General features: G+C 38.9%; 3 protein-coding genes and 1 long non-coding RNA gene across 8 annotated transcripts; 2 read left to right on the top strand and 2 right to left on the bottom strand.

Moving 5' to 3' along the window:
- Positions 1–33,451: 33,451 nt before the first annotated feature.
- olig4 (oligodendrocyte transcription factor 4) lies at positions 33,452–34,860 on the bottom strand. Its single transcript, XM_039739947.1, has one exon. It carries the CDS (start codon positions 34,698–34,700, stop codon positions 33,978–33,980), a length of 723 nt encoding a protein of 240 aa, XP_039595881.1. The 5' UTR covers positions 34,701–34,860; the 3' UTR covers positions 33,452–33,977.
- A 15,803-nt stretch (positions 34,861–50,663) lies between these two features.
- Positions 50,664–96,151, top strand: LOC120517072. Its single transcript, XR_005630985.1, has 3 exons — positions 50,664–50,695; positions 80,329–80,370; positions 96,122–96,151. It is a non-coding gene; the product is annotated as an uncharacterized LOC120517072 (long non-coding RNA).
- Positions 96,152–99,796: 3,645 nt separating this feature from the next.
- On the top strand, positions 99,797–208,123 carry LOC120517501 (tumor necrosis factor alpha-induced protein 3-like). 5 transcript variants are annotated; one of them, XM_039739867.1, is made up of 9 exons: positions 99,797–99,865; positions 178,076–178,389; positions 178,625–178,812; positions 187,765–187,906; positions 188,614–188,781; positions 193,609–193,774; positions 194,811–195,676; positions 201,124–201,335; positions 206,053–208,123. In XM_039739867.1, exons 2-9 carry the CDS (start codon positions 178,086–178,088, stop codon positions 206,302–206,304), a joined length of 2,298 nt encoding a protein of 765 aa, XP_039595801.1. In that variant the 5' UTR covers positions 99,797–99,865; positions 178,076–178,085; the 3' UTR covers positions 206,305–208,123. The 5 variants fall into 5 exon arrangements, with proteins under 5 accessions (XP_039595801.1, XP_039595802.1, XP_039595799.1 ...); XM_039739868.1 differs by lacking the exon at positions 99,797–99,865 and adding an exon at positions 136,404–136,459; XM_039739865.1 differs by lacking the exon at positions 99,797–99,865 and adding an exon at positions 139,395–139,477.
- LOC120517194 lies at positions 161,469–163,203 on the bottom strand. The gene is made up of 3 exons (XM_039739364.1): positions 162,670–163,203; positions 162,136–162,418; positions 161,469–161,900 (listed from the first exon to the last, which is right to left on the bottom strand). The coding sequence occupies exons 1-3, from the start codon at positions 163,158–163,160 to the stop codon at positions 161,469–161,471; spliced, it is 1,206 nt and encodes a 401-aa protein (XP_039595298.1). The 5' UTR covers positions 163,161–163,203.
- Positions 208,124–258,820: the final 50,697 nt, after the last annotated feature.

Here is a 258,820-nt window from a genome sequence, read left to right on the forward strand (position 1 = left end):
GAGGACACATAATGGCCAAAGTTTGACATCATTGTACATGAAGTTATCGTTGGACGTGTATTTAAATGTATTCATTAATTGATGCCTACCTTTTCTGTTGTGTTCTTGTTTAATCTATATCATACAAGTTGGTATTTACATAAGAACAAAAGAAATATGACAAGAGGAGACCGTTCAGTTCTTCAAGCTGTTCAAGCAGTTCAGCTAATAGCTACATGGTGCCAATTTCTCATCCAAGTTTATCTTAAAGGTGGTCAAAGATGTGTGCTTCAGCTGCATGTCTCGAAAGTTTGTACCAGATTGCTAGAGCATTTTATGCAGAAGTGCTTCCTGGCTTCAGTCTTAAATCACGTGTCCTCAAGTACATGATTCACGCTTAAGTTGAAAGAATTCTGCATGATCTACTTTACCAGTGCCTTTGAGGATTTTGAAGACTTGGATTAGATCATCACAGAGTCTCCTTTGCTTGAGATTAAACAGGTTTAATTCTCTGAATCTGTCTGAGTACAGTATGATGTGGTATGTCCTTAAGTCCTGGGGTGCACTTGGTTGCTCTCCTCCATGTAGCTTCAAGTGTTGCTATGTCTTTTTTGTAGCGTGGTGACCAGAACTTCATACAATACCAGATGCGGTCCCACTAGTGCATTATACGGTCTGAGCATAACATCCCTTGATATATTTTCAAGTTTTTATGATATGACCTCACATTTAATTTGCCTTTTTAATAAGTTATGCACATTGTTTAGATGATGAAAATGTGTCAGCATAATTCCCTAAATCCTTCTCAGAGGTTACTTCCAGTAGGAAATTCAAAGCTATTTTGCATTTATAACTGATGTTCCTTTTTCACACATGTAACACTTTGCATTTTCTACATTAAAGTGCATTTTTCCAAGTTTTCGCCTAGTTTTGAACCTTGTCCAGATTGTTTTAAACTCTTTTTGCTGCCTCCTCAGTGTCTGCCATTCCTTCAATTTTAGTTCATCAGCCAATTACATAAGTTTACTAACTATATCAGAATCAGTGTCATTAATATAAATCCGGAAAATAATGGTCCAAGGACAGGCCCCTGAGGGACTCCAGTGATGACTTCACTCCATGTGAAGCATTCTCCTCTTAGCTATACTCTGTCTGCTACCAGTTTTTATCTATTTTTTATTATGTTGGTATTTCATTTTTTTTCACTTGTTCATATGTTCCTTGTAATTCTATTTTTCTTTAACTTTTTGTAAAACACCTTGAGCTTCGTGTTTAGGTTGAAAATGTGCTATAGAAATAAAAGTTGTTTATACCTACATTATGGGGTTTAACACCCACATGTCACCCCACTGTTGCGAAAGTGAGATAGATTTTTAGTGTTAACCACAGCTACCAAGGTTACTTTTATGGCAGTTCAGAAGCATAAGGCTGGGTCATGACTAATCATTTACTTTGCATTGCCTAAAGGAATACACTACCCAAAAATATATTTTATATACTGTATTACTTACCCCATATAGCTTGTAGTGGTGGCTGAGAAATTTTTTTAATCTCATGTTTTCATTTAGAAATTGCGTGTTGAAAATTCAAACTCAATTTGACACAAGTTACTGGAGAATATTTAAAAATTTTTCCATGGATGTTTTTCACAGGGGCGGCACAGTGTTGCAGTGGTAGCGCTGCTGCCTCGCAGTTAGGAGACCTGGGTTCACTTCCTGGGTCCTCCCTACTTGGAGTCTGCATGTTCTCCCCGTGTCTGCGTGAGTTTCCTCCAGGTGCTCCGATTTCCTCCCACAGTCCAATGACATGCTGGTTAGGTGCATTGGCGATTCTAAAATTGTACCTAGTGTTTGCCCTGCGGTGGGCTGGTGCCGTGCCCGGGGTTTGTTTCCTGCCTTGCATCCTGTGTTGGCTAGGATTGGCTCCAGCAGACCCCCATGACCCTGTAGTTAGGATATAGCGGGTTGGATAATGGATGGATGGATGGATGTTTTTCACATTGTTTACTGCTGTCCAGAACTGGTCACTACAGGGTCTCATTAAGTATGAATCATTAAAATGTAATCTCTCCTTAAAACACAAGATTAATATTTTAAAAAATCACACTTTGTTTCTGGAATATTTTACAAAATGCACATGTTTTAGGATGTCAAAGCAAGATGGAAGTATTTAGGGAAAGAGTACATGGACATTGTAACTGTAATACAGCACTCCTAATTATTGTGCCACCCTGAAATTAAAAACTCAATTTAACAAATATTTAACCCCCAAACAGAGCTGGGCAATCCATTAGGCAACAAACATGCCTAACTAGAGCAAGAGGCATCATTTATGAAAGTCAAGGGAAGTGCACTCCGAACAGTAAGGGTTGCCATTTATATGACTCCAGTGGTGCACACTCTGTACCCTTCCGTTATGGCCGCATAAAGGACAGTGAAGTGTGCTGTTTTGGTAGCACACTCTGGACACTGAGGAGGATACACCCTCCTCCCAACCCTCGCCCCCATCCTCAAAGTCTAAAAATAGTTAAAGTGGTCTGTGGACAGAGAGGAGTGCCATTTTGGTAACTCAAGGGGTGCACATTCTGAACACCAAGGTGGGGCATCCCTAAGTAGTCTAAAAATAGTAGTGGGTAATGTTTATGTAACTCAAGTGGGGTGCACAGCAGAATTTTCCACCTATCCCTACATTGTCCATTTTCCACATGACTGCATGGGATTTTCTTGCTATTTCCCAATCACACTTATGTTAGAGCAGTTGGCATCTCTAAATTGGCTCTGTATGTGGATGTGGATGAGTGTACTGGGACAGCTTGAACATAATTCTGGCAGTTCTGCAGGTTTGAGCTGTCAAGTGGGCTTCAACAAGGATGGTTGGATGGACGAATGATGGCATAGTAGTTAGCATTGCTAACTCACCTGTCCAGGTATGTGGGTTTAATTTGGAACCTGCTCTTGTATATGTGGAGTTTGTACATTGTTTCTCAGTTTTGATGGTTTTTCTTTAAATTCTGCAGTTTCCTGCCACATCCTTAAGCATGTCAATTATTATTATTTTATTTTATTACTATATGATAGATACTGTATGCATGTATTAATGTGTGCCCATAAATGACTATTCTGTTCCAGGATTTATTCTTGCCTTACTTGCTGTGGTGCTGAGGTGTCACCCGTTGCATGGCTGCACTCGGGTCCTAATCTGGGTCCTACGTTGGTTTGTCGTGTGTTGGGTGCGGCAATGCACTGTATCAGAGCGTGCTCCTAACATCTCTCTCTCTCTCTTAATTGATACTGCTAGGATACTGTCTTGATCCCAGCAAAACCTATGAAGCACACTGCAAAAAAATGAAATCTAAATAAGCCATTAAATCTTATTTTCCTTATTCTAAGACTTGCAACTTATCAAGAAATTCGTATTCAACATTATTTAACTTATTTGAAGAAATCTTTTCAAATAAATTTTGCTTACCCCATTGGCCGATTTTTTTCTTAAAAATAAAGCAAACAACTCCTGTTTAATGGCAATATAGTGTAATTGATGGAAAAAGTTTATGTTGTAAAGTTAAGTAAGTCATTATCTTCCCACTAACCGCACAGAAAAAGAAATTCACATCCTCAGTCAGTTCAAATTTATACTCGGCTATTTCTCTTTCATTCAGGTCCAGAGTGTACAAGATGGTATTGTGGATGGTACAGGCCTCTATGCATTTTGTTCTCCTGTCCTTAATCTTTTAGACCTAATGTGCTGAGGTTTATTTTCTAAAACTAGTCATAATCTAGCAACCCGACATTTGCAGTCCACTTACTAGGTCTTATTCCTTTGACCAACAAATGAGAAGATCTTAAGGACAATACTGTATATCTTATTAAAAGCACACCATTATCTACAGTATATATAGGCAAAACATTTTTATTCCCTCAGGACAAATCACAAATAATGGTGGGCATACTTATATGTTGTGACTTCTATTGTACTTCCAAGGTTATGTGGAGTTTCCACAAGGAATAGCTATGGAATTTAACTTAAACAAATTTATTACCCAGCAGTACAGTAGCAGTGGTTGAAGCTGCTGGCTCAAAGCTCCAGAGTCATTGGTTTGCATTTTAGCCCTTGGTTTGAATTTTAGCTTCTTACATCTAACTGATTTTTCCAGGCAATCTGAATATCCTTCAACAAAGGCATTATGTATAAGGGATAATTTTGGCCCTGTATAAGTAAATATGGGTGAGCTGGTGAGTAGGTTCCACAGTGACCTGCTGTCTCATCCATGGTGAGTTAATACCTGGGGCAGAGGGAAGCCAGAATAGGCTCCAGCTCCCCACAGCCCTGGATTGGGTTTGATAATGAAAGGTTCAGGAACGAGATGCACATCCAATTCATGGTGTATTTGTGTGTTGTGCTTAGTGTCGCCAGGAAAATTTTAAGCCCTATGTTACCTTGCATTGGAGTAAGCAGTTTTGATAGTATGTATAGGAATGGATGGATGTAAGTACAATTCTGCACATTTTGCATCAGATCCATAGTATATCTTCCATGCAGTTTTGAGACAGATCACTAGTTTAAAAATTTTATTAATTACCAGTAACACAAACATGTATACATAATTCAAAAGGTGTTATCAATTCTGTGTTTTAAAAAATGAAATGTATCCCAGGCAAGAAATAAGCATTGTAAGAAAACTGATGTGGCAAACATAGTCTCAGTTAAATTATGAGTTACATTGTTTAAAATTGAATATTATAATTAATTTTAGGCATTGCACTGTCCTAATATTTTTGCCTGTGTTTTGGCAGGCTGCTAGAGAGACAGGGTCTCAATAGAGGATTATGGAGTGAAGGGGAGAAAGAAGCAGCACTCAGTATTTATGTTTGTACAAGATGGTTAAGGGATGCATGACAAGAGAATAGCTGTGGGAATCATTGGTGGAATTTTGGAGTAACAATGTGTATAAGTTTAATGTGAAAATTATTGTTTCAATATATCTCTTCCTTAATGTAAGTTACAATAATAGTAATGTCATGTTTTTCTCTAACCCACCTAATCCAGACCAGGGTTGCAGGAGCCTATCCCAGCTAGCACAGGGCACAAAGCAGGAACAAACCTTGGACAGGGTGCTAGTCCATCACAGGGCAAACACACATACACTGAATACACATTAGGGCCAATTTAGCATTGTCAGTTCACCTAACCTGTATGTCTTTGGACAGTGGACTGAAACCCACACTGACACTGTTGGAACATGCAAAGTTCACACATGGAGGACCTGGGACGCAAACCCCGGTCTTCTGTGAGACACCGGTGCTACCATTGTGCCACTCTGCCATAATAATAAGTTGTCAAGAACTTTTCAAGTGCTTAGAAACCACATTTAAAAAGCTGTACTGAACAATTCTTGAATGTCCAATAAAGAGTCGCGACATTAGTAGGTGTTCCTACTGAGAACTACCTAGGTCTGCCCCGGTACATATAGTGTTTTAGAGAGTGAGCCTCACGATTTTTTTTTTCCTTTGACTTCAGTTGTAGTACAAAACAGAAAATGACACCCTTTTCTTACCAAGGACATACTGTGAATTTGCATAGACCTTAAGTATTAACAGTGAACTTTTCGAACAGGTGAATGCAATATCATGTACTCACTTTTCCATGTAAGTTAATGAAGTAGTATTTAAAATATATGTTTATCTTTAAACCATTAAAATGAAGACTCCTAACTGTATGGTTACTGCGCAAAGCATAGAATAGATGTGAGCTCATCCATCAAAATCAGATATTTTTTTTTAAGGGTACACATACTGTAAATGAATTAGCCAGTATCATATTAACAAAGGCACTAATGTGTAATTAATAAGGCAAGTTTGTTTTCATTTTTGTTATTCACCAGCATAAACTCTCTGAAGTGTGACACCATTCACTTACTAGTGCAACAAAGCTTTGAAACAAAGTTGATGTTTTTGTAGCAGACAGACATTTGCAACACACAAAAATATAAAATGTTCCTTCATAGTCTCTTAAGCAGAGGATATTACAGATTTGAGAGGCAGGAGCACTTGTAGTAGACTTCCATAACTGGAAGAAAAAAACATTAAGCGGAAAAATGTGGAAAAAGGGCTGTCTTACCAATATCATAGCTCCTCTAGGCCTTCCTACACAGGTGGGTGACTTCAATGTATGGGAAGGGGGTGGCTTGTACACTTGCCCACCTAAGTAACTGCCTTACTACTCATTTCCCCCCTTGTCTCTTTTTCTCTCCCTCTTATTCTCCTTGGCCTCTGTCACCCCCACACCAGTCCAGTCTTCATCAACCATCTGTTCTCAACTCCAGACTCAATTAAACCCCTTCCCAGGGTAATTTTGCTTTCTGGCATCAATGATAGCCTTGCTTCTGCTTCAAGGACACATGGCTACACCTCATTGTACCAGATTTCCAGTGTTCCTGAATCAAGACATTAGTTACCCTTAAAGAACAAGGTCTCCCTGTTGTCTGCTCCAATAAAGGAGCAGTATGGTCCCATACGTTCATCTCTTCGACTGCAAACACTCTAACAACCATGAGGTAATGTAACCTCTTGTGATCCTTTGTTGGCATCACACTTTCTTTTAGAAGAGAATCTGCAGTATTGCTGTTGCCTTAGTATTCTGAGAAAGCATTTATATATTTCACTAATGCTTGTACAGGAGCATCTTGTTATTCACCTTTTGGGACACTGCTGCTACTATAGTGTCTCTCCTTTGGACCTAATCGTGCCCTATGTCAACACAGTGGTACCTTTGCCCCTAGAAACCTCTGTCCAGCTGGGGTCTGCAGTCATTTGATTTCTCTGGTAGTTGTTGGGGAACTAAAAAGTCCTAAAGCTCTACAGATCAATACACACAATTAATCAGGGCAACATTTTTTTCTGAGTAGCTGTCAAAGTTGAACATAACAGTTAAGGATTTAAAAAGAGAAGTACCTATGCTGATGTCCTTGTTAGTGATTCTGTCTCAATATTGGATCAAAATGTTTAAATATTTTTTGACAGATGAAGTCAGATGTGCCTAAGTTTAAGAATGAATGTTCAGATTTCCTGTGCTGTGTTTGTGCTTAGCTGTGTTCCACCTTGGTAACAAATTAATGAATGAATGACATTGGCCAGAGTGTAGCTAATCCTCATCTCAAAACCACAGTGTTTCCTCTTGGTTTAATACCTCAGATTTCTTAGAACTGAAGTGTGACAGTACCTTTAAGTTTGGAAAATCCATTAAATAAATAATAAAAAAGCATTCTGAAAAGAGCAGTCACTGAACCAAACTACAAATGTCAAAGTGAAACTTACAACATTTCAGTGGTGGCTTTCCCCAAGCTCTACAGAGTCTTGTGATTCTAAAATAAATAACTCCTTATGTAGTGGCAAAAGTATCTGTAAGTAATGCACCATCTGTCCATTGATCCATTTTCTGAAACTCTCTTTTTCATTGCAGTTTTAAATGCTGGCACAACTTACACTGGGATGTGTAGGAGTAAGGTAGCGATCAAAACCGTATTGGTGCCAGTCTATTACACATACCCACACTCCCAAACTCATCTTGAAAATGAATACTTAGATTTAAGAATGTAAGCAGGTACAAAAACGTCCCCCTTAATAAAAGGATAATGTGTCAGTGTGTCTGTTTGTGTGTCTGTCTGGTTACTATGTCTCTGTCATTTCAAAATATGGCGCATCGTAAACATATTTACTAATAAAATGCATTGCATTTATTATTCCAGTAGATGGCACATCACAAACATTAAAATTCATTTTACGAATCCCATGCCAAATGTCATATAACGGAGTTGTATGCATTGCATGGTGCACTGCACGGTCTTAGATGGGGTAGCACAGCTAGTCCACCATAATAAAATGTTGTTTCTGTCTGCAATTGCTTTGTCCTCGGTATGACATTAATCTACATCCTTGGGGTTGGTGGCAGGATTGGCACTCCAGCCACTGTGAAAAACCTCATACTCTTCCAGTGTTGTGCTGAGGTGTCGCCCGCTGCGCTCGTGTCCCAATCCAGGTTATTCGTTGTGTGGTAGGTGTGGCAATGCGCTGTATCAGTGCATGCTCCCAACTTCTCTCTCTCTCTCTCTCTCTCTCTCTCCCTCTCTCTCTCCTGTGTGTCCATTCAGTTGCTATGTTGCTATCATTCCAAAAGATGGCATATCACAAACATTTTTAGGAAAAAAAAATACACTGCGTTTGTCATTACAACAAACATTAATACTGCCTTTACAAATCCTATACTAAATGACAGATAACAGAGACATAAATATTGCATGGTTCACTGCAAACATTAACACTGAGATGCTGATTTCTTAAATTTCAACTAGTCCTAGATGGGTAGTACAGCTAGTAATACTTTAAGTGCCTAAAAATATGAGTTTCAAAATATTCCATCCATTTTCTTAACCCACTTATTCTTGTTCAAGGTCATGAAGAGGTAGAACCTAAGTTGCAAATGAAAATACAAAACATGGCATATTTTAGTTAGATCAGTGGTTAGTACTGCTGCCTCACAGTTCTAGTTCCAATTTCTCACCTACCATTTAATTCATGCATGTTAGTTTAGTCAGCTGTTCTAATTTGTCCTGTATTGTTAACTGACTGTGTATGTGAGCGTTTCCTGTGATCGACTCGTATCCTATTCTGGTTTCTGCTTTGCGTTCATTGCTCTCTGAATAAATTCTGGTCTACTAATGAGACTTTATTGGAAAAAACTGGTTCAGTTAGTGGTTAGGTGGATGATAAAATGCACATCCTTTATAGACTGTCAGAAAGTTGAATGGTGAAGTGATTGATCTCTGGGTATTGTAAACAAAACAAAGATTGTCTGGTCTTAGATTTAAACTTGGCTTGGATTTAATCTCCGAACTTTGGAGCTATAATTTACCAGCACTAGATACAGTGCCTTAGTGTCATTATTACTTCATGTAATTTATAATTAAGAATTCATTATTTACATTTATATAGCACCTTTCTCACTGCTCAAAGTGCTTTACACAGGGAATGGGGAGCCACTTTAAACACCACTAATGTGCATCATCCACCTGGATAATGCGACGGCAGCCAATTTGAGCTACTTTGCTCACCACAGTTTAGCCATTAGGAGGTTAATTTATGTATTTTTTAAGATTAAGATTTATGAAACCAAAATAAAAGTTATATGCAGTATGTTAAGTTTAATTCAGAAATCCATGCGTCTTATATTTTTTAACACCAGTGGCCACGTACGCTTTGCTTTTGCATGAATTCACATTTACAGCATGTTGAGAGTCACTCTCATGTTCTTTGAGACCCACTTCTATTCTCAGGCTTTAACATTTATCCAATTTACATTGTTTATTATTTATCTACACTGTCATCTCACCATGCAGGCTTATTAGAACTCCAAAGTTAAGATAATGTGAACAAGTCCTTCCATCTCCCAGCTTATCCTAGTTTAAAGAGTTAGCCCCCATTTGGTGGAAAGATTTTTTTAGCTTTTTTAGATAACGTGCTTCTGGATCTCCTAATTGAACTCTGTTTGGTTACTAATGATGTGCATTATATTACTAGCAGCAGTTGCCTAAATCTTCTTATTGCTATGGAATGAAACTTTCAGTGGGAACGTGAGAAATCTAAGAGTGACCCCATGCTACCTCTTAGATAGATAGATAGATAGATAGATAGATAGATAGATAGATAGATAGATAGATAGATAGATAGATAGATAGATAGATAGATAGATAGATAGATAGATTTTAGATCCTCTCTTTCTGGAGTACGCATTAGCTATCATATCATATTGAAAGAATATTCCTTGATGTAACTGGATAAGTGAGCCACAGTATGTGGAGGTGTGTGGCCACTGTCACAGATATTTAAAGCTTTTCATTTTAATGAAATCACATTGTTTGTGAGTTGCTTTAGGAGAACAATATTCCTTATTTTATATTAGCTCTTTTATTTACAACATAATTATGACACTGCCAGGCTGACATCGTTGTAGCTAAGGTGAAATTTCATGATTAACTCATTAATCATGGTACCAGTGAATGATGTCATTTTGCATGTTGATTTGAACATGCAGGTAAGAATTTCACTGCACTCTGTCCACATGACTATAATAACTTATAAACCCCAGACCCTGTCGTAACTGGAGTCAAGTAGATGGAAGACAAAACTCACTATGACCGAATTGGTCAATCTACTGCCATCTAGAGGATTACTTAAAACTAACTGTTAGAAAGGGAAAGGAAATTGTGGCCATAGAATAGAAGGGAATGGAGAAAAGGCTCTTGGGTAAGGTTGTCACAGGAACACAAAGAAGAATTTGGTTTGGAGTGAGGTTGTGAGGTTGCAGTAGTGTTTTATATTGCATATCTTTACTTTTTACTATTTTTGTTCAGTTGAAATGTTACACTTTCTATCTGCATGTTTTGCTCACCATCTGCTTTTGCAGTTCACCAAATGCCTTATAACATTTCTACAAACGTTTCACCAGGTCGTCTTGCCAGACACAAACATTCTTACCATCCAAATTGAATCATACTTCCATGTCCCTCCTCTTCAGCTTACTGGTTTCTGCCCTTCTGGCAGAGCCAGTGTGATTGTGATCTTAACTGTGCTGCTAGATTTTTAAATTTTGTTTTATTTAATTATAATATGTACATTTCTTTGTAAACAGTACATAAAATAAATGTAATTTATTTAACCTTAAATATCTATCTGCTTATTTTTCCATTCTTTATTTATTGTATGTACCTATCCATCCCTTCATCCATTAAACCATTGATTTCTCATTATAGGTTTGTGGGTAGTTGGAGACTATTCAGTGAACATCACATCACATCACAAATCACACTCATCTACACACACCTACTCTCCATTTAGTATTAGAAATTAAAGTGATTCTTATAATACAAATTTTTATAATTATTTGAAGCAGTAAGCTCTGTTTACTCTGAAAAAAGTTTCCTTGAGCAATTTTTATAAGCCTCTAGAAAGTTAATTATCACAGGGTGCTTCACAATGATTGCTGGCTATAATTCATGTTCTGTCCTTGCCAAACAAAGCTCATTATTAGACTATCTCTCTTATTTTTGATGTTTCACCAGAAAATTGCTACTTACTGTTGGGAGCATGCACTGATACAGCATGTTGCCACACCCTTACAGGTGACACCACAATACCTACTTACTGTCACCGACAAGAAATGTCTTCATCAGGCTGGAGAACCAACTCCTAAACTTTTAATTCACCAAAGAAGTTGTAGAATCCCTCATTGAACCCTGAATCAACATGAATGTGCACTGGCACTCAATTAGAGAGAACCTTATTGATATACAGTTTGTTCTCTGCTGGATGTCATTAAACATGAGCAAACACAATTGAATATAGACCTGCCTCTGCAGTCCACACTATCTCATCATGATTTCGAGACAACCTCAAGCTGTAAACAGGTTGCCGATCTTAAAAATGAAACTAGTTGATACAGAATGAGATGGCTCTCTGATATAACTTAAGGATTATGAGGTGCCAAGGCTGTGCCAGAAGTATAGTTGAGTGTCTTTTCTGCCCAAATGTGGTCCAAGTGGTTTCTGAGTCTTTCAGACTTTTCGCTAGATTATAAGGCCTCAGTATGGATGCTGGTATTGCAAATTCTTCCAGTTCTTGACCTCTTATTATTTCATTTTCTGACTGCCAACTTGTTTTGAACGAGGCATGTATGACTGATAATATCCATTTCAAAGGGCTCTTGGGTCCATTTTTTCTTGTCTTCAGTCCCATTACAGAGCATCACAGGAAGACCATGGACCCAGTGATTCAAAAAAATCTGTGTTCCTGGCCTTCAGCGATAATTTCTGTATCCTACTAAAGTGAAAATAATTTTCAGGTCAGTGCACTTATTTAATCCACCTTTAATGCACTGGCTGCATTACAACTGATATATATATATATATATATATATATATATATATATATATATATATATATATATATATATATATATATATATATATATATATATATACAGTGGTGTGAAAAACTATTTGCCCCCTTCCTGATTTCTTATTCTTTTGCATGTTTGTCACACAAAATGTTTCTGATCATCAAACACATTTAACCATTAGTCAAATATAACACAAGTAAACACAAAATGCAGTTTTTAAATGATGGTTTTTATTATTTAGGGAGAAACAAATCCAAACCTACATGGCCCTGTGTGAAAAAGCAATTGCCCCCTGAACCTAATAACTGGTTGGGCCACCCTTAGCAGCAATAACTGCAATCAAGCGTTTGCGATAACTTGCAATGAGTCTTTTACAGCGCTCTGGAGGAATTTTGGCCCACTCATCTTTGCAGAATTGTTGTAATTCAGCTTTATCCGAGGGTTTTCTAGCATGAACCGCCTTTTTAAGGTCATTCCATAGCATCTCAATTGGATTCAGGTCAGGACTTTGACTAGGCCACTCCAAAGTCTTCATTTGGTTTTTCTTCAGCCATTCAGAGGTGGATTTGCTGGTGTGTTTTGGGTCATTGTCCTGTTGCAGCACCCAAGATCGCTTCAGCTTGAGTTGACGAACAGATGGCCGGACATTCTCCTTCAGGATTTTTTGGTAGACAGTAGAATTCATGGTTCCATCTATCACAGCAAGCCTTCCAGGTCCTGAAGCAGCAAAACAACCCCAGACCATCACACTACCACCACCATATTTTACTGTTGCTATGATGTTCTTTTTCTGAAATGCTGTGTTCCTTTTACGCCAGATGTAACGGACATTTGCCTTCCAAAAAGTTCAACTTTTGTCTCATCAGTCCACAAGGTATTTTCCCAAAAGTCTTGGCAATCATTGAGATGTTTCTTAGCAAAATTGAGACGAGCCCTGATGTTCTTTTTGCTTAACAGTGGTTTGCGTCTTGGAAATCTGCCATGCAGGCCGTTTTTGCCCAGTCTCTTTCTTATGGTGGAGTCATGAACGCTGACCTTAATTGAGGCAAGTGAGGCCTGCAGTTCTTTAGACGTTGTCCTGGGGTCTTTGTGACCTCTCGGATGAGTCGTCTCTGCGCTCTTGGGGTAATTTTGGTCGGCCGGCCACTCCTGGGAAGGTTCACCACTGTTCCATGTTTTTGCCATTTGTGGATAATGGCTCTCACTGTGGTTCGCTGGAGTCCCAAAGCTTTAGAAATGGCTTTATAACCTTTACCAGACTGATAGATCTCAATTACTTCTGTTCTCATTTGTTCCTGAATTTCTTTGGATCTTGGCATGATGTCTAGCTTTTGAGGTGCTTTTGGTCTACTTCTCTGTGTCAGGCAGCTCCTATTGAAGTGATTTCTTGATTGAAACAGGTGTGGCAGTAACCAGGCCTGGGGGTGGCTACGGAAATTGAACTCAGGTGTGATACACCACAGTTAGGTTATTTTTAACAAGGGGCAATTACTTTTCACACAGGGCCAATTAGGTTTGGATTTTTTTTCTCCCTAAATAATAAAAGCCATCATTTAAAAACTGCATTTTGTGTTTATTTGTGTTATATTTGACTAATGGCTAAATGTGTTTGATGATCAGAAACATTTTGTGTGACAAACATGCAAAAGAATAAGAAATCAGGAAGGGGGCAAATAGTTTTTCACACCACTGTATATATATATATATATATATATATATATATATATATATATATATATATATAACTCACTTCCCTCATCTTAAATTGCTTTCTAAGGTGCTTTTATTCAGTATATTATTAAACAAGTTAATATTCAGGGTCAGACTGAGGCTGAACTAAACATTAGTTTCCCTCATTATTTACTTGCTGTCTAGGATATGCTTTTCAGTTGTACCTTTTATATCCTTTATAAGGTGTCACATATTTTGCTGTTTTGCTCCATTTATGTGCATGTGTGTTCAGCTGGGGACCTTTGCATTGTTTGCATTGTCTCCTAGTTTGATGAGTTCTGAGGGCTGAGAAACTGGAATGCTACGGCATGTACAGCATCACTCTGGGTTTCCAGATGCTGCATTTAATTCTCTTCGTCCAGAGAAGGGAGTCAGCTGCTGGGGCTGATCTAAGGGTTGGTTTTTCAGTAGACATAAAGGTTGGGCATTACTCAAGGCATATTTGGGATGGTTGCTGAGCTGACAGGGGTTTGGGCCTTTATAATTTGACGATCGTTGACTGCCATCCAATAGTATGCCAACTTTTTGGTTTTCAACCTGTTTTTCTTTTTTTAAATGATTATATAATTTCATGGAATGTCAGAGACTGGGGCTCAACTCAACAGTGCTCATGCATAGACCTAGACCTAGACCTCTTTCATCATCATCAATGTGTTGACATGTCTTTAATTCAGGAGTCACATCTACTAGCTACTGATGTCCAACATAGCAATAATAAACATTACTGGGTTGCAACTTCTGCATCTGCTTTAGCTAAAATCTACACCATTCTTAGTCTAGTATGGCGTATCCTACAAATTAAGGACTTACAATCATGTGGTGACAATTTGAAAAGATGTATTACTTGCAGGCAGAGCTAAGAGGTTATACATTACTGTTCATTTTTGCTTATGACTATACTTCATATCACATCTCCTTTTGTCTTGACCTTACATTTTATTTGCTTAATTTCAGTGACCTTCTCGTTGGTATTGATGCCAACACTGTAATTAATGCATTTTTATATTGAACCCCATCATTTATTGGCAAGCACATCTCTCATTTTATATGTTCTTTATGTAAAATTACTGTTAATCCTAATTTAATCGATTCTTTTCATTTTCTGTTCCCTTTATCTAGAGAATTTTCATATTTCTGTTCTAATTACAAATTGCAATCTTATATTGATTATACTTATAGTCAAATATACAGTATATTGATTATATGCCATTTTACCTTTTCTCTCTTAATTATAGATGCCTCATATGTTAAAACTGTTTAATCTGACCAAAGATTTAGCCATTTGCAGTTACTCCTGTCATTTCTTACATCCCACACTCCAAGGTAGAAATGTAATACTTCCCTGGTAAATTTTTGTCTTTCGGTCTTGGTTTCATTGACAAATGCTGATGTAATCTGGCAGGCAATTAGTCTTTTTTATTTGGAGCCGTACTATCATTTTATTCCTGCATTCACCTTACTGTAAACTCCAAGGAATAAAGGCGTCTAAATCTCAACTCTCTTCCCTGGAAAATACATTTCATATTATGTTCAATGAAGCTCATGAACTTTTAATGGCCAATACTAGAACAGAGCTTAATAGTCTTTTATTTCATAGAGCCGATTTTTTAATTTACTGTACTCACTGTTATTTATATGGCGTTAAGCCAAGCAGGCTACATGTGTTTGAAATCAAAAGAATTCCTGTATGTTTTACATCCATACTAAATTTGTCTCACTTTCAAATGATCATCAACAATCAGTAATGAATTTTTAGATTTCTAAACTAAATTATTTATTAACTCCTCCAGCACTTCACGCTTTAATATCAAATCATACTCTCCTAACCTTCTCTTTCCACGTCTCAGAGAGAAAGAAGCATTCCTTATAGATGCTCCCATTTATTTGGTTGAACTCCTGGACATTTTGAACTTTATTTGCACTGGAAAGACTCTGAGGTTGATCGGCTCACTCCTGAGCTAATTTCTTCATTTTGAAAACAATTATTTATTCCCCACTTTGTCAGGACTGATGAAGCCTCCTCATCTGGCAATCTACTTTCAGGGATTAATACTTTACTTTATCAGTTTTAAATTAAGGACCCAACTCTGTGCCAGAGGTTTCAGGCCCCACTCTCTTATGAACAGAAAGTCAAAACTATTACAAAACACAGCCTAGACCTATCGTTTGTAGAACGTCATTAATAAATTATATCTTCCTGATTAATCTGGCCTGATACATTTGCAGTTAGTCTCTTATAACGTGCACATATTAGTGAGATCATTGATTGTACCACTTCCCTTTCAAGCCCTGTTACTCTGCTTTAACTTGATGCAGAGATGTAATTTCTGATGACAAACGATGGATCAAATGGACTTTGGCATTGGTTTTGTAAATTCATTAAGATTCAACCCCACAGCAGTGCTTCTGCCCCAGTTCAAATATTTTAGGTTCCTTAAGCCTAAATAGTAGATGTGCAACTCAGGACTGCCCCTTGTCTCCCTTACTTTTTAATTTATCTCTTGAACCCCTTGATATTGTCATCTGAAATTCCCAGTTTGTAATGCCTATTAAAGTTTGAAATTTCAGTTATATAATATTCTTATTTGTAGCCTATGCCCTTCTCTAATTAGTCAGTGCCCTTCCTGACATTCTCCATAAGTTAGATTGTTCAGGTATTTTGAAGATGTGCCTGGTTGCAAAATCAACTGGCCTAAATCTTGTCTTCTGCACATTAATAACCTGTACTGCCAAGTTTCCCTCCCCTCTTTTATCCCTGTATCTGATAGTTTCAGATATTTATGTGTAGATGTTTCTGCTTCAGTCTTCACCCTTGTAACTTCTGTTTTTCACAAACTGACAGACAGACGGACCTACCAGAGAAGTGATAGCTTCCTTCCCCAAGCATATAAGGTGATCTATTATTTTCAACCGAGCAATACAATGCAACTGTATTTGCTCAGACCCAACAGACCAGGATAAACAACCGCAGGAGCTTAGACAAGATATTATCAGACAAGGTTATACCCCCAAAACAACAGACACTCAAATAAAAAGCTGCTGCCATACCCAGACACAACATTTTAGATATAAAAACAAGGACAAGTATCGCATTCCCCTTGTTGTCACCTATAACCCACACCTTGAAGCACTTTGAAATATTATAAAAGAACTTCAGCCAATGCTAAACCAATGACAAAATGCTGAAAAATGTATTTCTAGAACCTCCTCTCCTGGCATACAGATGACTGCCAAACCTGCAGCAACTAATTGTCCAAAGCTCCCTAAGTGAACCAACAGAAAATGGCACATCTCCCTGCCTACAGAAAAGATGTAAAACGCGTGCTCACATTTATAATACAGACCGTGTAGTTATACCATACTGCCAGCTCGAACATCATATAAAGGGATCATTTTTCTGCAGATCATCTAATGTGGTCTACCTAATTCTCTGTATGAAATGTCCTGACACTGCACTCTGTGTGGGAGAAACTGGACACACACTCCGCCAAAGAATGAATTTACACAGATTCCACATTAAACATGGCAACACAGGTGTTCCTGTAGCAGACCACTTCAACAGCCATGGACAATGTGAGAGTGACTTTAAAGTTACAGTGCTTATGGGCAACTTCAGAACACAGCAAGAGAGAAAAGGATGGGAAATTAATCTCATGCTTAGTACATGGTTTAAATAGAGACAAGTTTTATGGCCAGAGATGATTATTGTTTGCATCTCTCGGACTGACATAAACAACCTGTCTACAGACCCACATTGTGTTGAAAAACTCATCAGAAACATCAAAAGACTTTGCTGGACAGTTATCTTATCCAAAGATCTTGACTATGTATTGTTCTCCTCTCTTGCTAAATGAATCTTAGCCTGGATAGGTCTATTAATTTAATACATTTAAGATGTCTCACTTAAAGGTTTTCCAATGTTGTATCTGTCCTAGTGTCTATATAAGCACAGGGAACTCCAGTTTCTGTATTATATCTTGCCTGAAGAAGGGGCCTGAATTGCCTTGAAAGCCTGCATATTGTAATCTTTTTTGTTAGCCATTTTGCTTGACTTCTCGATAAATTCAAAGAACAAAAATGAAAAGAACAAGTGCTCCTCTACCACTTTTCCATCTATCTTGAATTCACTTTGTACCATAGACATTTCCTCTCTCTTCCCAAACTCATCTTCCTCCCTCTCATGGGATAATATATTTCTTGATATGAGATGTTGCTCCAGAAACTCCAACCTCCAGCTCACCTAGATCAGAATTCTGCATTGAATTTACCCTTCACTCTGCCAGTGCAATCTGACAGGCTTCACACATAATGATTTCTGTTCTTTTGAGAACCAAGGAATATTCTTCTTCATGTTTTGGCACTGTCCTCCTCTTTCTTCTTTTTGTTATCACATTTTTCATTTGTTATCTTCTTTTCTTTTTAAAATTTTGTTCTGTTTTTGAGCCAATAAAAAAAAAAAAGATTACAAAAAAATCTTGACTGACACTGGTATAAAGCATACATTGTCATGGAATTGTTTGTACTACATAAACATTTAATTTCTATGTATGTTTAACGTATTCTTTTCAGTTTATCATATTTAAACTGAGCACAGGAACACAATGAATATCACTGTAAGTCAGTTAAAAGAAATGTAACCCCCCTTCAAAATAAACGGGGCCAGTTTGGGGGTTTGCACATTGGCTCCATCATGAAGCAGCCAGGCATGATTCTTTTATAAAAGCTTCTTGGGAGCTTGATTGACCTCAGCTGTCTGTTTCTCATTATCATGTGAAAAAAAATAAACGTGCTGTGTTTAAGGCAAAGGTCACAGCACCATCTTTGTGAGGTGCCCACTTTGCTAATTGAAGCCCCCTTCAACTCATAAACGATTCTTGTGTGTGTATGTTTTGCAATATGGCTGTTTTATTTTGCAGCAATCCTCCTAATTAGTCCTTCATCTCTCTAAAGGCTCTGACCAATATTCCTGAATGTCTGACAGCTTACAACAGCCACTTCATTTGCATTTCACCTTTCAATATGTCCATCTGTTTTCTTGTCAGTCCAGACGGCTACAGTTATGCGTTGTGTATGAAGTGGTCTCAACGGTATACTGAGAAAGGTGTTTCCTTTCTTGTTAAGAAAGAAAAAAGAAAAACTTTACTCTAAGTAGAATTAGTCATTAGAAATCAGAAGTAAGAGGCTCTGGCTATTTGTACATTACCAAATTAAAGAAATTAAGTGTTTATACAGTCTCTTGAACAATGAATAGAAAGGTCAGGCAAACAGATTTTAGGAGGTCTCAAGATCTAGTGATCTGCTATTTGAATCACTAAGGTGCATTCCTATTTAGCAGTGCCAGTGCTTCGGTTTATATTCACTTAACTGTAGTGGATTAGGCTGGTATTTACATTTGTATGTGTTTATTATTTATTGAAACTTTTATATTTATTAAGGTATATACAGGTATAATTATGTGCTTATTTATGGCTAATTACCACATCACGAAGCATGATGGCGCTAATGTGTGATGTTTTAGGAGACACTAGTAAGTATGAAAGCCTAATAACATACAGTCAGAATTATGAAATTGTAACTATTATAAATACAGTATTACATTTTTGATGAGAGTAAGCATTTTAGTTCAATATATCTCAACTATCCATTTTCACCAATTGCTTTTCAACATATCCTCAAGCTGACATATGAGTGTCCCCAAAACATTAAAATCTACTACACCTCTTGTAGTTTATTATGTAATAATAGTTCTCTGTGTGAAGAAATATTTTACACAATTTAACAGTTTCACCAATTTCTACCTGTGGCCCCAGGTTCTTGTTGTAGAACTCCTTTTAAAATGACCAATGACATTTACCCTAGTATTTCCTTTTATGATCTGTCATAATGTTTGTTTAAACTCCACCTTTTCTTATAGACCGTATTCTTCAGCCCTGGAATCAATGTAGTTCTTCTCTGGAACGCCACATATACATATAGTTATATATCCCCTTTTCAATAAATTTCTAATTAATTTAATTGTTGTCTTCTTATATAATACGCTACTGTGGCTGTCCGTTTGTCTGTCCAGGATTTTAAATCACCTGTAGCTCGCAAACCATTTGACCTATTGACCAGAAATTTGTACACATACTGTATGCTATGTGATGTCTACTATCTGCTTTCAGGGTGAGGATTGACCTCCAAGGTTATTCCTCTTTTTATTTTATTGTAGAATCAACTCTCAGCAGCAGCCAGCAGGGTGGCCTTGCAGCGCATGCATATGGGTGCCGTTCTCATCCCTTCCACCTTTGCCGAAATTTCCCCTACCTCTTCATACCTTAAATCATTCTTGAGGCAGATTGAAGACTTAAGTGCCAGCTTAAGTGAATAATTAAGGAAAACGTACTAAGTAATTGCAACACAAACACTGACTTAATCGGTTTTAACACAGAAAGAAGAGAAGCAGGCCGATATAGGGTGGAGAAAAGAAGAGCTGTTCAGGAAGAAGCCAGCGCATCAATCTCTGAGCAAACGAATCCTAAACGTACAGAGAAAGAGTCTGAAAACTAGGAATGCTCAAGTCGAGTGTATTCGCTGCACGTTATTGTGTAGTGTGCCATTACTAGTTCTAAGATAATTACTGTTTTGGGTGTTTTTTTTTTTTAAATGCAAGCCACATATTGGTGCTAATACATATTTTAGGTAGTGGTTATTCATGAATTAGTCTACAACAATATTTGAAGGAGCACCCAAATATGCAGTCACTGCTATAAAGTATTATTGATTTTGAAAATATAATTACCATTTCAGACATTACATTGTAAGACATATTTTAGGGCAAATAAATAATATTTTAGCAAGCATTAGTGAATTAATATGTTAATACTAAAAGTTTAATTATATTCACTGTTTTAATGTGTTAACCTTTTCTGATATTTAATATAAACATATTTTGGTGCTAATACTAATACTGTATTTAAGTCAGCAGCAGGGCACAAATTAGTTCATAATAAGTTTAGAATAAAATCCCAGTTAGGCAATGTTATAAAATGTTGTCTGTTTTGGACATTATAAGATATACTTTGGTGCTGACACATGATGTTTTCACCAGCTACTGTATATTACCATGTAAATGCATAATAAGAGCCAACTTATTTTATCACTATTCTAAAGTTTTTTTTTTGAATGTCTACCTTAGAAATATTTAATGACTAGCAAAATACCCGCGCTTTGCAGCGGCGAAGTACTGCATTAAAATTTTTATTAAGAAGAAAATTAAACCTTTTTAAACTAAGGGAAAATATGCCAATAATTATTTGGTAAGGATCTCTTTGTATACCACATTGTGAGTTCGGCCCTCTGGTTGTAACATGACCAAGCTGTGCGCCATGTGAACAGTAATCTTGTCTCAAATCTCACAGCTTCGATTGCTGCTGTCATAATCGGTTTGAGTTTCATGGTTTGTTTCAATTACAACAGTATTTGCAGGACTTGTGTTGAAGTGACATTCGACATCTGTCAAGCGTTGTAAGCATACAACCGGTTTCATCAATAAAATCACATCCAGCTTTTGAGAGTTTAAACATTCATAAACATCAAAGTGTCCACTACTGAAATCGTCACCTGTGAATCTAAGATGTTTAAGAGGCATTGGCGGTTGTCGAAAGGTGTAAAATATTTGGCCATTTCGGTACACTTGAAAGTGACAACCGAACAATTCAGCGGCAGCCATCAACTCTCATGCAGAACCATAGGTGAAGGGCTTAAGCATTTCACTCTTATAGTGCTCCTGTGTAGTATAATTATCTCCTGTACTGTCATCAGTCCACACCTTGAACCTGTCCCAGTCATTCAATACTTAAGACACAATGTTCCCTTGCATATCAAGAGTGAGCCTGATATGGCCGTGCAATATGTAACAAAGAGAATGGAAAAGGCAGATGCCATCTCTGGGCATGGAAACCACTCGGTAAGTGATAGTTCTTTGATCGATAGTGATCATCTCGACAGACATGGTAAAGGGGTTGGAACGATAAAGGAAATGGGTACCTGAGCAATGTAAAGTAAGTCTAAAATACTTACACAATAACTATAATTGTAATAAACAATAAAACAGTGGAGAAGCCGTGGATTAAACAAAAAGGCTGTAGTTATCAGTAGGGAGACGTGAATCCCGTGGCGAAGCAAGGAAGGGAATGTAGAGACTGGAGCAATGGGCGGCCTTATATAGGCAGGCAGCCAACAACGTGGGAGACGTTGGGATGGGGGACCCAACGCCACCTCACACGGTGACCAAGGTGCAGGCTATAGACGTATATATGTACGTAAGTAGGATTCAGTTAGCGTTGGAAAACCGTGCACCAAATTTCTTGAAGATGGGCCCATAAGTAACAAAGACTGTTGAAAAGTTCAATATGGCGGCCAACAGTGGCATCATACCACCGAAACAAGTACGTAAATTGGTTTCGGTTAGTTCAGGGAAGCCGCCTACCAAATTTCGAGAAGATGGGGGCATAAATAAGAAAGTTCAACATGGCGGACGTTGTTGACCGTTATGACCATTATGTGTAGAATTTCGAAATGAAACCTGCTTAACTTTTGTAAGTAAACTGTAAGAAATGGGCCTGCCAAATTTCAGCCTTCTACCTACACGGGAAGTTTGAAAATTGGTGACGTTGGAAAGTTCAATATGGCAGCCGACAGTGGCGTCATACCATCAAAATAAGTAAGTACATCGGTTTTGGTTAGTGCAGGGAAGCCGCCTACCAAATTTCGTGAAGATGGGGTCAGCCTTCTACCTACACGGGAAGTTTGAAAATTGGTGACGTTGGAAAGTTCAATATGGCAGCCGACAGTGGCATCATACCATCAAAATAAGTAAGTACATCAGTTTCGGTTAGTGCAGGGAAGCCGCCTACCAAATTTCGTGAAGATGGGGCCATAAATAAGAAAGTTCCACATGGCGGACGTTGTCGATCGTTATGACCATTATGTGTAGAATTTCGAAATGAAACCTGCTTAACTATTGTAAGTAAGCTGTACGGAATAAGCCTGCCAAATTTCAGCCTTCTACCTACACGGGAAGTTGGAGAATTAGTGGTGAGTGAGTGAGCGAGCCAGTCAGTCAGTCAGTCAGTCAGTCAGTGAGGGCTTTGCCTTTTATTATTATAGATGATAAAAGGTGAAACCTAATTATTATTTTCATGTTACATAGAGTATTTAAGTAATGTTTTTGTTAACTGCAGTTTACTTATAATGCAGAATGTGCTGATGCTTCAGCACCTTATGCAATACTTTTCCACAGATTGTGTGCTCAGGCGGCTTGCAGGGGTGTTCTTATACATTGAACATGAATCAGTGTCCCTCTGTGTTTAAACTGAGTGTTACAGCCTGCACTTTCCAATTAAACTAGCAGACCCAGTGTGCTGATGTGTGTGTCTGCTTTTCTGGAAACAGAGAGACATCAATTGGGTTAATTGATGTTATTACGATGTAAAAATATGGGGTCTCTGAATTTTTAATAAAATGTATTTGTACTGCAGAGTGTAGGTGTAGCTGCATCATTTACAAGTTTTCAAAAATTGAGCATCAATGAAGTTGGCAACATAAGTTAAATGTATAACGAATGAAAATCCACAGTCTAATAAGGTTTGTTTTAAAAGATGAACAAAGAAGTAATAATTCAGGAGAAAAGTAATACACATAAAAATAAAGGAAGGAGATACACTATTATAAATTTAATGAAAAAGATAATGTATAATAAAAAGTTGTAATAAACAAAAAAATAAAAAGTGGATTTTTAAAGATTTTTTATAGTTAGCCATGGGTCTCACAAGTAGAGTTTCATATATTGCAAAAGTCACATAGATAATAAGGAGGCCACACTAATAATTATAGTAATCAAAAGAAAGCCAATAAAAATTGTCATTTTATAATGAACTAAGAGTTACACGTAAAGTGAAGTGAAGCTTGTAAGTAAATCAAAATAATAACAATAACAAAAATATACTTTAATATATGTAAATAAAATGAAAAAGCAAGAGGCCAAGGAAAGAGTATACTAAATATTTATATAGTGCAGTAAACATATATATTTTGTCAAACACCTGCACTTCACGAACGTTTTCCGGGCTCCAGGTAGGTAGGCTGTACCACACTAAGTAGAGAGAGGGAGCTGTTTCAAATGCCATCTCCCTTTCTGGAAATGACCTAAGCTCACCAGCCAGACAGTGGGTGACCGACTTCCTGCTTTCACGGTGAAGCCCCGCCCATTTCATTACACCAATATAAAACAGAGAACCTGACTTGGAGGAGGATGGAGCAACTCATCCAAACCTCAACTTCATTCTGCATCAGCTGATGCCAACATGTTCAGCACCAATGGGTGCTTTTTGTTTTCCATTTTTTTCTACAATCAGTAATTAGATGGGGATTACTGGCTGGTACCCTAATGGTATATCTTCTTACAATGTACAACGTACATATACAATATACTAGAATTAATGTAAAGAAAGTAACAATAAAATAGATAGTACAGATGCAATAAAGCCATGAATAAAAAAAAACAAATATTGCAAATATAAGCTTGCAAATATCCACTGAATCAAAATCAGTACAGAAAATAGTATTATATATTCACAAAATAAAAAAGGTAAAAAGCAGCAAAAGCTTTCTTCTCCATGTCAATACAATCAGAGCTTCCAGATGTGAAGCTTAAGTTATGTTAAATGCTAATAAGTTATGTTGTGTTTCTGTAGTATGTACTGTAAATATTATTAAACTTACAGTGATAAGGTTCTGATTATGAGTTACATTATTACGCTATGTTACATCACATTATGGTTTGAAACTCTTTACCCTCCATGCCTTGCCAACTCCCTAGGTAGGACAAACACAAAACAGGTTTCTACTCAAATTGATAACTCAGGGCTCCAGGTGGGCTCTAAAATAAGTGAGAATATTCCTTTTACATGTTAGCTTATAGGGGGTTAAGGTATCTTCCATGAACTATATGCCCTATATAAAGCCAAACATGCTAAATAATTAGGGAAATACTTTACTTAGTTTACAGTAAAATAACATGAACATACTTATTATTATATATTTTAATGTCTGCTACCATGTAACTTTACAGCCTGTAAAAAAATAAGATAACATTATGTGTTATTAAAGCAATGATATTTTTGAAGGCTTTTAGAATCCAGGCATGCATGCTGTTACTAAAGCTTTTTTTCTCTTTGCATGTCATTTCATATTTAACAAGCCTGTCAAAACGAAGCAATCTTGTTAACTTCTCAACCCATTGCTGCTAATGTTATGGTTGTGAAATCTAATAATGGCCTTAAACAAAAGGCAAATTATACATATCAGGCCATAGCAAGCATGGACAAAATAAAGTAATTCATAAATAAATCAAAAGCAAAAGGGGGCTGGGTGGGAGAGTAGCCAGGCCGTACAATGCAGGCACCCAAAATAGGTTTACACCATCTGCTTCCAATCGGAATTTAGCAGCTTTGCATAAGTCAATGTCACAAATTATCCAGAGGGAGATTTTTCTCTAATCCTCACAATGTGCTCAGCTTCCCGTCCACTCCACCTGGGCACACTGGTCTACAATGTCAGGGGACGCTGGGACCAGGTGACATCAGAACCTTTGTTCCCCCGATACAGGCAGCTTTTCAAGATTTGCAGCTGCCTCTGCTAATGCATTGCTTACCGTTAACAACTAACTTGAGAAAAGAACAAAGAGGTTGTCTTTAGAATGTCAATACAGCTTCATAAATTAGACCCAACTGCCTTTGTGTCCCAAAGTGTCAGGTCCTTTGGTCAGACAGTGCTTGTTACTATGATGAAATGGATATTGAATAGTCCCCCTATTGTCCTTGACACGAGCCCCACATTGGCCTATTGTAGGATGATGATGCGATTGTCTGGCTGTTTTAGCAGAAGCTGGTTTCTGTGGGCTTTGTGGGATAGATTTAACATAGCAGAAGGAAATTTTGATTTAAACAACATGTTTGGTAATTTATTACAGCAATGTATACTCAAGCATGGAAAATTTAAAGTATGCATGCAACACTATGTAAAACAAAAGCCTTCTCTCATACTGTACACAGGGTTTACTTAAACTTTTATAGAGGCTAGTTTTAACTTAGAAAAAGACTTCTTTGCAATCTTAAACAGCTGCCAGCTAACTGAATGGGTTAAATTTGAACACCTAACTCTAATGACTTGTGTTGGAGATTTAAAAATAAACTTTATGTTTCAGCTGTTCTTTCTTGTATATTATTTTAATGGATTGATATGGAGTAGAACAGTTTTATCATTAGATGTCAAACAGTGGTTAGATTTGGTCTACTTTCAATTTTGGCATTCAAAGTTAGATAGTTATCATTCACACACACATATACACTTACACAAACAATTACTGTTGTTTAATTTAGATGTTTATTATCTCTGGTTTTGCTGCAGAAGTATGTTGGAATATTGAAAAGCAGTGCTTACATACTGTAGGTGGAGGAGCATGAATAGTATACAGGAAGCTTATTTCTCAATAAATGAAATGCAATTTATTAAAAAACAGTTTTCCATATAAATGTTTTCTCACACACAATAACATACATTTTAATGGACGTTATTAAAAACCTAAATGATAATAGGAAGAAGTTTACAGTTGATGTACATTTCTTAATCCATTTTTTAGATTCACAGGCAGCATTGAGTGTAAGAAAGTGGCATTTCTGGACACATTCACACACATACACACAGACTGGTGAATTTGTGAGAAGAAATGTGAATGCCCATACAAAAGCTCACATGGACACTGGGGAAACATGCAAACTCCACACATACAGTGACTGTCTTTGTATTTTGATCCAGCCTTGTGTAGATTAGAGGCAGCAGTGCTAACCAATACCAAAATTACATTTTTTGAAAGGTATGTTTTTTTTATGATTCTTATTATTGCAGAAAACTTTGCAAATATGTGTAAATTAGCTGTGCAACCCATCTAAGACAGGCTGAAATCTAAATGATCAATCTCAGTGGTAACGTTTTCAGTGCACAGGGTTAGTCACTTATGGTATGTTTAGAAATGTTCATATACTGTTGTGTTCAAATTTAGTGTTATTTTTGACAGTTATTGTACTTTTTATTCTATTGACACAGAGAACAAAATACTGTTAATTAAAACACAAAATGTCCATCCATTTAATAAGTCCACAAATTTCATTACAGAGATTTGGTAGATATGTTATTATGTTGATTATTATTGCAGAAGACTTTGAAAATGTGTGCATATGAGCTGTGCTACATGTCAAAGAGAGGCTGAAATCTTAGTAATCAATGTAGTCCTCAGCCGTAACATTTGCACTGCGCCATCTATTGCAGGAATGGTCGCTCACGGTCCTGGTGGGCTGCAGTGGCTACAGGTTTTCATTCCAACCATATTCCTAATTAGAAGACTGCTGATAATGCAGCTTGGTATGAACTATGTTGCTGGTTAGTATTTTCATTCATACCACACAAATTTTAACTACATTGTAGAATTTCCTTTTCTGAGAACATTATCCATGCATTTTGTGGACTGGAACAGATTTGCATTTCACAGTCCTTTTCTTTTTTCTCTTCTTTATTTTTAAAAATTTTATTAACCCAGATTCCTCATGATGTACATTCACCATTATAAACAGAACGCTGTTAGCTAGAGAGCTGATGGCTCCTTTATCATTTACACCTTGTTATTAGGGCGGTGCAGTGGTAGCACTGATGCCTTGCAGTAAGGAGACCTGGGTTCACTTCCCAGGTCCTCCCTGCTTGGAATTTGTATGTTCTCCCCATGTCTGCATGTGTTTCCTACATCAGTTCAAAGACATGCAGGTTAGATGCATTGGTGATAGTAAATTGGCCCTGGTATATGGTTAATGTGTGTGTGTGTGTGTGTTCACCCTGCAATAGACTGGCACCCTGTCCAGGGGATCATTCCTGCCTTGCACTCTATGCCACTTGGGAAAGACTCTGGCATCCCCAATATTCAGTAATAAGTGGGTTGACCTCATGTGGAAATAAAATACATTACATTTGTCATTATAAAAGATGGCTGCAATACAAACATTTGTAGTAATGGATTTTATTACTGCAAATGTTTGTGATACACCATCTGTTGGAATGTCAAATGAAATGGATATGTCTCTATTAATGCGATTTGGCATGGCATTTGTAAAAACAGTGTTAATTTTTGAGATGCACCATCTATTGGAATGAAAAATACAAGGCATTTCTATTAATACAAATGTTTGTGATCTTTTGCCATCTGTTGGAATGACAGAGACAAAGCTACCGGCCATACACACAGATAGAGGGACACACAGACACTTGTCCTTTTGTTAAGTTTGAGTGTTCAGATTGGTAAACTCTAGTACATACACATCTTTTTGAAATGAACCAAATTACACACTGTGTTCCATCATACAGTCGTAAATGATGAACTAAGCTCAATTTATTCCATTTATTCATATCAATAGTAAGCACTGCATATTCAGTGAGTATTTTTAACTCAGTGATGCTGCAATTTCCAGTTTATTGACAGAATTTTCCCTCAGATTCTTAAACTATGAGCCAAGTTTTTTTCTGCTACCTTCACAAGTTATATTATTCCACTGTTTGTTTTATCAAAAGTGAACTGTACTTTTTAAATGCCTAAAATGGAGCTGTTAAAGTGATTAGCTTCTTAACTCGACTGTGCCCAGGGAGCTCAAAGATTATGAGCAAAAGCAGGTCATATAAGTGACAACCTGTTTCATGATTTTGTTTTTTTTTAATTTAACTGAAAATAGCCACAAATGTGTCAAAATTAGATGGTATTTTTAAACTGGGTTTGTAACACAAGATCTTTGAACTTATGAAAACTCATCTCAGGATGTTGTAATTTTTTCTGCTGATGCGTTTGTATAAACTGTTTGTGGAAACAATATGTTAAATTCTGTTTATTTAACCATTCAGTTGCAGAATCCCTTTATTAATCATTGTGTCATCTGCTTTGCGCTCCAGCTGGTAGTAAATGGATGTGAGTTATCAGCTTGTTCTGTGCTTGTAAGTCTACCAAGACACAACCCTCAACTGTCTGCTGTAAACTGATTTATCCGCTGTTATGCTTTTTAGTGATTATCATGCAAACTAGACAAAATCCAAATGTCTCCCCTCTCAGCAACTACTTTTTTTTATTATGCATTTAGTATAAACACAATTATTAGTTGAAAGTGCAACCAAATAGAATGCAAGAGTAACAATAATTTTACCTAAACCATTATTCATTTTAATTTAAATAGCATTGGTTATAGAGTCTTAGTAAGGATGAAAATGGTCGTAATTGCATTCGTCTTGATTTTGGCCTTTAATCCTGTGGCATACTGTATTTTTATATGTGTTAATATAAAATGTTCATAAACTATTTAAATTTAGTTTAATGGAATTGAGTGCATTTTTGTGATTTTTATACAAAACTCAAAATACCATTAATTTACACACACAAAACATCCTTCCATTTTCTAAGCCCACAAATTTCATTACAGATCTGTGGAGATCCTGAGCCTATTGTGGTATCAAGGACATAAGGTAGGAACCTGACCTGAATGAAACAGTCTGTTATTGTTCACACCAAGCAAAAAATATGCACTTACTCATTTAGTGCAAATTTGGAATCATCGTTTATCCAAAAAAACAAGTATTAATTGTTTTAGGAAAAAAATAAGAATTATCCAGGGGAAAAAGCAACTCAACACAAGGACTCAGTTGGATTTTGAATATAAATGGTTGAAGCTTTTGAAGTAGGAGCACTACATACCAGCCAGCTTATTTAAAGGACAACGGGCAGTGTGCGTGTGTCTGTACATCTGTGTGCCTGTGCTTGGTAGGGTTAGAAAATAAATTGTAGAAGAAGGGTAATAAAAAACAAAAAATGATAGTAAAATGCTAAATAACGATTCTAAAATAAGAAAATGTGTTTAATCGGTCTATTCTGTTGTTCAATGTTATACGCCGGCTACAGCAGCGTGGTAGCAACTTTCTTCTATCTGCTTGGGCCACATGAACGAGGTTTATAGTTGTAATGCTAATGGCTGATAACTTCACATGGTGGGGAATGAAGATGTGAAAGTAACGAAAAATCAATAATCACATCAGGAAGCGAAAACCCAGATAAGTCTAGCCTAGAGTCACTTATCCTGGTCAATTCAGTAGCGACTCTGCCACATTTTTCCAGCAAAGTATTTTGACCAGTCAGTTTGACGAGCAGCACTAAAGTGAAAATTGGCAGCTCTATCAAAAGAAGAAAAGGTTGTTGCAAGGGAAAAGGGTGGGGCACATATTATTATATCAGAGCAAATGGGCAACTCATATATCAAATAAAAAACATGAAGTTTAGGTAGACTACCTAGATTTCAACCTGCCTTAGATGGGTAGCATGGCTAGTATACTGTACAGGTATATGCATATGTACACATACTGTATGTACTCTATATGTTTATATATGTGTATTTGTATACTGCATTCATATTTTCTTTGTGAGGTATCACATTCCCACTGACATATACTGCCTATAAATAAGTAAAATTTATTAAACAAAGAACAGAATGGTTATGCAATAAAGTGGTTGTGATAGCACGGCTGCCTTATACTGTAGTTCTAGAATCCTGACTAGGGCAATGCCAGAATGGATTTTTCAAGTTCTCCTCATGCCTGTATGGTTTTTCTTCCAGGTAGTTTGGTATTCTTTCCAATACCCAATAACTTGCATTTTAGGTTAGGTGTCATGTCTAAACTGTCCTAGTATAAATTGACTAGGCGCAAAAATATAATAACATAATACTAGAAATACACAGAATTGGATGTGAAAACACACACACATATACATATATATATATATATATTGTGAACTCTGGCCCGGACACACACAGACGGACATCTTAAATTCACCACACACTGTTTATTTACAATATTTCCTCTTGGCTCGCCAGGCCACACAGTCCTTTGTGCCTTCCTTTCCTCTTGGCCGCCTCCAGTCCTCACTCCAGCTCCGTCCTCTTCCACCTGGCTTCCACGGCTGACTGGAGGGAGGCGGCCCCTTTTATAGGAACCCGGATGGGCTCCAGCTGCTTCCCGGCAATCTCCGCGGACACACCCCGTGTGGCGGAAGTGCCGGCTGCGCATTCGAAACCGTCCGGGTGTCCCCTGTCGTCTTCCCCGGCACTTCCTGGTGTGGCGGAAGTGCCAGGCTCCCGGGATAATAAGGCACTGGGGCGCCGCCTGGCGGTGGCCACGGGCCCCTACAGGGCTGGGCTTCCAAGCCCTCTACCCGAGGCCTCCAGTATAACCAGGACGGACGCCCCCTTTCGGTCTGGAGGAGGCAAAAGCCCTCCTCTGGTCCTCCTGGGCGTCCCGGCCGGGGACCACACAGGATATACCGGCATCGGGGCGGCGCCTGGCAGTGGTCACGGGTCCCTACAGGGCTGGGCTTCCAAGCCCTTTACCCGAGGCCCCCAACATAACCAGGACAGACGCCCCCTCACGGTCTGGAGGAGGCACAAGCCCTCCTCTCGTCCTCCTGGCGAGCCCGGCCGGGGACCACAATATATATATATATTTCAAGCCTAAAAGTGCAACAATTTTATGTGACACTTTTATGTCATGCTTTAAATCAGGATTATTTTAAAACCTACATATATATGTTTGGTATCATTCTTTTCAGCATTTATTGAACTTTAATGTGAGGTTATGAGATTTTCAGATTTTTATTCCGTTTTTAAATTATAAACTAAAATATCAAGAAAGTCGTGTTTTTTTATTTCAATAAATCATTATTTCAATAATTAATTTTAATAATTTAATTCAATAAATTACATTATTTTAGATTGAGTAAACTTTCTTTCACAGGAACAAACTATTTAAAAAAAAATCACTATTCATAACACCAATGTTTGTATTTAGGTGATTTAGTTAGCTGAAGGTCAAGTTACGATGACCCATTGCATACCACTTTAGTTTTCATGTGATTCTTCCTGTTATATAAATGTCATTTTTTATAAAAAGTTTTTTAATCTATAAAAATGTCAGTTTAAATGAATGGATCGTTTATTTCTTTTCTTATAAATAATCATTGTGAACGTCAGCTTAACGAGAAAACTCCAATCGGTAAGAAAGTAAATATTTTATTCTCATTTCATGATTTTTATTCCATTAAATAATAATTATTCTTTTACATATTTATAGAATTTTGTGATATTGACTCCAATAAATAAAAATTTTCTTTTCTACATTTGCAGATTTTACTAATATTTTGGCCGCAACTGGGGGTTGGGTGCCAAAGACGCTGGGGTCTTGGCCCCCCTTGTATGTGTATATATATATATATATATATATATATATATATATATATATATTATATATATAATATATATATATATATATATATATATATATATATATATACAGATAAGATAAGGGATTTGAATTGTCCAGTGTAAATAGTGGACTAGTAGTAGTTAACCTATTGGTCCTAACATGTTTTGGGTGACTACCCTCCATTTATTCATGGTTTGAGGTTAACATATAAAAATAGCTGATACTTATATAAACACAGAGAATATACAAAATATTTGAACCTAATATATATCACTGAGCCAATATGTAAAATAAACATCGCAACCATTAAAGGAACAAAAGACATTGTCGGTATAGAGGACATTGCCAACTTTATGATGCACTTATCAAGTAGTTCCACCTATAAAGAGACTGTAAAATACATGAAGAATGTGGTAAACATTAGTGCTTGACTAAAAAATAACATTCACTCTAATACTATTTAAAGGAATTGTCAACAGAAATGTGAAGATTAATATTGATGCACAACATTATAATGCCCTTGTAATAAAGTATCTATCTATCTATCTATCTATCTATCTATCTATCTATCTATCTATCTATCTATCTATCTATCTATCTATCTATCTATCTATCTTAAGCAGTCTGAACTACTTAGAGTCTGTAAATATATAAACAATGTGGAAGACACCTGCTCCCTTCAGTTCTGAACTGGACTAACATTTTAGAAAGTGGTCTAATCGGTCTAAAAACTGAAACAATGCTAATAGGAAAAGTTTTTCTTTTCCCTCATTTTTTCTTTGTCCTAAACCAGTAATAAAGGCCTCCTAAAGAAGTCCTAATGTGCTAATGCCCTCATCTCTTTTGAAAATACACCCTAAAGAATTTTTTTTCAGTCTGTTCAAATAATTGGAAAGTTTTGTGTCATTTTTATGTTTTTTTTTTTGTTTTTTATTAGTAGAAAAATAATAGCAAAATGTTTTCTGTTTGATAAAAAAAATATTAAATTGGGGAAGAAAACAGTTACAGAAAGGGTTTACAAAGGCACCAAAGTATAATCATTTAGATAGCAGAATTTTGAAAACAAATACTTAATAAAAACCTTTTTCTTTTATGTTGTTTTATAAAAATGGCTACTGATACTCACAATATGAGATTTGATATTGCATTTGTATGAACAGGTGAGGTGGCCTAGTGGCTAAGACATTCAATGTTAAACTGTATTCAATCTGACAGTGCAAAATAAAAATAAGACAATTTATATATGATATTATTTTACTAATGCTGCGCACTTTAAAGTTCTACAAAAGGATGCTATAGAAGAGCTTTTTAGATTGTTTAAAGTATGAACCATATACAATATCTGGATTTTAGTGATATTAAGAGAAAAGGCAAGAAATCTCATTTAATACAAATGTAAAATGTTTATTATAAAGAAATAATAAGTAAAGTTAATGTTATATAATATAGATGCACAGATAAAAAGGGAAAGCCCATCATGTAGTACTCATTACTCCATAGAACAACCATTTAATGTGTGTATAACACAAAGGCAATAAATACATAAAGAAATAATGTATAATATAATCTCCTGTATTGAACTGGCAGAAAGAAAGGATACAATAAATGTACCAACTGGACCACTCGGGTCATAGTCTTTTAGTCACCGTTATATGACTGATGAGTCATTTTGTTCAGAACTAAAAAGTAACAAATTATAAAACCAGCTTGTACAAAATGACTCAATCCTGAGGAAAAAAATCTGTAAAATTCTACTTTTCTTAAAAATAATTCTCTTAAAATATACACAAAGCAGCCACAATTGCAGGGTTAGGCTAACAGAAGATTTTGTACATTTACTGCTGTTGTCATTACAAATGTCACAACACAGCCCCACACAGCCTTCTGGTAAGTGTCACATTTTTTAGTCTTTTGTCCATATACAGTGTCTGTGAGTTTTGTCTCTATTTGTTAACAGATAAGCAAGATATGCTGGTGCCTGATGCTGATAATGGTTGGCACAGTGCACATGGACAGGGCATCCCTGGAAAGTGTCTATAGGAGCCATTTATGTGAAGAGTGGGATTCACGTCTTTTAGCAGTCCTTGGATAGGTGGCCGGAAACTCACAAACCCAGAAGATGGTGGTGATTGGGGAGAATTTGAAGTAGGTGATGTAGCAGTACCCATTAAAGAGTGGAGAGATGGAGTCAAATGGTGCATGGCAACTTGAGCTGGTGCTGGTCCAAGTGAAGCACATCTAGAAAGATGATTTGGGTGCCCAGCCCCATATACATCACTTACCAGCTTCTTCATTTCTTCCAAAGAGTTTGACAGCATTAAGATATAGTTTCGAGCTAAAAGCAGGGTAGAGATTTTGGAAAGCTTCCTCACTGAGGGACCTTGTGCGTAGGGCATGACCTCCCGGAGTCCATCCATCGCCTGGTTCAAGTCATGCATGCGCTTCCTTTCCCTGCTGTTCACTTTCAGTCGAAGATCATGTAAATCATCTTCGGTGAGTTCTCGCTTGGACTTAGCTTTTTCATTTTTTCCTTGCCGGTCCCCATTTTGAAGTGTCTGTTTCTGCTTGTAAGTTTCAAACATCTTTTTGGAAAAGAATCTTGTAGCTCCTTCCACAAGTTCTGGTGAAGATGCCCGGCTTGAGGTGGAACCGGCGTCTGAATCCATTCTTGGAACAACTGCCTTGTTTGATTGTTTTTTTTTTTCCACAAAAGTAAAATTAGTTAAGATAGAAACAGTTGCACATGTGTTTAAATTTGATTAGCTGCTCTATGAATTGCATATAAAGCACAACTGTCTGCTGAACTGGTCATTCAGTGCAGCTCTGTACAGCTTCACAGAGTATACTGACAGGCCCTTTTAGAGCTGGCTAATTTATACAGACCCTGTCACAATGGGACAATGGGCTGCATAATGAGGTTGAAAGAATGACATCCAATCACCAAAGGGGAAGCACTTTTACTGAGCCATTTATCCACTCAGAGGTTTTATCCTCTATTCACTTCCATCAACCTTTTCAGCACTTTAAGTGCAGTATATTTATATTATTAGTGATTAAGCCAAAATCAACCAACACTTTTAGTTAATAAAAAAACTTGTTTCTGTAATATCTATCCAAACTTTATGAGATCACAGGGAGTTCTTGCAGCATCTAGCAAAAAATAGCAATGAACTCTTGATGAAACAGCCTTTGTAGTAAATTAATTATAGCAAGACTTATAATGGGTGGTGTAGTGGTTAGCACTGCTGCCTCCCAGATCATGCATTCTGAGTTTGAATCCTTATACCCAATCACTGTCTATGTAGTGCCTGCAGGTTCTCCCAGTGTTTGCATGTGTTGCATACTCTGCTTTTCCTCTTACAATACCAAGGATATGCTGGTTAGGGTAACTAATGGCTCTAAACGAGCCCCAAATTAGGGGTGTGTGCCCCACAATGGACTAGGGGGTCCTGGTTGCTTCCTGCCATACACGCAGTGCTGCCATTGAAACCTTTAACTGGATTAAGTGAGTCTGAGAATGTACATATGTGTATGTCTATATTTTTATTGATTCGGAAAACGTTTTTCTTTCCAGTGGCTTTAGAACTATGGTAAGGCTTTGCAAAGTGGAGAAAATACTACTTGGCTGTAGGTGGTATGGTAGCGCAATGTTTGGTGCTCTTGCATTAGATACTTGGAACCTAAGATTTAAATTTAGCTTACACATTTTCTTGAAGTCTGAGCTTTCCTTATAATATTCCACTTTTGTTTTTACAGCCCAAAAATATGCAGGTTAGGTTGATTGATGACTCCTGTAATGGAATAATAAGGTCCAGAAAATGGATCAGTTTGGTGGCTGTGTTGTTTGGCCCAGTAGTTAACTCTGTCTTTTTTCATGTGTTAAGAGGACTGAGTTTCAAGTGAAGCATTAGTACATATCTGTGTGGAATTTATATATTATCTTTGTATTTTTGCAGTTTTTATGATTACCTCCCATACCTCAAAAACATGCAGGTTAATTTGATTGGAGACTCTAAACTGGCCCATATCTTGCCTCAAGCCTTACTGTTTCTTAGAATAAGAAAGATTGTGAAGATGGATAGATCAGTGAATGATCATGTTATTAGTTCTGATCTCAGTTCATTTGTAGGTATTTATTTTAGCTATAAGGATTTTTTTTTATTTGATCAGTGAATATTAATCATATTTCCTTGGGATGCTCCGGTTTCCTCCCACAGTCCAAAGACATGCAGGTTAGCTGAACTGGCAATCTGAAATTGGCCATAGTGTGTGCTTGGTGTGTGTGTGTGCTTGGTGTGTGTGTGTGTGTGTGTGTGTGTGTGTGCCCTTCAATGGACTAGCACCTCGTCCAGTGTTTGTTCCCTGTCTTGCACTCCCTACTAGCTGTGATAGGCTCCAGCACACCTCCACGACTATGTTCAGGACAAAGCAGGTTGGACAATGAATGAATGTACTTAAAGTTCCAAAAAGGTGAATAGCGGAGAAATAAAAACACCTTAATCAACCAGTTAAAGAGTTATGGGGAGCAAGGACATATTCTGTCTTTACAATGTCCTTGGGATTTAGAATATCTTATATAAAAAACCTATAATTATTATTATTATTATACTTATTAAAATTGTTATTATTTATTATATCAGGAACAAAACAGGCGCAAACTCTAGATTGGAGTTTTCTCCTGATAATATGCCTCAGTCATTTAACCTCTCTGGTTCAGTTGAGGGTCACAGGTGAAGAACATTACAACAATTGTGACATCAACAGGTCATTCAGCCCATCCAGTTTCTCCATCCCATTCACCTAGATTGTCCAAAATTAAATTAAGTCTTTATCAGAATGCCTTTAAAGCCCTACTGTCCACCACACTACTTGGTAATTTGTTTCATGAGTCTATGGTTCTTTGCATTAAGCAAAATGTTCCCCACTTTTGTACAAAGTCTGAATTTAAGTTTCCAACCATGTCCCCATATTCTTATTGGATAATTTAATTTAAATTAGAAGCTGGGATTTGCTGTACTAATTTCTTTCATAATTTTAAATGTTTCACTCATGTCACCTCTCAATCTCCATTTACTTAAACTGAAAAGGTTCAACTCCTTCTGTCTCTCCTCATAGCTCATACCTCTTAGTTACAGAATCAGCCTATTCATACTTACCAGTACTTTCTCTAGCACTTCTATGTCTTTTTTTTTTTGCACTTTGGAGACCAAAACTGGACACACTGCTATAGATGAGGCCACACTAGTGTGTCATATAGCTTAACCATAACCTTGCTTGGCTTGTACTCCACACACCTTCTACTAGTCTTCTTGATCCATTCTGTACACTGTATGGATTTAGATAGTGATGAGTCCACTGTAACTCCCAGATCCTTCTCAAAAGTGTTACTTTCAAGTTTCAAATCTCCCAATGTGTATTCATATTTAACATTTCTATTTTCTATACCCAATACCTTTCATTTACTTACTTACATTAAATTTAATTTGCCACAAATCTGCCCCAGTCTGTATGATGTCCAAGTCCCTCTGTAATAATTTAGCTGATAATACATTATCTGTTCTTCGACCTAGTTTGGTATCGTCTGCAGACTTAACCAGATAGCTGATTATATCTAGATTGCTGATTATGTTACAGTATATCTAGCAGTAGTGACTCCCTGAGGCACACCGCTTGTAACCTCACCTAATTCTGTGACGGTTTCCTTCACAATAAATCTTTGCTTCCGGTATTTGAGCCATTTCTGTACCCACCTACAGACCATGCCCTGAATTCCTGCTTGTTTAGTTTGGTCACCACTTATAGCCTGTGGTACCTTATCAACAGGCTTCTAAAAATCAAGGTAAATAATATCATATGCACCTCTCTCATTATGCACTTTTGTTGCTTGCTTCCTCATAGAATTCCAGCATATTGGTGAAACATGACCGTCCCCTGCATGAACCCATGCTGTTTATTTGCTCTTATTACTCTTCTAAACATGCACTGCTGGATCATTTCCTTAATAATTGCTTCCTTTAATGTTTCACATACTGACCTATAGTTACTTCTATTGTCCATTTACACTTTCTTTACAAGAAAATAATATTTGCTAGCCTGTCCTGCCAGCAGTGGACAAGGGGTACCAGTCCACTGCACAGCTCACTCACGGGCACACCCTCAAATAAGGGCAGTACAACTTATCCTGCAGTTCTTTGGCATGTGGGGAAAAACTGGAGCACCAGAAAAAACATCCCCAAGACATGAGGTGTAGGCGAAAACTTCACCTAGAGGCACTAGTACTAAACACTGCACCACTGTGCCACTTCCTTATGCTGTGTTTTCATAGTTGCTGACTTAAAGCTGCTTCTTTTGTGTGTAGCTTATGAGCTTTCAAATAAAGCAATTAGCATTTGGAGACTGCAAAAAAGTAAAAATTGAAAATAAGTTCATAATATGACACTAAAACCTGGAAAAAATTGTGAAATTTACAATAATTGGCAGTTAATACAATCATGTTTTTCTGGACCTTTATTCTGTCTCAGTCAACTGTTTTCCTCATTCTCACTATATCCTTGGGTTATTGTGACTAACCTTACTTTGCATAGACTTTATGTCATGTTTATGATACTTTGATCACTTTAACGATGTTAGTTTTGTTTAAATGTCTTTTAATTATGATGCTGGATTCTAAATATGTTGTGATATAGCACAACTTACAAACAAGGTGATGGCTAATGTTTGATTTTCCTAACATTTTTTTGCCTCAGATTTGTCAGCTCTTTCTTTACTTTAAAATATCTATTAACAATATAAAAAGTTGCACTCTTTTTGTTAATGGTTTTTCCTGGTGACACCTACTAATTTCTTTTGTGAATTGTATTGCATATGTTCTTCTTAGGTTATCACCCGCAATGACTGAAAACATATATTTACAACAGAGTTAACAATTACACTAATTAGATTACCTGCAAGTTTTAAACTGAGTGAAAAAAATAAAGCTATGACCCACGAGTAGGGCTGCCCACACTTCATCTAAAATGTGATGCATAAAGAAAAGTACGCTGTCTATCTAGGCTGCAAGGGATGCTGAGTTTTAACAAGCTAATGGGCGTATTAACTGTTATGAGTCAGTACTTGAATGAGTTAAATGCACCCATTGCATTTTGGGGGGCATCCCACGAAAGAATTAGCCTGGAATTTCCTAAGTGAAACACATACACACATACACATGTGTGTGTTCAGTTCAAATAATTTTGTCATCTTGTGTCATAATACAAATGTCAGATGTGTGGTGGAGCATGTTTTGGACACTTACCTTATACCAAAGTGTGGGATGCCTCAGGTCACTTCTGGAATGCTTGTGTGATTCACTACTGGGTAAAAGAAAGTTTCCATTTCAACTAACATTCATGATTATGTATGCATAAGTATGATTTGGCAGCTATATGGAACAATGACATTTTAGGTAGATACAGGTGTATTAAATGTTAAAAAATGAGTTACCTCATATTTTATATTTACCATTAAGAAATACCTTAAATCTCTCTTAACTAACCCTATTTATAACCTTAGAGCTTTAAAAACAAATAACAAAGGATGATAATAAATAAAGTATAATCATAATTTAAATATTTGATATTTTTTATTAACCTTTTTTTTAAACTTTCATTTGAAATATTATTCATCCATCTACTCATCTTTCCTTTTCCTGAATCTTTATCTGTTACAGGGTCAGAGCAGAGTTGGGAACTGTCTCAACAGCACCAGTCACAAGGTAGAAATCAACCCTTGGTGGGTCTAAAGGCCATGAGAGGGCAAACTCCTGAGCACACACTTACACTTGTGGCAGTCTTATAAATGTGTGATTTTTTAATGCATACATTTCATGTTTGGGTCAGCATATCAGTTTTGTCTTACGCCTAGTTTTCTTGGAATAGGCACCAGCTCCTCTCTTGCCCTTTAATCTCGATAAGTGGGTTAAGAAATTGATATTTGTCAGTTATGGTTATATCATTTATTTTAAGTGGAATTTTTATTTCCTGCGGTGGGTTGGCACCCTGCCCAGGATTGGTCCCTGCCTTGTGCCCTGTGTTGGCTGGGATTGGCTCCAGCGGACCCCCGTGACCCTGTATTCGGATTCAGCAGGTTAGAAAATGAATGGATGGATTTTTATTTCAGTTAATTATCCCAGTACTTACTCAGTAAGTATCCCAGTATCCACAGTAACTGTGACACACTAATTAGCACGACTAGCTCACAGTTCCAAGGTTCAAATATCAGTCTCTATCTGTGTGAAGTTTACATGTTCTCTTTGTGCTGACATGGGTAACTACATTTTCACTCTACATTTCAATGTTGTACATTTTAAGTTATAAATGTATTTATTTATTATATACTTCTCCGAGGGGAACTTGTCTTTTCACATTTAAATTCCAATTTAGACCCATATGAGGGAGTGTGTGGCATCAATGGATGTGCCCGGTGCTTCCAAGAATTAATATGTCAAGGAGTCTAGAGACTAACCAAAAATCCACAGTTTACCTAGCCTGCTTAATACACTTCAAGGACATGGGAACTAGAGCCTATCTCATCAACAACAGGTGCAAGGCAGCCACCCACCCTGAACAGATTGCTGTCCTTTGTAGGACACACTCCTGTAAGTGTTCACAATCACTCATACTATTACTGTAATTCATAATTGTGTCAGTTTGTTCACCCTGCAGTAGATTGGCTTCCTGTCCAGGAAATGTTCCTGCTTTGTGCCCATTGCTTGCTAGGTTAGGCTCCAGCATCCCTGCAACCCTGGTCAAGAGAAGCACGTTTGAAAATGAATCAATGGATAGACAGATGGATGAAGGGATGGATGATTAAAATAGAATGGCACAGCAGTGTATTGGTTACCACTTTTCACACACAAATCCAGGAGTCTGAGTGATGCTTCTGGCCCAGTCAACGTCTGTGTGAAGATATATGTGTAAAGGACAGGCTCAATTATGGGACACACGTTGGACCCCATCTATCTATCTATCTATCTATCTATCTATCTATCTATCTATCTATCTATCTATCTATCTATCTATATTATCCCATTGTTGTGTTTCTCACTGACACAGTGCTGTGTGTGTGGGGATTGTACATCGTCCCAGGGTATGTGTAGGTTTTACTTTTCTGTCTGGTTTTTCAGACGTATGGTAGTTAATTGGTACTTTAAATTTGTCCTGATATGATTCTTTCTTAGTGTGTGTATGTGTGTCATGCGATGGAATGTGCTCTATAGCAGGTCAACAATAGACAAAAAACTCCTTAGATATACTGAGGTTAATAGAAAGCACTTTCTACTGCCAGCATCAGGCCACATTTTCTTTTCACAAATAAAGTACATCACAGACAAAACTTACCCAATACTGAGCCATAATTGCTAAGAAAGTACTTCTGAGAGTTAGAAGAACTTTACATTTTATTTTGTGTTTGGCAGATAGAAGCATGTACTGTAGGAGCATTGCAACAAATCTCTTAAAGTAAGCCAGAGCGACTTTTTACTTTCTTGCTGTACTAAAGGTATTGATTTACAGAGCTTTAATGTATTCAGCCCCTTAAGCTACTCATTAACATCACTATAATGCACTATGTCAAAGTGCACTGGCTCTTGCTAACATAGCGTTTAAGTTAAGCTCTGATGTTAACTGCTATTATCATGCAGAAATTTGCAGTCATGGTGGCAAGCTTATATCGTTAAAGACAACACAGGCCTTGAAATGGAAAGTAAAGGCATTGCCTGGGAATATTAAAATTGCAGTTGGCATGAATATTCTTGGTTAGTCATTTAAAGTTTACTGAACATTTTTAAAGAAGTTGCTATGTATTTATCTGTAAGAGGCATTGCATATTAAAGTAGGACAATACACTGCTAACATCATTTATTTAAGATGATCTTAGCACCATTAAAAACATAATTTATTATCCAAATAATATATACTGTTTCCTGTCACCTGTTACTTTGGATTACACTCACTGGGCTGCAAGTTGAATCCTGTTTGTGTGTACATGCCTGACACTCCATCCAGAACTGGTTTTCGCCTTGTGTCCAGTGCTGCGAGGAGACGTTCCAGCTGTCTGTGACCTTCAGGTGGGTCAATCAATGTATGCACTGTTTATGGTCTAAAAAAAGAGGAACAAAGGGGCATAGTTATTTAGAAATTTCTTTTTTTTCTGTCTGCTTTCTCTCACTTCAGTTAGTCAAGAATTCAATTTCTATTTGTGTAGCTTCATTATACTTTAATTCTGTAATTGTACAACACCATGAGGTGGCATAGAAAGGCACACTATAAAATTAAATATTGCTTTACGATTGTTGCCTTTGACTGCCACCCAAACCACAATGAACCAGACTCTTATGGCTCCTCATGCAGATGGTAGGACCACTGGTAGATGGTCCCAGGGTTCTCGTTCAAGCTGTGCCCCATGTATATAGGCCTGACCACCAGGTGGTGGTTGCCAGCCTCCAAGCTGGCTCCAAGTGGGGCCCCCGGTTTTCCTTTACTGGCCAAGGTTACTGGGTTCTTGAAAATTCTTCTCATAAAGATAGTGTGATCCGCATGTAGTCTAATTGCTCACTTTGAACCAATTTGCCTTGGGTGATTCTACCAGGAGCAGTTACCCCAGCCAACATACCTCCTAGAGTCGCTGGGACACACAAACCCCTCCACCATGATAAGGTAATGATAAGCCTTAGAGATACAGTGAGGAACATAGACAGGTGCTCAAAGTAGAGGCGATGATCCCCTACATCAAATGGAGCAAATTGAAAATGTTTGGGCATCTGATTAGGATGCCTCCTTGCAGAGGTATTTTAGGCATATGACATTGAGGTAGACCAATGACGAGGTGGAGAGATTGTATCTCCCAGTTGGCTGGAAATTGCCTTGGTATCCCACCAGAAGAGTTGAAGACTGTGCTTAGACTGTTGCCCCTGTGACCTGGACCTGGATAAGCAGTAGGAAATGGATGAATGGATGGATAGATGGAGGCTTGCTGGGTTGCATGATGATGCTGGGGTTTCTGCTTATACCTGACAGTTTCACAGTAAATGGTTTGAATACTGGTTAAAACATTGTCTGCATGGAGTTTGCTTTTATTATCTTTGTGCATGGCTTTTATCCTCCGTCCAAAGGAATTCTATATTATATTCACTCCCTCCGTATGAGTAAGTGTGCATGCGTTTGTGTGTTTAAATGTGTTCTGAGATGGACTAGCCCTGAGTATAGAATTGGGTACTGCAGTGTGCCTGACCATCCCTTAATAAAGTTTAGCTGCCTTTGGATATGAAATGAATTGACTGTCACCTAGCTTTGTCACTTAGCTTTAAGTAATCAATCTTTGATATATGTTACTGTTCTATAGTATTGTTTAATGCATAACATAGTGAATTCATAATCAGATGTTCGTTTAAGAGACCTGCTGCCTTCCAGTAGGCCTTTGCTCACATACTACATACATACATATATACACACAACTCTACATGCAACATACATACATGCATATACAGTGCATCCGGAAAGTATTCACAGCGCATTACTTTTTCCACATTTTGTTATGTTACAGCTTTATTCCAAAATAGATTCAATTCATTTTTTTTCCTCAGAATTCTACACACAACACCCCATAATGACAACATGAGAAAAAGGTTACTTGAGGTTTTTGCAAATTTATTAAAAATTTAAAAAACGGAGAAGTCACATAATTATAACTATTAAGAAGGCATTCACTGATCCCTGTGACCCTGTTAGAGAACATGTGAGTGGATGGAGTTAAGTATTTTTGGAAACATTTCCAAAACAAAAAAAAAATGCAAATAATTATTTTAATTAAATATTAAACAGTATGTACATTAAAAAAAATGGTTTCCCGCTTCCTTAAAAAATGATGTTTCAACCTCTACTTCATGTTGACCATTTTTATTATGTTCATGCTGTTCAAGAAATTACCCATATGCTTTTCTCAATAAACTGGAATTAATCATCTTGTTAACAAAGGCAACAGCCAAAAACATGATCCATTCTTCCATTAGCAGGCCAGCTTAAGTCAGTTCAGAGTCAGGAGGCTGCATTCTGTCCAGGCAGTAAGTGACACCAGGCAGATGGCAAACCTGGATGGGACATTATTTTCAGGAAGGCACACTTAACTAAATGTCACATTAGGCATCTTTTCCAGTGATTTTCAGCCATAGCCTTCATTTACTATATCTTAGCCAGTTAGAGGTAGTCGGTGGCGCACTCCACTGAGGGCTATCGTCTAATGTGATATACCCAATGCCTGAGACTAATTAATCTGCAACTGGCTAGGATTAAATCAAACAGATTTATATGCAGGAGAGCTGACAACTAAATGAACCAACCAATGCTCATCTGAAAGTTCAATGCATAGACTGTAACAATGAAGTAAGGAACACGCATGTTTTTTGAACCTCACAAATAGAAGAGAACATCATCTGTCTGCTTTCTTATGTTTTATGTAATTAAAAATAATGAACAAAGAATAAAAAGGCAGACACTGAGGGTGAATGCATCAAAGCTATTACAGTAAGTCTTTACACTACAACACCTATACAGTACACATCATAAGAAAATGGAAAAAAGAAATGAAGGGCAGAGATTGAGTTTGAAATAATTATAACTATTGTTGAACTCATAGCAGTTATTAACCCTTCATACAGCACCTGCACTGTCAGACAGCACACTATTAGCAGTCAGAATAAGGGGGCGAGCACAACTGTCCTGGAGGGTTGGTGCTCAGTCGATAAAGTGACATGGGCTGTGATTTTCAGTCATGTAATCTGACACAATACGATTGCAATCAGCAGATCTAACATACTCCATGACAAAAAGCTGTGTAATGTGACATCAGCTTTAGGTACGTAACCACGCTCTGACAGGCCCAATCTAAAGTTGCTGATTACCTTAGTACTCACATCTTTACATGGCAGGAAAACTGGACTACTCAGACATTCAGAGAGCATGTAAACTTCATACAGTCAACCACTGAGAGTGATTTACTACTAGGACTCTTTAAGAACTCTTCAGTATAATATTTATTCTTATTCTCCATAGATTTTCAATTTTAACGTTCCAAAGAATTTATGTAAGGCATAGGGGGACTGGATTTGGAATGAATATGATGCAGAATATACATCCTGAAGTAATAATAACAGATGCTACATGGCTGAGAAACAATGAATAAAAAGGAATTTGTACCAAAAGTACAGTAATTCATAATACTTAGTTTACAAATAATGGCCATCTTCCAGAAATGTTCTACTTTATAGTGGTACGACACAGCTAAATGCTCTCTTACTGGAAGTAAATCCAATTACCATAATGCTGGGTGCCTTCTGTCAGTAACAGTAACATCCAGTGATTCATTCCACTTCCTTTTTGATATTTCCTTTTTTATTTCTTATTTTGTCTACATTTATGTTTCTTATGTTTTTTCTAGTTATGAAACCTTTTTTCAAATTTGGCTTTTTAGCTGGTAATTGCAATTCTGAACAATGTAAAGCCTGTGGTCTCCACCACCAAGATGCTGGGCAGAGGATGTTATGCAGAGGTATGCAAATTCTGGGGTTGTTGGACTGAAGACTTACAAAGTAATACTTCAGCATCTGAAGATGACCTTCTTTTCACTTGACTACTCTGTCTTGTAGCCCTGCAACAGATATATTCAGATGCCAATTGTATTCTTTGAAATATATAAGCTGTTCAAGAAGACACTCCATAGCAGAAAATCTTCCAAAATATTCTGTCTAAACCTCAGGCTGCTTTTATTCATTTAGAATAATGGATGATCACTTGGACTCAAATGCTCTTTATACAGACACTTGGGTAGCACTTTAGTTTAGGTACTATAAAAATGCATCTATAACTCCTTTACTCTTATGTAACAAGACTTTAACACAGGCTATTTTTGGTGGTAATGACGCTTAATGATGCATCAGTAAAATGGTTTTTCATCACTGTGCCATGTGGCATTTGATATGGTAATAAAAATATTTATGACTATGAAGGATGCATGGGTCATATATTGAAGTATGCATTATCAAGAGAAATACATCTCAATTATTAAATTGCTTATTTTAAAGTGAAGTTATTTTAGTAGGCCACAATACACAGATAAATAACCACTTTACTGACATTTTGTAATTGTCATCAAAACAGAAAGATGTCTTTGGTAAGGTCTTGTTACATAAGAGTAAATGAGTAATGCATGAGTTTTTGCAGTACCTAAACTAAAATGCTATTGAAACTCGGGTAGGATATCCTATCATAACATGTTTTAAAAAGTGTAATTTGAAGTAACCATAAAGTGTAAGATTGTTTAAAGAACTGGTTATTGACTTTCAATGTGCCAAAGAGCCTCTGTGTTTGGTCACCAGTGATGTGGAGGTAATACACTGCCATATGTACTTAAGGGTCCACATTAATGACAGGTTGGACTGATCTCAGAACACAAAGGAACTTTATAAGAAAGGGCAAAGTAGACTCTTTTTTCATAGGGAACTGTATTCCCTTAATGTGGGAAGTGACATTGTTCATATCTTCTATAACTGTGAGAGGGTCATTGCGATCTTCTATGGTGTGGTGTGCTGGGCTGATAACATCACTTCAAGAGAGACCCACTGAATCAACAAGCTAATCAAAGGGACAAGCTCAGTTGTGGGGCACACTCTGAACCCCCTGGAGGTCGTAGTGAAGGAGAGAACTAAAACAGAACTGAGTGCCATTATAAACAATGCTGCACATCCCCTCTCTAATACACTAACACTGAGGACGTTCAGCCAATGAGGCACTCAGCAAAAGTGTGTGAAGAAACACTACTGGGGTATCTGTATGGTTCCTGAATTAACAACACATTTTAAAAACCAGATTTTAATCATTCAGAATCATCTTTTAAGACACCAATTTAATACTAATCTGAGTACATTTGAAGTATTTTCAATTTTTTAAAATTATTATTTTCTCTCTACAGTTGGTTTAGATTGCAAGGACTTCTATGATGTAATGGTTACTTGTGTAGGTTTGATATCTGCCTTGGACTTTGCTTCTGGAAAAGGCTTCTGCCCTCTGTGACCCTGAATTGGATTAGGTGGGATCGATAGCAGAAGAATGATGCTTGTCTGGTCTGAGGTAGGTGTACCTCTTCATTTAACGTAACAACAACATTGATTTCTACAAAGAATGTAGCTCAAAGTGCTTTAACAGATGTCAAAGAAGAGGTTACATACAATGTAAAAATAATGCATAAATAGAATACAAAAAATAATACACACTAACATAAGATAGATAGGCAATTAAGAGAAATAGAGTCCTTAAATATAGAAATTTTTTAAGTCTCTAAATGATGGTCCAGTGATAAGGTTAGTTGGCCAAGGTGGACAGAAAAAAAGCTCGAATTACACTAGAGAAAAAAAAAAAAATCTGCAGGGGTTCCAGCCCCCACAGGACATTCTGCCTAACATAAATGTGCTTAAGCAGTTCTCTAATATTTTTTTGTTACGGCTAAATGTAAGAGAATTCAACATAGTCGGTCTCATGGCAGGTTGGGGTATCTGCTTTCATTCAAACATTCATACATCATTGGTGGCTGCCCAGGACTTTGATCAGGTGGTGGTGGAGCAGAATGTCACCACAGAAGATCCAGGAAAGAAAACAGAAAAAAGTAAATCTTAATAAAGATTGTAGGTAGTTTGCTGCTTCTTGTATCAATTATTCAGATATTTGACAGTCATCTGAATGCACCTAAAGAACAAAGACAAATAAAAAAAATTAAATAAAGATAATCTAGATTTAAATCCCATTCATCATTTTCCCAAACCTAAAGTACTGTACATGTTCTGGTAAAGCATGTTGAAGAGTCAAACCCTGTGTTTAAAGAATCAGGCACAAGACAGGAATCCAAGCAGACAGAAAGCCAGTCCATCACTGGGCCATCTCACACACATACACACACATCAACAATCATAGGGACTGAACTTACAATCATCACTTTACTTAGCCTGTACATTTTTAAGATGTGGAAGGAAAACTACAGTGCTTAGAAAAAAATCCACTCAGACACAAAAGGGATGTGCAAATACGACACAGACAGTGACACAGTGTGGACTATGGACACTGGACTATTTCCAAAAAACAGCAGTGTTAGTATTGTCTTACCCCTGCTCAATTTAGAACCAATTAACATGCGCATTATGAATTGTGGGATGTCTTCATTAAGGCGATGGTTGGAAATAAAGGAAAATTCATTAAAACCACAAACCAGTTTTGAATAATCCAACTAACAGTTAAAATAGAAATTCTATCCTTGCTGGGCAAAACTCTGAGAAATGTAAGGTATTAGGTAACCAAATGTTCCCCTCTAAATTGTAAACCTGATTTTCTTCTAAAATATCTATAGATGTAAATAACTAAAATAAAAATTTAAAAGTATCCATCCTTCTACTCCTTCATTTTCTAACCCCCTTTTGTAATTCATGGTCATAAGTAGACAGTCTCTATCTTGGCAAACATGGTACAAGGTGGGCTCGTGCAGGATGTATTTTTATTGCAGGGCACCCTTATACACACACTTACACCGGACCAGTTTAGAATCAGAAGTTAACCTTACACGACTGGACTGCCTGGAGAATAATCCAAATAAACATGAGCAGGCCATGTAAACTTGGTATTTGTGGTGCTGGGCAGGTCTGTAATCTCATGGCACTGGAACTGTGAGGCAGCACCACTAAACCACCCAGTGGGAATGCCCTTAACAGTAAATGTTGTACTAAGCTATAGATGTGAGAAAAAAATAGGGGGCCTAAAGGTACTATTAATTCATTAAGCATGCCAATTTTTTCCCTTTCTATAATGAAGAGCAGAAGATCACTTTGAAAGACTTTCATCAAGCTAGACTCACATATGAGAGATGAACTTCATTTGTAGGAATAAAAATGAGAAAACTTGTTCATTGCTTGATCTAGGCATTTAATGACCTCTTGGGCACAGCCATCTGCAGTGTGTCTGCTTGTGGAGAGAGTGATGACCTTGTTGAGATGTTTAGTTACCTTGGCAGTGACAGGGGTGTGTGGCGCTCCTGATATCTATTCAAAAGGACGAAGGTCCAAGTCTTTAGAGTCCTGGTGCTTCCTGTCTTGCTATAAGGCTCTGCGACATGGACGCTATCCAGTGACCTGAGACAAAGACTGGACTCCTTTGGTACTGTGTCTCTCCGGAAAATCCTTGGGTACCGTTGGTTTGAATTTGTGTTGAATGAGTGGTTGATCATGGAGTCTCGAATGAGACACATTACCTGCATTGTGAGGGAGTGTCAATTACGGCTCTATGGCCATGTGGTGCATTTCCCTTGAGGGTGTTCCAACTCGTAGGATCCTCATCGTTGGGGACCTGAATGGCTGGACCAGGCCAGCGGGTTGCCCACATAACACCAGGCTGCAGCAGATAGAGAGTCATTTCCGGAGGGTGGGACTGGACCGCGTATCTGCCTGGGGGGTTGCCAACTGGCATCCTGAGTTGTTTTGTTGTGTAATGGGTGCGGCAACACACTGAACCAGAGCATGCTCCCCAACTTGACTTGTCTTGACATTGAGAGGCATCATTTAAGAGAGTCCGCCCTGGCAGCCATGTACCCACAGCAGGATTGTGATTTAAATAGGATGCAGTTTCTTCACAGGAGACACACAAACACTAAAGTATACATCAGGAATATTTCAGAATGGCCAGCTAACCCAACAAGTGTCCGTCTTTAGCTAGTGAAGAATGCTGTGGCCATGCTTCTCACAGGCATACGAGAATATGATCACATCACCCCAATTTTACGTTCTCTTCACTTGTGTCCTGTTTACTACAGGACTAAGTTTAAAATGTTATTATTTGGTTTAAGTCTCTGAATCGTTTATCTCCCTATTGTCTTACTGACCACTTACAACCCTTATTCTCCCTCACTATCATTTAGATCCACTGAAGTTACTGGTTGTGCTGGATCCAGACTTAAGCTCTGATGTGCCTTTGCAGTAGCTGCCCCTAAGCTTTGGAATTGTCTTACACTTTTATATTAGGTCAGCATCAACTTTGGTCACTTTTAAATCTGGTCTTTTTGCCTTAACCTTTTAAACTTGCATAAGAGTAATGTTTGTTTTTTTATTTATTTATATGCATTAATGAAATCTGTACAGCACTTTGGTCAACTGCTGTTGTTTTAATTGTGCCCTATAAATAAAATTGACTTGACTTGACATATATAAAGAAGCCTTTATAGGACATGTAGACTTTCTTTCAGCCCTGAAGCACGGCCAAAGCAGTGTGAGCACCCTGACCTATCATGCTGTTAAGTTTGAAGTCCAGTTTGGAATTATCAGAGCATTTATGATGGGTTGGTAGCAGTTTTCCAGAAGGTACAAGATTATAGTAACTATTTCCTGTCTCTCCTTTCCAGGTCACAGTTTCCATAAGACACAAAGACTAACCTCTGGAAAGAATTCTTCATTTGCCGAACCATACAAGCACACCGTGCCTGATTAGAGGCAAAGCTACAGTATGCTCAGGAGGTCTCTTGGATTGTACTCTCAAAGAGACTGTGTCCTCTGAAGTGGCCATTAGCAGCTGATTTGCCTCAAGAGCACCACTTCATTAAGGTACAAAGCCTTCATACAAACTGCTCTTTCACAATGAGTCATGGGCGTTCTGATTGGTTTGCTCTTATCCCTGAGAGCAGTTGAAAGTTTCTGACCTTTGATCAGGTACAATTTGCTATTATTTATGAATAACAGAAAAAAATGTGTTTCTTTTTAAAAATAAAACAGTAGGAACATCGTTATTGTTTTCAACCAGTTAACATTTAAGATTTCACAAAAGAGTAAACTTTCTGTTCTTAATAATGCTGAATGTTCTCAGGATATTACCTTCATTAGAATAATCAAGGTCATTGTTTTGTTTAACACTACCAACTCAATGTATAGTCATGGAAAGCTGTAGGCTAGCAACTTTAGGTGCAAGGCAGACACAACTCAAGATGTCTCATTCACAATTTACATCCAGTTCATGTCCTTCAGACAAAACTGAACTTTTAGGCTTGTAAACTACTGACGACAGTTATTTCCTGAATGCACTTATTCCACTACATGTTCCCAGTGAATTGGAGCCTATACTGCCAAAACAGATGCAAGACAGGAAACAGCTTTGTATGGGTCACCAGTCCATTGTAGGGAACTTGCACTCATAAAGAATGGTCAGCTAACCCAACAAATAACCTGAAGAGAATGTCTTTGGAGCATTGGAGGAAGCTGGGATACCCATAAATAACTATGAAATCAGAATGAGAACATGCACTTTCACATGGTTGAACATTTAAACATCTCACATAGTGACCACAATGGGATTTATAGCAGTTTCATAGAAATGTATTGCTTTAATCTGCTGCTTCCATTCTTGGGACAGGCAATCCTGATTAATTGATTTGAGGCTATTTTGATGGACGGATGTCTCTTGTCTTGTATTTTGAACATTTGTATATGATTGTTTGTATTTTATGATAAAGGTAGGTTTTTATATACTTACTGGTGCAGTCAAACACAAATCCTGGAGGGCCGGAGTAGCTACAGACTGTAACTTTACATCTCATTATTGTTTTATTATTTGGTGGCTGGTTGCTAAAAAAGGAACATCTGTGGGTTCTGATTCTAAAAAAGCATGTCAATTAAAATTAATAAGTGTGTTCCATTTGCAGCCATAATTGGTTTCTAATTGGGAAGTAAGCCAAAATGAAAACCCACAGGAACTGTGAGTACATTTACATGAATACACAAAGCTGGAATAATGTGAGAAACCTGGTTAAGGCAGGAAAATGCACTATAACAAAGATTAAACTTCATAAATGGCTTCCATAAATTCAAAAACAAGCCTGTAGCCTGTTTCTTCTGAGATTGTTCTGCTGAACTTCAGCTCATCAATATAAATTTAGCGATTCCTGAAATACTGAGGCAGAATATTTCAATTAAAGGAACTAAGGAAGTACTACATGATCTGCATGAAGATCATGTCAATGAATCTGAAGGAGAGATAACAAAAACAGTGTGCAGAAAGATTCATCCAAACTATTAAGCACATCTTCTTATTTTCTGGCTGAATTTTCTTTCTTAGTTAAAATAAATACTCAATAAAAAGACTCCTCAAAATTACAACTGAAAATGATCACAGAGATAATTTGTAGAGTACCACAGACTAAGAGGAGATGACTCAAACTGAAGCTGGTCAATCTAACGTTCGCTTGTTTAAGTTCCTCTTGCTGTTATAATGCTAGCTCTCCATCAGCGTTAACAATGTACAGTCATAACTATTCCAGCAACTGACCCAGGTCATGTTTTCTTTGCAAATAAAATCTGTTTTGTGTCAAAATGTATGCCCACCTACAGTGTATTCATCCCCTTGGAAGTTTTCACATTTTATTGTTATGAAACATTGAATCACATTGGATTTAATTTGGCTTTTTGACACTGATCAACAGAAAAAGACTCATTAAAGTCAAAGTAAAAACAGAACTGTGAAAAGTGGTAACTGATCACTTAAACATACACCCTCTTTAATATGACACACCAAGATCATAATTGGTGCAGCCAATTAGTTATTAAAGTTGTATAATTTTGCGCATTTTGCATCTGCAGTCAAGGAACTTCCTTTGATTACAACTTAAATGCTCCTTATCTGAAGGTCCAACTTGTGTTGAGTCACAATGGTGGCTTATCCTACACAATCAAGACAAAAAGAAAACTTCAAGCAAGGGTGACTGAAAAGCACAAGTCCAGGGATGGAGGCAAGAAAATATCCAAGTAACTGAATATTTCTTGGGGTCCCCATAAATAAGGTATTAGGAGATGGAAAAAGTTATGTCACAGCTGCAAATCTGAACATAGGTGGCCATCCAGAAAAATGGCTGTAATTGTGAAAGAACAAGACAAATAAGGGAGGCCATTCAAGAAACCTATAAGAACTTTAAAGGAACTACACACTACAGAATCAGAATCACTTTTATTTGCCAGTACTAAATGTATAGAAATGTAGCTTGGGAGCTCAGGATTTGCTTATAACAGAAGACATCAAATGCAAATAGCATAAATTAAATAAACATGCTTTATAAACCATTGCACAATAGAAGCAAAGGTATGAGTGTATAGTGTGTATGCACCTGCAGAAATGTATATGTACATACTGTATACTGTACTCCCTCACACCTTCATACAGTATATGAGAGAACACATTTATAAGACAGAGGAAGACAGGTTAAATGACTAGTTTGCAAGGGCTATGGCTCTGGGAAAGAAATTGTTGAGGTGTCTTTTAGCTTTAATTCCAATTGACCTAATGTGTTCTCCCCATTGAAGGGTTTGCAAAAAGTGATGACCTGGTAGAGAAGAGTCCATGGTGACCTTGACATGGTTAGTGACTTTAATGCAGGGGTGCCCACACTGTTTTGGCTTGCGAGCTACTTTTAAAATGACCAGGTTGAAATAATCTATATACATTAAAAATTCTATGGCACAATAACAATTCATTTATGGTCACTACAGTATTTGGATTTACTAATCTTCATGTGGGAAAAGGCTGACTCGCATAAATAAGCAGAGCCAAATAATGCAGTCAAGGAGCTTTTGAATTCACCCGAGTGAAAAATGATGGCTGTCCGATTAACTGCGATTTTAGTTTCCTCTCCTTTCTCTTTCTCATATCACTTTTCGGAAGGAAGTCAGTTTCGTAGTTTTTATGAACAGTTCGAAAGTGCCTTTCCACATTTTTCTTCCTTGGAATAGCAATGATAAATTGACAGAGCAGACAAACGCACTTCGATTGTGACACTGTGAGAAAAAAAATCCTCTTCCAATTCCACATCCAACCCATACCCTCCCCAAACAATTTTTTTTAAATCCCTTCTTTAGTCGATATAAATTGGAAGGCTAACTAGATCACAGCCGGAGTTTTGCAGTAGCTCACGCGTTTGATCATGCGTGCGGGATGACCAATGGCTTAGAAGAAAAGAGATCTCAGACTGGCCGCCCTGTATGTCAATCAAGTGGCAAATGCCATAGGGAGGATATGTGATAGACTAACGTTTAAAAAAAATTTTGGAATGCAATGCAAAATACCTGCACTACCTTTGCGATCTACAGGTCGATCGCTCTCAACACATTGGGCACCCCTGCTCTAATACATACACTTTACACTTTACAGTTTACTTTACAGATGCTGAGTTTGGGGAGAGTGTGTATACTGGTGCTTTACCAGTTGCAACTTTATGGAAGTGTGGCAAAGAGAAAACCATTGTTAAAAAATTGCATGTGACATCTCTGTTTTTTGGCCATCAGACTAAATGTCATGTAGCTCTGCACATTATCAAAAACACACCCTCCCCACTCTAAATGAGGGTGGTTGCAGCATCATGGTATTGGGATGCTTCACTGCAGCAGGTCCTGGAAGGCTTGTGAGAGTAAAACAAATTCACCAAAATACGAAGAAAACCTGAAGGGAAACCTAATGCAGTCTGCAAGGAACCTGCACCTTCATAGATCTGTTTTTCAGTAAGTCAACAACCCAATCATAAAGCCAAAGCTATTTTTTTATATATTATATTAGTAATTAATTTAAATCTCTTTGACGAGATCTGTTGTCATTTTGACTTTAAAGAGTCTTTTGGTGTTGATTAATGTCAGGAAGGTCAAATTAAATCCACTGTGATTCAATATTTTATCACAATAAAATGTGAACATTTCCAAGGGGTGAAAACTTTTTATAGACACCATACACCACTTTAAGGCTGGGAGTGACACTGTGCTCACACTTGTGAAGAGTGTTCTATGAAGTCGCTCTAGGTTGTTGTGAATATACTGAAGTTATTTGCCCACTGGAAACATTTGCTCCTCTGTGAATGCGCTAGTTGATTTTAATCTCATGATTAACAACTCATGGATGGGGTCAATGAGCCTGACCATTCACAAGCCTGTGATGACAACCACTGCAGATTTCTAAAAAATATGATATTCATTTGAAAAAGGAGTGGAATGCTAAACATCTTTCAATGTAACCATCTATTGGATTAGACCAGTGAGCCGCTGACTCATCTTGTGTCTAAAGAAAGTCATTTAAAACTCTAGGTTGTCTGTCTTTTAGAAGAGGCAGCACTTTATTAGTCACTAAAATCTTATTTAATGTTGTACCTTTAACAGTGAATGTAATCACAAACTGTAAGAGGGTTGCAATTGAGGAAACATTTCAAGGAAAGCTGCTCTTGGCTCTTCATCTTGAATGAAGCAATCATGCATTATCAAACACTAAACCTTTAGTTTAAATAAATATACTGTAATATAATATGATATAAAATATAATTGTTGCATAGGTACGCTTGGGAGTCAACCAAAGGGACCAGGAAATGACAATTCCACGCCAGGCCAGGGGGTGATGGGGGGCACTGAACCTCTCTCTTTTCTCTCTGCAGACCAAACACAACGTATCCTTCCTGTCCCGGCCCAGAGGACATCACTTCCTGTCCTGGCCCCAAGGACATCACTTCCTGTGAACCAGCTATAAAAAACCCTCATCCTCCATACTTAAACTGTTCTGTTTTGGACTCTAACCTGTACACTTTAAATATGCTACTTTAAAGCCTTTTGCAGCCAGGGAAATTATACGGGTGGCTGCCCCAAACTTTCATTGTGTGTCTGGCTGTTTCTTTCGCAATAATATAATATAATATAATATCTATACTAATAAAAGGCAAAGCCCTCACTGACTGACTGACTCACTCACTCACTCACTCACCACTAATTCTCCGACTTCCCATGTAGGTAGAAGGCTGAAATTTGGCAGGCTCATTCCTTACAGCTTACATACAAAAGTTGGGCAGGTTTCATTTCGAAATTCTATGCGTAATGGTCATAACTGGAAGCTATTTTTCTCCATATACTGTAATGGAGTTGAGCTGGATGGCCGTGGGGGGGGCGGAGTTTCGTGTGATATCATCACACCTCCCATGTAATTACGTGAACTGACTATAAATGCAGTACGCAGAAAACCAGGAAGAGCTCAAAAAAGCGCTGAAGAAAACATGCATTATATAATTGAGAAGGCAGCAAAACAATAAGAAGCGAGCGACTGACATATACAACCATATTCATGAGTGCTGCTACTTCAGAACCAAAGCACAGTGTAAGCCTACAGTTTAAATTAAGTTCATAGACAGGCTGCCGCTGGCGTTTTTAATTTAGTGCCTGCCCATTTAAGACCGTCCGTCAGTGGCAATCCAATAGAAACACTGCCGCTAAATATTCATGGGTGAAGGAATGCAGAGGAAGATGAGATGGTCAGGGTGGTGTTTGGCACAAACTCAGCGAAACTGCGAGAGAAACTTTTAAGTGCCGGGTCTTAGCTAACATTACATACAGCCGTGGACATCACATGAGATGGCACCAGCACAGCTGGGAACCTTCAATGCATGAACACCAAGCGGCTCACGTGAACTGCAGTGCACAGACAAAAGCAACAGTTCCAAAGAGTGCTGAACAAAAACCGAATTACACAATTGAGAAGGCAGCAAAAAAATATGAAGCGTCTGATACATACAAGCATATTCATAAGTGCACCTACTGCGGAAATAAAGCACACGGTGGAAAAAGTCAATGTCCCTCTAAAGGAAGACAGTAAAAAAAAAGCTGTGCATGCAGTGTGTCACATCTCAGATAAAGAGGAAGACGAGCTGTTTATTGATGCAGTAAGAAACGAATCGATGAATGAAACCACTTATCTTTACAACGATTGACAAACACGGAATGTAACTTGAACACAACACATCGTACAAATACGAACCAGATTGAAAGAAATAATGATAATCAAATCCTTGATGACAGCAACACTCAATAACACTCACAAAACAATTACGGTATATTGACAATCATGTTACGTTATTTTTAAAATGTTCCCTTTTCTTTTTCATAACTTCTTTAACACACTACTTCTCCGCTGCGAAATGTGGATATATATATATATATATATAATAATCTCAAATAGAAAAGCCACACGCCGTGGTGCAATTGTAGAGGCTTCGCCTCTAGCACCGACATCCGAGGTTCGATTCCCGAGAGGGGATGCACTGAGTATGTACGTGCGCTTCCCGATTCATTTTACCCTCACATCTCCTTGGTTTGGGACGTATGAAAAAATATGAGGTTAGCGCAGAATCATGTTATGTTATTTTTAAAATGTTTCCTTTTCTTAGCACAAGCACAGCTGAGAAGCTTCGATGCATGTATTCCATAACGCGTTAAAAAAATAACGCATTTAATCACACTTTCAATTCCAAGCAAAGGGGAACTTTTGTCAATGCATGATTTCCTGGTACATCGATTACACTGATGCACACATCACAGCTACAAAAATGTTAGAGTCGGAATAAAGCGCGTTCCTACGACTGATCGGAAGAAAATTTCATTTCAAAAGTCTACCCGACGGAAGCCTTGATAAAAGCATGGTTTTGTGCACACTCAAAAGCAAGCAAAATTAGATGCATTACAGAAAGCGGAGTTTGTGGCTCTTACTGGGGATCATTGGACTTCCATGACCATTAGTAATTCTAATTACATCTAATTACAAAATGTTCAATGATCACACTGTTTTAGCCTAATGTACAAAATAATTTTGGCTAAGGTTACTCAGAGTTTAAAGATTAAGTTGGTCAAATTACCTTTTATGTTTCTGACTTATTTTTTTAAGAAGAAAAACTGCACTTTATGTTAAAATTTTGGTTATTATTATTTAAAGACAATACCATTCTGAAAATGTACTTAAAGTACTTAAACTACCACTTTATTTTTAAGTCTGCCCAATTTTAGCCAGGGGTGATATTTTTGTTTCTGTTTTGAATTGAAATGCAGTTTAAAAGCATTACTTCTTTAACACACTACTTCTCCGCTGCGAAGCGTGGGTATTTTGCTATATATATATATATATATATACTGCTCAAAAGAATTAAAGGAACGCTTTTTAATCAGAGTATAGCATAAAGTCAATGAAACTTATGGGATATTAATCTGGTCAGTTAAGTAGCAGAGGGGTTGTTAATCAGTTTCAGCTGCTGTGGTGTTAATGAAATTAACAACAGATGCACTAGAGGGCAACAATGAGATGACCCCAAAACAGGAATGGTTTAACAGGTGGAGGCCACTGACATTTTTCCCTCCTCATCTTTTCTGACTGTTTCTTCACTAGTTTTGCATTTGGCTACAGTCAGTGTCACTACTGGTAGCACGAGGTGATACCTGGACCCTACAGAGGTTGCACAGGTAGTCCAACTTCTCCAGGATGGCACATCAATACGTGTCATTGCCAGAAGGTTTGCTGTGTCTCCCTGCACAGTCTCAAGGGCATGGAGGAGATTCTAGGAGACAAGCAGTTACTCTATGAGAGCTGGAGAGGGCCATAGAAGGTCCATAACCCATCAGCAGGACCAGTATCTGCTCCTTTGGGCAAGGAGGAACAGGATGAGCACTGCCAGAGCCCTACAAAATGACCTCCAGCAGGCCACTGGTGTGAATGTCTCTGACCAAACAATCAGAAACAGACTTCATGAGGGTTGCCTGAGGGCCCAAATGTCTACTGCGCCCTGTGCTCACTGCACAGCACCGGCGAGCTCAATTGGCATTTGCCATAGAATACCAGAATTGGCAGGTCCACCACTGGCGTCCTGTGCTTTTCACAGATGAGAGCAGGTTCACCCTGAGTATATGTGAAAGACGTGAAGGGGTCAGGAGAAGCCGTGGAGAATATTATGCTGCCTGTAACATCGTTTAGCATGACTGGTTTGGTGGTGGGTCAGTGATGATCTTGGAGGCATATCCATGGAGCGACTCACAGACCTCTACAGGCGAGACAACGGCATCTTGACTGCCATTAGGTATCAGGATGAAATCCTTGGACCCATTGTCAGACCCTACGCTGGTGCAGTATTTCCTGGTTTCCTCCTAATGCACGACAATGCCCGGCCTCATGTGGCAAGAGTATGCAGGCAGTACCTGGAGGATGAAGGAATTGAAACAACTGAATGGCCTTCACGATCCCCTGACTTAAACCCAATAGAACATCTGTGGGACATTATGTTTCGTCCATTAGGCGCCGCCAGGTTGCTCCTCAGACTGTACAACAGCTCAGGGATGCCCTCATACAGATCTGGGAGGAAATGCCACAAGACACCATCCGTCGTCTCATTAGGAGCATGCCCCGACGTTGTCAAGCATTCATACAAGCTCATGGGGGCCACACAAGATACTGAAAAGCATTTTAAGTAGCAGAAATTAAGTATTTGAAAAAATGGACTAGCCTGCCACATCTTCATTTCACTCTGATTTTAGGGTGTCTACACAATTGAGCCCTCTGTAGGCAGAAAACTTTTATTTCATTAAAAGACTTGGCATCCTTTTGTTCCTAAGACACTGCCCTGTCGTTATTTGTATAGATATCCAACTTCATATTGAGATCTGAAGTATCTAATGTGTTTCTTTAAAGTGTTCCTTTAATTTTTGTGAGCAGTGTGTATATATATATATATATATATATGCCAGCAACACTCATGACAATGACAAAACAATTCCATTGTCAATCATGTTACGTTATTATTAAAATGTTTCCTTTTCTTTTTACTTCTCCGCTGTGAAGCGTGGGTATTTTGATATATATATATATATATATATATATATATATATATATATATATATAGATATATAGATATATAGATATAGATATATATATATATAGATATAGATATAGATATATATAGATAGATAGATATGATAACAACACTCATATCAATGACAAAATAATTACATTAACAATCATGTTACGTTATTTTTAAAATGTTTCCTTTTCTTTTTCATAACTTCTTTAACACACTACTTCTCCGCTGCGAAGCGTGGGTATTCTGCTTGTAATATAATATAAATAGCCCTTGGGGCCTTTTCAGCACTTCTAAAATGATATTCTCCTGTCACCTTCTCACTTGTTCCTGGCTACATTATTTAAAAGTAAGATGAACCTTTCAGACTTTTAAGTTTTGTGTTTTACCATATTCTGCTTTGTGTATATTGTTATGGAAGTAAAACATCTGTTGTATTTTTTTGTTTTTGTTACATGGAACTTTGTGTTTTAATTTAACTACATCATATTTACCACAGTATACAACACGTTGAGCTAACCAGTGGACTTAAATTAAACTGAATTGAATTAAGCTTGTGGACTATTCTTGTCCACTAAGTACTCGTCACAATGTCACAACTCTGAGTTAGCTATTGTTTTTATTGTTTGCCACTTTCACAAAACAGTAATGCCTTGGTTAACAAGTCCTCTTAGCATAAAACTCCTTTATAATGAATTTAGCATAAATTGCATTATGGCGCATATGCATGTTCAAGCAAACTGTTGGCTAGAGTGACATGGAAGTCATAGTGCAGTGTCCCTGCACTGAATAGTTGGTATCATGCACACTGTAGAATGTGAAGTTATCATACATGAGTGCTTAGGAATTTCACTCCTACTTTAGTTATTTTGTATTATTTTCTAAAGTAATATAATTGGAATTTCATCAAAATGCATTAAACTGCTGATTATAAAAATGTTAGAAGCTGGATTATAGACATGTTACGTAGAAGAATCATTGGAACTTGGCTGACTATAAAAGGAGCGGCTGCAGTGCATGGAAGAAGAGGCACACTTGCACACTTACATGCAGGAGTTTAGAAGGTGCTTATTCTATAAAATTCATCGGCCTGGGAGTATGGCTACCGACAGTCCTCCTTAAAGATCCTGGAATGCTTTGGCTCGCAGAGTTGGGTAATGTGAGGCTGCCAGTGTTGCCTCTGAAACCAAAGTGAGTGATGTGAGGTTCATCAGTGTGCAGGCAGGGGATAATGCAGATCACAGCACTTGGAGCCATGTGAAAGGAGCAATTAAATATTGGAGAAGGCAGCAGTGGAGTTGTTGGCAATGAGCCCCAACCCTATTCTTTCTATTGCACATCTGCATCCGATAATGAAGTTTCTTATAATGAACTAAACTTTGTTAACTGAGGTATTACTGTATACTGTACTGCTGCTTTTGTGTTTCAAGTCTTCAGACTACAGTAATTTTCATTTGTAATGTGATACTTACTTTGCATTTAACTACCTCCCTGCAAAAAAGGGTCTTTGCCCCAACTCCCTTCCTGACCAGGCCTTGAAATTTCACCCTTGGATTACATTAGGACAGGGGTTTCCAACCTGGGGTGACTGCATCCCCAGGACCTGTGAGATAGCATTTCAGGGGGTGCAAGAAAAAAGAAGGCTGCATCATAGTTCAGCAAAATTGAGTGAGGTGAGAAGTTCAGCTTTATCATAGTGCAATTGGTGTCTTGCAGTGTGCAGTCATTTGTAGGTCTTTTATCAATTAGTGCTCCTGTTGTACAATATGAAAAGAATTAAACTCTGCACATACAATTGTCACAGAAATGCTTGTCCTCATGGGTTATTGCTGCATATGGAGCATTTTTAAAGGTAAATAACTTTTTATTAATAGAACTGAATTTGGACCTTGCAATGGTCCATAGAGATGGGTGAGGTCTAGTATTGATTTCTTTGAGGTTCGATTGACATCTTTGGGGACAAGGGGGACACTCAGCCCATCTCTCCTGCTGGCAGTCTTGGCAGTAGTGCAGTAATTTTATCTGTGCAGAGCATCTGTTTCTGAACTGCAGTGCATGTGTTATTGTGGGACAAAGCTCATCAACTTTGTTTCATTGCTTAGTAGCGTGTTAGCTCCTGTTGCTTCATAGTGGGTCTTCAATTCCCCAAATCCCTCAATCCTTGAGCATGTGTCATATTCTCGTGGTGCTTGATACTTAGCAGAATACCCCAACCCCTGGGTTATCAATTGAGTATCTAAGCTTCATGGTGGGGCACGTTTACAAGATTACTAAGGTTTATTAAGGTAAATTGCTCAATTTGTTCACCCATAATACTTTATGCGGCTCATTTTATGGTTCAAAAATGAGAAATTTGACTTCCTTATCTTCAAATGTTGTATTCCTTTTGTAGGGGGTGCGAATATAAAGCAAATATTTTCTAGGAGTGCAGGCCATAGAAAAGGTTAGTAAACCACTACTTTAGGGATAAAGGAGGTGCCATTTAAAGAAAGTGTTTTCTGATGGCCTGACTTTCCTGTATCCCAGAATGCCAAGGAGTAAACAAAGTTCCAAGTAACCTTGGTAACTTTTAAGATACCTGTCTTCTACAATATCCAGCAGAATCTTTCGCTAGCAAGCTGTAGGAATTCAGCTAGATTTCTTCAGATTCTCAGGAGTGTCTTTCATTCTCTTTCATTGCTTCTACATGGTAAATTCTGTTGCCACAGGGACTGTTGTCTCCTGTAAGCTCCTGTTTTGACTACACTAGTACTCAGAGGGGCTTTTCTGACACTAGTTTGAGTTCCTCCATTAATACAATATTTCATTTGGATTCCTCTCCTGTCCTGTGTGCTAGTGCTTTTTCTGCACCTGACAACTTATTATAGTTCTAAAGTAAATTATGAAACTTTAGAACAATCACTGATTCAGTGGGTGACCTAAACAAAACAGGCCATCTTGGAACTTCTGCCTGCAGTACTGGCACTAAGGGTCATTTGACAGACATGAGAACTGATCTTTGTCACAAACTCACTGAATTATTTAAAGCAAGGCATTTTGCTAGATGCCCTAGAAGTGGAAAAATAGATTCAATTAAAGAAAAGTGGAACTCTTATGAGTAGAGTATTTATTTTTCAGAGACGATCAGTTTGGCTTTTGTCAAAAACCAGAAACTGATAATCCTGCTATTAATATCAAGTCACAGTCATCTTTATTTATTTCCAGGGTAATTGTTTTAGTGAATGCCCTCCCAAGATGCTTTACAACTACAGGGCAGTAGTGTGGCTCCCTTGATATACAATATTTATTTATAATTCTTGCATTGGCAGGTGCAGTTACCCAATCAGGATCACACAGTGAATCAGAGGAAGAAAGAGAAATGGTTGTCCCTAACTAACTGCAGTTCTATGTTAGAAAAAGCGGGGAGAGACTGCACCAATGCACAGTTATAACACTTAGTATAGTGCCTGATATCTGAATGAAGAAAAATGTTTGTTGCAGCTATGGTTAGCATATTTAAATATCCAGTGGAAATCTTGAACATATCACACTTTGCACACAGACCAGTGGCTGAAGCTGTCTATTTCTACATTATTGGTGTTTCCAATCGCAATTGTTTTTCATTTTTCCTTTCATCTCCTTTACTTAAAAAGTAACATATAACAATGTCTGTGTTTTGTTTGTAACTTTAACGTTTTTGAAATACATTCCCAGCTTGATCTGGATGCTTTTTTGAAAGATGTGCAAATACTAGGTACAAAACAAATGCTTCAGTTATCATTTTTGCCTTTGATGTGTCTTTTTATAACACCTGCAAGAGCTGCGCTCAGAGTTTTCGTTCATTCTTTTGTACTTTTGTGCTGTATTTCACATAAACAACAGAACATTAGATTAGGTTAGATTGGGTTAGATTAGATTAGATTAGGTAAATGTTATTAATTCCATGTTTGTAGTACTAGGGTGTTGTACCATATTAGTCATTATGAATGTAGTGAGAAGTCAAGCAAAATGACACCTTTTATTGGCTAATTAAAAAGATTACATTATGCAAGCTTTCGAGGCAACTCAGGGCCCCTTCTTCAGGCAACATGTAATACAGAAACTGGAGTTCCCTGAGTTTAGATACAGACTAGGAAAAGTAACAACACTGGTAAATGTTTAAGTGAGACATCTTAAATGTAAAAAATTAATAGACACCTTCAGGCTAAGATTCATTTAACAAGAGAGAAGAACCATGTATGGTCAAGATCTTTGGATAAGATAACTAGCCAACAAAGTCTTTTGAAGTGTGAAGTGAAATTCAGAAGCTGAACCATAAAAAAATAAGGATACAGATTCATAGGACACATAATACAGCCCGTCAATCAACAAATCAACCAATCAAACAAGCAATTAATCTATGAATCAAGCAATCAATCAATCAATAAATAAAAATTAACACATTTATGTTGTGTAGATATTTCAAAATGAACTTAAAGAGTACATCAGGAGGAAGCAATGAATTGCCCAGAGGCACTTCTTAGCACATTGTGGTGGAATGAGCCTATAGGTGAAAGTGCTCCAAAAATGCACCTCCAGGATGAGATGAATGTTATTTTTATGATGGCATTCAATTTTGCCACCATCCTCTTTTCCATAGCTTCTAGTGCATCTAGTGTTCACCCTGGGATGGAGCAGTCTTTTGTGATAAGTTTCATCAGGTATTGTGCTTCTTTTGAGCTCAGGTTGCTTCCTCAAGAGACCACAGTGTAGAACACCACACTGGCTGCTATGGACTGATAGAACATTTCCATCAGCTTGCTACATACATCAAAGGATCAGAGTCTCCTTATGAAGTACAGTCTGCTCTGGCCCTTCTTGTACAGAGCCAGACCAGTTTGTTGCTCATGTGAATCTCTAGGTACCCGTAGCTCTGCACCACTTCCATGTCTTCCCCCCTGAATGGTGACTGGTCTCAGATGCTTCTTGACCCATCAACAGTCCACCACTAGCTCTTTCATCTTGCTAATGTTGAGCCGCAGGTTGTTGTCCTTGCATCACAAGATGAAGTGTCAACATTGGCCCAATATCACCAGGGTTAGCTCCAGCTTTTGATGTCCCTGAATTGAAATTAGTAGCTTTAGAATAGGGATAGATGGAGGGATGGATTTTATGACATTTCTCATTTGGTGTCATATTGTGCAATGTTTAAACACATGATTTTTTTCCTTTAATTTTTTAGTGTATATTTTTCTAATTTTGCATTTCATTATGGTACAATTAAAAAATGGGTGACAAAACATGGGTCCTTAGTTTATTGAAAGATGAGACAAAAGCATCTGCAATTCACATGTGTATTATAAAATCATTTCCGGCACATTTTTGTAATTTGCAAAAAGCAAGACAACTGTAGAATGAGAATGAGTAACAAACAGCGCCCGTTGTCGAAGCACGACAGGTGTCTGATTGGTCAAGGTGGGGAAATCAAAGTGACGGGGGTTTAGTGACTCATGATGGCACAAACTGCTGTTCAGTGTGGACCTGCTGTTATTTTCAATATACATAATGAAAACAGGATGAGAATTGAGAAGAATTGTTTATATTGAGAAAGACAAGGCCACTTGAAAAAAAGTTAGTGAGAAATTTTATGGTGATTGCTGGTTTAAGAGACATGCGGATCTGCCATTTAAAAGGATAACTAAATGAAGTACTGTGATAGACGGCTGGGGACCTTGCCCCACTGGGTGGCCAGGAAAAGCAGGGGACCGAGAAAGGGGCAATTCCTACCCCGGGATGCAAGAGGGCAGCCCTAGGGGATTGCATGGGAACCACAGAGCTGGGAAGCTCAACCTTGTGGGGACCTGTGGCCACCGCCAGGGGGTGCCTGGATGGTTCAGAAGCCATGGTATGCAGTGCTTCAGGAAGATAATCAGGGAGCACCTGGAGCACATCTGGATGCATTATAAAAGGGGCCGCCTCACTCCATTCAGGAAGCCGGAGTCGGGAGGAGGAAGACGAAGCTTGCGAGGAGATGAGTAAACAAAGGGGGCAGAACAAACAAAGAAAGTAAAGTATAGTTAAGGACTGAGTTGTTGTGACTATTTTGGGCACCGTGTAATGTGCAAGAAAGAACTGTTAAAATAAAAGCATGGGGTTTGATCAGTGTGCCTCTGGCATCTGTCTGTGTTGGGTTAAGCGCTGGTATAGCGCCATCTATTGTCACAATACTTAAATAAAATGATGTACACAAGAGGAAATGGTGGGTGTTTTGATAACAGTGTCCCTGTGAAGGATTGGTTACCTATACATTAATAATTCCTGCATTGCATCCTGTGCTGCCAGGATAGGCTCCAGCTGCCCATGGCTGTGTATTGGAAAAAGAAGTTAATGGTCCTTTCATTATTAGACCTGAGTATAGCAGTTCAGGATTGCCATGGCCAAGGTTTCCAGAAAAACTTCTGTCATCTGTGACTTTAACTATGGATGTGTGCATGGACATACTAGGCAGTGATTGACTTAGTTTGCATGAGAACACTTGACAGCTGTAAAGTGAGATATCTTTACGCCCTTAAATGAGTTGGCAGTGTGGTTTAGTGGCTAATATCCTGGGTTTTAAACTACAAGGTCACCAGTTCAGTCCCCACCTCCGACTTTCTGTGTGACCCTGAGCAAGTCACCATTCTGCCTCTCCTCTTAATGTTACTATGGCTCAGTGCAAACATGGTGTCCACTATTGAAAAGTAATTTCAAAGCAAAATGCCTGTGGCAACGTTTTAAAAGAAACAGGCAGATACTTAATTTTGTCAAGGGAATAACTTTGACGAAATGCATTATTTGCACCATTCACAAACACAGGAGTCATGACATGATAACTGTATTAGACCCTCCACAGCTAGCACAATAGGAAGAGAAAAGGGTGCCTGCTGCTCAAAACACATGCAGACATTACAGGTGGGGTCAAATCAAGTGTGAACGATCAAATGGTATTACAGTAATAAAGAAAACTGCACAAAAATATTATCGTTCTCCCAGAGTACTATGGATATGGAAAAACTCTTTGAGAAACACACTGTGACACTGTCATGGCAGGTGTGGGGGCTCAGGTACCTGGCTTCATGACTTGAACCAATAGGCCGTGAAAATGAGCTTAATGGACTGAATGGTTTTAAACCACTATATAGACCATATTCATGTCAAGTAGTTTCCATTAACCTATTCTTGCCAGAATTAATGTTCTTAAGAACTGCTGACAAATCCGCCAAATCTCAATAAACGTACTTGTCATTGTAGCATGCAACACTTAAAAAAAGTTTTTTTCTGTTTATTTGTATTTGTTAGCACCAGTGAAGTATTGTGATCATTGAAAACTTGATGAATTACCATTTTGTTGTACTGTATAAAGCTTAGTTCATTCACTGAAGAGCTCAATATAGGCAGACCTTATACTTTGCTCTTTGCAGTGTAAATTGTACCCAGCAGTTTCCTCTTATATCAAATACTTGACATGTAGGTCACTGATTGCAAAGTCTTTTTGTGTTCATAAGAATTACAGTACGTATGCACACATTGAAATCACTTCAGTTTTTATTGGTCTGGCACCTCCTAAGTCCTGGATATAAGAAAGCCCCCCAAATATGATATACTGTTCAACTCATCTTGAAATGTTTTTTAGTTTCCTAGCTCTCTAGACCCCTTTATTTTTAGGCCTATTTTTGAACCATATTTTGTGCAGGAAATTACTCCTTAACTTTAAACAGTAAACCAGTAGGCGTCTTCAGCAAAAATAACCAGAAGGACTTGAAGTTCTGTATGCCAAATCAACCAACCACAGGGGTTCACCCTCTATTGGAACATAAGGGATCAAAGTTAGTCCTTATTAAAACAATGAAAAAATGGGGATTGGTAATATAGTGCCATTTTATGCTGATGAACATATGATAATGTTTTTGATATTTGACTCTTTACCCGTGTTTCTAGCCCTTTAAGAGTCACTCACTGAAAGGTAAAAGTGTCAGGTTTCAAACATACATACGCATGTGAGGCATTGTTTTAGACTACTTCAAGGTCAGTGATTACAAATATGGTGTTATTATTGATTACTATCTGTTACAATTGAGCATATTCAGACTGTAAATATTTCAATTGAAGCACACATCTTATTCTTTCCAATATCTGACACAACTATTGTTTATGATTTACTTTTACCTCATGAAGTAACTCATTACATTTTTTATGAAGATCCTGAATTTGTGTGGCTTATGCTAATTCAGACTCTTAAACTGTTGTTTTTTTGACAATGGCAATTAATAGTAAGCATCTTTTGTGTACAGTGTATTTTCCCATAAGCAAATAATTCATCTCATGTTTTTCAGAGATACTTGTAAAAAAAAGAACAAGTCTTCCATTTCCTACACTTTAAACTATAGGGCTGCATCCCAGTAGCATTTAGCAAAACGCAGAAACCAATGATAATAATACTAATAATTTTATTTATATATCACTTTTCCCAAACTTAACCAATCCTGGCATATCAGTCTAGCACAGGGCAAACACACACTCTTATCTAATATGCTGATCTTTGGGATGTTAATGTTGGTGTAAATTGTGGAGAAAAGCACATAAACATTAATTTAAGAAAAAGCCCTGGCATTAGCCTAATCATTTACCCACTTTCTTAGGGTTGTGAGGAACAAAGCCTTGCCGGGCAGCTCTGGGCACTGGAACTAGACCTTGACAGGGCACCAGTCCATCACAGCGAGCGTTCTTACACGCCCTCATACACTCCATTTATAACCACCAAATAAACTAGCACACACATCTCTGGGAGGTATGGGGAAGGTGAGAGGCCCTGTACAAAAACACTAAGAGATATTCCACACTGAACTGCAAAAAATGGTTGACCCTGCACTCTGACCTTCAAAAGTCATGCGGTATGACAACCTTGGGAAGTATGTCAAGTATATAAAGTATGCATTTGATGTAAAGTATATCAAATCAAAATGTAAAAAAAAACCTGGCTAAAATTCATGTTTAGTCAGTGGCAATAGCATCAACAACTGTGGAGCTGTGCCACCCCAGGCGGAGTGGTGGCTCTGAGGCTAGAGATCTGCATTGGCAATCGGAAGGTTGCTGCTTCGAATCTCGTAAATGCCAAAAAGGGACTCTGCTCTATTGGGCCCTTGAGCAAGGCCCTTAACCTGCAATTGCTGAGCACTTTGAGTAGTGAGAAAAGTGCTATATAAATGCAAAGAATTATTATTATTTATTATCAGTAGGTTTAATAAATGTATTACATGAGTAATCATGAATGGCCACACAAGTTGATAGGGTACAAGAGTTTTTAAATGATATTATATTTTATTCTCTCTGTTTTTCTTCCCACTCCTCCGTGGCATTAACCCGTTCAGCGTGGTATGTAAAACAGCTTTTGTGCATCAATTCTACCTGCAACCATTGTCTGGATTCACCCCGTGCGCTCATTGCTGTTTGCTTCACTCATTCTGAAAAGGTTCATGTAACCAGAAAATGAAGCCTTTCTGCGAGGCTGAAAGAAACACATGAGCTTGTAGGTACACGAGACAAAGAAGGATTAACCCTATTAAAACCTAATAAAAATGCAAAGATGGAAAGCAAACTTTGTTTTCTTCTTCATTGGTGATATTCTATGGTCCTTGTTTTTTTTTTTCTTTCTAGAAAATCCTTTAGCAACTAAAACAGATCACCACTAAGGAGAAAGGAAACATCTTCAGCCTCATTTGGGGCCCAAATGGCTTTTTTTTTTCTTTCTCTCTCTTTTTTTTTTGGCTTAAAAGATTTTATGGGGATTTTCTAAACAGTTAAAGCTTCAGAGCCTTAATCATTAAGCTTAGTTTATAAGGGAGAAAATGAGCTATGTAGCCGCTGGGTGCATTTGATGGCACCCTGTGCAAAAGAACATAATTTATTATCACTTAAAAAGGAAAAGTTAAAAGGGACAGCCTATTTCTGGCAAGCTGAAAAGACCCGAGCAGCAGGCTGTAGACATACAAGAACATTTCATGCTTCCTGGCAATAAATTACCCTTAAAGTAGCAGGATGGTGACTGAGGTCACAGAAGCATACTGTGGAGAAAGCGACCACATTCATCAGCGAGACATGAGGGGGGAAAACATTTGCTTTAGATGCTGTTGATAAATTACCCAATTAATTAGTCAAAGTAACCAAAAATGTTGTATGTTACTATTGTCATTGAGGAATTCTACATAGTAATTAAGTTTCTTTTTTTATTTAATATGACATCTTCTTTTTATTTAAAAAAAAAAAAAACACTTTCCAAAATGACTGAAATCTGTTGTGATCTGTTTTTGGGGCATTACATGCATAGATAAGTACATCTTTGTGTCTGTATGTCTAGTTTATAAATTAGACTCTTGTTCTAGTCTGTGCACTGACATTTATTTATTGACATTTGGATGCCGTAAAATTTTATTAAAAAAAAAAAAAAATCTCAAACAGGCAGATATAATAAATTGTAGAATATTCAAAGCCAAAGCAGATATATTTACTTTATATATATATATATATAAAGTATATAATATTACTATATAAAGTTTTGGATGTATCAAGCTAAATAAAATATTAAGTATGATGTTAAATTTAGATATAAGAAGTCAAACCTTAGAACTGTTACTCCACAAAGAACTATTTCATTCTGGAAGGGGTTCTTTCCATGTGAAAAGGTTACTAATATGCAGACAAAGCAGAAATCATTAGTGAATAGTTGGCCGCTTAGCAGGATACTAACAGATCAAGAACCTGAATTTAGCCTCTGTTATTGTATGCAGCAAAAAATCAGGAACCCATGACATATTTAAATAAATAAAGGTTCCTTTTGGCACCTTCATGTGGATAGCTCTAGTTCTGTTCCCCTGTGGCATTATTCTGAGGAACCACCTTTACTTTTCCATTCATTTTATCTCATAATTTCATCTTCTCAAACCTCTTTTCCTGTAGAGGGTCATGATAGCAGTAAGCTAAGCAGGTCAGTCCAGACTTCCATTTCCTCAGCTACAGACTCATGTAATCATGGGCCACTTCCAGGTATTCCCTAACCATCCAAGAGATATAATCCCTCTAGTGTGTCTTGGTTCTGCTGCAGGGTCTTTACTTAGTGGAACATGCCGATCCTTATGATGTCCCTGAAGCTCTCGATCCAGAGGTGCAGCGACTCTACTCTGAGGGTCTCCTGAATCACTGAGCTTCTCACCCTATCATTGAGTGTCAGCCCAGCAGCTCATTTCTGCTGCTTGTACTCGCAATCTCATTTTTTCAGCCAGCTTTTGACAACAGGTGAGGACAGGGACGTAGATCAACTGGTGAACCGAGAGCTTTGTCTTTAGACTCAGCTTCCATAGGCGGGTAGGATATTTATCCATTAATTTACCAATATCACAGGAATGGGTTTATGTTAAGAAATTAAATTACCTCTTCTTGTCAAAACATTTCACTTGGAAGTTGGAATTTTCATTTATTTGTGTCCTGTCCATATCACTTAAGGAATGATTAGACAAATTCTCTTAATGGTCCAAAACCTGAGATAAATAGGGTTAAAAAACATTTTGATAACTACATACCTTCCAGTTGGTCATCCTCTATACATTCTGTGATCCTATTATTTTAAAATTAGTGTGTCACATGGAGTCCATCTCAGCAGTCTTAACAAGGCAACCCACTCCTGAGATGTCTCTCCATAGCAAGAGCTTGCACACCCATACCAAGGAAAGAACTTAGCATTCATGCTATGGTCAAAAAATGCTTTAAGTCTGTTAATGAATGTAATGAAAATGTTTTGACAAATAAAGACCATCAGTCCAAGCTAGATCAATTCCTATTCTGCTGTTCATTTTTTAAACCCACTTCTTCTAGTATACAGTTTCTGAAGGACAAAGCCAATCTCAGCAACACTGGATGCAAAGCAAGAAAAAACCCTCTATGGGATGCTGTTGCGTCTCATAGAATATATATCCACACTCATTCTCCCTGGCCAATTCTGTAACACCAGTCATTCCTAGGATGTGGAAGAGTTAAAGAAAACCCAGTATGCAGACACAGGGAGAATGTGTGAGGCCCACATAGCCAGGCCAGGATTCAAGCCGAGGTTCCTGCAGCTTCGAGGCAGCAGTGAAGACCACTGAACCAGTGTACCACCTATATTAATAAAGTGTCTTCAGAGAGACATAGTTTAGGATTTTAATCATGTTATCGCTTAACTGATTTGTTATTTGCATGTTTTACTGTTTACAAAAGTGTGTCTTAACATTTGTTTGAAATTCATGCCTAAATGGTGTCTATCTGTGCCCAAATGTTGCACTCAAACAGCACATTTTACAAGTAACCAATGACAAAAACTTTATTTTTTTCCCTTCAAAAATGTAAAAACCTTCATCATATCACATTTAGTCATCTTCGGAGGCTGAAAAGATTTGGTGTCTTCTGTCTTTCCTAATAAGTGATAACCCACAGTTTCAAAATAAGCATAGAAGGTCTTTTTTGGGCATTTACTCATGCATTTACGTGAAACTACAAGAGAAGCAAAACAAAATATTCCATTACAATGTCCAACGTGAGCTGAACTGCTTTTAATTTGTTCTTCACACACTAAAATATAAAGTCATATGAATGCCATTTGCATTTTACTCTTGTATCAGATTACATATCTTCAAGGCAAATGGACTGCTAGGTTTAACTTTGTAAGAGGAAATAACCACAGCTTCTAAATTCAATTGCACCACATCTTTGGAATATCCTGCATTTTATTAGGGGAAAACACATTTCCATTATAAGTGGCACGTTAGTGCAGTAGATCATGGTTTCAAATCCCAGTCCAATCATTACTTTGTAGGGTCTCTCTTTGTCCTGGTCAGTTTAAAATTGGCCTGATATATGGGAGTGTGTGTGTGGACTTCCCCATCGAGATTTGCTTCAAGCCCTATACACAATTCTGTCAGGATGCTCTGCTTCCTTTGTGCATTTCATAATGAATGGATGGCTCAGAAATTGTATACAATGAATACATTTACATCATGATTCATTCTCTAGTTTCACTTATTTTTTAAACACTTCAAAGTGTACTATTACAAACTAGTGGTTTTTGCTTTTTATATTTTTATTTTTTTGCTTTAAACCATTAGTTGTGGTCTGGACACCACAAAAACGAAACTTAGCAAACATGTAACTTGTTACACAATGGTTACCGCTTTTGTCCCACCGATAAAATGTCCCACATTTGAATTCTGACTTGATAATTGTCTGTATGAAATTTGTTTGTTCTCAGTGTGTTTGCATGGGTTTTTGTTTTTTTTATTTCAGTTCTTTCTACATCCCATACAAGTGTATGTTATGTTATCTGATTGCAGTAAATTGAAGGAATAAGTGTGGATGTTTCTGTCACCAGACCCTATAATAGATTGATACCCCATCTAGGGTTTCCTCCTACCTCCTTCATGGCTTTCAGTGACCATTTACTGGTTTAAACAGCTTTCAGGGAGTTGGATTATGTTATCTAATTGCTGACTGGCATTGTGACAGTGTAGTTAGTGTGACTGCATTTCAGCTACAGAGGCCTAACTTCAGCTCCTGGACTTGTCACTGTGGAAATTACCAGAGTTTTTGTTCAGGAGGTCTGGTTTTCTCCAAAATGCAGAAGATGTGAATACCTGGTAACTTACCTTGGTAGCTGTCTTCTGGTGTTCCCTTTAGGGTTGAAAGAAAAGAATACCCAGTGTGCAGACATAGGTTAACATCTTGAGTCTGGCACTGCCAGGATTATTCTAACAGTCCATAATTAAAAACTGTTCATATAACAGATGGATGTTTTTTTTTTGCCCATTTATTAACATATCTGGAAGAATTGAGAGTCATTTAACTGCTTTTGGTAAAAACATGCCACTTATTTTTCTTGCTAAATGGTGAAATATATTGCATATGTCTCTTAAATTAAAAATTAAAAAATGAACTTGCGTTTTTGTGCTTGCAATGCCTGGCTTTGTTGGAAACCCCCAAGCCAGTCTCAACTAAAGAAGAATACAAGTGGTAAAATCTAGACTTCTTTCTACCTGTGCTTCCTTCCTGGTGTGTAAGGGTAACACCTACCATTATTAAAAAAAAAACAAAAAAAACGCAAATGTGTTATTTTTGAAGTAGCCCACAGTAAAAATAGAGTAAGCACAGCAATAACAGTCAAAAGTGCCGTTAGCAGGTTCCATCATCAAAGCGGAATTTGCATTTTGCAAAGAAATGGTTTGAAGCAAAATGATTCTAATGAGTTATTTGGAATTTAACATCTATCTTATGTAATGTAGACACAAAGAGTGCAGAGCACTCAATTTGAACAAGTAGATTTGTTTAGTTTTGTTACAATATCTACAGACAAATTGAAATATTTGTCAAGTGGGTGCCTGGACTGACATGGGGTTTTCCAAGGGCTGCAGTCATGAGCCCCAGGCTGATCTCTGACAGCTGTCAAGGTGGTTGAGAAGCCCTGCGCCAGTTAGGTGTGGTCAAGTTAACTGAACTTCACCAGGCATGGTGATTTATTGTTGGTGTGTGTGTGGGCCCTGGCAATATAATGTCATTTGACAGGATATCTATTTAATTTGATAATAAGTTAAATAACTTGTTTAATGATAAGTGTACGTAGGTAAATAAACTGGATGTTTGAAAAGGAGAATAATGATATGTAACATTTTAATAATACAATATGTTATTGTACTGAATTGTTAACAAAATTTAACAAAAATATCCAAAAATCTCATTAAATCGTCCTCTAATTTATCTAACTGTGTAACCTAAACAAAGACACTCAAACTGCCTGTGTGCCTGCAGTAAGAAAAATGTATGAAATAAGCAGATTACGTAATCGAAAAAAGCAAATATGGAATGAAAACAGTTTTATTGTGTCTATTTCAGCTGCATCCATGGTCCTTGTGTTGCACCTCAAATTGCTGGGTTAAGGGATTACATTTAGGAATTAAAAATGATAGATTTGGAAACACAATGGGATGTCTGAAATTATCAGAAGGTTCTGGACGACATTGTGGATTTGCAATTATCTACATCCACACAGTGTTCAGAAGCCATTAAGAAGGCTAACAGAATGTTTGGTTCTATAGCATGATGTGTAGAAATATCTGAACATCTGAAATACTGTTTGCAGTTTTGGTCTCTAGGCTACAAAATGGACATAGCGGTGCTACAAAAAGTGCAGAGAAGGGCAACTAGGCTGATTCCTGGGCTGTAGAGCAGCGTTTCTCAGTCTTTAAGTATTTGCGACCCAAGTTTTCATAACAGTCGCACCCCCTAACATTTTTTTGAAATGTAGATGCATATTTTATTATACCTGCTTAACTTTTATCAATATTTATCTAACTCTATATTTATTGTTCTAGTATCACAATGTAGTTTAAGTTAATTTGTTTTGGTTTCAACAGATGTTTTTTTTTTCATCTTTTTGATTCTTGTTTTCTTTTTTTTCACATCTTCGCACCCCCTTTTTTGTTACTTCGCACCCCCCTTGGGGGTTCCGCCCCACAGGTTGAGAACCACTGATGTAGAGAATTAATTATGAGGAGACATTAAAGTAGTTGGACCTTTTCATTTAAAATAATACAGGTTAAGAGGATTAAAAGGTAAAAATGAAGCTTTTTTAATTATGAAATGAATTAGTGGATTCAGTCGGTTACTTTCAAAGGAGATCACAAAATTGAAATTGTTCTGCCAGTCCATAGTAGTCAGTGTAGTGCTGCAGTCTCCTGAAGAATCAACCTGAGCTCAAAAGAAATGCTTTGTCTGAACAGATTTATCAAGAAAACCTGATCCGTCACACTGTGAACCATGGACTCACTCAAAGCTGTTGTGCAAAATAGGACAGTGGCAAAACTGGATCCCATCACGAAAAATCCCCTCTAAGAGGCGCTGTTTTGGAGCACTTTTAACCGCAGGCTCATTCCACCTTAGTGTGTGAAGAAGCATCTCTGGGTGTCTTTTCTGCTCACTGCTATCAGGCAATTCAATACTTCCACCCGATTTACTCGTGAAGTTTATTTATTTATTGATTGCTTGGCCAATTGACTGGCTATATTATTTGTCCTGTGAGTCTGTACCCTTGTTTTTTATGTTTCTGATGCTGTATACATTTGAATTTCCCTTTGGGATTAATAAAGTTTATCTAACCTAATCTAATCTACTCTAACAAGAGCACAGGGACACACTTGGAAAAGACAGATTTTGAACAAATGTTAGAAAGCTTTTCTTCACACAGAGTCATCAGTCAATCCATCCATCCCTTATCCGGTCTGCTGAAGCCAATCCCAGCCAACACAGGGCGTAAGACAGGAAACAAACCCTGGGCAGTCATCAGTCAATGTAATCCACTAACCTCCGAGATTTACTAGAATATTACTTTAAAATAAATTCTACAACAAGAACAAGAGAATGGGTTGGAAACTTGTTAAGGACAGAATTTTTACAAATGTTGCAAATTTCAATGGCAAAATGGTTGGGTATTGTGTATCCTGATCTTGTTCCCCTTGATAAAGCTTTCTACCAAAGAAAAGGGAGTAATAATAATAATATTAATAAAAATAATAGGAAGCCAATCAATTTAAGTACATGATAATTCCAAACAAACTAAATTTGTGTTCCTTTCCCTCACCAAGCACCCTTTGATGAGTTACAATCACCCTTCTTGATGCTATGTGACTAAACCTTTGACGAGCACCGAGCTTGCATCTCAGCCCGATCCTGTGTCAGCTTTACTCATTTGTATACAATATATTGTGTGTATGCTCTTTGCAGTAGTGGTGTGACACATTTTTTCATAAAGTCATGTTCAGCTCTTATTTTGCCTTTTAAGTTATCTGTGGGCACCGAGTTTGCCTAGTATCAGGTTGCCAGCTGTTTATTTCCTGTCTAATACCCAAAATAGCATAATGTGACCAATAAACAGCAAAGTTATGGGCAGTTAAATGGAATGCGTGGTCCCTCTTTCCAGCAGCCGGAAAATATCTGATGAAGCAAATGCTTGGTGACACATTGAATCTACGTATTCATTAAATCACACTATAGGAGCTGTTCAGTGACTGTCAGAGGTGCAGAGGACAGCACACTTCTTACATGCTTTCCTGTATGCTTTCACTAATATGCTTGCTCTTTTTTATTTTACTATAAAGTGCCTTGGCAGGATTTGATAATATGATAAAAAGAACTGGGACCTTAAATAATTGTCTTCTGGAAATATTCTCAGACATTTTAATGAAATGTGACTGACCTTTTCAAATAAAGCAACCCCTAGATTAAAATTTAGATCCACATACAAAAAACACAAGACTAGAAGGCAAATCATTTTGTGTGCCTCCTCAGTAATAAAATTGCAAAATTTATTTTTGAAGCCCTGGCCAAATAGGTTGAATAAGCAGCTCAGCCGTGTTTGTACCGGAAATGAGCACATTGCTTAAGGAAACCGTTGAGGAATGTGTAAAGAGAAAAGACGTTAAAATGCTTGCTCCACTTTTGTCTTCCTGCACTGATTCAGTTTAAAGAGAAAGTCACCTAAGCTCGAGTGCCCTAATAGGATCTTGGAAAAGCAGCCCTGTTCTAAGGGCTCCGCTCTTACAATAAAGTGCTGCTCTGAATTTATAATTGCTCTTCTATTTTGCAGCAAGGCGCGAGTCACACTTATGAACAGGTGGTCGCTCGCTGGAGCGTGTGGGAAGCATTGTGTTCACAATCTGCACACTTCTGCTGCTTGTACTGCCGTCCCTCTATGAAAAACAAAACAAACTATCCAGTTCTGCCAGGGCCTAATCCCCTTTTACTGATTCACAGTTTCATTCTCTTTCCATTGTTACAGTTGAGTTACCTCTGGTTAGTTTCACTCGCCTAGGCAACCCTGCAAAAGCCTGCTATCCCATCTGTGAGCGTTGAATCCGGTTAGCCATTCAGACCTGACATATGTCCAACGCCGCCTCTTGATCTTCATTACTGCCCATTGTGTCAAGTCATTCTTACACTCATCTCGGGGTACTCACTGGCGACCTGAGGTCAGACCTAACAAACAGTTTGCATTGGTGGCCATCTCAGTCTTTTGTGTGCTGATTAACTAAGCCCTTTTTTCTAGAAGCTGGTAAATTCTTTTGGTGGAAGTGTGACCAGTGTAGTGGATGTCCATTTAAGAGCCAATATCAGTTAGTGACACATGAGATATGTTGTTAACCATTGCTAAAAGGACAGTTCCTCTACACATACCCCAAGCATTCAAGATTAATTGACCTCCTTTAATGTTGGCCTTTTAAGTTACATATTATAGTATTCACAATTAAAACCTTATCTTATTTTTCAAGCAATGGATTAGAAAAAATGTGATGGGCTGATACGGCATTCAGTGTTTATGCCTTGCCTTTTCCTGATTCTACTGAAGTAGACTCTAAGTACCCCAGGATCCTGACTTGGATCAAGTAGCTTCAAAAAATGAATTAACAGATTGATGGATGGACTTCCAACACTTTTATATTTCTTTTCTCTATAAAATGTGCAAGTTCTTCATCCATACAATTTCCTCTTGCTTCTTCTCAGCTCCCTAAATTGTCCATATTAGTGTTGCTATGCATGTATGTATGCCATGCAGCAGACTGACATCTTGATTAGGACAGATGCATGTCTAAATTCTTTGTCTACTCCACACTCAAATTTTTTCATTTAAAAACAATAACATTAGTTTCCACATTAACCTTTCATCCCCAAAAAATGAAGACTTTTGAAAACGTTCTCCAGAGTTACATACTTCAGCAATGAAATTTGGATGGGTAAAAACATAGACTTTTAAAAACACTGACTTTAATCACACTCTGATTGGCTCAAGCTTATAATGTAGCCCTTCCCTCATTGGACCCTTCTTATTAAAACATCTCATTCCCTGACTGGTCACTCTTCATGGAAAAAAAATCATATTCCAAAGTAGCAGACATAGAGGAGTTGTTTGCTATGGCACTTTTGTTTAACTGGATGCATCTAAATTGCATTTTGTGCAGTTTAAATGCTACACGCATGCAAAAAAGACAATTAATGTATCGACTGCTACCATTTTCTGATTACCGTAAATCCCACGGCAGGTGGCATTACATTCCCTTCAAGGATTTTCTACCGATGTGCAAATGCATAGTGTAGGTAAACATCTACGTCATATGAGTTTTCAGTCGTGTTGGAGTGGATGGAGATACTTTTGTAAATAATGTGAAAATGCCAGAGAGGACGGAGATAATTTTGTTTAAAAATGCTGTTTTAGAAGTAGCCTTTGACTGTGATCTTGTAATTCATAATCCTGTACTTCATAAAGTGCAATAGGATCATAAAATGAATTGATAACTGATACATTTTTTACAAACTTTATTTGTAGCACACCACAAAATAGTTTTATTGCAAAACAGTGGACTTAGAGGAGTTGGTTTCATGGTGCTTTTTGTTTCCCTTAACTGGATGCATCTAAATTGTGTTTTGTACAGCTTGAATGCTACATACATGCAAAAAAGGCAAATAATGTATCAGTTGTTACAGTTTTCAGATTACAATAAATCTCATGGATGACGGTATTACCATCCCTTCAAGGATTTTTCTGCCAGTGAACAAATGCTTAGTGTAGGTGAATGTCTGCCTTATATGCGTTTTCAGTCATGTACTGTAAGTGTGGATGAAGATACTTTTACGAACAATGTGAAAATGCCAATGTGGACAGAGATTGCTTTTATTTAAATAAGAAAATGAAAACATAATCATTTGGATGTAGCCTTAAAATGTGATCTTGTAATTGATAATCCTGTTATTCATGAAGTGCAATTGGATCATAAAATGAACAGATGAATAGTAGGTTTTTTTTAACAAATTTAATTTGTAGCACACTACAAAATAGTTTTTATGACAGCAAAATGTAAGTAGACTTTAAAAGAAAAAAGATCAAAAAAAGTTTTGTAAACTCATCTCAGAGGTCAATCAGTATGGCTTCATGAGTTCAATGCCAACTCCGACATGTAGTATATGAACCTCAGCAAGTCACTCAGGCTTCTGGAATTGTAAGAACATAGAAGAAGATAGATAGATAGATAGACAGATAGATAGATAGATTTAACTTTACTTTTGTTCTTTCAAATTGATTGCATACATTTAAGTTACTGGCTTACAAAGATAAAGACTATTTTTATATAACTTCAAGGCTGCTCAGCCAGTGCTATGACCATAATTTTTTCACACTACAAATTTGCAATGACAAGGGCTAAGTCAACACTTGCTTTTTGTGCACTCTTTCAGGTGACATGTCATACTTACAGATTATTAATTTTATCCTGTTACAGAGGGACTTCAGAAATGTAATTAGAAAATAAATCAAATGTCATCAATAATTAAATTGCACACAGTACTGAAATACTCATATAGATAGATAGATAGATAGATAGATAGATAGATAGATAGATAGATAGATAGATAGATAGATAGATAGATAGATAGATAGATAGATGTGTGTGTTTGTGTGTGTAATATACATTAACTAATTTTTTAAATATTCTGGTCGTCTTTCAGAACATTATCTGAAGATCTGAGGTCAGAAGAAGAATACGTAAGGTAGGTCGCTTTGTTCACCTGAATACTTTCCCTGGTGTAATACTGGTTTACTTTCAAGAACTTAGTTAACTCTTTTGCAAGTTAGTGCATTTAATATTTCTGTTTATTTAGTCTCAGACTCTGTCAGACTATTCAAATTCCGATTACACCATGAACACATGAATAGATACAACATACTTTATTAAAATGTGTATACATTTGAATTTGTGGTAAATGAAAAAAAACCTTAAAGAAACAGGCTAATGATGAAAAGATAAAGGACTATGTGAGTTTCAAAATCTCACTTGCATTTCTTAGACTGACACAGACTGTCATTTTGCAAAAGACCCTTTTAACATCCACCCTTGTTATCTCCTTATAGGGTGTGAAAAGAAAGCAAAAGATTAGAACCCCTGGATGTTAACCCAGTGCCAGAGGCCATCTACATATCGATATAAATGACCTTACAGCTAAAAGGTCATGACCCTTTCATTTACTTTCTCCTGTTATTTAACAAGTGGAACTGAATTAGCTCCCCAAGCTAAGGAAGCCTCTCGAGCCGTGAATACACAATGACGAGGCCACTGCTTGTCACCTTCTCCCTCTCAGAGTGCTATGGTCCCCTTCTGTTGAGACCCAATTAGCGAAAGTCATCTTATGATGTAGTCTGGGTCCTTCAACTACCATGCTGTAAGTTTTGAGTTCAGTGCAACTTGTACAAACTGAACATTTAAAGATGTCTGATTTGATGAGGAATTTTTGCACTTGGTTATAAAAATAACCAAACAGAATGAAAGCCTTGGAAAATTCTTCTACTTGAATGCAACACATCTTTTATGAATCTTGCAGTGTAGCTCACCAGCAGCCATAATCAGCGTCATCTAGTTTACTTCAGCTAATTTGCTTAAAAACTTGTCTCGGTGGCAACCAAAAATCTAAGTACAGTTATAGAACATTAAAGCGGGACACCCTTTTATAAAAGCTTCTGACTCATTTTCATAAATGTTCCCCATTGCTATCTATCTGTGTATTTGCTGCTTCTTTACATTCTGAGAAGGAGTCATTTTTAAGAGGAAAGGGAAAGTGGTTTAAACGGTAATTGCTTCCCTGCTTAAGAATATGAAATGCTAATACTCTTTTACTGGCTGCAATAAACCTTAACTACATTATAAATCTTTCTCGTAAAGCAGTTGTAATGACACATGAAAGCTCCCATTTAGATTCCAGTTAAACTTTCACATTTGCTCCAGCTTCTCAAAAGAAAGGCACATTTGGAAAGCCTTCACTCCTGCCGAGAGTCTGCCCTTTAACAAAGGGGAAAGCATGTTGCTTCATTAATGCAGGAACTTGCATCAAAGCCTCATCGCTTGTTTTATCCCCAACCTTTGGCAAATGTCTGATTTGTGAAAAAAATAGGAATTGTAAGGCAGAATAAACATAATTATTTGATTGCGCTCACTTAATTTCTTTAGAATGGTGATGATCTGAAGCGAAGCAGTTTTAGTAAGGTACATTGGCTGCGTTTATTAATTTTACTACACATATCACACGAGAGACTTGATGTATGTGTTGCATGATTTATCCATTCATTTTGCAGCTTAAAAAACTGAGAATTTAAAAATGAAATCCAACCATGTTTCACAGAGTTTTTTTTACAGAGAATGCTCCTCATGAAGTGTTTTGGGAGGCAGAAGCAGCAGCCCAAGAAAGTTGAAAATTTATCATCTAATATTAGTGAAATGCTTAATGATGCGTCTTTTCCTTTGTATTGTTGGTTGACATTCTGGCCTTTTAACGCAGAGATTGGCAGCGCTGCCTGAACTCCACAGCACCCACCATTAATAACAACAGGACCGAGACATATGGTCCTCAGTGAAGTTTTGTTACGTTGAGCAGCCATTGCCAATACTTCGATTCCCTAAGCGCCTCACCAGATTGCGCTGCTTCATTCCCCTCTCTTCATCAGTGGCCTCCAAAGCCCAAAAAGACGGCACAAGATGCAGACAATCCTGTGAACAGGTAGCGGCTGCTGATTCAATGAGACCATGGGCTGACTCGAACAAAGAGGGGGGTCTATTAATGACTAGCCCAGGGCAATTAGACCGTCACAGAAAGAAGCCCTGGCAAGAACAGCCGAGACTCTAAAGAACCCTGTCAGATTGATTCTCTGCTGCATTGTCTTTATTATGGTTTAGCTGAAATAAATAGCGTCATAAAAAACGAACTGTTTAATTGCTGGCCTATAAAATTTGCATGTGCATGTGCCCCACTGGTCTTACTTTATTTTCATGCAAAGTTCTTCGTTGGCTTTTAAGACAAATGAAACACGTAGAGTTCAGTGTGACCTTGTTGTAGAAGCCTTTTTTAAATGAAATGCAATATCCTGATTACTGTTCATTTGTTAAAATAATAATTTAGGGAACTTAAGATTTTTATTTGCTTATTTTGCATACCACTAAAATCCTACACAGTTCATTTCTAATCCCCCTTCCATCACTTCAAGGTTGCAGACACTTGATGCTTCCCTGAAAGCATTAGGCAAATATCAGGAACCAGCTATGATAGAGGGATGGTAGTCCATTACAGACCACACGTACGCTGGGTAAAACAGAGATTATAACAGTACTGGAGAACAATCCAGGAGGATGCAGTAAGAACATACAAGCTCCTAGCAGACTGACTCTGGACCCTGAAGATGTGGGGCATCAACCACCTTTATAATTTAATGATCATCAAGAACATCATACAACAAATAAAAATTTTTGCCACCTTTTAAGCTTGCATACATTGTTTATATTCCATAAAAGCACATCTTACTTGCAGTATATATACCCTGAGTGGATGTGCGTGTCTATTTAAATGTCATATATGAAATTGCTGGTGTGGCCTCCTGCCTTCTCTCTCAGTGCTGTTGGGACAGTGTCTGCCTCCCCATGACCCTAAAATTGGACTAAACAGGTTCAATAAATTGATGAATCAAAGACAGTACTCCTTAACAGGTCTGAAACAACATAAGAAGTTTGAAAAATGAGATGAAGCCATTCAGTCCGTCTAGAATGTTTGCATCGCTAAAAGCTAATTTGTAATCTGAGCCTATTCTGGCACCATAAGGCACAAGACAAGAACTCTGAATGAGATGGCAATCCTTTAAAGGGCATGCACATATGTACACTGTAACAGATGGCATGCATGGGCAGGCATCCCAGCCGAGATAGAACAGGGAGGCCCTAAACTGGTCAGGAAGCCAGTATATTGGAAGGACTGGAGAAGACATCAGATTTCAAATACATTCTTTCCTCTGATATGCTAAACTGAAGCAACCTTGGACTACAGTATTTATTTAGATACCCACAGGGCATGCTTGAAGTTGGATTCTTAGGGTGTAGCCCCATTGCATTCCAGGGTGAGCCACCGAGGGGCACTGCAGGGAGATATAATCCCTACTACGTGGAACTTCTTAATGACCAAGAAGTACTTCCAATAGACTTTGTCATAGCACTGGAAGTACTGCAGGGTCTTAGATAAAAGAAATCAGTCCACCTCATCCAGGCAAGTTGGAGCTGGGTGGAAGAAGGACAAAGCTCCTTGCAAACCTTGCATTTGAAACCGGGACTTGTGTCTTGTGTGGTTGTGTCTGGGGTTTGGGATGCTCTGGCGCCACCTACAGGTCACAACACTTATGCATAATCTATAAAAAAAATAATTGATGGGGATGTTAACTTTATTTAATTTTAGTTAATTTAGCTTACAATAAATAGGTTTGCTGGCATTACTTAGCTTTTCTAGTTGCATTGAGCTAAATTAGTTAGATATCACACTAATACACTTAAGCAAAGCAATCAGGTTATTTTCTTTCAAAAGATGCATAATCCATCTAAGGGACGGTTGTCATTAATTTTTGTGTTAATCTTACTCTAAAATAAATACTTTTGTATTCCTCCAAACAAGGTCATCTTTTTCTCAATACAATATTGTATTAACTTAATTTAACCAAAAAAAAAATCAAGTTTTATGAACATGGCTATCCATTATTTGCTTAAACACATGCCCCTTTTTTTGACAACATGTTCCAAAGGATCCCCAAATTTTTTTTACAGTTGGAAAGAAAGTTCAAGATTTTTAATATTTGTGTTTCAAATGTTTGTGGGGTCTTTAGGGATGATATTTTTTCCGACACCTAACCCATCCTACACTCATCAGAGTGCATCAGAGCAATGCCACAGAACAGACCCATCCACATGAAGGTTCCAGAAAGAACCTTTGCTTATTTAGATCTGTAACTCCATACAGTAAATAACCATGAAAATTGGTAACAGACCTGTGAAATATTAACAGGTCATGACGTTAAAAGAACCCTTGCTTTATACAATAACACAGGCTATTTTCAGGTTTTCTTTATCTGTTAGTCTCCTGCTAGTAAATGTACCATACATTAAAGATTTTAGGTTTTATTCTACATATTAGGAAGTTTTTCAAAGCACAAAGAACCAACTTCATATGCAAAGAGACCTTCCCAGAATGAAATGGTGCTTTGTTAAGCAACAGTTTCACGAGGAAGTGCACAACCCTGTAAAAAAAACCATAAAGTGTTATTAAAAAACTGTTATTTTTTAGAGTGTACATCAGAAAATCACCTTGTTCTTTGTTTCCAATACATAAATGAAATTAGTTTTATGATAACACGAAAAGTGCAATCAACCAAAAGAGAACTTGTTCACCTTACATGATAATGTGTGATCGACCACACACTTAATACATGAAACAGTGTCAATGTAGTTTGAATAATAATTACATGTGATATACTGTATGTAGTTAAGCTTGAATATTACGTTAATGAAGTCATCTGTGTGTGTTTAATTAATTGTATCAATATAAAGCAAATATATTTAGTAAACACAACATTTTATTTTAAAGTATGATTTACTTAAATTATTTAGATGGAAAAATAAAATAATTAAATCCAAAGTGGTTTAATTAATTTCATTGTGTTAAAGTAAATATTTTGAGTAAATTTGACATATTATTTTATTTAAATAATATTGACATTTTGTTATTAGGATATGCTTACTTTATTTAGCTGGGAAAATATAATAAAAGTAATTAAATCCAAATATTTATGTTTTTTTGAGTGTAGTTCAAGTTATTAACCAATCTAATATGTATTTGTCTGAGAGAAAACAGAGTATCCAGGATCGGGAGAACAGGGATCTGTCAGGGATTTGAGACCACTGCACCACATCGCCTCACTACACATTAAAACAATGAAAAAGACACTGATTTTCAGACATTGGGTACTGGACATAACTTTCAAATAAATGTAATCTTTAATTGTAAAAAATGCCATTTTACTTAACAGCACAGCAGCTTGGAAGTTAACAATATTTCAAAGAATAGCAATGCATTGCTAGCTTATTGATGCAACTAAATGTCTACGATGTTTTCATGGATGTTTTAAATGATTTCTAAATGTGAGGTGATTGTCAGCATTAATCAGAAGAGCCAATGAGAGGGCACATATTGCACAGGATGGTGACAGGGTGCAGACCCTACAAGAGGTGGAATGATCTGCCATTGCATTGCACTTGTGCCCTGGTGGCACAAAGGAAGCCTGACTGCAGTTGCCAACCATCCATAAAAAATATTTTAAATTGAAGCAAAACTATTGCAAAATCAAGGCTATTGTACACTCCATACTTTGCTCTCCATATAATGCATGGATGCAATTGGTCGTTTCCCTTGTATGTGCCTGTCAATCAAATAACAGAGCAACCCACACTCTGCCAAGATATCAGTGTATGTGCTTACATTATGACAAACTGCATGATGACTGAAGACAGCCGAACAAATAAAGTCACTGGCTTGGACCAAAGAAACAATGATCATGCAAAGAATATATGCAGATCGTAAATAGTAGAAACTGACATTGATTGTGGGGCAAAATTACTTTTTCAGTTTTTTTCCTACATAAAAAGGAAGGAATTCTATTGTTTTATTCAATTCTTTAATGTCACTCACCAAATTTAAATTAAATATTAACAGGCACAGTCACACAGATTGGCTTATTTAATATTGTAGCAGCACTCCGCTAAGGTGCTCACTGGCTTCTCCCTCTTTGCTCTTTTTGGAAGTGCACTGTCCTTAGACAAATTGCTTGCTGTTAAAACAGTAGTTTGAATTCTATATGCACATTTTTCTTCCACTTCTTCTTTGGCTGGCAAAACTGCTCACTTGAAACTCCTCCTTGTTGGTGACTCATCCTTCCTGTGCAAAGTCATTTTTATCAAACTCCTATAGAGTAAAAATAACTTCTAAAAAATAAAGAGAGGTTCCATTGTGAATTTAACAGTTTTGCTGTGTGAAGGCTGATGTAATGTGTCTGCGCCATTACTCTGTTTTATACAGCGTATGCCAGTCAATCACTGGGCTGAATGTACCTCGTTTGATTTATTCAAGTATTGGTTGCCGTTCATTGTGTGCACTCAACAGAGCTCTTAAAATCAGCAAGAATCAGCACACTTTGGAAAGCTTTTTTTGGTGCTTGGATGTCAGTGTCAACGAAACGTTCCAATGAAAAGGACTTAATTTAATGTAGTTAGAAATATGACAATTCTTACATAAAATATTCACTTGTGGAGATGACTGCTATAAAAAGAAGTTAAGAAGCCAACTAGACGTGAACAACTCACTGAGGGTGTCACCCAGTAGTACCATTAGACCTGTTGAACATATTAACAGAATATGGGCTTGATGACCTGTTTCCAACTTTATGTGTCAGACTATGAAATACAATACCAGCAACAGTAGCTTCTGCAGAGAGTTATATCATTTTGCAAACTCAAGCTAATCCAGAATGTTTTAAGTTCTACAATATCTGAAGAATTTCTTGTGGATTTGACCAGGCTGATTATTAAACTAAACATTGCCAGAGGGCGGTGCGGAATGTACAGTGATCCCTTGCTATATCGCGCTTCGACTTTCGTGGCTTCACTCCATTTTAAATGTAAGCATATCTAAATATATATCACGGATTTTTCGCTGGTTCGCGGATTTCTGCGGACAATGGATCTTTTAATGTATGCTACATGCTTCCTCAGTTGGTTTGCCCAGTTGATTTCATATAAGGGACGCTATTGACAGATGGCTGAGAAGCTACCCAATCAGAGCACGTATTACATTTTAAATAAAACTCCTCAATGATATAGGATATGCTTCCCGCGCAGTGCTTGATTGTTTTGTTTTTCTCTCTCTCTCTCCCTCTCTGACATTCTCTGCGCCTGACGGAGGGGATGTGAGCAGAGGGGCTGTTTGCACAGAGGCTGTTTGCCTAGAGGATACGGACGCTCCTCTAAAAAATGCTGCTTTATCGCGGTGCTTCAGCATACTTGAAGCACGTATTGATTTTTTGATTGTTTGCTTTTCTCTCGCACTCTCTCTCTCTGACATTCTCTGCTCCTGACACACATTCTTTGAAGAGGAAGATACAGTATGTTTGCATTCTTTTAATTGTGAGAAAGAACTGTCATCTCTGTCTTGTCATGGAGCACATTTTAAACTTTTGACTAAAGGGTGTTATTTCATGTCTAGAGGGCTCTAATAATGTTAACAGTGTGGGAGAGTTTATAAGGGCTTAAAATATATAAAAATAACTACACAAACATATGGTTTCTATTTCCCGGATTTTCATCTATCGCGGGGGGTTCTGGAACGCAACCCCCACTATCGAGGAGGGATTACTGTATAATCATTATGTTATGAACCTTCAGTTCCGACCCGGGGGTGCTTCCGATGGACCCTGTCCTAATGCCAGAAGTATTTTTCCGGCGTCAGCATTGGGAGGGAGAGTTCAAAACTCTCTGAAAGAGAGGAGAGGTGTGAAAAGAACTATACTTCTGTGGCCGTGGTACTTTGATTGTGATTACCTGTTCATTATAGTACTGTAATTAATAAAAGGGACAATATCTGAACACGTGACTGTGTTGGGTGGAATTGTGTCTGTGTTTTGGGGCTTGGTGGCTCTCCTTACTGATTACTATATGTATATATATTTATATATTGTCATACACGTGTGCATGGGAAGCAGCTAAAGGGCCTGAAAGAGAGTAATCCCACACCCGACTAGGGGGTGGCAGAGTGCGCTTACTCATTTTATCATTTTACTGCAGACCGTTCACGGGAAATCCTGTCTGGCCCTGATGACGTTATTTCTGGTTCCGGGCCTTATGTCATGTCATGTCACTTCCAGTCCTGAACCCATGGAGGAGGACCCTTCCAGTTCTGGCCCTTTTGATGACATCAAGTTCAGTTCTGAGCCTATGGAGGGAGATACTTTTGGATCCAGCCTCTTTAATGACATCATATCTCATTTTGGCCTTTAAAGTCGCCATCTTACAACCAGTGAATCGGTTCTGTGTTGGACTCTGACTTGTGCACATCAGTGTGATTCTATGATAACCCATTTTCAGGATTCTGACTTCTTGGTCTAATTCTCGTGACTATATATATATACTGTATATATATATATATATATATATATATATATATATATATATATATATATATATATATATATATATATATATATCAAAAATATTTTCTTTTTTTCTTTTTTTACTCTGTTGAAGTAGCAGTGACAAGTAATGACTTTAACAGCATGTAAACATATCCAATATAAGAATTTCCTACAAAAATGAACTTTCAAGGTTTGAAATATGGGAAGAGAGGCAACACTATCAGCATCACCAAATAACAAGAATTTTACATGAGCGTTAAATGCACATTTAGAACATCATCAGGTTTCAAGTTCAAGTTGATTGTCACGAATGGAAGTACAAGACTAAGAAGACAGTTAACTGACTGCCAATAACAATGTGGTTGTTAGTGGCTACAGCTGCTGCTTCACCCTTCTAGACTCCTGAGTTCAAATCATAGCTCATCACAGTTTAGACACCTAGTGTTTACTCGGGTTTTAACAGACTACTAAGCCCCTCTCCTAACCCCACACACACTCTGCTTACATGTCAAAGACACACAGCTTACACTGATGGTCGATGGTTGATCGACACAGAGTCAATAGTGCTGTTCTTGAGTAGGTGCTATGATTTTAAATTTTTATTTAAAAACTGATGTAGATCATGTGTTAAAGCATGTGTAATATGTGTAGTGGTTCACAAAAGATATGAAACTATAAAAGAAAGCCTTAAGATATTATAAAGATTCTAAATGTATAACAAGCTGCATACTCAGGAAGAGAATTGTTGTTATTTAGTTAACAACACATGTGGATTAAATTTAATTTGGTAATTGAGATGTTTTACGGACACTTTTCCAGGATTTAGTCATAAAACATTTAATCTTCCATAGTTAACCACAATTAACAGTTGCTGGGGTTTGTATGCACACAAGAAAAGTGAATAGTCCAATTTTCTTCTGTAGGTGAATGTATTTGTCCCTCACATTGTATTACTTTTTTATACATTTGCCAACTTCCAAACCAGAAGATGAATGGACATGCGTTTCAGGAAATATGTTGTTACCAAACTAGCCCCTCAGAGTCGTAGGATTTTAAATAGGGTCCGCGTCAACATGATTTTTTGAGGAGCTGTACATCAGGCTATGCTGTAGATACACTGTGGGTGACACAGACCACTAGGCCCAACGCAGGAGTATAAATCAACCTTAATTGGTGTGTTTTGTGGCATGCTAGTGCCCTGTTAAGGGTTGGTTTCTGTCTTTCATTAGATGCCTCCTAAAAAGACCCTGGCTCTCTGCAACCCCAAACAATGACATCAACTTGCACTTCCATACTTACACTTGATAGTTTAATTGGAATTTTCCAGATGATGAAATATAGTAACCTTCATCATTGTGCAAATGCTTGGAATCATAGGAAATACAATTTTTACAGTTGATTCAGAAAGTACAGTTTCTACATAATTTATTGTGTTGTAGATTCAATTTTAAATAGATAATTCTGCCATTTTTACCCATCAATCTACAGTCAATAACCCATGACAAAGTGAGAACATATTTTAAGAGGTGCAGAAAGTGAAGGGATCTGAATACTTTTTGAATCCAAAGTATATCACATCATTATATGACTAGCTCTATGAAATTCAAGTCCAGAAGGAGAACAAGTATAAATTACACAATATAATATAATGATTATACGTCTTTGAACATGTGTGGTATTGGCCAACATATCATGTGAACACTGAACAGCACTCAAAGCAGGAATGTGACTGAGCGTTTTGACTTAAGAAATTGTAAGAAGTCTTTTTTCTGTTTAAGTACTTTTTTATTCTTGGATGGTCATTAAGATGACTAATCAGATCAAATTAAAACATAAAATAAGCTTTAAATGATGTGAATGCTTACTTTTAATGATTATTTATCTTACTCAAATACACATGCTAAAAAAGAATTCTTTCCTGGATCAGGAGAAATAACAAATATATTGAGAACATTGTGGCAAGTCACATTTAATTCATTCATACTGAGAAGTCCACTTTGGGGTCATGAGGAATCAGAACATATGCCCTCAGCACTGGGGTAAGGCAGGAAACAAATTTGGCCTCTGTGCCAGTCCATCATGGGCACACATACAATGGTCATGCTTGGAAGTCGGGGGGAAACATTAGAACATTGAGAAAACTCATGAGAAGACATGGAATCAGAGTTGGTGCCTGAGATGCGGTTTTAACCCACTTCTTGGAAGTTGTAGGGGGTACTGCTAAACTTTGTGTGACTGTGCTGGTCATAAATAAGGTTGCTTTATAAACAGATTTTAAAGCATAATTACTGTACTAAAACTTCATGTGTTTGTGATGGATCACAGCTTTGCATCCACAAGACACATGCCGCACACACAGTGGAGACCAGTTACTTGCAAAAGTTTGGAGCAGCACCAACCTTATGAGCCTCCCAGACAGAAAGCCTTTACTTCTTGCTAAGATGACTTATACTTTCTACCATTTCTGCCATTAGAAGATGAAAAAACTGGTCTGAGGCACACATTTCTGGTTTTCAGTAATGGGTAGATGGATTCTCTAATCCAGTTGACAAGATGCTTCGCAAAGTCCCCAGGGGGTTTATTGGCATAGATGTAAGCACATATACATGAAAAATATGAAACCGAATGTATAACATGAAATACACATCACGTGAACACTAACAAGCACTTACAGCAGAAATGGGACTAAAGGCTCTGACTTGTAATTTATATGAATGTTACCCTTATGTATTGGTGAGGTCATCTAGTAAATGAATGCATGGATGGTTACCCTTTATTAATCCACCATAGAGTTTATCATATTGAAGCTCTTTGTTTTTCATGCACAACACTTTACTATGATATAACCCCCAATTGACAGAGATTTGTAATTCGAATGGGGCTCATCTACATCCTATTGTCATGTCTACGTCAGACCATTACTAACATATTACCAAAAGCTCCTGGTCTACTGCTTTGATCATTAGGAGAATTAACACATCAGGCTGGATTGTCAGCATTAGAATGACAGAGCAGGCTAAAGATGACAAGCCCCGCTGTGCCTTTCAGGTATTCAAACGGGCCTAAAGAAAATTAACAGCATTTACAACAATGAAGAAACGAGTAGCATACCAGCAACAAAACTAATAGTATGTTTCACAGAATATGGTGGATCCACAGCATTGGTCATGTGTAACGGCATCATGGTGGCAAGCTGATTCACATTGCTGCCTCCCAGTGAGTAGGTCCCCCGACATCTCTTTGGAGTTTGTGTCGTTTTTTTCAAGTGCTTATATATCATTCCTCACTGTACTCTGTGGTATTCTGTGGTTCATGTATATGCAACCAGTCTGGACAGCAGAAGAGCATGCTAGAAGTCTGACAAGCACATGGCATTGTGCGTTGTTTTTTCTAAGGCTCAATAGCCTGCCTAAGGTAAAGTCATCCCTGATGGAGGATCGCAGGAATCGTCAGGTAGATGGGTCCTTTCATCGGATTGGCTGGCCCAGCACTGTCTCAGCTGTGGAATGGCCAATTGGGGAGGCAGCTTGATGGCTGAGGTCTCCAGGACTCTAAACAAATCCAAACCATATTATGTGATATCATTTACTGTTAAACACTGCTCTGTACTTGTAATATTTTTATTTTTATACTGCATTGAGGATTACTTGTGTTCTGTTCTGTGTATTGTATTGTATTGTATTGACTCCCTTCACTTTGACACCCACTGCATGCCCAACTTACCTGGAAAGGGGTCTCTCTTTGAACTGCCTTTCCAAAGGTTTCTTACATTTTTTCCCTACAAGCGTTTTCTTGGGAGTTTTTCCTTGTCTGGAGAGTCCAGGCTGGGGGGCTGTCAAGAGGCAGGGCCTGTTAAAGCCCATTGTGGTACTTCTTGTGTGATTTTGGGCTATACACAAATAAACTGTATTGTATTGTATTGTATTAGGTTCACATTCAAATTTACGAGTTGTGTCTCGTCATTGCTTTACTTTATACTGACAAACAGCATTCCTTGCACTCCTTTGCTTTTTTACTTAATTAGATCACTGCATAGATGGCATCACTGTAGCTAGGAAGATGCTTGTCCCACTGTGCGAGCCTCTATGTTTTCATTTTAAAACCTTTGTTATTTAGATACTATGTTCAAATAGAATACACAGCTAAAGCACAAGGGTAGATCAAAATGTGAAAATGACGTGGTATTCTCAACAGATAGAAGCTAATGCAATGAAATATGTTCATGATGGCTTATGGGTAGTTCAAAAATGCACAGTACAAGCACTCTGACATTAGTCTAGTCGAAGCCAAGTTCAAATGAACATGGATGCACGGATGCAGGATAGCACCATTGTTGAACAACACGCCATAATGAGATTTCTTTGGGTAGAGGGAGTGAAACCTGCTAAAATTCACCGAAGGATGTTGACTTGTGCAGCTCAGTAAGCTGTCTGGGTACCCGTCTTGTGCAAGCTTTATGGTACCCCAAGTCATCATGCACTGTGGTATGTGCAGATCCATAACAGATATCCAAATGTGCAGCAACAGTGGACAGCATAATGCGTCGGTCTTCTCTGATGAAGGCATTTGCCATGTCGATGTGGGCTTGTGTGCGCGAAGTTGGTAGTCGACCAGATCACGCTTCCTCAGATACACATATTCTTTCCAATTTCTGGTGAAATGGAGACTGATCAAAGAATTGGATGCAATGCAAAATACTAATGGTTATCTTTTTTGCACTTTCATTATACAATCACCCATTTGATCTATCAGAATTATTTTTCAAACATTAGCTTCTGAATGACAACCTTGGGTGTACAATAAAAGATTTTTATTTTCACTAACCTCTTTTCCATTTCAAATGGCCACAAATACCATAATACAACTAAATAAATGTCTTCCTCCTCCAGGTTTCATAAATAGCAGGCCAGGACCTTCACTGGCTAGCCCAGGGGTCCTCAATCACGGTCCTGGAGAGCCGCAGTTGCTGCAGGTTTTTGCTCCAACCCAGTTGCTTAATAAAAAACACTTATTGCTAAAGTAACACTTCTGCTTCACTTCACTATTATCAATAACATGCAAATGACAAGAGAGAGCAGCATTTCTCCATTTAGCTTATTTACATTTACACCTGTGTGTATTTATCTGCACTATTGGGTTTAATTAAATACTTGGAAGAAAAATGAAGAGAAAAAAGTGAAGGACTGAGAATTACTCGTCCATTTTAGCCTTCAAATCATTTGCATGATAGAAAGGGAAAGAAAATCTAGGATATGAGAATGACCTGACATAGCAGAGTTAATTTAATTTCATAGCTTGTTAGTGCTTTATTGGAAAGAATTGCTTTCTAATTAAGCAACCAGGTCAGAACAAAAACCTGCAGCCACTGTGGCTCTCCAGGACTGGGATTGAGGACCCCTGGGCTAGCCCAATCCAGCTAGTTCCATTACCATTACCAGCTGGTTTCCACCCTAGCAGACCCCCAAAAATGTGTGAATTAGCTATTAAAATTCAAAAATGAGGGAGAAACCGTGTAACACTTAGGTTTGTGAACCAAGAGCAATGATAAATCTTTATAAATAAAGAAGAAAATAGAAAAACTAAACAAAATGCTCAAAAGAGCCAAACAGATGTGTCTAAAAGGCAATCCAAAGGTAAACTTGCAAAATCAATACTTGCAGACATGCCAAGCCACAAGTCAATGACCCGCTGCTGGATCTCGCCTGTTCTCAGCCCTATACTGTGTCCAGTAGCAGTGATATCAGGACAGCCCCGCCTCCTCAGGCTCCACCAACAAGATACATGAGAACATTTAAAGGAGCAGCACAAAATTATAAAAATAACAGAAATAACATTTAAAAAAAATCGGGAGTGGTCTCCCTTAAACTTTTTCGTATACTCAGATATAGGGAACGATATTTGAGGAGTAAACCGGAAGGCAATGATTATATTTTAATATTATGTACATTAAAGAACCATCAACAACAAATCAAATCAAATTTATAATATATTGAACAATGATTTTCAAATTAAGGTAGAATAAATCGGACTCTGCAGCAGCATGAAAAAAAGGTAATGTACCACTTCCGATTAGCGGAAATAGCCCAAAAGTTGATAGAAACCTGCGTTTTGTACCTAATACATATATGCAAAATTTGATTGACCTAAGCCTACTCAAGTTATCTTATTTACATGCACACAAACACAGACAGAAGAAAACAGAGACATAATTCCAAAACTGGTATTTTCAGACCCAGGGAGGTCTAAAACATCGAGATTTATCAAAATCTCAAAATGGAATTTTTGGAGGATTCAAATAGTTTCCCTATAGTTCATATACAAGAAAGTCAGGGATGTCTAAAACATCAAGATTCATCAAAATCTCTAAATCAAATCTTTGGACGATTACAATACTTTCCATATACTTTGTGTACAAGAAAGTAAAAAGGAAGAAAAAAAAAAATCAAGTATAATAAAAACAACAGACCAACATAAAGTAAATACTAGCCAGGTGTATGGGGAGATGCTTTCACTTTTTCACCTGACAGATTTCAGGTAAATGGATGGGGCCTAATAGACTTATCAAACTGCACACTGTTGTTTCTTTGCAGGGCACCTGATATACAGTATTTTGGACAATGCTTGTTTTTAGCATGATATTTGTTCAAAGGGAATAGCCATTTCTTAAATAGTATAACCAGACTATATTATCTTTATATTTTCAAGAAGTGAAAGTTCTGTCAAATCAAAATGACCTTCTAGTGAGTAAAACAAATGAGATCACTACCAGAAAAACATGAGACATATTGCCTTGCCAGGTCTTCTTATCTGTTCATTTTCAGTGCTTGGCATCAATGGCCAGAAATTTAGCAATCATTGAAATAAAAAAAAAGAACACTTCATGCCCAGGAAAGTTATAATGTCATTATAGGGTCATTAATGTCACGTGTACAGAGTACATGGAATATTCTTACTTGCATGTGCTAATCAACATGCAACGTGTCACCATGCTTGGGTATTCTGTGTAAGATGTACTGTCTTTTGCAACGGAAATCACCAATGTAGCGCTCAATATTTTTCAATATGTTTCTGCATTGCCTCTCTCTGCTATATGATTGCTAGCCAGTATACTGAGTTACTTAAGCTTATGGTTGTATTGTTCTACCCACATAAACTTTGTTATATTAGGTCATAAATTGCTATTGATAGTCAAATAGTGTTTATAGATTATGAAAGGAAAGCAAACTATACATGACTTTGTTTATTGCATTTTATTTTTTACAGATCATGCACTGAAGTTTTCACAGTTACAGCTACAAGTCCCTAGTGTGATTTTTTAAATTGAAAAACACCTTTCTGGGCAATGCCCTCCTGCCTCTTTTCCTGCTGAATTTTAGTACACTTAACAACCTCCAGGTACATATAGCTTTAAATGTTTAGTGATTGGATTTTCATCCAGCTGTATGCTCTCACTTAAGATACATTTTCCTCTTTTAAATGGTCACTTTGGCAAATTTGTGAAGTGCAAACTCAATCACATCTTTGAAAATGAAGCCAAGCACTTATTGTAATAAAGTAAGTGGTCATCTTGAATATGGACTTTCTGACTGTGTGAGTACAGAAGCTTGATTCTTTTATCTTTTTCTGTTTTTTAAGCAAGATGTTTTTTATTAATCGCATTGCTGACTTCACTGTTAGTGTCATAATGTAATGATCTACTCTTGTAGTATGGCTGAGAAAAAGAATCATTAGATTTACTGCAGCACTGCTAAGGTCGATGTTGCAGAGTTGACCTCTCTGGGAAGTCTGGTCAGTACAGACATGCAGCGCGTATGGACATCAAGTCAACATTGGGAAAAACTTGCAGTACATTTGCAAGACTTTGGTCTTTTTAGGAGTCAAATGGAAAGTAAGTTTGGCAGAGTAGCTCAGAATGCTGACAAGCTGTTAAAATGAATATGAAAGTGATCAACACTTGTGATAATGGATGCTTCAGGAAGATCTGACACATCTTCTGCCTAGATAAAATCGAACTTGAGCAACTCTTAAAAAAATAGCAATCGGCACAGTTTGGTGAAATCAAATACAGACTAATGAATTATAGAGACACAACAATAAAATGTTAGGTTCCATTTCATTTAATTTCCAGGTGCCTAAAGAAAAATAACAATAATACAAGAAGTGTAGGTTCCATAAAAATATTCATCCATCTCCAAAGTGAATGAGTAGCTCTTGATAAGGTAGCTCTGTCTTTATCAAAGGCTCATTCTAAACTGAACGATGACTTCCTGTTTGAGGGTTGCTTATATAGTGGATGGGGAGGAACAGGCAGGACTTCATTTGTCAGACCAGAAGTGACATCATCCAAAGTGTTATCCTCCACTCTAGAGTCAAAGAGGGAAAGGTAGTCAATGACTGTGTTAAAGTCCAATCTGTCCCAGCCGTTGTGTACCTTTGTCAAGCCAGTGAAAGACTTTCTGTCACACTAGGCTGATAAGACATACCTGATGGTTCAGAATGGACTTCAATTGGATCTCAATAGCCTTGATGAAAGAGACAGGCCTTACCTGGGACAAGCCATTGCTTGTTGCTGAAAACTGGGAAACATGGAGAATCATCAATGATAAGCACTGTCAGCATCAATAGACGAGCTACTGAGTGTAACTATCAATTCTGTTTTCAGACTGATGACTTAGGTGGCAAAGACTAATGTCTGATTTCTTACTGTAATCCACCCACTTTGAGGTTACAGTGGAGCTGCTACTGATTTTCCACTTTTTACAGTTCTTTAATTTGTGTGTCTTTCTTATCAACTCAAATTATCTGGGCATCTGTTGCTTATAAAATTGTTTCTAACGTCAGCAGAGGAAGCTCCTCTGAACATATAACAGAAAGCACATGAACCCCGTAGAATGATGGCAAAGGGACTTAAAATAAAGTGAGAAAGGGTTTGGTTTTACACACTGTGTAAGGACATAAATAAATAGTGAGAAGCTGTCACACACTCCTGAAATTAAACCTCGGGTGACAAACATAACCAAACAAGCTTAAAAACCGCCAGCAGGAGTATATCCTTGCTGCTTTTGTATCAATGAAGAAGGTGTTAGAGTGCACTTGATTACTTGGTGATTATGAAGTGCAGTCACCTCTGCAAAAGCAAAACCTTTGACTGACAAGTATGGAGCATTTAGGTTTATGATAACACCATACCAAACAGAAAATGTGTCTACAATAGTACTAGGAAAGCATTCGTCTAGGCAGGCCATTTCCAAAAAATTTAAAGTCTGTCATTAACAGTGAGATGGACTGTTTGCAGATAGAGAACTTTTAGACAGTACCTTAAGTTGCATAGAAAGTTATGTGCAGAACTGTGGTCAGGCTTCTAAAAAAGACACCGACATATAAACAAAGAAGATGATGATATTGGAAAATGTTACCCCATAACAATACTCCATTGTGGTAAAGCGTGTTAAAGGTCCATGGCAGCACAGGGTTTTATATAAAAACAGTACGGCTATATATAAATAGTCTGAGTAGTACAGAAAGATTGAGGATTGAGGAAAGAAGAAGGAATAAATCAGACAGACAGAGAGTACTCCATGGAGAATGAGAGGAAGAGCATTACAAATTAAGGTCACTCCTGCGGAGCATCCAGGGAGTAGGAGCAACCAAAGAACATTGTGGGATCCTTCTACAGACCACCTGAGATAGTAGAAGGATAATGAAGCCAGGCTTTGCTATCCTAACTGTGACTGGCTGATGTGTCAGAAAGGCACTGAGACTCAGAAAACCTAATTTTAACTTTAATACTTGTTTTTAACCGTTGTTTGGATTTATCTAGTTATTGTTGACTTACTTTTAACTCCCATGAAGAATCACCTGTTTTATTGGATTACTTATTTATTTATTGAAGAGAACATGCATTGCACCTTATTTCTTTGAAAACTGATTGCTGATGGAATAGAACTGAACACTCCCCTGTTTGCATCAACCTTGTTGTTTATGTACCCATTGCCCTAGCCATCCTATCATGACTATCGATGCCTGGGAAACGAGTGGTACCAAGGGTGTGGGCATTCCCGGGCATTAAAGCATGGGTTTCCACTCATGCTTTACAGAATAATTGGCAGTCTTGGTCATAGAAGCACAATACAGAAGCAACATGCAAATCAGCTGCAGAAATCTATGAGTTCATATCAGGACCAACATCCATCCTAATGGACCAGCTCTTTCGATAGACTGCCTCATAAATATCATTCATGTTTATTTAAATATCATCCATAATTAACAATTACTTCAAACCTGTTTAACTGTTCTGAACTTAAAGGGGTTGGAGCCTATTCTAGCAGGGCTAGGTGTAGGAAAGGAATCAAATCATTTTGTTAATTGAATCTTGTATTCCACTGCTTGTTATAAATATCTACTAAAATAAAAGTAGGCTTGAAGTTCATCTAGGATTGAATAAAGTGATTCATAACAGTCACTACAGTATATAAGGCTGTAATAAGGAAATTAACACTTCAAAGCATGAAAGAAATTTCTCCCTGGAATTAATAAAGTTAAATCTATCTATCTATCTATCTATCTATCTATCTATCTATCTATCTATCTATCTATCTATCTATCTATCTATCTATCTATCTATCTATCTATCTATCTATCTATCTATCTATTATAAAGGAAAGCACGGATGTACTGGGATCTCGGATGGGATGGTCATTGTCCTCTTTTCCATCTGGCAGGCTGTTATAGAGGAAAGACAGAGGAAGACTGCCTACCCACGCCATGTGTTCTCCCAGTACACTAGGTGGCAGCATCCCTCTGGCATGACTCTTGTTTGGAAATTGGCAGGGCTGCATATGAATTGTAGTTCAGGTGACCAGCTCTGTAGAAGACCTACTGGAATGCTGCTGGGGGAAAGGATCCTCAGTTAGAGTAAAGTTCAACCTGATCCAGAACTGCTTCCTGGTCATCATGGCAGAAGTACACCCGTGTACAGGGTATAAAAGAGCCATTCAACTCACCCAGGTAAGTAAAAATCAGGCTGTGAATTGGAGTGACACTCATCTGGAGTGACGGTGTACGAAAACACAGAAGCACAGTTTATATGACCCAGGACTGTTGTTTTTCCTCTGATTTGGAGATGCCCCATACAGCCCACATGATCTATCTATCTATCTATCTATCTATCTATCTATCTATCTATCTATCTATCTATCTATCTATCTATCTATCTATCTATCTATCTATCTATCTATCTATCTATCTATCTATCTATCTATCTATCTATCTATCTATCTATCTATCTATCGCATAACATTATCCAACCCGATAGTTATTTATACTAAGCTATGTAGATAAATGCTTATTCTATATGAGCATTTCACTACTATGTTTAATTGTATTATTGATGACATTTGATTTATTTTATAATCACATTGCTGATGTCCCTCTGTAACAGGATAAAGTTCATAAATCTGTAAGTATGACATTTCACCTGAAAGAGTGTACAAAAAGCAAGTGTTGACTGTCTTAGGCCATGGAATGCCATTGCAAATTAGTAGTGTTACAAAGTTATGATCATAATACTGGTTGAGCAGCCCTGAAGTTATACAGATATATTATTTATCTTTATTTGCCAAGAGCTTGGTTTTGTATGAAGCCAATTTGTAAAAAAAAAAAATGTAGTTGTCTAGATTACATTTGGTAAAACAATGTCCTTGTGGTTTCCCTCTGGGTACTCCAGCACCTCCTAGCTCCAAAGACATGTTTTTTTAGGTTTATTGCTGCTTTCAGATTGGCACTGAGTGTGTGTGTGTGTGTTTGTGTGTGTGTGTGTGTGTGTAAATAGGATTTCAAAGTACTGGCGTCCTGTCCAGGCCTCTTTCTTGTATTCTGCCCACTCCTGCCAGGATAGGCTATGGTCTCCATGACGTTGAATTGGGTTTGAAAATATTATGTTATATCATAGTTTGTTGTGTTTTATAAGGGTTGATTTAAAATCCTTAAAATGTTTTTATAATGAGTGTTTTTATTTTCCTTCCATGCTAATATGCTAATATTTGAATAAACCCTAAAAATGTGTTTCAAAATACTTTATTTCCATAACAACATCAGTTGCTTGGGTTTTGAATTGGTAAAGTTCCCACAAATAAGTATACCCTGTACAACATAAGATAAAAAGTAATCCTCATTCCACAACATCTCACAAATAAAAAAGGTACTTGGGCATTTGTCAGGTTTTAAAGGGACAGGTAGACTATCACTATCTTAAAAGGAATTTTTGTAAATTTTTCTCTTTGCTTTTTCTTTCTGCCTCAGAAAATGCAACATTTGCACACTGATCAGCGCATACACTTAAAAGGTTTACTGCACTCAATGCAGAGCATAACAACATTAAATGCCAAAAGGGACTCTGCTCTGTTGGGCCCTTGAGCAAGGCCCTTAACCTGCAATTGCTGAGCGCTTTGAATAGTCAGAAAAGCGCTATATAAATGCAAAGAATTATTATTATTAAATCTACAAAGCCATTCACTAAGCCAACAATGTGTTGTTTCCATAATGTGCCAAAAGATGGTGCTGTTGAGATCTTTGGGCTGATAATTTTAAGATAAGCCTCTATTTTTTTAATTCTTCTCATAGACAGTTTAATGTATTAATTCATTCCTCTTTCATTTTATGTTCTTTAAATTAAGCTAAGATTCATTAGGAAGGGTAAATGGAAATGTTTTGGCTTCATATGTCCCACATTCAAGAACTGTCAAATTCACTGATAGATGAAAATATTACCTTTCAATAATTAGAGCTTAGAATAAGACACTAGGATATTTTGATAACACTTTAGATTTGTTACTGCTTATAATTCATCTATTAGTCATATCATGATATATAGCAAGACATTAACAAACACTTATAACGCACCAGTAAAGTGACTCTTCATCTCTGTGCAGTGTGTCGTATTAAGAGCTGGTGATATGGTGCTAAAATGACTTGTGAATTTCAGAGTTCAATTGGGTTTATTTAGCATTAATTAAGAATGCACATACTTAAGTGTACAATACTGAGAGACATATCATTACCCATTTAAGCCATCAAAGTGAAGTTATTTTAGTATGTCAGCTTACACAGTCATAAATAACCACTTTATGAATGTTATTAGTTCTAAAAGAGCCTTTATTAATGTCTTCTTATATAACAGTATGTGACTAACAGATGCATCATAGATAGTTTGTAATCTAGACTGTTATTGACATTGTCAATGCCATAATGGATGGATAGGCATCTCGACTGGAATGAAGAACAATATCATACCCAACCATAAGAGATGGATGGAGGTACATCCTGACCAGAATCATGTCTAATCCCAGTAGGACTGGAGGAGTTTATCTTCCAAAGACAAGTCATCCTCTAGTATGATAGGTGGCAGTTCTTCTCTGGCGTGGTCCCAAATTGGACACTGGCAAGGTTGTAAGGGTGCTGTAGTTCTGAAGAGCAGCCTTGTTAGGGTCCCTGGGTGCCACCAGAGGGTGCTGCTGGCAGGAAACCTCACTGTTTTGGAGAGCTTCCCATGACTCAGAAGTGCTTTTGCTGTGTATTCCTGGGTTCAATATAAAAGAAGCCCCTCACCTTGATATGGGAGTCCAAGTCTGGAGAAGATGGTCGGCACACAGAACTGGAGAAGAAGAGGGAAAAGTACCAAGCATTGATTGTTTTGTGGCTGAGCCAACAGAGAAGGTAGTGTTAAAGAAAATTTTATTTAAAACTGGAGCTTTGTCAGGTCTGATTGTGTCTGGGATTTGGGGTTTAGTGGTAACCCCTTCTGGTCACTATATGTACTGAACTACTGAGTCCTTAACTAGTGCCATGAGTCAAGTGACCTTGCATACTACTCTTTCAAAAATCATCATATCATATAACTCCAAGAATTTCTTTCTTTCAGCTTTATTAAAGCATAAACTAAGTATTTGCATCAGCATGCTACACCTCAGAAATCATTCCTGTTTCAAATGATGACAATCATTGTTTTAGGTTCAAACTACAAATGCTCCCTGTGTGAAGTCTGCATGTCCTCCCCATGCTTGTGTGGGTTTTTTTTAAGGTGCTGTGGTTTCCACCCACAGGTTAGTTGGACTGCCAATGCTAAACTGGCATCTGCTGCTTGTGTGTGTCAGTGTGTTCACCCTGCAATGGACTGGGGTCCTGGTCATTGCACGCTGGGATTGGCTCCAGCTGCCCCATGTCTGTGCACAGGACAAGCAGGTTTGTAAATCGGATGAATGGAGTATTGCTTTAATAATACAGCTGTTTTACTTTTAAGATATCTGAAACTTTTGATTCATGTATCTGCAATACATTTTGAAACATAATTGAATATCAAAATAATTGTGTCAAACAAATGACTCTTTTATTATTATATGACCATTGTTATTTATCTGTTTATGACTCTGCTGTCATTTTACCTTTAATACTCTTCTTGGGTCCCATTATGGTACCAATTTTCTAAGTTGGGTCCTCAAATTAAAAAGTTTAAGAACCCCTGCTCTATCCGATTACCTGGAGTCCTAGATATAAAAAAGTAAGGTGACGTGAGGACTTTAGCAGTGATTTGGAGACATTTTGTTAAGTTCAAAATAATAAAGAACATAAAAGGGTCACCCGAGAACCAGTGACGTGCAGTGTGATTCATGGCTGGTGAGGCCCTGAGTGAGATTTACAAATATTTGAACCCAAGAGTAGCTTATTCACTATTCAATCGGCAGCCTGCATGCACATTAACTACTGGTTATGTTTCATATCTCATCAGCATTCTTTACACACACATAGGTAAGGCACATAGTTGGCTACAAAAGAATGTTACGTTTATAGCGTCAAGAGAGAGCCCATTTGCTCTGCACCCTCCATGTTTCGCAACTCCACAATTCATACTCATACAATACAAATGAAAGTATAGAGTGGTGTACAAAAAAAAATGGATTTCAATTTTGACCTTAATTGATATATTTGGTTGTTTTTAAAAGCTTTTAATTCTGATGCTTTAATCAGTTTTAATGCAGACTGTTCAACAAAACAATAATAGAAAGAACATTTTGTTTAAGGTCAAAATTTAGTTTTTAAATATTGGGTTTTTCTCCTAGTCTGATCCCATTTTTTATAATACTGAAAACCGTTTATGGTCTTACCTTTATTTGTAAACTAGCAGAATACCCGTGCTTCGCAGCGGAGAAGTAGTGTGTTAAAGAAGGTATGAAAAAGAAAAGGAAAAATTTTAAAAATAACGTAACATGATTGTCAATGTAATTGTTTTGTGTATTTGGCAGCAGCGTCACAAAGTTGTTTTCGGTAGCTGCATCAGAAAATGTACCACGACGTCTGACACGCCTCCTTTTTACTGTTTTCTCACAGCTTGGATTGCTGCTGTCATAATTGGTTTGAGTCTATATATATATATATATATATATATATATATATATATATATATATATATATATATATATATATATATATATATACACATACATATCTTCATATCTATATACATATCTACATATAGACATATATATATATTTACATACCTATCTACATCATATATACACACACATACATACATACATACATACATATATATAATGTAGATAGGTGTGTGTGTGTGTGTGTATATATATATATATATATATACACATACATACAAACATACACAGAGGTATATATATGTGTATATATATGTATGTGTCTATATGTGTGTGTATAGCTTTGGTCACTGAGTGGAAGGGAAAAATAATAAAATATAGTCTATAAGTTATTAAACAGTAAAACATTAACGTTTTAAGAAGTACAGGTACATTGAGCACTACTGGAGTGGTTGCGGGTAAACTACATTTTAAAGACTGTAGTATAGAGAGATGTCTTCGCTGACGTTATGATCGCCTTTTGGGGACAGTCGCGGTGGGTCTTGTGTAGACTGGTGAGACGTCCCTGCCATTAATCGGCTGTGATGGCACTGTCAGTCCTCCACTCGTGTGCGTGTCTTCATAATCCGAGCTGACGACCTCATAATCGTATACGTTGAAAAAAAAGTGTGAATCGCCTTAATATTAGTTTGCAGCGGTGTAGAAAAGGGGTCCCGTGTTTGCACTTGTCTGGGCTATAGCGCAGGGGGAGGGTGAAAAAAATTAAAAGTGCTCACTTTGACTTAAGGCAGAAGCGCAGTCAGCGTCTCAAAGGCCGGCACAGCTATGCACGCGCCGGCTGCTTGACTTTCGCTGGGCAGGAGACCCCAGTTTTTGCAGACACGTTCACGATATCAAAAGTCTCAGCGCTCTTTGGAGGTCATTCATAAATATAATCAGCAAAAAAAGAAACATCCCTTTTTCAGGACTGTGTATTTCAACAATAATGTTTTAAAAATCCAAATAACTTTACAGATCTTCATTGTAAAGGGTTTAAACAATGTTTTCCATGCATGTTCAATTAACCATAATCAATTAATTAACATGCACCTGTGGAATGGTCGTTAAGACCTTAACAGCTTACAGAAAGTAGGCATTTAAGGTCACAGTTCTAAAAAAGCAAGACACTAAAGAGACTTGTCTACCGACTGTGAAAAACAACCAAAGAAAGATTCCCAGGGTCCCTGCTCATCTGCGTGAACGTGCATTAGGCATGTTGCAGGGAGGCATGAGGACTGCTGATGTGGCTAGGGCAATAAATTGCCATGTCCGCACTGTGAGACGCCTAAGACAGCGCTACAGGGAGACAGGAAGGACAGCTGATCATCCTCAATGTGGAAGACCACGTGTAACAACACCTGCACAGGATCGGTAAATCCGAATATCACACCTGCGTGACAGGTACAGGATGGCCACAACAACTGCCCGAGTCACACCAGGAACACACAATCCCTCCATCAGTGCTCAGACTGTCCGCAGTAGGCTGAGAGAGGCTGGACTGAGGGCTTGTAGGCCTGTTGTAAGGCAGGTCCTTACCAGACATCACCAGCAACAACGCCGCCTATGGGCACAAACCCACCTTCGCTGGACCAGACAGGAGGGGCAAAAAGTGCTCTTCACTGATGAGTCACAGTTTTGTCTCACCAGGGGTGATGGACAGATTCGTGTTTATCGTCGAAGGAATGAGCGTTACACCGAGGCCTGTACCCTGGAGCGGGATCGATTTGGATCGATGGCTAGGGCCATTCCCCCCAGAAATGTCCAGAAACTTGCAGGTGCCTTGGTGGAAGAGTGGGGTAACATCTCACAGCAAGAACTGACAAATCTGCTCCAGTCCATGAGGAGGAGATGCACTGCAGTACTTCAAGCAGCTGGTGGCCACACCAGATACTGACTAGTACTTTTGATTTTGAGCCTCCCTTCATTCAGGGACACATTGTGAAACATTTTTAGTTTATGTCTTATGGTGTTGACTCTTTTAGTGTTTATACAAATATTTACACATTAAGTTTACTGAAAGTAAAAACAGTTGAAAGTCAGAGGACGTTTCTTTTTTTGCTGAATATATATATATAGGAGCCTCGCAGCGGAGAAGTAGTGTGTTAAAGAAGTAATGAAAAAGAAAAGGAAGCATTTTAATAATAACGTAACATGATTGACATTGTCATGAGTGTTGCTGTCATATATATGCCTGCCTAAATAAGTCACCCTCGCTTCGCTCTTACTTTTTTACCATTCATTTAATTATGGCTAGTGGCGGAAAAATTATAAAATGGAAGGAGGATTACACTGAGTATGGCTTTACCAAAACAATTATTGATGGCGAATCGATTATTCATAAAGCTTGAATTAGTGATCTGTTTTTCTGTGTTAACCTCATATTTTTTCATACTTCTTCACAAACCAAGGGGGTGCGAGGGTAAAATGAATCGGGGTGCGCTGATCAAAGTAATCCGTGTACCAGGTAAACATGCATTGACAAAAGTTCCCCTTTGGTTGTAATGCAAAGTGTGATTAAATGCATTATTTTTTAACGCGTTATGGAGCACATGCATCGAAGCTTCTCAGCTGTGCTTGTGCTAAGAAAAGGAAAGATTTTAAAAATAACGTAACACGATTGTCAATGTAACCTTTTGTAAGTAGTGCCTGGAGGATTCAGTGTGGAGAAACTCTAGAGACAGCGTGTGTATTAATTTGTGGATTTTTCTGGGAGTATTTGGTGGCAGTGTGACGAAGTTGCTTCGAGAGACGGCGTTAGCTGCGGAGCTCAGCTCAGAGCAAAATGAGGTAAATGGGAGGGGTGATGATGATGTGACTCCCCCACCCGCCTTAACTGTCAATCACCCACAAACACAGTCTCTAAGAATTTGCATAAACACAGCCCTTCAACTGCAATTTTAACTTAGTTACAAAGTGATCAAAACTCTCGTTTATATCCTGCGTCCTCTCATTAAACTTGTATTCCGCATTACCCGTGGGCATGAGAAACGCCAGCGGCAGCCTGTCTATGAACTTAATTTAAAGTTTAGGTTTACACCGTGACCGTGCTTTCTTTCCGAAGTAGCAGCACTCATGAATATGGTAGTATATGTCACTCGCTCGCTTCTTAATGTTTCGCTGCCTTCTCAATTATATAATGCATGTTTTCTTCAGCGCTTTTTGGAGGTCTTCCTGGTTTTCTACGCACTGCGTTGACAGGCAGTTCACGTGATTATGTGGGAGGCGTGATGATGTCACACGAAACTCCGCCCCCCACGGCTTTCGAGCTCAACTCCATTAAAGTAAATGGAGAAAAATACCTTCCAGTTATGACTATTACACGTAGAATTTCGAAATGAAACCTGCCCAACTTTTGTAAGTAAGCTGTAAGGAATGAGCCTGCCAAATTTCAGCCTTCTACCTACACGGGAAGTTGGAGAATTAGTGACGAGTCAGTTAGTGAGTGAGTGAGTGAGTCAGTCAGTCAGTGAGGGCTTTGCTTTTTATTAGTATAGATGAAGTCCATGCGTCTATCCTTCTCCACGAAAATCTCTGCCACTTTCTTGTAAAAGTCCTCCTTATTTTCCTTTAGTTTTAAAAGTCTTAATCTTCCATTTTGGCAGTCAATCGGAACAAAAAATTAAAAGAAATGGATCGCTGCAGTGCACTTGACTTTCTGATATCGTTATATAGCCTCTGTGTAGAAGAGCAGCAGCAACACACACCTGTTGGGCTCACATGCGCCCCCTTCAGTGCAACACGGTACTGTCTGCCTCACCTTGTGCCTTTTCACTGCTGTTTTATATCCGATCAGCAAGACTAAATATGTCACACACATTCATTAACGATATTAGACAGACTGTGGAAAGTAGGGGTGTGTAAAAAACGTGTCTGCAGACATTATATTGGTGACATACAGAGAGACAGCAACAGGCGTGTGGCAGTTGCATACATCAACCCCATGTGTGAGGGAGAGCGCACCTCGCATTTCTCTCCTCTATTTGAACAGGAAATGTACAAATTCAGCGATTTTGACTATAAAAATGATCATAATTATTGGAATCATACAGATAGCAAATTTATAGCAGAGACCAGTGGACAAATTTATTTTATGTTATCATTGCCTCCCATGACCGCATGTCCCCGCCTAGGACCCTGCCACAACAAAACAAATGTTAATGGGATGTTACAGTATATGATGTGTTTGTTAATCACGGAGATATATTCAGTTCTACTTTGTGATAAATATGTTATAAACTGTATTGATCTGAAGATTTTCAATAGTGATTTAGTACTAGGGTGTGGAACCGTGTTAGCCATTATGAATGTAGTGAGAAGGCAAGGAAAATGACTCCTTTTATTGGCTAACTAAAAAGTGTACAATATACAGGCTTTCGAGGCAACTCAGGCTTCTTCTTCAGGCAAGATGTAATACAGAAACTGGAGTTCCCTGTGCTGATATACAGTTAGGTCCATAAATATTTGGACAGAGACAACTTTTTTTCTAATTTTGCTTCTGTACATTACCACAATACATTTTAAATAAAACAACTGAGATGCAGTTGAAGTGCAGACTTTCAGCTTTAATTCAGTGGGTTGAACAAAAAGATTGCATAAAAATGTGAGGCAACTAAAGCATTTTTAACACAATCCCTTCATTTCAGGGGCTGAAAAGTAATTGGACAAATTAAATAACTGGAAATAAAATGTTCATTTCTAATACTTGGTTGAAAACCCTTTGCTGGCAATGACAGCCTGAAGTCTTGAACTCATGGACATCACCAGATGCTGGGTTTCCTCCTTTTTAATGCTCTGCCAGGCCTTAACTGCAGCGGCTTTCAGTTGCTGTTTGTTTGTGGGCCTTTCTGTCCGAAGTTTAGTCTTCAACAAGTGAAATGCATGCTCAGTTGGGTTAAGATCAGGTGACTGACTTGGCCATTCAAGAATTTTCCACTTCTTTGCTTTAATAAACTCCTGGGTTGCTTTGGCTGTATGTTTTGGGTCATTGTCCATCTGTATCATGAAACGCCCAATCAATTTGACTGCATTTAGCTGGATTTGAGCAGACAGTATGTCTCTGAACACCTCAGAATTCATTCGGCTGCTTCTGTCCTGTGTCACATCATCAATAAACACTAGTGTCCCAGTGCCACTGGCAGCCATGCACGCCCAAGCCATCACACTGCCTGACTCCACCGTGTTTTACAGATGATGTGCTATGCTTTGGATAATGAGCTGTTCCACGCCTTCTCCATACTTTTTCTTGCCATCATTCTGGTAGAGGTTGATCTTGGTTTCATCTGTCCAAAGAATGTTTTTCCAGAACTGTGCTGGCTTTTTTAGATGTTCTTTAGCAAAGTCCAATCTAGCCTTTCTATTCTTGAGGCTTATGAGTGGCTTGCACCTTGCAGTGCACCCTCTGTATTTACTTTCATGCAGTCTTCTCTTTATGGTAGACTTGGACATCGACACGTCTGCCCCTGGAGAGTGTTGTTCACTTGGTTGGCTGTTGTGAAGGGGTTTCTCTTCACCATGGAAATGATTCTGTGATCATCCACCACTGTTGTCTTCCATGGACGTCCAGGTCTTTTTGCGTTGCTGAGTTCACCAGTGCTTGCTTTCTTTCTCAGGATGTACCAAACTGTAGATTTTGCCACTCGTAATATTGTAGCAATTTCTCGGATGGGTTTTTCTGTTTTCACAGCTTAAGGATGGCTTCTTTCACCTGCATGGAGAGCTCCTTTGACCGCATGTTGTCTGTTCACAGCAAAATCTTCCACATGCAAGCACCACACCTCAAATCAACTCCAGGCCTTTTATCTGCTTAATTGATAATGACATAACGACAGACTTGCGCACACCTGCCCATGAAATAGCCTTTGAGTCAATTGTCCAATTACTTCTGAGCCCCTGAAATGAAGGGATTGTGTTAAAAAAATGCTTTAGTTACCTCACATTTTTATGCAATCTTTTTGTTCACCCCACTGAATTAAAGCTGAAAGTCTGCACTTCAACTGCATCTGAGTTGTTTCATTTAAAATTCATTGTAGTAATGTACAGAAGCAAAATTAGAAAAAAGTTGTCTCTGTCCAAATATTTACGGACCTAACTGTAGACACCAGGACAGAGACAGAATTGGGAAACCTTTAAGTGAGACATCTTAATTGTAAAAATTTAAGATGCCTCTTCAGGCTAAGATTCATTTACCAAGAGAGGAGAAGTGATTTTTAGTCGCTCATTCATCATTACAATTTCTTTTATTAGGAATTTGTCATTTTTTATGCAGACCCCAACTTACTCTGCTTTCTATGAAATGTACCTTTTGAAGTAAGATTCTTGATTAGTCTCTAAAAGAGAACATTATTAAAAGCAATATACCAAATAATCAATGACTACAGTGTTACTCATGATTTTTTGCATGGTACCACTTACTATATAAGATGCTACTGATGCCCCCTCCAGGTTTGGTTCTCACCTGGCTCAGTTCTGACGGCATATGAATCTCACCTCATCCACCCAACAGTTGGATTTAGTAGATTTGAAAAAGGAAGAATAAACAAATGCAAGGTGCTATACAAAATAAAGACTACTCATTGTGATGTCATTGTCATTTGGCTTGTCAAGGCGTCCTCAATTAAAGTTTTTTTTAAAGGTTGAGTTTTTGTAGAATTCTGTGATAATGAATACTTAGAAAGGCTCAAGGCTGAGTAATGGTGTGCTGTAATAACACCCTTGACTAATTGGCGCTGTGCTTTAATAACTGATGTTATCTTAAATTGCACTGTTACAGACACTCTTGCTTGCAAGTTTATGGTTATCGTAATTATAGCAGTAAGTTCAAACTCAGCCCATGGTTGCAGTTCTTTGTTCAGGTGATTCGAATGCACAGTTTTCTATTAGAATCACTCTGATCCTGTGGCTGCAGGTTCCACCTTTAATACAGTTCATGTAGAGGTTCTCTTTGTTAATCAGACCATTTGCAGCCTCAGCGTGCTGTCTCTGTTAATGCTGTTTTTGACAGACGCCTGTGAATGGAGATCCCTTTGGCCAGGGTGTTTCCTCCTAAGTTAGGGAAACTCCTAGATCCTCCCTTCATTCATTGCTCAGAGCATAAACAGACACTTGACTGACATTGCAGCAATAGCTGTTAAAGGCTACTTGTGCACACATCACCTCACAGAGCCAAGTTGGTCTCTTGCCAGTAATGTAACTAACACCTGATCAAACACTCCTCGGAGCCAGGAACTCCCCCAAAACTGTCAATAACTGCCAAAATGGTGAATATGATCCAAAGAAAACAGCTAATTGCTCACCATTATTGGTATTTTATTATGGATGTAAAGCCACTCAGAAATAGACTGAAAATAAAAATGCAATCATTTTAAACTTACGCAGATCACACATTACAATGAAATCCTTTTCTTCGTTGTCCTTGACTTGCTTCTGATTCTGGGTAAATCATGACTTTGATGCAGTCACAGGTAACTTGTACTTTTAAGGAGAAGTAGGATTATCCTTACCGTCTATCCTGGATGGGTATTATAGAGTGACTAAGAAACACTTTGACTTCTGGTCCTTGAAGAAAGGTGGTTCATGAGGTTCTTACCAAACACAGCAACTCAGGTCACTCTGGCATTTTTCATGCCCTAACAGTGTGTATGTTGCTCAAATTGTATAACATGCGAAGAAGCCAAAGCCCAATTATGTGGCATGGGTAATATATGAATTCCTTCTATGTTGTGGTCGCAGGAAGAACTGCAAGTTCCATGAAGAAATGTTGGGGTGCCAGCCTGGTTGCCCCTGTTTAATGAAATAAAAATAAACCAAACAAAAGTAGGAGCTCTGGGCCCAAACCAAAACACAAAAGTCCAAAAATCAACCAGAGGAGCCGTCACACTTTGTAAGGAGTTTACCAATCACGGGGTAGGTGCTCCATCCTGCGGTTTGCTCTATTCCCAGAGTGACCTCTCCTTCTGGTGGCCTCGGTATTTATAGGTGGGGAACTGGAAGGGGAAGAGTCAAATGTCCCTTTTGGGTATCTCCTCAGTACTGTGGAAGGAACAGAAGAGGTCATAGTTAGCACCAGCTCCCCTTCTCAACCTGGGGTGGTAGTACATACCTCAGATGAGCCTGGTGAGTGATTTACTGACACACATGCTTGACTGTCTTTAGTGCCAATGAAATGTCCAAAGTATTGCTCATTTGTCAGCATGCATCTCTCTATTGTTTTTATTTCTGCATTCTGTATCCTGCATTAAATGCCTTCTGTTACGTGTGTGATGCTTACAGCTGTTGATGCCATGTATGTGTTGTAAATACACAAATCAAACATCCTGATGAAGTTAATTATAATGTATTGTTTGCAGTTCTTCATCAGCATTTGTATTGTGTATGCCACACTTGATACTGAGCAGATGCCACTGCTGCTGCTCTTCTTGTTCTGTAGTCTGGACTGTGGATGAATGGCTCCATATTCTAGCTGACCTCTTGCCTTGGTATGGGTGGCGGTGTCCCACCATCTCCTCATTCCTCATTTCTCATTCACATCAGGAAACACCTCCATCTTTTGAGTGGTTGCTGAGCCGAGGTTGCAGATTATGTTGTTTCTCATAGCGCAATGGTGTGTTGTTGATGCATGTCTATTTGGCCTCTGCAATGTGCCTCACTGCAAGCAGATCTCACCAATGTAAGTCATGGCAAGTGTACACATGGTAGTTATTTTAATGTTGTCGTTTGCTGTGAGCAGGACCCAAAGCCCAACTACATGGCTGAGGTAGCCCACATGTTCAATTTATGGGTTGTGTTATGCGTATTATGGCATAAACTCTCAGTTAAGGCCAAGATCAAGGTTCATGGTCCAGTGGTTCACGAGTTGTTTTGTGACAGACTAATCGTAAGTATTATATGTACATATACAGAGAGATTAAAAATGGAGGCCAAGTGAAGCTTCCTTCAGCTAACAATGAATGCCACATGCAGTCTCATTATAGTTAGTCATTATTGTCAAGTGTAGCAGAGATTGGTGGTGAGCAACCAAGTAGATGATTGATCATTTAGGTAAGCAGTAGCAGGTCAAGACAGAAAGCAACCATAAACAGAGTGCCAGTCTTTCAAAAGACTCACTCGGCACACGTACATATCCACCCTTTAGGTCCACCTTTTAACACATCACACACATAATTCTGTAAAAACAATAAAATATATTTTATTCTTGCATACATGAAAGAGTGAAGAGCAAAAGGAGTAATTCAAACACAAAATTACAAGACACTAACTTTCTGACATAAGGTTGTGTTCTGTCTTTTGCCCACATGTTTAGCTACTGGCCACTTCCAGAATCCCCCCAAATATGAATATCTAGTCACAAACAGCCTTGACGTCACCTTGAATCTTTGACTGCACTACTTCCTTTCCTCAATGCTGCTGCCCAGGTCCACACTTACTAGTCTGAGGATTGTGACTTTTATTATTCCACAGTGAGACATCAAATGATTAGTCACATGCTTTACAAATGTTACATTATTGGTAAACATCAGATATTTGGTGAAAAAAAACTCTTTGTCTTAAATACATTGTCACCCACATGCACATGGGAGGCAGCTAAAGGGCTCAAAAGAAGGTAATTCCATACCGGACCAGGGGGTGGCAGAGTGCACTGATCCTTTCTCATTTTCCTCTGCAGACCAACCACAGGAAATTCTGCCTGGACTCGATGACGTTACTTCCGGTTCCTGCCCTGATGACATCATTTCCCATAACCGGCTTTAAAAACCGCCATATTGTGTCTGTCTCCTCAGTTCTGTTTTGGACTAATGTCTGTCAAGACCATTTGCTTTCTTCATCGCCAACTTTCAAGTAAACAGCGTGCCTGCCCCAAACCTTTTTTGCTGTGCTGTCTGTATCATTTCACAACATTTTCCTCTGATCATCCACTATGAACATTCTTTTAAAATTAATTTCAAGTAACATGACCAAATACTGTATCTGTTTTGGTCTAATTTTGTAGTTTTAGAAAGGCAGTAATATTTTTTTCTTCTGAGAATCAGACTGGCATTTTGTAGACTCAGCCTCCCAAGAGGTACTACACGCTACGTCACAAAGGCTCTGCTATAAATCTCAGTAACGCACTTCACCTGTCTGTCTGAGATTACAGATTTCAGCCTTGAACAGTGTTGAGCCGATGCTACATTAAGTGATTTCTAGTCATGGAGTATGTCAGACTTGCCGACTGCAGTTGCTGATCTTATTGCTATGACCATGCCAATTTACAATACTGAAAATCAAGTTAGTGACTTTTTGTTAAAGCCAATAAAGTGCTGACTGATGGAGCCAGAGCTGTATGAAGGGTTATCAGATATTGAGAGTTCAGCTGCAATCTCTGCCCTTTATGTCCTTTTTCCCATTCTGTCATGGTATATAAAACACGAGACATCAGGCCAAACACATGCGTTTCTTATTCCTCGTTGTTGCATTACGTGAATTATACATCTGGATGAGCGTTTATTGGTTGTCAGTTCTTATGTACATCTCTATGACTAAAGACAAAATCAAACAGGGGCAAGTCATGGGTTACTTGGAGTGAGTCGAAATGGGTCTACAGCCTCTACTGGGTGAATTGGTGGGCATGTCAGACTACGCAACTGGCCTTCAAATAAATGAAGGCTACAACTGAAAATCACTCAAATACGGGCCCTTAGTCTCACAGCGTTCACTATTCTGATTAACAACTCCTACCTACCCACTTCTTAATTCGGTTCATAGTCTTAGCGTTTTGGTTCTGTTGACTTCCTTGCATGTAGTTTTGTTCATGACTCCTTGCAATTGCCTTAAAATTATGCTTTCAGGATTTTGTTTTTAATAGCAATATCTTGGTATTCTAGAAAACTCTTCTTGTTCTGGTTTCTCGACAATGCGTGCATCTCGGAGTCTCCATTCTTAACAGCATCTGCACGATTGCTCACAGTCCAACTGCGCTAACAGACAATATATACAGGACAGAGTTTGTGCTGGGGCCCAGCCAAGCCACTTTGAGCATCTGAGACTGGCATAACAATATGTGACCCTGATTGTCTGAAACTTCCAGATAATGTTGCCCCAGAAGATTAATGTGATGCCATAACCAGAAACTCCCTTTTGTTTGAAAGGTGTAGGTTTCCAGGAAATCTCTTCTAATGTTGACCTCAATGAATAGGCAGCAAGATGGTATAATAAGGCTGTGTCTCAGAGGACTATTGTGAGAAGAACGACGACCAGAAGATGGAAATGCAACCCTTAATTGTAGTGAAAAGCCAGAAACAGTCAAAAACCAGAAAGAATAATAGCACCAGGCAACTAAAATACAAAAACAAAATGAGAATTGAGGGTCACGAATAAAAGAAGTTTTGGAAATACAGAACTGAACCTAAAGCCAGGCTTACATTGGTTCACAAGGTAGCTATATTTAATCATTTTGCGTTTTCTTTTTTATCCAACTGAGGGATAAATCTGTGTGAACCTGCCACCGTATTTAAAATGAAAGTATGATGACATCAGAGGTTTGACAGCCATGGTCAAGTGACAAGACTCCTGTGTCAAATGAACAACGAACAAGACAAAGCAAAAGTAAAAATAAATTTTGTAAAATTACATCTAAACATTCAGAATCCTCATAAAACTGATTCTTGATTACAGAAAACTCTAAAATAAGTCACAATTCCCATATAAAACAGATAATTACACTATGACTGTTTTTATATTTTCAATGTGTCCCAAGAAAAGGTAGAAATCACATTCTGAAAATCTGACAAATGAAAACAAGCATTAGAATACACGTAAATTGTAATACAAACATACAAGCAAAAAGAGGTCAAAGTTGTAAAATCAGAAACAGACAATCGAAAAGTAGGCAGTGCTAGAGCAAACATACTTTTTCGATTTAACTTTTCATTTCCTCTGACCCTTCCATTATACACCGTCTATCTAATTCATTTTGTCCTATAACAGATACAAATGGGAAAACTGGAGAAAAAATAAGGGCTGCGCAGAGCCTCTGGCAATTAATAGATTAGTTACTTAATTTTTTAATTACGTTTATATAGTGCTTTTCTGGCTACTCAAAGTGCTTTACAAAGATAGTAGGGAGCAGTAGGCAGTAGGGAGCTCTGAATCACCAACAATGTGTAGCATCCACCTGGGTGATGAGATGGCAGCCGTTCTTATGCCAGCACACTTACCATACATTAGCTGTTGGGAGATGAAAGGATGAGAGAAAGTTAGCTAATAAGGGGCAGGGGATAATAATAATAATAATAATAATAATAATAATAATAATAATAATAATAATAATAATAATAATAATAATAATAATAATAATAATAATAATAGGGCGGCACGGTGGCGCAGTGGTAGTGCTGCTGCCTACAGATTAGGAGACCGGGTTAAGCTTCGGGTCCTCCCTGCGTGGAGTTTCATGTTCTCCCGTGTCTGCGTGGGTTTCCTCCGAGCTCGGTTTCCTCCCACAATCCAAAGACATGCAGGTTAGGTGGATTGGTGATTCTAAATTGGCCCTAGTGTGTGCTTGGTGTGTGGGTGTGTTTGTGTCCTGCGGTGGGTTGGCACCCTGCCCAGGATTGGTTCCTGCCTTGTGCCCTGTGTTGGCTGGGATTGGCTCCAGCAGACCCCCGTGACCCTGTGTTCGGATTCAGCGGGTTAGAAAATGGATGGATGGATGGATAACAATAATAAACTGATGAGGAAGGCAGGTTCTATTGTAGGCACGGAGCTGAACAGTTTGACATCTATGGCAGAGCGACGGGCACTGAGCAGGCTCCTGTCAATTATGGAGAATCCACTGCATCCACTGAACAGTATCATCTCCAGACAGAGGAGCAGCTTCAGTGACAGACTACTGACACTGTCATACTCCACTGACAGACTGAGGAGATCGTTCCTCCCCCACACTATGCATCTCTTCAATTCCACCCGGAGGGGTAAACGTTAATATTATACAAAATTATTGTCTGTCTTTTATACCTTCATTGTTATCACTCTTTAATTTAATATTATTCTTTAGCAGTATGCTGCTGCTGGAGTATGAATTTCCCCTTGGGATTAATAAAGTATCTATCTATCTATCTATCTATCTATCTATCTATCTATCTATCTATCTATCTATCTATCTATCGAATAATAATATAATAAAAGGGGGGCAGATTGGATAAGGCTGTTATGGGCAATTTAGCCCCAACAAATGCTTTCAGAAAGCATTGGATAAGTACCACATGAGAAGTTGGGAATCAACCTAGTTTTGTAAAACTTGACTTGCTTGTATGGAATTCTATTTGATTTTAATAAACTCAATAAAATGTTGAAAAAAAGAAGTTGGGAATTAAACTAAAAAAAGTTTTAGTTCAGGGCGATATTTGTAGATGGGTGCAAAATTGACTCAGACACAGGGAAGCAGAGGGTTGTGGTGTGAGGAACCTCATCAGAATTGGCTGACGTTAAGAGTGGTGTTTCACAGGGGTCAGTGCTAGGGCCGTTGCTTTGCCCCTTGTTCACTTCACTTGCCAACCCTCACTTCACGTCTCTGCTGCTCACATACTGTATGTGGATTTCACTTTCACCAAACAACAAATCTTTTAATTCTTGCGGAAATGCCTCTTCATTGAGAAGAAACGCTACTTTTCCCTGATGGCAACATGAATTAGTCAATCTACAAGTCTCTGACTTAAAGTTTAAATCCGAACAATATATTTGATCCCTTTTCGATGTTCTGTTATTTCACCAAGTAATAATTTGTTTGCGCTTATGTGATCTTTACTATAATTTTTCTGAGACTTTCAAATTTTAGTACTTTCATTATCTCTAACCTGCTCTGCATGTGTATTGTGCCAATGTTTTTAAATTCTTTACAATGTTCTACTTTGTGATTTACTTTTGTCTTTTATTTCCAGTCCTTGGCACAAAGTCTCATGGGACGTGAAAGCATTTCTCTGAAAATGTCACGTCTCGTCCCAGGATTTTTTTTTTATAATAGAGAGATATAAATGACTTGGGGAAGCAGTGCAGTGTCAACACCGTATATGGTGGGGATGGTGCGCTGTTGACCTCGACTCGGGACGTTGTGGGTCGGTGGGGGGAGTACTTCGAAGACCTCCTCAATCCCACTAACATGCCTTCCAATGAGGAAGCAGAGCCTGGGGACTCTGAGGTGGGCTCTCCCATCTCTGGGACTGAGGTCACCAGGTGGTCAAAAAATTCCTTGGTGGCAGGGCCCCGGGGGTGGATGAGATACGCCCGGAGTTCCTCAAGGCTCTGGATGTTGTAGGACTGTCTTGGTTGACACGTCTCTGCAACATCGCATGGACATCGAGGACAGTGCCTCTGGATTGGCAGACTGGGGTGGTGGTCCCCCTCTTTAAAAAGGGGGACCGGAGGGTGTGTTCCAACTACAGAGGGATCACACTCCTCAGCCTCCCTGGAAAAGTCTATTCAGGGGTTCTGGAGAGGAGGGTCCGTCGGATAGTCGAACCTCGGATTCAGGAGGAACAGTGTGGTTTTCGTCCTGGTCGGAACAGTGGAACAGCTCTACACCCTTTGCAGAATCCTGGAGGGTGCATGGGAGTTTGCCCAACCAGTCTACATGTGTTTTGTGGACTTGGAAAAGGCGTTTGACCCTGTCCATCGGGAAATCCTGTGGGTGGTGCTCCGGGAGTATGGGGTACTAGACCCCCTGATAAGAGCTGTTTGGTCTCTGTACAACCGGTGTCAGAGCTTGGTCCTTGCGGCAGTAAGTGAGCCCGTTTCCAGTGAGAGTTGGACTCCGCCAGGGCTGCCCTTTGTCATCGATTCTGTTCATAACTTTTATGGACATAATTTCTAGGTGCAACCAGGGTGTTGAAGGGGTCCGTTTTGGTGGACTCAGGATTGGGTCACTGCTTTTTGCAGATGATGTTGTCCTGTTTGCTTTATCAGGCCATGATCTTCAGCTCTCTCTGGAACGGTTCGCAGCTGAGTGTGAAGCGGCTGGGATGAGAATCAGCACCTCCAAATCCGAGACCATGGTCCTCAGCCAGAAAAGGGTGGAGTGCTCTCTCAGGGTTGGGGGAGAGATCCTACCCTGAGTGGAGGAGTTCAAGTATCCCGGGGTCTTGTTCACGAGTGAGAGAAGAATGGAGCGTGAGATCGACAGGCGGATTGGTGCGGCATCCACAGTGATACGGGCTCTGCATCGGTCTGTCACAGTGAAAAAGGAGCTGAGCCATAAGGCAAAGCTCTCAATTTACCAGTCGATCTACGTTCCTACCCTCACCTATGGTCATGAGCTATGGATAGTGACCGAAAGAATGAGATCGCGAATACAAGCTGCTGAAATGAGTTTCCTCCGCAGGGTGTCTGGGCTTTCCTTTAAAGATAGGGTGAGGAGCTCAGTCATCCGGGAGGGGCTCAGAGTAGAGCCGCTGCTCCTCCGCATCGAGAGGAGTCAGATGAGGTGGCTCGGGCATCTGATCAGGATGCCTCCTGGACACCTCCCTGGTGAGGTGTTCTGGGCATGTCGAACAGGGAGGAGGCCCCGGGGAAGACCCAGGACACGCTGGAGGGACTATGTCTCCCGGCCGGCCTGGGAATGCCTTGGGATTCTCCCGGAAGAGCTGGAAAAAGTGGCCGGGGAGAGGGAAGTCTTGACCTCTCTGCTTAAGCTGCTGCCCCTGCGACCCGACCCAGGATAAGCAGAAGAGGATGGATGGATGGATGGATAAATGACTTGGATAGTAGTATAAGTAACAGGATGGTTAAGTTAGCAGATGATACCAAGACAGGTGGATTGGCAGATAATGTGGAATCCATTGAATCAACAAGGAAGGACTTGGACAGCATACGGACTTGGGCAGAATTGTGGCAGATTAAATTTAATGTCATTAAATGTAAAGTATTACATGTAGAAAGTAAACTGTTAGCTTTGAATACACAATGGAAGGTCTGGAAATTGAACATACACATTATGAGAAGAATTTAGGAGTCACAGTGAACTCAAATCTATCAACTTCCAGTGTTCAGAAGCCATTAAAAAGACTAATAGAATGTGAGGTTATATAGCATGATGTGTGGAGTGCAAGTCCAAGGAGGTTCTGCTCAAGCTTTATAATGCACTGGTGAGGCCTCATCTGGAGTACTGTGTGCAGTTTTGGTCTCCAGGCTACAAAAAGGACACAGCAGTGCTAGAAAAAGTCCAGAGAAGAGCAACTAGGCTGATTCCAGGACTACAGGGGATAAAATATGAGGAAAGATTAAAAGAGCTGAGCCTTTTCAGTTTAAGCAAAAGGAAATTAAGAGGTGACATGATTGAAGTATTTAAACTTATGAAGGGAATTAGTACAGTGGATTGAGACTATTATTTTAAAATGAGTTCATCAAGAACACGGGGACACAGCTGGAAACTTGTTAAGGGTACATTTTGCATAAACATTAGGAAGATATTCTCTACACAGAGAACCACAGACACATGGAATAAGCTACTAAGTACTGTGGTAGACAGTAGGGCTTCAGGAACCTTCAAAACTTGACTTGATGTTATCTTAGAAGAATTAAGTGTAGAGAACTGGTGAGCTTTGTTGGACTGAATGGACTGTTTTAATCTAGATTGTTCTAAAATTCTAATGCACTAATGACATTAGGGTATACCCTGCTCTTTTTGAAAAATATCCAGGGATGCTTTATGAGCACAGAGGGTCAGGTCCTTGGATGCACCATTTTGTCACCACAGTGTCCCGGTCACTCCACTGGGTCATTGGGATCCAAACACAGACCACAAGGAAAGTGTCTCCAGCTGGTCTCAACAACACCACTTCTTATAAAGGAAGTACAGTGTAAGTGAGTTGTTTTTAAGACTCTTTTTTGCGACTCTTGTTCTCATTACTATGGTTTTAATGTCTGGCTGCTGATCAGTTGAATTCATCAAGCCACCCAGGCTTTGGACATGTTTTCTCTGAGCCATAGCATCTGGAGGAAGACGAAACTCTCACTCTGTGCTAATAATGATGTGCTGCCTTTCTTTGCTCTAACAGCTGTTTAATTCAAGAAGTTAGATTAGCATAAAAAATCAAGCCAAGTAGTTTTTGTTTTCTCTCAGATGTTTGAGTGTTTTGTCCTTGCATCTGGCTATTAGCTGAGGATGCGAATAAAATAAATGCTTTTCAAGACACAAACGAACAAACAGAATTGCTGAGTGCTATGTTGTAGCCTGTCAGGCACCTGGAGGAGGTCAGTTTTTGTCTTTACCACTGGCTGAGTGCAATTTGTAACTCTTAGTTTTAAACTGGCCCAGTATGAGTTTGAGTTTCTTGTAATGGTGCGCCTCGGTTGGCTCCCATCTCAACCCGGAAGCTCAAAAAATGGGTTCTGACTCTCTGTGATGGTGTAATAAAATATCTGGATTGAAAACAATGGGCAGTCAGATTAAAGTCACTAACACATAGTGGCTCTATTATAAACTGACAGCCTATATTTTATATATTTCTTTCTATAATAAACACCCTCTGAGGATACTTTATAACTATAGACAAGTATACTTTTTATGTGTTATTAGATTACAGTCAGAATGATGCGACTGAAACAACAGTCTCAATGTTTAAAGCCAAGTGCTGTATTCACCAGATCACAATGTGTTTTAAGGAGCAAGGCTATATGTACATTGAAGTGTCCTGGGTTCAAAATATGCCCTTTGTGTGAGGATGCAGTCTGTACGTGGGCTTGAATGTTCAGCTTGGTGCTTTAATAATGGAAGTGTGGGATAGTGCACACTATTAAAACTTTAAAAATGGAAATAGCCAGTCATGTGAAAAAGTTTGGGAACCCCTCTTAATTCTTTGGATTTTTTGTTTATCATTGGCTGAGCTTTCAAAGTAGCAACTTCCTTTTAATACATGACATGCCTTATGGAAACAGTAGATAGATAGATAGATAGATAGATAGATAGATAGATAGATAGATAGATAGATAGATAGATAGATAGATAGATAGATAGATAGATAGATAGATAGATAGATAGATAGACAGATACTTTGTTAATCCCAAGGGGAAATTCAAATATTCTAGCAGCAGCATATTGATAAAAAACAATATTAAAGAGTGATAAAAATGCAGGTATAACAGACAATAACGTTATGTAATGTTAACGTTTACCCCCCTGGGTGGAATTGCAGAGTCGCATAGTGTGAGGGAGGAACGATCTCCTCAGTCTGTCAGTGGAGCAGGACAGTGACCACAGTCTGTTGCTGAAGCTGCTCTTCTGTCTTGAGATGATTCTGTTCAGTGGATGCAATGGATTCTCCATGATTGACAGGAGCCTGCTCAGCACCCGTCACTCTGCCACGGATGTCAAACTGTCCAGCTTTGTGCCTACAATAGAGCCTGCCTTCCTCACCAGTTTGTCCAGGCGTGAGGCGTCCCTCTTCTTTATGCTGACTCCCCAGCTCACCACCGCGTAGAAGAGGGAACTCACCACAACCGTCTGATAGAACATCTGCAGCATCTTATTGCAGATGTTGAAGGATGGCAGTCTTAGTATAGTCGGCTCTATTCTCTCTTGCACAGAGCATCAGTATTGGCATTCCAGTCCAATTTATCATCCAGCTGCACTCCCAGGTATTTATAGGTCTGCACCCTCTGCACACAGTTGCCTCAGATAGTCATGGCGTCCAGGAGGGGCCTGGATCTCCTAAAATTCACCACCAGCCCCTTGGTTTTTCTGGTGTTCAGGTGTAAGTGGTTTGAGTCACACAATTTAACAAAGTCCTTGATTAGGTTCCTATACTCCTCCTCCTGCCCACTCCTGATGCAGCCCACGATAGCAGTGTCATCAGTGAACCTTTGCACGTGGCAGGACTCCAAGTTGAATTGGAAGTCCGATGTATATAGGCTGAACAGGACCAGAGAAAGTACAGTCCTCTGTGGCACTCCTGTGTTGCTGACCACAATGTCAGACCTGCAGTTCCCGAGACGCACATACTGAGGTCTGTCTGTAAGATAGTCCATGATCCATGCCACCAGGTATGAATCTGTTCCCATCTCTGTCAGCTTGTCGCTAAGGAACAGAGGTTGAATGGTGCTGAAGGCACTAGACAAGTCCAGAAACATAATTCTTACAGCACCACTGCCTCTGTCCAAGTGGGAGAGGGATCGGTGTAGCATATAGATGATGGCATCCTCTGCTCCCACCTTCTCCTGGTATGCGAACTGCAGAGGGTCAAGGGCGTGGCGGACCTGTGGCCTCAGGTGGTGAAGCAGCAGCCGCTCCATGGTCTTCATCACATGTGACGTCAGAGCAACAGGCCGGAAGTCATTCAGCTCACTAGGACGTGATACCTTTGGGACTGGGGTGATGCAAGATGTTTTCCAAAGACTCTGGACTCTCCCCTGTTTCAGGCTCAGGTTGAAGATGCGCTGTAGAGGACTCCCCAGCTCCAGCACACAGGCCTTCAACAGTCGTGGCGATACTCCATCTGGACCCACTGCTTTGCTGGCACAAAGTCTTTTCAGCTCTCTGCTCACCTGGGCTGCTGTAATTGTGGGTGGGGATGTCTCTCCTATGCTGTATCAGCAGAAGGGTGAGTGGAGGGTGCAGTACTCCCAGGTGAGAGTGGGTTAGAGTGGTCAAACCTGTTAAAGAAGTTGTTCAATTGATTTGCTCTCTCCACGCCTCTCTCGATGGTGGTACCCCGCCTCGAGCTGCAGCCAGTGATGATCTTCATCCCATCCCACACTTCTTTCATGCTGTTATTCTGCAACTTCTGCTCTAGCTTTCTCCTGTACTGCTCGTTCACCACCCTGAGCTGGACTCGGAGTTCCTTCTGCACGTGCTTGAGCTTATGTTGATCACCGCCTTTAAAAGCCCTTTTCTTCTGGTTCAAAACGCCCTTGATGTCACTTGTAATCCATGGCTTGTTGTTAGCATAGCAGCGTACTGTTCTTACTGGAACTACAATGTCCATAAAGAAGTTGATGTAGTCAGTAGTGCAGTCAATATATCCCAGTCCGTAGTTCCAAAGCAGTCTCTCAGAGCCTGCTCTGCCTCAGGGGACCACTTCCTAAATGAGCGTGTGGTTGTAGGTAGCTCCCTCACTCTTGGTTTGTAGTGAGGCTCATCACCCTGCCATACAGATGTTCTTTGTGCAAATTGCACTGAATTGTAGAACAATGTACAGATACACCATCTGCAGCAAGATGTTCATGCAGGTCTTTGGAGGTGATCTGTGGGTTGTCTGTAACCTCACAATGTTGCGCATATGCCGCTCCTGTATTTTTCTTGGCCTGCCAGACCTGATGGGTTTAACAACAACTGTGCCTGTGGCCTTCCATTTCATGATTACATTCCTTACAGTTGAAACTGACAGTTTAAACCTCTGAGATAGCTTTTTGCAGCCTTCCCCTAAACCATGATACTGAACAATCTTTGTTTTCAGATCTTTTGAGAGTTGCTTTGAGGATCCCATGCTGTCACTCTTCAGAGGAGAGTCAAAGGGAAGCACAACTTGCAATTGACCACCTTAGATACCTTTTCTCATGATTGGACACACCTGTCTATGAAAGTCAAGGCTTAATGAGCTAATCCAACCAATTTGGTGTTGCAAGTAATCCGTATTGAGCAGTTACAGGCATTCAAATCAGCTTGCACAGCCAGTTTTTCACATTTGATTTAATTTCATAAAACTAAATACTGCTTCACTTAAAATCTTTGTTCGTAAAACACCCCATTACTTAGATGTTCCTAGGAAATGAAAGGCATACCACTGTTATCTTTTTTGTTAAGAGTAGAGCAAATTATTATGCAGGCTGAGAGGGGTTCCCAAACTTTTTCGTATGACTGTAGCTATAGAAAAACCTTAACGCCAGTATGTTTTTGATGCTTTAAACTACCAATTTTAAATTCTTTCCAGTTTTAACAAAATTCCTTGTTGTTTGCAATATACAACTTCAGATTGCACACAACAGTTTTAAAGACTGATCAGAAAGTTAAAGGCGTGTATTGTCAAACATTTATGCTTAGGCGACATCATCAGGGCTCCAGAAAGGTAATCAATACCACCCCGAGCAGAGAGGGGGCGCTGTCACTGATTCCATCTCATTATCCATCTGCAGTTTAGAGGCTCAAGAGCCGGATGATGAGTGATCTGTGATGGGCACCTAGACCTGTTGGGTCATCTTGTAGTTTATGACCGAGTTTGACCAGTAGCAGCTTAGCGAGCAGGCAAGACTTTCAGTGACAAAAGTGTGCAGTGTTTATTCAAAGCAAAGTATTAAAGTGTTACAGTCCAATAAATAAATAAATACATATCATGTTGTGTCATAAAAAGCGCCTCCAGGAACACAATAAATAAACAGAATGAAAACATCATAAAATCAATCCATGATGTTTTTCTTTTCCCACTGCCATTGACACATGAACAAATTCCCTCAGTGCATCACTATCTGCCACCTCAATTGGTACTCACAAACTTTTTGCAGGACAGAATGAGATTACCACCACATCCGCTCTCCGATGAAGTCCTCGGTAATCTCTTTCCACTCAGCTCTCTACTCACTGATGGCACAAGGCACGAACTCTGACCTTCCCAAATTCCTGTTTCCTTCAGCAGCCCCCTACTTTTCTCCTCTGCCAGCTAAAACTTACACAAGATTTGAACACTGCCGCTTTACAGAACTTTCCAGCAGTCATTGGAGCTACTTCCTCTCTCCAGTAAAGTCCACACCTCAAACTGTACTGCACATTTGTTTCTTTCTCTCCCTGTTTTACTCTACCTTATTTATATCACTGCTTAATCACAGCCAGTGCTTGTAATGTTCCGTGCCACATCCTCAGCCATTAACTCAGGCGATTGAGCCAACTTTCCATGCTAGTTAAGCCACTGGGAAAAGCACTATACCTGCTACAATCAACTAAATGATTCCACCAATTTAAATGCTCCATGACACGACCTGTCACATGATTTAGCTCCCGCTTCTGCCACAAAGCTCCGCCCTTTCCAGGTCAGCACTCCATTGACTGGCTGTATTCCCTTTGTTTGGCACCCTCAATTACATTTTCCTTTGACCCTTTAAGCCTCTTTATCGACTGCAACTTCAGCCCTTTTTACGTTTATCATTTCTTCTTTGTGATTTCAGTATGCACCAGTCCTCAAGAAAGTCCAAACCATGAATCATAATGTTTTTGTTGCTGTTAACAACCAGCTTTACAAAACTAATCGAGAAACTGATGAATGTTGCCTTAAGAGGGCATCTTTCAATCAATCAATCAATCAACATTTATTTATATAGCACATATTCATACAAAAAAAAATGTAGCTCAAAGTGCTTTACAAAATGAATAGAGTAATAGAAGACACAATAAAAGATAAACATAAGTCAACATTAATTAACATAGAATAAGAGTAAGGTCCGATGGCCAGGGTGGACAGAAAAACAAAAAACTCCAAAAGCTGGAGAAAAAAATAAAATCTGTAGGGGTTCCAGACCAAGAGACCGCCCAGTCCCCTCTGGGCATTCTACCTAACATAAATCATCATATTTTCATGGAAGGACCTGATGATGATGGCCACGTAGACTTCTGGCTTTCAGTCCATCATTGTTGGAGCATCATGATGCTTTGAGTAGGTGGTGGTGGCGCAGGCCGCCACCACAAAGAAACCGGAAAAAGAAACAGAAGAGAGAGTAGGGGTCAGTACGGATTTTAGAGCCACCATGAATAGTTATTATGATGAATTGAACATACAGAGTATCAGGATTATGTTAAAGTGAAGTTATAAAAGGCCATGTTAAAGTAATGTGTTTTCAGCAGTGTTTTAAATTGCTCTACTGTATTTGCCTGGCGAATTCCTATCGGCAGGCTATTCCAGATTTTAGGTGCATAGCAGCAGAAGGCCGCCTCACCACTTCTTTTAAGTTTAGCTTTTGGAATTATAAGGAGACACTCATTTGAAGATCTAAGGTTACGATTTGGAATATAACGCGTCAGGCATTCCGATATATAAGATGGAGCGAGATTATTTAAGGCTTTATAAACCATAAGCAGTATTTTAAAGTCAATCCTGAATGACACAGGCAACCAGTGTAGTGACATCAAAACTGGAGAAATGTGTTCGGATTTTCTTTTCCCAGTTAGGATTCTAGCAGCTGCATTCTGCACTCGTTGCAAATGATTTATGTCTTTTTTGGGTAGTCCTGAGAGGAGTGCGTTACAGTAATCTAGTCTACTGAAAACAAAAGCGTGAATTAATTTCTCAGCATCTTTCAATGATATAAGAGGTCTAACTTTAGCTATGTTTCTTAAATGAAAAAATGCTGTCCTAGTGGTCTGATGAATATGCGATTTAAAATTCAGATTACAGTCAACGGTTACCCCTAAATTTTTTACTTCCGTCTTAACTACTAATCCTAGTGCATTAAGTTTATTTCTGATAACCTCGCTGAATCCATTATTGCCAATTACCAAAATTTCAGTTTTCTCTTTATTTAGTTTGAGAAAATTACTATTCATCCATTCAGAAATACCAGTAAGACATTGTGTTAGTGTATCAAAAGAGTCGGAGTCATCAGGTGCTATAGATAAGTACAGCTGTGTGTCATCAGCATAGCTGTGGTAGCTCACATTGTAACCTGAGATAATCTGACCTAACGGAAGCATATAGATTGAGAATAACAGCGGACCCAGGATAGAGCCTTGTGGAACACCATATTGGATATCATGTGTCTTTGAGATTTGATTACCACAACTCACAAAGAATTTTCTCCCTGCCAGGTAGGATTCAAACCAATTTCAAAAACAATTCACTTTTAAACATTAAATTGTAAGTAGTTAGTCACTATGACACAATATAATAATAGCATACAGCAAATGTTGGTGTCAATTTCTTAAAAGTCTATTTCAGAACTGAATTCAATTTTGCAGTTCAGCACCATTCTATTTACAAAGTACAGATTTATCAAAGGTTATTCTTAATTATCCTTTTTAATAGTAGAAGGCCCACAGAGCAAGTGCATAATGACATGTACTCAAATAACACACTACTAAAAGAATTCTTAAACTAATGAATGAGTCAGAGTGTCCCTTTTAGCTGTGTCTTATTTCATTGTGTGTCATATTGGATATGTGTCTAATATATTAAAAATAGCAATAAATATTTATAGGCGATACATTTTTATGTTTATAAATATTTATAGGGTTTTCTCTTACAGGTAGTGTGAAAATAAGACCACAAATACTATATTACAATATGGTGTTATGGGAGGTAACCCTGTTTATTTCCATTTTCTTCTTCTTCTTTTCCCACTTCTATGTGGGGTCATTTTGTTTTATCAAACCTCTCCATAGAGCTCGGTCCTGCATCTCCTCAGTCAAGCTCTTTTCCTTCAGATCTTCTTTTACTTTACAGATTTTCATACATGTGTTAGGGTGTTTCATTTTTCCAAAGATGTGATTTTCATATGACTTTGCTTATGCCCCGAGTCTCAGTGATGTAAAAGATATATATGCCAAATTTTAAGAAGATTGGATAATATTTAGGGGTTACACACATTGATCACTTTTATTTCAAAAATGACTTCAGTTTCAGGATCCCAGGGGCTCTGCATCAAGCAAGGTGGATGGCAAAGGCAATATTTGCACTTAAAATTGTCCTCTTCACTAAACAGGTGAATATTCCTCAACGAGAATTGAAAGGAATGAAACAGGTTGCACATTTTGTCAGTCTCATATATGTTCGCTTTTGGCACAAGGCAATTGCAAGTCGATGGGCTCCAAAGAATGATTTGGATATGTTACAGCTTCTGAGCACTTACCCAGATGCAGACATCAAAAAAAGTGCTCTCACAATTGCTAAGAGACACCTTTGGTATCTGTCAGAAACAAATGTAGGATTGGCTTTTTTGGATGAATGTATTACTCAGGCTGAAAAGGAAAATATGACTAAAAATTTAGAAACCAAACCTGCAAAGAGAAGGGAAATGAAACAATTAGAGGGTAAAAGCCTAGTTTTTGAAGGAAAAGACCTCAGCCATTTTGTTACTAATAAAACAAAGACTTTCTTTGAATTGTTTGGGATCCACGATGTGACAGCATACTGCAGTGATTCTTTAAGAAGCCATGTGAACGCTCTTAAGGTGGTCAATGATACCGCAGAAAGAGAAATTGCTCTGATAAAAAAAGTTTAATGAATCGGTCAGGGACGAACAACAAAAAAAAATTCTTGTTGAGGGTAGTCAAGCATCACAGAAAATTCGTCAAGCGAACAAAAGAAGGGATTGCATCGTTCAAAGTTGATTAATATAACACGTTTTGCATACTACCTATTATTCTTAGTGTCTACTTTTAATATTATTTTAAGTTTGTGATTTCTAGTTTTCCCAATAAAAGTAATTAACATTGAAAAATCGTATTTTTTGCGTACTTTTACAAAACTGATCAAAGTGTGCAACCTCTAAATATTATCCAATCTTCTTGAAATTTGGCATATATATCTTTTATATCACTGAGACTCGGGGCGTAAGCAAAGCCTGCAAAAATTTTACATTTTATTTTTTGCCTTAGAAAATGAAACACCCTAAGTGTGCATTTGGAAGACAATTTATGGGCTTGAATACCTGTATGTTCCTACCAGACCAGGGACCGGTGCTGCCCACTAACTCTTTCTCCTCTTTCCCTGCAGAACAGCCAACAAACCCTCGTCTTTAAGCCACTTCTAGTTCAGAGGTCAACCAACATCACTTCCTCTTCTGGTCCTTTAGATCCCACCTCCACCTGATCTCAATTCTGGTTCACAGAATTCCACCATCCCATTACGTCACTTTCTGTTTACCAGCTACTGTAGGTATGGCAGCTATCTTTCATTTTTTCTTCAGATCTGTTTTGAGCTCACATCTGTAAAGACCTCCCTACCAAACCTTTTTCCAAGTAGATGGGGTGGATCCCCAAACCATTCATTTTGTTTTGTGTATTCTTTCACACCATCCAACTCTGCTTTGGCCTCCCTCACTTTCTCTTCCCCTGTACTTCCATTCCAATCTCTCTTTTGCCCACATATTCATTGTCTCTCCTCATTGTATGTCCATACCTCTTCAACATACTCCTCTGTACTTTCTTAGATATCTCTCTCACTTTTGTTGATCTTTTAATTGTCATATTTCTTTTTCGGTCCTTATTTGTAACTCCACACATCCAGCTCAACATTCTAATTTTTGTCACATCTAACTTCTTCTCCTGTGCACTCTTTTCTGGCCATGTCTCAGCTTCATACATCATTGCTGGTCTTATGACTGTCTTAATTTTAACTTTCTCCTTAATTTTTCGAATAGACAGTACTCCTGATACTTTCTTCCAAATGCTCAATTCGCACTTCACTATGTGGGTTATCTCTGCATCTTGGCCTACTACTGGTCCTAGATATTTAAATGGGTCCACTCTTTTTTCAATAGCTCTCCCTGTAGGCTAACCTCTGAATCTTTGATCATCATTAAACCTCATAAATTCTGTCTTCTTCCTATTTATTATCAGTCCTCTATCTCCCAAAGTCCTTCTCAGTTCTTCCAACTTCCTCTCCACTTCCTTTTTTATTATGCTACTCAACACAATGTTATCAGCAAAAAGCCTGCACCAGAGGGATTGGTCTTTTATCTCTTGACTCAACACATCCATAACCAGATCAAAAAGGTAAGGACTTAAAGAATATCAGTACAGCTTTCCCTGCACACAAATGGAAACTTGGTGTGTCTGCGTTACTGTAACACTGGTAATGCTGTGACCTTGATCAGACTGTTTCTCTTGTTTTTTTTTGGCCATTCCTGTCTCTCCATTTGCACCAAAGAAGAGCAGCAAGGAGTGATTCACTTTTATAGGCGTTAAAATCCATAGAAGGCTCTCTGCACAATATGGAGACAGAGTTTTTCCATAGCCGAGTGTTTACAAATGGATTGAGCAGTTTAAAAAATGTCAGACAAGGAGCAGGAGACCTGCCCACGTTCCACTACAGACAGCAGTATTGAGCAAGTCGGCATCATGACTTTAACAAAGCGATAAAGATTTCAGCCCCCTGGTACACCTTAAGCCCATGAAAAAACTGATCACTTTGGTGCAAATAGAGAGTGGAGCAGCCAAGTATACCCCAGAAAGACAACAAGAGAAGATGACTGAACAAGGTTGAAACTTTATCACTATGACCACAAACACACCATATTTCCACACGTGCATGAAGACAGCTGTACAGACAACAAAAAATAGTTTTTGTTATTTGACAATTATGGACTTACCCTCATATACACCATATTTACACCAAAGAGCTTCATAGTAACTATCCACAGAAAACTACCTAGTCTACCATATATAGTGCTACTTCCATCTTTAAGTGACAAGCTTGTAATGGTTGTTATGAATATGTGTGGGTGCCACTGGCAGTTTGCATTTTTCTCAAGACCTGTTAATGATGGAATTGCTAAATGTGCAAGGCTGTCCAAAGGAAGCTAGGAGGACCAAGCAAACTGTAAGAGGAGGAGCTGACAATATGTAAATCTGTGGTGGGAAAAAGGTGAAGGAGGATGGAAGAAAGTGCCAGAGCGAAAGGAGAAGCAGACACCACCAAAATGACAAGAGGGAAATGTACTCATCTCAATGGACAAAGTCAGGTGATCCTGGGTTCATTTATATAGGAGTCATTATTCTTTTCTTATGAATGAGGTGAAGTCAATTGGGAGAGGACCTATTGGGTCCAGCAAAAGGAATTGTGTAGTATTACATTTCCCAGAACAGGAGGTACAGCTCGGTGCATCCTTTGCGATAACAGACTATAAATGATCAACTAATGGTGAATTTTTAAAGGACTCTGGTTTCATGAATTTGTATTTCACATTTGTATATTAGTGGTGTATGTTGTTGACTGTTTTTGTTTCATGACTTGTGTAGGGGAAGCACTGCGGCAGGATACTAAGTGGTCTGCTAAAAGGTGGTCTGCTTATAAATCCAATAGCCAAACTTAAAAGAAGCAGTGAGGCGGCCTTGTGCTGTTATGCACCTAAAATCTGGAATAGTTTGCCGATAGAAATTCACCAGGTGAAAACTGTGGAACATTTAAAAATAAACGCTAAAAACCATTTTTTTAGTTTGGCCTTTTTGTAGTTACAGTTCAGTTGCATTCCTAATAGACTATATGGATATAGAGTCATATTCTTCAGTGATCCACAATCTGTAGTAATATCTACTAATCTCTGCTGTCTTTTCTGGTTGTTCTGTGGTGATGATCTGCACCATCACCACCTGATCAAAGCACCATGCAGCCCTCAGTGATGATAAAATGAAGGCGGGTGTCTCAGCTGTCCACGAGACCAACTTCATCAAATCCTATCATGTGAAGCCTGAAAACAAAGAGGACTGATTTAGGAACATTTATGTTAGTTAGAATGCCAAGTGGGGTCTGGGTGGTCTTTTGGCTTTGGAACCCCTGCAGATTTTGTTTTTTTTCTTCAGCCTACTGGAGTTTTTTTCTGTCAAGACGGAGGTAAAAAGCTTAGGGGTAACTGTTGACTGTAATCTAAATTTTAAATCGCATATTAATCAGATCACTAGAACAGCATTTTTTCACTTAAGAAACATAGCTAAAGTTAGACCTCTTATATCATTGAAAGATGCTGAGAAATTAGTTCACGCCTTTGTTTTCAGTCGACTAGATTACTGTAACGCACTCCTCTCAGGACTACCCAAAAAAGACATAAATCGTTTGCAACGAGTGCAGAATGCAGCTGCTAGAATCCTAACTAGGAAAAGAAAATCTGAGCACATCTCTTGGCCACCACCATCTACTCAAAGCACCGTGATGTTCCAACAATGATGGATGGATTAAAAGCCAGAAGTCTGTATGACCATCAACATCAAGTGACTCCGTGAGAACTCTAAATACAAAGAGGACTATTTAATTTATGTTAGGTAGAATGCCCAGAGGGGGCTGGGTGGTCCCGTGGCCCCTGTAGATTTTATTTTTTTTCTCCAGCCGTCTGGAGTTTTTTTTGTTTTTTTCTGTCCACCCTGGCCATCAGACCTTACTCCTTTTCTATGTTAACTAATGTTGTCTTATTTTGTCTTTTATTTTTCTTTTCTTCATTATGTAAAGCACTTTGAGCTACTGTATGAAAATGTGTATTATAAATAAATGCTGTTGTTGTTGTTGTAATATTACTGCCTTATCTTGTTTTTCTTTTCTTCTAACATTCTCTTTGTAATCTTGTAAAGCACTTTGAGCTATGTATGAAAATATGCTCTAGAAATAAATGTTGTTGTAATTTAAATATTCCAGAATAACTATTTACTAATCTCTTTACATGCTTAATTCTTAACAGGTTTGGATTCTTATTTAAAATTGTCATCTCCCCATAATATGAATGTGGTTCTCAAGGATATGAAGTGGGACTCAGTAGCTGATGGCACTCTTAAACTTGATGACTAACTCCTCAATATAAGAGATCATCTTTTACCAGAAAATGTGGCCCTTGTGGTATGGCCCATATTGGCTGTCAGTTTATGGACATGAAAATGTTTATTGTATGCTTTAGGGAGTCATTGTCCCACATTAGCTTTTTATACTGAAAAAAACCCACTCTGTCTACTGTAAGCCACAGCCAGCAAGGTGGGATCAGAAGTTATTAGGGTCACCAGCTATGTGGAGGGAGCTGTGACTATGTTGTAGGACAGGACAACATACTGTAGCCTTATGCGCTGTTACACTTGTCGACTAAGTGAATACACTGGTTATGGTGGAAGTGTTGAGGCACCAGGCTTAATGACCCGTCCAAGAAAACAAAATGAAAAAGAAGAATAACTAAAAATAGCAGTTTTTCTCAGGTGCTTTCAATTTCAGATAGGAGCTCCAGTAATCATTCTGCTTGCTCCTGAGTGAGACGCACCATGCCACAAGTTTCTCACTTTTAAAATGGAGGGGCTGCGGAGGGTAGAGACACATTCCCTCTGTGTGTGGTTTCTCAAGGCTTTGGGGGAAAAGAGGGATGTTACCATCACTGACCATGCTCCCTCATGTCCTGAAGTGCTAATGCTTACCTCAGGTGAGCCCAAAAGCCAAACACATGCGTGACACATTGAATTGCTAATTACCTTTTAATGTGCATTTGTCAATGCAGCATACATTATGTGGCATGTACAATTCTTAAAGTGATGTTTAAGAGATGAATGTTTGTGAGTTTGTGTACCTGTTTTTAGTTTTAGCCTATTTTAGTCTTATACAGGCGGATCAAGTAGAACAATACCTCCCATTATTTAATGAGACCGTGGAATGTGACAGTAAGGTGAGTAGTAGGACAGGAGCGGCCGTCACTATAAATACAGGTACGATATGTCATTTCTTTAGAATAATGTTCTGGCTGTACAACATGGGAGGCAGATGTGTCATTCCTGAATTAAAAAGGCCCATAAGTTTATCCCCGTTTATAATTAAAATCTCAGGCAAAGGGACAGACAGAGAGCTCAGCACCATCAGCATTTGGCATTGTTTACCTTCGGCTCAGGCACATTCCATTGATTTGTCGGACTACGGGCAATTAGCATTGAAATGGCCAATGAAAACACCTTGGGTGGTCTAGTCTGCAAGGTCACTGATGTGATTTCTCAGACCAGGAAGCATGGGGCTCTCAGGTAGGAGGTGTTGGTTGATGGCTCTTTTTAAGCTCAGAAGCCTCCTCTCTTTCTGTCTGTCTTTCCTCTAGGACCTTGCACTAGTGATCGATTCACCTCCCATATCAGGATATGCAGCAGGTCAGCACACTCACAGAAGTGAGTGAACATATTCACTGCGGCTACCAGATTCCAGGTCCTCAACAGGTAAGATCAGTCCAGTAGGACTCCATGCTAAGCAGCACATTTTAAACATAGCAAACATACCCAGAAAATAATGCAGATTGGGGTGGAACCAGTCATATTAGGGGAAAAAACATGAATTTATTTAAATGAACCTGTATTCTAAAAAGCAAAATCTCAAAATATATGGCAGAGAGTTGTATGCAAAAATAACAAAAAAAATATTCAAAATCGGAAAAGGGCAAATCTAAAAGCAGTGGTCGAATCCAGAAAACCAAAACTCAGAAAAACACACTAAATTCTAAACAAAATTTAAAAAATCAAGAAAAGCTCTTGGAAATGGAGGTCACAAAGGGCAAGAGTGCAAAATCTAGAGAGAAGCCGTCATCCTAGGCTTTCCTTCTTATATTCCCAAACTCTCCAGCATAACACACACTAACAGGCAACCGGCTTAGGCCGTAGGGGGCAGGGACTGAAGCCAAGTGAAAGGATGAGCTAAGGGATGGAGTCCTCGGACCATTCCAACCAAATTCCTGTTGTGTTGCTGGACCAACCTTGAATGATATTCTGGGAAAAGATCACAAAAAATATTCTGTGACAATGAGTCCTACAAACCTATCTGTCTTGTTTTCACGCCTTGTGCAAAATGAAGTGATGGCAAGACGATTTTTTAAATATGCTGGGAAGCTTTAATTAACACAGGTCCGGTTCGAATCCCGTACATACCAAAAGTGACTCCACTTCGTTGGGGCCTTGAGCAAGGCCCTTAACCTGCAATTGCTCTGTCCTGGGTATGATGTTAATCTGCACCCAGCCCTGCATGCAGGCCATCCAACCTGCAGGGAAAAACCTGGGGGTTGGTGGCAGAATTGGCACTCCAGCCGCCATAAAAAAACTCACACTGTTCCATTCCTTCTGAAGCAGTGTGGTGCTGAGGTGTCACCCGTTGCATGGCTGCACTCGGGTCCTAATCTGGGATCCTGAGCTGGTTCGTCATGTAGTGGGTGCGACAATGTGCTGTATCGGTGTGTGCTACTAACCTCTCTCCTCTCTTACATCCACGGCATCCGTGCTCTACATTATACTCTAAAAGTAAAAAAAAAAAAACAATTGAGGTCCTTTTTGTTCAGTGCTTTCCTTATGACATAGGTGCCTATAAAATGCCTGATAACAATCTTACATTTCAATGACATATCTTAAAACAAAACTGTGCTGATATGTATTGACACATAAATATTACACTCTCAGCAGTATTTTCCAGACATTTAGCCATTCTTCATCACAGGGTAAAAGGCAGAACCCTGACAGATCTGGATGATTTGTTCCACTATTCTTTGTACTTATAGGCACACATACTTGGGGTCACTGCAAATCAAGGTATGACATCTTTTTTCAGTGTTTTTTTGTGACCCGACATTTGCGCGATAGACATATGAGCGCCGACAAAACAGCGCCGATTAAAACGCGGCGTCAAAATCGCACCGACAAAATCGCGAAAGTGTCATTAAATATGAATTACTAGTTTAAAGCATATATAATAATGTTTATTTTAGAAGTCAATATTATGAGACGCGGCATGCCATGAGCACGGCACGCAGACAGTCCTTAAGATCATGCCCTGCATATGTAGGAAGAATTGCAGCAAGACGTCTTGATAGTTGAGCGTATTTAGACTGCTGGTAATTCCGCTTTGTATACGACGCGTTATGCCAACCTTCGACTGAATTATTTGTTCGCGGTATACCATCAGCAGTTATAACCTAGCACATAATGTGTACATTATGCGCACGTACGCGTCCCACTGTCTTGGCCTCTCTCGCAATTTTTGTCGTGGCGATTTTGTCGGCGCATTTGTCGAAAACCAGTTAGCGGGTTTGTCGGCGCTCATTTGTCCATCGCGGTTTTGTCGGGGCGCATATGTCTATCGCGCTTTTGTCGGTGAAACGTTTTATTTATTTTTTTTTTAATTTTTTAAATAAATACCCCACCTGTGAGCAAAGGTGTTAAATAATGTATTAAGTCTTGCAGCAGGCACCGATAACGGTTAGCTGATTGCTTGAAACTAAAAGGTACGCCTTGACATTCTCCTTCTTCTGCAGCAGGGCTAAAAAATTGGGCTGATTTTATCTTGATATGTCTCGCGGGATCTTTCTCAAACCTTCTCCACCCTGTCGCCTCTGACAACATAGTTTGCTTTAGAACCTGGAGTTACAGCTGCTGCATACACTTTGGCATGTGCTAAAATGTCTTTAGAATCCTTGGTTGTTCTGTCTTATCGGATATTTGTGATCCTACTCTCTATACCACTATGAAAATGAGGTCAGTAAAGAAAAAGAAAAGAACTGGGGTAACAGTTGGTAACTCTCCCTATTGCCTTAATAATCAAATCTGCTGCAGTCATCTCTGATAACGTCTGAGGTACAATCTGTTCTGGGCTATGTTTCTTTGTAATATAATGTCAATGAATAAGCATTACATATTACATTAAACGGAGGTAGTAAAGAACTGTGTTAGCATGCATCACAAATCAAGGCAGAATTTTTTATTCAGCATTTGGTAATTGCCGATGTGTAATTCAACATAATCATAGTATGCCTCACCTGGGAGAAGGGTTGTTAAAAAAATATGCTAAAATGTGGAATTATGGAAAAATAGTGTTAAAGGTTATTCCCAGGCTGAAAAATTAAAGAAGTTTAAAGACACAATGTTTAGGCTATATAACCTTCATCAATCAGCTCTGCAACTAAAAAGGAACAAGCAGGCAATATAAATAGGGAGAAGGAGGGAGCAAAGTCAGGACAGGTAAAAGGAGAAGAGGTGAGATTAGGTGTGAAAAAGCTGTTATTAGAGAAGATGAAGGGAATGATTAAAAAATTAGTCATTAAGACTTGGAAAAATATGATCCCAGGCTTAGAATGGGCTTAGTTTCTTTTGTTTCAATTGAAAAGTGTCTTTGAAGCCCTGTGAAACTCAGAGATCTGTGTAGCTATGATCAAGGGACGTGAAGTAAGATCAATGATTTTAATGGCTTGAATGTGCGCCCTGAAATTGTCTGCGAGCCATCTCTCCCTGCTTCACTTGCTATATGTAGATGAAAGTCAAACTCAGAAGAGATAGAAGGAGCTGCAGAGAAGGAAACTGGTTTTTAATAGACAGAAGTTTTAGGTCCAGGATAACTAACGGAAAGACTGATATTTAAAATGTATAGAGCTGTGGGAGAACCATTGTCTGTAAACCTGAGAGATGGATGGAAACTAGTAAAAGCATTCATGAATTCCTGTATCTGTGTACTGGAGGAAGAATTGCCACAGTCGTCAATATGTCTTTTGTGCTGGTCTAGGGAGGATGAAAAGAAATGCTGAAATACATTCACATTCTAGTACCTGGTTTCACCTGCTTTTTCTTTTCAGTCACACACCTGATGAAGGCTATACAGCCAAAACATTGTCTCTTTTACTTGTTATTCTTTTCAGCATGGAAATAACCTTTAACCTTTTTTTTCCTTCATATTATTTTATACAATATATTGTATATAAAAGCCCAGACCAAATTCCCCACACGCTCAAGTCATTGTATGAGGCAGTTCAGAAGCAAAACATGAGGGTGGCCCATTAAGAGGAAGCCAGTTTTAGCTCAGCAAACAAGACCTTTTCATATTACCTATCATTCATAGTTTATTCATCGGCCCACTTGTGTAACCATTGTATCCAGTTTAGGGTCGTGGAAAGCTGGTTTATATCCCAGTAGTGTTGTGTGCAAAGTGAGAAAGAGCTGTGAACAGGATGTCAGTCCATCACAGGGCTCACTCATGCAACCTCATTCACTCATAAAGGGACAACTTGGAGTCGTCAATTAACCTAACATTAACTATTATAATTTCATTAAAAGAATGACTGAATAATTAACATATAAAGTATTAACATTTTTAAAACTTAGAATAACACATTCAATTGCAGTGAGAAATTAAGACACACCCTTTGCTTTAGTGGTTCTGACATGTTTTATTTTAGTTTCAACATGTTCATCTTTGCAGTGCATTCGCTTCACCAATATCTGCTCAATGCTAGCCAGTGTCTGTAGCTTTAATTTCAGCTACACTTAAAAGAGAGGAAAATCCCCTGTTAAAGATAAGGTCACATGAACTAGTTAGGAACAAATGTGGTTTGCATAAAAGGGGAATTCCACTGCAGCTTCTTAAAAGGGCAATGCCATTTGTACAGCCGCAATCGAACACCACGGCTAACTTGAAGTCATTTCAGTTCTGAAGAGGTGGGGAGGGGAAATGGGGGGCAGAAAAACAAGTGAACCTAAGCGAAAAGTGGGTCTTACACAAATGAGCATATCACCACCATAACTTGCATGTAACCATTCAGAAGAAAAACCAAAGCACACAAGGTAAAGCCAGCCTTTTACCATTCAAGGGGTCCTTTGCGATTTGTTTTAAAAGCTCTTTTTCATACTGATGCAAGTAACTCAGATAATTGTACAGTTTTCTGAGGGTGGAATGTTGCATGCAATTATATGATAAAGAAAAGCAAAAAAGAAACAAGTACCTTTAGAATACATTGAAATAGCATGAAATAGCTGAAGAAATGGCTCTCAAGGTGTGGCAAGCTAATCATTTTCTCAGACACCTGCATTTTTTCTTTTATGCTCAATTTATCAACTTACATATGTGGGAACTCAGTCTGCAGTCGTTGCCATCTAGAGGGCAATGCATTGTTTTTATTGGGAATTTTATTATGTTGTGTATGGGATATTTGTGTGCATTGCTGTTTTAAGTAGTGGGAATAAGCATTTATCTACATAAATCTGTATACATAACTATCAGGTTGGACAGTGTTATGCGATAGATAGATAGATAGATAGATAGATAGATAGATAGATAGATAGATAGATAGATAGATAGATAGATAGATAGATAGATAGATAGATAGATAGATAGATAGATAGATAGATAGATAGATAGATAGATAGATAGGTGAGGTGTATGTGTGTCTAGATGTAAATAACCCCTTGGAGCTAGTAGCTTAAAGGGGGCATGTGTATTTCCATATTCTGCTAAACTATTTAGCTTCTGTAGGCTCTGGTTGCAAAATTAAGCTGAGAATATACAGTATATATATATATATATATATATATATGTGTGTGTGTGTGCATGTGTGTGTGTATTGTGTGCATGTGTTTGAACTGTGACAGCTGTGCCAGGGTTTTGAACCGGGGTTTTCTTAATGCTGGCATTAAAGGAAATACAGCAAACTTTGCATTTTGCACAGTGAGACATACAATACAAGAAAGAAAGAAACATTTTGTAGAGTAAAACAGCAGATTTTCTCCTGGCTAATTTAAAAAAATAAAACCTTATGTTGAAATTTTCTTGCAATGTACCACATACAACTCATATATAACTTTACTTATGAATGTGTGCCAGCTCTCCTTGTGACATGAATGTGCTTTCTTAAGAAAGAAAGAAAGAAAGAAAGAAAGAAAGAAAGAAAGAAAGAAAGAAAGAAAGAAAGAAAGAAAAATTGTAGAGTAAAACAGCAGATTTTCTCCTGGCTATTTAAAAAAATGAAACCGTATGCTGAAGTTTTTCTTTCAATGTAGCACATACAACTCATATCTAAATTTATTTAGTGTGTACCAGATCTCCATGTGCCATGCAAGTGCTTTCTTAAGAAAGAAAGAAAGAAACAAAGAAAGAAAGAAAGAAAGAAAGAAAATAACAGTAAAACAGCAGATTTTGTCCTGGCAGTTTACAAAAAATGAAACCTTATATTGAAATCTTTTTCATCTGTAATAAGCTACACATCTTGCATGTGTGCTTTGTACAGATTGCACATACAAAGTCTACTTAGCTCCTCCTGTTTTATTAAATGCAAATGCAAATAAATTAATTATTCACAAACGTAACAATCAAATTGTGTCTTTCTGGTGAGTGTCCACTCTTAACAATAATGTTTTTAAGTGGAATTTTATGGTTTTTAATGGATTGTATTGTACCTCGTAGAAAACATTTCCTTGACAAAGCACTACTTTATTCAGGGAAGGGTTCTTAGCATATGAAGTTGATTCTTTGTGCTTTCAAAAACTTCCTAAGATATGGAAAAAAAACCTGAAATCTTTAATGTCTGCTAGGCTGCAGGACATTGCCTGATTAAGAAGTCCTGGACTTAGCCTGTGTTATTGCATGAGGCAAAAGTCCTTTTAAAATCACGAGCCACTGGTATTTCACAAATCTGTTACCACCAATTCCTGGATATTTACTGTATAGAGCATGTTGTGGATCTAAATAAATTAAGATTCTTTCTGGATCTTTCATGTAGACGGGTCTTTTTGGAACCACAAATGGTTCCTCTATGGCATCGCTCTGAGGAACTGCTTTGGTAACCTTTATTTTTAAGAGTGTACCGTGCAATGGACATCCAGGGTTTGTTCTGTTCTTGCACCACATATGAACAAGTTAGTCTCAGTGATAAATAATCTTGTAATATAAATGTGCTAACTTAGTTCAGGAGTTTGGCATGTGCATATTATGCTTTTAGTCATTTTTCTATTTAATCAAGTACACTATAATCTACTGTATGTGCTTTGCACCAAGTGTCACTGGAATAGCAACTCTGAACTGGATTAAGCAGGTTTGAGAATATTATATTACATTAAATATAATAGTGTAATTAAATGGACTGAATTGCACATATAATGTTTTACAAAAATGTTGTATATACCACTAACAGTGTATCAGATTACTTGTACTTTAAATTAAAAATGACCTTTTTGTGTTTTTAAGTAATGTATGCCATCTAATAACACAGCCTACTTAAAGAATATGACAAATGCAAGCTCAAGTTTCTACTAAGAAATGGTTTGCAGATAGATTGTTTTTTTCTGATCTATAAGGTTGGACATTTTTTTTGTTACACAGACGGGGTGGTTTGTGTCCAGCTGCTGCATCATTTTAGCATTATGAGTTTTCTATCCTGCATGATCCTGTTAAGCTGTTTAAAAAATCTTAAGCCAACTCGGAGTTTCTCTCCTACCATTTGTACATTTTGGGACACATGGCCTGAGTATTTCAAGTGCATACAAAATTCCAAAACGAAATCATTCACTGTTTGAATCAGCTTGTTGGTGCAGTTGTTACTGATATCTTCCTCATGATGTTACTTCATGCAAACAGACCCTGGCACTAATATGAGTGCCACATGAAATGGAAGTCCCTAACTATACACAGTATTCCTGCATTAAACAGGAAACCAGAGTGGCAGCTATTAAAACATCAGCATTCACCCATTTTATAAATATATTAATTCCATCCCAGGGTCATCATGTTGCCTATTCAAGCTGCAGCAAGCACAGCCAGGAGCCCATTTTTTTACGGACGGCCATCCAATTCCTTGTACACTTAAGAGTGCAAGCCTGCAAGGCACATGAGGAGCCACTCAGAAAACATAGAGAATGAAGAGAAACTGAAAGATTCAGCATACACAGCAAACTTGATCCCCAGCCATTCTTACCAGTGTGCAACCCTACACTGGACAAATATTGAACCTTATTATATTCCAAATCACATAAATATCAAAACTAAGGCTTTAATGCAAACCAAACAATGGAGACATACTGTAAATGGCAAACACCTCTCTGGCCTCAACAGATTTACCTTGGCACTCGTGACAATTGTATTTAAGGGTCAGTGATGGATGGTGATAATGAAGTAAATTCAGATTATGAGTTTTCTGACTTATTACATATAACTATCACATATTCTGTACTTAACTCTTCATTATGAAAATAGCAAAAATACATTTTGTTCTTTTAAGGTTCCTGCCAGCCACATGTGGACTACATCCATCCATTATCCAACCCGCTATATCCTAACTACAGGGTCACGGGGGTCTGCTGGAGCCAATCCCAGCCAACATAGGGTGCAAGGCAGGAAACAAACCCCGGGTAGGGTGCCAGCCCACCGCAGGGCACACACAGACACCCAAACACCAAGCACACACTAGGGACAATTTAGGATCGCCAATGCACCTAACCTGCATGTCTTTGGACTGTGGGAGGAAACTGGAGCGCCCAGGGAGAACATGCAAACTCCATACAGGGAGGACCTGGGAAGTGAACCTGGCTCTCCTAACTGCGGGGCAGCAGTGTTGCCACCGCACTGCGCCTGTGGACTACATATTAAGAATATTAAACAGGTAAATACTGTGGATGTCTAATCTTAAAAAAGATGTGAACTGTATTTTTTTTTATTTACTCCAATCCAGAATGATTGAGTACAGTATTTTTTTTTAAATGCATATTCTCTACTTGCACAATAATCTTCAAGGAGAAGGCAAGATTAGAAAAGTAAAAAGACATAAAACTGATGTTCTGCTGGGATGCAGAACAGTCTTAGTAGCTACATGATGTCTTGACCTCCTCTTCCACGTGAAGCCCACCAATCCAATGACACTTGAAATGTCCCTCGCTTACTGGCTGTATTGTGGTGCGTTCGTATCCAGATTCTATGGATTGATGTATTTTTGTCTGACACTTTTATCTCATTAAAAACACTATAAACCACGGCTTATATATAAAATAAAAATCTCCTGATTGATTTGATGGCTGAGCAAGGCTGATTCAGATCAGGGACCTGTGTTCAGTTTGCATGTTCTCCCTTGGCCATCTCTGAGCATACAGTTTTATTCTTCATGTCAAAGATTAACACATTAGGTTGCTTAGCAGTTCTGAACTGAACAAGTGAATGCAGGTGTGTATGTCTTATGATGGTGTGCTGACCTCTCCATTACTGGTTCCATTACTGAGTCAGTGTGCAGGCTAAAGCTACCCAGAATGCTACAAATGGAGAAATGAAATTAAAAAATGGCTGGATGGATGAGATTTTCACTACTCTTGTCTTGCCGATGCATATTCATGTATGCTACAGTAATCAAGAATTTTCATTTGCAGAGGCAAATGTAGGAATTCAAGTTCCAGTTTGTCATTAAATTCATATTCGCATGTCTCCCTCTAAATTAGTGACAATAACCCATAATTGACACACAAACAAAGAACTTTATATTGACCTGCTTCGTTTATATAGCTAGATAGTATTTTTGTACTTGAGAAAATTTCATTACAATGGAAACAAAAACACCTGTCACCTTAAATTAAACTAAAATGGTCTTATTAAACCACATCCTGGAAACGATTCAGCCCTAGCTGATTAAGCAATTGTAACATCAAAGCAAAGTACCATTACTGTGGTTTGTAACAAAACCATATCAGGTAGCTGGTTACTGTTCCTCCTTTTTTTTTTTTTTTCATTCATGGAAGAGAAAGGCTTCAGTGATTCTAAGAAAAGTGCCGTATGCTGTTTTAGAATTTAAAAAGGAAAAGCTGCTGATGAGCAATTCCCCCTAAAACTAGAACTGTAGCCAAAAACACTTTGAATACAGCTGGGATTATAAGGATACACTGCACTCTCCAATATTTCAACAACACCACTGCTACTAATTTAGAGATAGAAAATGAAGTTTATTTAATCATCAACAACATGAAAGATGAATTTATCCTCCCAGCCATACCCTGAGTAATCCAGTTCATGGATTTAAGGGCTGAAGCTTATCCTGGTAGTATCAAAATTGCACTGTGGTCACATGAAACTAGGAAAACAGTTTATCATTAAACATTATTATATGTTTACTAAGCGGTAAAGTAAGTATAAACCCTAGTTCAGTTCTTACCTGGGCTATCCTTTGAGAGAAGCTTGTGTGTTCCCTCTATTTTATTTCCTCTCAATGATATATTACCACAAATCTATCTATCTATCTATCTATCTATCTATCTATCTATCTATCTATCTATCTATCTATCTATCTATCTATCTATCTATCTATCTATCTATCTATCTATCTATCTATCTATCTATCTATCTAGTTTTTCATACATACTCCATATATATGGATGTAGTGTTTGACCAACTGGCGCCCTCTGTGGGTCTGCTGATGGATCAATTTCTAGTGATGTCAGTAGTGAGAAGTCAAGCAAAATGACACCTTTTATTGGCTAACTAAAAAGGTTACAAAATGCAAGCTTACATCTTGCCTGCAGAAGGGGCCTGAGTTGCCGTGAAAGCTTGCATATTGTAATCTTTTTAGTTAGCCAATAAAAGGTGTAATTTTGCTTGACTTCTCACTGCATTCATAATGGCTAACATGGTACAACACCCTAGTACTAGTGATGTCAATGTATTCCATCTATTCTGTGGTGAAGTATTACACTCAGTATTAAATTTCCAGCAAGTTCTTTATCCAGCACTGTAAACAGGTTCCACATAAATAACTTGTGTAACTGAAAAAGAACGAACAATGCAATTGAAATGTAATTCATTACAGTTTGTTATTTTTCCAAATCAGTTATTTCTTCACAATCATAGTATGTATTCATTTGCCACATGAAATTGCGTTCTAAAATGAAGTCTGTTCTTGCAGTTTACAATGGGGCTGAAGATGATTGGGTTTGAAACATAAAAACAAAGTTTTAAGCTAACTGAATGTGTCAATTTTTCAAGCCAAAAGTGTAATCAAGTATTGGTCTGCATCTAAAGGTTGCACACGTACTGCTAAAGTTTGTATCTGTGTTATTTTAGACAGAAAAAAAGCAAAAAGTCAAAGACTTTTGCGAGATTCTGCCATTTTTAAAGGAGACTGGCGGTGAGCTTCACCTGACTTCTTGCCGTCCTCCATGGCACTCTTTCACCCCCAGGGGCACAGTTTAGTTCCGCATTCACTTTTCACCGCCAAAAATCAAGTGCTGTTGTTGACTTTATCGAATGATACCCAGAGTTGAATTGATGTCTTTGTTCTGCAGACAACAATACAATGATAACTGAAAAATTGTCACATAGTCACTCACAGTGTTTATGTTTCCTTACATAACAAGCTGCACACCTGGAATAAAGGGGCATGTGATAGACTATTTGATTGTGTTAATTGAAAAGTATAGCTGACACAACTCCAGTATTAAGTATAAAACAAGCACTTCCAAAGTTAAACACAAAGACTGATAGCAGTCTGTTGTCAATTTGTAAATAAATGGGTAGAATGTGCGGAACCTGGTGCCGTTAAGCAGGAATGACAGCTCTGCGCTACCTCATCTGTGTGAAAACATCTGTACTAAACTTTTCTTAACTTCAGTATCTTTGAACTAAATGTATGCCTATAATGCCTGTTCAGTTCGTGTCACTTGATTATATATTATTTGATTGCCTCTCACTAGCTGCCACTTGACTATCAAAGCATATACGTGCAGGATGAACTTTGTAAAATAATGCAATAATTATTCTGAAATAACACAATATCTAATGCAGAATAACACAACAAATATTTGAGTAGAGGGAATAAGATTCTGTATGATTCAGTATGAGTGCCCGCATTAGGGGTACATGGGGGGGAAAGTCAAAACTCCACACACGATGGCCACTGTGAGCAAACATGCTAACAGGAAATGCAGTCTTACCTCAAGAAAAATAGCACCGAGAATCTGTGATAAAATTATTATTTTTAGCTTCCTATTCTTGTTACAAAGATACCCCATAAATGCGGAAGTCATATCTCTCTAATATAAAAGAAAATCTTGAGATGAGACAAGACTATTGCCAAGAGATTTTTTCAAGTCCCGCCCTCCTCTCAACCATTTCCGGTTAACAGCCCATGCCCACATTCCTCTTCCCTCTAATTCGTGTGAATGATAAATAGATAGCTTTTGTCAGACACAGTTCCTGTGCTCTCAGCTCTTATAATTTTTTATGTTTTCCTCACTTTAAGTTCCCAATTAAAGAAGACTTATTATGTCCAAACCTTATTGAAGAATTTCATCCCAAAGGGTTATCAACAGAAGAAATGAATATACGGGTAATCCTAGCACCGAGAAATGATTAAGTCAAACAAATTAACGTGAAAACTGTCGATTGGTCACACGGTAAATTGGTTAAATGCGTATCAATAGACAATGCTGAAACAGTTGGAGGTGATGGTGTGGAGGATGAAAAAATCAATTTACAATATCCCCTAGAATATCTACATCCGTTAACACCTTCCGGTCTTCCACCATTCGGATTACTGTTGAAAGAAGGATGTATCGTAATGTTATTGAGCAATTTATGTCTGATTGATGGGCTATGCAATAGGACAAGATTAGTTGTATTCAAAATTGGTTGAACAATTCTAACATGTAAAATTTTAACAGGTGACAAGAAAGGTAATGTAGTACATCTTCTGCGACTAACATTAGACATCAAAGGGTATCGCTATGCCATTCAAATTAAAACATTTACAGTTTCCCCTTAGAATAGCTTTTGCTATGACAATTAACAAATAACAGGGACAAACATTCGAAAAGGTCGGTTTATTTATTAGAGAGAAAGAAATGACATTCACTCATGGGTAGGTATACGTTGCCTTGTCACGATGTAACTCCAAACACGGAATAAAAATTGAATGTGATATTGATGAAACGTTAATATCCAAATATAATATTATACTGTAAAAAATATAAGTTTTACAGTAAAAGTGTAAGTTTAAAAAGTATTTGAATGTTAATTTCAAAGCCAAACAGAACGAAAACGTATAACACAATGAAAACCCCTAGTGCAACATGAAACATAATTTTCTTTCAATTTATTCCGTTTTACTGTTTTTACTATGCTTAATTACTCGCTGTAATGTAAAATAGTTAGTTCTATTATGCATATATAACAATTCCCATGAAAATAACAATCTGTTTAAATTGTACATCCGCTTCCCCATATGCGAGCGGCAGAGACCCGAAGTGGCTGGCGCGTGGGGTTGGCAAGCGACGCAAGCAGTGGACAGAGCCCCCTAGTATTCTTCAGTTTAAACTTTTGCTGCTTCAAAGTGGACATATTTGGTAAATTTTAAGGCTTTTCTCTTCATGTTTGGTATCTTCAGCCCCACTGTAAACTGCATGAACAGTTTTTTTTATAATTGGGGCTTTGCCCCCTGCTTGCTTTGCTCGCCAACCCCCCTGGCCTGTGCTATGTGCCAGCCATTTTGGGTATCTGCCACTAGCGTATGTGGATTTCACTTTCACCAAACAACAAATCTTTTAATTCTTGCGGATACACTTGTTCATTGGAAAGAAACACTACTTTTCCCTGATGGCAACACGAATTAGACAATCTTTCCGCTGTTCCGTTATTTTACCGAGTAATAATTTCCATTTGTTTGTGCTAATGCAATCTTTACTATGATTTTTTTGAGAGTTTCGAGATTTTATTACTTACGTTATCTCTAACCTGCTCTGCATGAGTATTACACCAACATTTTTGAATTCTTTACGACGTTCTACTTTGTCATCTACTCTTTCGTCTTTTATTTCTGGCCCCGGGCGTGGTTAAATCTCTTGGCACAAAGTCTCGTCTCAAGTGATGTGAAAATATCTCTCTGAAAAAGTCACGTCTCATCCCAGGATTTGTTTATTATAATAGAGAGATTTGTAACACTTTAGAATACCATTTCATGTGGCACATGAATATGTACCATTATTGTGAAGAAATAACGTCGACTTGAAAAATACCATATTTCTCTATTAATGTAACACTAGCCAGTCCAGACATTTCAGCTGCAATGTAACACACTGGGATAATGGAAATTACTTGAGTAACTCCATCTTAATTTAGTTAATGAAGTATGAATCAGCTGAAGTAAATGACTGTATTTTAATAAGTTTAAGTTTCATTTTTGTCATTTTACCTTTTTACATTATAAAAAATGTAATTTTGTTTTAGGTTGTGTCATTTACACAGATGCAGATCAGACCTCATCAGTCTCTGGCTTTCTTACTTTAGTTTCCCTACTTTGTTAACTGGCAGAAGGAAAGAAATAAAGAAGGAAATACAACTGAATGCAGCTTATGAGTTAAAGAAGCTCTTACGGTTTCTAAGACCTTCAACATAGTGAACGGAAATGAAACCATTGGGGCAATAACCAGCTTCTAATGACTAAAACTGGCTTGAACGATAAGCTATAGGACATGTAACTGACTTTGGGATACCTGATGTACAGTATACCTAATGAATGAGCTTGGGGTTATGTTGCCATTGCACGGCTGAGTAACTCTGCTGAAAACGAATGCCTTTAAGGTTTTACTTGTCCATAAATGTCTTAAGAATTGTATAAGCTGATTTCATTTAGGCAAAAGCCATGAATGCAAATATATTTCATTAAATTGCAGCATCTCCTCAATAAAGTGTTTTTTGGGATATGTTTACAATGCCCATTAATGTTAGATTGATTTCTATTTAAAATTAACATGCTTTAAAACTATTCTTGGCATGCAGTTTGAGGCCATTTCATGGCTACCTTAAGTAGACTTAACTTAAAATAGGCATGTTTATACTCTTTGTGTATCTGGTATAAACACACTTAACATATAGTACGGCAATCTGTTGGATGCCATATTTAGATGGTTAATTTATTTGCAAACAAAGCAAATACATTTCATTGGTTTTAAACCACTAGTCACCAGTGGCACTTCTTTTGTGAAAATTCTGATGGGGCCATTGTGGAGTTTCTCTGATATAAATATTACCTACCTAGCTAATAATGTCTTTAACTCTTTTGCTAATGACTAGTGAAACATGCAAATTCTTTCACATTTCCTGTCATAGAAAATCAAACAATGGAGTGCTGGTGCCTGGTCTGATTCCCTCGACACGGTCATCATCTAACAGTATACGGCCATATAGATTTAGTTAAGTAAAGTGCGAGGCTCACAACCACAAGCTGCTCAAGAAAATCTATCATCTATGAACTACCTAAATTGAAATGGCAACACCTCAAGTTTAGAACTGAACAGTGTTGAGGTGAAAAATGCCCCACTAACATGGAATGAAAACGTTAGATTGAGCGTTTCTTTGTATTTTTCCCTGGGCTTCTCTTGAGCTATACGAATCATGCAGGTGTCATTCCTGGGGTGGTTCCATTGAAAGGCGTATGGCTCAGAGGACTCCTCTTGGGTCCATTCCAGTGCCACTGACCTTCAAGCATCTGATCTTCTTTTTAGGGTTCATAGATGGTTCACCAACAAAACTAAGAGACCACATCCTAGACAGGGACCTCTGTTATAAATGAAGTTTCTTTTAATTTTTTTTTACTGGGTTTCCTTACAGCTATAAAACACCTTGGTGTTGTTTCTGAGTGGTTTATGCTCGGGTAATTTGATTCTGTGGCTATTTTCATGATTTAAGCCTTAGAAGTTCACTTTTATTTCATGTCTTTTTGGGCATCATTCTGGTTTTGACAATGAGTGCTGCCATTTTGTGGAATCTGTCATTGTGATTCTCAGGGGTAATGACATTGGGAGGGTCAATTGGTGAAGAGTTAAAAGGTCATATTATATCAAAGATTGGACAAAACATTGCAACTTGTGGTGCTTTTGATTTTTTCAATTATTAATTCTAGAAGCAGGCTCTGCTTTTTGACTTTGATTTTTGGTTAGGTTTTGACATCTCCCTCATTTTCTCTTCTAGTCTTGTAATTTTATTTGCACTTTGACTACTTTCTTTACCCCGATCTTCACTGTAACTTTTTTGGACTTTTTTTTTTTTTTGCAGATAGTGAAGAGCACACATACTGCAATACACACACACTGTACATTGCATGTCTGGTGGCAGCACTAACCACCATTTTGGCCAGTGCAAGGCCAGCAAAAACAACTGGAAAAACAATTTTCCTCATACGTGCGTGACTGAATGCTTCGGGACTCTGCGATTCTTTGAAACGGGCACATCATACTGCTAGATTCTTTTCCACAAAGTGGAAGAAGCACATGTACGCTGCCTTAGTACTTTTTTTAGTTTTAGTATGGAGCTTTGTAGTGGTGGGTGAAAATCAGGATAAGGAATAGACAAAGAATCACGTCTTGTGTATGAGGCATTCCTGATATTGCCCTTATTTCTTTTTTTCAAGAAGAAGATTATGGAAGCATATGGTGCTGGATTTTTGTTACCCTTCACTGAAATGTTTACCATGGTCACAGCTGGCAAAAGCTCAAACCAATTAAAAAGACAAAAAAAATAAAATAAAATAAAATAAAACAGGCAGTTTTCATTTTAAAATGGCCGATGTTCTTCTTCATTGCTAAACTGGACGGTTCAGCTTGGACACACACACAAACACAAGCATACAGAGGACACTGCAGGGTCAATTGGTCCCAGTAACAGGCTTGCAAAACAAAGACAGTTTCACATACTTCAAGAAGCAATATTTTTCTATATAAATAATTGCGCATATGATACAAAGTTTGAACTTTTTTAAAAAGACAAAGCTGTTGTAAACATTTTTACAAATTACTGAGTAAAGCGTCTTACTTACGTTGCACAACATCTGGTGACACCACAAGGGAGCACATCTGGATATCATGCAGCACTTCTGACAGATGAGTTGGTTTGCTTATGTTTCTTTATTTTTCAACACTTTTTAAATGGCAGGTTGTTTTTGATATATACATATTCATGTGTCAAAGGGAATATCTTTTTTATTTGGAGAAAATACTGGAAAGAATTTTGTGGATCTCCCCTTTTTGATCCACTGACAAAAATATGCAGACATATGAGTGCCGACAAAAGAGTGTGGTGGCAAATGTGCACAAGAAAAATGCACACTGTACAAAATGTGCACCGTTAATGGGCTGCTCTTTCCATCTCAGGAAGTTGCTGTGGAGAAATTGGCAGGAATTTAATGTGCATATTGCGTTGTTGATGATTTCTGTGTAATAAGTTAGCCTACACATTTAAGAATATGACATATGCAAAAGGAAATGGGAAATGTGATTTTATGTTGGTGAATTAACGTCTAAAATGTCATGTCTTTGTGTATGGGTTTGTATGTGAACTGCATGTAATAAATGAGCCAAGCCTTTTTAAGGATAATCCCCAGAGTGCTATGTGATTAGAAGCAGAAAGAGAGATAAGAAAAATTACCTGCTATTGAATCCACCTAAAGAGCTGATCATTAACAGGCATTTCAACAGATATAATGGTGGACGAGAATGCACAATTAATCAATAAAACACGTGTTACTTTGTCTGAAAAAGTACATGCAAAATACATAATGCTGGTATCTACAGAAACCATCCAAACGCTTAATTATAAACTGTCATGGATTTTTGGCCATGCTGGCTATTCCTTGATTCAAATCAATGCACTGTATGTATCCGGCTGAATCACTGTCTGCAACAGTTAATACTGACATATGGAAAGGTGCCATTTTTAGTCTTGTTGTGAAGGATTGCACAATACAGTGTGGTTTACTTTTAAGGGTTTATGACCCTTCTTCATTTGATTCATGTGTACAGTATATCTCTTAGTGTTATATGTTTTGTTATACTACTGTGATGGATCTGGGGGCATCAGCGAGCCCCAAAACAAAATCACATAAAGAGTCCTGAGTTCAAATAAAGAAGTGTTTATTCACAATACTTCCAAAATGTGACAAAAGGACAAGCACGGGTTCTCTCTCTCTCTCTCTCTCTGTCACTATCGCATTGCCCTCCTCGAGTCGAGTGTTGCTCTACGTCCTCCCAGCTCTGACTCGCCCGGATAAGGGAGTGAGGACCCTTTAATTGAGGACCTTGGGAGTACTTCTGGATCATACGGAACTCCCATTTTCTGGGAAGTGCATCTCCCTGCAGCGCCCCCTTGTGGCACCCACGGAACCCAGTAGGGATGGGCTGCTGGACTACAATTCCCAGCATTCCCTGCTGGTTCCCAAGTGGGCGAAATATATGGAGGGCTTCTGCCATGTCTGAACTGGCAGGAATAAATACCCCTTACAGACAGTCCTTCCCTGTCCTCTTCTTTTGTCTCAGCCAGGGAAGGTCCTCAAAACATGTCTGGTCGATATGCCTTTCCAATTGCTTGGGCCTTCCAGCCTGGGTAAGGAATCTTCCTCTCTGTCTGGGCTGTCTGTCCATCTTCTTGGGAAGTCTCGTTTGGGTATGGCTCCTTTCCTTTCTTTGGCTGGGATTGCTAACTGACCTCCTGCCTGTGTGGCACTTACACTACATATAACATTAATTAATATTATTTGAAAAAGTGACATCTTTCCAGTAAATAAAGCTACCCCCAAAAAAGGGTTCATTAGCTGCGTGCATTTTTTCTTGCATGCATTTGTCACTTTGTACTTTTGTTGTGCTACCCACCTGTTTATCTAGTGCAAGGAAAAACTGAACACTGGACATATTGTAACAACACTTGTAAGGTGCCACATGTGTGTGGTTTTGGAAACAAGATAATCTGAGCACATTTATCTTCTTTACTATGGTAAAACATCTGACACCATACATGACTATACGACAAGAGGGAGCTCTCTTATGTGATGACATTATCTAGTCTACTATGCTGCCTAATAACATAATTAAAATGATTAGTACACTCTTAAAAATTAAGGTGCCGGAACGGTTCTTCAGAGCGATGCATTAGATGAACCGTTTTTGGTTCCCAAAAGACCCATCCAGATGAAGGTTCCAGAAAGATCCTTTATTTATTTAGATCCATAACAGGCAGCATGCAGTAAATAGCCACCAACAGATGGTAACAAATCTGTGAAATAAAACTGGGTCATAATTTTAAAAGGACTGCATACAATAACACAGGCTAAGTCCAGGCTTTCTAAATCTGTTAGGATCCTGCTAGATAGCCCACAATACTTTAAAGATTTCTGCCTTTTTCTACATATTAGGAAATTTTTGCATTTCATTTGCATAGAACCCTTCTCAGAATTAAATGATGCTTTGTCAAGCAATTGAGCTATGAGAAACTGCATAATTCACTAAAGAACTATAAAATACCAATAGGGAACCATTATTTTTAAGAGTGTAGACACTTGCTATAATTAGTATACAAAAACAAAATTATTTTACAATGTCTCAGTCTAAATGTTTTTGACACTGGTACATAATGGTGGCGTATGTAATCAGCACTTGTCAATTGTGTTCAGCTAACATGCAATAATTTTGTTACCGTTTGCTTCAAAAGCTGCAGTTCAAGGGACTAATCTGGCTGACCTAAATTAAATTGTTCAGTCATTTAGGAATTGCTTTGATTTGATTTACATACTTTTTTACTTTGAATGTCATTTTATTTAAATTAATGTCAATGTAAAATGTAAATGTAACTTCAATAAAGTTCTTCTGATGCATCATTAGTTTGACTGACAAAGGGTTTTGATGCCCCTGTGGAACACAGAAAAGAAAGAAAACAGGGAGAATGGATGGATGGAGATTTTGATGCAGAAACAGGTATATGCAGTACATAGATAGATAGATAGATAGATAGATAGATAGATAGATAGATAGATAGATAGATAGATAGATAGATAGATAGATAGATAGATAGATAGATAGATAGATTTTTATGCGTCTCTTGTATACAGAATCATACTTTACTACTATTTAAAAAATAAGCACAATCAGATCCTCAATATTGGGCTGATATGAAGAGATGAGGTGCCTTGTTATTGAACTGTTTTCTAAATATGCTGAAGGTCATTAAATTTTAAATATACTGTGATATTAAATTGCGTTCTAATATTCTGCTTGCTACTGTGTAAAATGATGGACTCAATTGTAACCACATGTGGGAGTGTTTTGTAGTAACTCACACTTAATGTAAATCCGAGTTTACACATAACTCAAATTTCATATATTTGCATTTTCATATGTGATACATCTAAGTAGAAGGAATGAAGCATAATTAAAATATTTCAAACAGCGTGTAAAAAGATTATTTGAACATTTACTGTACTCATTGATCAGCACATGCCAATTAGATCTTCACTGTAGTCTGTATAGGTAACAATTGTGACTCTCTAAACCTATGCTGTACTCAGAAGAATATTAAACCAAAGTGCGACTTGAAAAACGCCACACTGTATTCAAAACTGTTGCCGCTTACACCGGTGTAAATGTGCTCAGTCTTCATGTAAACCTGACAGAATGAAAAAGCTAATTACTGTTAAGATTAGATTAGACTATTGCAGCACCACATTCTTGTTTTTCTATCGAGATGCACTTTTTTGATAAGCTTTGAAATGATCACTTCCTAAAATATCGATTCTTCGCTTGCTTGCCAAAATTTGCTGATGAATCTTACAGCATCTTACTCTGCGTATCTCTGCCATTTATCTGTTGAAATTTGTTCTTTTCACTATCTGTCAAAGCACGAAAACTGAAACCGCGTGCCTATCTTCCAAATAGCGGCGATCTTATCTGTAATGATGCAACAGTAACATTCCAGGTGTTCACATCGATAGATTACTTTTCTCCCTGATTAAAGGGTCGGCCTCAGCACCTTGATGTCCCCTAATTGCCTTCGAAAGGCTGCCGTCGATTCAGTCCGCGTCGCGCGTGCTCCGACACGGAGGGCTGCTCGCGACCTCCGCCACGCCAGCTTCTGACGCGCCCTCTGTCGGTTGGCTCGACCAAAATTGCCGTTATTTTGACAGTTTTGGAAAGTCCCAATCGCATATACACCCAATGTCACTCTTCACATCTCAGATGCACACTTTCTAAAAATCTGATAGACTGGTGAAGTCTCTGTGAAGCAAGTCGCGCAGACCGAAGCCTAGCGAGTAGTGGGAGCGCACGAGCGACTCGAGTAGGTTGACGTTTCTTTGCGATTTCTTGCAGGCATTCTACAAAAAAATCGAAGAATCCATCTGTCTCTTTCTTGGTCACTCAACACGGTTTTCAGGAAAGGTTTGATGGGAGCCGTGTGAAGAATTTGTAAGCCTAAGGTAGGTGATACTTGCAATGTAGGGACGTATCTCTTGTTAAGTCGTACATATGCATATTACTACTAAAAAACGAGGCCCCTGGAATTATTTTCTCCGAGCTTATAACAAAATAATTTAGGGTTTATCTGCGAACTCGTTGTAAAGTTCGTTTTGTAAAACGACAGGTGAATTGTACGTGCAAAAAAAAAAAAAGCCCTGCCGACCATATTACCTTAGGTGTGCACACATTGGAACGTCCTTTATGATCATTTGATGTCATATACTGCGAGCGATGTCCTTGTCCTGGCATTTGGCCCCAGAATATGTTCGCTTCAGTGTGTGCCCCCTGTGCCAGAACAAGCTAGTGGATGGCTGTGCTAATTAAAATGTTAGCATTTTGATGTTCGATGATACGAAAACCCAAACATTTTACAGGTAGCTGACCAATTCGCCTATGAGTCGATAAAATCGTTTTTTAATAGCCATGTACCAGAGGTGAAAGTTTCTCCAGTGTAGTAACTGTGCATAATGGAGTTTTACCTTTTCTTGTCTCCTTTGTACACTGACGTTATCGTCCCTTACCGTGCATTCTTTTATCTTGCATTTCTATCTTTAGAAACCACAAACTAGAATGTCTTTTGAACTTTACAATTAACTATTTATGTCAATGTGTTGAATTTTTGAAAGGCCACGTTTATATGTAATATACAGACTATTAGATGGTCCATGTGATGGTCTAGTGCCCTGCCTCATGCCTGGCGCTAACAGGGTCGGCTCCATACTCCAACTCTATATTGGAAGGTTTGAAAAGGTTATGTGTATATGTATTGATATATTGTGTTTGATATTCACCATCATGGGCTTCTATTTTGTAAATATGTGCAGTGCAATGTGGGCCTTTTAATTAGATGAGTGCTATCTATAAGTAAATCCAATCAATCATATAAAGTCTGAAAGTGCAATGATGTGTTTGCATGCATTCCATACTGATGTTTACTTCAAAAACTCTTTTTTAGTTAAACCCTTTTACTAAGGGCTAGTTCTCTTATGAGGTCCTAATACCATATATAAATATATTTTAAGTCTGAATTTGTTGGAGGTATGCATGTACGCTCGCTGTTTCATAGTCGGACCTTAGAAAGAACCAACACAGAAAGTTAAGTCAGAACATGGATGCTCATAAACACATACTGTAGACATTCAGTTCAGTGTGTGCCCTAAAACCAGTGTGTGCCAGGGCAGGATGATGCTAATCAAAATGTTATTACGCTTCTTTATTCCATTGAACTTTAATGAAGGTACACATTTATAACCCACACATTTTCACACATACGTTCAAATGATTATGTAAAGCCAGGAGTACTATAGGGTGTTGTACTGTGTTAGCCATTATGAATGTAACAAGAAGTCAAGCAAAAAAATCACCTTTTATTGGCTAACTAGAAAGATTACAATATGCAAGCTTTCAGGCAACTCAGGCCCCTTCTTCAGGATCTTGCCTCAAAAGCTTGCCCATTATGTCAAGTCTGAATTTGTGATGATGGGTTTGTTTGCAGGTTTTATACTGGATATGAATTTCTTACTGATATTTACTTCATTAGCCCTAGTGTAGTGTTATTTAAATATACAAATTTAATTTATTTAGTCAGAAGTTGATGGAGGTATGCTTGTGTATGAAAATGTGCTGTATAAATAAAAGTTGTTATACGTTCAGTTATTTTTATTATTTTTTTTTTTTTGATAGACATTAGAAAGATCCAACATGTGCAGTTCAATCAGGTTTACTTCTAAACAAAGGCATCATTTATGAAACAACCCCATTTGATCAAATACAAAAATGCCTTCCATTAATATATGCTGTGTTTTATTATTAATTAGTCAATTTTATTGACCCAAGGGCAGTATACACTTTGCAATATTTTAAAAGGGAGTTACAAGTACAATTAAAAATTACATATTAATTAATAGATTTATTTTACAATAGAAACACAGAGACACCATTAACATTTAATTGTGTTGAAGAACATAAGTCAGGGCAATGGTTTTCAGGTAACACTTTACAATGTCTTTTGTTATATAAACCTTTACTGTGGTTAAATACTTTCAGCTTTAGGTACTGCAAAATGGTTTGTTTGTTTTTTTTTTTTTTTACTAATGAGTAAATCATTTTTAAATGTGTAAAGTGCAAAAGCTGCATGAATTCTTTTAGTGTTACAAAGCGGGCAAAAACATAAAAGATCAATTTTAGTACCATAATGAGCAATAAACGTGTATAAGATAAATAAAAACAGGCGGATTTGGCCTTTGAAGACGTTTGTCACTAATCAGCTAGACATTAATGAATGAATTGACAACAAGAATAAAGCACAGCATGCATTTTATTAGCCTTTTGCTAAATAATCTTTAAAGTGTTTAAAAACGTACAGCCCAATACACTTCTAAAAATACTGGTTCTTTAATGGCATTTTATGGTTCTTTACTGTGTTGTGTGATTCCTTATAGAAATATTACTTGACAAAACACCATTTCATTCTGGCAAGTGTTCTTTACATATGAATTTCATTCTTTCTGCTTTGAAAAACTTCCTAATATGTAGGAAAAAACTGAACTCTTTAATGTATGTTAGACTACCTAGCAGGACACTAGCAGATGAAGAAAACCAAGACTGAGCCTGTGTTATGGTATGAGGAAAGTGCCCTGTTAAAATCATGAGCCATTGTTAGTTCACAAATCTATTACCATCTGTTTGTGGTTGTTCACTGTATGGAGCCAGCTCTCTATGAAAATAAATAAAGTTTCTTTCTGGAACCTTCATGCGGAACCAAAAATGGTTCTTCTACGGCAGGGGTCGCCAACTCCAGTCCTGGAGGACCACCGTGGTTGCAAGTTTTAATTCTAACCCTTTTTTAATGAGTGCCCTGTTTGTGCTGTTAATTAACTTCTTGTGAATTCATTTTAATTGAATTACTTTCTTAAGATTGTTCCCCTGAATTTCTTCATCATTCCTCTGAATTGCTTCATTTCTTTCTTTAAATGGCACCCAGACAGAAATGAAGTGTGAAGTGAGGGAGCCAACAGAAGACCAACTAAGTCAGGGCCTGAAACTCCAACCAATCGCTTAATGAGATGCCGATTCTTGTCATTAATTAAACCCGTTCTTTAATTCCGTGGCTTGTTGTTGCTCTCGTGGTGCATTAGCAGACATTTCGAAAATGGTTGATTTCTCTTTTCTAAGAGCACTGTTAAAATGTTTTGTGGACCTGAGCAGACCAACATTCCTGAGAACTTCATCTTTCTTTATTTTCAGATATTGTATGGTGGACACCAGTTGTTTTGCCTCATTTTGTATCTCATTATTGTCTGGTTCATAATTAAGGAAAAATAAATAATTAAGGGATCTGAGTCTTCAAGAGCAAGTCAAATAAAATAAATTCAAAAGAAGTTAATTAGCAGCAAAAATAGGTCACTCATTAAGAAAAGGATTAGAATGAAAACCTGCCGCCACAGAGGTCCTCCCTGACCGGAGTTGGTGACCCCTGTTCTATGACATCTCTCTGAAAAACCACTCTGGCGCATTTATTTTTAAGAGTGTAAATGAGCTCTCATTTAATGACATTTATAACAGTTTCAACGTAAGTTAACTAATATTTGCTCTTGACTTATTAATGAAAGTGAATAAACAACAGGGGCGGCACGGTGGCGCAGTGGTAGCACTGCTGCCTCGCAGTTAGGAGACCCAGGTTCGCTTCCCGGGTCCTCCCTGCGTGGAGTTTGCATGTTCTCCCCGTGTCTGCGTGGGTTTCCTCCGGGCGCTCCGGTTTCCTCCCACAATCCAAAGACATGCAGGTTAGGTGGATTGGAGATTCTAAATTGGCCTTAGTGTGTGCTTGGTGTGTGGGTGTGTTTGTGTGTGTCCTGCGGTGGGTTGGCACCCTGCCCAGGATTGGTTCCTGCCTTGTGCCCTGTGTTGGCTGGGATTGGCTCCAGCAGACCCCCGTGACCCTGTATTCGGATTCAGCGGGTTAGAAAATGGATGGATGGAATAAACAACAGTGTTACAAATATTTTGCTTCTTTATACCTTAACATATTACTGATTTATTTGTTTTTTATTGCTCTATCCAGAACAATCTAAGTGAGATTAATTCAATTTCGTAGAACTCCTTTATGCTTCTTTTTTTCAATGTTTGTGTTGTCCTATGCTGATTTTGTGATGAATTTTCTATTTGTTAAAAAACAGAACTAAGTAGCAAGTGTGTTGGTACATTCTATTAAATAAGTGTTACCATTTCAGCAATTACATTTGTATACCATGATCTCTATTGTGAATTTCCCCTTGGGATTAATAAAGTATCTATCTATCTATCTATCTATCTATTAACGTGACATTTTTGTGGTAACTTATTTGCAGTCCTATTGATTAATCAGATCAATGGTATACCTGTTTATGTGGTGGGTTACTTGTCATTTAATTTGCTCCGATTAAGGTGTTCTTGTGTCATGAAGCAGAGGATTCTTGTTTGAGTGTGGATAACTTTGATTTACAGTTTTTCTCGATTGGTTTGGCTCATTTCTTGAAACCGAGATGACATTCTCAAAACCATAAGGTCATTTGGCCAAACAGTCTTACAGTGCTGCCCAACATTATAGCTCACTAGCAAAACAAATATCTTACCCCAAACTCTTCGTCCATGCTTCAAAAGCAGATTCCTTTCCCATATAAAAGGTCAGTACAGTCAGAATAGCACAGATCCTTCTCAATTGCCTTGGCACATGTGCATTCATTTAGTGCTTTTGTCAGAATACCCCGGATGGTTTAGCACAACACCATGGATCCCCTGCAAAAGCTCATATCTCTCCCAAAAGAGTTTATCCATGTGTCAAAACTAAATATCCTTCCCATATAAATAATCAATGCCCCCAAAATGCATTATACCTTTGGCATTGTTTAAGCACTGCAAGTCAAAATGCTTAGACGTTTTGTCACTGAGGCACAGGTCTAGCAACAGAATACCACTATGAATAAAACCAAAAGATCCATCCATCCATCCATTGTCTAACCCGCTGAATCCGAATACAGGGTCACGGGGGAAACCAAAAGATTTTACAGTAAAATCAGCCTCCAATAAACCACTCATACTCAAGGAAACTGTAAACATTTTTATTCGTACAAAGAAATGTTAACATTAGAGAACATACTGTGAAAAGAAAACATATACAGGATTCTGTAAATGTGAACAGTTATAAACACAAACAAAAAAAACCAAAAAAACTCTAGCCCACCATACTGTAAATAAAGTCTCAGAACTATAGTACAGTAATATTTTCAGTGGTTGCCATTGTCACCCTCTCTTTCCTGGCCACCATCCTCATCCTCCTGGCCATCGACGCGCTGCTCTCTGTCAGGCCATAAATTCTCATCCACATCGCAACGGATATTTTCTCGTGCGATGCAGCGAGGGAAGAAATGGCGTGAATGCCTCAACCATCCCCTACATTGATCCCCTGTGATGTCCTCACATGCAGCATCCATTGCATGCAGCAGGGCCCTCTGGTCTTGAGCCTGATGCTCATACACCCTCCACCTCCAAGCTGAAAAACTCCTCAATTGGATTCAGGAAAGGAGAGTAAGGTGGAAGAAACTCCATTAGCATCCGGGATGGGTGGTGAACCAGGTTCTGATGCGTGGGCGCGGTGGAAGTTCACATTATCCCACACAATGACATAATGTGGTAGCTGAGGTCCTTCTACACCTCTCTCATTTTCTGGGATCAGATCAGTATAAAGGTGGTCCAAAAAATTGAGGAGCTTTTGTGTATTGTAGGGCCCTAAACTGGGAATGTGTGTGGCCACACCTCTTTCTGATATAGCGGCACACATTGTTATATTTGCTCCTCGCTGGCCTGGGACATCCACAGTGGCTCGGTGGCCAATGATGTTACGGCCACGCCTTCGACCTTTGGCCAGGTTGAAGCCAGCTTCATCAACGAACACTAGGATGTGAGGGGTTTCGTTGCCTTCTAATGCCATAATTCTCTACAATAGAATAGAAATAAATCTAATCAGTCAAGTAGAGACAGATACTGCAGGGAGGATCTAAAGTACTGTACAAACAGGGAGTGGGAAACTGAAGACAATTTCTAGGAAAAATGCTCTAGTCACACAAAGCTGGATTCTGAAGGTGAAAAGGATAACGCAAAACAAAAAAACAGTGGTAACCATGTCTTACTGTAATAGTGTTACAATGATAGACAACCAGTAGTTGACTTACATGCACATACTGGTACCGCAGCCCTTTAACTCTGTCAGAGTTTCTCTCAAATGGTACCCTGTAAATCTGTTTCATGGTCATCTGATGTTTCTTCAATACCCGGTCTATTGTGGAGATGCTGATAGAGTTTATATTTTGGAACATTACATTGTCTAGCAGGATTGCATTACGAATCTGTCTCAGTGTGATGGCATTATTTGCAATGACCATGTTGCATATTTCTTGTTCTTGTTGTTCATTTAGAAGTTTTCTTCTGCCACCCACTTGAGGCTGTCGTCCAATCCTAGACATACAAGTCAAAGGTCAACACTGTAAATTTGTTACAAAATGAGTTACCAATGTAATTGTACTGCTGTCTTATGGTACTAGAAGTGTGATGCACTGCACAGTGACTGGAATACTATTCACAGTATTTTCTCCATTTTTTTGTCTTTGTCATTTTTATAGTATCATATAACATCACATGACAATATTACAGTACTCTAGGCCTACACACACACCAACACTGAATAGTTCAATAGCATAGTTCTGTACCTGTTTTCCCTGCGAAAGGTTTGGATGATGGAGGAGACTGTAGACCGAGGCACATTAGGCTGCACTCGGCGACCTGCCTCTGCCATTGTGAGGCGATGGTTTATGACGTGGTCAATAAGGGTGGCCCGGATTTCATCTGGGACATCATGGTGCCTCCGTGCTCCTCGGCCTCTTCCCCCTATTCCTCCACGCATTCTCACTCCTCCTCTTCCTCTTCTTCTTCCTCCTCTTCCTCGAGCAGGAAGTTGCTGTTGTACTTGGCGAGGTGCTTCCATGTTCACACTGCAAATGAAACTGGCCCCGCGCCAAGCTCTGTCTATATACTTTTGGCAGCAGTCATAATCATAGACAACACCTGTCAGGTATCTGAACAACCTGTTTGATTGGTCATCTGAGATGTGGGAAACTGCTCCTTCGTTAGTTCTAATTTCACCTGATTGATTGTCAAGTACTGTCATAACTTTATCAAATGTTCCAAGATATTCTTTCATGGTATTATATCTTTGACTAATTTTGACAGTTGAACAGACAATTGTGCATATGATGACTTACACAATGAAACCATGCTGATATGTTTTGGAGTGAGTGACCATTTCACTGAAAAATCAACTAATCAGTTTAGATCGGCAAGATCTATTTATTTGGAAAATGTGCTAAATGTGGGCTCATTGTGCTAACTGTAGCTACTTGTACATAATGATTTGAAAAGAAGCACAGAGTCACTTGAGACATGTACTAAAGCATTTGCAATTTGATTAAACCAATGAAAAATGACATTCTGTTGTGAACAATTGCAAGGTGGTTTGGAGATTTGTCCACGTTATTTTGAGAATGTCATCTCGGTTTCAGGAAATGAGCCAAACCAATCGAGAAAAACTGTAAAGTCAATTGAATGCATTTTTACTTATTTTCTATTGTGACCACACAGGGGCGCCAGAGAGTACAAACCACTGACACAGTAATACAACACACCCTATACAAGTAAAATAAAGGATTTTAATTCTCCTCTCCTCTCCAATTATAAGCCACAATAATACAGTAAGGCATAATAAACCAACTATTCTTCCTTCTTCTCCACCTCTGCTGAGTTTTGCCTCCTAACTCTGACTTGTTCATGTGTGGCAGTGGGCTTCCTTTTATGCCACACCCAGGAACGCTTCCTGTGCCATGCCATGCCATTTTTAACACAGCATGTTAAAGCACCAACATGGGGTGAAGCCTGTCTGGAATTAGTATTCTGTAATAATCAGGACAGAATTGAGGACGTAGAGGTGATTGAACCACTAGGGTCAAGTGACCATAATGTAATACAATTCTCATTATTTTGTAAGAGTACAGATGGAAAGACTAAAATTGTTAAGTTGAACTTTGGTTGGGCTAATTTTGAGCAGATGCGACAAAGTCTAAGTAGGATAGACTGGGATAAGCTTTTAAATGTGGAGACAGTTTAAAAGGTTTAAAAATGTTTTACATGTAATGCAGGACAGATACATATCTAAAATTGGAATTAATAGGAAACTAAAAAAACTTCATGGTGGATTAATAAAGATTTTAAAAAGAAGTTGCAAAGGAAAAAACTGCTGTATAAGGCATATAAGACTAATGACTGCAAAGTGAATCGTAGACCATATGAGAACATGAGGGCAGCCATTAAGAAGGATATCAGGGAGGCTAAAAGACTGTTGGAGAGGAATATAGCAGATAAGGCGAAAGAAGACCCCAAGAGATTCTTTCAGTATTTTAGTAGTAAAAGAACAGTTAAGGAGGAGCTCAAGTGCATCAGAAATAGTAAAGGGGAATTAAAAGATACAGACAATGGAATAGCAGATGCTGTAAACTTAAATTTCTCTGAGGTGTTTACAAGTGAGCAAGTGGATAACCTCAGAGTGGTAACAGGGACTACTAAGGAGGTACTGAGGGATTTGGAAATTGTAGAGGGAGAAGTGCTGCTCAGATATAATATTATTTATCTAGACTTTCAGAAAGCATTTGATAAGGTGCCACATGAGAGGTTGGGCATCAGGTTAAAAGAAGTGGGAGTTCAGGGTGATGTTTTAGATGGGTGCAGAATTGGCTCAGACACAGGAAGCAGAGGGTGATGGTGCGAGGAACCTCATCAGAACTGGCCGATGTTAAGAGTGGTGTCCCACAGGAGTCAGTGCTAGGGCCGCTGCTATTTTTAATATACATAAATGATTTAGATAGGAATATAAGTAACAAGCCGGTTAAGTTTGCAGATGATACCAAGATAGGTGGATTAGCAGATAATTTGGAATCCGTTATATCATTACAGAAGGACTTGGATAGCATACAGAATTGGGCAGATTTGTGGCAGATGAAATTTAATGTCAGTAAATGTAAAGTATTACACATAGGAAGTAAAAATGTTAGGTTGGAATACACAATGGGCGGTCGTAAAATCGAGAGTATACCTTATGAGAAGGATTTAGGAGTCATAGTGGACTCTAAGCTATCGACTTCCAGACAGTGTTCAGAAACCATTAAGAAAGCTAAAAGAATGTTAGGTTATATAGCACGATGTGTGGAGTACAAGTCCAAGGAGGTTAGGCTCAACCTTTATAATGCACTGGTGAGGCCTCATCTTGAGTACTGTGTGCAGTTTTGGTCTCCAGGCAACAAAAAGGACATAGCATCGCTAGAAAAGGTCCAGAGAAGAGTGACTAGGCTGATTCCAGGGCTACAGTGGTTGAATTATGAGAAAAGATTAAAAGAGCTGAGCCTTTACAGTTTAAGCAAAAGAACATTAAGAGGTGACATGATTGAAGTGTTTAAAATTATGAAGGGAATTAGTACAGTGGACTGAGACTGTTACTTTAAAATGAGTTCATCAAGAACATGGGGACACAGTTGGAAATTTGTTAAGGGTAAATGTCGCACAAACATTAGGAAGTTTTTCTTTACACAAAGAATGATAGACACTTGGAATAAGCTACCAAGTAGTGTGGTAGACAGGAAGACGTTAGGGACTTTCAAAACTCGACTTGATGTTTTTTTGGAACAAATAAGTGGATAAGACTGGCGAGCTTTGTTGGGCAGAATGGTCTGTTTGCGTCTAGAGTGTTCTAATGTTCTAATGACTTCCAGGGAATATTTCTAGGTCATAAAGAATGTAGGGAGATCCTTCCCTGGAACCCCAACAGGACTGCCCTTTCAGACTCCATCTCTCAAGCATCCCTGCGGGTGTCCCATCTGGGTTCTCATACGAGATCCACTGCCACTTAGCAAATAGGGGATGAAACCACTCCCAACTCTCAGGTTCTGCTGGTCCATCCATATTGGTCTAACCAGGTATAAAGTTATTTCCTCGTCCATCTGGACATCCCATCTGTCCTTCCGTTTTGGCCCCCTGTCCGGCCTAGATGCCTGTTCTCCTCATGCATATAATTTTGTTATTCAGGCGGTCTTTACAGCACCTTTCATAGTGAACTACATCATTTTTAACATTTTAATTCAACTCAAGGTATATGGTAATATATGGTTACTGAAGAGTGAAGTGACTTAATTTATGTCTGTACCTACAGGTAGTATAATGTAGAATAGTCAGACCTTTGTGTAATATTTTGAAGAAGGAAAGTAGCAAAGTGTTCTTTGTGCATATCAGTTTCACAGTTCTGCTCTGTCCAGTCATGTATCCTTGAATTTACTAAGCCCAGTTTATCGAGATATGGTGCATCTGAATGCAGGAACCTGTTTGTTCAGTTTTGACAGCAAAAAAAATCGAACTGTGGCCGGGGCCGCCATCTAGCACTGCTGTGCTCTTTATTGCCACTTTGTCAGAGGCTTGATAATGAAGATTCATTGACGTAGCTGTTACTTTACTTTTGCCTATTATTTGTTAATTGGCAATTGTAAGACAAAATGTGTGAAAAGGAAAGAAATTAGGTGAAGTAAAAGGAATTAAAAAAAGAAATAAAAAAAACAACAGAATGAATACAGTGTAGACTATGACAAAGCATACAGTATATATGTATTTTCTCTGTTTATAGTAGCTTAGAAGCTTTATTAAAGTAATTTTTTGTTCCATACATTAAGAAAAGAAATTAACCTTTGATAAAGAAACTTGTTAGAATGGACACCTATATCCGTTAGAAACCTGCAGGAGCAGAGATGGAGTTTCACTGATTTTACATGCTGCATTTCCATTAATGAATGCTTTTCAATGTTAAAAGACTTTAGGAAGATATTTTATGCCAGATAATTATATTCAATGCGTTCATTTGTCTTTTTTGTAAAGTTTGGTATTAAATTTGCCTAAAGGTTGTCCAGTTAGGGTCTGTATTTACTGTATACAATTCAAAGCTCACTGACTCACTTAGTTACTCACTCATGAACAAACTCACTATTTCCCATTTAATTAAAAAACTGAAATATGACAGGAAGGCACATCTAGGCCAGTAATTATCTGCTAAGAAAGGATATTTCAATATATTTATGTTTAGGTGTAAAAAAAATACCCTACAATACTAAATACATCAAAAAAGTCTTGATGAAATATGGTGAAATTATAGAAAAAAGAAAATTAGTCTACACATATATTTATATTATGCTAACTTACATGGTTGGCACTGTGCTGAGATCATCCATCCATCATCCAACCTGCTATATCCTAACAACAGGGTCACGGGGGTCTGCCAGAGCCTATCCCAGCCAACACAGGATGCAAGGCAGGAAACAAACCCTGGGCAGGGCACACACACACCAAGCACAATTTAGAATCGTCAATGCATCTAACCTGCATGTCTTTGGACTGTGGGAGGAAGCCAGAGTACCCGGTGGTAATCCACACAGACACAGGGAGAACATGCAAACTCCACGCAGGTAGGACCCGGGAAGCAAACCCAGGTCTCCTAACTGCAAGGCAGCAGTGCTACCCACCGCGCCACTGTGCCACCCCTGCTGCAATCATGTTTTCTGAAAATGAATGGTGTAGCAAAATGACTGATGGGCCATGTGAATAACATCAGTAACCAGTAGGATTGAATGATGATTAAAGTCAGCAGTGTCCTGGACAGGAAAAAAGAGATGTGAACACATTGCAAAATTGAAGGACAAAATATGTTGAAGCTCAAAAAAGATGCCAGGCTCAATGGTTAGCAAGCGCTGTGTAAGTGCCATTCACGACCGGCACTGTAGTTGCATACTGGCTCTCATTTTGGTTATCCATTGCACTCCATTGACCTCCAGACCTGAGTTGCAGCACTGAAGACTGACTCTCCCTTTCACCCCTGCTCTTCAATTGTGGAGCTTAAAGCATTAAGTTAGGAGAAACCTCCACCATGCTCTTCAATCACAAACTCCAAGGGAGAAACATCAGTCTTAGTGACGCTTTAATTTTGTAATGGTGAAGTCACTGAAACTGTGCCGCTAAACTCAAAGCTAATGCTAATGTATTTATGTACTATATTCTCTTCAAGCAGGCCAGCTCTAAACATAGACAGAGTAGGCACTGGCCTAGGGGGACCATGAACTGGGGACCTTCAAAGTTCATCCAGGAAGCGCTCCTCAGATCTCAGTGTGACGTGTCAATATATTTATATAAGAACTTACTCTACAGGGGAGCCTGAAGCCCCTCTCTTTGATTTCACATTTTGCTGCTAGCGTGAGCTGCTGTCCAAAGGGTATCAATTGCATATACGGTGGTGAGCACACTCCCACCTCCAGGAGTGGACCTTTCCTGCCCTTTTATTTTACATAGGGCTGCAAGTGCACTCTGCTCTCCAAGGGGAGACCCCTCCTCACTCTTCGATTTCTGAAAATGGGCTCTGAGCTCCAAGTGAGATCAATGTCATCTGTGAACCAGGGGAGTTTCCACCCACTATTGCCTAGGGGCACCATGGACCATTGAGCCAGCCCTGACTTCAAGCACTGCTTTGCACATCCATTCACATTTGAGAACTTTAAAGGGGCAGTACATACAGCTGATAAAAAACACGACAAAAAAATACTGTACCTGAATGAATGCTGTAAAAAAATGAAAATCAGAAACATCTAATAAAGATAATAATATGCTTTCAGAATTTGTATTGGTTACCCATTTCAATTCAAAAGAATACACTCTTCATGTAAAATTATGTTTTGCAGTGAGCATCAGCAAAAGCCAAATTACTAGGAAAAGCAGGAACTGATCAAATGTAGGAATGTTTTACTCATGGGCAATTGTGTATAGCATGTTCAAGAGTAAGCAGCACCAGGGACCTTATAATATTATTATTATTATTATTGTTATTACTTATTATTAAACTGACACCTTTATCCAAGGTGCCTTACCACATTTGAGATATAGCTGGTCCCATTTTTTTTGTTTTTCCAATTGTAGCACAACTAGCTGAAGTGACATGCTCATGGTCGCAGTGTCAGTACCTGGACTTGAACCCACGACCTCAAGTCCAAAACCTTAACCACTGCAACACACTATCTGCTAATAATATTATCCCTTGCTACAAACAAAACAAAATATTGGCACAAATAGTGTATACAAAAAAAGCAGATAGCTAGTGTGATGGAAACCAGGGTGTCAGCAAGCCTCAAAACCCCTGAACACTAACACACTGTGAGTCCTGTGTTCAAATAATGGAAGGTTTATTAAATTCACCTTCTCAAAGTAACAAAAGCACAAAGGCAGGTTGTTTCTCTCCACAAGCCACAATTCCTCTTCCCAATTCCTCTCACTACCACACTGCCCTCCCCCATTTGAGTGTTGCTTATGTCCTCTCCGCTCCAAGGATACAGGAGTGCGGTCCCTTTAATTAAGGACCCAGGAGTACTTCCACTGCCAGGGCCACTGCCCGATGGAAGTACTTCTGGGTCACACAAAAGTCCCACTTATTAAGGAGCTCATCTCCCTGAATCACCCCTTTGTAGCACCCATGGTCCCCAGCAGGACTGTGCTGCCAGACTGCATCTTCCAGCATTCCCTGCTGATTCCCAAATGGGCACCGATACAGACGGCTGCTGCCATCTAGTGTTTTGGAGGGATAACACATCCTAATGAGCTGTTCGTCCATCCCTTCTGGCCATCTTTCTTCCTTCCTCTCCCCTGGCCAGGATGCCCATCCAACCCATGTGGCACTGACACTAGTTATATAGTAATTCTGATTCACCCAAGTAACCAGTGGCACTAGAACTGATGCCCAGTGTCTAATGAAATATCCCGGGTGAAGCTGAGTGACACAGCTAGTATAGACCTGTGCCATAAAAACTACAAGAAAGATAAAAAAAAAAAAAGATTAGAACTTTGACTTGAAACTTAGGATTGTGACAGTATTAGAAGAAAAATTGTTTAGTGTATTGTGATCTTATGACATTTGATTGGGATATGCTCATTCACATATTGATCAAATTCATGGTTGAGGGGTTCAATCAAACTATGGACAACAGTAATAATGTTTTACCAGCAGCATTCAAACATTTATTCTGACATAAAAACTCAAGCATAATCATCACAATCATGTAAGAGACTGCAATGCCACGATGCAAAATAAATGGGCTTCACCACATACTGGTAAGTACTGTCCTAAATACAATCAGAACAGTGAATAAATAGTCTAAAACTGTTCATCTTAGGATACACCGGACATGTTATTACTTAGAGTAATCAACAATGAAATGAAACAAAATGCTCATTTCTTGTGTTTCAATCTGACCAAGTCTCCTGTGTGGAGTGTTTACTTGTGTCTGTGCTACAACAGACTCTTTAGGTGTGTGGCTAGCCTGGCGTAACTAGCAAACCTCGCTTTGGTGAGCACATTAATGGCGAGCCTTTCGGACTCTCCCAAGGAACATTTCTTTTGACTTCCTGTTAAAGTCAGCTTGAAGATGTTTTATAAAATTGGTTCTTTGGCCTGAGAAAAGGAATGCAATCTTTGATTTTCTGCTTTCACAAATCCTCAAGAATAGTAAGGTATTTCTGTGAGATCAGTTTTACTGAATTATTTCATTTGTTCTTCTAACCTCTTCATTTAATCCTTCTATGGACAACACATAGATGTACTGAAAGTGTACAGACAACAAGACAAATGATTGTTGTTGGTGAAACACGGATCAATGCAACTTGGGCACAGACTGCTTTCTGTAGTTAACCTCCTTAGGCATAACACAGGCTCTGAAAATAACTTTTTGTTAATTCTAGGATAGGCTGCCCCTTTTATAATGAATAAAAGGGCTATGAGAAGCCTGCTCACTGTGTTTCATGGTCATCTTTTTTTTTTTTATTCATAAGTTTTTGCATACCTCTTCTCATCTTTACTTTGTGCTGCTGCAGTTCATCATCCCATGAACATCTAAAAACACGGTGAGACAACAGATGTCTTGTTACTGACCCTTGCTTCTGAACATTACCAGTGGATTTATAAATACAGCCATACATTCTCAGTTCTGCTTAATCCAAGTTTAGGTCATTAGCTTGTCCCAGCAGCACAGGGCACAGCTGACCACCAATGACTGGGGAATTTTTATGTTTTGCTCAAAGCCAATGTTATAAGAGTTTATCAAAAATGAAAGAGGTAAGTTATTTACTATAAAATAATTATTTATGGAAGAAAATATTTTAAACTATTTTATTTACTTAATTTTAATTTCCAACCATTTTAAACCCTGCAGCTATGTACAATTTAAAAAATAGAGTTGAGGTAACAAGTAGTCATTGTATTATTTTTACTGCTGTAAAAGTGATTAAAAAAAAACTAACAATTCATCCATTTATTTTGTAAATTTGCACAATCCAGTTCAGGGTTATGGGTGACATCATTTATTCTTGCTAATGCAAGCTTGTGAAATGAAGCTGGAAAATGGCAGAAAACATCTGTCCTTAATTACAATGAGCCTCTCAATTTATCTTTAATAATATGAACAGGTCACCCCACTCCTTCTGACCTCAAAGATGAAATGGACCTTCGTATATGAGACCACTGCAGCCTTAACAATAAAGCTTCAGAACCTCTCAATGTTTTTCTTTCATATTTATAATCAATGTTGTGCCAAAGTCCATATTTCTAGTTACAGCGATGGGCCAGTTATCAATTCTTATCATTAATTACTTCCACAGTACAAATGGGAGCAATGCAAGGAATGTAAATGGTGTTAATGTCTGTGACAGTAAATAATGTGTTAAGCTTTTTAAATAAGCATACTAACATTTAAAAAAAAAAATTGAAAATATGGTTGATTGGCTGTTTGTGCAACCTGATAGTTGACAAGTGTGTTTTGATTTTGGAAATAATTTTTCAGTTCAAACAGGTTGTAGGATAGATAAGTACACAAACTGTCAGTTACATCATTTATTTATTAAAACATTTCTTTTTTCCTTTTACATTCTAATTTTAACCCTTGAATCATATATGGCCTGACTGATTAGTACTGCAGTCTAGTAGCTTTGGAGAAATAAGTTTAAATATGTGTTAAGCAATTGCATATTATATTGTATATTATAATTAACTAATTAATTATAAATATTAATGAATTCATTAATTAATTAGTTGTATATTATATAAGCAATTGTATATTATAGTTTGCACATTCTGTCTCTGGTTGTCTTGAGTAAAGCTCTTCATCCTAAATGTTTTCTTCTATATTGTAAAGAAGTGCATGCTAGTATAACGGACAAGTCTAAATTGGCCTGACATGGATGAGAGTGCCCTGTGCTGGAATTGGCAGCCATCCTTCTCCCCTTTTGCCAGATACTCCAGTAAGCAAAGATCCTAACATTACATTAATCAGATTCACTAATTGAAAAGATGGGTCATTTTTATGCCTGCAGAAAAATAAAAGTTATTTTGAAAGACTGACAGGCCTTTTGGGCTGTTTGCTGAAATGCACAGCATAATACAATGTATTTATTTATTTATTGGATTTTATTGACTTTTAATAACAAATAACATTCCACACAAATAAGTTAAGTTTTATAAGACTTAGTTCAAAACAATGATCGACTTTGTGGTTGTGTCGTTGGACTTGCGGCCACATGTCTTGGACACTCGGGTGAAGAGAGGGGTGGAACTGTCAACTGATCACCACCTGGCGGTGAGTAGGCTTCGATGGTGGGGGAGGATGCCGGTCAGGCCTGGTAGGCCCAAACGTGTTATGAGGGTCTGCTGGGAACACCTGACAGAGTCTACTGTCAGAAGTAGCTTCAACTCACACCTCCAGCAGAACTTCGACCGAATGGGCCATGTTCCGTGCCTCTACTGTTGAGGTGGCTGACCAGAGCTCTGGCTGTAAGGTGGTTGGTGCCTGTCGTGGTGGCAATCCCCGAATCCGTTGGTGGACACCAGCGGTGAGGGATGCCGTCAAGCTGAAGAAGGAGTCCTACCAGACCTTTTTGTCCTGTGGGACTCTGGAGGCAGCTGATAGGTACTCGCAGGCCAAGCAGAATGCGGCTTTGGTGGTTGCTGAGGCAAAAACTCGGGCGTGGGAGGAGTTTGGGGAGGCCATGGAGAATGATTTTCGGACGGCTTCGAAGGAGATTCTGGTCCACCGTCCGACGTCTCAGGAGGGGGAAGCAGTGCAGTGTCAACACTGTATATGGTGGGGGTGGTACGCTGCTGACATCAACTCGGGAAGTTGTGGGTCAGTGGGGGGAGTACTTCAAAGACCTCCTCAATCCCACTAACATGCCTTACAATGAGGTAGCTGAGCCTGGGGACTCAGAAGTGGGCTCTCCCATCTCTGGGACTGAGGTCACCGAGGTGGCCAAAAAACTCCTTGGTGGCAGGGCCCCGGGGGTGGATGAGATATGCCCGGAGTTCCTCAAGGCTCTGGATGTTGTAGGACTGTCTTGGCTGACACGTCTCTGCAACATCGCATGGACATCTGGGACAGTGCCTCTGCATTGGCAGACTGGGGTGGTGGTCCCCCTCTTTAAGAAAGGGGACTGGAGGGTGTGTTCCAACTATAGAGGGATCACACTCCTCGGCCTACCTGGAAAAGTTTATTTGGAGGTTCTGGAGAGGAGGGTCCAATGAATAGTTGAACCTCGGATTCAGGAGGAACAGTGTGGTTTTCGTCCTGGTCGCGGAACAGTGGAACAGCTCTACACCCTTAGCAGGGATCTGGAGGGTGCATGGGAGTTTGCCCAACCAGTCTACATGTGTTTTGTGGACTTGGAAAAGGCGTTCGACCGTGTCCCTCGGGGAATTCTGTGGGATGTGCTCTGGGAGTATGGGGTACCTGACCCCAGGTAAGAGCTGTTCGGTCCCTGTGCAACCGGTGTCAGAGCTTGGTCCGCATTGCCGGCAGTAAGTCAAACCAGTTTCCAGTGAGAGTTGGACTCCGCCGGGGCTGCCCTTTGTCGATTCTGTTCATAAATTTTATGGAAAGAATTTCTAGGCGCAGCCTGGGTGTTGAGGGGTTCTGGTTTGGTGAACTCAGGACTGGGTCACTGCTTTTTGCAGATGATGTTGTCCTGTTTGCTTCATCAGGCCATGATCTTCAACTCTCTCTGAATCGGTTCGCAGCTGACTGTGAAACGGATGGGATGAGGATCAGCACCTCCAAATCCGAGACCATGGTCCTCAGCCGGAAAAGGGTGGAGTGCCTTCTCGGGGTTGGGAGCGATATCCTGCCCCAAATGGAAGAGTTCAAGTATCTCGGGGTCTTGTTCACGAGTGAGGGAAGAATGGATCGTGAGATCGACAGGCGAATCGGTGCGGCATCTGCAGTAATGAGGGCTCTGCATCAATTTGTCCGTAAGGCAAAGCTCTCAATTTACAAGTCGATCTACGTTCCTACCCTCACCTATGGTCATGAGCTATGGGTAGTGACCGAAAGAACGAGATCGCGAATACAAGTGGCTGAAATGAGTTTCCTCTGCAGGGTGTCTGGGCTTTCCCTTAAAGATAGGGTGAGAAGCTCAGTCATCTGGGAGGGGCTCAGAGTAGAGCCACTGCTCCTCTACATTGAGAGGAGTCAGATGAGGTGGCTCGGGCATCTGATCAAGATGCCTCCTGGATGCCTGCTTGGCGAGGTGTTCTGGGCACGTCCAACCGGGAGGAGGCCCCGAGGAAGACGCAGGACACGCTGGATGGACTGTGTCTCCCGACTGGCCTGGGAACGCCTCGGGATTCCCCCGGAAGAGCTAGAAGAAGTGGCCAGGGAGAGGGAAGTCTGGGTATCTCTGCTCAAGCTGCTGCCCCCGTGACCTGACTTTGGATAAGTGGAAGAGGATGGATGGATGGATGGATAGATGGATAGTTCAAAACAAATCAACCCACACCCATGAGAAAGAGAGCTAGGCCAGCAGAGTAAAACTTAAAGCTAGTAAAAGTAAGTAGATACTTTAATAAATGAATATAAATAAATAGAGTAAAAAAGAGGGGAGAGAATTTGCTTCCTTGATTAAAATGCTCATTCTTAAATGTTATTGATTAGTTCTTGCCAGGTTTTGAAAAAGTTTTGTACAGATACTTTAAGTGAGAATTAGATTTTTTCCAATTTCAGATAATATTTAACATCAGTTACTCACTGACTTAAAAGAGGAGAGTTAGGATTCTTCCAGTTGATCAAAATAAGTCTATGTCAGTGTTTCTCAACCTTTAAATATTTGCGACCCGAGTTTTCATAACAGTTTTAATCGTGCCCCCCCCCTAACATTTTTTTGATGCATATTTTATTATACCTACTTAACTTTTATCGACATTTATCTAACTCTATATTTATTGTTCTAGTACCAGAATGTAGTTTAAGTTAATTTGTTTTGGTTTCAACAGATGTTTTTTTCATATTTTTGATTCTTGTTTTCTTTCTTCAGAGGGGACTGGGCGGTCTCATGGTCTGGAATCCCTACAGATTTTATTTTTTCTCCAGCCGTCTGGAGTTTTTTTTTGTTTTTTCTGTCCCCCCTGGCCATTGAACCTTACTCTTATTCGATGTTAATGTTGATTTATTTTGTTTTATAATTGTGTCTTTCATTTTTCTATTCTTTAATATGTAAAGCATTTTGAGCTATTGTTTGTATGAAAATGTGCTATATAAATAAATGTTGTTGTTGTTGTTGTTTTTTTCACATCTTCTCACCCCCATTTTTGTTACTTCGCGCTCCCCTAGGGAGGTCTGCCCCACAGGTTGAGAGCCACAGGTCTACTTGCCAATAGTGAAGTAAAGGCAATCACAGTTTTTTTGTCCTTCTCCACTTTAAACCCATCTGGGAGTCCACCAAACACAGCTTTTAGTGGATTAGGAGGGATTGTGACACCAAGGCTGCCTGAAAGCCATTTAAAGATTTTGATCCAAAACGATGTTAATTTGGTGCAGGTCCAAAACATGTGACCCAGTGAGGCTGGAACTTGATTGCAATGTTCGCAGCTTGGATCTTACCCTGAAAACATTTTGGACAATTTTAAACGGGACAGATGTGCTCGATATATAATTTTAAGTTGAATAATTGTATGCTTTGCGCATATGGAGCTGGAGTGAATTCTCGCATTGCTACCTTCCACTCCTTTTCTGAGATGTTGAGTGAGAGATCCTTTTCCCACTGTGCTCTTGGATCTTTGAAAGGGAGGAACTGTAAAATGATTTTATATATTATGGAGATGTTGTCTCATTCCTCAAGACTGATCAGTATTTTCTCCAGCATTGAGGGAGGTGGAAAGTGAGGGAAATTGGGCAGGTTCTGTTTAAAAACGTTTCTAATTTAAAGGTAGTGAAAGAAATGTGTTGATGGAAAGTTAAATTTGGAGTGTAATTGTTCGTAGGAGGCAAAGATGTTATCTATGTACAGATCTCTAAGTGATTTAATCCCAAATATTTTCCAGACATTAAAAACTGCTTTTGTTTGAGAGGGTGGAAAAAGGTGGTTATAGTGCAGAGGTGCCACAGATAAAAGCTTCTCTATCTTAAAATACTTCCTACATTGGTTCCATATTCTGAGTGAGTGAAGCACTATTGGATTATTAGTATATTGGCAATAATACCAGATTAATTTATAAAGTAATCAGAAAAAGTAGTGTGTCAATAGCTGATTTTTTTTCTTTCACAATTGTATGTTTTGCCAAGATTAAACTTTTGGAAACAAAAGGAAAAGATTTGGAAAATGAAAAAAGAGCAAACCGACGTAAAAAACTTGCATGGTCAAAAAGCAAAAAATCAACGTCTCAAATATAACATGAAAATGTCAGAATTAGCGCAATCTGCCCTCACTCGGGTGTTCATAAGAATTGTAAAGATTTACTTCATAAGTTTGAAATGCATAATAAACAAGAATAACTGCATCAAATATTTAAAATATTAAAATGTGTGCTTTAATTTAAATGCTTAAAGTGTCTAAATATTCTTAAATTGTAATAGAATGTTGTCATTTTTTATCCTTAGGATGAGCTCTATACAGGCCTAGATTCTTAGTAAATAATTAAAAATCAGAAATAACATCATATTCATAATCACTGACCTGAGATAGTCTAAAATGATACCCCTTATGCTTATGTTTGAAATTTGTCATTTGTAACCTGCTGGGAATGGGTCTGAGAGGGCTAGGACCACCAGTGAAGAATCAGATATCAAAAATATTATAATATCATATTTGTGATCACCAAACCTCAAATAATCTAACACTCCTCATGTCAATATTACTGATCCCCATTTTTACAGTCCTGAGCAAAGGAGTAGGAACTGAACCTCTGTGGTCGGTTGATATGGCCTACACAACTTCAAGTCCTTCTAATCATTTTTGTTGAAGACACCTATTGGTTTACTCTTGATCATGAGGGAGTACATTCCTGCATGGTCCAAAAATTGCCTAAAAGTGAGGGCTTATCAGGTCTATAGGGCCAAAAGTAGGTGTAAACCCCAAAAGGCTTGACATCTTGCATAACTAACAAACAACGTGTGCTGAATGGTATATTGTGTATCGTGGTGAGTTAGGAAGCGCCAGAAAAGAAAAAAAAAAAAACTGATTCCAAAGGATTCACAACTAATTCTTATAAACACAAAGAGTCTTAGTCAATAAAGTTTGTGTAAAGTTTTAATCTTTGAATACACCTCAAAACAGTCTTGGACACATGACACTGGCTTCGGGAAGGTTGCTGCAATGACATTGTGTGGTGTGAATTCCAGCCATCACATGGTAGCAACAGGATGTTATTGTTAGCAACAGAGGAGCTTAATATTCTGAAAACCATGGTTCCTGTGAAAAAAACAAAATGGTGACCTGATAGTAATAATAACACCAACCCTGCTGTTTATAGCAGGAGCTGCATTTTTGATCACCTTTCATCTGAAGTGTTCTATTGTCATGGCTAGTTATGATTGCTGGCAACATTTCTAGTGAGTACTAAAATTTGTTGTTTTAAAATACTAATTGACTTCCTTTCAACTTGAACTTACATGTTTGTGTTTTCTGTCACATCCTACTATTGTTAAATAGTAATATGCAGTGGTACTTTCTTTTATTTAGTTTCCATGATATGGAAGGAAGAAATCTGCTCCCAACATTTCTTGAAAACAGCAACCTGACCAAAGCCCTTAAACTTCGAGAGCGCATTGCTGATGACGTTTCCAAACTGCCAGTGGGTGAGCCTGCTCTGTACTATTGCACCACCCTACACCTGCACAACGTGCAGCTCATTGGATACGAGGCCTACAGCCTACACTGCAGGGAGCTCATTCGAAAATCCCTCTTTGATCTGAATGTGTTGAGACTCTTTGAAGAAAAAAAGTGGCTTAACTGGTGCAAACAGCTGAAGCTTCTCTTTCCTCTGAAAAATGCTGGTAAGAAAATATTGGGTTCATCTTTGCATAGATTTGCATATTTAAAGTATGACAGGGTGTAAAGAAGAGTTTCACATGCTCTGCTTGGGTCTTCGCCACATGAACTGACCTTCTCTACATTTATGGAGCACATCCTGATTAGACACGTGCTGCCTCATTGTTTAAATTACTGTTTAACTTATGAAACAAAGCTACTGATCAGCAGTTTTGACTTACTCTTCTATGTTTCATTTAGGAAAAGAGAGCAGCTTACCAGATGCAGTGTCTCTATATATGTGGGGTGTGCATGACTCTGATATGGTACTCAGTACAGCTTTGTATAAAACTCTGACCAAGAACAGCCCCACTTACCTCGGACTGGCCGGCCATAAGGGATCCCAGAAATCAGACTACAGAGCTTTACCCCTGACTCCAGACATAAGAGTAAGTAAAGTGATACAAATAAAGTAAATATTGTGTTTCTCTGTTATTTTGAAAGAATGGCAGAATGAATTTTTATGACATTTGTAGGGTGGGCCAACTGACTAGCTGATTTGTGTTCTCTCTTAAATAAAATCAATTTATACACTTACTAAGAAATTATTATGAATACCATATTAATACTGAGTGGAACCTCCTTTTGCTCTCAAAACAGTCTGAGTTCTTTGTGTTGTGGATGTTGGAAATGTTCCTTTCAGATTTTGGGACACAATTGCGCCACGCAGTTTCTGCAGATTTATCAGCTGCACATTCATTCATTGAATCTACTGTTCTAGCACATACAAAGGTGTCCTATTGGATTAAAATCTGGGAAGGCCACTGAAGAACATTGAATTCATTGTGATGTTCATGAAACTAGATTCTCATGGCTTTTACTTTCTAACATGGAGTATTATCATGCTGGAAGTAGCCATTAGAAAATGGGTAAATTGTGGTCATGACTACTGTAAAAACCTCACACTGTTCAGTGTGGTGCTGAGGTGTCACCCGTTGCACAACTGCACTCAGATCTTAATCTGGGTGGTTTGCTGTTGGGTGCAGCAACATGCTATTATCAGCGCATGCTCCCAACAACAAGGGATACACATCCTTTTATCCATCCATTATCCAACTCGCTATATCCTAACTACAGGGTCACGGGGGTCTTCTGGAGCTAATCCCAGCCAACACAGGGTGCAAGGCAGGAAAGAAACCCCGGGCAGGGCGCCAACGCACCGCAGAGGGATACACATGGTCAGCAAAAATACACAGATAGGCTGTGGCATTCAAGTGATGATTGATTGATATGAATAGGCCCAAAGTGTGGCAACAAAACATTCTGCACATCATTACATCACCACCACCGCCATCCTGGACTGTTGACATAAGTTAGGTTGGGTGAATGGATTCCTGCTATTGCTGTCAAATTATGACCCTACCATTTGTGTGCCTCAGCAGAAATCAAAATTCATCCAGGCTACATTTTTCCAGTCTTCAGATGTCCAGTTTTGATGAGTTTGGGCTCACTGCAGCTTCAGCTTTCTCTTCTTGGTTGAAAGCCGACATGGTTTTCTGCAGTTGTAGTCCATCTGCCTCAGGGTTCGACGTGTTGTGCATTCTGAGATGCTTTTCTGTTTACTAGAGAGTGGTTATTTGAATTAATGCAGTCTTTCTGTCAGCTCAAACCAATCTGCCCATGTTCCTCTGACCTCTCTCTTCATCCAGGCATTTCTGTCTGTTGAACTGCCACCCACTGGATGTTTTTTATTTATTTTTTCACCATTCTGGGTAAATTCTATAGACTGTTATGCACAAAAATCCCTTATTAGCAGCTACAGAAATACTGAAACCAGCTCGTCTGACACCAACATACCAAGGTTGAAAGCACAGAAATTGCGTTTCTTCCCCATTCTGCTGTTTAATGTGAAAATGAACAGACCTGTATCTGCAGAATTTTATGCATTGCTCTGCTGCCACGTGATTGGCTGATTAGATGATGGCATGAATAAGCGGGTATACAGTTTCTCAGTGAGCATACAGTATCTTCTAATGCATTCTTCATTATCATGGAGCTGGAGAGTGGTGACATCTTGCATGTTAGTAAGTCATGTAAGTTAAGACATTCCCTGAACTTCTACTATTACTTAAAAGTAGATTATCGAAATGTTTTGTACACTGCCAGATATGTTTTGACATGTTGATGAAAGCAGGAGATGTTACCTTGAGCTTGGATGATAGAATATTTCATCTTTCTGAACTTTGTAATGTTGTTGGAGTGGTGGAAGATTTTATTTAGAATGCTTATACTGCTATCTGTTACAATTAAATAATACCTTTTGACATTTTGAAAACTTTGTAGTGACCCATACTAATGACAGGACAACCATAACTGATAGCATGCTCTTTGGCTGTTTACTGCACATGGTGAGTAAGAAGAGTACTCATTCAGGTATAGTAGCTCACTAATAGTGACATGAATTGAAATTGAATTTATGCGAACTATGTGTTTCACTTTGCAAACAAATTGTCAAAGTAAATCTTGTGTTGGGTTTGAATAAAACACAGGCCATTGACACAAGAGGAAAGGCGTTTAGATCCTGCCTAGAGGCATTTAACACTAGAATTACCAGAGCCTACGAAAAAACTCGTAATTCCGTCCCACCTTAAACTGCTTCTTAAATCCCTTCACACCTCTCCGCCAGCGCCCTTTGTCTTCTAAATGTGCTGATAAAGAGAAGCCGGCTATTCCATCCCCCAGCAATTTAGAACGTGCACGAACTTCTCTCAGCTCATGCCTTGATTGAGTATCTGGGAGTGAAGTGGAGTTTTAGAGTGGAAATAATAGATCGTTGTTTGGAACACACGCATTTCATGTCTGTTCCGTTTCTACAGTAATCTGTGTCAACACATTGTTAAAACAGAAACTTTTTTATATTCTAGTAGTAGATGACAAAATGTAGGCATAAACTATATAATGTATGAAGCCTGAAGTCCAAATAGCAAAGAAACATTTTCACAAGAATAACACAATTGCACTTTTATTCAAACATATAACTGCAGAAAGAAAAAGCCGCCTTAACATGCGACATTGACACCAGTTTACTATAACTGACTCTGTGGTTCAATAGATACAGCCCCCGCTTGAGAATCAAGGGGTCACGGGTTCGATCCTGCGCCCCTCCCTTTTGAGAAGTAAACTGTTCTTAGTCTTACTGTTTTAGAATAAAAACATACATTTGATTGACCCGGGCGTTAGTATGCATCGTGGTACACTGCAGAGCTATAGCGCGTCTTTAGTGAAAACAGCCGTGTCAGATGGGGTTGTATGGATTGATTCTGAAGCGACTGAGAGAGTGAAAAGTGAATAAAAAAAAAGCTAACCTTTACAAAGATCATAAATTGCACCGGCTGTTACAGACTGAAATCAAATGTATGTTTTTATATAAATAAAAAATTATAAGAATATAAAAAAAGTTTCTGTTTTAACAATGTGTTGACACAGATTACTGTAGAAACGGAACAGACATGAAATGCGTGTGTTCCAAACAACGATCTATTATTTCCACTCTAAAACTCCACTTCACTCCCAGATACTCAATCAAGGCATGAGCTGAGAGAAGTTCGTGCACGTTCTAAATTGTTGGGGGATGGAATAGCCGGCTGCTCCTAGCTTCTCTTTATCAGCACATTTAGAGAACAAAGGACACTGGCGGAGAGGTGTGAAGGGATTTAAGAAGCAGTTTAAGGTGGGACGGAATTACGAGTTTTTTCGTAGGCTCTGGTAATTCTAGTGTTAAATTCTATATGTATCTGAGTCACATTTAAGATTTAGATAAAGATCTCTAGTGGACAAAAAATCATCAGACTTATTGTGTCATGTAGGCATTTTGTTGAGCCATTAGCCAAGCATTCAAAGTGGAGGTGGGATTACATCAGGGATCGGCTCTGAGCCCTTTCTAATTTGCAATGGTGATGGACAGGTTGACAGACAAGATTAGACTAGTGTCCCCGTTGATTATGATGTTTGCTGATGACATTGTGATCTGTAGTGATAGTAGGGAGCAGGTTGAGGAGACCCTGGAGAGATGGAGATATGCTCTAGAGAGGTGAAGAATGAAGGTCAGTAGGAACAAGACAGAATGCATGTGTGTAAATGAGAGGGAGGTCAGTGGATTGATGAGGATGGAAGGAGTAGAGTTGGTGAAGGTGGATGAGTTTAAATACTTGGAATCAACAGAACAGAGTAATGGGGATTGTGGAAGAGAGGTGAAAAAGAGAGTGCAGGCAGGGTGGAATGGGTGGAGAAGAGTGTCAGGAGTGATTTGTGACAGACGGGTATCAGCAAGAGTGAAAGGGAAGGTCTACAGGATGGTATTGAGACCAGCTATGTTATATGGGTTGGAGACGGTGGCACTGACCAAAAAGCAGGAGACAGAGATAGAGGTGGCGGAGTTAAAGATGTTAAGATTTGCATTGGGTGTGACAAGGATGGATAGGATTAGAAATGAGTACATTAGAGGGTCAGGTTAAGTTGGACGGTTGGGAGACAAAGTCAGAAATGCAAGATTGCGTTGGTTTGGACATGTGCAGAGGAGAGATGCTAAGTATATTGGGAGAAGGATGCTAAGGATAGAACTGACAGGTAAGAGGAAAAGAGGAAGGCCAAAGATAAGGTTTATGGATGTGGTGAAAGAGGACATGCAGGTGATGGGTATAACAGAACAAGATGCAGAGAATAGAAAGATATGGAAAAGGATAATTCGCTTTGGCAAGCCCTAACAGGAGCTGCCAAAAGAAGAAGAGGAGGAAGAAGAAGATTAACCATGTGTTGTGGTTGTTGTGGTAGTATGATCTCATCTTTATCAGTTATGATGTCAATCTCAGTGGTGGTAATCCTAAAGATACATCAAAGACAGAAGAGAAACTCAAAACTCCACAGTGTATGGAGCATACAGGTCCTCAACTTCTTCTACACAAACATTAAAAAACAAAGGCCGGTTTCTAGGTAAGAGCAGAGGGGCAGCTTCCTCTGTTGTGAATTGCCCTGTGGGAAAAACGTATTAATGTGCACGAAGGTGAATTTTGGGGCTGTGGGGGGTTGGGGTGTTTGTGTGGAAGATGTGCAGAATGTCATGCTTTTAAAACACGCACCATGTTCCTCTGTGCCAACATGAACAAGAGACCTAAATAGAATTGATTTTACTGGTGTGCTTTATGCAGCTGTCAAAAAGAGCACAGTTAAACACAGTGGTGTGAAAATTGCTTTAGGGAACTTGTTTTCCACCCCAAAACACCTTTAAAAGCCCAAATAACCTTTTTCAAAATCACAAAATAACCTGCAAAAGAAACTTAATGCCAGTTTTACAAAACTGCATGCAGAATGAAACTTGCTGTTTCACCCATTAATACAGAGATTTCAAGCTTTGTTTCTGTGTCTGGTCTTGATATATATATATTTACCCAGAAAATTAGAGTGATGAAAATATTATTACGTCATTTAAGGCCTCTAAAACTGTTAACTAACATAAAGTTAAGAACCTCCACCAAAATGTAACTAAAGGAATAATTTTAACGGTGTGTAGCAAAACCAAATTGGCTTTCACCCTATGAAGTTTTTTTAGTACCATATAATTACTTCAGTTTTCAAAAACTGCAATTTATCTGTCACTGTCTTCTTTACCAAGTTTATTAACAAGGCATAAGCCCAGAATTGTAGAATAGGAGATGCCTTATGCTTGAGCTGCTTCTCCCATGGCCAGCTTTGTGTGAGTGCAGGTGAGCATCAGTGTTACTCTAAAAAGTTCATCATTCAAAGTCAAAGAACTCTGGCATCAGGCCTTTACATGAAAAATAAAATGTTTTTGGCTTTCTGTTGTACTACCCATTTTTATGCTATTTTGTTTTCTCTCTGATGAGCTAGCGGATTTCCTGATTAGGTATTTTGCTGTCCCATTAATATGTGCATGTTATTATATTTTATTTTAAACTATTGTTTCTTTGTTTTCATTCTGGATCCTTGGTTACTGTATATCTTGCTGATCAATTGTTGTGCAAAACCATTGCCAGAGTTTGAGCTCTACATCCACCATCTTGAAAGTGTGTGAGATGCACTGCTGTTCATGAGTTCATCTCTCCACTTACTCGTTACTGTCTCTTAGTTCTTTGATTGCAATATATTTCTGACCATCTTCTTCCCAGTTATTTTAAAGTGCACAGAGATGTCATCCCAAATAGGATATTAATGTTAAAAATGCAAACAACAGAGGGAAGAATGTGATATCAATAGCAGGCGATCCCATAGTGTTACCAAACCCAGGATGATACAAAAAACATGGCAAAATGTGCAGATTATTAGGTTTATTACAAATAAATTAAGGAGAAGAACAATAAAAATGAAGAAGCAAAAATTAAACAGTAAATCACACAAAACAAATATCCTAGTACCTCTCGGGGCCTTCTCCCCATCCCATTTTGGCTAGTGGATTGCTTGTCCATTTACCCAAAAATTGTCCAACATAAAACCTTCTACTGTTCACCTCCCACGTCTTTATTCAACTCAACCCTGACCTGTCTCTTCCATAAGACAGATGCTAGACCCCCATTCACCTTCCCAGCTCTACTCACAGGGTTACTCAGGGTGCAAGGCAGGAACATCCTGAACAGAACATCACCCACTACAGAACATCTGCATGCCCACACTTACTCAAGCTAGGAGTATTTATGTTCTTTGCAATGATGGTTTCTGGTCAATCCATTTATACTAAGGTAAGTGTGCACACAAGGCTAACACCAAACATTCACATTGAAGTCTGACATGCTGTGCAAAGTGCTCTTTAAGTCACAGTCCTGAGCTCCTCTTTCTGGGACCACTCTGGGAGTGACATCCAGTGTCAGGAGTGCTCTTTGAAAGGCCTGGGACCATAATTCAAGAATATCACCATGTGGCATCAGGATTTCCTGCAGTACACATCCCCATTCACCATTAATGTGCCAGTCTGCCCACTGTAATAGGTACCAAAAAGACATCAAATATAGTAAAGGCATATTACAGATTATTGGAAAAGTAAGTGTATTTACTTTTAGGGACTATTGGAATTAAATTGTTGTGATCTACCATGTTTTAGATTTACTTGTTATACTTTATTTCTGTTGGGGAGTAAGGTCATAAAGTTATCGTAATATCTTAAAATGCCTGGCATGTGTGGAGGTATACATGAGAATGTTGCCTCGTTATAATTTTTAAGTTCTTTTTAGCACATCCCATCACTGACTAATTTTTTATATGTATATGAGGTGAATGATTAGAATGACAAATTCCATGTAAGTTCAGTTTTTTTGGAAGTGTAATTTTCTTTTGTATATACTATAGATAGATAGATAGATAGATAGATAGATAGATAGATAGATAGATAGATAGATAGATAGATAGATAGATAGATAGATAGATAGATAGATTTTACCATGGAGCACTTTAACCATTCATTATGGCTACAGTGTTAACTGCAGTGTGCTGTCAGCATGCATGTTTACGTTGTGCACTAAGTAAGTTTGGATTTCTCCTAGCTCGTATGTATCATTTTTCAGTTCTCTGTTGCCATTAAGCTTTAGTTTTAGCATATGTTGGACATTTCTGCTTCACTTGTAGCCTTGACTTATGCACTGAAATGAAGTGAGAACAACTATGTAAAAATATTGTACTGTGCTTTAGTTTAACTGCAAATTACAGTAAGTGACACTGAGTCCACACTCAGGTGTGAGGTAAATATTTAGAGGCAACTTCACAAGTTAAAAATGATGTTATACTTTAAAAGACAGCCTGCTTTAAGGAGAACATGAACATGTGAAATATTTACATTTCTGGCTGCTTGCCTTAAATATTTCATTGTCCAACCACATCAAGAGGATAATGCATTTCCTTCATACAGTGTGGTGACTGTATGATTCCAGTTACTCATCTACCTGCACTTTTTGACAGGTTCACCTCACAGCTTGTGGGCTTATAACTGGAAATGCATTTCCTGTTCAGTGACTCATTTGTTTTACAAAATTAAGTCAAAAATGCACCATGATGCAAATTTTGAAAAACAGGCCAAAGCAAACAACATTTTGGAAACACTGGCAAAAATGCCTTTCCATCATCGGGTGTTTACTGTAACAATGACTTTGTCAGATATTGTAGTTTTTTGAGTTTTTCTTGATTGTATTTATTTTTGTTGCTGATTTTTTATATCTTATTACAATACATGAGACACAGCTTAGTAAAGTATGCAATCAATGCTACCAAACATTTATATTTCATATTAGATCAGTTAAACCAGCAGTGAAGTAGTTTCTCATATGTAGTAGTTGAAGTAGTTCTTCATATATATTGAGACATCAAAAAAGTTAACAAAGACTTGGCATGTTTATTTTAAAATCCATGAATCTATTTTTGCCAAATTCTGAAAAAGCTTTGATCCATTCCTCTTTGGAAAATATAATTTTTTTCTAATGTTAGGTGAAAGAAGAAATAATAAGACATATTTTTACTGTTGTATTTTTTACTCACAGTATGGAGACCAATGTTCATGTCCCATGTCCTCCCTGCATGGAGTTTGCATGTTCTCCCCGTGTTTCCTCCTCGTGCTCCAGTTTCCTCCCACAGTCCAAAGGCATGCCGGAAATGTGGATCAGCAGCGCTAAATTGGGTCTAGTGCCTAGTCCGCAGATTGTTCCTGCCTTGTGCCCTCTGCTAGCTGGGACTGTGACCCAGTTCAGGGTTATACTGGCTTGGAAAATTCTATGGAGTGGTGTTGAGTTTATTTGGTGGGCTGGGATACTTCCAGCTCGATAAAACAAGTTGACTCATGACTAGTGCAATGTAAGATATTTCAACAGATCTTTCATGTCACAGTTTTATACCTTCTGAGGTATTCATACAATAAATGGGTATTTTAGGGAATTTTAGTAGAGTCAGGTTGTGATGATGATGTTTAAGTTTGAAATGAATTACGTTGTACTTTGTTAAAATCAATGAAGTATGTAGGTTCACATTTTAAATTGTATCTCTGCCCTTGTCTTTTTTCAGCAATTATCCTATTATATTTTTGGGTGTCAACAATTTTCTATGGATTTTGAAATTATTTTTATTTACCCCTTTTTGAAATTTTATTCTTAATTACTTGGGAAAAATGCTTTGTCATAATTGCTTTGTGAAGAAAGGAGCCATATGACACAATGTTTGACGTGCAAGTAGTCTCGTGTGACTTCAAAGTGTCTCTCAGAGATGATCATGTCTCAACCCAAATTTTTTTTATGGAATAGATAGATATATACAGTATACAAAAGAGATTTATAATGTTCATCTATTTTTGTGCACTGTTTATATGCAATTCTTAATTCTGATCAACCTTCTCATCTACTTGTCTCCATCAATAGCTGCAAGAAGAGGAATGGCAGTATGTTGTGAAAACAGCTGATCCAAAATCAAAAGCAAAGGCCACTCGGAAGCAGCGCTACCAGGATATCTACCTTTTCATTTTAGCTAATATAATCAGAAGACCAATCATTGTCATAGCAGGTAACACCCTTACTGTCGTTTATATTTTAGGGTTTGATGCAAGAGCAAAACACAGTTTATCGATTTATCTAAGGACAATGTCAAAGATCCATAAATTGACTATTTTTCTGATATGAAAGTAAAAATTGCATACAGTGTAAACAGAGTTCTGGAGCTGTACCTCTTGAAGTATAAATGTTCTCCCCATGTCTGAATTGGTTTTCTTCCAGATACTCCAGTTTTCTTCCCACTTCCCCAAAATTGCCATTCAGTGTTAAGTTAATTGTCCACACTAAATTGGTCCAGTTGTGACTTAGCATTCGAGTGTTTGTTCCTGTCTTGCAGCTGATACTACTGGTCTCCACAAAGCTGACTTGGATTAAACAAGTTCAGTAATGGGTGGATGTTCTGGTGAATTATTTTTAATTTAATTCTTGGCTAAATTTGGAGTACATTTGCTGAATGGGATAAAGCAAAATGATACTGTGTAATACATTAACAATGTATTCCCAATTAAATAAGTAGCACGTTTTACTTTAATGTTCTTACACCCAGACAGTTATGGAGCCAGTCATTTTCACATGTGCAAGTGTCATTGGTATGTTGTTGTAAATTCAAAATATCTGGATTTGCTAGATATTAATAAAATAAACCCTTTTAAAACTGTTCTTTAAATATTAGAAAATTAATCAGTCAGCTGTCTTCATGATCTTTAATTTGTTTTACAGGATGTCCTGAGGAAACAATTAACGTTTCATTGAATTCAGCGCCTGAGCCTTCAGGCGTGTATTTACCGCTCCTCTGGTCTCCAAACCGTTGTTGCTGTTTCCCCGTTGTTCTTGCCTTTTCTGAACAACATTTCACACCTCTGGTTTATGCAAATGACCCAGGGCCAGGTATTTTTTTTTTACTTTATTTTATCAAGGAAAAAAATCAATGCAAAATGCTTATTTACAAGGACGTTTATGCTTTACAGTTATTCTTTATCAGGAAATACTTGCAAGCAGAATGTAAAAGAGCCACTCATGTGTTAATGAATCAAATTGGACTGATCAAGTGTAGACAACTTGAAAATTCATTTCAATTCAGATTATTTATGTATCTCTTTGTGCTAACATATATTTACCTTCATCAAACACTCAGAGCAGTTAATCTTTTCTTGTAAGGTCCCTTTGTGTCATTTGTGATGATGTTCTGCCTGCCTGGAAAAGTTTATCCTTCAGAATACAGAAAAGTCAAACCAGTACATAACCAGCTCAGCACATTATACTCTTTTCTAAATATATTGTGTGTTACAGGTATCTAACCACTTAATAAATTTACTACCTAAATCATATGTGACCATTCTACTCATCAATATACAGTATAACATATCATACTGTGAAAGATTAGGCACCCACAGTCCAAATACATGCAGGTTAGGTGCATTGGCAATCCTAAATTGTACCTAGTGTGTGCTTGGTGTGTGTGTGTGTGTGCCCTGCGGTGTGCTGGCACCCTGCCCGGGGTTTGTTTCCTGCCTTGTGCCCTGTGTTGGCTGGGATTGGCTCCAGCAGACCCCCATGACCCTGTAGTTAGGATATAGCGGTTTGGATAATGGATGGATGGAGGATTAAGCAAAAGCTCTTTTACAACAACGCCTGTAAGGCATCATAACTCATTCTGTATTTACATTGTGATGTATTCATCTAGCAGACTCTTTTATCCAAATTGGCTTACAAAAGTGGTCAACTTAATCGAGTACCAAGTACTAAAGGACAAGATCACAAAATTGATCATACCAAGTGAAGAGCTCTAAACCAAACAGAATGACACAAGCCCAGTTGCTTGTATCTTAGCTATTTACAGCCTTGCATCAAAACTGTTATCAGTTAAAAAGACATTCATAAAACAAGAAAATCTTCAGATGCTTCTTAAGCACACTGAGGGAGTGAGCTGTTCAGATGGAAGTGAGCAGCTTGTTCCACCAGCTAAGAGCTACATGGGAAAAGGGCTCCGGATTGAGATTTCATGCTACATAGAGGTTGTATCACCAGATGCCATTCACGAGCAGACCTGAGTGTCTGCTCGAGCCAGACCTGGAAATGCTTCCGGTGCCACAGCGAGTCTTCTTGGAAGCACTTCCAGGTCATAGGAAAGCAGGGAGGTCCTCACCTGACCTCACCCTCTACCAACACTAAGGGACTCCAACAGGGTTGCACTTCCAGATTCCAACTCCCAAGCACTCCTGTGTATGTCCAAACCTGGGATGCTATCAAAAGAACACCACCACCTGCTGTATGGGGAATGGAACTGTTCCCAGCCTCCAACTTTTGCTAGTCCATCCATTATATTACTCTAGCCAGGCACAAAGCCACTTCCTCATCCTCATCTGTCCATCCATTCTGGTCTCCAATCCAAGCATGAAATGATCCTCCCTCCTGGCCAGAATGCATGTCCATCCTGTGTACAAGAAGGAGGATAGGACCTTCCATATACATGGGTGATGACCCACTGACTACTCTGCATTAAGGATTTAAACTTGATGTATGCTGCTACAGGAAGCCAGTGTAGAGACCTCAAAAGAGGAGCAACGTGTCCACCTCAGCTGATTGAAGATGCGTCAATACATTATGAATCATCTAAAGTGGCTTGACAGTACATGAAGGTACTCCTGTCAGAAGAGAGCTGAGGTCATCCAGACAAGACAGGACCAATGCATGGACCAGTAGTTGTGTTTCATACTCTGTCAGATATGGCCTGAGCTTGCAGAAGTCATACAGAGTGAATATGCATGAACGAGAGACAGTTATAATGTGATTGAAGATTGAAGACTGAAGATCAGGAAAGATAGAATAGACTGATTTTATTTCATGCTACTTTTATGTTCTAGAAGGAATATTAATAAGGCCAATGCTATGCCTTTGATCTGCTATGGATATACATTCAAGTTCAGGTTTTGTACACTGATTAATACTGTACAGTCTTAAACTTGATATTTGGTAGACCATTTGTTGAGACAGAGGAACAGAGAAATCCTTTACTGCCATGTTGGATGAAATCATGTGCTGACTCAAAGTTTATTGGAATTTTTGTTACATATACTGTAAGATACTAAAATGTTCTAAAGTATATATCAGTAGGAATTAAACATGTTAATTGTCAATGTCAACTTTATTTATAAGGCACATTTAAAACAACATAGGAATGCTGTGGCCAAAGTGCTTTACAATAATAGAATTAAAGAAAAACATACAATTAACATGAATAACATAAATAGAAATAAAATAAATGAACATAAATAAAATAAATAATAAATAGAAGTGATGTTACATGATCACAATGAGGAAACCATCAGTATTACTGAAGGTCACGGAATGCAAGTGAATAGAAATGAGTCTTTAATCTTGTTTTGAACAGTTCAATTGTAGACGACTCCTTTATGTGATGTGGTAAAGAGTTCCACAGGTGAAGAGCAGCAGCTGCAAAAGCCCTGTCCCCCTTAGTTTTACACTTGGTATGAGGGACAAGAAGAGACAGCTGACCAGATGATCTAAGCACTCTAGATGGCTGGTGTAAAACACCCAATTCGGATAAATAGGCAGGAGCAAGCCCATGTAAAGATTTAAAAACTAGCAACAAGATTTTAAAATCAATTTGAAAACTGACAGGCAGACAGTGTAAAGAAGCTAATATTGGAGAAACAGAGTCATACTTTCTTGCCCCAACCAGAAAGCGAGCGGCAGCATTCTGGACCAACTGTAACCTGCGTATCAGGGATTTGCTAATCCCAGAATACAGTGAGTTTCAGTAATCAAGGCAAGAAAAGATAAAAGCATGAGTAGCTTTCTCAAGATCCCTAGGAGATAAAAAAAGGCTTGATCTTACCTAATAGACAAAGCTGGAAAAAGCAACTCAACTACAGAAATAAGATAATAATAAATAAGATAAATAAGAGAGGTTACTGTCAAAGAGAACACCTAGATTGCGAACTTGAGGTATGCTCAATCCTTCGTTTCTTCTTTATTGAAATATTGCAGAAGCTGGAGTTTCAGAAAACAGTAAACTTGAGCCAAAAATGGTACTCTACTGGTCTTTGCAAGAAATAATAAAGATGATTAATTATAACTGTTTACTGAAACAAGGTTGATTTTACAATGCTTTCTGAGCAGATAGCAAATGTATTTTCTTACACTAAAATTGTACTGATTGAATTTAAGTTCCACAGGCAGCTGAGTTTGCTGCATTGATTTGGATATTCTGCAGAGTGGAGGTTATAAATCAATTTATATCTAATGTATTTTTAACTCTTAACAGATAAAAAAGCAACTCTACTGCATATTATTTACAGTAATTGGAATACCTTGCTTAGAATGGCTTGCAGCAGTGGTCCTGCAATTCCAGATGACTGTGCCATTTGTTGCCTGAACTTGTTAGCTCTGGCTGCATACTTGTTCCGATAAGTTGAATCCATTCAATGTGGAAATTAAGCTGCCCAGAGGTTTAGTCTTATCTTGTCTACTATTCATGGTTTTCATGGACAGCATATCAAGGGATAGCAGAGGATTAGAGAGTGTTCAGTTTGGGGACTTAAGGGTTGCAGCTTTGTGTTTCTGAGTACTATTGTCCTCTTGGCCTCATCAGACTTTGATTTCCAACTTGCATCAGAAAGTTTCCCAGCCAAGTGTGATGCAGTTGGAATGAGAATTGAAACCTCTAAAGCTGGGGTAGAGGTCCTCCCTCAGAAAAGAGTGTCTTATTTTCTTCAAATACGGAGTGAGCAAGGGTCCCATATGAAGGACTTTAGGTACTACAGGGTCTTCTTCACAAGTTAGGGAAAAGTGATCATGAGATTCATCAGTGATTTTGTTATACTTGGCCATGGTGATCAAATGGGGATTAAGTCTGTGGACAAACCTTTCACTTTATCATCCAGCCCGCTTTCTTACCTATGGTCACAAGCTCTTGGTAGTGAAAGAAAGAATGAGATTGCAAATACAAGCAACCAAAATGAGATTCAATGTCCATCTCAGTGTCGGGTTGTTGGGCTCATTCTTAACAATAAGTTCAATGTGGGAGAACTTTGGGGTAGAATAACTGCTTCTACCGATCAAGAGAAGCCAGTTTATGTGTTTTTGGCATTTAGACAGGAAGGCTACACAAGGTGTCTGTGGCACAGCCCCTGGAAAAGACTCAGAGACAGACCCAGAACATGCTAAAGTGATTATATCTCTTACCTGGCCCAGGGGTATCTGGGAATTTCCAAAGAGGACCTGGAAAACATTGCTGAAGGCAGGATGCCCTTGTCAGCTGCTCAGCTTAGCTTGTTGATACCACCACTCTTATCAACATAAGGAAACGGGAAATGATGATAACGATGATGATGATACCAGTTTGAAATGTGTTTAACTTTTTGAAATTGCTGTTTTCTGCTTTTTTCATGGTTGCATTTTTTTACAAGTTAAATTCCTAAAGCATGAAATCCTCTTATTAAGTCTGAAACGTTGTTGTTATTTTAGCTATAAAATATTTATCAACACATTACTGTTTCATTTATTTGCAATACTTTATTTGCATAAGAGAAATTGCACCATGAAGTAGACTGGACAAAGATAAACTGGAATGGCAATGCTGTATGTAATCTCAAGAAGAAAAGGTTGCTTGTTAGGTGCCTTCTTTCAAAACTTTACAGGTAGCATGATATAAAGATATAAACACAGATGTTTTTTAATTCGTCTTTTTAGAAATCGAAGCAGTTCCATTAGTAATACCCTGTAAAGACAGACTTCTCAAGTTTGGAGTGCCATTCTTATTTGAAAAGAATGAGGATGCTAAACAACAATGTCTGGACACCTACCTAAACCTTATTAATGTAGAAGGCTGCACTGAAGAGTTCATCACAGCTGCCAGGTAGGAATTCACACCACTACATTTGTCTTTTACTGTTTGTTCTTGATTGAATTATTTAATTTAAACTTTCCTTTAGATGTGTTTTTCCTCTTTTGTTACAGTGTCTGTTCAACTAATGGGTAGCAATAGAGTCACCCATTTGGAAATACATCTGTGGACAGGGCAAGCACAGGGTCAAAGTTTGGAGTCCTGGTTGGCATTTTTCAAGCTGTAGAGGAAACAGATTCTTCATACCTCTGGCTTTAGACATTACCCATTGTAGAGTTCCCCTTGTTTGTATCCCATCAAGGTTGTTGTACCATCTCAAGGAGGCAACTAAATGACCAGAAAATAGACATAGTCAAAAGCTAGGCCAAATTCTAAACCAAGTAGACACATCCGGCTTGCAAAGTCAATGCAGAAGAATCAGAATTAGAGTACAGTATTTTTGTTAATAAAGCAGACACTAACGGAGAGAATTTCTTTTGTTTTTACCCAAAAACTCATATAATCAGGAAGTGCATGGTGCTCACATTTTAAAACATCACATATGTGATGCAACACACACACTCCTGGTGTTCACTGGGTGGAAGAACCACAGCATCCATAAACAAACATTCCAAGTCCCAAAATTAACAATAACAGTGTTGTGGCAAAACATTAACCATTTTAAATTTTCTTAAATACGTTTTGGGTAATTTTATACATAAAAGAAAATAATTCCTTATATATTAGAACCTTCAATGGGAAGAAAACTAGTTCCAGATTATAACAAAAGATGGCAGGATGGTCACCCTCAAGCCATCCTTCACACTAATGCTCAGAACATTGGTTGACTTTTGATTTGTGTAACCTTATCACTTCTTGAGTTTTTACAAACTATAGTTTACCAAAATGAGTACATCTGAGACTTGATCAGAATTAACTGTTTATGAAATAATTATAATAAATCTGCCTTCCAGTGTTTCTTTTGTTATGTAAACGGTAATCAGCATTTAAGATTATTTATCAGAGAGCCAGTAAAAAAATCAAATCTTGCTGTTGATAATTTTTTTAGGTTGCAAGGGAACGATCTGCCAGAGAACTTCAGCCTGGTCCAGGACTACTTCAAGCTTGTCCAACACATGGAAAGCAATAGCCACAGGAATGTCGAGGGCAAAGTCAAACCAAAGCTGAATCCAAATCAAGACCAGCTCAGCAAGGTCTCTGCCCTTTCCAACTTTTCAATAACTGGCAATCACTGCGTTACCTCGGGGTGTCAGTACTTCTCGTCCACTTCCACACAGCCATTTTGTCACGAATGTCATAAAAAACTTCATCAACAAGCCACTCCCTCTTCACATCGAAAGCAGTTTGTTTCTGACAGGATGTCCTTCTATGGCAATGATAGTCCTGCCGAAGTAAAACTTCCACCTGGTCCAGCATCTGCCCCTGCTGCATCATCTCAGATGACATTTTTTAATGAAATTAACCCGAAAAGCTCTGCCGTTATCAGGAAGTGTCCAGTCACAGGAAATAAGACCCAGCACACACCTCCCAATGCTACCTTTAACAGAGTTCTGCTATGCCCATTCACAGCAAGCCATACCATGCGAGAACTGAACCCAGAAGAGACACTTGTGGAAAACACAATGGACCTCCTTACTGGGAGATGTATAATGTGCAAAAACGAAACAAGGACATTTAATGGCTTATGTTACAAGTGCCTGCAGAGGAAGGCAGAAGCTTTCGGATCAGATGATGATCAGGATTCAGTAATCCCAGGCTTTCAATCTGCTTTGCCTTCCTCCTGTCTAGAAGAAGAAAGCTGTGGCTCCTGCACTGAATCAAGGAATGGGAGGAGGTGTGTCAATGCTGGATGCAATTTCTACGGCACCCAGGAAAATTTGGGCTACTGTACCATCTGCTACATTGCCATCTATGGTGGGTTCTTCCCTTTTGTTGCTTTCAGATCAGATTTGATTTGACATCGTAGTGCTTGATAGGAAAGTTTATATCAAATACAGTATATAACTCGATTTTCCTTTACTAAAATGATGTAATCCTATGAGGAACTAGAGGCACCTATGAGGATTTGGGTAAAATGGTCTAGGTGCTTGTGGTCAGAGTAAGTTTCTGTGAATTCTCATATGCAAAGATTGATGAGTGAGATGTTTGGCAGAAAACCAATGATAGATTTTAGAGCTGTTATTTGTAGCAATAATTAAAACACATATCTCTTGCATTTGTTTGAATATGTGGCTTACACATTCTGGGTACTACTTGTTATCTACTATGTAAGTCCTTCAGAATAAATGTTCTATTAACATTTTTTTACATTAGTTCATTTGTAACACTAGACAGCTAAAACATGTTTTTCTTTTGATCATGGAGCTTCCCTGAATCTCAGATTGAATTGAACATTGTCTGCTATCAATGACACCAAACATAATGGCTACAAGTACATATATTTCACAGAGTGTTGATGGAAAGAGTCATATGAATGGTGCATCTTAGAACTAAGTAGTAGACATCGCAGACAAAATGTTAATATTCGCTTCTTTGTGAACCTTTTTGGGAGATTGTAGGTTCTGAATGAACATGTCTAGCCACCCTGACTAGCCGCACTGTCCGCCAGCTCTGGTTATGGTAGCCTGCCAGTTTTCATGTAGTCTTGGGACTAATTGTAGTGCTGTGTTTATTCTCCCAAGCTTTAAAACAATGTTCTCCATTGTTTGGTAACTTTGTTCTTTCCTACTCATAGGTCTTTATAGGGTGATTCTAGACACATGTACAGAGTACAGTGAAATTCTTATCAACAATCTCTGGCACCATGATTAGTGAGTAGAAGTACCTCTTACCAAAATGTCTGCTTACCTTTACCTGAATAAAAGTATTCAGTGCTGACATACTGAAAACAAAACTATTAATATATCCCACATTTTTCCTACATTTTTCATGTGTACCAATTTACTTTATTCCTAAAGCATCTGTGTGTCAACTGTAGCTCTCAGAAGTAACAAAGTGAAACCACCTTGTCATCTACTGATTAGAAGCTCGGAGTGAAATCCAGGCTATCTAAGGTCATTGCTCCATCTATAGTGTGGCTTTTTTTATCTGAGTCTTTCACCATAAGAAAGGTCTTGGAACTCTTCTCTGTTGTAATTATTCAGATGTTTGTGTTGTGTAAGGGCAAGGCAGAACAAGTCCCAGACTAGTTGAGGTGCCAACTGGGCAAACCCTATTTATCCATCCATCCATTGTCCAACCCGCTGAATCCGAACACAGGGTCACGGGGGTCTGCTGGAGCCAATCCCAGCCAACACAGGGCACAAGGCAGGAACCAATCCTGGGCAGGGTGCCAACCCACCGCAGGACACACACAAACACACTCGCGCACCAAGCACACACTAGGGCCAATTTAGAATCACCAATCCACCTAACCGGCATGTCTTTAGACTGTGGGAGGAAACCCACGCAGACACGGGGAGAACTCCACGCAGGGAGGACCCGGGAAGCGAATCCGGGTCTCCTAACTGCAAGGCAGCAGCGCTACCACTGCGCCACCGTGCCGCCCAAACCCTATTTAATTAAAAGAAAAAAACAAAAATGAACTTAACAGGTGCACAGTGGCACTAACCAGACAACAGCGGCAAACAGGCCTTTTATCCTCTTCTAGCAGCGTTCTGTGCTGTTACAGGTCTGGAGTCGTTCTCAGGTACAAATGAGATGCCACCTTCCAGGGTTGTCTCCCTTTTATATCTGTTGGAGCGGAAGGGTGAGGCTCTTCTGGCTCCACTCCCCTCTAGGGGTGGTTTCTTTTGCTGTTGTGTGGTAAAGGGGCAAAAGACTGTTAGCAGCAGAGGTCCCCCTTGTCCCTTGGTGGTTCCACATACCTTAGATGAGCCTAGCAGGCAACCCTCTGGTGTGCTTGCATGATAGTATATAGAGGTTTTGTGGTCACGTTAAATAAATCATCATCATCATCATTATAAACAACTCATTGATAAATATAATGCTGAATACACCAAGTTGTTTAATTTATGAAAAGAGTAAAGTATCATATTTCATAGAAATGATTCGTGCAAATTATATTTTCAGTGGAATTTGGTATGGCTAAATAAAGAATGTGCCATTCACACAAGAACAAAGAAGTTTAGACCCTACCTGGTAGCGATTTCATGCATTACTTCCACTTGCATCAGTCTGTCATGCATTATTTAAATAAAGTGAACTCAGCAACCCTCATCAGGTAAAGTGATTTCAGAAAATGAGAGGAGAGCATATCCTCAGCTAGGAGAAGATACTGTAACAATGTGGGAAGAGGGCTTTGCCAGCAGTGACTTTCGATGTGCTGAGTCTACCTGTGGAGAAAACACAGTAAAGTGCACAATAAGCTTGTTTTACTGTGTCTTTGTATGGTAAATATGTCATACTTTTTAAAAATACACAGTATTCTTTAGCAATAATACCAATCAGAGAAATAGATAAAATTGATCTTACAGATTATCCAGCTATAGATAAAAACGCACGTAAACATGGAAGTGAGAATGAGGCTTTAAGGAGTAATATTTCTTGTTGTGTTTGTAAGAATTACGTATCAACACTTTGAAACCACTTGGCTTTTTTATCCACACCATATCTTGACTCACTGGTACAAGAAAATCCCCACATATGATACTGTCTGACTCATCTTGATGTCTAGTTATACAAGGCATCCAACTTTTGGAGTTCCCTACTATTTGTGATCCCCTTCACCCAAAAAAAGAATTTTTGTAGGCCAGTTTTGGTCCATAGCTTGTGCAGATAATGACACCCTTATGATAAAGAGTAAACCAGTAAGTATCTGCAGCAAAACAGCTTGAAAGGCAGGCAGTGTGGTGTAGTGGTTCAGTCTCTGGACTTCAAATCCTGTGCATGTGGGTTCAAACCCCGCCAATGACACTGTGTGACCCTAAGCAAGTCACTTGACCTGCCTGTGCTCCAACTGGGAAACCACAAGTAATGCAACCAATTGAGTTGTAAGCCACCTTGGATAACAATATCAGGCAAATTAGTAAAATGTAGAAGGACTCAAAGTTGTGCATGGCACATTAACTGACCCCTAGGGTTCAACCTTTAATGGTGAATGAAGTGTCAAATTTACGCCTTTTCAGAAAATGGGGATCAGTAATGTTGGCATTTTGAGTGTCAGTTTATGCTTTTTTAATTTAAGGTTGCTGATCATGAATATTATGATAGTTTTTGGAGATCGGTAGTACAGGCTTGTAAAGTGTTATTGTATGCTATTTCAAGGATGCTGATGATAAATATGATAACATTTGTGATATTTAATTCTTTACTGGTGATTCTAGTCCTCTAACACCCACTCCCAGAAGATTAAACGTGACAATTTTCAAACATAAGCATGTGGGGTATTGTTTTAGACTATTTCAAGGTCAGTGATTACAAATATTATACTAGTTATGATCTTTTACTAGGGATCTAGTGCTCGATGGACCTCTAGCAGAAGGTAAAATGACAAATGTATATTACAATTGAGAATATTTAGACTTTAAACATTTAGACTGAAGCATTATTGATGCAATTCTTCTTGTTTATTGTGTACTTCTATCTCCTTAAGTAAATCATTACATTTCATATGAATACCCCGCATTAGGCCATCTTATGTTAATTCAGACTCAACAACTTCATGATTTTCTCATTTCACAATTTTGAAGTTGCATGCAAAATTAATCTGAGTGTCAGTTTTGCAAAACTACATGTCAAACTAAACGTGCCAGTTTTGCTCATCACTAATTGTTACAAATTACACCACAGAGACTGGCAGTCATATCCCTGTGGCTGTCCCTTTGGAGTAAGAACAGTATTTAGCATGTCTGACCACTCACATTTGATTTCACTAGTTTTTTACTTTCTCATATACAAAGTATAGGGAAAGTATTGGAATCTTTCAAAAATTGGATGTTGAGATCTTAATGAATCTCGATGTTTTAGACCTAAAATACCATTTTTGGAATTATGTCTGTGTCTCTGTGTGTGTCTGTGTGTGTGTGTGTGTGTGTGTATGTAAACACGATAACTTCAGTACGCTTTCAGTTTGGTCAACCAAATTTTGCATACAAGTATTAGGTACAAAACGTAGATTTGTATCAACTTTGGAGCTATTTCTGCTAACCGGAAGTGGTACTTTTTTTATTCATGCAGCTGCAGAGTACGATTTATTCAACTTTACTTTTACAATAATTGTTCAATATATTATTAATTTAATTTGATTTATTGTTGATGGTTTGTTAATGTACATAATATAAAAATATAGTCATTGTCTTGCGGTTTAATGGTCAAATATCCATGCCCATATTTGAGTATATACTGCCAATTTTTGCTATTCTTGTAGTCTGTCTGTGCACAAGTGGAATGGGGCTTCGATGTAAACTGATATGGGTCTGCTCTCCTTTGGAATATGTGGGCATGGAGTATCGGAAATTTATCTCCACATGGGGTGTAATTCATTCTGTCAGATGGAGCCTTTGGAGCCATACTTTGGCCAAGTCATCCTATTGCATAGAGTAGCTGAGCCCCACCATACAGCCAGCATGTGAAAAGGACACGTCTGCTCCTTCTCATTGGGCAATAGGCTGTCTGTTTCATTGATGAGAGTTGAACCTATCCAAGCAAAAGTACGAACGGCTTGTCCCTGGAAGTGATGTGGGGATATGGCCAAGTTATAGGGTGATTTGAAGAATCACATATGACTGCACAATGGCGCCGTAAGGAACGCCAACCTAAGTAGAGAGCTACACATGTTTGGGTTCATTTTGAATATTGAAAGTATGTGAAATTCAGACATGAATGTGAGCCCACTAGTATCCTTATGACTGATGGCCAAAGCAGCAGTTGATAGCCAAGTAGTACAGTATGTTATATAAGCTAGGGATGAGGAGACAGACATATATTTTCAGTCTTTTTTATTTAATAATTATATGACTCCTGATGTCTCTATCTGGTTAAAATGGCAGGTAGCATCACCAGTGGCACCTTATTGCAAAGCTTAAAAATATTTGTTTTAATTTTAACAGATTCTCTGTCATTAGCTTTTGTTTCAAGTGATAAATCCTCCCACAATTTGACCTAACCCCATATATTAATTTACATTTCCTGGAAGACAGCATTACTATTAAAATAGAAACATTTTTTGTAAAGTTACAACAATTCTCAGCAACATGTACTTCATCTGGCTTTATGTTATGAATCAGCAAAAAGAAAAAAAAAGAACAGATTTGGGTTGCACTTCTTCTCAAGTCATTGTCTACTAGATCCATGTGGTTTCTGTGTGATGTATGCATCAACACTTGCCACAGCGGTTTAACTCAGCTTGGTTACTCTTACAGGCAACAAAGATCACCACGGTCAAAGTGTAAGCACCACAGCCATGCTGGGCAGCCAGCCATCTCCAAGCTCCTCTGTACAGCGGAACCTGATGAAATGTCGAGCACTCGAATGTACCAGGCTAGGAAGTCATCAGCATAACGGCTATTGCAAGAAATGTTTCCTTTTGACCAGGGTTGACCTAGAGGCTCCCAGATGTTCTAAGGCAGAGAAGGTGAGAAGTTGGGGAAAAGCAAATTCATTCTGTATGTTGTTTTAATTGAGAAATAAAGTGTCAGTCATTGCAAAGGTATTTTAGTGTTAGTTGTTTGATTAAAGCTGAATCAAAATGAGGATATAATTGAAAAATTGAGGTTTCCTTGGGGCTGTGGAGAACATAGTAAGCTATAGAAGAGATATGAGGTTTGTGGTTGAAATATTAACTTCAACATTTTCAAAGTATGAACAATTTTGGTATTTTTTTTTAAATTCAGAATAGCATAGGTAAGGAACCAAAACACAAAGTAGCTGAAATGTGAACAAACAATTGTCAATACCAGTTGGTCACATGTGCTCTAGGATTTTTAGGGGCAAACAGAACTCAAAGTCAAAATGCAGTATTGAGTCTTTAATCAAATATTTATTAGACCAGGATATTCCAGTACGCAGTGGGTCGTTCCTTTTATATTTAAATTTCAGCCATCAACTTAATTTTCATTTTTATATAAGGTTGCATCATCTGACATCACACACAGTACTGCAACCACTGGAAAGAAAGCGTACTCCACAACCAGACCACGTAGACAATATGAATATTTACCCTCAAACTTTGCAATTCTATCAATTCAAATAATTTCTTGACTCTTTCAGATGCCTTCTTCTGTCTATTAACTAGTCCCTTTAGCCAGACTTTTCCTTTTTCACAGGTTTCACTTCACTTTGTGAGCCTGTGCCCACATCAGACAAATAATGCACCCTCCATAGGATGGAGCTCCTCCTGTTGCGGCTTCCAGGTGTTAAATTGCAGACCTTTTCCATCGCCACCTTTTTTCTTTTTTTTTTTTTTATTTATTTTTATTAATTTTATTACAATCCATACAAAGCAATCAAGTTTTTACAAAAAGAAAAATTGAGTTAAGAACAGATCAAGATGTCCTGGGTCATTTCGCCAGAAAAGGTGGTCCCGATGAGTTATTCCAGAGCCTTGTGTCTTTTGCTTTCGTGATCCTTTCCAGTGGATGTCCAAGTGAGAATAGGATAGCTCTAGGGGATCTTGAACCCCTCTATGTGCTCCTGTTCTGGAAATCACAGTGAGTTGGACCAAACTGTGTCAATATATATACAAACTCAGCAGGAAACTGCAACTACATTTCTAGAAACAATGATGACAAACCCAAAGTGATTTATTTCATCGAGATGAAAATAAAATATAAACAAAAAAAACATATAACTTTAGTGTCTGAATAACTAACTGACAGAAAGCCTTCATTCATTTTCCAGTACTTATTCGTGACCAGGTCATGGGGGCAACATTCTTAACAGTGAGGCCCATCTGTCCCTTTCCCCAGCCACAATTGCCAACTTATACTGTTGGATCCCAAGGCATTCCCAGGCCTTCTATAGATAAAATACTCCCAGAGGGCCCAGGATATCCTCCCAACTGGTCATGCCCATAAAACCTCCACAGGGAGGTGTCCTTGAGGCATCCATATGAGATTCCCGAACCACCCCATTTGGTTCCTCTTGATGAGTCTCTACTCCAAGCCTCTCCCAGATGTCTATGCTTCTCTCCCTATCTCTAAGGGAGAGCCCAGCCACCCTACGGAGAAAGGTAATTTTGGTCACTTGTACCTTTGACCTTATTTTTTCAATAATTAACCAAAGCTCATGGCTATAGGTGAGGGTAGGGATGCACATCGAGTGGTAAAGCAACAGCTTTGACTTCTCGCTCAGCTCTGTCTCCACCACTACGGATTGATATAGCGACCATATAACTGCGCTTGCCTCCCCAATCCACCTGTCAATCTCATCATCCTTTTTTTCTTCATTCATGAACAAAACACCAAGGTGGAGATACTTAAACTCCACCACCTGAGGCAGAATTGCAGAAAACATATGCAATGACATACGAGTGATGCTAAAGAGTTCTAGCAGCAGAGAAGAAGGTGAAAAAAAGAACAAAATGACTAAAGATTAGATTGGCTATAAAAGGTGGCAATCTGAAAGGATTAAAAGAAACATGTAAATTTGTCGGCCTGCTGCAGGGTTGGTTGTGAGAATCGAGTTTAGTTGTGTGCTTATCTACTAGTATAGTTTGTTTTTTTGTTTGTTTTGATTGACTATGTAATTTTACTTGGATGTTACTCATCTGGAAATGAGCCAGCTGAATTAGTTCCTTCATTTCACTTTCACTGTGCTTATCGTGCTGAGGACAGCAGTAGAAACTTGCCAAGTTGGTCAAACAAGTCCACTCTGTCTCAGCAAATTGTGCCAAATCCTCCTGGGGAATTTCTAGGTAAACCCCAGTCAGCTGAGAGATATGAAACTTCAGGCATACCCCCGGGTTTTTCCAGTGGGCCATGTCTTGTACAACTTGCATGGGAGACAGCCGAGGGAATTATAGCTATCCAGCATGTCCACACCACGTCAGTTGGTTCCTTTAAATCCATGGGAGACATGCTTTAGCTCTAAGGCATTGCTGAGCTCCTCAGCCTTCCATGGATCTCATTCCTTCTCATTTATTCAATATAACCACAGCCTGTAGCCATAAGTGGGGATGATGTAGACCGACCAGAAATCTTCTTCCAAGGTCTTATCTCCCATTTTCATGCACAGCCTAAGTATCTTTGGCAGCTGCTCACTGCTTACCTAAAGCTAGCAAGCCACTCTTTTCTGGAAGAGGACCACGGCCTTACATTTGCAGGTGCAAATTCTTATTCCAATTGCAATAGACTTAGTTGTGCTTCACAAATAAATTTGCAAAATAATTTGTATTTTGCTTCCAGTGAAATTTATGCCATTCACACAAGAAGAAGTACATTTATTTCCTGTCTGGAAGCATTTTAATGAATTAACTCCACATTTTTCTGTATATCCTCAACTAGGATATACTAGTTAGCAGGAGAAGACTTTTTACGTAGTGAGTTTTTCCTTTGGAGCCAACACAGTGACGTGCATGGTGATGCATTTTAGTGTGTCTTTGTGTTGAAAATATGTAGTATGTTATGTTTTTAAAAAACATACTGCTGTCAGCCATGGTGATGTGAACAGCAGTCACAAATAGAATTGATATTACCAGTGTGGTATGGGATACATGTATATATAAATAACCAAAATGAGAACGCAGCTAAATCAATAAAGTGCTAATAAAGCACGGTCATCAGAGTATACTCCAGTATATAATTAGGCTTCAAATCTGAAGAGAGGACACCACATTGTTGGTACTGTAAGGGCAGAGGAGCCTAAATGTGATCTCCCTGTAGCCAGACTTTCTGCCCTATGTGAACTGCAGCGTGCAGTCTTGAACAAGCCTCAAACTTAAAAGAGCACTTAGACCAAAACATGAACTCCAAAAATAACAGGGACTTTTTGAAGATCGTTAGGAGAAAAAATCACAAGGTGAACAAAACCTATCTTCCTATATCTTGCCTTCTCCTAAAACGCTCCTCCTTTTCTGCTCCACCATGCCTCTTACTTCCTCTCTGATCCTGAATGTTCTTCTCTTTCATTCCAGTAGAGCCCTTTGCTCCACCTTGCTTCAGACTCCAAACTCACCTCGCTGAGAGTAGGAAGTTCTTCTTAAAGGATAGCCCAATTCTCATTCCAAAGTCAAATTGACTGACCAGTTGCTCTTTCCTAACCTCTCAGGTAGCATCCAGCCATCTCCTTAAAGGCTTAGACATCTAATGTAAGCATGACTGTAGGCCTTTGCTCCTCCTGAGTGTTATGAAGGACTATTCCTCTGGCCACCCACATCTACCACCCTGTCCAGGACAAATCTTCTGCCCACAGTCAGACAGCTTCTTGGTCTTATGGCTAGGCCATTAACTAGTCTAACAATTATATAATAAAGTGTTTTAATGTTAATTTTCATTCTGCTGCCTGAGCACAATACAGGTAGTTGTCGACTTACAGCCTATGCATCTTACGACCATTTGACATACAACTGCTACCGTGTTTCACAGCCAAATGACAATTTCCGCCATACCAGCTTTGTATGCTGTGACACATTCATCTCAATCTCAGTTTATTACCTGCAAGGATTTCAACCGCATTCACTTACATCTGTTTTACAATTTCGTGACGTAAAATTTCTTTTATGACGTAACATAACACAGACAAAGAAAAGATTTGCGAACCTGTTAAAGGATTAGCAAGAGTTATAACGAAACAAAATAATAAAATAAAAAATAATGTACAAAAAATGCTAGAAAATCTACACAATGTGCTAAGAATGATGATAACAAAGGATATAAAACAAATAGTATGACTTAAAGGACTATACATACGGTCAGGTTTGAATACATACATCGATCCTTCTTAGGTTCAGATCTACTTATGACCGGTGTGTCAGAACTGAACATGGTCGATGACTACCTGTACTGTAAAGTGACTCAGACCAATATTTGAACCCTCTTCACATTAAATATATGAAACTTTAAATGAAAGAGGAAAAAGTGAAAATTCTAAGAGTTGTTAGTTTGCTAAATTACAGTTATTCATGTTTTGTTATGAGATTTTTATTGCATGGCTATTATTATTGGTTTTGTGCAACTTAAATGAGACACAATATAAATCTGCAAAAAGAGAAATGATTACATTTCAAACATGTTACTTTGCACTGGAAGTTTTTTTGATTAATATAAAAGGATTGAATAAGAGTAACAGAATATTTGTGAACTTACATCCACTGAAAAATAAATCATGCTTCTTGTTTTAATATTTGTTGTCAGAAAAAAAGCTCTACAATTGAGCCGCACTACAAAACCAGCATTAAGCAAGACCCCTTGTGTGAACAGTTCAGAGAGAAGATTGATCTGGAAACCAAAAATGTGCCTCATGGTGCTGCGAACCAAGGGACAACGATGACTGGAAATGTGGAGCTGACCATGAGGCTGTGCCGGGAAAAGAGATGCAAGAACTTTGGGAATGTCAAGTGTGAAGGATATTGCAACGAATGTTACCGACGCATCCTGTCCAAGTAGTTGGAGTTGTGGGTTGGTTATCCATGGAGCACAGTTTGAGTCCATAGAAAGACATTCAAAGTGAAGAACAAGAGAATGTTTGTAAATAGCATTCATACTACTGCGTAGTTCAGCAAAGACCATTATAGATCACATATATGCCTGTGTTATAATAGGAGAATTCATTTTGGACTCTTTCAGCTGTTCACTTCAGTGAAGCTTATAATAAAATGACAAATACTGCCCCCTACTGTTCTTTCATAGCTTTTACTGCTGCCATATCACCACATTCTTACTGACTAAATCTGATTCACATCTAAGAGAAGCCAAAATCAAGTCCAGAACTATTAAGCACAAAAACAAATAATAATAAGTTTATTGGAAGGTACATTCAACACAAAAGGGTCATTTGAAGATGTCATTTGAAGTAACAGAATTTGTTTGGACCTTGTTCCAAGAAATAAACACACAGAACATTGAATGTGCCCCACAGAGGAGTTTTTCTCCATCTACTCTAACACCCTCCATACACGCACAACCCAGTGATGTACATATCAGAGTGAACAGTGGCCTTACTTAATATGAATGAATGGCATTACTTCCTGCCCTGTAACCAGTGCTTCAAAAACAGGCTGCCAGTTACCTCTGAATTGGAAAAAGGTGATTCTACAAATTCATTAAATGGATGGTTAGATTGTATTATAACAATGTTTACCTAAATGTATTATGTCCTTTCTTCTTTATGTCATATTAACATGCTATCACTAACTCACTAGCTAAACTAGACTACAGTGTTAGTTGCAAAAAAACAAAATAGTTTTCAAGCCGATGCTAGTGACTGTCTGATTTTGATGTTCTATACGAATGTGTAATATTCTACACTTAATGTGGTTTGTTAGAAGGGGCAGAACTTTCTGGAAAAAATGTCCATTAAAGAAACCCGTGCAAAAAATGGGGTTGGGGTTGGACATAGTGGGAGAGTTGGATGTAGACACTTGTCTGTTATGAGGCTCTCCATCATTGAAATCCATTTACTTGGGCACAAAGTTCCTGGGGAGTCTCAAGAAGGATTACAGCCTGGATTGGGTTAGTAACCTGGATTGTGAGAGGGACTGTGACCCCTCAGAGAGAGACTCAAAGTCAGCATGGGAGGTGGATGTGGAAAAGAAGAAATGGGGGCTCCTTTACTCAATCCTGTCAAGAACAAGAAAACAGGGCTGGTGTTGCAGTTACTCAGTCGATAGTTATTATAGTAGATACAACCAGTGATGGAAACTATCCTGGGCAACCTGAAGTGAAACTTTTAAAAAAATTAGTATGTACATGTAGACAAAAGGACACCATTGGACAATGTTATATGTTAATTGAATTATCTTATTTCAATTCAGAGGTAACTGGAAACCTATTTTTGAAGTACTGGGTGCATGGCAGGAAGTAATGCCATTCTATTGCATGGCACATACACTCAAATTAAGCAGAGCCACTGTTTAATATAACATGTACATCATTGGTGTGTGTGTGTGTTGGAGTAGAAGAAGAAAAACTCCTCTGACACAGGATGGATGTACAGCCTCCACACAGGCAGTGACCAGGCCAGGATTCAAACTCAGTCTTCAAAAGTTGAGGCAACTGCGCTAATCACTGCACCACCATGCCATCCTGCATTCATAGGATTTTCATAAACTCTTACTTGTTTTTACTTTTTTTGGATTTGCATTTTAAAGTGAATATTCAGACTTTGAAGCAGTAGGGCATGCTTTCTGTAATTAGATTATACTTTATAATAAAGTTTAAGATACCTTCAGCGCACTGTATCTTAGGACAATGATGTATTTCTATTTCGCACATTCTGTATTGTTATACAATGTATTAAATGACATCAGAAATTACCTTTTTCTCAGCATTTTTATTGAAAATGAAAAATGGAATTGTCTGCTATTTTTAAAAGAAGTCATGTTTGTCTTTGAGTTTTCATTTTAAATGCCGTTCATACAACTTTAGGTCTAACTTTGTGAATTTGTCCAGCCGTGATTTGTTGACCTGACTGAACATTTTATGACTTTCTAGTAGTGAGAAATCAAGCAAAATGACACCTTTGATTGGCTAACTAAAAAGATTATAATATGCAAGCTTTCAAGGCAACTCAGGTCCCTTCAAGCAAGATATACTGTAACATTTGAAAAACATCCAATGGAATTTAACTCATTGTCTCTCCAATAGAAATGGCAAACCCGAAAAAACGACAACAGTTCACATTAGAAAAAAAAATGTACATTTTTACGGCTCTCGATTCCAGCAAAAAGAATAAAGACATTGCCGGTGAATTTGGAATTTCGTCATTGACACTGTCAACTTTCTTGAAAGATTGAGCAAAAATAGAAGAAAAATCTCAGGTTACAAACCTTGGGCCTCAGCGCAAATGTCTGCGAAAAAACAGTTTTTATGTGGTTCGGTGTTGCTCGTTCAAGAAACATTCCTATTAGTGGGCCACTCATTCAAGAAAAAGCAAAGTCGCTGTCAATCTCCTTGGGCCACAAAGGCATTACTGCCAGCTGGTGTTGGCTAATTCACTTTCGGGATCGTTTTGGAATCGCAGCCAAAGCAATTTGTGGAGAAGAATCTGCAGTTCCAATTGAAAAAGCAAATGAATGGCATGTAGAAGAAATTAGAAAAATCATTGCAGTTTATGAGCCCGAAGAAATCTACAATGCTGATGAGACTGGAATCTTCTACCAGCTGCTACCGCATCACAATTTAGCACTTAAAGGTGATCCATGCTGAGGAGGAAAAAAATCTAAACAAAGGTTGACAGCTCAACTTTACTGCAATTCAACAGGCAGCCACAAAGTTATTCCTCTCATCATTGGCAAGTCGACCAATCCTCGGTGTTTCCAGTGCGTTACATTCCTTCACTGCGAGTATAACGCAAACCAGTGAGCTTGGATGACATTTTGGGAAACTGGCTGTGACAACTTGACAAGGATATGACGAAGAAGAAGGAGATAAAGAAAAGGAACATTCTGCTTCTGATTGATAACTGTGCTGCATGCTTCCACATTTAGATAATGTTCACGTTGAGTCCCTCCCACCCAATTGCACAGCAGTGCTTCAGCCATGGAAGTTAGGCATCATTTGCACCCTGAAGGTGTATTATCACAAGTAAATGCTGAGACAGTGGCGCAGTGGTAGCGCTGCTGCCTCTCAGGAGAACCGGGTTCGCTTCCTGGGTCCTCCCTGCGTGGAGTTTGCATGTTCTCCCCGTGTCTGCGTGGGTTTCCTCCCACATTTCAAAGACATGCAGGTTAGGTGCATTGGTGATTCTAAATTGTCCCTATTGTGTGTGCCCTGCGGTAGGCTGGCACCCTGTCCGGGGTTTGTTCCTGCCTTGTACCCTGTGCTGGCTGGGCTTGGCTCCAGCAGACCCCCGTGACCCTGTGTTAGGATATAGCGGGTTGGATAATGGATGAATTAATGAAATGCTGAGACAAATTCTCGTCAGCATAACTTGTAGACAGGAGGAGATGAAAATTAATGTGAAAGAAGCTATTGAAATGATTGCAAGTGCCTGGACGTAATTTAAAGAAAGCGCTATAGCGAAAAATACAGAATTTCACTACTATGAAACTTTCATTACAACAAAATGTTTTTTAGGTCCCTGGGTTTCCCTGGCAGTTTGATGTAACTGAATTTGACCATGTGGCGGACGGCCGGGACACATGCCCAGCAAGGACGTCCCTTTGACACTGGAACCCGGGGAAACAGCCATGGGATGTACACTATGTCCCCCGGAAAACATGATAGCAGCCCTCCTGGGTTACACCAGGTGTCCCAGGCATGTTCAGCCCTGTCGGGCTCCGTGTCCACCACCGGAAGGAGCTGCATGGCTAAACGAGCCCAAGCACCCGGAACTGCAGCCTGAATTAGGTTAATTATCACCTGAAGCACTTCCAGGTGGGCAATAAAAACAGCCTGCAGCCACTACTCAAGGCGCCAGAGTCGGGAGGAGGAGGACGAAGCTGCCTGGGAGGAGTGGAGGAAGATTTGTTTTGTGTGGTGCTTTGTGGGATGGTGCTGTAGCAGAGGGACACAGGGAATTCGTGACCCCCCAGTTGAAGAAAATAAATCTTTTTGTTTTATTTTTACCTGTGCCTCCATTGTCAGTCTGTGTCAGGTCGGGCACCTATATAGCGCCTTTTCATAACCTGTATATATATATATCTATACACACACACAGATTTTGAGCTTTATATTTCAGATAGCTCCTTTTTGCCTTTTGTATTTAATCTCTTCCTGATGACATCTCATCATCTGCAGTTTGACATCAAGTGCTTCCCTTAAGTACATCTGGTATGGGTGGATGCTGCAGACACATCTCCATGCTGTTGGTACGTAAATACAAAACTGGACTGGACCGCAGGCAGCTAAGGGAGTGCGTATTGGATTGAGGAACAAAGACAAAGTACAACAAGCTGACCATATCCGAGGATTACAAGTAAGTGATGACCTATATTGGATGCATAAAGGCATGTACATTTTTCTCATGAAATATTGTGAGAAAAGTCACAGAATCAGTAAATAGGAGGCTGCACTAGAAGGAGATCATACTGGAACTACAGGGTTGATGCCAGGCCTGGTCACCAGTTCATTTAATTCTGACATGCTGGCCCAAGACCTCTGTGCTTATGAACAGCCTCAGTCCTAATGGCAGCAGGCTAAGAAGGTTTTTAGAAATATCTTAAGTTGGGCTGAGAGTTTATTAACATGCCATATTTGTAAATTAAAAAGACATTGCAGTGTCAGTTTCCTTTTTTAAAGGCATATTAATGCTAAGCTCTGTTGATAATAAGATTTCATTACATGTGAGACTGGACACTTCATTCCTTCCAAATTTAATTACATTGTTAAATTAAATAGTAAATCACTTACTCAAGGACACAAGTGGAAGTTAAGCTAAAATCCTTTTAAGACCGAGGCCAAGAGACACTTCCTCGCACTAAGGGGCGTGGGAATTTGAAACAAACTACTGAGGCACATAGCTGGACTGGAAACTCCCTTCTGGGGAACTTTGTGCAGTGGCTTGACATCAGAAACGTCTGTGTGAATTAAGAAAAACACCTCATCACGCAATGAAGAGCATGGACACAAGCTAGTAGTGTAACTCATAGGCACAAGACTGTGCAAACACTGACTGGATGAAAAAGAGAAGTAAGTAAAGGGTGCAATGGAAGAAGAAAAGTAGGAAGACTGCAGCACACTGGGGCCAAAACACCTCATTCCTACTATAAACATATCATAACATAACGAAACAAACATTACATAATCAAACTGGGTACAAAATAGAATTATTATTAACCTTGTTATCAATGTTGTTATGATCAGTATTCTTTATTAAGTTATTATTAGTTTTTTTCATTTTTGCTGCATGAATATAGATCATTTTTACATCCTTATTTAGGTTTTATTACCCAATATAGGGTGGTCCAGATCTAATTATGCAACTTTCATTACACTATAACTTATTGATAACTTATTAAGTTTATTACATAGAAAATCACCCGAAAAATCCATTGAGAAGTGTGCGAACTGACGACATGAAGAATTGTCTTTGCACCAAACTGGAATCGTCCTTGCATAAATCAAAGTCATCCAGATGATCTGAATCTGCATAATTAGATCTGGACCACTCTGTAGATTATTCATTTAACAATTTTTCTCATTTGACACTTTTTGAATTTTTCTTTTAAAATCCTACTGCAACATCATATTTCTTTTCATATGGGCACCACCATTTTGTGACATTTGTATCCGGCCCTCTCCCTGGTTGCATTACTCAGAACTCCCCAGGCAGCACAATATTTCCAATGCATATGGGTGAGTGTATGAAGGAAATTCCAAGGTTTCCATATTTGCAATTAAATGTTTTCTGACATTCTAAAAGACTACTAAATAAGGAGAAAACAGAAATGTTAGGGATTGGTAAAAATTGATATAATGAGGATATTATTAATAAACTTGATCCATTAGGCTTAAAAGTCAATACAGAGGTAAAGAATTTAGGGGTAATTATTGACTCTGACCTAAATTTTAAATCACATATTAATCAAATTACTAGGACAACATTTCTTCACTTAAGAAATATAGCAAAAGTTAGATCCCTTATAACTTTGCAAGATACTAAAAAACTAGTTCACGCCCTTTGTGTTTAGTCGACTAGATTACTGTAACGCACTCCTCTCGGGACTACCCACCGAGAAAAGGACATCAATCGATTACAACGAGTGCAGAATGCAGCTGGAGAAATCTTAACTAGGAAAAGAAAATCCGAGCACATCTCTCCAGTTCTGATATCACTACATTGGTTACCTGTGTCATTTAGAATTGACTTTAAAATACTGCTTATGGTTTACAAAGCCTTAAATAATCTCACTCCATGTTATATTTCAGAATGTCTTTCACTTTACACTCCAAATCGTAACCTTAGATCTTCAAATGAGTGTCTGCTTAGAATTCCAAGAGCAAAACTTAAAAGAAGTGGTGAGGCGGCCTTCTGCTGTTATGCACCTAAAATCTGGACTAGCCTGCCAATAGAAATTTGCCAGGCTAATATGGTGGAGCATTTCAAAAAACTGCTAAAAAGTCATTATTTTCCCATGGCTTTTTCATAGCTTCATTTTAGTGTAACCCTAATATTCCTTATATGCATTTATCATTTTTATTGTATCTCCACAATCTGTACTAACCCCTACTTTCTCTGCTGTTCTTTATCCGGTTTTCTGTGGTGGCAGTCTGTTGTCAAAGCACCGTGATGTCCCTACATTGATGGATTAAAGGCCAGAAGTCCACATGACCGTCATCATCAAGTTCTTCCATGTGAAGCCTGAAAACCATGAGGACTGATTGAGATCATTTATGTTAGGTAGAATGCCTAGAGGGGGCTGGGTGGTCTCGTGGCCTGGGAACCCTTGCAGATTTTATTTTTTTTCTCCAGCCCTCTGGATTTTTTTTTTTTTTTTTGTTTTGTTTTGTTTTCTCTGTCCTCCTGGCCATCAGACCTTACTTTATTCTTTGGTAATTAGTGTTGTCTAATTTTTACATTTTATTTTCTTTTTTCTTTCTTCATCTTGTTAAGCACTACACCCTTTGTATGAAAACGTGCTTTATAAATAAATGTTGATGTTGTGTTTGTCAATGGTTTCCAAAACAGTTCCCAATAGGGCTACTTGAAATGTTTGTGCAATTAATATGAATTGTGTACCACAGTCATAATGAGTTTGTTTTAAAAGTTTAGTTGAAATTCAAAGCACACAGTTTACACAAAAAGTAAAGTAAAAATATTGATAATATACACAAGGAAAGACAAAATTCTTATCCATGATATTTCATTTAAGGCTTGGGGGTTTCAGTTCCATTTTATTTAAGTTTCTATATGTTATCACATACACCGTGGCCTGCGTTTTGACATATTTGCCTACAGTCAGTAAATGATATGCCTCTATACCATTCTATCTAACTTTTCATTTTTTATCTAACAATCTGAAATCATTCTATTGTCATCCCAGAAATACAGACAGGCGTTAAGAACATTCCATTAACAATTTAGGTTATTGAGGGTAAAAGAGAATCATCCTTTATCTATGTTACTATGTGAAAAACACACTCCATTCAAATTAGGCAAACACTTATGTGAACATTAATTTAAAAGGTTTGACTCTAACAACTACATTTTGCTTAAAGATGTCCTAGTTATCAAACTTCTTGTTCCCATTCTTGGTTTTTAGTTTCTTGATTTGTGATTAGGTTTTGACATAAGATTAGAGTGTCTCTCTGCTCTGACCCTTGCCTGTTCCTGACTATGTGTATCTTGTGGTAATTTTAATTAAATCTCACTTGAGTCAGTACAATTATAAAGTAGACTGTTTATAATTGCATTATTACACTAAATTGTTCCTAATTGCATCATCTTATTAATAATACTGCTACATAATTTAACATCACCTGTGGATTGTGCCCAGCAGTTTATCCTGGCCATGTCCCCAAAGCCACCAGATGGAGACCTCCCTGCAGTATGGAGGTGCCCCGAAGACCAGCAGGGAGTCATGGACGTTGTAGTTTTTATCCTCAGTCCTGCGGGATACCACAGGGGCTGCAAGAGGGTGCTGCAGGGAGGGCCGAAGACTTCTTTTTGCCCTATGCCCCGGAAGTACTTCCAAGTCACATGAGCGGAAGGGATGATGTACTTCCGGGGTGAAAAAAAGGACTTTTATCTGACCCGGACGTAATAGGCAATTATGGACTGAAGGATGAGAAACACTTCCGGGTCAGGAACTATATAAGGATTGTGGGAGCTCCCAGACAGCGAGCTAAGCTGGGTGGTAGGAGGGCAACACGTCTGGGAGTGTAGGATTGGTTTATTGATTTATTATTGGAGTATTGTGGTTGTTTATGATTAGTGTGGAGTGGAGGGTGCTTAGTGCACATTATAATTATAATAAAGAGAATAATTGTGGTACTTTTACCAGGTGTTTGGCGTGGTTCCTGAGGGTTCAAGGGAGCGATACTGCCCCCTACTGCGACACACCCTGACCCTTTCCTTTCCCCTTACCTTAATCCTAGGTGACAGGGCTATTGTGACAGTGAGAGCCTAACCCTAAGCACTCCAATAATAGCCCTAATGTTAATATTTACCCCTATTTGTATATTTTAACCCTAATAGTTAGTAACCCTAATATGTTACATGGGTTAGAGACGGTGGCACTGACCAGAAAGCAGGAGACAGAGCTGGAAGTGGCAGAGTTAAAGATGCTAAGATTTACACTGGGTGTGACGAGGATGAACAGGATTAGAAATGAGTAATGAGAGGGTCAGCTCAGGTTGGACAGTTGGGAGACAAAGTCAGAGAGGCGAGATTGCATTGGTTTGGACATGTGCAGAGGAGAGATGCTGGGTATATTGGGAGAAGGATGCTAAGGAGAGAGCTGCCAGGGAAGAGGAAAAGAGGAAGGCCTAAGAGAAGGTTTATGGATGTGGTGAGAGAGGACATGCAGGTGATGGGTGTGACAGAGCAAGATGCAGAGGACAGAAAGATATGGAAGAAGATGATCCGCTGTGGCAACTCCTAACAGGCAGCACCTGAAAGAAGAAGAAGACGTTAGTAGCCCTATTTAATAACCCTAGCTCCTCAGGTTAAAATTCAGATCCTGGGAAGAGGTAGTAAATGTGGATTAATTAATCAATCAGTCAATTAATTAGTTTATTAATTGAATGATTAATTATTTATAAATAAAATACATTTTAAGAATATTTATTCCCTTCTTATTTCCCATTTTTAAACAATTTTAGGGTTCTGAGAAAAAGTGTTCTTAGGTATATAGGTAGGTTATAGGTAGGGTGGGTTTTTAAAAATGTATCTACAACCTTCTTTTAGACCTATATACGTATTACCTTTGTAGAACTTTAAGTTTAAACTTTTTTTATTGCTGGATGTAGGTATATTTTTAAAGGGAAATCAATAATTTATTATGCGGGATGAATTGTGCATGCCAGGTAATAAACTAAATTTTTTTTTTCAGGCAGAGTGTGCTAGTGCCATTGTCCATATGGACAAGCATCTTCCAATAACCCTTACCCTAATTTAACGTTGCTCTTTGTTTAGTGACATTATTTTTTCTGAAACTACAGTGAAGCAGGTTATAGTAGTGCATTTTACTGACAGTTTTTGGAATATTCATTACGACCAGTAGGTGGCAGTATGAGAAACTACTAAGCTCCTCTGTTTGTATTCCTCGTGTGTTTGTATTGCTTATTATGTCCACACTCAAAACTGATGGGAAATTCCAGGAACAAGAAACAAAGCAAACAGAAGTCACTTTAGGAGGCTAATTTTTTTCCCTGTATGATAAATAAGAATTGTCAGAATTTATTCTCTCTCAACACTGAATCACTGAATGAGAAAGCCATTCTTCTTCCGAGTGCACTGTCTCAGAGTCGAAGACGTAAATTGCTATTTCTGGTCAAATGCTGACTCATTATGGTGTCTGTGGTCTCTTAATGTTCAATAAGATGTGAAACTGCAGAAAATTATTGATATATTTCTGCAGAATGGAGTTTGGGAAAGACTTTAAAAAATGTATCTACTCTATTCTGTGCCATCTACTGAACCTGTATTCCCAGTTCAGTATAGTGGGAGCTAAAGTCCATTGAGGCAGCTTTGCAAGACCATAGGAACCACCCCAGGACAGGATGCTAGTTGATCAAAGGGCACACACTTTTTTTTCCAATAGACACCGAATTACAAATAAACGTATCATTTGTCAGATGTAGACCATGCATATAATGACAAAAGCAATCATCAACCATGGTTCCGAATCGGGACTTCTGGAGCAATGAAGTAGCAGCACTAGCCACCAGGGTTCGGGCCAATCATGAATTCAATTGATAATGGTTGGCAAATTTCAATTCACATCCTGGAATTGGAATTAGAATTGCATGCTTCACCACCTAATGCCACAGATCCGCCACGCCCTCGACCCTCACATACCAGGAGAAGGTGAAAGCGGAGGATGCCATCATCTACATAATACACTGATCCCTCTCCCACCTGGACAGAGGCAGTGGTGCTGTAAGAATGATGTTTTTGGACTTCTCTAGCGCCTTCAACACCATCCAACCTCTGCTCCTTAGAGACAAGCTGACTGAGATGGGAGTAAACTCACACCTGGTGTCATGGATCGTGGACTATCTTACAGACAGACCTCAATATGTGCGTCTTGGGAACTGCAGGTCTGACATTGTGGTCAACAACACAGGAGCGCTGCAGGGGACTGTACTTTCTCCGGTCCTGTTCAGCCAATATACATCAGACTTCCAATATGATTCGGAGTCCTGCCACGTGCAAAAGTTCGCTGATGACACTGCTATTGTGGGCTGTATCAGGAGTGGGCAGGAGGAGGAGTACAGAAAGTTAATCAAAGACTTTGTTAAATGGTGCGACTCAAACCACTTACACCTGAACACCAGCAAAATCAAGGAACTGGTGGTGGATTTTAAGAGGACCAGGCCCCTCATGGACCCCGTGATCATCAGAGGAGACTGTGTGCAGAGGGTACAGACCTATAAATACCTGGGAGTGCAGCTGGATGATAAACTGGATTGGACTGCCAATACTGATGTTCTGTGTAAGAAAGGTCAGAGCCGACTATACTTCCTTAGAAGACTGGCGTCCTTCAACATCTGCAATAAGATGCTGCAGATGTTCTACCAGACGGTTATGGCGAGTGCCCTCTTCTACGCGGTGGTGTGCTGGGGAGGCAGCATAAAGAAGAAGAACGTCTCACGCCTGGACAAACTTGTTAGGAAGGCAGGCTCTATTGTAGGAATGAGACTGGACAGTTTAACATCTGTGGCAGAGCAACGGGCGCTGAGCAGGCTCCTGTCAATCATGAAGAATCCACTGCATCCACTGAACAGTGTCATCTCCAGACAGAGGAGTAGCTTCAGTGACAGACTTTTGTCACTGTCTTACTCCACTGACAGACCTAGGAGATCGTTCCTCCTCCACACTATGCGACTCTTCAATTCCACCCCGGGGAGTAAATGCTAACATTATTCAAAATTATTGTCTGCTTTTACATGCATTTTTATTACTATTTAATTTAATATTGTTTTTTTGTATCAGTATACTGCTGCTGGATTATGTGAATTTCCCCTTGAGATTAATAAAGTATCTATCTATCTATCTATCTATCTATCTATCTATCTATCTATCTATCTATCTATCTATCTATGCAGCTGAAGGAAAATGGAATTGAAATTGAGTTGGAATGTCAGGAAACAGAACTGAAGTCAGTAATTCAAAATGTGACATTTGCTAAATAGTCTGCAGTACATTAAATATTATGAATCACACAAATAACAAACATATAAAAGAAATAGTGGAGTAATGTATGTTTTAAACATTATCCATGTTAATTTCACAAATTACTGTTATAAATAAAAAAGTATATATGGCTCTTGCATTTGACTGCACAGTTTCAAGCTGAGAGGTTCTGATATCCCAGCGAATGACTTCCAGTATTTCAGTATCTGTAATCTATGGAGGTTCCATTTGCAGATGAATGAGCACAGTGTAAAAAGATGGAGTATAGTGACCCTTACAGTAATCATCACTGGGTGCTGCTGGACAGGTACAGCTTACAGTCTCCTGGTAGCAGAAGAATATCAGGTTCTGGCACAATGACACAAGGGGCTGACAGTGTTACTTAGTTACCACCTGGGCACTAGAATGAATCCCCAGTCTCTTAGAGGTCAGCACGAGGCTCTAAGATATTATGTATGGACCCTGAGCACTCAGCTGAGAAGATTGGCTACTTGGGGTTAAATCTTAGGTGGAGCTCAGGCATGCATGGACACCCGGAGCCATCAAAGGGTGCTCTAAGTGTGTGCCCCCAGGACTTCTGCACAGCATTTCTGACCCTGGCAGTGGTTCCTGTAGTTGATGGTCTAGAGACGGCAGTATAAAGCACTGATAAAGTGTTTAATTGAGTGTGAATTTGGGATCAAGGCAAGCACCCACAGGTGGGAGGCCAGATTTGTGGGAGCAGAAGTGAGGTAAAGAAATGCTTTTGTTGGGAAAGTGCACTAAAGGGGTCCAAATCCTGGTTAGGCAGAGCCAAATGGTAATGCATGATTGCTTTCAGTGTTCATTATCTAATTTGGCTTACTAAAGGAGGTATACCTTCCTTGTGTTTTTTTGTTTCTCTAATAAACATACTTCTGTTCTTATTTGACATTATTTGTCTCATTAAGGTTCAGAGATGGTTCATGAGCACCCCCTGCAGTCCACAACATGCTGTAATGTCATCAAAACTAAAGTCTAATCAGAGAAGAGCAACTGTGTAGTCAGGAAATTGCAGCCAGACACATCTGAAAAGCAAAGTGGAAGACCAGAGTGAAGAAACTGACCTGCTCATTTGATGCTGTGGTCCTAAGGAGTCCTGAATTGAGCTGTCATCAGCCAGAGATTGTGTTCAAGTCAAACAGTAGGCCCAAAACAAAGAAAAAAAAGCAGCCCGTGTGAGAAGACATGCAGGTTAGGTGGATTGGCAATTCTAAATTGGCCCTAATGTGTGCTTGGTGTGTGGGTGTGTTTGCGTGTGTCCTGCGGTGGGTTGGCACCCTGCCCAGGATTGGTTCCTGCCTTGTGCCCTGTGTTGGCTGGGATTGGCTCCAGCGGACCCCCGTGACCCTATTCAGATTCAGCGGGTTAGAAAATGGATGGATGGATGTTTTGAGGATAAGTGGTTTAACAAAGTCCAGGTCACCCGCTTTATGATATTTGATATTCTGCACATGTTCACCGAGTTCGAGTGCAAAACCTCATGGGCCTTTGATAGAATGCGCGATGTTCTCAGTTCCAGTATGCGTGTGAAATTTGTGCAGTTAACCTGAAACCCATGTTTCAGTGGCGGCAGTTCTAATGACATGCCAGATGATGTCTGACAGCGTTTCAAAGATAACGTTTACTTTCTTTGCAGTCACCATCATTTTATTTCTAGGCCCATGAGTCATATACTTTGTGTGACGTGAGACATCCTGATGGTCAGCTATTTAAGTCGGAATGCAGAGAATTTAATTATAAAAGCAGCCTTAAAAAAAGAAAGGGAAGAAGAACAATATTTGAGCTTTATTTCAGTACTGTTTAGTCCTGCATTATGATTTTTTACTGATCAGTCCTCTACTGTTTGACTTCTGCTTGAACCATATCTGACAGTTTATTCTCTGCTTCTTAGATTACTTTTCTGTTAAAAAGAGAAACTATTACAACAGTTCATACCAATATCATGTGGTCCTTTCAAACTGTAGTATAACTAGATTCGGATTTCTATGAAATCAAAGATGCCTTCATACATCGATTTTTATTTATGCAGCCGTGGCCAGAGGAGAGGTCATCAGGTGGCACCCTACCTTCTCAGAATGGTTTTCGACTCTTAACCACAACACTCTCCAGTTCGGGGTCAGCAGTCACTGCCCCTCACCTCCAGGCTTCCAGCTAGTGTCCTTTCTCTTATGGTGCAGCCAACAGGAGGTCATCTCTGCCGCCTCTCCCGACCTTCAGACAGCTGTTTTACTCCTATGGCTTCTCACTCCAGCTTTTATCAGCAGATTCTATACAGACTGAGATGGGAATCCTCGACTTCCGCAAACTGTTCGTTCTTGGTTTTCTTTGTCTCCACTGCTTCCTCACCACCCTCCTTCCATGGAACTGTTAATTCTACCATGATGTTTTTCTTTCCATTGGTAGACCACATCATTTCATTGATTTCAGCATTGTGAATAGTACATTCTCTGGAAACTAGTTTTCATCCCAGTTCAATCTTCATTTCCCATCCCAGGGTTGAGCACACCAGATTTTGCTTGGCTTCACCCTGGACAACCAATCTCTGACCCTCTTTTACTAAGTTGGTGGTACTCAGAAACGGCTTTGTTTTGGCTGAGTATTTATTTCTCCTTTCTCGATCCAAGATGTTCATGAATGCTGTCAACATTTTGACATGATGCCAACTTTATCTCCCCTGGGTCAACACTGTTTTACATCCTGACAGGATATGCACCATATTACCTCTACCCCTACAAAGCTTGTGGAGAGGGTCCTCCCTTATTCCCCACCTGCAAAAGTTAACTTGAATTGGAATCCTGTCATGTACTTCTCTTAGCAAAAAGGCTCCAAACACAAGAGTTCAATCCATGTAACTATTCTCTTAGGAAGGTCCCATCTTGTCCAGGCACCTTCAGTTCCAAGCTCGATTGATTTAGCTCTTCTTCCTTCCTCCTCAAGGCTTCAGACTTCTTTCTATATCACATTTTTTTTTTTCCCTACAAGTGGACTTTAACCAACACTGGAGATGTGAAGATCTTATGCATTGTTTTCCAATGAAAGGGTTTCCAATGATGTCTCTGGTCTTGAGAGATTATTCGGCTTAGCTGATTGTACTGCTGGTGCCCCACTTCTGTCCAGGTCCTGTTCTTATACCAGCTTTGCTGATGAGTTGGTCTTAGAAGTTTCTATATGTCAAGAAAAGTCTACACTTGGCAACACTGAACTTATCCACAGTAGTAATAATGTTTATTCTTGGGGATAACCAGTGGCTATATAAAATTCAGATACTGAAAGTTTACATGTCCTTTTATGGACACCAAGATAAAACAAAATTAATAATTACTTCACATCATTTCACTTCAACTTTATTATCATATGTGCTGTGATAGATGGCCGCTATGCCTAGAGAGTGGAAGGATAGGGGAAGGCAACCTCTTTAGGGCATTACTTTCCCCAAGACATTAAATGGCAGCTTCCCTGCAGTGTAGCAGTGTCCTGGATTCCCGCAGGGCACTATGGGACATGGAGTTCAGCAAAACAGCCCTGCTGAGTACCATGGGTGCCGCCAGAGGATGCTGCAAAAGAACCGGAGGAGTCCTGTCTCATGCAAAACCCCAAAGTAATTCTGGGCTGAAGAACGTGATCAGAAGGACCGAAGCACTTTCAGGTCAAGGATAATATAAAGGACTGCTGTGAACCCAGCAAGCAAGCTGGAGTCAGGAGGTAAACAACGCTTGCTGGGAGGTGTGGAGTAGACAAAGAGAGAATTGTGTGTTATAATTATTATTATTGTATTTACTTGCCTGCGTATGGTGGCTGTGGTGCTTAGGGCACTGTTTATAAGAAGAAAAGGAATTTCTTAGCACTTTTACCTGGTGTCCTGAGTGTCTGTCTGTCCGGTTAGAGGAGCAACAGTGCCCTCTAGTGTTACAGTTCTCAGTACAATTGAAATCTTATTCTGCGAGTCCTCCAGCATTAGGCAAGAATACACAACAATAAACTAAAAACACTCAGGTGGAAAAGAAATGCAAAAAACAAACATAAGTAAGAGAAAGCAATTGATTCAGTATAAGCTCTGCAGGTATATGTTCTCAAGATGGACCTCCATCCTCCAGACATGTGCTAACCTGCAGTGCGGAGGAGAGGGGCAGTGGATGGGTTTTACTTACAAGCCTGATGGCATAAGGGAGAAAGCTGTCATTTAGCTTTGCTGTTCTCGCTGCTATGCTCTTGAAGCGTCTCCCTGACGGCAGTATGTTGTGGGTGGGCTGTGTCCTTAATAATGTTATGGGCCGTCCTGAGAACTCTGGTGTTATAAATGTCCTCTAGTGCAGGGAGTGCTGCTCCAATGATAATTTGTGCCAATTTTACCACCTGCTGTAGAACCTTGTGGTGTAATGTTCCCAAACCAGAGGTGGATGGAGCAAGTGAGGATAATCTCAATTGTGCACCTGTTGAAGTTGATGAGGATAGTGCTGGGCATGCCAAACCTCCTCAGCCTTCTCAGATAATACAAACGCTGCCAAGCTTTCCCCACCAGGTCCAAGTGAGATCCTCAGAGATGTTAATGGCAAGAAATTTACATGTGGCCACGCTCTCCACCTCAGTCTCTCCAGTGCACAGTGGTGGGTACTGACCTCTCTTCCTTTGTGTGTCAATCATCATCTCTTTCGTTTTTCAGGTGTTAAGAAAGGCATTCTTGTCCTGACACCACTTCACAAGGTCAACCATCACACCTACATCCTGTACGTTGACTTGTCTCCCCCAGAAATCTGCCCAATGGTATCGTCCATAAATTTAATAATACTGGTGTTATGCTGGGAAGTAACACAGGTAAAGAGTGTGCACAGCATGGGACTCAAAACACATCCTTGAAGGTTTCCTGTAGTTATGATTATTGTATTGGAAATGTTGTTCCCCAGCCTGACTGACTGGGGTCTGCCTGTTAAAAAGTTCAGTGGGTGACACACCAAGAGTGGACAACTTGTTGGTGAGCTTAGCTGGTATCACAGTGTTAAAAGCTGAGCTATAATCAATAAACAGCAATCGGTTGTAGCAGTCCTTGTTCTCGAGGTGTGTAAGAACTGTATGCAATGTCGTGTTAACTGCATCCTCTGTCGACCTGTTTGGTCTGTAGGGGTCCATTGTGTCAGGTATGAATGTCTGAATGAGGCTCATAATGATTCTCTCAAAGCATTTCATCACTATAGGAGTCTATGCAATGGGCAACTGTCTTCATTCTGACAGTTAGCTTTGCCCTTTTTTGGCAGGGGTATAACGGTGGTTGTTTTGTAGTAGGTAGGGATTGGGGCTTGCATAAGGGAGATGTTAAATATGTCAGCCAGAACACCAGCCAGGGTTGAAGCACAAGATTTGAGTTGACATGTCCAGTGATGTTATCTGGGCTGGCTGCCTCCTCAGAGATTTTTCCACATCTGCAGATGATATTGTGAATGGGAGCTTTGAACCCTCACTAACCCCCTTCCTGTGTTGTGGACTTCAAAGTAGGCATAGAATTCATTGAACTCATCCGGAGAGAAATGGCTATCAGTGGTCGACCCTCTACTTCTGTCTCTGTAGCCTGTGATGTTTCCCAAACCCTGGCTACATACTCTGAGTGTCAGCAGTAGTGTAGTAACCTTCCAGTTTAAGTCTGTATTTTTTCTTGGCTTCTCTAATAGCTCTGTGTAGATTGTATCTCGATGTTTTTTGTGCTCGTTGGCATTGCCTGAGGCATAAGCCTTGGAGTGAGCATGGCGTGCAAGCAGACCTCTGAATTAATCCATGGTTTATTGTTTGGATATGACCAGAAGTGTTTGAAGGGCACAATACAATAAGTGCAAGTGCTTATGTAGCTGAAATTGCTAAACTGTATTCCTCATTCGGAGCACTGACTACACTGAAAGCAGCCCTGAAACGCCTGCTCTGATTCTTCTGTCCACACTTTAACTGTTTTCCTTACATGGGAACTTGTTTGACAGAGGAATACAGAGGTATGATCGAACTGTCCAAAGTGAGGGTGAAGAACAGCCTTATATGCCCCCTCACATTACTATACACGTGATCCAGAATGTTTTTCTAATGTGTACGAAAAGTAACGTGTTGTTGGTATGCTGGCAACACATTCCATAAATTACAGTGGTTAAAGTCACCAGCCACTATAAACACTGCATCAGGGTGTTTGTTTTCTTGTGCGATTATAATCTCAAACAATGTCCCCAGTGCTGCCGTGGTGTTTGCTTTCGGAGGAATGTAAACAGACAAAATGAACACAGCGGTATATTCCCTATGTAAATGAAAGGGTCTCCATTTCAGTATTAGGTACTCTGCATCACTCAAACAGTGTTTACTGACAGTCCGCACGTCTGAGCTCCATCGGTTGTTAATATAAATGCAAATCCCCTCACCTCTGAGTTTGCCAGACTGCACTGTCCCTGCTATGAACAGATTAAGTGTGCAGATGGACAGCTGATTCCAGGATATTGTCCAAAATCCAGGATTCAGTGAAGATCAGCACGCAGCAGTCATTCACTTCTCGCTTGGGTGTGGTCCTGGTTCTGAGCTCATCCATCTTATTGTCAAGAGATTGAATGTTAGCAAGCAGAAGGCTGGGGAGAAGTGGTCTGCTAGGCTTAGCCTTCAGCTTACCATGTAACCCACCTCTCTTGCTTTGCCGCCACTTGGGTTACTCCTTCCACTGGCTGCGTTCTTTACTCTGGCCTTGCAAGCGGGAGAAGAGGAAATAATCCAGGCCCGGCAAGATAAGAATAATATTGTGAGGTGTTGTTTATCAATCTCTAACAACATCTCTCTGTCATACATGATTAGCTAAAGTGAGGTACACAAGTCTAAAAACTTAAAAACAACCAGTAAGATAATCCAACAAAGACGGTTGCTGGAGGAGTACTCAGAGATGGTTGTCATCTAAAAATGATGTTACTCCGATCTCACATAACAACAAACCTTTTGTGATCTTGTGGTGGACAGCTTGGGATCCTGCCCAGCCAGAACACCAGGAAGGTGGAAAGACCAGGAGTGGGACAATACCTCCCACCGCGATGAGAGGGCACCACCCTGGTTTGCATCGGGGCCACAAGATCAGGACTTAGAAGCTAAACCCTGTTGGGGCCTGTGACCACCGCCAGGGGGCACCCAGAGGATTACAGAGCCATGGACGCACCAGGAAGTGCTGCCGGAAGATCGTCACGGAGCACCCGGGGTGCATTATTAAAGGGGCCGCCTCACTCCATTAGATGAGCTGGAGTTGGGAGGAAGAGGACGGAGCTTGTGAGGAGAGGAGTAGAGGCGGCAGAAGTACTGAGAGAGTGTGAAGGAAAGAAGGGACTGTGAGCGATATAGCTGATTTGTACATTGTGTGGTGCTGTGTGCTAAAAAGGAAGATTAAACGTGTATGTTTTGTGGACATCTGGTGTTGTGTCTGTCTGTGTTAAAGGGCTGAAACTCCACAGTCTTTGACATTAGTGTAAGCAATTAGCAGACTACTCAGTTGTGAGTTTGTCTCCCATTTGCCTTCATAGCATCCTGAATTCATCAAGCTTTGATTCAGCTGCAAAAAGTATGCCACATGTAGGCAGCTTACATGGATGCCATTGAGTCTGAATATAATGAAATTTGGTGACTATGGAATTTATAGTGCCTGTTTCCAGAATCTTTTAACCTTGTGTCATGGACCATTACCCTACTGAAAAAAATAAACAGATCTCTCTATTGCTGTCATGAAGCGAGAACCTGGTATTTATGCTCAGACATCTCATGATATGCAAACAAAGGGACCTTATGTGCGACCTGGTAAACATCCCAACACCGCTGCATCACCACCACCGACTTATATTGTGGATAATCGTCATAATGGAGCCATAGACTCTTGCAGCTTTTGCTCAATTAGCATTAAACAGCAAAATTTGGACTCACTAGACAAGATGATATTTTTCAGGTGTTCAGCTTTTTAAACTCACTGCAATCTCATTGTCTTGTTTAACTGATAGGAGTGAAACTTACTTGGGACTTTGACTGTAATACAGTGGTACCTCTGGGCATGACTGTAATTCGTTCCAAAACTCTGGACGCGACCCGATTTGGCCAAGACCCAAATGTAATTTCCCCATAAAATTGTATGTAAATACAATTAATCCATTCCAGACCATACGAACTGTATGTAAATATATATTTTCTTAAGTTTTTTAAGCACAAAAATACTTAATTATACCATAGAATGCACAGCGTAATAGTAAACTAAATGTAAAAACAATGAATAACACTGAGAAAACCTTGAACAACAGAAAAAACTAACATTGTAAGAGTTCACGCTACAGCCTTACGAACCGCTCGCTGTAAACACTTTTTTATGAGTTTTAAGCACAGGGAAAAAAAATTAAATGCCAATTCTCTTGCGAAACTTTTCAAACCATCCTCTACTGGCTTGAAATTCCTCACCTTCACCACTCGAAGAAGGATTTTTTTTTCAGCAAATGAATCTTCCTAGCTTTCTCGCATATGATTGCCTCACTTACGCTATCCCCTGCAAGTTGCTTCTCGTTCAACCACACTAGCAACAGTTTTTCCACCTCTTCCGGCACTTGAGGTCTCTGCTTGGTTAACATTGTAACTCCTTTTGCAACATCAGCTGCTTTGTTACTCCCTGCATACGCAAACAAACAAAAATGGGAAACAGAGAATGGGAAATCATTGGCACGTATGAACAGGAAGGGAAACTGGCCGCCAGTGTTTTTGTTCGCCACCAGAGCATGTGGTCGTGAACAGATGCAAAGTTTTAGTATACTTTTTGATCATAACCCGATTTGTACTTGCTCGGAAACGTTCGTGACCAGAGCTTCTACTGTACTCTGTAGCTGATGGGTACAAGTTATGCTTTCTGATATGCCTCTTTGAGTGCCAGTGTTAGTCAATGGACTGTGGCACATCAGTTATTTTGCAGTTTTTGCTAGACTACATGTACTCTTATCATCTGTGGTCTGTTTCTAACCACTGGACTGCTGCTAACTGAAGGTTTTATCGACTGTGGCCAATTCTTCACCACACTTTGACACCTGTTATCAACTTGACATTGCCCGCAAGCCTGTCTGGTGCACACTACTGTGCTGTGTTCAAAGTCTTAAACACCTAATTGTGCTTATTACCTCTTTGAACTGCACCCATATCCACTGTCCATTGATGCTGAATGGCCTACGATTTATGCTAAAGTATTATCACACCGAAGGAGCTGTCACAGACTGAATATCTAAACATGTCAGAAGAGTGGCTGCACTAAATAAAGTGGCCACTCATTGAATTTCACGAGCATCCACTAAGGGGTTGCTCATAAAAATGACTTCTGCTAATGACAATGGGATTTATCGCAAAACTGTAGTGACTGAAAATGTATTTGATTTTTGTGCATTTATGCAGCATTCAGACTGTACAAAACAAAATGCAGATGCATACGGTTACGCAACACAACCAACAGGGCAAGGAAAGCAACTTCTAAAAGCGATCAATCAAGGAATGAGATGTAATGAACAACATCCAATCAGGTAAGGGCTACATAATATTTACCAACAAATCAGAGCGCGATTAGAGGTTGAGTTTTCAAAATTCTATGTTTTTACCCAACCACACTGCAATGTCGAGCTGGTGTTTTCAGAAGTATATGGCTCTGGAGAGTATTTTCAAAAGTCTCAATTTTTATAAATGAAGAATGCCTGAGTAGGCTGCAATAGCTGTTAAAGAAAAATGTGATAGTGTGGACATAGCCTTAGGAGTACATAACATTGCACATAGTTTCCCAGTATTAATTCCAGGTGACCATGTGTGCCAATAGGAAATCCATTAAAGACACACACTGATCAGTTTTTAATTTCCAGTTGTAATCACAAATTGTTTAGTGAAATTGCTGTGTTTGTGATATTGGAATCTATCAGTTGTATGTGGCAAGAAGGAATGACTGGCAAGGATAAAAGAAGGACTCATGCCCAGCCAGAATGCCATAATGGATGGAGCAGACAAACCAGGAGCAGCTCATCACCCCCATACAACAGGTGGCAGTGTTCCTCATAGCTGGACCGCTTTAGGACACCCTCAGGGTGGAATGGAAGGTGGAGTCCAGAGACACAAACCTGTCGGGGTCTTCATTTCTTATGAATGCCTTGGATAAAACCAGAAGTGCTTCAAAGGACTGAGACAGGAAGCTGGAAGCAGTTCCCATTTTGACTTTAAACGATATGAGTGCGGCAGCGGGCAACACTCAACTGGACAACAGCAGGAGGAAGAATTTGATTTACTGGTACTGTGCCTGACCTTTGAAAGGGTGATTATTGTGAGGGAGCTTTGGGTGAATAAATATCTTTGATTTTACCCCAGAATTGTGTTGGGTATTACCGTGTTTCAGGTTGGCACCCCATGGTGGTTACACAGTCAATTTTTCACCTTCAGTATTAATCAGCTCATTGATTTTCAATCGGAATCAAAGGCAGCTAGAGTAGTCATTTCATATATTTATTCTTATTTAAATTATAAACATCCAGTATTTTTAATTCAATATTAATTATGGTCTAGTGGGTCTAACATCAATTTTTAGAACTTGAATACTCATTACATTCTCCCACCAATCAATATATTCACTCTCATTTTTAGTCACGTCTTGGCCAAATCAATCAATGCATTAGCCCCTCTCTAAGCTTCAAACTGTTTATGTTCAGTTTTAATTACAGGTAAGGAAACAAAGACCAGCACACCCATCATTTTATTCATTCTCAGTTAAAATCATTCATGCATTTAATATCAACTCCATTCAGTCCAGTTCTACATCAGGTGTCAAGAAAGTACCAGCCCTGGAATGAGATGCCAGTCCATCACAGCACGCTCATATGCACTCATAACAGAGAGTAACATAACATATTTAACTCTGGGTTGTGGAAGGGTGTGCCTGTCCCAGCAGCACCAGGTAGGAGGCAGGAAACAGCCTGGACAGAATTCCAGTACATTCCAGAGCCCACTCAAGCACCCGCCCTCCCATGCAGGGACAGTTTAGAATTTCTAGGTAACCTAACCCATGTGGAAACACGCAGACAGAGGGAGAGGGAGAGGCACACTCCACTTGGACAATGACCTGGCATGGGTTCAAAACCAGCACACTAATGACTGCTCCACTGTGCTGTCTTCACTTCAGACGGGTGTTATTGTATATAAAATCTTTACTTGGCAGGAGCGAGTGCTGTCAACTAAAAATGTAACCCTTGGTTTCAGGCCCAGCTCGACAGCCAGCGCAGGTCCCCAGGTGATACCATCTTGTTCTACTAAAAGCCATTACAACAACTGTAGGCTTTTCTCTCCATTTTAAATTACCCATAAGTTCAAGATGGGAAAATACACAGTGGATAGTAATTTTCAGTTATTTAAAAACCTTACATCGATATTCCCTACTTTCATTCTACCGTACCTCCACCTTCTCTAAGGCCCATCAGTGCTTTCAAAAACATCAATTCACAGGATAATCTAAAACCAATTACTGTAAATGTTCTTTCCATTCCTTTAAATCTGTCAGTAATTTGATGACAGTTAAAATAGTTGGCAGTTGGCAAGGAAAAGCAGTTGTACTCCTTTTGATGAATTGTGTGAGGTGTAATCCCAAGGCTTCTGTTGAATCAGCAGCTGTATCACAGAGCCCGAGAGAAAGGCCTTCACTTAAAGTCAGTTCTGAAGATGTACACAGTGGTATTTCTTGTGGATGATGTGGGAGGAGAAACCACATTTCAAAAGAATAATAAAATAATGATTAAGGAACAAAGAGGGCAGAACTGCAAGCTAGTGAGCATATTCCTCAGGATGCACTCGCTCCTTGAAAAACAGTTTTGTCACTCATTCCCACAATATAACACACTGCCTGCAGCCATGAAAGGAAGGTCACTCAAACACGAGAGAACAGAAGTCTGACTGTTAATACTGGATTAACTCTGTACATAGGAACAGCTGTGAAAGATAGAAGATGCAGCTCATCATCATCATCATCATTAGCATCACTGAGTCTTTGGTCAACCAGCAGCAGTCTAGTTTTCTGGATACTGATCCACACAGACTCTCCCAGCTGCCTCCTTATGACTTTGATAACTAGACCTGTAGGTCAACATTGAGGGTTGAACTGCTCGTAATGAGCAGCAGCAACAGTACAGAGAGTTAGGTTCATTTCATAACCTTGTCTGATATGCTGTTTAAAAAGTTAGTCTAAAATTTCACTATCTTCCATTAGGTATAATTATTCTCTTAATTTCCTCCTTACTTGATTCTTTTTCTTGAAAACTGAAGTTCAACATAAGTGTCCTCGAATGAACAGCTCTCTGTGCTTCTGTTTATGTTCCCGTTGTTGAGAATAGGTGACACAAGTGTGGTGGAGAGGTCAAAAGCCTTTAAAAAGACCCACAAACCCAGCCAGGACCTTCGCTGACTTTCTCGGAAACAAGCCCATCCCCAGGCAGCCTGACCCCAAACCCAACCAGCAGGCTTTGCTTTGCACAGACCCAAAAAATGGTACTGGCTTTAAATAGTTCAAACAATATCCATTAAACCAGTGTTTCTCAACCTTTAAGTATTTGCGACCCGAGTTTTCATAATAGTTTTAATCACGCCCCCCTAACATTTTTTTGAAATGTAGATGCATATTTTATTATACCTACTTAACTTTTATCGACATTTATCTAACTTTATATTTATTTTGCTAGTATCAGAATGTAGTTTAAGTTAATTTGTTTTGGTTTCAACAGATCATTTTTTTCATATTTTTGATTCTTGTTTTCTTTTTTACACATCTTCGCGCTCCCCTAGGTTGAGAACCACTGCATTAAACGGCCTTCAAGGGAGAATAAAGACTCCAGAGAGTGTACATTTCTGCTGCTTTAAGAAGCTTGCCATGCAGTCTTTTCTCCATTTGCTCTAAAGCATACTACAGTGAAGGACGTTGTCAATGCTGTGAGGAGGGTCTGATGTTGTGTCTGTCAGTCATGATGTTAATATCTCCCATACTCTGTGGATGTGTCAAGCACCACCACATGATACAGAGCGAAGGTGAATATACTGTCGACACTTATAGGTTTTAAGTTCCTTGCAGCATTTTAGTCTCTTGAGAGTGAGATTGTAACAGAGGAGAAGATAGCTTCAGTTAAAACAGAGGAAGGCGCTATATACAGTGTCACACACGAGTGCTTGGTAGACAACCTGAAGGCTCATCTAATGGTAATTCCAAAACAAATTGGCACTGTTGCCTAATGCTTCTCTTCTTTTGTCTCGTACAAATTGGACGACTGACAGTCCAAGCAGTTTCCTGACCTTGCTCTTTCCAGTCTGGCTTTCCCCTGTGGGCCTTGCTGTCATCTTATTTTCGGTCAATGACTTGAAGCCTCTAATGAATTTTACTATTTTCTTCCATCAATTATATGGGGTTTGCCTATGAGGTGCCCCAACACTTCACCTTTGTCTTTGTTTTTCTTACAATAGATAAACACCTTTGTCTCCTAAACTGAAGTTGACTTGCTTAGAGGTGCAAGACAAGCAGTTTACAGTGGCCAATAGCCCAAGAGGACGTAGTCCTGCCTAATGGACACCGCACAGTCCATTTTTTTCTAATAAAACGACAAAGTTAAAGTCTTGTTTCTATACTTGATTAAAAGTTCACGAAAAGCAACACTGTGGTAGTGCAGTAAGTGTCCATCCCAATGACATACACCAGTCTGCACTGCAGTGGACTGGCGGGCCTACCAGGGTCACTTCCTGTCACCCCCTATGATGTGGACGAAGACCAATCGGGTTTAGAAGTTGGACTGACAGTTTTCAGTTATTTAGACTTCTTTTGTACATTCATTTGAAAGTTCAAAACTTAACCTATGTGTCATTTTATCTCTCTGTGCAAAAACAGACATACAAAATGAAAAACAGGCCATTGCTTTATTCTTCTTATCCAAAATGATAAAGAAATTATAAGCACTGCTTACCCAAATAAATAGGTTTGCAATTTACATTGTAATGAAAAACAGACATTTTCATGTAGTATTTTAATCAGTTCTTTCAAATATTTAATATTCCAGGCTCTGTATTGCACTGCATTTTCTAAATGACTGAGGCCCTCATAAAGTGACTCATGTGCTGCTCCTGAAGAAGCTTGAATTATGAAACCCCTGACGAGAGCAGCCAACGTGTAGTTGCAGAGCACCTCACTGGTCCACCAGGGCTGGCCATGTTAATGTGAGAGGAGAGCTGAGAGTGTTTAGTAACAAAGCTGGCAGATGTTTTTTTAAAAAATGTATATTCAAAATAAATAAACATATTAATCCAGCATTGCTTGACTTTCATTTTCTCTCAGGGATTTCATTATTTTGCTTTTTTCTGTCTACCTGTTTCACCAGTGCCTGTCATTTGCTCTTCCCACCAACAGAGGTCAGCAAAACACCTCTGCTACTCCACACTGTGCCTCTTCTGCAAGACTGCACACAAATGGAGCATGTTTGCTTGAAATTGTCTGTATTTGAACACATTTTGGGGTCATAACTGGTACGTGTACAGAGTACAGTGAATATCGTACCAACATGTAATACGTTCCCATTCTCTGGCACCATAATTATGGGTTTATAGGGTCATTATTGTCATGTGATACCTACGTTACCCAAAACATCTGTCCTCCTTACCTTAAATAACTTCCTTTCTTTGAAGCTTGTCATCAATAAAATACACTGATTTGCATGTTTTTCAGTAGTAGAATTTTGTTTTGATGCTGTTATTATGATCCTGTAGTGTCTCTGAGAATTATTGTGAGCCGAAAAGACCAGGAGATGATCAGATGCCAAGAGCCCATGATAAAAGGGAATAACATGGGTCAAAAGCCAGGAGACAGAGTGATAGCAAGCAACCAAAACCAAAGGGCAAAATATGTCAGAAAGGGATAGAAGTTCAAAACCAGAAAATCAAACCTTGATGCTAGAGGGTCTACATGGAATTGAAGCTAACTAACACTAAATAAGTTGATACTTTACAACTGCAGAAGGATAACATGAATGGGGTTAGTGCTGCCATATTTAAATGTAATGCACTATGACGTCAAAGGTGAGACAGATGCAGTCAAGTGATTAACACTAATGCATTGTACAAAGGAAAAACATCAAGGTGGTAATAAAAATCAACTCAAAACATAAAATAATGGTCAGAACTAGATTATCACTAAAACACACCCTTAAAAAGGCATGAATATTGAAAAGGCATGAACGCAGTACAGTAATGGCGAGGTGTTGCAGACCTGCAAATGCGGACTGGTGGCTCTGAGGCTAATGATGATGTGCTGGTATCTGGAAGGCTGCCGGTACAAATCCTGTAGAGGAGATCCTACCCTGTTGGGCCCTTGACCATGTCCCTTAACATTAAAATTGCTCCGGTGGTGCTGTACAATGGCTGACCATGTGCTCTGACCTCCTCTGATCCTAAGGTATTAATAAAGTGTACCAAATAGCAAAAAAAAAAAACTGTACATGCAACACTATCTGCCCTGCACGTGTAACAACAGTACACCTGGAATAGGGCAGCATGGCAGTGCAGCCAGTGATGTAGTTCTCCTTGGGCCTCAGATAGTGCACACTTCTATTACAAATTTCCATGTCTTACTGGTGGGTTCCTGGCCCAGTTCATTAGTCTCACTAAAGATCAGTTTGATATACTGATTCATGTATTATACCTGTGGGCTTCTAGTTAACGTCATCCCTATGGTCTGCAAATCTATACTAATAAAAGGCAAAGCCCTCACTCACTCACTCACTCATCACTAATTCTCCAACTTCCCATGTAGGTGGAAGGCTGAAATTTGGCAGGCTCATTCCTTACAGCTTACCTACAAAAATTGGGCAGGTTTCATTTCAAAATTCTACGCGTAATGGTCATAACTGGAACCTACTTTCGACCATATATACGGCCATAGCCTGCAGCTCGATCGACATGTGAGGCGGAGTTGCGTCCCGCATCATCATGCCTCCCACGTAATTGAGTGCCTGCCCATATAAGACCGTCCGTCAGCATTACACAATTGAGAAGGCAGCAAAAGAATATGAAGCGAGTGACGCATACAAGCATATTCATAAGTGCAGCTACTGCGGAAACAAAGCATGGTGTAAACCCTAAGTTTAAATTAGGTTCATAGATATTCTGCTGCTGGCGTTTGTCATGCCTACAACGAATACAATATTCGCGAGATACAAGTTTAATGAGCAGGGTATAAACGAGACTTTTGATCACTTTGTAACGGAGTAAAAATTGCTGCAACAGAGTTAAAATTGCTGGTGAAGGACTGTGCTTATGCAAACAAATAGGAAAGCAAGGTGTAAAGCTTAACTTTAAATTAAGTTTATAGACATGCTGCCGCTGGCGTTTGTCATGCCTAAGACGAATACGATATTCGTGAGATACAAGTTTAATAAGAGGACGCAGGGTATAAACGAGACTTTTGATCACTTTGTAACAGAGTTAAAATTGCTGGTGAAGGACTGTGCTTATGCAAACGAAGATGAAATGTTTAGGGACAGAATAGTGTTTGGCACAAACTCAGCAAAAGTGCGAGAGCTAACATTAAATAAAGCCGTGTTCATCGCAAGATCGCACGAGATAGCACAACCACAGCTGAGAACCATCGATGCATGTACTCTGAGCGGCTCACGTGAACTGACTGTAAACACAGTACACACACAAAAAGCAAGACCTCCAAAGAGCGCTGAACAAAAAACGCATTACACAATTGAGAAGGCAGCAAAAGAATAAGAAGCGTGTGATGCATACAAGCATATTCATAAGTGCAGCTACTGCGGAAACAAAGCACATGGTGGAAAAAGTCAATGTCCAACTAAAAGAAGACGGTGTAAAAAATGTGGTAAATTGAACCACTTTGCTAAAGTTTGCAGGACTGGGAAAGGTAAACCCGTGCATGCAGTGTGTGATGTCTCAGATAAAGAGGAAGACGAGCTGTTTATTGATGCAGTAAGAAAGGAACAACCCTCTGAAGCTGAACAAGCCTTTGTAGACATATCAATAGGAAAGCAAGGTGTAAAGCTTAAGTTTAAATGAAGTTCATAGACACGCTGCCGCTAAATATTCTCAGGCAAATCCACAACTTAATACCGGGAATGCCTGTTAAACAACTTAGATTCACGAGTACCAATTTGGGCAGTGAACACTTCGATGAATGAAACCTGTTATCTTTACAACGGTTGACAAACACAAAATGTAACTTGAACACAACACATCCTCCAAATACGAACCTGATTGAAAGAAATAATGAAAATCAAATCCTTGATGACAGCAACACTCATAACAGTCACAAAACAATTACATTGACAATCACGTTACGTTATTTTTAAAATGTTTCCTTTTCTTTTTCATAACTTCTTTAACACACTACTTCTCCACTGCGAAGCGCGGGTATTTTGCTAGTATGCTATAAATGGAAGTGGATTATTGTCTCATAATCCTGACACATGCTGATAATCTACTGTATACTATTTTATTTTCTACAAGAATTAACGCAGTTCATATTCTCAGTGTCAGTCTGTTTCATATTCTTCCTAATAAAGCTACAATGAATAAAATTCCCTTCAAATTGCAACATGGTGTGGTGTAGTGACACAGATCACTAATACTAAGCCAGAATGCTGCTACCTCCAGTCACCCTCAGTAAACTGCCAGCATTCTTACAGTTCTTATAAGCAATTGCATCTTTGACTTTTGTCACGTAAGCTAAGTACATTTAGCACTTATGACAAAGTTTGGTTTCTTAGTTTACAAAATATCAAATCGCCTGTTTCTGAATTTTTCTTCTCCGGTATTCATATTGTTCCATATATTTTAAGACAAGTTTATTTTTTTAGTATAGCTGTTCTGCAATCACCTTTAATGAGATACTTATGAGGAGGACATTATATTGTATCATTCAAGGCTTTCAGCGATAATATAAAACAACATATTTCAAAAGGGAACAACTAGCATAAAATAACAGCACTTCCTATCATAGTGAGATGATTGGTCTGTTTCCTCACTTCCATCCTTATGAATCCTTATCTGTTTGTCACCTGCCACTGAAGTGTCACTGCCCACTGTGTCTGTTCAGGGTTTGCGGCTGGCCAGTGAATTGGACCTGACATTGCGGTTATTTCTAATGTTGTGCATCTCCTCAGAATGAAGACAGATCTGCCTGCTGGTGACACATTGCCTCTCCTCACCATTTTCTTATATAATACACCACTGTGGCTCTCCATTTGTCTGTCCAGGTTTTTAAATCACCTGTAGCTTGCAAACCGTTTGAACTATTGACCTGACATTTGGTACACATATACTACGTGACGTCTACTATCCGCTTTCGGGGTGATGATTGACCTCCAAGGTTATTCCTCTTTTTATTTTTAATTTATTTTATTGTAGAGTCAATTCTTGGCAGCAGCCAGCAGGACAGCCATGCAGCACCGTTCTCATCCCTACCATCTTTGCTGTCACTTCCCCTACCTCTTCATATCTTAAATCATTCTTGAGGCAGACTGAAGACTTAAGTGCCAGCTTAAGTGAAAAATTAAGGAAAACGTATTAATTGCAACACAAGCACTAATTTAATCAGTTTTAATGCAAAAAGATGCCAATGAAAGAAGAAAAGAAGCAGGCTGCTATAGGGTGGAGAAAAGAAGAGCTGCTCAGGAAGTAGCAAGTGCATCAACCTCTGAGCAAACAAATGCTAAACGTACAGAGAAAGAGGATGAAAACTACGTATACTCAAGTCAAGTGTGTTCACTGCACATTTTCATGCAGTGTGCCGTTACTGGTTTAAATAATAATAAATAATGAAATTCATATAGCAATTTTCTAACCTACTCAGAGCACCTTACATAAACAGAGGGGAAGCACATCAGCATCCATTTGGAAGATGTAAGGTTGGCCATTTTTTGATCCAGTATAACATCACACATTAGCTATTTGGTTAGCTAATAAGGGATAGGGGATAATTAGGGGGTCAGAATGGACAAGGCAATGGTGGGCAATTTAGCCAGGACTTCAGGAAACACTCTACTTTTTTGAAAGGTGCCTAGGAATATCTTATGACCACACAGAGTTGGCACCTCGGTTTTACATCTCATTTTTACAGTGTAGTTTCCCCATCACTGAACTCGGGCACTGAGACAAACTCACAGATCACAGGGGATTGTTTCCTTCTCTCCAGCGATTCTCTGTGCTTCACTCCCTCTTGTCTCCTCCGCTCTCCAATCACATCTACTCAGTGGGGCTGAGATACCGGCAAGAGCAGTCCACCCTCAATTGGCTTTTATCCCAGGCACAGCAGCTGGTCAGCACTGGGACACTGAAACCTCGGCTCTGTTTGTCCCACCACCATCCTTCTGCATACATGGAACAACTCTCTGAACCTTCGGCCCCTCACAGAAACAACAACAATGTTTACTTATATAGCACATCTTCATACAAAAAATGTAGCTCAAAGTGCAATGCTCAGCAGGAGCAACCTGCCCCTAAAGGGCTGTTCCTATTGCTCCATGCGGGGGCCACCTAAACGCCATGACTCCTGTCCTCAGCACCAGCTCCCATTCCCAACCCTATTCTCTTTTCTCCATGAACTTTCTCTCTTGATTTATCTCCTATTTCTGACCTTCCTTCTTTCTACTCGATCCTTTCTTTTCCCCCTCTCTATCCTGATCAAACTGTTTGTATACTCTGTAGGTGTAGATGCTTTGCTGAATGACCCACAGAGCGTCAATGAGGAAACCAGTTGAGCTAATCGCATTTGCACGTGAATACACAATCAACGAATCTCCCCATTGCTTACCCTGTACAGCTCTGCTGCAGCACGCACCATCACCCGAATTGCCTGAGCTGTGCTGTTTTTATTTAAAAAATCTCATACCACCATGGACCTTTAACACACTTAACCAAAGATGTTCTTCTATACAAGTACTGGAAGGGTCCAAACGTGATTAGTTTCAGATGGATTACCTGTTCTGAAGTGCAGGTGGCATGGATGCTGGCACTGTCACTCACCGATAGTCTAAAAGGGTGTAAATACTCTGTTACTGGGCTGCTTTTGCATTATGAAGGCCCGGGTCCTCAATACCTTAACTGTATACATTGATGAGTCTTTTTGAATGTACAGTCTGTCCTCCTCTTGATATCCAAAGCTTGAATGTCTCCATAATCCAACATCTGTGACCCAACTTGAATGTAGTCAAACGGTATCCAGGCCATATTTAAGGGACTGTCCTAGACAGGTCACGCCTCACAAAGTACTTTAATCAATATCCTGAAATGCCACTCCGTCTACTGTTTAAAGGTTGTTTATATCTCTTTAGACAAGGACCTCACACTCAATGTCATCTCCACCAAATGAGATGGATAAAGCAGTTCCAGAAGTGGATTGAACATTCTCCAGTACCTCAGTTGAGCAGAACCTCCCTAGTACTTGCTGCATATTACTGTGTCAGATAGGGGGCTGAAACTTGCATTCATATGCAAGGTCTCAGTGGGAAATGGTGGTCAGGTATGGAGTTGGAACTGTTGTCAAGAGTCAGTAACCTCAGCCAAAGCTCATGTTTCTTATTTCTCATTCTGCCCACCATAGTTTGCCTCCCTTCATATATTTACATGATGCAGAGTCGTGCTTAACTAAGTTGACCTCTGGGAAGATTAGACAAAATATCTGTTTGAATATTTACATAAAATAATTGCAGTTCAATCCATAAATGTGGCAAAGGGAGGACTGTGTGCCCAAGAGAATTAAACTCATCAATCTTGCCAACACAAGGAAGAGACTTCCCAGACTAGTGACTCGGATTTTCTGTTCCTGTGCAATTTCCCCCTTCAGGATTAGACTGCCTTGCAAGCAGTGAGGACTGAGCGGCTGTCCTGTTTATATATAGATCAGTGCCGCCTATTTTATTATTACCTCCGACAAAGCCTGGGCTGGCATTTTCTATTCATATATGATCACCATAGCATTAAAATTCAATTTAACTGATCAAAGGGGAATTTATAAAGATGAATCATTCGGTTTGATGACTGCAATTAAAATGTAGGTAGACTGAATTCCTTGGAGGGCAAAACTGGCAATAAACTCTCTAATTTAATTGCAGCCTTGCAAAACTAAATAGTTGTTCTATTAGCTATATAATTATAAACGAAAGACATTAATGTCCTTTTAGAAAACAGCAAACATCTATAAACATTCCTACCCTGCTCCCACAAACAGAAGTGTGTCTGGTGTGGCTCTCAGACCTAAGATAATTGAATGTTTTTTGGTTTTGTTCGTTCTTTGTTTACACTTGAAGCGCTTTTGCATAATGTACATGCTGGATAATATATTAGTAGGGCTTGTCCAAAAACAGATTCACAAATCTCCTTTTATGCGATGCTGATGTCTTAGTCTTCAACATGAATTGCAAATATGCTATTAAAACAGTCATAATTTACAACACTGTATTAAACAATGAGCCAGGGGGCAACAGCTTTGCATAGAAATGGGTTTGCTGCTAACATCAATCTTGCTTACCATGGATAATATTTACTGCAATGATTTCACAATCTTGATTTGTCCGGGAGACAAAAAGTGGCGAAATATTGCATGTTTGTCAGACATACAACTAGCAATTTCACTGTACTCAGTAGATGTGACAGCAAACTTGAAGTGATAAGGGCAGCTTGTCTAACAGGTTTCTAGGTTCAGACATGGCCAAAGAAATATTCACAGAACAAACTCTAAAGGCTTACAAAAATATTACTCTTGTTTAAATTAAGTGAAAAATGTGATGTGTTCTGTAACTTAAATGACTTTTACAACAATCACATGTAGCAGTCAGCTAAAAGAATAGATAGATAGATAGATAGATAGATAGATAGATAGATAGATAGATAGATAGATAGATAGATAGATAGATAGATAGATAGATAGATTGATTGATTGATTGATTGATTGATTGATTGATTACTGGTTGTAGTTGAAATTACAATGATATTGAAGCTACATGTCTCTTTATTATAACAAAAAATCTTGGCAGGAGACAAGACGTGATTTTCTCAGAGAGACACTTTCACCTCCCACGAGACAAGACTTTGTGCCAAGAGATTTAACCACACAAAGAGACAAAGAGTAGATGAAAGAATTCAAAAACGTTGGTGTGGTACACATGCAGAGCAGGTTAGAGATAATGGAAGTACGAAAATTCTAAAGTCTCAAACAAATGATAGTAAAGATTGTATTAGTGCAAATGGAAATTATTACGCGGTGAAATAATGAAACAGCGAAAAGAGATTGAATATATTGTTCGGATTTAAACTTTAAGTCGGAGACTTGTAGATCATCTCATTCATGTTGCCATCAGGGAAAAGTAGTTTTCTTCACAATGAAGAGACGTATCCGCGAGAATTAAAAGATTTGTTGATAGACCGATTTGGGCACTGAGAAAACCCTGGAGTGGATCAAGCCCCGCTTCTATTGGCTGGGAATCAATGAGGAGGTTTGTCGCTTTTACACTTCTTGCCCGGATTGTCAATTGTGACAAATTCCTAGGAAGGACCATGCTCCTCTCGTTCCTATTCCCCTGATTGATGTTTCCTTCCACAGAATTGGGGTCAATTTAGTCGGAACTCTAGAGCCCTCAGCCGGAGGACACAAGTACATTTTAGTCCTCATGGATTATGCTACCAAATACCCCAAAGCTGTTCTGTTGCACTCAGCTACTTCTAAAGCCATCACACGGGAATTGGTAGGGGTCTTTGCATGTGTTGGCATTCCTAAGGAAGTCCTGACAGACCAAGGGACGCCCTTTACCTCAGAGACGTTCAAGGAGACTGCCAAGTTACTTAAAATAAAGCATCTAAAGACCGTGGTATATCATCCTCAAATCGACGGTCTGGTAAAGAGGTTCAATCAGAATCTCAAACAAATGGTTCGTAAGGTGGTCAACAAGGATGGAAGGAACTGGGATCAGCTCCTCCCCCTCATTCTTTTTGCCTACCGGGAAGTCCCACAAGCCTCCACGAGGTTCTCCCCTTTTGAATTATTGTATGGGCAACAACCCCAGGGCATATTAGATATCCTAAAAGGAGGATGGGAAGAAGAGGCTCTTCCCTCTACAAACATACTGGAGTATATCACTCAATTACGCGATAGATTTAGCAAGATTTGATCCCTCCTTAAAAGTCACATGGAAGAGGCCCAAGCAGCACAGGTCCGATATTACGACCGCGGCATGTTTCTCTGGAAGTTCCACCCGGGAGATTGCGTCATGGTCCTAGTACCTACCTCCCACTCTAAGTTGCTTGCCCATTGGCAAGGCCCCTACAAAGTTAAGGAGAGGAAAGGACTCGTCGACTATTTGGTGAGTCAACCAAATCTTCAGCTGAGGGAGAGGGTTTTTATCATGTAAGTCTGCTGAAACCGTGGAAGGACAGGGATCCTGATCCCTCCTCTGGTCAGCCCCACTCACTCTTTGCTCACACGGCTAGCCTTAACTTCGGTGCGGATTTAAGTCCCAGACAACAATGGGAGCTGGAAACAGCTGTCCAGGAGGTAGTGAGTGAAAACTCCGGAAGGACCTCTCTGGTTGAGCATGACATTGTGACAGAGCCTGGGGTTATAGTCCGAGAACATCTGTATCATCTTCCCGAGGCAAAAAGAGCTGAAGTGGAGCTTGAGATCAAACACATGCTGTAACTAGGTGTAATCGAGGAAAGTCATAGTCCCTGGTCCAGTCCCATTGTATTGGTCACTAAGTCTGACAGGAGTTGGAGATTTTGCAGTGACTTCCATCGGCTTAATCAAGTCTCCCAATTTGATGCTTATCCAATGCCATAAGTGGACGACATCCTCAAGAGGTATCAAACATTAAGAGAAAGGTATGTCTAACAGAAACAGGTTTTTAAAATCAGTACTCTTCAAGAGCCAATAACTTTTAAAGTTACTAATTGGTTTCAACTGATAGCCAATGAAGAAAAGATAATAAATCAAATTGAAAATTCCTCGATTTTGACTTTTTTTTTAGTTGCTTTAGTGTTAAATCAGCAGCTACCAGTGCACAAGATGATCGGCGTACCTAAGGCATCTGCACATCACAAAGCAGAGGGATGCTGGTTGCTCCTGTATCAATGGCGTAATGCTTTGGAATGCTACGTCCTCTATATGTATTTAGCAGGTAGGCTAAATAAGGACAGACCTGTGGTGGAGCACTGAGCATGTCTGAGATGTGTCAATGATATAAGAAAATGCATCAGGGAGTTCAATGAGCCCTGATTTTCTCATCAAAAGCCTGGTGTTTGATCAGAAACATACTGTAGTGCTTCAGTCTAATGGGAATCCCTTCAGCCTTTCTTTCCCAGTGTATTTTTAGAACAGTCATTTCTTTAATAAGACCTTTAATTGGTAATAGTACATCAAAGCCTTTCAGATGTTTCTTTCTTAATATTTTTTTATCTTAATAGCCTGCCTTTTGGTGTTATCATTGTTCTCTGTACTGCATGATTGGAAATAAAGGATTCACTCGAGATTAGCTTATCCTGCTCAGTGTAGACAGAACTGAGGGGAATGATTAATGACAAAGGAGATTAAGACTTAGAGGAAGTCAACAGAGATTTAGGGACTTCTCAGGAAACAGGTGAGAAATTTGTAAGTCCTTGTTCATGAAGACATTTGGTTTTCACCAACCCACCCCAGTTGCAACAGTGCAACAGGGCTGTCCTTTTACTGTGTACTTACACGATGGTATAGTAAATAAAGACATACAGTACAGTCAATTTATTCCAGTAGACATGTTTAATATAAGTGCTTTTAGTGGAACAATGATAAGAAGAACAAAGCAGCACATGGTGTTTTGTTCCTCAACATCATTGTCCTCATTCATCATTTTCACTCTGATTATACTGAGTTGTGTAACAGTAGACACATGCTCAACTGGACTCATCAGACCATCCAACACTTGGCAGAATTTTCTTGCATCTTGTGGGGAATTCACAGACATTGCCCGGTCAGCTGAGATTCATAACCCACCCAGTGTGTGTCTTGTACACCTGCCAAAGGATGTACATATGATGCACATCGTGTGTCATAATCTTTACATGTCTATATTTTCCTGTTTGTCACATGAGATTTTGATGTAACACTTTGTTATTCTGGTGACACCATTTGGTGCTCTGCTTGTTCCCACCTGTTAAGAGACAAATTACCTGAGGGTTATCGTGAACATAAAAAGATCAGGAGATGATAAAGAAAGTAAAGAAAGACAAAGGACAATACAAAAACTTAAAGTCGAAAGCTTAAAAGAGAATCAGGAAACCAAAAATCAAGCTAGGACTACAGCCTACTTGGAAATGAGTTAACTACGGTCAACCAAATGTTGTTTTATCGACCATGGAAAGGTGAATGGTGAATCTGTCATATATTTATAGTGCTACCACTGTGACATCATTAATACAATGACCAACAGCGTTACATAAATAGTACAAACAAGGCATTAGCCACAATCGGCTTTTCATGACAAGTTCAAAATAAATAAATAATCACATCATGGATTGAGTCATTGTTTCCCAGCTACGTTATGTATAAGATGGTGACTACAGTGCTCACCATCCAAGTTTTGGATAAAAGCTTTAAATCTTTACTTCTAATGGCAGTGCTTAGTCTAAATAGAGTTTTTCTCTTTTGACTCTTGATTTTTGGTTCAAAGTTTTGGTTTTAGCAATTCATTTTTCTTGCATTATTGGTACCTGACCCCTGCCCTTTTACAAAAGACTCCTCTTCCACCTTGACTGTTGATGTAAAATGATCAAGTCGATTTCTAAGACCCTTACATTTGCCATTTTTGCTAACCATGAAGATTTCCTTTTTTTCCTTACTTAGCCTGAGAAAATCACCACGCATCCATTCACTAATACAAGTAGACATTGGATCAGAGAGCCGAGAGCATCATGGTCATCAGGTGTTACAGATAAGTAAAGCTGTGTCTCATCTACATAACCATCTCCCGAGTATGGATATTAGACTGACCCAGCTTTCCAGATATGGAGGTGGGAGTCTGTATTTTGCTACTCTGGGACAGGAAATGGTGTAGTGTCAGAAGTCAACACCTTTAAGCCATATAAGTAGCCCTTCGTTAATAAGCAGGTACACAAGTGTGTCCTGCAATGGATATTGGATGGCAACCTCCTTGTGCCCTCTGCTCCTGCAAAAGAGCCCAACAACTTGCAATTATGAATTGGATAAAAAAAAATAATAATTTACTGGGTGAATGAAAATGAAAAGTCTCCTTAAATATGTAGCTTCACAAAAACGACACAAAGTCATTAAAAAGGTTTGAGGCAGCCATCCGTATAGTGTGACTTGGCTGCAAAAGAGTTAAATAATTGCGAGATGTTCACAAGTACAAGTCCAAAACAGAACTGCTTTTGGTTATTAAATATGGCCACTTTATATGATTAGACTGGAAGTGACGTCATCATTGGCACCATAAGTTGCATTATCAGTGGTGCCGGAAATGGAAGTGGCACTGGAACCCTGCAAAGGATTGAGAAACAAAGTCGGTGCACCTCGCACCTCCCATGGTCTGGTGTGGAATTACTATCATTCAGGCCATTTAGCTGTCTCCTGTCATGTGTGACAGTAGTGGGAGTAGGAAGTTTATAAGCTATTCCAGGACACTTGGAGAAATTCTATGATTTGTCAAAACAGGATTGAAACACTGAACACATTAATGGAGTGTTTCACGAGAAGCTCTTCTTTGGGATAGGCTGTAAATGGAAATGGATTAATGGATAAAGCTGAACATTTATATTTATATCCTGTAATACAGTTATCACTGAAAGACATACAATGCACATCTATTACTAAGGTCAAAGCTTCTTTTACTGAATCAGACAATAAAAACACTAAATATTCACAAAGGTGAAAAATGAGCATTCTTAGAGTCAATGACTTTTTTTTATTTCTCTTAATTTTTTAATATTTCCTCACAAGTTATTTCCAACCTGTGCTCTCATTTCTTGAAGTTATCCAGCCTATGCATGGAGCAACCCAAATATCCTTAGATTAGGAAAGGTGAAAGCATGGCACTGGGGTGAAATCTGTTCCACCTTTTATGAGGCCAGACTGCACTGATTTTATTTATTGTTTCCTCACCTATACAGTAGCTGCATATGTGGAGAGCTGATCACAGCTTGATGATGTGCATCAGTCGTCGCAGTCGAATGGAGCATCAGCATTCACACCTGGAGCTTCAGATTATTCACACCTGAAATGGAAATTGACTAATTCAACTCAGATGTGATAAATTACCCTTTCATTCCATTTGCAGGGATTTCTATGGTGACAAAAATATTTACTTGTTTTCAGGACTTTTTCCTGCTTTACATAGACTTTTCATTTTCTTTAATTAATTGTGCAAACACAAAATGCAATCTAGCAAATGTTAACACTTTGCTCTCGCGTCCATTGATATTGTAGCCTCAGAAAAAATTCAGGAGACAAACATATCCAATTAAATGTTATTAAAAAAAACAAGTGAATAATTACAGCTTATTAGAGGAATATAATGAAGTTTAGCATTATGAATGGGCACAGTGGCAGTGGCCTCACAGATCCACCTGATTGCCATCTGTCTGCAGTTTGCATAGTCAGTCGATGTCCATGTGTGATTTTCTGCAGTTCTGCTCCAGTTTGATTCCATCATGTGGGTAAGGTTAAATTGGACATGGAGAGATGTCAAGGGTCCCCCAAGGATCTGTGCTGGGCCCTCTCCTTATCTCCCTTTCCAGCCCTTCACTAGGCCCTATCATTCAGCCCCATTATTTTTCCTATCAGTGCTATGGAGATGATACATAGCTATGCCTGTCGTTCCCTCTAGAAGACCACATGGTATCAGTTAGAATCTCTGAATGACTCATTGATATTGCAGCCTGGATGAACACCATCTCAAGCTCAACTTGGCAAAGACCTTGTTGTTTTCCCAGCTTGTCTGTCTATTCAGCACCCAATCTCTCTTCAGCTTGGTTAATTATCACTCACACCTGTTAAGTCAGTTGTAAAAGAAACACAAAATAGCCAGAAAAAGGTATGGGGGTCCACCCCGTATATTGTATGCTTTCTATCAAAGAGAAATGGGTTTGCCACTGAGTAATCTCTGAGGGCTGAGTCTAGAGTGGGATTGTAAAGGAAGTGTAGGTGATTGGTTTTATAGGTAGTGCGAAGGAAGAGGAGGGTCCAGTGGGAACAGGTCAGGAATGAGGTCAGTAAGAGAACGTGGTCTGGAAATGAAAATAGAACCTGATTGGCTTCAGGTGGTTTTCCCATCCGATGATCTGCCGAAAGGGGAAGAAAAGACATTAGTGCAACGTGTTGTTCCATCATTAGTCAAGCCCACTGACTGCCTCCTATGCACATGTGTATGACAACAGTACACAGCCTTGGAGTGTTGATTGAAGATCACTGTCCTTCAAGGCCTCTGTTACAGTGGTCTCTCGGCCTTACAGGTTCACTCTGTACCATATCGACAAGGTCAGACTGTATCTGCAGTGTCGCTCCTGGTCCAGGCTTTGGTCTTGTCACTTACACTTACATAGTCGGTTATTTGGTGTTTTGGATTTCTAATTAATTTTTACCACTTTGCAGAGATTGTTTCAAACTTGACATTAAAGTGTCTTTTTTCTGTTAACCAATGACAAAAACAGTCAAATTGAATCCCCTGTCATTCAATAGGAATTGTAGAACTGAATTATAAATACAGTATGTTTCCATTGCATGTGTCTACACCCAAACTTACAATTTCTGGCCTGAGTAAAGTTTGAGTCAATAAACACTTCCTTAACTAGTATTATTTATCAATAAACCAATTTTGTCAGTAACGAGTTTAAAGAGTTCATGATCCTAAACAGTGTTTTTTGCCCATGACTCTGGCAATGTCCAGTGCGTCTAATGCTGATATTTCACCAGCATTACTAAAGGAAACTGCTGGAGAAACTGTTCATTGTAGAGTTTCTAGAGAATTACTTAGCCATAGCAGTTTGTCAGAATGTAACAGCCTTGATAATGGCTGGAAACCTTTGGTTACGGTGGATCTGGTTTATCCTTATTCCTAGAAAAAAAAGTAAAAAATAAATAATGAATATTATGTCATGGCAACATCTCTTAAAAGGGTGATATATTTGTGGTGTAGAATCTTAGCACTTTACCACAATATCATCAAAGTTAAGGTTTTACATACGTGGAATGTTGGCTGTCTATGTATAGGCTATACTTTTCATAAATAGTTGAAGGATGAATTTATCTTTTATGTGGTATTCTTGCAGCACGGGTTGGTGCACAAGACATATAGATAGATAGATAGATAGATAGATAGATAGATAGATAGATAGATAGATAGATACCTTCTTAATCCCAAGGGGAAATTCACATACATTTAAGGCATTGATGCACATCCACAGAGGCAATGGAGTCACGGTGGAGATTACGGTCCATACTGGAAAGGGCTTCGGGAGAGGCTTATCCCATCACAAACTACCGGGCATGCAGCCATCATCCTGATGAAGCACCACTATGGAAGGGAAGCAAGTGCTGGTTGTGAAGGTTATTGAATGAAGATAGATAGCCACGGTGACATATGATGCTGCCGAGGGCCAAAGAGCTTGGGAGCAAATGCACAGAAACTTTGTAAAACTGATAGTAATTTCCCATGGGACGACATAGGACACAGTGTGGCTAGCATCGTGTCGCACACATGCAGCTAGGAGGGAGATGAGTGGACCAAGTGGAGGTAATTACCCGCCAGGCCAGGGGGTGGCGGAGTGCACTAAACCTACCTCTGTTATCTCTGCAGGCCAAATATGGGAAAACCTGCCTGATTAAACATCACTTCTGGCTCCGGTGCTCAGACTCACGTCACTTCCGGTTCCAGCGGCCAGACTGATGTAACTTCCTGTTCTGGTGCCCAGACTCACGTCACTTCTGTGCACGTGAGTGCTCTTTCAAAACCCTTTTGCAGCCGGGGCAATATATAGATGGCTGCCCCAAACTTTATTGTGTGTGTCAAGGCTGTTCATTTCACAATTGCCATGCAGGAAGGGGTTTGGAGGAGCCCACATAGTGTCTGCAGAGATTGGTTCCTGGAACTGGGTGGAGATATAAAACATCATCAGAGTGCTAGGGAGTGTCTCGTTTTTGGGCCAATCAGGACTACAGATCATTTAATAGTGTGCTGTTGATATAAAGAAGGTGTTGGAGAGAAACTGTAATATAAATCAATGTGGAGGCAATCTGAGAAGGAGAGGTGGTGAGCTGAAGGAAGGACTGCTGTTAGTGCACTTTAATTTGTAAAATGTTTTGCATATATATTTTTATCTTTTCCTTGAAGAAGCAGCTTCCTGCACTGAGTTATTTGTATGAGAAACAAACCTTTATTTCTTTTTGCTTTTTATTTTTGACTGCATAACATACAGTGGAGGACTTGCAAATATCTGTAAATAGTCCTTCATTTTCCATCTCCAGTTTTTGCATAGAGTTATATTTCTGGTGTGTGTGTCGTTGCAGGACTTGTGCAATAGTAATTTTTGCTTTACACTTATTTTTGTTGATTATTGTTTTTCACTTTGCATCCATTTTTGTAGTAAAGGACAATGTTATTTGTATACATTTTCCAAGTGTCTGTGTGAAGTTCTCACTCACTACTGGTTTGCATCACTTATGAACTACTAGGAACCCAGAGTCCCAGATTGTGCTAAAGATTCTACAATAATATATATACATTACTTATATTCAACGTTAACCTCTTATTTGTTGCTATAGCAAAAATGACAGGCCTGGTGTGGTCATGTCAGATATTATGAACTCATGAATCACTTACGCGTTAGACATTCAAAAGGTACTTTAAAGTTATATGCATTGTGATATAGCAGAGAATTAAACAGACTGCAATTGTATTATTGCAACCAAAGAAGACCTGAGGCTGAATCAGGGTGAAGAAGAATGAATTCTTGGTAAATAATATCCTAGGAACAGAGAAGGTCAGAAAAGGCAAAAGCAATATACAGTAATAATATGATTCAAAAACACCGATAAGTAAACAAGAGAATTGGGGGAGAAAAGTGTGACAAAGTCTCAGAGAGACAGAAAAGATTTTTAGTGAGGGCCAGGAAAGGAGACAAAAGCCAAAGAGGTGCCAAGTATGTTAAACAGGAATCAAGCTGATCTTTTAACAAATCAATGAGTAAAGCAAGAATCATGGTCAGGAAGTCAAAAATTAAGTCATTAAGCCAGAAATAAACTAAGAAGAACAATTACAACAATCGGTCTGATTTTATCTAATATTGGATAATGTAAGCATGGGCTTGCTGACCCGGTCGGGTTAGAAATGTCACACGTCGCTCAGAATTCTGGGAACGTGCCCATGGAAACGTGGATCACAAATTTTAGGAAAAAAATCTAAATGGTGTTGCAGCATAACGGTAATAGTTGTTTACTCTTTCAGGATGTTTTTACAATAAATGAATGCAAAAATATTATTTCTTTGGGTTGAAAACTCCAGAATAGATTCATTAGATGAACACAAACACCTTAGAAAGAAGAAAAAAAAATTAAAGAAAATGACCAATCATAGCACTGGACAGTGAAGGTTATCTGTCCCTTTAGTGGATTTTTTGGCTTGGGGTGGAGGGAGCTTTGAAGAGAGCTACGTATATGACAGTGTGGGATGAACAGCTGACCCTGGGGATTGCTTCAGAAATAGCTCCAAATTGGAGTTGTCATGGTCGTCCTGTTGACTTGCTCCAGCTCACCCTTCTCTTTCTTCGAAGTGTTCTCTATTTTAAGTTTCTTTTAATTGTCAATTGTTTTTTCCAAGTTCTTCAAGAATTGAGCCTCAGGGGAGAGGCCTTCAGTAATCACCAATTATTCAGGTGCTGCTGTTCATTATGGCACAGTCACCTGAGGCCTAATAAAATGGAAAGCTCAAAAATTATAGAGTTACTGAAGCATTGTGCCATTTTCACCTCTTCTTATGTAGAGGGCACATCAAGTTCTAGTGTTTTTCTATTTCAGTGTTTCCAGTTTGCTTGTTGTGGTTTTCAAATTATGAACTGCTTATTTTGGTCTTAATTGTAAATGGTGCTTTTTGGATCTGATGTTTAAGGTATTGGGTCTTTATATATATATATTATAATAATTGTTAGAAAATGATATTATTGTAGAAATAGATATTTAGAGTGTTTTTTTCTTTGCATTTTAAATGTTTGTAAATTTGTTCATCCTTCATTATATTTACTTATTAGAATCAATGTAGTTATCTTGTTTTTGTAATCTAGTTCCCTTTAATTGTTGTATTTTTGCATTGTTTTATTGTTAGAAATTTACTACATCTGTAATTAAGTAATTGAATGTATTAATCATTTGTTGTAGTGATTGTCTCTTTGTAGATGGGCCTTACCCTTTTCTTTGTTGGTAGTTCTAAAAGGCAGTCTTGACAGGGGGACATTGCTATCCCATAGCCGTAAGCTGCATAAAAGGTGTTAATTATTTTGTCATTTTTGTTTGATCGTTTGTTTAAAATTTTACGGTTATGATGGTGATGTGAGTGGCATCATCTGCACCATTATGTAGGTATGTTTTCCTTGGACACCACCATTTTCAGTTTAGGTTTGCAAAGGTGCTGCTATTTTAAGCTACACCATAAACATATCACCCTTTTAAGAGATGTTGTCATGTGTAGCAGTAGGGGGCACTATCTCTCCCTTGAACCCTCAGGTACCACGCCAAACACCAGGTGAAAGTGCTACAATAATTATTTTTATTATAATTATGTGCACCAAGCGCCCTCTCCTCCACTATACTCATAAATCAACAATAATAATAACAACAACAATCCTCCAACTCCCAGACGCATTGCCACCCTTCCACCCAGCTCAGCTCAACGCTCTGGTGTTTCATTGTCCTTTTTATAGTCCACGACCCGGAAGTGCTCCTTGACCTGCAGTCCATGTGACTTCCTAGCACTTCCAGGTCAAATCAAAACTCTTCTTTCTTTGTCAGCCCGGAAGCACTTTATTCCTTCCGTCCTCGTGACCGCCAAGTACTTCCGGGCTGTAGGAAAAGCCAATGTCTCTGTGTCTCCCTGCAGCGTCCCCTGGCGGCCCCGACGTTATCCAGCAGGGCTGTGCACTACAACTCCAAAGTCCATGATGCCCTGCTGGTATTCGGGGCATCTCCACATTGCAGGGAAGGCTCCATCTGGCACCTTGGGGATCTTGGCTGGGATAAACTGCCGGGCATAGTCCACACATGCCATAATATCCATTTCCATTATTTATTTTTAACTTTTTTTCTAGGAATAAGGATCAACCAAATCCACCGTAACCAAAGGTTTCTAACCATTAGCAAGGCTGTTACATTCTGACAAACTGCTACCATTTTGTATGCCTGTCCCTATGATGCTACATTGCTGCTAGGCATGTGACACACGTGCCATGTGACCAGTTACATCGTGGTGATATGATTCAAATAGAGCTCTAACTGTAATAATAAAGAAAAGACCTCTCAAAAAAGATTTTTTGTGATTTTGTTTTTTGACTTTGAATTTAGCAATCGCCCTTGAACATTATGATGATCTCTGTCTTATCATATATCGAGTTGATCAATTATGTCCATTATGAAAAAAATTCAGTGGTCATCAGAGATATCCTTTGAGTTTAGAGATCTCAGGCTGGCATGGAGCTACTGCAGCCATAGAAAGAAATCAATTTGAAAGTGAGTGGAAAATATATTTTGTCGTTGTCACAATCCATTTTATTTGGATGGTTAGCTAGTGAATGAGTCCAGGAACCATATAGCCAGACTCCATTTGGCAGCAAATATTTTCTTTTCTTTATTTATTTACCTACTTTGAGTGCTGCCACTGCTTATTGACCCCTAATACTGCATTTTAATATAAATGATTTCATCATTTTTGAAAAGACGCACAAGTATTACAACACATAATGACTAGCTGAGGAACAGTGGGAAATCAAGGCTTACCACTTGTCATGTTTCAGCCAGGTGTTATATTTCAGGCAGGGTTCTGCTTCTGCCCCTGGCAGGGATTCAAATTCCATTTTTATGTTTATTTTGTTCATATTCTATGTTATTGGCTCTGTTTATTTAGATTCTTTACATCAATATGTACAGTATTACGTTGTGCTCCTTGTGTTTTGTAGGTGATTCCAGAAGAGGCAGGGCCACCAGCCCATTGCTGTCAAGGGACTGTCCTTAGCCGACAATCCACAGTCCCTTGCAGTTCATTTTGAACGCATATGTGGTGGTGAGATTCTCTTATGATTATTGTTATTGTGCTTTTTGTGATTTACTGGATTGTTTGAACAGCTGCTCAGAGTTTGATTTTGCATCTTGGATTTCAGATTGGGATTTTGTATGCTTTTGGAATTGCCTGTTGAAGGCATTGCCCTTTTGTGCCTTTGTGGTCATTGGAGTGAATCTTTGTTCTAAAGAGTTTTTTTTTAAAGAAATATTTTTATTTACAATTGTTCTGCATTGCCCTTTTTGTTTCTAGTCAGGTTTTGGCAGTAATTCCCCTCTAGTTGACATATTAAGTATTTGTTGGGACTTGCGTGCTTCGAAACTCTCAAGTTCATAACACCCAGGTGTGTTTTCTGACGAATGTTTAATTTCCTTTGGTCATTTTAAAATTTTTTGTATGTTTATTGTAAGTATTTTTGTTGCTTTTATTTTCTTAATTTATTTACTATGTACTATGTGTTTTGTTGTGTTCCTTGTTTTTTGTGAATGGAAGCCCCAAGAGAAGAGACCACCCTGATGTCATCAAGTTCTACCTTCAGCATATATATTGTGGATGACTGGGGGCGTACCAGCCACCCCAATCCTGACACAGACAAACAGAGACACACGTTTAGCACACACATTTTATTTTTGTTCTTTTCCATGTGGTAATCACTTTCCCCCATTTCCCACATTCACAGCACAGGAAATATAGCACAATTTTCTTCTTTCTTTCTCTCCGTCTGGTTCCATCTCCCCTGGCGAGCTTTGTCTTCCTTCCACCCGTTTCTCGATCCCAGTGTAGTGGCTGTTGGCTTCTTTTGTAAGGCACTGGTGTGGTGGAAGTGCTGCACCAAAGGGCTCAACAGTTCTCCAGGCGCCCCTTGGCGGTGACCATACACCCTGGCAGGGTTGAGCTTCCATGCTCCAAACCCGTGGCACTGCTGCATGCCAGGGGGGCTGCCCTTTAGCAATCCGGGGGAGGTAATGGTCAGGATAGGCTCTCTCCCCAAGACCTGCCACTATAGGGGTGTCCCGGCCGTCTGCCACAAAATACTATTGTGAGTCTGAGGAGTGGACCCTTCTGTGGTTCATGGACATTTGAAAAGAATGAATTCTGTTGTGACTATTGGGTTTCTGGATATATTCATTTTATTTGTTGTTTTTGTAAATTGGACTTCATCTTAGAAATTCTTCACTGTGGGTTAGTTACCTTTTTATTCTGATTTTTGGCCTCTATGAGTTTTTGTTTTTGTTGTTGTTCTCTTTTATTTATTATACATACATTTTTAATAAAGAATTTGCTTTAGGATTTGTCATTTAAGCCAGAGTTTTTATTGTTCCTCTCCCTTTGAAGGGTATTTTGATACAATTTGGACATTTTTGAATTTTTGGGCCAATGACAGGCCAAAGACTATGTCCAGGCTATCTGAATTTTGTTTTTTTATTTTTGTTTTTATTTTTTTTACAGCCAAAAATAATGGAGATAGTGTTTTGGGGGGTTTTAGAGGTTAGGGAATTTAATGGTTGGTCAGTTTTTTTGATTAGGAAGTTTTAGAAGATTTTAATTTTGAAATTGTCTTCCTGAGGTGCGGCTTTGTTTTTGTAGTATTGGTACAGCAATTGTTTGATGTTTGTGATGCAACATTGCCAATCTGTTGCTAGGAATACTGTCAGGGAGTATGCAGCGCGTGATGTAATTACCACAACAGCATAAAGCTTAGCGTCATACACTTCTTTACTGTCCAAGTTTGTGATTAATTAACAAAGCTCTGGCTATGAACTGATTTCTATTCTTCATCTTTGATTTTGGCAATGTGAAATATACTGGTATATGGTATCTCTTCATTTAAATTTTTGTCTCGCCATTATTTATTTGATTCTCATGCTCTATTATTACTATATTCTGTCTTATGAGTCCAGCTGTAACGGTCGACTCACTCTCCAAAACTGGCAGCTACACCACCAAGACCGGTGGCCTGGCAAGTTGAGGATGTTAGATCCGACAAGCTATACTTCTTCCAAAAAAACTTCCCCCAATCGATGATCAAAAATAAGCCAAAAAACAAACAGTATGTAAAATAATAAAGTGAGTATATCTTGATAAAAAAAGTAATGAACAAACTACAAACAATATATATATATCGTACCCCAACCAACTCCAATATGACATGCAGCCCCAAACGTGTCTGTCAGAAAGAAATAATAAAAAGAAAAAGTGCAGCACAAAGTTATATACAATACAAACCCTCCCTTGACCCCATATTGAACACAAACTCAATAAGACACACAGAAAGTATGAAACGCACATAAAAGTCCAGAAGATTTAACAGAAAATGGATAATGTTTGTGAACCTGGGTCAGCTGAAAAAATTGTCTTATGTGGCGTGATCCAGAACTCTGGGGTTTTCATGGGCAGAAATGTTGTCGGGCGTTGAAAGTGTTAGGTAGGCACATTTACATAGACACATACACCATGTAAACAGGACAACGCTACAAAAGATGGGACTCAGTACAAAATACATTTACGACGACATTAATCATGTAGCACCACTACACAACCTACTTAAAACTGTTGCATCCCTGTGCAGCCATTACTAAGGCTGTCTGGGGTGAGGCCTATTTCTGAGCAGACAAGAGAGGTATTTGAAGGTTTCACACTCTTTCACCATTTTGAGTGCTCTGAATCATAACACCACAGGCCTGTCATGCCACCAATAAGTTGTCTGTCTTAAATGTGCTCCTTTTATGTTTTGTAACTGCATACTTCAGGGCTTTTGTTTGTAATAGTAAAGCATAGACTTGATGAGCTCATAAATTGGCGTTCATTTGCATGGAGTGACACACTTTTTTGAGAGCTTCTTAATGATGGTGTGCTCAGAGTTCCCTGCTACTGAGACTCTGACAAAACATTATATATCAATGGATGGATAGCAGAAGAAGATGGAAGGCTTGTCTGAAGTGAAAACTGGTAGTTCTCATTGGCAATCCTACTGTATAAGCAAACATAAGCAGACAACCAGTTTAGCGCTCAATGTAAATCCCAAATGAAATGGCATCACTTATACAACATTTATTTTTGAGTGTCTCCTCCTTGAGATGGTCACTTCCATTAAGTTCTCTCCTTTCTACCTAAGAATGAACTGTGCTTGCCAAACTTTAAATGTTTGCGCTTTATCATATTTCATAGCGTCATTTTTTTTTGGTATGACACCTTGAAGGTCTTGAGTGAAAGCTAACCCCCAAGCACCTGAAACTGGAAGCAAAGAATGCCAACCACTCCACCCCTGCCATCCCTCTGTATTTTAGTACATGTGCACATGATATCTGTTTACAAAGCATTCACTATTTCAAACTAAATTTTGGATGACTTTTTCACAAATTTTCATTAAATGATAATTTATCCTAAACAGAAAAGAAAACAAAATCCCCAGAGTCTTCTAGAGAACAGTTGGAGTTCAGGGAATTTCCAAAAAATGTTTAAGTGTGGAGAAGTAAATAGTTCATTATTCAAGACTGCATACTGTGCAAAGTGGCAACTCAGTTTATGACTTCACTGTTTAATGAATAATTTACAGAAGCTCCTTTGTGAACAGAGTGAGCTGGAGCTTACACAACTGGGAGGTCTCTCATAATAGATAACAAGGTTTCAAAATAACATCTTTCTCAGATTTCTCTTCTCTCACCCCACACACTTTTTACTACTATATCTTCTCTAATTTGTATAAAATGATTTCTGAATTTTGAAATCATTTTATAACAATTTTTGAAGCTGGATGTGTTATTTAAACTTTATGAATCTACATTATATACTGGCTCCTGCCTTGCACCCAGTGCTGTCAAAACAGGCTCTGCCACCCCACCAAGCCAAACTAGATTAAGTAGATTTTAGAATGTTGCATTGGATAAGCGTATACTATGATACTATACATATTCTGACAGAAGAGAGGTGCACTGGAGCCAACTCCATGCCCAGAATAATTTATTATTAAAAATGTGAAACTTTCAAAAAGCCACAACAACCTTCACATGAGCTTTTCAAGAATGCAAAGGATTAAAAAACGTGACACTGGACTTAGTGTGCCTTTAGCTAGTGAGAGAGGGACACACACAGACATTGGCAGTTAGGGAATTCCTAGACATTCCCATATGGGAATGGCAAATCTGTAAGCCCTGAACTTGTGTTGGGCACCCCAAAAGGATATTAGGCAGGATCACCACTGCAGGAGGGTGTGAGCTGAGAATTGTGTGGGTACGTGCAGTATTGCCATAAGACATCCAAGGGCAGGTGACCCACCAGTTGTCAAAGGCCTTTGATCTTGACCCTAGAGAGACACATTGAGGTCAAGTATAGCAGTAGGTAGTGTGTGCTCACTAGCTGATACCAATGCGAAATGAGCCTGGAAAGGATTTGGTGGAGGTTAGCATTCTCTGGACTAATCAGGCAAAGGACAGCTTATCTATATTACTAAACGAAAGTTGTATATATGCAAAGATGACAGAAGCCAGAAGCAAGCAGTGCACGGATGCCAGAGGCCAGAAGCAAGCCGTGCACAATACAACTGCCGCCTAAATGCGAACGGCACAATACAACCACTGCCCGAACATGAACATGCACAATACAACTGCTGCCCAAATGCAAACTCGCACACCACCGCATATACAACCTTCGTTTAGTAATGTAGATGTAGCCGGGATCCGCCACCATGGTCACTTCAGCACGCAAATCTGTCATTGTCACCATCAGGGAACTAGGTGGCGCTAAAGCGCACACAACAGCGCCTCAGTGCCCCAGAGTCAAACCCAGCAGCTTCCCAGAGTCAAACCCAGCAGCTTCCCAGAGTCAGTAGGTGGCGCCCAAACAATACAACACAACCTGTAGAGACTTACCTATCTGAGCCTGTATTTGGACATGGACAACTCTATGTTGCCTTTTCAAAAGTCCGGCGTTCGTGTGACGTTAAAGTGAAAGTTTTAACTACTCCATACCAGGCAGAGCTGATTCAAGGACAGGAAACCATCTTTACCAAAAATGTTGTTTATAAGGAAATTTTTGATTAACTATTTTGAATTTACCATTTTATGAATTTTTTGTTTCCAATTTACTTAATTTAAACATTTGCACCTTATTTTTTTTTTACTTATGAGTGCAGCAACTCAAAGACATTTTGGACTTAAATGATATAACAATTAAATTTCAATTTTAGGTTTAATAAATTGGTTAATTTTAGTACAAGTATATTTACTTAATTAATTGAAAACTTTCCCAGGATGCTCCCACCCTCCATGATTTATCATCCCTCCAAAGATTGGAGGGAACAGAAAGTGATTGCCATTCTCGGATTTCCGATTCTTTACAGAAACGGGGGTTTACTGGTGGTCTCTAATTTAAAGAACGAGGACCGTGTTGCTCTTTTTAGGAAATGGTCAATAGAATAAAAAAGATTGCAGAGATAGTCTTTAATATGCAAATGTAGGCTCAGAGTGCAAGGAGGCCAGAGAGGCTCCTGGCCAGGTGCTTCTGTAGAAAGAAAGAGTGATTCCTGCCCCCAAAGCTGATCATAGGACGTGATTAGAGGTGTCACTAGCAAGAGGTTAACACTTTCCTGTGCCTTGTTATTTATCCAGGGTTTTTTTCCCCTGTGTTGGGTTTATTGTCTTTTAATTTATTTTTAAAGTCTTGTGTTTATATATTTTTTGTTAATGTTTTTAAATTATGTTATTATATCTGTGTAATTGGTTTTTTTTCTTATGGCCCTTGAGCTCTATTGCTGGTACCCCAACAGGTGTCACCACCCCGGGAAACTCCCTCTGCGTATTAAAAACCCAGAGAAGTGGACCTCATGTAGTGCTGCGCTGAAGTTGTAGGAGTCATTTTGTAAGTGTTGTAACAGTGCTGATAGGTTGCATCAGCCTTGGGATGTATCACCATCACTATTGGCTGGCGTTCCAGAAAGAAGAAGTCTTGAGGCAGAGATCTGAGATCTGGAATACTGCTTGTAGCATCAGTACAGAAAGTAAAAGAGCTGAGAGTCTGCTGCCTCTGCAGCTCCACTACCACTTCTCACTTCTGCTAAAGTCCACCAGCCAGGGTGCACAGTTGCTGGCGGAGCTTCAGGAAAAGTGTGGCAGATCAAGATGTGGAGTGGGGGCTCTGAGGCTAAGGGTCTGTGTTGGTATCTGAAAGGTTGTGATTCAAGTACTGTTACTTCCGGAAGATATCCTAATTGATTAGACCCTTGATCAAGGCCCTTAACCTAAAAATTGTTCCAGGGATGGTGTGCAATGGATGACCCTACACTCTTACCCCCAAAGTTCATGCAAGGGGACAATTTCCCCTC

Source organism: Polypterus senegalus, chromosome 17, assembly GCF_016835505.1.
Source record: "Polypterus senegalus isolate Bchr_013 chromosome 17, ASM1683550v1, whole genome shotgun sequence".
Taxonomy (NCBI): domain Eukaryota; kingdom Metazoa; phylum Chordata; class Cladistia; order Polypteriformes; family Polypteridae; genus Polypterus; species Polypterus senegalus.

What these genes read in the sequence shown, in the direction of transcription:
- LOC120517194 (XM_039739364.1), bottom strand. Translation starts at nt 163,160, where the DNA reads ATGAAAGAATATCTTGGAACATTTGATAAAGTTATGACAGTACTTGAC. An exon ending in ACCTTTCGCAGGGAAAACAG is followed by an intron (nt 162,419 to 162,669) that starts GTACAGAACTAT and finishes TTGTATGTCTAG; the next exon opens with GATTGGACGACAGCCTCAAG. An exon ending in TGCGGTACCAGTATGTGCAT is followed by an intron (nt 161,901 to 162,135) that starts GTAAGTCAACTA and finishes ATTCTATTGTAG; the next exon opens with AGAATTATGGCATTAGAAGG.
- LOC120517501 (XM_039739867.1), top strand. Translation starts at nt 178,086, where the DNA reads ATGGAAGGAAGAAATCTGCTCCCAACATTTCTTGAAAACAGCAACCTG. An exon ending in CCCTGACTCCAGACATAAGA is followed by an intron (nt 178,813 to 187,764) that starts GTAAGTAAAGTG and finishes CTCCATCAATAG; the next exon opens with CTGCAAGAAGAGGAATGGCA. An exon ending in GAGTTCATCACAGCTGCCAG is followed by an intron (nt 193,775 to 194,810) that starts GTAGGAATTCAC and finishes TAATTTTTTTAG; the next exon opens with GTTGCAAGGGAACGATCTGC.
- olig4 (XM_039739947.1), bottom strand. Translation starts at nt 34,700, where the DNA reads ATGGATTCAGACGCCGGTTCCACCTCAAGCCGGGCATCTTCACCAGAA.